The sequence below is a fragment of the Motacilla alba genome, chromosome 4 (assembly GCF_015832195.1).
Source record: "Motacilla alba alba isolate MOTALB_02 chromosome 4, Motacilla_alba_V1.0_pri, whole genome shotgun sequence".
Taxonomy (NCBI): domain Eukaryota; kingdom Metazoa; phylum Chordata; class Aves; order Passeriformes; family Motacillidae; genus Motacilla; species Motacilla alba.
The window spans coordinates 48,242,052-48,500,483 of record NC_052019.1 but is presented as its reverse complement, the minus strand read 5'-3'; the positions used below and the strand labels follow the sequence as shown (position 1 = coordinate 48,500,483).

Below are 258,432 nucleotides of genomic sequence, written 5' to 3'. Positions count from 1 at the left end.
AAGATTATTGAGTGAAAGTAAATAAAATTTAACTTTTGCTTTTTGTTGAAACATTTTTATATTAAGTCTGTATAAAAATTCCTAGGAATAATGGTATTTCATTATCAGTTTAAATAATTGTACTCACATTAAAGCTAATTTCTTAAGCCAAACTATGTAAACCAGTACTAATTATCTACTAATGCATTAAAGTGATTCCAAGAATTTGGTTTACGAGGAAATTGTGTTTTGTTTAGTAAGTTGACTAAGGTAAATTATATCCAGAACAAAACCAAATTACTTTCTACTGCATTAAGACAGCAACAGTAAAGGAATAAATATGGTTAATGGGTATAATGGTCTGCCTTCCCATAGTATTATTCTACAAAATTTATGTGAGCATGTGATGAGACAAGAGTATGCAAGATGACCTGCCCTATTTCATGCACAAAAACAAGGAAAAAAAATCTCCTTATTATAAATATGTTTTCCTCCTGAAATACAGGTTAAAGTGACACCCAAATTTGGAAGAGGGGAGTGGATTTGAAGTTCAGGCCCTCAAGGCTCCTATTATTTTTCCAATCCCAATAAATTATTGTGCCAAGTGAACTATTAGGAATAAAAATAAGCCAAAAAGCCAATGTTCAAATTTTAAAATGATGACAGGATCTTGAAAACATATAGATTTAGCATAATTAAAAATCTATTTTCTATTTTAAATGGTTTGATTAAACATTTTCAGTAAATTATTAGTTCTCTGGGGAAAACCTGCATTTCTGTTAGAAACACTCCCAAAAAATACTGCAGATGTATTTCTATGAAGTCGTGAATATTCAGTGACTGCTGTATTACACTGGCAACGTAGCTTTGTGTACCATACACAAAAAAAGCCCTGAAATGTGCAAATGTGCAGTGTATTCCAGAGCTGGAAATACAGTCAGTGTCTGTGAACTGAGGGCCATGAGGCTGTCAGGCTTTATAGGGGAGAAGCTGGGATGTTTTAAGACTTACCTGGCTCCATGGAAATGGGAGTGGGGAGAATTATTTGGAAATCTAAATTAATATAGGCTGTCATTTCCCCCTTAAGAGGGCCTTCTTTCTCCCCTCAATATTTTTATATATATATATATATATATATATATATATATATATATATATATATATATATATATATATAAAATATATAATATTTATATTCTTACAAACATAGCTAGTCAGTGTATCCCCTGGCAAGCATTCCTGAGTTGACAACATATAGATGGAGATGTAAATACAAAAAATGAAAAGGTTCTTCTCGTTGGTACCTGCTGTCTTTTCTGCCATTTGTTGCTTGTTTCTGTAGCAGGGGAGATGAAGGGACCTTTCCTGGGAGGGGGTCAGTCCTCCCAAAACTCCAGGCAGGATCTGGATGGTCTCTGTGCTGCCAAGGAAGAGGCTGTGGCCCAGTGGCTCCTGTCCTCCAGTGAGAGGGCACATGGGCAATGCAGAGAGTTGTGCTCAATGGTAACAAACTACAAAACTGGAAATTTGCAAAAGTAAAGCACAGACAGTTACATCAAGGAAACAGTATGGTTTTTCCTGGGGAAAAATAGAGTGTAACAACACAGCAACACTGCCAACCACACAAAGCAGAAGCCTGAGAGTAGCTCCCCTCAGGAAATAGAAGTTCACTCTGTGTGCATGCATGTATTTGCATCTCTAATGTGACGCTCCACAGTTTCCAGCCCAGGAGAATTTAGGATTACCCATAACAAAGCAACTCCAGTTCTCTGCTTCTGCTGCTTCATCCAAGCCCTGCTCTGGGCATCCCAAGTAGAGCAGCACCAGCGTTAGTGCTTTGGGCAGCCCTGTTTTACAAAAAGCAAGAGTAATTTCAGCTCTACTACAGAGTGCAGTGCAGTCTCAAAAGGATGCAAGACAGCAGTAAGAGAGACATGCAGTTGTCACTTTAATGAAGAACTACTTCTGCTACACCACAGATTTGCTTGGTTCATCCCTCTGGTCTCCTCTGACTCTTGATATTATAATGTGGAACATCAAAAACCCAAACCAAACAAAATACACCCCACCAAAACCCAGATCAGTTCTTGCCTGTCTGCAAAATCTTCCTGAAAAACTGTGTGTCATCCATAAAAATGCGATTTCTATGGTATTAAATTCCACAATGGCTAAGCAACAAGTTGAAAACAGGGCTTTTGTTCATTTGGGTTTTGTTTATACACACAGAATTCCCACCCACCCATACTTTGAGGCAGCCAGCCAAGACCCAGAGGAGAAATGAAGGGATGGATGCCTTTTTTTTTTCCTTCCCAAAGGGAATTTCTTCATCTCAGCATAGTTAATTATGTTCAAGCTACAAGTAAAATCATTATACTTCTGCAAAAAAAAATAGCATCTGTTCCCCACCCCTCTCGTGTTCAGTATTCACAGTCTGTTTGCTGCTGCAGGATTTCCATACCTTTCCTCAAGGTGTGCCACTGAACTTCAGACTCGTTTCTAAACAGACATTCCAACACAAAGGAAGTCCTGAAGTTTTGCTAACCAATGTGCTTCACTAACAGGGAACATCAGCAAGTGCCTGGTAGGCAGTGCCTGAACAATCAAGTAAATCACAGGAGCCTGAGAGCCTAACTGAGGCATGATCCCTGTTGTAGGTGCTCTAAAATATTAGTTTCATTTATAAAATATTAGTTTCATTTCATTAGTAAGATAGGGGATTCAGTAGCCAGCCCATCAGCAATAACGCCACTCCACACTTCCAGCTGGCAGCGTGTATGCCATTAAACTTGAACCAATAACTCATTGAAAAATAAATACTTTTAACACGGTGACATCCAAGAGAAAGTAAAACAATGCAGAGAGATCTGCAGCGACTGCAGTTATCAGCAAGTTTGATCTGCCAGGGGCCCGTTACAGAAGAGGTTTCAGTGAGTCAGCAGTGCTCAAAGATTGCCCACTTTTGCTGGGATAACTCACCATGTGGATGTAGCCTGTCATCCATGAAGGGGTGCCATGGCCTTGCTGGATGTTCAGCCTATTAAAAAATACTCATAGCATTTCAACACCTGTGTAACACGCAGCAGACTGAGAATAAATATCAAGTCCTACCTTCATTTTACTAAGGAAGCTACAGTCCGTGCAGGAATGTAAATGGTGCTGAAGATGGATTTCAGTCTTCACAGGAAAGATCTACTGTGAGAAGAGCAGGAGCAAAATGACAGGAGTTGTCCTGACAGTGCTCGAGGGGGTGTGAATAACAAAGGGGAGGCAGAGCCATGCAGACTGACTGCTCATCCCCTTCATTTGCTGTAACCAGCTTTCTCCCTGACAAACTTCGGAGTCATAACTCAGTAATGCTGGAGTGAGTCATTCCAGAAATAGGCCCCAAGACAAGCCATTGACAAGCAAGGTGGAGGGACGTACTCAGCTGCTCTAGACGCACTGGGACGCGGTAGCTGAAATTAAGAACTGCATCAAGAGAGCAGGGAAGAGTTTAATGGAGGCAGAAAGCGGTCCCAGGGAAGCAGCAGTCAGTTTATGCCAGACTCCTAGTACAAGAAATCAGAAGACCTATACCAGCAGCACTGTCAATTCTCAACAGTAATTTCAAAGGCTTGGATCAGCCTCTTTTTACAGAAAAAAAACCAAAACAAAAACAAACCAGGAATAAAGCACTCAGGTCTCAGCTCACTTCTGCAAGGACCTTCCATACGCACAGACAGCAGGGTCCCACAGAGGTGAAGAATTCATTGAGACTGCCCAACACTGTAAAAATACACAAGTTGCGATTGTTTGCAGATGCAAGTGACATACAATACTAAAACGTTCACCAGAAAAAGCTTACTGTTACCATCTATACAGAGAATGTTCCTAGTCTGGTTTAAAACAAAAATACAAAAAGCAGCATGTTTAATCAGTCAGCATTAAAGTTCATGAATTGTAATGCTAAAATACCTCATTATGAATCAGTGTTTTCAGTCCTGGCAGAAGACAGGCCAAAAGATTTCACCCCAGGGCACTAACCTGTGAGGCTTGGTTGGGTTACAGCAACTCTTCAGAAAGTAACTCTGGATCCAGTGTGCTTCAAGGCAAGACACACAATTGTCTGTCTGACAATTATCTGAAGGACTTTTACCTAAGGTGGATTTGGGGAATTCAGTCACCTTCTCTGGTGCTTGCAATACCTTCCTTTGCTAGATTAAGTGCTGTTATCAGAAGTCTTTTCATACAAAGATATTTATAAATAAAGAAAAAAGCCCCAAACTTAAATGGAGCTCACAAAGCAGACTTGGTAAACTTTGCTGTAGCTTTTGAGGTTATCATAAGCAGTTCTACCTGCAGGGCATGGGCTGGCACAGGCCATTGCTGTTTATTACACCACAGGAGCACCCACACGGCCTCGGGCTGGAGATGACGGTCCCACAGACATAATATAAATTATATACAGCTTAGGTTTCAGTCACACTCAGAAAATGAGAGTCAGGCACCACAAGGCAGCAGTAAGTAACTGAACATACAGCTTACGGCAGGTGACCTCATCCCTCTCATTTTTCCATGTCACTAGGTTTAGCTGTCCCTTTCCTACTCAAATCTGATATGTGACTAGGCATCAAAATCTAGACAAAAACCTAGACAAAAACCTAGACATCAAATCCTAGACAAGCAAATGCCAGCAGCTGCCAGCCACTGAACAGAGCCTGCATCAGCTGCCATTCTCCCAAGTCAATAGTTCTGGCTCACAGCACACAAGGAGGTATGGAGAGGCACAAAGGAGATGGAGAGTGGGAAAGAATTAGGCAAGGGGTAAATTGCACCATTACCACAAGAGGGAAGCCTTCATTTAAGTTAAAAACTCCATCACAGACAATACAGTCAAGAACTTACATTAGTTTTCTATTTTAGGGTGGATTCCATTAATCTATAATCACAGGAAGCAACAAATAAACTCCCTGATGCCGTCTCTAGTGATCAATTACCTTTGGAGCCAAAGAACTTTCCTAACTTAAAAAAATAAATAAATAAAGAGAGAAAAAATTCTCAAAAATTAACTTTTTCCAGCCCTAACACACTAAAAACTTTGGGATTGATATTACTACACAATTGCACATAGGTACCACAAACTGCAGTGCATATTTTATCTTGTACAATTTCCACTGCCTTCCTGTTCACGAGTTTCAATCTCACTTAATGGATCAGGCCCAACAGTGATACAGTGACTCTCTGGTAAGGAAGAGTGATGGAAAAGTGATGAGACCAAAACAAACGAGAAAATTCTACTCAGCTCTACAGAGGATTCTTCTCTCCTTAAGCCATTGAATGAGTTTTAAGTTGCCTTTATGCCATACCTGACCTGCCTCAGTTTATTGAGAAGAGGCTAAAATCACCCTGAGTCCTGGGGGGAAAAGACTGAAGTATTTTTATCTCTCATTATCAGACACCTGTGGTCATTTCAGAAACAAGGGAAAGAAAGAAGTGGCGGCATTCCTCTCTGATAATTCATTGCCTTTTGAGCATTGTCACATCATTTCTTATTTTCTCCTGCCCACCTAAACAGAGCTTTACAAGATGTGAGCACCCTGTAAAGGAATTCTCAGTAAAAGACACATTAAAACACTTCTCAGGCAGTATAATTTACTTTCTGGATACTTTTTGTTAATATTTCCTGCTACATGAGCTTGAGCACTGAACTCAATTGCCGTCATACAGTTATGTGTTTCCTCAATTTTTATGGGTCTGTTTGTTTGTTTGTTTTGCTCAAGTGTCATTAACCAGATCTTGCATTCTATTTCTGACTGGTGATCTGAACACAGTCCTCATTTATTTTTCCAGCTTTACATATTACATGTCAGATTTGTGCCTAATTGTGTGCCTTGCAAGATAAACAGAATTGCACACTGGAGGCATTTCAGAGTAAAAACACTAACTGCTTGCAAAATTAAGCTGAGATCAGGATACTAACAAAATCAGCTCCCCAGAGCATGGGTCAGCTTCCCAAAAGAGTCTTTGAGAAAGCTACACTTCTGCTGGTGCTTGAAACAGAATTACTTCCTACAGTCCAGTGCTGTAAAACACAATTTTGCCTTGTAAAACTCATAATTTAGATTTTTTTAAATGATGCTGCTGAAGGAAAGCAGAAATTTAACCTGCACAGCTTCTCTGATCACTGTCCAACTGAAGTCAAAGCAAAGTTCCAACAAATTCTGCATGATTACAGCAAGCTCCACTTCTCCAAGTTAATTTAAACAGCCCCTTTATGTTTCAGCAAAATACTGGAAAAATAGTATTGGAGTTCCTGAGGAAGTACATGACTTGAATTGCATGTGTAAGAATGAGGCATATTCTGGGACACCAACAACAGGGTGAAAAAAAACTATTTTGCCTCGGGGAGGAGACTGGTTTAGTTCACTTACAAGGTTATTAACTCTAAGGTTGAATGAATGAAGAGCTCAAGACACCTGTATTAACAGGCAGCTGACAGAAGGCACTTGAGATATCTCTCCATTTTCCACAGAATACCAAATTAGCATAAACCAAAATCAAAGTGAAGGAGATAAGATAGAGCTGGAACAAGTTATGCACTACAGGAAGGCATCTAAGTCCCCTAATTCAAAGGAAGTCACACCACACAACAATAACGTTTGTTTCTCTCCTGCTCAACCTCACCTGAGCACTCACTGCATCTGCAGGAACAGCCGAGCCTTGCACGCCCTCCTCCCTCCGTTCCCCCCATCTCAGCTTGCTATATGCCTTGAGGCAGAAAAGCTGAGATATCCACCCACACACTTCTTATGTCTCCCTTCTGCTTGGTTGCCTTCCCAGAAGGCCAAAAAGGACACGCTTCTTCCCCATGGCATGTCAGCCAACCCTTCTGCAGCCACACAGAAATTTCCTTTTTTTATTCTTCCTCAAACTTCTGCAAGCCAGCTCCAGCCAAACCACAACATAGCCCAGAGAGAAACCAGCTCAATGGTGGGAAACACACTTTTTTTTTCCTCCCCATGAATAAGTCACAGATAGCATCAGACTAAACAGACTAATGAAACATCCGCATGTCTGTTTTGCTTCACTGACCTCATCTATTTGCTAAACACTTTGGGGTTTAGGATATCAGAAAATCCCATGGTCAGTTGCTTGCTCAGTCTCACACAGCCAAGCTCTCCTTATCTAGCAGCTTTCCATGGAGCATTAAGTTAAGCAAGACTCCCTGCACTCACCACAGAAGCTGCAGTTTATTTATTCAGGAAATTTAAGTGTGTTTTTAAGAACACTGGCAACCAGGGCATTTTTCCCATTCCTAAAGGGAGAATAGAAGCAAAAATACGTCCAAGACAAAACCACATTGTATTCCAATAGCTGGGGGAGTAAAGACCCCTCCATTCTCTTCTTGCTTGTGTACCTCATTGTAAAGAACACATTAAAGTGGTGGGTGAGCTGATTCCAAGCCTTCTCTTTCCACCCACAGCTTTTATTGCGTTTGCCTCTGTTCAATCATTCATTCATGCTCCCTCAGCCACTCGCCCACATCTACTCCTTGCTGACAGCCCAGCTGCACACACGCATTCCCAATTACAGGAATGGCTTCTGTGTTCCAGTGCTGACAGAAGAAGAGAAGCAGTGGGGAGAGAAGGCTCTGAAAGGCCTCAGGATGGACCATCCCAGGGCTGCAGCACACACACAAGTAATGTGCCAGTGCTCAAACTCACTCTTGTAAAGCCACTGGAGCAGCCCCCAGGGGACTATCTGCAACATCAAATTGTTGCTGATTTTAGATGCAGAGGCAGCACTGTTAACCATCAATCATGGAAAGGGGTGTTTTTAAAGGAACTGAAGGCAGGTGAAATTGAAGAGCTTGAACTTGAAGAGCTCAGCCTTAATAGCCATAGAAAAGGCAGAACATCTCTCTGTTACAGTCCCTCAGTTGCAGGTAACCCTGCCCAACTTACCACCGGACACAACTTGAAAACATTCTTTCCCCACCCTCTTGACACCCACCCTTGAGATATTTGTATGCATTGATAAGATCCCCTTGGTCTTCTCTTCTCCAGGCTGAACAAGCCCAGCTCCCTCAGCCTTTCCTCATAAGAGATGCTTCAGTCGTGTGATGCTTCAAATTTCAATCAGTCGTGTGATGCCTCACCTCCTAACAGAGTCATTACTGAAGAAATTCAATACAACAAAAATTTAGGGGAGAAATCGTTCATCTTCTACAGACACCATTAGAACTGTGACACCCTGGCACATCAGGCCCACTCTTTGCTGTCTCATGGTTTTTTAGCAGCCTTTTTCCCCTTTTCCCTCAGGGTTCAAGGCAAGCCTCAAGACAGTAGAGTTGTGCCTCACACAGCAAAGAATCCAGCCCGCCCAGCAGTGAGCCACAGAAACAGTCCTGCAAGGAGTATTTCGAGTTCTCAGAGACCCTCCTGACGAACCTCAGCATTACCAGCACAACGTGATGTATGCAATAGCAAAGGAAAGTCATGATGGGGCACAGACAAGGAGCATGATAGCAGGAATGGCATCATTCCCATACTTCATCTTCATTATTTGACAGTTCACAATCTCTTCAGGATGAAACCCACAATCTTATCAGCTGATGTGCTCAGCTGATTGCAGTGACACACACTACATTAAATTCTCCAGCAACCAGAGTGTAATAGCCCTCATTGCTGCAACAGATTGAAAGTGCCATTTTAAATCTATTTGATTTTCCCAGTAGATATGGGTTTCTGATGAATCATTATGTCTCAGCGTAGCAGAGGGGATGTGTTCCAGCCCAGCTAGATAACCAGCAGCGAAAACAAAAGATTGTATAGCAACATGATATGCAAAGCACGGAAGAATAATGATCAAATGAAGGCTTTCAACCCTGAATGAATGAAAGAAACCAAGTTCCTATATTATACGGAGCATTAAATAAGTATGCCAATTTCAAATGTGGTGACTACCTGCTAGGACTGTATCCCAACACTTACTTTCACTTTTAAAGAAATGAGGAGGGAGGTGAAGGATGATGCTGTAGCTGTTCAAGCCCCAGTTGAGATCTGGGCAGCAAGGTGTGTTGTCTGAGCACAGCAGCTACTGCCTGTAGCTTAAATCTATTCTGGGATTGCAAGATGCCACCTGGATTTTTTTCAGGGGGCTGTCACCACACTGCCACAGGTGCTTTGTCCCTGGGAGTAGCACTCTCACAAGGACTGAGAATGCTAGGCTCAGAGACTCACCCCAAATCCAAGCACTGCACATAAAGACACCTCTGCCCTCTAACTTGAGTGCTTCGGCATCACAGCAGCAATTCCAGCCCTCTGAGGCACTGAACTCCAGCTGTACTGCAGGAAGGAAGGACTAAACACCCACTTGTATGGAATTAGGGATGCAACACCCACAAGCTCAGATCTCAGAAGCTGACCATCATCAGGCCTACGGTCATTTGGAAATTCAGCCCTCTCAGGTCTGTTCAGTAAGCCGCTGTTTTAGACTTCTAAAAAGCATAAAGCTGCTCAAATAGAGAGCCTGTATCTGCAAGGTTACAGCATATGCCAGATGTCTTGCCAAGGACAGAAAGCTTGAACCAAAAGTTAAAAGCTTCATTTTATGATTATTCTACCTTTAATTGTTTACTGGTTGCTGAAATGTGTGGCACCTTTTCAGCTCAACAGCTGGCTGTGTTGCAAGGATCACAGAATAAGCTGAGTTGGAAGGGACCCACAAGGATCAAGTCCAGCTCCTGACCGTGCACAGCACCATCCCCAAGAATCACACCATGTTCCTGAGAGCATTGTCCAAACACTTATTGAACTCTGTCATTTTGGTGCTGTGACCACTTCCCTGGGGAGCCCAGTGCCCAAACACCATCTGGGTGAAGAACCTTTTCCTGATATCCAACCTAAACCTCCCCTGACACAACTCTCATGTGTCATGTCACTGAGGACCACAGAGAACAAATCAGTATATGCCTCTCCATTTCCCCTCACAAGGATGTTGAAAACCACAAGGAAGTCTCCCCTCAGTCTTCCCCAGGCTGAGGAGACCAAGTGACTGCAGCCACTCCTCATATGGCTTCCTCTCCAGAAGCTTCACCATGCTCATGGCCCTTCTTTAGACGCTCTCTAATAGTTTAATATCTTTTTTATATTGTGACACCCAAAACTGCAGACAATATTTGAGCTGAGGCTGCTCCAGTGCAGAGCAGAGTGGGACAATCCCATCTCTCACCCAGCTGGTGATGCTGTGCCTGATCCCACCCAGGACAAGGGTGGCTCTCCTGGCTGGATGGCTGAATGAATTCATATTACCCACATCCACTGCAAGCCTCCTGGAGTTTAATTTTTCACTCTGAAAGGCATCTAGCAAATATAAGGTATTTCTGAGAAGCAGCAGGGGAAGTACTAATGGGGAGAGCACTCTTCAGATGGTTTAAGATATTTAAATAAATGAGCCTTAAAAGCCATTCATTTTGAAACTACCCTTGCCAGTGATTAACATGTTGTAACAACTCAGCCTGGTGTTAATCTCTATGGGCAGACAAAAAAACATTAGCCTAGACTGTTTGTTCATAATTTTTAAACTGAAATTTCATAAGATACTTTGGGATGCAGTTACCTCTAGAGGACCCCTGTAAATTAATTTTTTTCCAAATATCCACAACCTAAGGAGAGAAGGCTTTAAATTAGTATCTCACATTAGAGGAAAGAGCTTCTCATTGTGTTCACTGCAAAATGTGAATTAACGGAGGAACATCAGCAGCTGTGCTAGCAAATCATTTTATAAAAAATCATTTTGTTAAAGGCACCCTTTGCTTTCTCTCTCCTACATTGACACAACTGCATTTTAGTAAAACCAGCAGAGCCTTGCCTCATCTGAGGAGCCTGTGCTTTTGAAGGCCATGCTGTATCAGGATAATTCAGACATATGCAAGCTTCAGGCAGGAGCTTGGGAGGAAAGGAGGGAGGAGAGAGTTTGAAAGTTTGGGGGTTTTAAAACCAACATATGAGGAAGTAGAGTACTTCAGCAGTGGGAGCAAACAATGGATGACACAAGTAGTTGTCCCTGTCTTAAGGGAAGTAAACTAAAGCCCTAAAAATACTTAAATTATAAAGAAATGGAGAAGGCTTAACTCAGCAGATATAACTGCACTTGTCAGATCCAACACTAGATGTTAAAGCATAATTTATGATTAACATTTCAGCTGATACATTCTTTGTTAGTCTCAGTATTCATCCAGATAATATATCTGCTCAACATTCTTTCGTAATTTTGGCAAATTGGTTTTGATCAATGGCATTCTTGCTGACAGCCCACTTCTTAATTGGCATTGCAGTGTAGCTTCAGCTTCCTGTCAGGCTTGGGATGGAGAGCCCCTTCAGTTACAGCTCTTGTGCAAAGTGCTCACAAAGCCTGCCTCGAATGCTAATTAAAGAGTCGCCTGCTTGTCCAGGTCCCACCTGCAGAGAGTGTGGCTAACACACATTTAACTCATCACCCTGTAAACACGGGCAGAGCTGTCTAGGCTGTGTGGGGCAGCTTAGGAGTGCTGATTCCAGAGACCCAACAAGCTCATCTAACTTCTGACCAGCACTGGGCTGTGATGTGTTGATAAACCAAGTCACGCAGTAAGCCTGGAAGAAAGATCCTGACAAGCTCCAGGGCTGAAGTGGCAAGGCAACAAAATGCCAGGCTGACTTCATATTCTGAAATCAGGTGCATTTTTGTTTCCACTATGAGTGAACCATACATTCTCCAGGAGCCTGGATGAGTAACTTGGAAGAAATACTTTGCAATCACTTTAAGTAGATCAATTCAGAGAGGGTCTGCTGAATCTGCAATTCTTGCTAAAACATCAACAAAAAACCTTACACTGAAGTAAGAAAATGATGGAGGATAAGGCTAAAAGCACATTGTTATTTATAGGGAAAAAAATGTTGTTTCTTCTTTGAACAACATGGTTGAAACCACCTCCACATACAAAATGTGTCGTTCTTTTCCATGTCTTTCATGTGACTTCCATGATGGGCAGGTGAAAGACTGGGAAGGGTTTGCTACTCTTGAAATCAGAAAGTCAAGAAAGAATAACACCAGAATAAATCTAAAGCTACAGAAAGTATTAACTTGACATGCCTATCACCTATAACTTCAAAATACAGAAGAGTGAACCCAAAAGGCAAGCTTGATGGAAAGCAAATACGTATAAATTAGTCACTGCAAGTGTTGCTAAAAATACAGCTGATTCCAGGAATTCATCAATTGGAAAGCATATTTGCCATGCATACATAGTAGGAATTACACATTCATAAACATACCTTAGGACATGCCTCAGCCACTGGACTTGGGGAAAAAGGAACTCATCTCTATGAATTTTTATAGCCATCTGCATCACAGTTCTTATGTTCCTGTCTGTTCTTTGGGGTGAGCATGGGATCAGCCTATGGTTATTCACCCCACCTCACAGAATGCTAATCCCCAGCTATCAGAAGGAAAAAGCCACTTATCTCAGTGACAGGGGCTGCTCTACTCTGCTCTCATTTTAGTCTGGAACCAGATGTACACAAGAAAACAACTATAAGGAAGGAATTCCAAATCTTGTTGAAGTTCAACCACAGGATTATTTATGATGTACATGATGTTTCAGCCTGATTTCCCGGTGATAGGGGAAACAGCATTTGTAGACCAAAGTAAATTTAAAAGAAAGGAAAAAAAGAATGAAAGAAGAAAGGAACAAATGAATACTAGAAGCCCTGGCACCAAATGCAAGCATTCAGATGCTGTTTTGAAACCCACTGGAAGGTCAGGAGTAGCAAGTGGCTTTGTTACCAGGTATCAGTGCTGGGTGAGGCATCTCGAAAACAGCAGGAGCTTAAGCTCTCCTCCTGCCCCTGCTGAATCAGCAAAAGGAAACCAGCTCCAGGATGCCCTGCTCCACCCTTTGGAAAGAATGGATCAGCTGCTCATGTTTCAACAACAATCAAAGCAACTTCAGGGAAGCCAAAGAAAAAGCTTAGCAGAACAGCACCAGCAGTTCCCATTGAAAATAAGTGCCAATTTGCAAGGCTACCTGCCCATTACACTGTGTGCTTTATTGGTCAAAATATGCCTGCACTGGAATTTCTTTGCCATTTATGTTATGGGTCATGCCCCAGAAGAAAATAGAATCAGAAAATTATTGCAGTGAAGTAAATTAATTAAAAGTAACAAGGAGTACCAGTTAAGCATTAAGGCTTTTGTTTCTTCTGACTTCATGCATTTGTTGAGCAATGCACTCACACTCAGCCCTTCCTACCTGTTCCTCAGCATTATAAGACCTCGTGAGGTTGTACTCATGCCACCTCTCCCTTACAGCTACACAAGCTTGGAAAAGGAATATTTACTGTAGGGTAAAAAAACCCCTTAGCTGTGGTTGACAGATGTTCTTTTTGTTTTGACGTACTTCATCTGGATCCCTCTTTCTCCACTAAAACAAAATGAAACATTGTATTGTTTTCACCTCAAGAATAAAAGACATCTCTAAATATTTGTCCTTTATGAAAAAAACTCTGTCATTTTCCTCCCTTTCAACTGCTATTAGAGCTTTACTATTATTTGGGGTATTTAATGATCATGCTTAAAGATACATACACAAGAAGTTGACTCACCTTCTAAATAATCCATTATGCATTTGGTTTATGTAATTTGTTGCAATGGGGAGGCATTGAAGAAATTCACTGTTTTACTCTACATCTCCAAATCCTGCCTGCTTTGCCAAGAGGCCAACAAAATCTCCAATGGGAAGTTGGAGAGATTAGTAAAACTTACCCTCTTTATAATAGAGAATCTGGGTACTTGTGCACAAAAATATTACACTGCTTGTGTAAAAGTGCTTTCAGTAAGAGTTGATGTGATTCATACCCATATTAGCACCCTTTGAGAAGAGGGTTTTTTTTTAATTATGCAGTATGTATTTGCACAAAAGAACAGATCTGCTCATACCATTTTCTTTCATATACAAATATTTAACTATCTCATCCCCAGACTCTTATTTTTTTGGTTTTTTTTTATTAAGCTTTTCCAACTAGATTAGTCTTGAAATGCCTGCAAGCCCTGCTTTTTCATTTCAAATCTGATGTTACATTTGTTATTCCTGTGTTACTTACAGCAATGGAGTATTGCAAACATGCTTTTCTTTTGAAAGAGTCTGCCAAGCACCAGCCAGTGCACACACGGAAGTGTTTACCTGGAGCCTTAATACCAATTGTCCCCATCTTACACTTGGACTATTCATTTGTAGTTGTGCAGACTGGCATAAAAACGTGGCTGTTTAATTTTACTGCTGTATATGAACAGGAAGGTATTGCTCTCTTTTATTTTTTTAAATGGAGATGACAAGTTAGAAGCATCTGCCTAATTACACTGGCAATTATCCATTTCAGCAGAGGGACAAGCTCGTAAGGGCATGGTCCTACCTGATTTTATCTGGTTTAGAGGTTGCTTTTTCACCTAAGCAAGTGACAAAAGTCTCAGCGTCATCCTGCAAGTGACGTAAGTGCTTGATAAAAACCAGTCATTTATACCATGCAAGGGTTACTGCTGGGATCAGACACCACTAAACAGAGCTGTACTTCCAGATGGTGGCTGCCAGTGCCTAAAGCAGTTTGCAAGGGAGAAGAGAAGTGTTATCTCTGTATTCACACAGCTGCCTTCAGGAAAAGGTAACATGAGAACACTGCATTTATTTACATTAACCAGAACACAGACTATGTCTGCAAATGTAGGTGCAAACTCTCACAATATATTACAAGTTTCATTAGTTAGAGGCTTAAGTCCATTTTTAATATGTAATTAGTTTTGCTACTAGTTGTCTTATTTTCTTTCAGCTCACAGTAAGAAGTAAGATCACAGCAAGTTTAAAATGAAGCACACCTTATGTCCCATTAGGAGCGATGTCAAACGCTCCCATGTTGGAAGAATAGCAAACAGATATTCAATAGATATTCAATGGATAGCAAGTTATATTCAATATAAAAATCCCTGTCTGGAAAACAGAAAACTGCCTGTATTGTATGAATATGTTTGAGATTACAGCCTGCAGACCAGAGTGCAAACTATCTCTCTTTTAGATTCACAGCCCCTCAGCCAAAGCCATGGCGCTTGATCTGTGCCAGCTCTTACCCAGCAGCAGCTGAGGAACAAGTGATCTTTCATTTGCCAAGCAGTAAAACCCACACAGAATAATTACTGAGCAACAGCCAACATGCTGTAAATCAAAAGTTGTTGCGGAGCCACCCTCTCAGAGGCAGGAAATTTTCTGGTTGTGTTTCAGAGGTCTAGACTAGTCTGAATTTGGAGGAGACCATGTGATGGTAAAGCACAGATCTCAAAGAATGTGTCTTCTCCCTGCTTGCTAGGCACATTGGATTGAATGGTCTTAAATCATATTAAATCCCACTGCTCTTAGTAGTTCCCAGGCATTTAAGAGCAATGTTGAGTTCTTGTGCAAATAAATTTTCCCTTCTCCCCTTATGGTTTTCAAAGCCTGTGCTGGTGACAACAGAAGCTACTGGAAAAGAGCAGGAAACAGCTGGGAGAAATAATAGTAGGCACAGTGGGAAGGGGACGCCACAGGACAAGGCAGTTCCCAGGCAAGTCCTCTTTTCCAGGATCTGCACTTCCATGTGAGCTTATTGCACTAAAAGCCACTGAAAACAGAAGCATCCCACTAGACTGCAGACTAGGATCCTGCTATCTACACAGCCCTGCAGCAAGATTGTCACGGAATAAGCCTTATTCCATAATCTACTCCAAGCAACATGAGCCACAGCATCTAGTATCCTTTCAAAAAGTATGACCATCCAGTAGAAGACAGTGCTTTGAAGCAGTGACTAAACTCACACAGATGGCCCCAGGACTGTGAGAACACAGCCAATTCAATTCCCCAGTGGCATGTCACTTGGGATAGGTTCAGCAGGTTTGCTCACTGCTGTCCACATCCATCCCAGGGAAGAGCATGGGCCTGTCTGGGTGACACTCCTCCCCAGCCCTCCCCAGACAGCCAAGTACAAGTCATGGGATTCCTTAAGTTATATCTGGCGTTTAACAAGGACTTGTTAAGGCTGAGTCCCCACGCCAAACTTTCTTATCAAGAAAGATGCTCTACTTGATAAATTATTGTATTCAGACCACTTAGAAACTGGAGAGGTGGATTGAGGGGTACTTCACAGTTACAGTTTAAAGAGATCTATCACCACAGGGTGTAAGTCATGCCAGGCAAGCATAGCAAGGTGGCCACTGAATCCACTCCTGTGGTGGTCAAAAGGTCTAAACATCTCAGATATGAACCACAGAGAGACCACTGCTGCCATAAAAATCCATATTAGTTTGTTCAACAGCCTTCATGTAAAGCTTCCATAAAAGATGGAAGACAATTGCCTGCCACAAGTTGTCCATCACCTCTTCACTCTGATCTGTACAACAGAACTTCTCCATCTAATAGCTGTAAAGGAAATAAATGCATAACTAAAACTAAAGTCTTTCAACAACTCAAAATATTTTTCCAAGGAATGGCTTCACTTTGGTGTTTAAAAACTCCTGTGACTGAAAATGCCACTGTTTCCAGATAAACCAGTATAACTTTTCAGAGATGAATTTAACTTCAGTCTAATAATGAAACTGAATTCATTGACACAGCTCTTCAGTGAGCCAAATTATTCCAAAAATTCATGTCTGTAACAAGCACTGACTAACGCCCTCTCAGTGCAAAACACAAGCTAACTTGCAACAGATGTTACTTTAAAATCTCCTCTAGTTGTGGCCAGCTCAAGAATATTGAGATCAATGCAAAGCGTGTGCAGGCTCAGAGTGCTGATATGCTCAGCCCTTTCTACAGTTCCATCTTGGTACCGTGCACACACGTGGCACACATTCACCCTGGAGTTTTTATCCACTAAAATCATAAAGAGCATTCTTCCTTGCACTTAATATTTAATTGGCCAAATTTTTGCAAGCGTATGAAAAAAGTTTATAGACCACACCAGATTTAAATACAATTAATTCAGATGGTTTGGGGGCACTTAATCAGGACATGCAACTATTTGCACAGGTAGCATTGCTTTTAAGGGCAATTGTTCTATATTTCTCTTAAGAGTAATAAATTACACAGTTCTTTCCTTGCCTTTGTAATCCAATTTCTTATTTTATCTCTTGACTTTTATTCTCTCTCCCACATGTTCCTCCCCTAATTACAACTTCAAACATTAGAGAAAAAAACTGTCACAATGAATCAGATGGTTAGTCCATGAGGTGTGATATTCTATTTAATACTGATGTCAGACTGGCAGATCCCTTGGAAACAACACCGCACTGCAAGTCAGCTGAAGAGAAATTTTCATAAGCTTTTTCAATAGTCAGTTCCTTTGGTTGATTCCATGGTGGATTTAACCAATGCAAACCACAGGAAAGCCAAAGAGACAGCCTGCAGCAGTTGCAACACTTGAGTTTAAAATAGGTGTCATTTCCTATGGAAAATGCACAGCAACTGGGTCTGCAGAACATGTTTATACACAAAATTCAGCTTTCTACCAAGGCAAGGTACTTCCCCTATAGCATACTATTCTCTTTGCTCAGGAAGACACTAGAAATACAATTAAATTTATGCATCTGTCCTACCAAAAAGTGTTAATCCCTTGAGAATCACATTTACACTATCTTTTCAGCTATCTGCTTTTCAAGCAACAATGTCTCCTGACATTGCTGGGGTGTGAGAAGCTAAGCAACAGAGCTAAGGTAACCTAAAGGTCAGCAAATTCTGCCTGAAGCCGCCAGTAGAGCCAGGTTTTATTTACTCTTAGGCTGAAAATCTTCCCAATTCCAAGTTTGCAAGCTTTGAGTTAGAGTAACTCTGGCCAGAAATTTCAGTTTAAATCTATTTCAGTGTTATCCAGCTTCAATAGCTTCCCCAAAAGATTCCCAGAGCTAGAGTTTTCAGATTGGCCCCTGGTGTGTTCCGTGGAGGAATAAGGATAACGGCAGTGTAGAACTACAGCCTGTATAATTGGTTCTGCAGTAACTCTCCCTTCAGTTTCTGATTTCATGCAAACTGGGTATTCCATGCAGTTTTTTGAAAGGTAAATGCACACGTGAGAAACCCGAAATGAACAAGAGAACAAAAACAGAGTTAAGAACTCCCATGGAGATGCAGTTAAGACAAATATGGGGTCTCACAGTTCATAATTTGGCAGCCTCTTCTCAATATCCTGTTGGGTATTCAGTGTGATCTCTCGAGAAGGTTTTAGATAAATTAGGCCTTAGTGCAGCATCAGGGAAAGCACCTGCAATCAGCAAGGTGTCTCCACTCACCTCCATGAGTGCAAAATGAATTTTGGATAAGCCTTCCTGTTTATCATACAGATAACAGGCTGTTTACTTATTTAAAAGACTGTTCTCTCCTTCCTGCCTCGGTAGGTACTCAGCAATTGCTGCCCTCCTTTAATACAGTTGGAATATTTGAAGCATGAATCAGAAGGTAATACTGCATATAGTGTTTTGTTAGGTATTTTATGATAGATTACACTCATTAAACCTGTGATTACTGTTTGTATTTATTGTGTTCTGAGGAAGGATTACAAAACCAGTCCTACAGACCTGCTAGAAGGCTTAATTGCACATTTGCTGTATTTGCACCAGAAATTAAAAAGCAGAAAGTTATGTTCTTTAGGCAAAATTAAAGTTTGCCCACACAGACATAATTTCTTTTTTCTAGTTGCTGGATTTCCCCATACTTTATTGTAGAATCCTGACATATAAAAGGCTCTATTTCTATACTCTACATGATGCTTCAGGGATTAGAAAAGGAGAAATAAATGCAGTTGCACAAAAACTTAAAATTATTCACAGCAGTAATAGTCACTGGTAGTGAAAACTTATTTGAGCTGTCTTTTTTCATTTCTTGATAGAATTAAGCTCAAAGTCCAATTGGGTATTTCTCCTCAATTTTCAAAGTGTTGCATGGAATTATTTGGCTCCAATTAAACAAAAAAAAATTAAACTGCTTGTTATCATATGTGTCTTTTACACGTCAGTAAGATTCAGGCATTGTCAGATTTCATCCTTTGGTGCTGTTTATTCATCCCTTCAAAGGGATTAGACTTTGTTTCAGCCTCCAACTGTGACCTTTCATATAACTGGAAGAAAACCACTTCAGATTTGCAACAGATTTTAAGCTTTTCTCCCTAGCACAGATCTTTCTATGTCATATGACAAGCATGGAATTGATCAATACAAGATAGGTAGGGACCCATAAGACTCCACTGAAGGGAGCTCTTTAGCAGAAACCCTTGTAACACCATCATTTTTCCCTCATCAACTAATAGAGCCCTAAAGCCATGCTCCAAGGAAATGACACAGAGATGTTTCCAGGGAACATACATGAGCAACACTAAACTCAAGTTTTCATTTCAAACTGTGCAGTATGCATGCACTAAACTTCTGCAGTCTACCAAATACAAAAGTATTTTGCATAAAACATTTCTAGCCCTTGTTTGAATTGCTGGCAAATTCCCTGTCAAAACACAGTAAGGGGGTGCAAATTTTAAAAACTAATCCATTATTAGTTATTTCCAAAGGGTATTTTTCAAGAAGGTATTAACAGGAACTCATCACACGTGTGAAGATAATGAATGTCTTTTTCTGTTTGTGACTTCACCAAGAATTGGGGTGATGCAATTGAGAGTGTTACTCTTCTCCAACACAGGCAGTATTTTTGGGAGGGATCCTGCACAAAACCTCAGAGCTGCTTTGAGCTCAAGGTGGATTTAAGCCAGGCGAGGAGCTCTCTCTCCCCTCAGCCCATATTATGCAGTTTCATAATCAATGTTACTTTCCTGTAAGAAAAGCCACCTCATATAGAATCCAAAATGCACAAACATTACAGATGTGAACCAGATATTTCAGTGGCAACTCTCCCACAGAATCATTAACTGAGTTGCCAGCAGCACTAAAAGCAATAAAAACACTACATCTATTACAAAAGCAGCAACTGATCTGTAACACAGACAAGCATTATTCTTTGTTCTCAACAAAGATGAGAAAATTGCAAAGAAAATGGAATTTGAGGCTAGGAAACAAGTTTCTCCAGCTGCTCTCTCAGTCACCAAGATCAGAAAGGCTTCACTCACAGTTGATAATAGCTCTTTTCCTCTTGACATTCCATGGAAACTACAACTAAATGGCCAACTGTGGGAGGAAAAATTAATTCCCTATATTGTTCATTATTTCCTATATTACTGAGCTGAAGGATATCTCACAAGCAAGGAATTTTTACCTTTATAGAATCCATCCAAGTTTTTCAAAACCATACTGAAAGTCCTATTTCTGAGTTTGCCATCATAAACAAAATTTACATTTCCTTTCTTTCCTTCTTATTACTAGGTCAAAGGGAACACTAAGTCAGGACTTGTCTTCAAAAACACCCCTGATTTTTGTGAAGAATGTGTGTGTGATCCTGTCCAGCTGCAGCTTTAGGAAAGACACCTCGAGTAGAAGAAATCCTCAAGATGCTCCAGTAGTTTCTCTTCCCATACTACAAACAAGAACATTGAGAGCTGCAGATGGCACAAAGAACTCACAGCACTTGCAGTACTATTTCCTGGCACAAATGTTCCCATGGTGGATGAAGTTTTTTAATCTTAATTTCAGGCAAAAAGTATGTCATTCAATTTTAAGAGTAAACAGGCTTTTTACCTATAACAGTAAGAATAGCACTGGTGATTTAACCAAAACTTTTTGCACCAACACTGAGATCAAACAGTTCCCCCAAAGGGAGGGGACTAATAAATAGTCAAAATCCCCAATTTGTTTTACCAAAGGGGCAAGTGACATCAGACACTCAAGGATATCTGAATGTAAAGTTACAGTACATATATCTTCAACAAGATACTTGCCATTCCAATTTTCTTTGTTCCTATTTATTTTGCAAATGTTCAGTACAGCTCTGGAAGATTATTTTTAATATGAAAAAGAAAGGGAGGTTGCAGTATTTCTTTTTTCAGGCTCAAGTGCAACATTTATGTAATAGCATTGAGCTTGAACATATCCTCAGCCCCTTCCATAGGAAAGCCCAGTTGCACCCTGTTGCTAAAGCAGGACAGAGGAGTTGTTATTTCTTACCCAGAAAACAGCCTAAGCAAGCATCAGCAAACTGGCAATCAAATCTAGCTCTGCTTTAAGCTTCCAGACTCCAAACTCTTTCTCCAGCTTGCTGTCTCCAAAATCACCTGGTGTAAGCCTTAAACAGCTCTGAGCTCTCAGCTGGGAGCAGTATGGTGTAATGTCATCTGCTTTATTTCAGTCCAGGCTCCCTGTTCAGGTCCTTCATCACTAATATCCCAGTGCACACATCTTTGCTGGGATCTGAGCTTTCTGGTTTATTCCATAGCTCAACCATTCCTGCCTGTCCACTGCTGTGTGACTCAGCACTCATTTCCCCACACCTGCAATCCCTCTCTAGCCCTTAGTACCTTGGCTCAGGACTTGGAAACTGCTCTGACCCGCAGCCCACACAGGCTTCTTGTGCTGCCAAGGGCCTGGCTAGGCTCGTTATCCCAGTCTGCAGGCACCAAGAGCCACTCTTGGAGTGGTTTCCAACTTTCTTTAACTAGAAAGGGCATGACCAAGGTCTCATCTACTCAATGAAAAGGAAGTGTTCAAGGAAGCAAAGTGCCATAAAGGATATACTCTATACTCTATATACTCTACTCTTAGCAGTCTTACAGGAATTATATTGATCCCAGCCTTCAAGTTAAGTCTGTGTATTTCAGCCTTCAAGTTAAGTCTGTGTATTTTTGATGACAGGAGATTTTTACTTGGCTGGATTCAACTGTGAAATATATGGTCTTGCTAAAAAGGAACATTAGCTCATTTACCTTGACCATGATATGAACCAAATCATCAATCTGGACTTGGATCTAGATAGACAGGACATCCTTCAAGTTTTGCAAAGACAGTTAGGACTCCTGCATTTGCCTATCCAGGTTAAGAGAGGTTGTGTGTTCTTTATCTCTTCTTTGAAAGAATAAAAAGAGTTTAAAAATTCAGCCTATGTCAAGCAGTTTACTTTCGTGACTAGACAGATGCCACCTTGTCATCTTGGTTCTCAGTGTCTGGAACAGAGAAGACCCTTCCATTAGTTCGCCAGACAAACAAATGTTAATAGCAGGAGTCAGCCATGCTAAATCCTACTCCTGGGGGAAAGACCCAGGATCTGGCTGCACCTACTCACCAAAGTAACAAACATGGAGTTCTGGCTTTCAGAACTGTGCTGTATCTGTGGGGTTGATTTCCTGCCTGAGGGACAGCCATAAGAAGTCAGGTTTAAGACAGGGTTTTGATACCAACTAGTAGAAACACAGAAGGGCAGATCTATGAGAGTACTCAGTATCCTTTGTAGTACCTCTTCTTCCTGTTGGCTTCCAGCACAACACACATTGTTTTGCCATTCTCAAGTCTGTACACAGAGGGCTAAAAATCTTGTCTCTTTTTTAATAACCTGAGAAGCTTCCCTGAAACTTGCCTGCTGAGGACACAGAAGCAAAGCAGTGGTTTGCCTCCAAGGTTTGAAGCGCTTTGGCTTGATTTGTGTGTTTTTTGAAGAGCAGATAGCAAGTAGGTCTCCTGCCACTTTTATGACTGTCAAATTGCCACCCCAGGAACCGGCCACAGCATTGTCAGGCCTAGGGTCAAAAGCAGATCTGAGGCAAGTTGACACTGACATGCTTTTATTTCTGTGGCAATAGCAGAGTGGCAGCTTGATCCCACCCAAGATAACTACCCATTTTCTAAGTGTTTTATAAACATTAACAGTTTGCAATGCTCTAAACTGATACACAGGATGGACCATTATTCCATCATTGCCATTTAAGGGAGGCAGAGAAAATTAAGTCAGACTTAAGTGTTCTATACAAAACCACAGCAGTGCCTGAACTCAGACCCAACTTGTAAACCTTTGTCTGAAAGTCAGGAGATGGGATCTTTGTCTGAAATGTGCAGGTGGGATCATATGCCAAGGACTCACCAGTGTGAGGTGGGGACTATTGTAGCAAAGTTTTATTGACTTATACCCCATTAAACCAGATACTGGTTGCATTACCATATGAATACAGTCAGCCTTGTTATAGGCACATGCTGCTGCAGACCCAGGAAACTTCAGCACCTCTGTACTATGTTCCCCAGGCTTTCCCTAAAGAATTACTAAAAACCAAGCTGAATGCTTGGTCCACAGTGTCATCCACAGTGTCAGCAAGTCACAGGGTCTTACTCCTCTTTGATGTCTTATTTTCCAGAGGTGAAAACAGAAAACATTTGAAATCACTAAATTTAAACATTACATGTGATTTTCTGCATTACAGCCACTATAACATACCTATTTAGGAATTTTCCTCACACCATTCCTGAAGTGGCAGGAGATTTCCAGCTAACAGACCAAAAACACAAGTAGAGAGCTATCAAGACTCCTTGCTTCTCCCATCTTAAATACAGTATCTTCCTTACTATTCCTTCTTTTTGTTAATTAGTTTTCAGTGATTTGCTGCTCCCCCGCCCCCAGCCAACAGCAAACAGAGAGGAAGTGATAGAAGTTTTTTCCTAAACCTCTCTCCAGGAAATTACATTCATATCCATTAAAGCTAAGCAAATACACTAGCATTTAAAAGGGTTTCAACTGTTTAAGCTAGCAGGCACCCTTGAATGTCCCTAGACTCCAGTGGTTTCATTCCCCATAGCAAACACTTAGCAACTCAAAGATTATCACCCTCATGACAGAATCACAGAAACATCCAGGTGGAAAAGATCTCCAAGACCAAGTCCAACTCTTGACCAATCGCCACCATGTCAACTAGACCATAGCAGTAAGTGCCACATCCAGTGATTTCGTCAGCATCTCCAGGGATGGTTACTCCACCATCTTCCTGAGCAGTCCATTCCAATGTTTAACAACACTTTCTGTGAAGGAATTCCTTCTGATGTCCAGCCTGAGCTTCCTCTAGCATAGCTTGAGACTATGTCCTTTCATCCTGTCACTGGCAGCTGATCAATCCAGCCTGTCTAGATCCTTCTGCAGCATTGGAGAAAAAAAAAAAAACCAAAACCAAAAAAACACACACACACACACAAAACTCCCACCAAGCCACATAAAACAAAAACAATGACAGCTTCATAAAACTTTGTTATGCTCAAAATAAAGCAACCAAAAACTCATTAATCATTCTCAGAAATCATAGTTCACGCACTCTTAAAAATAACAAGCCCCAAAAAAGAACAAAGATAGAAAATTACAAGCTATAAACACATTGCTTTTAATTAGCCCAGACAGAGGAGCATAGCAACCCCATTATTTCACTTACCTCACTCCTGATGCAGCTCCAGTGGCAGGCATGCTGTGTTACACCCTGCCTACCCTGCTGAGCAACTCTCTGGCATCAGCACAGCCGTGGCAAGCAGGACAACACACTTGGATTCAGGTACTCAGCCTCATCTTGGGCTCAGCTGTCTCATACACAGCTGAGCATGTGGATGTGGAGAAATACACGTGACCTGCAGCTACTTCCCCTGTCATAATTTTTATGGTGTTCACAAATTATACCCCACAGCAATCATGTAACTTCCAGCTCTTTGTGCAACAACTCAGAGCAATGTTGTATAAAGGCTTTGTTTAGGATTCCCTTGGAAGCACTACACGCAGCAGTTACTACTCTAATATACTTGCTCCTGGAGAAACTTGCCACTAGTCCCTTTGCCTTGTGCTTCCCTTGGGTTTTCCACATGCTGGGCTGGAGCACAGCTCTCCAGCCAGCATCCTCAGCATTTCAGAAAAGCAGCAGCACACAGTGCAGGTTCAAAAAGGCAAACAGGAACAACACAGCTCCACACCAACCACAGTGGCAGAGGCCACTCCAGGTTCCCTACCTAATGATTTCCAGCAACTCTACCTTCATACCTCCTCCTCAGATCAAATCTATACAGAAGTCCAAAGCAGTTCAACCTCCTCTCCAAGGTCTTCTATTGTGATGCAGATTCCAGTCACTTTTTTTTCAAAGCCAGGTGTTCTGCTTTCTCAAAAGCCTTCAGGTAGCAAAGTCTCTCTTTGGCTCACCTTTAATTCTAACAGAAGAATGAGCAGCAGTAAGATGCCAGTAAAACCCAGGAGGAACCATCTGTTATATTTTAAATATCTTTAAGAGTCCTTCTTTAATCCATTTGTGGTGCATCTTCATTAATTTTTTTTTTAAGTTTTACAGCAGGTTGTTTCCTGGCCCTGCAAAAAGCCTCACTCAACCCTGCTAGAGAAGTTGTGAAGTCAATTACCACAGCTAATGGCTTCATGCACCACCTGGGCTGGGGCATGGCCTGGCATGTGCTGCCTTCCACAGCACTGGGAGCCTCTTCTGTCAGGGTGCTGGTCCCATCTGCAGCCCACACTACAGCACAGATGCAGGGACTTACCTCCCCTTGCTGATATATCCCACATGGTAAATCTTTCATGGGCCAAATCCAAGTCTTTCCCTCACAATAGGAAACAGCATCTTTTATGCTACTGTCTTTCAATTCTTCATAGCATGTGCTTCAAATCCATGTGGGGCTACCGGAATTCAGAGGGTAGGCATGACAAGCTGTAGTCACCCACCTATTTCTACATGCCCTTTTCCAGTCTCTATAAAGCATCAGCAGTTTTCCCATTTTTCTTTTCCCATATTACCAAGCCCTGCCTTCTCAGCATTCCTGCCCCCAAATCCTCCAGCTGATTCTTCTTAAGGAGTACTTCCCTCCTCTCAGAAGCACACTGCCAGGCCCAAGCTTTTCCTCCTCTTCGTTATTTACTTTCTCAAGAGCTGGCAGCCTTGTTTTCAGCCATAGGATCCTTTAGGATGGAAAATACCTCTAAGGTTGTCAAGTCCAACCATTCACCTCACACTGCCAGGTTCACCACTAAACCATGTCCCCAAGTACCTTCTCCTCAATTCCCCTCACAGCAGCAGCAGCAGCAGCAGGTGCTGTGTCCTTGCCTTCCCATATTGACACTTCATCTTCTTCCCATCCTTGTACCCAGTGCTGGGGACTTCACCTTTCAGACTCTGGCTTGAGCCAGGAGCCACATTATGACTCCTGTTTATACAGGGATTCTCAGATGATCAGCTGAACAGACTTCTCCCTCCTTTGCCCTCAGTGAAGACTGAACAGTGTCCAGAGGGGCTAGTGCCTTCCATATGTTCCCATCCAACAGAGTTTCTTAAAAAACGAATTATTCTTGCTGAAAGTATTAAACTACAACATTTTGTAACTTTAAATAGGAAGTCACTGTTCACCACACAAGGGGAAAGCTCTCTTTGAACCATCTTTCACTTCACAAGCTAGAAATCACAGTGTCCATGACACTAATTGCAGCATTAAGTGTAGAATTCAATTAATGTAAATAAAAGTAATTACAATAATTATTGCTACTGTGGTGCAATTATATTACTAATTGTGCCCTCTCAAATTATGATCACCCTGACTTGCATTTCTGGTATCAGCTATGTCTTTATATACTCCCTGTGTCCCTTCCCCTTCAAAGGAAGAAAGACCAAGAAATTTCCTTCCTCACACACAGCATTCCATCACCCACCAGCAATCTAACCAAGCTCTCCTGTTCTGACCTGCTAGTACAGATATACTAATCTTAGTTAGGTTTAGTTGTTCAGGAGACAAACAGAGTAGATGCAGCTGGGGACAAAGCAGAAATTGTGGCTCACAGAGGGCCTTCTACCATGTATTTATGGATCAATTTTTTCTACCAATACCAGTATTTTCAAGTTTCTTGTAAACCACAAACTGGGATGCAGTTTCACTTTGAAAATACAGAAGAATAATGTTTCCTGAGCCCTCTAGGCTGGAACTCTGCAGGTATTTCACACCCACATAGCACAAGTAATTACCAGTCAAATGTGGTTACAGCTCCAATTATTGCTCTATAACTATGTTTGTACTTATGTTTGTGTCTAAATCACAAGGCAAATATGCTCTGGAGAGGAAATCACATTCCCTGGTACACCAGTTGCCTGAAGCAAACATCTACCCTTGCTAGGAAGCCACTTTCTTCACAGAGGAAATAAGAGTGGACACAGAAGATGAGAGGGTGGAGAAAGGATGTTACTTACGTGGGTGACATCTCAACACAGCATCATGACGTATCTGGACACCCACTGAGTTGACAGCTAAGAAGTACTCTGAAGGTGCACTGCTGAGATCTGCCTCATAAATAGACTGAAACCTCTCTGTTGTGTTCTACTCTATGAGCTTTCTCCCCAGCATGGCTAAGTAGACAAGAAAACAGGATGTTAGTCAAGAAGTGAGGCTGCACCCAGCAGCAAAAATCTTCAAGAACTGATGACATATAAAGTGTTGTAGAGAGCACATGGAAGCAGTATAACATCGTGGTGCTCTAAGTGCCAATGATGCCACACTGAACCAGTATAACATTATGGTGCTCTAAGTGCCAATGATGCCTAGAGAGGCTGCCTGGAACCAGGCTAGACAGAGTGAAAGGAATAAAGTAGGTATTTATTAAAAGGCCTCCGAAGGATACACCTTGGGCAGTACAAGAGCCCAGCCATGGCTCTTCCCAAGATGGGCACAAGATGGATGACCAGTCAGGAGTTTTCACACTTTTATAAGTTTTGGTCCATTTACATGTTGGGGTTCATAGTCCAATTACAGCTTCAGGTTATGAAGTAACATCCTTCCAGATTGCTCTCTTTAATTCTCCCTTGTTTACACTTTTGGGCCCAAAGCTGCAACACCGTCCTTGGTTCTTAGGCTGGAAAATGATTGTTTTATCTAACTAAACTGTGAAAAGAACTCGCTAGCCCTTTATATAAAAGTTCAGAGTTACACACTAAGGCAGAATCTGAAAAATATGAAAGATAAAACTTAAGGCATCACCAAGGGCTATCATTTTTCAGATGAAATGAAAAAATGCAGGTTCTGCTTGCTGTGACCACTGTTAGCTTTTCAAAAGTCAGAAGCTTTCCTTTCAGTGCAGCAAAAGAGAGCAAAAGATCCTTATATCATCCTTTTTTACAGTTTTGTGGAATTGTTTCATGCTACATTGTAGCTGCATTCTATGATTAAAAAAATAAAATTTAATTTAATAAAAAGATGAACATGCAAAACTGAAGAGTGAGGATGTTGGTCTATGGCAGCTTTTATCCCAAAGGTGTTAGGATACAGTCATGATAGGACAAGTTTATAGTTGTAAATATACATTCAAGACAGAAAGTTCTGTGCCTGGAATTCACCATGCAAATATATACTTTTATCACTTTATGGAAGTACACCATCACTGTGTCACGAACAGCTACTGCAATTTCATGACAGAGTAGAGCTTTCTTATTGGGACTGACTGCCTCATCAGCTTGGCTGTCCTTCTTTCTGCACCCACTATGAAAATGAGCACACACTGCTGGGTTTATCCAAGCTTGTACAGATCTCTCCCAACACAGCCCTTCACGGTGCGGCATGGACAACCCATTCCACCCCTCAAGGAAGAAGTCACACACACTGTAAGCACAACTGTGCCATGTAGGTTCCTAAGTTCACAAAACAATCTCGGCAGAAGGCAGTTCAAATACAAAATATTGTGTGTATGATCATATAGAGAAATCACTCTATGCTGCCTCCCTACCCAAAGATCTCCCTGAAGTATTGAAGAAATCTTTTACAAATACTTCAGTGAACAAGGCCCTTTGTTGTTATCACAGGAAGTCATTCATTTAAGCTGCTATGTGATTTTTCTCTATGGAAAGACAAGCAATCATAGGATTTGCTATGACTGGAAGAGCAATAAAGATAATAATTAGAAAAGGAGTAAATTTTATGGATTTATTTTTTAGAAAAATAAGAAAGGGTCAGGAAACCCTGTCTAATTCCTTGCCAATTCATAAAAGCTGTGTCTTTGATGTCTCTAATATACCCATGAAATTAAAAGTTAATAAAACTACTGAAAGACGACAATTCCTCTGCTGCCACAGAGAAATATGTTCTTTAATACATCACCATTCATCATGACTGAAAAGTTTTTTTGCACTTGGGTCTGCTGTTTGTAAAAGGAGTTTTAAAATCACATCATAACTTACTTCTAATGAGCACGTACCTATTTGAAATCACTAGTAAGATTTTCTCAAGCAAAAGGGCATCTGCATTATTTTACTAATAGCTTATTAAAATGTTCAAGACTTTCCTGTAGAACAGAAGTTATTAAAAATAAGTGAGGTAAAGAGACACTGTGATAAACCTTACCAGAACTAACTCATTTCAGTATATGAAAACCCGAGAAATAATTTCAAATTCTTCTTAACATTACACACAAATAGGATTCACTCAAAGAAAAATGTTCTCAAGTAAGTTTTCATTTGCAAGTCATTGCAAGAACCAAAAAAAAAAAAAAAATTACAAATCAGTGACATAGCAATATTTTTGTCTTACAGAAACAACTTGGAAATTATTTACCTTTCTCCAGTCAGTTTTTTATTGTTGCATTTACAAGCACTTTATTAGCTTTTACCCATGAACTGGAAAAATACATTTTAGTGCAGTTTATATATCCTTTAGGCCAATGCCATCAAAGCCATTTTGTATTCTCTAGCTAACTAAATCTGCTTGACTCATATAATCTTGTTTCATGTTTCTTCTAATTAGATTGGGTTTTTTCACTCTTCAGCACTAGAGGAATGCCTGCTGCACATCATCTTCCCAAGAACCACCCCAGCCAGAGACAACTGCTGCTGTTTCTCCAGCTGACTAAGGCCAGCTGGATATAAATACATTTTCTTCTTGTCTTTGATTGTCTATACCACTACTGTTCTACATAAGAAAATATCTGGTATAATAGCTAAATGGTTTTATTGAACAGGATTACAAGTTATTATTTTTTTTCATTTCAATAACTCAGGCATTGCTAAGAAAAACTCCAGAAAACACCATGAGGCTAATTTTGGCAACTTCATGGGTCAGATTATGATTTAAAGGACCAAAGAAAGCCAGAAAGCAGTAGAAATTAACAACTATCCATGGAGGTGGTCAAGGGAGAAGGTTTACAGTTTTTGTCCTCAGACTCAGGAACTATTATTTCTCTAAAGGAAATCAAATTTAAATCCTATGAATCCTTTACAGTGCTTTCACCCAGAGCAGCAGTTAATAGCTGTATTATGGAGAATTACATTACTGCATAAATTCAAGCTACAACTTCCTTGCAGTTCACTTCCTGTGACATTCAGTATCTCCTACCTCAATCCTTACTGTAGAACTTAGCTTTTAAATGGAAGAAGATGCAGTAACTGTGGAGGGTATTTATATTAGAACAAAGCATTATGACCATAATATCAACCCCAACACATGTAATTACATTATCTTCTTCAAAAACACTGTAATTAAAAAAAAAAAAAAAAGGAGACCATATATTGGGTACAAAACAAGTGTAGTACAGATTAAACCCCCAAAATAGAATGCAACCTTGTCTTTAACAGGTACATTACATCTACTGCCAGTAGATTTATGGCTTTCTCTCTAGTCTTCATTCCAGCAACCTTTGTCAGCTTGACACACCTGTACATTTTGAGCTGAACTGCAGATAAGGAGATGAGTTTCTCCTGAGATTGTAGAGAGATAACTTGTGCATCAAGTGTAAGAGCTGTTAAGGCACCTACAGCATTCCTGGAAAGGATGGGGTAATATAGTAAAATAAAAGTGAAGAACTGCAATAGGCATTTGGTGTGTATGCATATATGAAATTATTTGCTAGCACCTACCAATCCACAGAGTAACAGCCTGCAGAAGGAAATCCAAGCCAGTGCCCTGCTGTGCAAATCCTGGAAATCACTGGGAGTCCTAGAATTGGAATAGATGTATTTTATATGTACTGGATGAGGATCATAGCAAAGACGTACAGACAAACAGACTCATACAGAAATCAAAAAGCTTTTATGTGCTGAATATCCCACTTGCAGAAAAGGCAATTTGGTTTGTGACCAAAGCATTACGCTCAAAATCAGACTTTGCTCCATCTCTAGTCTGCTCTGTGATCTAAAAGTAGGTTATTCCAATGATTTGCTAGTCTCAGTTTTTCCTCCTTAGGGAATTAACAAAAATCAAGTCTCCTTTGCAAATATTTGGATTTAAAGGTGAAAAGTATGATTCGGGCATATTATTAAAATAATCTGATAAACCATGAATGGTCACATTATTTTAGGAAGTCTATGAACATTCATAGTTACTATAGCACATTATTGTCATACACAAGAGCAACATTTACAAACAGCTTATATCCAAGAAATCAACAAAGAAAGAATTAAAGGAAAGAGACAGTGGACTCTTCTTCACAGAAACCTACAGGGCGCACAATGACTAATGAATGTTTTTTCCATAGCAAGTATCATTGGTTACTACATTTACATTTTAACACAACATATTTTAAAGTATTAATTACAACTCCTGTGCAGTTTGCCTTAAAGCTTTTATTAAACAGACACTTAGAGAAGTTATTTTTTCCTGAGGTAATTACAGATGAGATTCAAATAAAGTATTAAAGTAAATACTTTGCCTGGTAGAAAAAAAAAATTAATAAAGAATTAAAAATAAAATAGTTGTACCTTCCTACAGCAATGAAATAAATAAAAAACAGTATCTCCTTTGAAGCTGTAAAACTTGCTTAAAAATCAATGAAAAAAGTAACTTCCTGGAGAATAACAACAATTCCTTCAAAGCAAAGCGGTGATTGAAATGGAATGTATTTTTTTATGAATTCCCTTTTGCTCATCTTACAACAGATTAGTAATGAGGAGATGAATTCTTTATTTCAGAAGAACTCATATATATATATATATAAAAGCATGATTTTAGAAAGTTCACACACAACAGATTGTGGTAAGAATTTGTATATTTTATTATAATTTCATTCCACCCAACTGCACACAAAGAAATCATCCAAATTATGAAGAAAACATACTAGGAATGTTGATTTTAGCAGGTTTTTTTTCCCTAAATTCTCCTTTGTAAGACTAAAGAACTGATTTTTAAAGGGGTTATATGGGAAACTTAAGTATAAAACTTTATTATTTTCATAGAATACACAATACTTGAACATTTTTAAAGTACTCAATGTTTCTACAATATTATGGAGTTGATAAACAGTCATAAATTTAACACAGGTTCCCTCTAATTAAAAAAAGTGGTTCTCAAAATAAATCAACAATTCCCTAGTGCACTTATAAAGAGAAAAGATCAAAAGCAGGAACTGGTATCTTTCCTTCCAGTGTTAATTAGTAATTAAAAATCTTAGTTTCATTAGTACCTACTCCGAAATGGTTTGATTTTTTTTTTTTTTTTGGTGGGGAATGAAGATGTTACACAGACAAATTCTGCAACAAAAGTCATAAAAATTAACCAGATTTGAAACTGCTTGCCTTCATCACAGTTAAAAAACTACATGAAGCTGTATTATTTTCTTTTAAATATACATCTTCCTTGTAGATCTCAGCTTTCAGTTGGTCTGGAGCTGCATGTAGCTGCATGTATTGCATAATTCTACTGGCCAAGTAACACCCTTCCTCTATGACACTTCAGATATGTCTGATAATTTTAAGTAGAAATAAAAATATTAGCATAATTTTTTGGCATCATACAGAAGCTGACAGCTCCTACTATTTGGTTCAACTGCAAGTCATAAAGAATCTCCTGTATTTGGGGCAAGAGGGACAGGACGTTCAAAACTGAGTAGATTAAATGAACTTGCCACCGTTTCAAAACTGAGTAGATTAAATGAATGTCCCTGTATGGATTTCAAGTGTCTTCCATTTGCAATTTGCTTGATGTCTCCAGTCCTGATTCTGTTCTCACAGCTCAATGTTTCCTGCATACAAGGTAATCAGCAGGATAGCAGTAAACCCCGTTAGCAAACCAGCATTCTGAATAAGGAAGAACGTCAGATCCGTCTTTCTCCCCGTCACTTTCTCCCGCAGCATATCATTCATCTCTGGGAACTGAAAAAAGGGATATTTTTAGGTAAGTATTGCCATCTCGTGGTAGCATGCTTAATTTAAGGCATTAAGAACTGAACCATATTGCTACTTTGGACTGAATATTAGAACTAACAGGGAATGAAGGCAGTCACAGGGAAATATTGCTCTAATTACCCTGAAAAACCACTCCACCAAGGATGGTAAGATGAAATGGTGTTTTGCTTCTCTCTACCGTAGCTTCATCTGGCTGTGTCTCATGCAAATTTTCCCTTTTTGATTCTAGCAGCCTCCTAGTTTCCAATTGTTGGTCCATGTGTTGCTAGGAGCAGCTGCCCTTGTATTGCTAAATGTTTTGTTTCTTCCTTCACAGCTATAAAGAGAAATCCTTGTTTGGGAAACAGAAGATTAGGATTCTTCTGCTTTATCCAAAGAAAAATGAAGATGAAAACATGGGCAACCCTTCAGAAATCAGAAACCTTTGACATGTGGAAGGTCTGGTGGGCTCACCAGGTCAAGCAAGGAAGAAGAGGAAGACTACTGGTGTGAAACTGGTGGTAACAGATGCAATATGACATTACAGTGCCCTGAAGGAATTCTTCATTCCATAATATACATCTTAATGGTTAAAACAAGAGCAAAGGGTGACTGATCTGCTGCTAACTGCAGAAACAAAGATACTGCTTCTGCAGCCAGCGGAGGAGATGGCAGAAGAGCACAAGCATGAAGTTCCTTGTGTGGAACGATTCAGGGTATGTGCTTGCTGCAGGTAAAGTCAGCCAGAGTGGCTTTTGAGAAATAAGCCTTAAAGTATTCTCCTGTCCTGCTGATAACAGTATTACCAGAATACAATGAAGACAGTTTATTTCAGCCCTGGTTAGGGAGCCTTCAGGCTGGGTAACTCCAAAACTATATTTTTCTTTGATCTCACAATACAAAAACGGCTACTGAAGGTAATGCAATTCTTGAAGAACAGGCTAAGGTTAGCAGGAAGAGCCCAAAGCTTCCCAGAAATGGTTCCAGAGCTCTGTCACACTCTTGCACAACAGGGCAAAACCAGATTTACTTCATGCCATACAGCAAGGCTCATTTGTGCACACACTTCAGCATACATTCCCACCTGCCCACAGCCTCCCCACTCAGTGATCCTATTGGCAGAGGTTGGACTACACCAATACTGGCAGGAAAAAGGAACAGCAAAAAGAAAAGGAGGAAGGCATGACATTCCAGTTAATCCTACCTGCTTCTGGACAAGCAAACCAGAAGTGTGTGAAAATCGTAAGAAAGTAGAAAGCCAGATCTCTGTACAGAGCACTTCAATACCCTATTTCAGACTTTTCAGGGGGAAGAAAAATTCAGATAGGTAACTGATACAATCCAAAAACCTATAAAAAGAAAGAGAGGAGGGTACAGGGAGAGAGACAGATAGACAGGGACAGAGAGAAGAGAACAACAGATACAAAGAAAAGAATATTACCTACTTTGATGGATTTAATAACAAACTTGAGTCGCTCTAAATTTATGCCATGAATTTTACACATCAGAGTTCAGCGCATTACTATTCATTATATGAGTAGAGCTAAACAAAAAGCATTAGCAATAAAGGTACTGCAAGCTTATAAAATAAACTATTTATATTGTTTATAACTCTAACAACATATTAAATCCTATACTATTACCTAAACTATAACAGTATTTAATGAAATAGTCACTTTAAATATATGACAGTTCCTAAATGCACATGGACCAAACTGGGGTCTCAAATCTTTTGAGATTTGGGCCTCACTCTTCCAGTTCTGCACTCAAATGGATTCTCATGTGGCAGATGTAAACACCTTTGCACCTGTTGCATCTGTTTTTACAACACTGACTTAAACATAATAAAACTTAAAACTCTTGAAAGATCTCTCTCATTTTGAGACAAAACATCATTGTAAGAGGAAATTATGGAATATTGCTAAGTGCCTGTGAATCCAATGTCTAAATACGATCTGGATTTTAGCACAATTTCTTTTCCTTATATCCTCTAGCACACTTTGAAAAATAAATGGTAGACAGACTATTTGAATAGAACTCAGCAAAATTTTTTGTCTGAGCCACAAAAATGAGGCTGGCACTCTTTGATTTAAGTCAGGACAGAATTTAAATCAAGTTTTTCATTATCACTGTGGTTACACAACACCTTTCATTGAACTCAAAACTTAGTATTTAATTCTGTTTACTTTTCTTGCTTTTCCTTCACAACATGGTTTAAATAGACTAACAAACCTTTTAAAATAATAAGGTGAAATAATGTGACACTTTAAAATGCTGAAACAAAGTGTTTATACACTTCTTACTCTTTGATTAAACCAGGCCAAATTTATGAAAGGCTTGTCTCTGTCTAAAACCCATTTTCAATAATCATATGGTGAAGTGAAAGGCTTTAGTGTTTCATGAATAAACATAACTTGTTATGGAGTGGTGAGGCTTTATGAAGCCTTACCTATCGGTAACAATAACTATCTGTGCACCTCTATTAAGGGCTTACGTGATTATATTCTATTATTATTATTATTATTATTATTATTGGTCACTGGCATGAGAAATACTAAATTTTACTGGAGAGACTTAGTGGAGTATTTGGGTTTTTTTGCAGAGAAATAAATAACTGAAAATGAAATTATATCTCACCATATCTGCCAGAGAGATGTACAGGAACATTCCACCGGCTATAGCAAAGATGATGTTAGGAGCAAAGTTGTTGCCTACTAATATTCCAAAGGCCAACCCAACGTAACAAGAACACGCAGATAGGAAATTGAAAAACAGAGCCTGCCGAGTACTCATTCCTGCATTAAGCAAGATGACAAAATCCCCTAAAAGAATAAAAAAAGAGAAAACCATACTTAGAAAATGATACTGTGATTATTTTCTGATTTCAAAGGAAGTCTGAAGACATTATTTGTATACACATTATAACCCTGTGTTGTTTTTCTTTGTTCAAATAGATGACAATACTAAGGAAACTGAAATATTCTAAACAAATAGTGATGCAAGATTGAGCTAAGAGCACAGTAACACACAACTACCTGTGATGATTTTTGGGTTTAAAATTAATTAATACAACACTGTATGCACCATATATAAACAGGATAATTAGTACCTGTCCAATATATGCTCCCAGCTTCCGCCCACCTGCACTTGGGAACTTCCTGTGCCAGATGTGTGTTTTGGTGCTTGGTAACTTTTTGATGAATATTTTTTCTGTTAATTTGTCTAAACTTCCTTTCAACCTCTGCCAACTTAATGCCAACACAACCACCTACAACAGAGATTTCCACAGCAAACAACATGTGCAATGAAGTTCCTTACCCAGTTCATGAGGAAACTCTTCACACAAGATGGCTATGGAGGTACTGAGCCCTTGAAGCAGAGACAAAGTGAAAGAAGCCCCAATAGCCAAGCCATCTATGAAATTATGTACAGCATCACTCAGTGTCACCATCCAGGCAATGGTCCCAATCTTTGACAGTGGACGCCCCTTAAGGCACTTGCATAAGCTGCTTTGGGTGGCTCCTTCCTGAAAAAAACAAAACAACATAAAACAGCACTGAATAAAGAAGTCAATGAATCATGCTTCTGTCTTTAAATGAATTCCAAGTATAAACTCAAGCACTGCTGCATATAGAGACCAAATTTCTTCATCCAAGAAGCAAATGGCACAGCAGAAGCACCAAATGTTTTCTGTTTCAACAAGGTGATGTGCACGACCCAATTGCCCTTCTGACTGCAAAGCGTCACCTTGATGCCCTTCAGCTGCGATAGGAAGCAATTCAAGTCCCAGTGGTCTGAATGTCTCTCTGGAGTCTGTCAGATAAAGATGGTCCAAGCCTCCTCTGCCACCTCTACATAAGCATGTACAGTCAGAAGGATCTGATCTCAGTGACTGGTACCATCTGTATTTAAAACAACTGGCACCACATCATGGTCTCAGAGACATACTCAGCTACCACAGCAACAGAATTCTATCTATATGATATATATGATGTGTCTATACTGTAGAATCTGTCTACAGTATAGACATATTCCATAAAGTTTATTTCTAATTTTGGGCAATGATAGTCAAGTCCAGCTATTCAAATTAGTTTCTACAAAGTGAATGTTTAATAAAAACAGTGGTGGCTAATTTTGACTGCACAATTAAAGGCTCAGAGAATGAAATCAACAGGCTAATATAAAACTGCAGTGCACATACCCTCCAGAGATCTCACTAATTCTCCCCAGAAGTGGAAGTAATTTATACATATGGTGCCATGAAATAATGAAAAACCTGAATACACATAGAAGGAACTGCCATTTTAACTGTGAGCACAAACTAAGCTCCCCTAAAAGTTCTTGATGACCCATTTGATGAATTTCTATACATACATACTGTGTTTATAGAATATTTGCAAGCATGATATTATTTCCCTCATTAGAAAAATTGCTTATATAGCATTAACTAGTGCTTACTTACTGGAATATATAAGCAGTGATATATACGTATGTGTGCCTACAGACACACACAGCACAGAATCACAGATTAGTTAAGGTTGCAAGAGACCACAGTGGCTCATCTGGTCCAACATCCCTCCTCAAGAACACAGCACAGGACTGCATCCAGGCAGTTCTTGGATGTCTCTAATGAGAAAGACTCCCCAACCTCTCTGGGCAATCTGTTCCCGTGCTCAGTCACCTGCACAGTAAAGAAGTTCTTCCACATGCTCAGGTGGAACTTTCTGTGCATCAGTTTCTGCCTGTTGCCTCTTATCCCATTGCCGGGCACCACTGAGCAGAGCCTGGCTCCATCCCCTTCACACCCTCCCTTCAGATGCTTAGAAACACTGAGGTCCCCTCTCTGTTGTCTCTTCTCGAGGCTGAACAGACCCAGCTCCCTCAGCCTTTCCTCATAAGAGATGCTCCAGTTCCCTCATTGCCCTTGTGGCCTCTGCTGGACCCACTCCAGGAGCTCCATGTCCCTCTTGTGCTGAGGAGCCCAGAACTGGACACAGCACTCCAGATGTGCCTCACCAGGGCTGAGCGGAGGGGCAGGATCACATCCCTCAACCAGCTGGCAGTGCTCTTCCCAAAGCACCCCAGGATGCCATTGGCCTTCTTGGCCACAAGGACACTGCAGGCTCATAGACAGTTCGTTCTCCAGCAGGATGCTCAGGTCTTTCTCTGCAGAGCTGCTTCCCAGCAGATCAACCCCCAGCCTGTGCTGGTGCCTGGGGTTATTCCTTCCCAAGTGCAGGACCCTGCATTTGCCTTTGCTGGATTTCAGGAGGTTCTGCTCTGCCCATCTCTCCAACAGGTTGAGGCCCTTCTGAAGGGCTGCACGGCACTGCGGGGTATTGGCCAGTCCTCACACATTTGTGTCATCAGTGAACTGCTCAGGAGGCAAGTCTACCAAGTCCTTGATGGATAGGTTAAACAATAAAGGGCCCAGTACTGAACCCTGGGGGACACCACTAGTGACAGGCCTCCAATTACACCCTGACCCACTGAGATCTGCCATTCAGCCAGTTCTCAATAAATCTCACTGTCCACTCATCCATTCCACACTTCCTGAGTTTGCCTGTGAGGATGTTGTGAGAGATTGTCTAAAGCATTGTTTAAGTTATGGCAGGCAATATCCACTGCTCTCCCCTGAGACACACACATCTCCACTTGAAGTAGAAGGATATACAGGAACATCTCCTTCTCCTTAGGAGAAGGCCAAAGAGTATTCCAATAAATTTTCTTTAGTTATTAAAAACAACATTGCAAATTGGTTTCGTTATGCCATATGCGAATGCTACCAGGCAAACTGAATTTTTAACTTCAAAGAAATAAAATGATCAATAAGTCCTTGCAAATTCTTTAAGGACAGAGCTATAAGGTCTGCCGCATGATTTGTTCACAGGACTCTTATCTCACTACATTCTTGTATTTAGGAGCTGCCCTGGGACAGGACAAAAGTTCAGGTCAGGAATTTCTGAGTCAGGTGCCTATTGCACTGCCTGGAACTCATAGATAATAAAGCCTTGGTTGAGTAGTGCCAAAACCACCACAAAGCAGCCCCTATTCAGTCTACAGGAAGTTCTGAAATTACACTTTCATGATGCAAAAATGAGCAATGGCTTCAAAAAGTCAGGAGTTTCCCTGCTGATTCAAACACATAGGTTTTATATTTGTACTACACACTTACCTTTAGTTTTTGAAGGCTTTCTTTCAACATTTCCTCTAACACAAGCAGTGCAAATCATTTTTTTGAGATTATTAATTTGTACCTGCACTATTCCTGTTTGAGATAGGATCACTTACAAGCAATAGATCTCTCTCTTAATTCATGAAGACAAGCTGAAGGTCACTTGAAGAAAGAAGTATTACAAAGCAAGCCACCCAAAATACATGAGTATAAGAAAACCCAAATACAATTAGCAAAGCTCTTCCACCAATTCATCCAGCTTCCTGAGGTAAAGATCTGTTCTCTGTTTTTTTCTGTTCCCTGGTGACCATCCTTCAAGTAGACTACAAACTGGAGGAAGCATTGTTTTGTAGATCATCCTGATTTCTGCCTAAAGCACATCATCTTTCTTGCACATGTTTCCAGCTTCACTGAACAAAGAGAGTTTGACCTAATGCACAAATTTTCTTTTTAAATTATTCACCCATTTTTTCCACCAAAAAGAAAATTTAAAGTAATTGCAATTAATTTAGGGTACCGGTATTGATTTACTTCTAAAAATTACTTTATTGATCCAAACTTCCAAAATGCAGAAACAATTGTAGTTTATAAACTAGGAATCAGTTTCTGAGGCACCTTTGTTTTATATCTATACCTATATCTACAGATATATGGCTATTCACCATTTATACTTACTGTGTTGCTCTGAAGTATCATAATTCTTACATGCAATCAATTTTAAATAATGTCTTGACAACTTCTCTAAATTATATAAAGTACAGTGAAATTGCCTTTCTGGATTTACATTCTGAAGTTTGCTAGATCATGTATCCAGTTAAGTTATGGCAGGCAATACCCACTGCTCTCCCCTGAACCACACACATCTCCGCTTGAAGTAGAAGGATATACAGGAACATCTCCTTCTCCTTAGGAGAAGGTCAAAGAGTATTCCAATAAATTTTCTTTAGTTATTAAAAACAACATTGTAAATTGGTTTAGTTTTGCCACATGCAAATGCTACTAGGCAAACTTAGGTGAACGAGTAATATATATTCTTCATGTTTAAGATAAAGCAGACTACTGACAAAATACCCTACAAACACATAAGATTCCAAAGCAAAAAATTAGCAATGTCTGTCTCCTCTGGACTATTTCCATTTTGTCACAGTAGTTTAGCATATATCAAAAGAGATGCCAGCTAAGGAGCTCTGTAATACCCAGCTGGACTATCAGGTTTAATTTTTATTAATTATTAGTGCAGTTTTACATCATTCATATCTCCACAGTTTATGGTAAATCAAAGACATCCTTGGTATTTATGCTTTTCTAAACACAGGGGGCTTTTTAAAAAGTAATGGCCTCTCCTCCATTCCCAAACTTAAGAAATTATACAGAGACACTCTTATTTTATCCTACAGTATCTCAGATTACCATGGCTATTTCCAATGCATGCCTGAGTCCCTCAGACATGAACCAGACACGTCCTCTGGAAGAGCCCACAGGACCAAGAAGGAATCCTGACACTGCCACCAGGCAATAAATAAAGGCAAAGTTTTGTTATACAACTCTAACAATGCGCACTCAAGAACACAGATGTTTCGGCAATTCGTCTCTGAAATAACTTTCCTTCAAAGTTTCTGTTGTCAAGCCATATTTCAATGCATAGTAGATACAAACTTTGAGTAGAGCACAAAGGTTTCCAAGGTTGCACTTACTGCTGCAAGTGAGAACAGAAAGTAGGTGACTAATTAAACATTTACTGTGACAGTCAATTTCTTCTGGCATTAAAGGAGAGAATACAGCTGGATCCCCATGGCTGAAAACAGTTACCACACCTTAGCACAATCAAGCTCCAAATTTTCTCTTTAAAGCCTTCATTTTGATTTCATTTATGACTACTCTGTATTTGCCCTCTTTAACAAGCTGTTGATTATGAAGCCACATAAAAACTCTCTTGGGTACACATTAGCTTATGCCAAATGGTTTTGCCTTCAACAGTACATTCTTGTAAAGTTGAATGCATCCCTACCCTCCTGTCATTACCCTAACTGCCCCAAAACACCTTGGCCACGTTGGCCCTCCCCTGACCCAGCCCTTTGAACCTCACTGGAGGAGGACAAGAGCAATGATGGCTTTTTTGTTGCTACACAATATCATAGAACCATTAGGTAGGACCTCTAAGGTCATTAACCTAATTAACCAAGTCCACCACTAATCAATATCCCTAAGCAACATCTCTGTGCACCTTTCAAACACCTCCACAGATGGTGATTCCACCACTTCACTGGGCAATCTGTTCCAGGGCTTGACAACCCTTTCCATGAAGAACCTAATATCCAATCTAAACCTCCCCTGGCACAACTTGAGGCTGGGTCCTCTTGTCCTGTCACTTAATATTGGAAAGAAGACACCAACCCCCAAGTGGTACAACCTCCTTTCAGACAGTTGTAGAGAGTGAGAAGGTCCCCCATAAGCCTCTTTACTCCAGGCTAAACAATCACAGCTCCCTCAGCTGCTCCTCATAGGGCTCACGCTCCAACTCTTTCACCAGCTTTGTTGCTCTACTTCGGACATGCTCCAGCACCTCTTGTAGTGAGGGACCCAAAACTGAACACAGGATTCAAGGTGCAGTCTCTGCAGTGCCACAGGGGAATGATCACTTCCCCAGTCCTGCTGGCTGCGCTGTTTCTGTCTCTGCTGAGAGCGGAGGCTTCTTTTACTTGTTTTATAAATCTACAAAATAAAACTTACGGACACTCATAATACTAATTCCCTCCTTGCATGTAATTTTAATAATTAAGTATGTTTCTTCTAGTTTTTAAGACGTTCAGTATCCACCATACTTCACAACATTTCTAGGGTAAGGACAAGTACAATTTTGGTGTTTCAAACTGTGTGCATTAAATGCCCTGTGAGCCTGCAGCATCAATGCAGAATTCCCAGATTTTCTCCTAGCTGTTAGAGACTGCATCTGGCTTGCTCTCCTGCTTGCTCCTCTCTGCTCCCCACAACTTACTTAACTGGCTAATAAAAATGGATGGCAAACCAAAAATCTCTTCCATGGAAAAAGTCTGCCTTAAGACATCTAAATTTTTTTACTATGTGTTTTTAATTTTTTTTTTAATAAGGCACAGTACTGGTCCCTCCAGAATACGGCTCCTCTCTACACATGGAAAAAGACTAGAGAAGCACAGATCTTTCTCTTCCTACTTCCATTTTCTTCTCAGACAGAAGGAAGTTGTATTTGCATTATGAAAACAAACACAAAGAAACACAGAGAACAAATCTGAAAGATAGTAATACTTAAACCAGGAGGAGGGGCTTCTGTGTCAAGATATCACCTCTGTGATTCCCACAATATCCAAATACACTGTGTTATCACAAGCAGTGCTCACAATACACAGCCTGAAAGTTACTGTACTAGTTTTTCTCTTTAGTCATTGATAGAGCCAGGCTCTCACACTTAACAGCTTTATGTATTCAGGAACAAAATACAGATCATTTTGTATGATCAACATTATCACAACAGTAAAACACACTATTGCTCTTTAAGCAAAACAGTAACAACAAAACCAAAATTAGCCAAATTAAATACAAATTCAAATCTGATTAGATCCATCTCTGTCCAGCCCATTCCAGCACTGATATAACATAGCCCTTTCTGTTGGCTACAAATTGAGTGCGTCATTCAGCTTTTTCAAGCTTGCCCCAAAGCTTGCCCTTGTATTTTATTTCATAGGGTTCAACCAAATTATAAGCCGTAAGTCTAAAAAAACTTGACAAAAGTAATAAAAATTCATATTAACTCTCCTCTCAGATATGCTTATATAATTGACAGGGAAAAAAAAAATAAACAGACACAATTTTCATACCTGTGCTGAGATCACACTGATGCTGTCAAAACCAAGATTTCCATTGCTCTCTATGACAGCTGAATTTGCATAACATGCACCCCCATTGCTGGATGATGGTGGTTTGGGTGAGTTAGTCTTATCCTGAGAATGATTCTCTTCTCCATTTTCAAAGTAGTTGTGGCCAGTCTAGGTGACAAATAAACAAGTAGGTAGCTAATTAAAACAAAAGCAAAATAACAATGTAAGAAAATAAAGACAAAAAGGAAAAGGTGGGTGGGAGATCATATTCATGCTGCCTTGCTTCCCACACCAAGTGATGGCTGAAATGAGCAGCAGTGAAAATTTAATTTTTTAATTAACTCCAAACATATCTAAGTTACTAGCTTATCTCTTACTTTTAGCTAATCAGAAAACATGGGAGACCTTTTATTTCTATACCTTTATACCTTGGTAGAACCTCCCAAGCTAACCTGACCAAACGTGATCAGCATTTGCTGGTTATTCATGGTTGCTTGTCAAATAGAGCTCATTAGCCTTTTTCTGTTTACATAATTAAAGAAAAACAAATTCATTTTTCTATTTTTAGCTATTGCAAATGAGGGACAGTTGATCATCATAACTTTCAGTATCAGAAACACCTTTTAGTATCAGCAACACCCAAGTGAGCACACAGAAGACAAGTACTCTGACACAGGGGTAGAAAGCAGAGCCCTGGGCAAGAGCAGACAACTGCACTGTTTACTGAGCAGGTCTGTGCACCAGAGCTTGGGGAAACAGAGAGCTGAAATTACTGAACACCAGAGTCAGGCCCTATCAGCCCAGCTGCACTTTGCAGATGACCAAGAAGGTGTATTTGTCACACTGATTTCTCCTGCCCAAGGAGGAGTTCCACGGGCAGATTTCATTCTCTCCACCTCTTATATATTTTCATGTTTTTCTGATGCATTCAGCTACCACAGCAACAACATGGCTGTGGAGAGCAACTGGAGTATATACCAAAGAGAGCAGACCACACTCACATCTGAATTCCATTCCCAGAGCTGTTTGTAACTCCCTCAAAAAAGTGAGATTTCTTGCCCTATTCATTTGGGTTTTAAACAGATATATCAGAATACACAGTAAGGCTGAATTCCTCACATAAAATAGAAAAAAACCCTCATTTTATCCATCTAGCAAGTATCTCACAAAATATGACAGTACTTTAAGGCAAGGCTCATTCAGTTAGTAATAGGTTTCATTACCTTGTTATAGAGCTTTAGTATCACTTTAAGAATCCTTTCCACAAAGAAGAGAATATAGAATCCACCAAACACAGCAACAGCTTTTTCAACATAGTTATCTACTTTTGGGTCAAACCCAAATGCCTAGTAGTGAAGAAAAAGCAATGCAAATTAGTCTGTAATCTTAGCACATTTCCAGAAAAACAAACAAGTGCCACTCTACACAGATACCTCTCTATTACAAAAACTGTCTCTATACCAAATATGGCTTTCCATGAGCAGAAATTATAAGGATTCTGATATCATTACATTTTTCAAACTTGGACAAAATGTTAACAGTGTAGCCTATTAAAGTTCACTACAATTTTATCCAGTGTATTTCTCTTTTTGTTTAGAGGCACAATAGCCTTTGCTCCTTCCCAGTGAACAACAAGACATAGACCTTTAGAAACTAGTATGCAAACCTGTAATGATTTGTATCATTATATTATCAAATAATATAATGATATATAATAATGAAATATATCATTATTATTATTATTATCAAGTAATGATTCCCCTTGCTTACCTCTGGAATGAGCTGGAAAATTGCATTAGAAAAGAGAGTACCAATGGCCAAGCCCACAAAGTAAGTTAAAACCTTGGGGAAATATGACTTCTTTAAGAGAGGAGTTAAAATCAGTCCCAGAAGTGATGCCAAGTTAATGATAGACACAGCCAGGAACCCAAATCCCCAAACTGTGGATAAAAAAAGAGAAATACAAAATATTTTAGTATAACACCCACTTCAGTCTGCTTGAGATTTCTCTAATTGCTAAATTGTCATGTAACTGGTAAAAGAGTAATTCCTTGGTTGAAATTAAAAATCACAAATATAAAATTATTAAAATGCATAGGCAGTTTAGATGCATACCTGCAGAAAGAAAATATCTGAAAACACTTTCTGGGACAACCATATTAAAAATGGAAAACATGCTAGTAGCATATATGGGCTGGCCTATCTGCTGACTTATACATGAGGTCTCTCTACAGTCAATGAAGAGTAAAAATTAAGGCTTAGGCCAATAGCTGAAGCAGCTATAGCACAGAGAAAAGACAAAACTTCTTACTAGTCCCAGAGTCAGATCCAGCCAACATTTACTTCTGAGAAACTCCATGACAAAAAGACTGTTGTCTTGTCTTGTTGTCTGATAAAAAAAAAACCTTCCTGATAAAGGACAACTCCTTGAAATCACTCTGAGGTGATATCTCAGTTTCTAACCCTCCTCCCTCCTCCTGTCATTCAAAGAAATTCTGCTGGCTGAAAATGCTGCCCATCACTGTTTTTCAACAGGTGAGGTGACAGATATCTGATAGTTGAGATAATAGAGAAATGAAAGTGCAATGAAAAAGAGGTTCTAGGTTTAAAAACAAGGATATGTGATCAGGTATGCAATGGCAAAAACCTTTCCTAAGAATCAGTAAATGCAGCAGGGTTCAGCATAATTTTGTTCCCCTCACCATAAGCATAATCTCACATATTTAGTGTTCAGGCACCAGGACTTGCATAAATCCGAACCATAATTATTCTGGAGCCTGAATTACAGGTTGGAGAGGCGTGGTGTGGTTGTTGCTGCTCGTAGCCATTCACAAAGTTGTGCCTCTATGGAGAACTTTTTTTTCCCTAGTGACATCTCAAATCCCTATGAGTACAGAGAAAAACTTTACAAGTTGTGCTAAAGAGGGATACAAGGGTGGCCCAAGTAATGCCACAGAACTACAAAGTAATCCAAACAGACAAGGAGTTTGTCTTAAAAAATTAACCACAAAAAATAATCAATGCCAACACAATATTGCCTAGATCAGAGAATGGTTTCATATAATCCAGAAAGTTGCATCATTATAAACTTGTATGTATGAAGGGAAGTCACCACAAATTCCTCTCTGCATAGCAGAAACTAACAGATCAGATTATGGTCTGATATTATTTCCTGGAACACAACTGGCAAACACACTAAGCTAAATTCTTCACCTGCAGCTGGGATGGCTCTACTCTGTACAGTGTCACAATGCTTTTACAAAATGAATTTCATATTATGTCAAGAACAGAAGGCATTAGAAACATTCAAAGCATTTGCAAATGTATCAATGCCAATTACAACATTCATTTGCCAATTTTGAAAGAACTACACAGCGAGAGGGAAAAATACACAACTAGATATGGGTAGATTCGCTAAGCTACATAGATTAATTTTTATTAAACTAAATGACAATTAGGATTGCAACTATATTTTTGAAATCAAATTTATAAAAAATGGGTTTCCAGTGTTATCATGAGTCAGAAAACACTGTCTAAGTTTGGGATTACTACAGATGTACAAGAGTATTTTAGTTTAGTGCATGGACATCTACCCATATTCTGTGCCAAAATGTACATTTTAAACTGAGCTGAAAAAATTCCAAGACAACCAGTGTTGCCAAGTTCCTCCATTAAGGACTGTATTTCACAATACTATGTGCCTTAAAATGGTTTTATTCATTAGGACTCCATCCACTCTAGTCTTTTCCTGAGTCCACACATCTCAGAAAGCTGGGTAGCCTGACTTTCTGTACCAGAGCAGGGCACTCAGATGCAGTGCTAATTCTTCCTCTGGGACTGATGGCTCAGTCAGTTTTTGCTAACTACTATTATTCTTTCTGTCTCTAAACTGTAGCCCCAATAAAGAGACAGTCAAGATACCCAAAGGCACAAGAAATCCAAAAAATAAAACTGCAGGAGTGCAAGTAAGATGCCCTCCTCAGAACACTGCTGCCCAGCAGTGTTTCTTGTAAGAACAGGCAGGCTCAGGCTCTTCCTTAACCTCGTCCTAGGATGAAGAGGAAGTAAGTGCATGAATACCTTTCTGAAGAAGTCAAGCAGAGAACACAGGAAGTGTTTGTCTTGGACATGAGGAATGCCACTGGGCAGTTTCAGCTTTTTGATGCATCTCTATAGACCTCCTATTATCTTTCAGAGAAGCAAGCAAGGGTAGGAGCTGAAGGTGCCCAAAGATCAGATAGTTTTACAAAGCCCAAGACCTAAAACATTAACATCTGTTGCCTTCCAACTTCTACTCTGCTTTGGCATCACTTATTTTTTATTCTGAGTAGCTGCTCCCAAAGATCATTGGACTTGTGTCGTCTGCATGTCTTGTCCATTAGTATTTTGGAATACAGTTTATTATTAAGAGAGTGGGGGTCCCTGGGGAGAAAATTCACATAGGCACAGCTGGAAACAGGCATGGAGGATTTTGCCCCATGGGCAGTAATTGAAATCATCTGGGCTCAATGCTGCTGACAGATTCACTTTGTGATGGGGTGGGAGTGCATATATCAACAGTTTCATTGGGCACTGGCCCTTTCTAGGAATCTCTGTTCAAACAGGTACCACTGTGTGTGGCAGTGGTTTAAAATGCCCTAATCATGGGCCTTGCAGATTTCTTGTGCTGCAGCCAAGAGAGGGGCAGGGAGAAGGCTGCCTTGCTTATCTGGCTATTGGACATTGCCTCTGAGCTGGACATTGCTTCTGAGCTGGCTAGATAAAAGAACAGCAAGAAGGATGGTCTAAGTAGTTTAGGAGGTTAACTGTAGGTCAAGGATTCCATGTTCAACCTACTAAACCAGCATCACCCCCCCCCCCAAAAAAAAAAAAAAAAAACAAAGATAACAACAGATCCTACTCTCCAATGCAGATCTTATGGTCTTCTTGATAATATGTCTCCATATGATACAAGCAATCTAGGGCAGTCATGGTAAATTGGTGCCATGCTTTCAGTGATTACTCAATTAGAATTCTAATCTTGCATTGACACAACAAAACACAGCTATGTTTTATTAAAGATGATCACCTATATTAATCAGAATGTTATTAATATTAGTATTTCAAAAGTTACAAAAAGCACTTCTGTATCTCTTCTTATGAATACTGATGTTAGGCAGTATTAACTATTGCCAACACCTTACATTTTAACATTAATTCAGCTTTTTCCCCTGGAACAGCAAGTTCATTTGGAATAAAGACTCAAATGAATTACATTTGATCCTCTTTAGTACAACAAGTGATTTCTTTAATCAGATAAATATTCCCTGTCCAATGCTTTTTGCTGCACTGTATAGTTATGTGCACAATAAACATAGAAACGAGAGTGAGAAAAAGAGGAAGAAAGAAGATTAAGGGTATTTAACCATCTTCCTCCTGGAGGGGTCATCACAGAAGATAACATGAAAGCAGGAGTCAGAATTTGGAAAGAATATGTGTATTTTTCCTCAGTAAACCAGTCACTGGCTTACCTGACAGTCCCCTGCAAATAACTCCACTCAAATGTAGCCCAAGTAATTCTAACTCTACCTGCCTCCATATTAAGATTCCACCAAATCTCATTTGCTACTGCAAATCACCTGCACAAACTTCCCTTCTGTACACTCATCTTTTCTTGTATTAACCAGCTATAAATATGAGTTTCAAGGCACAAACCATTATCCAAAAAAAACAAGTCAGAAATGCTCTTCCTTAAGTGTCCAAAATATTCCATAACTTTCCAGTCAGTTCTTTCACCTTTCTTACAGTATTTTAAATACATCACTTTCAAGAGATATCAGTTTTGTTTGGATAGTCTGCTGACCTAAAACAGCAGTTTATGTTCCTGCTTTGGAACAATATCTTCCCAAACAAGACACTCCTGTTATTTATAGATAAATGCTTACTGTTCCTCTAAGGAAACCCCAATCCAGTCACAGTATTAATGCAAGTAATAGTAACCAACCTTGCAAAGAATGTGGCTTAGATGTGTCCACAAAGCTTTCCTGATGATCACATGGGTGAAAAATTAGCTGTTGCAAAACTGCAGGACATATTGTAGAGAAGCTGGAATTTGATATGTAACTGTTGTTCGGTATCCCATGCAAAGAAAAGATTTCTTCACTAGTCAAGCACTGAAATCAAAAGGGATTTTGACAACTTAACACATTAATACAAACCAAAAGACAAGACATACAGTGAAAAATCCAAGAATTACAACATGAAAGTACTGTAATGCATTTTCAGGGAAGTCTGCACAATGTAAATTGTGCATGAAAATACTGTGATTGCTTGATGTTAAGCAGAAATTATTCAAAGTACTTAAAGTTATATAAATCACAAATCAACAAACAACTTTTTTAAGAGACATTTGGAGATCTTTTGCCCTGAGAACTCAGACATTTAAACCTCACAATATACTTGTAAAAAGAGCTTCAAAGTACTTAAAACCTCATGTAATTACAAAATAATTAAATTTAAGAGCAGACTAGATACAGTTAAAATCTCAGTAACAGAGTATGCCAGAAAAGAACTGGCAATTCAGTGACAGCTTATTCATGTAAGTGACCACTTGCACTTTACAACACCACTTCTTATTTATCTCCCCAAAATAACTCCTTAAAAATGGTCTAAAGCCAAACATTTTTCATTCTTCTTAAAGCAGTAACTCTTAAGGGCAAACATTGTCTTGTAAAACCTTGAGATAAACTCCTGCTTGGGATCTTCACTTTGCTTTAGCGCAGGACATAACAATGTCTGATGGCTCAACAATAAATGTACCTGGCAGTGCTAAACCAGGCCAGGGGCAAGCCAAGGCTGGTTCCTCTGTTTGTCATTTTCAACCAAAAAGATAAAATACAAACAACAAAGAATCACAAAAGATACATCTATGGAAAAAAAATTTGAGTGTTTTTATATCAAATGTTCCAAACTGCTGAAATCTTTCATCTAACACTTTCTGTTCATTTACATTCCTTATTTCCTACAATGATAAGGGAAAGCATTCTTTTTCTGGGTGCACACAATAGTTTTGTGCAGTTATTGCTGCACAACACATAGCAGGGCTGAGTCTCAAGACCAAAGAAATCAAATATTTTCTTCTATTTGAGACATCAATTCCAGCATAACTCTCCCTGTAGCAAATCTCAGTATGATTGCAACAGAGAACACTGGAAGCCTTAGCAAAATAAACATAAATGGTCACTCCCTGCTCTTCTCAGTTTTGCCAGCCTTCAGATTACACAGCACGTCTCCAATAATTCAGCATTATTATTTATAAGGCAATTAACTCCTAGAGACAAGCCAGAGCGATTGCAAGTCATTTATTTCATCAGAGCTGCTTCCGCTCCTGTTAATAAATATTTTTGTTACTGTCCAAAAGGTGAAAGACATGCACTCATCACCAAAATGTGACTCTCTTTGATTTGCTTGGAGGAAGAGAATATACGGGCCAATTCAAATGACTTTAGCTAGATTGCATCCAGGATGTTTCTGTCCTTCCTCTTTAACTCTGCCAGTCTGGCAGAGTACTCAGGCACATGCTTGAACTTAAACCTAAGAGCAAATTTTTTTAAGGCCATGAGACCCTAAAGACTCAAATATACAGAAGCAAAGTGCATATAATTTCATCTTTCAATGTCAATGTTTTCAATGCTAATGTCAAAGAAGTATCAGACATAAAACAAACAGAACTTATAACAAAAGGTGTTGTTTTTTTTTCTTTAGAACATGTTGCTCAATTTAACCCACGTGAAAGTAGTGAATAAAGAAATCATCACTGAAGATACAGTCTTTAACAGGCCAACACACAAACCATTGGAGCTTTCTAAACTGGCTATGTGTCTGATCATTTCACTGTTAACTCTGCATTTTGGAATAATACAAAATACATGGCTAAGATGCCCACAGCAAAACAAAGGGAGGATAGTTGTGGTCTGCAGGAGTAGTTCCTGTATTGTGCTTATTACCAGCTCATGGAGCCATTTCTGGACATCTGTGGTTAGAAAAATGAGCCACCAAGAGCTGAGAATTTACACCATAACTATCTCTGAAAGAAATTTTCTTTAACTATTTCATTCCTAAAATACAGAATAGAGTATTAGTATTTTAAAATACCAATGCATTAGTATTAACATTCATTCACAAAAATCCAAACGATGTTGTAGGTAGGAAAACAGATAATGGAGAGAAACTAAATGAGACACAGCATAAATTAATACACCTGACAATGGTAACCTTGCCTACACACAAACATGGAGGTGAGAAATACCATCATAGAAGAGCTCTTCCATGTGAAATTGAGAAATAGCATTGTATTTAATTACTATTATTATTTTGATCAGGGACAAACCCAGAGGATAATGATTCTTATAAATGACTCATTGTTACAAGTCACCTCATACTCTCAGTAAACTCCTACATACAACCAAGAGCTAAAAAGCAAGCTTGCATGAGTTCACCAGCACAATTAAAGGATTAATTAAAAGACTGAATCTTTTGGGATCCTTGGACTGGAGCAAGGCATGTTTTGCACACTGCAAAACTCTGCATTTATCTTTTTGGGATAAATAAATACATTAACACAGCCACACTGCTGTAAAAACATAAGATACTTACTTTGTAAGACCGAGGGACCATCTCATCAGAGAAAATTTAGCCTCATGGAACAGGGGACTGACAATGAAGCCCTGACTCACCAAACCTGCTGTCGTGTCTGTCCCCTGCTGTTCCACAAGATCTTATCAAAGTGATAAGGTGAGAGGATTTCCTGTAATGTGTCTGTCACCGAGTGTTTAGTAAAAAATTGCAAAAAATATATAGCAAAACTGATCATCCCTGAACTGTTAAAAAGTAACTTTAAAAATGCTTTCATCAAAACTGGGGAGGAGCCTAATCATAGATTTTACACAGTTACAGAATACTGAGACTTAGAAAAAATTAAACTATCAACTTGTTTTTTCAAACAGATGCTTACTTTTACCCTGATAAGCCTCTCCCAAAAATGATCAAACAATATTCCTCTAACTGGAGAAATTAACAAAAAATGCTACAGTAATAACCACCTTTTAAAGGCATCAGTCTCTTCTGTGATCTTCTGCTGTGTACTTATCATTGCTTTACCTGTTTTATCTGTAGCATTCCACATGTGGAGCACTGAAATACTGAACAGCATCCTGCACCACAATTTCTAGATGTTGCCAGATTAAGTACCAGCCCAGCCCACCCCAGGGCTGAGCAGTGGGTCCCACAGTAGCAACAGCTAACAATAAATGCTGTGTATGCCTATTTGACAGGCTTTTTTTTTTTCCTTGCCTATCTTTTTTTACTTAGTCTGAGCATGCATAAGACAAAATATGCATTTTGTCATAGAGACATACAGCTCTGCCTTCCTCAACTTACTTGCAAGACATGAAAGCACCTAAAGCTGATGTGGTAACACCTTTGTGTCACTTAGGACAGGTAACAACCGGATGATGCAGATGATCATTCTTTCAAGAAGCAGCACTCCATGAGAAAGAGTCAGATGGAGCTGCTCAAATGCACTTATATGCTTTAGAGATTTCACACACCCCAGGACATGTGCAAGGCAGCTGTCCATGCTGGGAGCTGAGAACTGTCCACAAATACTGAAATTTACTGAAAATACTGTAGAAACAAGACACTTAGAGGGTACAACAACTAAGCCTATTTAGCATCTCACTGGCCGGGCAAAATTAGGTCATGGTGTTGGATCAAGACCCTAACTCTGCCACTCTTGTCTCCATTCTTTCAAAAAGACAAGTTGTAACTAGTGAAAAACTACCCAAAAAATCCTCAAATCACAGAATATACTAGCCTGGTTCTAGTCTAGCTGCTAAAGTTACTAGATTTTGACTCATCCTGAGATAAAAAGTAATTATATCTGATTACAAATATTAATAAAAATTAATTTGATTTTCTCAAAATGTTTTGTTTAAAAAACAAAATGCATTACATTAAAACACAGTATTCAGGTATACCATCTAGACTGGCATAAATTCAGATTTAGGAAAGCTAAAGAAGGAAATAGGAGCATGATTTTAGCACCTACCAATTACATCAAAGCATATTAAAAAAAGGTGACATTAACAAGCCTTCTTTCCAATGCCCATTTACCTTCCAGGCATTTTTTGACCAAAAATTTTGAGCCTGTAATTCAGTCCTTTGGCACACGTGTATGGCTGCCATACTACAATGAATTCAGTGATAGAAGATCAAGTATTGTTTCATGGTTTTTATATCTTGCTAATAATGTAAAACACAGAGCAAGTAACAAGCCATCATCTCTATCAGACTGCAATTGCTAATTTGACCCCTATTAGTATGACTAAAATATGTGGCAATTCCACAATAAAATGTGAAAAAACAGCGTTGCTCAGTATTTGTGCTTGCTCAATTAGCACTTATTTCTCTGACAAGGAGTCTTAGGTTACAAATTAAGAAAAGGTGATAACAGAAAAATTGAAGAGCAAAGAAAATATAAACACAAAACAAAAATAATTATAAAAGTGCAGGATGAAAACAAAAAGAGACCAAAAGCAGAAGAAATTGGTGACAGTTACATCCAAAATTCAAAAAGGGTACTCAAAAAATTCAGGCTTTTTTCTTCTACATTAAAAAATTAGCATCTTTACAGACATCATGGGACACAAGTTACCACAAATGCCTACACAAGTATACACACAAACACTATCACCAACAAATTAAATAAGTTTTTACTCTCCCTTTTCTTTTCAAGTCAACTTGGTATCAAAGGAAAACAGAAATCAATCAATCTTCTTTTGGCTTACACACCCAGACTTTTAATCTTTAAGAAAAAGGATGAGCTTCTTTATGGATCTTTTCATAAGATTAATAGGCTCACCAAAATAGTTGTGAATGAGACATTAAAATGAAACACTAATACTGGGATAAAATTACAGAGACTGTTCCTTCCTGCTGGGTGCAGTATCACCTGTCCCTTACAGACCAGCTCTCCACCAAAAAATTCCTTCAGGCTTGAGATGAGGGACTCTCTGAAGAGCAGGGGTATGTTATCTTGATTCAAAGAAAAGCCTGGGAGTCATCCCACTAGGTCTGGCCACAGAAGTTAAGAACTGAAAGTCTAAGATAAACCTTCTGCCCTCCTACAGTCAGGCACTTATGCAGCCTGAATTCAGATGCCTTGAGGAAGACCTGGATCACTCTCCAAAGGTATTCACTTTCCCCTGTTGAGAATGAGTAGAGCTTCGGCCTCTGATGCCTTCCAACACCCAGACTTGTATTAGGCCACTTCATGTCTTCTGTCATAACCAGCAGATGCTGAATTATCAACTTGAAAGCACAAAGACTCACAGTGTTTAAAAACAGTCACACAGGATTTAAGTGGTGTGAGTATGCATTTGCATGTGCCCCCTGCCCAAAGTCATGGACATACCTGACATCCCTGAGAGATCAATATGTACTTACTTTAATGGTTCAAGCTGATGGAGCAGCCATAAGGCCAATTTTAAGAAAGAATAAGAGTAACTCAGAAAAAAAGTAGTTTTCATTTCAAAAAAATCATTTCACTATGATACCCTAGATATAATTCAACCTGAACATAATTAGAACACACCTGTAAAAAAAAAAAAAATCAGTTAAACTTCAAGTTACTTATGAGGAACATGCATTCATAGTAATAAGAAAGAGCATTACTTTTTTTTCCCTTCTGTAGCCTGTGTACGAGAGCTACGTGCTTATGCAGACGGAAAACCTGAAGGACCAAAGAATCTACTCATTTGAAAGCCCTTTTAAAGAAAGCTGCTTTTCATAGCCATACTCAACACTGCAAACTTGTAGTTAGCATGTGTGGCTGAGAATGTTTATGTTTGTAACACGCTGAGTTGGAACAGTGACCAGTTTGTGAGATTTGAAAGCTGCGACTCCTGCAAACATTGCTATGCTTATAGATAATACTACATTGATTTCAGGGCAATTAAATCCCAATTAAACCTTTGTAAAACAAAGAGAGCTTATTCAAAATTTGTCTCCTTCACAGAAAAAGCAGAAGATCTTTTAACTCCATGTTAAAAAACAATTCTCAAGGTCCCTAAAGCCATCCCTCTTCTGTTTCTTACAGAGTGGAATCAAACCAGAGTAAACAGTCATTCAGCTTTCCTTGCATTTTTGTGGCTAACTTTGTGCCTCTGATTTCTGAGCACATGGAAATCACCACCAATCTCAAAATTTCCCTTCAAGGAAATAAATTCAGTCCAGGATAGTCCAGGTAAGTGAAATGACACGGATTTTAAAAGTAGCAGAGAGTTCTGAGTTTCTTATGGTGACATTAAACAGAGTACAAATGTTTTAAAGAGAAGTAATATACCAGTGATATCCAGTCAGTAAATTAAACATCTGTTTAAAAAGCTTTTGGTAGATTAATCGATGGGTATACACTTTGCACTCAACCTAAATAAAAGACGTTAAAATTTCCGGAAAAGTTTCTTTACACAAGCAGACCTGTTTGTATAATCGAGTTTTTGCTGTCTCACGACAACTGTATTTCAACAGTTCCTGAAGATTTGCTTATTCAGCTCTCGGAGGCAAACACTATCTGGTTCTCATACACTCCGTGCTGTTGCACAGATGCTATTTAACCGGGAAAAGAGACAATTTAGGAGCCGAGCAACGAGGACGGAGAGCCAATCCCGGGGCAGCCCGCGCCGCAGCAGCTCCCTGAGGCACGGCAGCTTCTCCCGCGCCGCAAGCGGCTCTCACCGGCGCGCCGGTACCTCTGCCCGCAGCCCGAGCCCAGAGCGCCAGCAGACATTTGCTCCCTCCCTCCTTCCCTCCCTCCTTCCCGGCTTCACCGTGAGGAAACACGAGGGCGGCGAGACCTAAGACGCTACGGAGCTGCCCAGCCGGCCCGGCCGCGGCTGTGGTGGCGGTGCCGGTACCTGGTTGTGGTGCAGGTGGGCGAGCGGCAGCGCCGAGCCCAGGGCGGGCGCGGCGCCCAGGCGCTGCAGCAGCGCGGAGAGCTGCCCCGCCGACAGGCTGTGGTTGGCCCCGAAGACGCGCAGCACATCGTCGGCGAAGCTCGTCGAGTCGGCCGGCCCCGGGGGCTGCCTCTCCATCCCGGCGGGACGCGGCGAGTGTGGCGGATGGCGCAGCCCAGCCGCGCCGCCCTCGCCCCTGCCCACGGGCTCCGCGGGGCGGGAGCGGGGCCCGCCCGCTCGGCCCCTCCCCGGGGGGCGTACTGGGGCCGCGGGGCGGGCGGCGGCGCCGCTCGGCCCCCGCCTTGCCGTGGGGCCGGGCCGCTGACCGAGCGCCCGCTGAGCCCCGCCGTCCGAGGGCCGAGGGCAGCCGCGGGCTCCCCGCCACCCTGTGTCACCACAGAAGGTGGCGCGGGGCTGTCCGCGACCGCCCCACGCGCGGGCAGCTGGGGAGGATGCGAAACTCCCGGTTGCCACCAGCCCCGGCCCAGCGGCCCGGAGTCACACAACCATCAGGGTCATTACCCCCGCTGCCGTTCCCAGACGTAGCCCCAGGTTGCCCGTCTGCCCCACACCCAGCCGCCCTGACCCTCCGGATGGCAGAAGGGATAACGCAGGCCAAGGTCCAGGCCCAGGCAGGCACACAGGTACGGCCCCGCCGTACACACCTCACCAACACTATCTCCTGAGCCGAGGCTCCTGGACCTTGGAATGAGTCCTTCGGTTGGCAGCCAGTTAGGAAACCTGCTTCTCTCAGGCCCCCACCCTCCCACAGGCTGAGGCATAGATTTGTGCCTAGTCTACCTTTTTAGGCGGGATTAATGCACAAAAAAGCATGTGATTTCATGCACGCTTTTTAACAAACAGAGAAAATTGTGACTGGTCACAGGTGTATTCCTGGGAGCTGTTGCTCAAGTGGCTTAGATAAAAATGCTCATGCTGAGCCCCAGCTCAGCAAAGATCTGTGCTGTTAAGTTATCCTGTAACTGCCTTTTACAAAATTTCTTACATATCCATGTACTGGACAGAGACAGCAGGTTTTTGAAGAGTTCGGGATTTTTTTTTTTTTAAGATTCTCATTTAAATCATTGTAGAACTACACTGAATTACGTGAGCTGAGGCACAGTTCCAGATTCCAAATTTTCTGAAACCAGAATTTTGTACTGTCTGCGCCAAGTAGTCCAGGTAACAGCACTATATGGTTAAAAAAGATACTTCATGAGCAGCAGAACTGACTTAGATAAATCCTTCATAAAAAACTTCCGAAGAAAATCTAAAGAGCTACAATAATACTAATTCTAATCCTGAAAAACCTGTCACTGTTTCTGAATTAAAGCCTGAATCATTGATATACTTTCAAACTTCCATCTTACTTGGTTGGTGGCAGCTAAAACAGCCTGGGCACAACTCAGCTACGTGTTGTTCCAAATGTCCCTATCTGTACTGGTTCTACCACCAGCTGAGGCTGATGATGCTCCACCCTACCCACTTCTCTATTTGTATGTGCATTTTGGCTTTCTTCCAGAGAACTCAACACAACATTCTCTTGCTGCTAAGGGAAGTGCAACATTCATTGGGCAGCTGCTATGTTATTAGCAAAACTGGCACCTCCTATAGTTTCTTCTTCAGTGTCTCTCTAAACGGCTGGTACAGATCTAGTAACAGTTGATTATTGCATTCATTCTGAAATTTTAAAATTCTAGATTTCAAAAGTGCCTTATGACCAGCAGATCAATTGAAAGTAACTGAAACCTGGCTATAAGAGGTAAATCAAAACAGGTTGCATCAAGATTTGTCAGTGCACTGTTGTGCGAAGCCAAAGAGTTTATCTCAAAATTGATTATTTTAAGACTTTTTAAGCAGAAATATAAAAGATCATTTAAATTAGTATAATTAAACTCATAGTTGTATTCATTCTTAGGGTTCTACTGGCATAATGCTGAAAAGTTCAAGCAATTCCTGGATAATTCCATTAAGATTTATTCTCTGTTGGCAATCCTTGGCAGAATGAAAATTCTGCTTTATTTCTGAGACATGGCCAAATTTTTTCCTCGAGGAGTGATGCATTCATACAGCTCTAGTTTAAAAGAAATACGAAGTTTCTAAACTGTCTGTCTGAGAAAGCCTGCAAGAACTAGAAGGGCACACTAACTGTAAGACAAGAGGTCATGTACCTTTCAAACTGTATGCACAGCACTTAAAGAATAACTCCAGCTTTTGTGTACATTTTTGTGATGTACAGACCTAATCAGAAAGACAGATCTTTGTTATGTCAAGTCTGATAAATCTTAGGCAAACACTAACAGAGCCAAATTCTCCTTCTAAAATTGAAAGAACAATGTGTTTGTACAATTGCAGGCCAGGTATGGCCCAGCAGTACTTCACGGTCCTGATTCACTATTGTTTCATTCCTGCTTTTCTTACACCTGTGGGATCTTGCTGTTACATTTAAACTACCACAAAGTGCCAGAGCAACAGATGGTGACTGGCAGTGGGCAAGATGACAAATTAATCAGCTTCCCCAAACTTATACAGGGGCAAAACTTCTCTGAGGTGGGTTTCTTGTAAGAAATTCACTGAAGCTGTAGCTAATCACATGAAAGCTAGCATGATTTGTAATCATAATTGTCATTTACTTACCACAAAGTCAGAAAAACCCTGTTTATTGTCATTCAAAATACTGAAAAAATCTATTTGAAAATAGAAATCATATTATTTACCTGCTGTCAGTTGGCAGGTAACATAGACACACCCATCCTTTGTACTAACATTTTCACCTTTTTTCATTCAACTCTTATATGAATTAAATATTTAAATAGAATTAAATACTTACGTCCTGTAACTAAACACCCTTGAATGAAATGGCATATAGCAATGGATATTTTGGGAGAAGTACCCAGGTAGATATTTTTGACATATTTTCTCAAAATAATTCTTGTCACTGGGGTGAGTGAATTCCCAGCAGTTCCATTTGTTCATTTTTAACTTGACCAGAGAGACTCAAAGACTCTCACAGCCACTATACTTTAACTTTCAAAGACTCCCAGTCATGAATTAGAGATGAACAGTATGCTAAGATAGATATTCCAATATTGCCAGCTCAGGAATCTTGCAGTTCTCCTCAGTTATATGCTCTTCTAAATACCAAAAGGAAATTCTGAGATCAGAGCTCTAGAAACACAAGTGTACAGTCAATACTCAAAACCACCAAAGCCAAACAAAAACCACTATTTGGCTTAAAATTCTTAACATATAAAAGCCTGAATCTCATTGGTCTCCAGATATTGACTTGTTTTTGAAAGCTTGGGTACATGAACTGGCACTAGAAAGGCATTCTTATAGATCATAGTAGAAAAGTTTTTGAAGCTAGAGAATTAGAAGGGATCTTTACTTTGAGGCACAAAATACTTAGTACTGTACCACTTTCAAAGGAAAACTGGGATCTCAACTTTCACAAAATAGTTTGACTCTGTAATTCCAATCATTAATTAGTGAATTACAAGTGCCTGGGGCACAATATGGACCTCAAGGTATGAAAGGTATAATGGCATTGCTTTGGTAAATCAATCATAACCTGCTTCTTTCCTTAGGCTGCACTATGGGTATCATTTTTGTGCTGTTCACTGCCATGAATCTTGGCTCCCACAAGAGGTTAACATTATGCAAGATTTCAACTAGCAAGAGGTACTACTTGTTCTACAACCTACACAAACTAGCCAGTTAATTAGCTCTCTCTGTGAAACTGTAAAATACACTGTTTCTGATAAGAAATGTGATACATTTGCTCCTCAGAACTAATTATTGTTTTTAAAAAACTCTGTAAAAACAAAACCTCTGTAATAAAATAACTATCTTAAATTCTTCACTGTTTACACTTTCACTTATAAGAGATATTTAAGGATCATCAACCACAAGGATAAGAATTGTCTTTAATAGAGATATGCAAATGAAATTATCTTCAGTTCATAGCTGCTCATTAGAAAATGAAGCTTGTAAAATTCCGCTGACACTTTAGAAATATTATCTGTACTCATCTTGTTAGCGTAGGGTCAAGATTATTTAGACCCTATTGCTAATAATTGCAAGATTATTTAGACCCAAGCCTTAAACATGTTTGGAGTGTGAATTTTTAGCCTAGGGCCATCACTAATTTTCAGCTGGTAAACAGACATCTCACTCCCAAAGCCAGAAGCTGTTGAGCTGCAGCTTTGGATGGTATGAAGTGAGACAGTGCCTGGAGAGCTGAGCTAGCCTATAGCAGCTGTGGGCCATGACTCAAAACCCCCTAGACAGGCATGCAGAGAGCTGGAAAGTAATAAACTGTCTTAAAAATATGGCAGTATTCACCATGAAGATGAACACTGCTCATTTTGCCTCACATTGCTTAAATAATGTTTTCCAAAGAGTCATCTTCTGGAAGAAAATACAGGTCTACTGCAATTTTTGGGGGAAAAAAAAGAAAAAAGACACTATACATTTTTATCAGTTAAACTTCATCTTGTTAGAAAAGGGAAGTTCAACAGTTTGTAGTTCATTTTCAAACCTTATTTTAAACCATACGATTATAGAAAAGAATTTTTACATTTACAAATTCAAAGTGAAACCTTTTAGCCTAGTGTCCCCAAGTCTTGCAAACACACTTTTAAATTTAAATTTTATATTGTTCTAAAATTAGCTTTAGCAACTTGAAAGCCTCGAAACCGCTGATGAAACAATGCATGTTTTGTAGGAACATGCCTAGCAGTGACCTCTTACCTGCTGATGACCTTTAAATCCACCAGAGGACCCCAGGGGATGGTCGGTACATGACTGAAAGTTACAAGCTCAGGTTCTATTGACATATCTGCACTGAATTGCATGTATCTGAAGAACAAGGGTTGCCCCAGAATAAAGGAGAAGCAGCCATTTGTCAATATTAGTTGGATGAGATAAGCGCAGCGGTGGCAGCAGGACGCCGGAGACACAACGCGCTGGCGTTGTCTTTCACAGGTTGCACTCCGCAGGGATCAAGACAACCCCTGTGAGACAGCAAACCAGCTGCAGGACTCCTCTAGGCTTTTCCCTCACAATCCAGTAGGATGAAAGAGTAATTTGAATTTCTGGGGAGAGGCCAGAGCAGCCTTTCCAGCTCCCATCACAGGATCCAGGAAGAAAACAATTGTTCGGGACACTTTTCTAGATAAGTGCCCTTCAATTCATTAGTTCCTCCCTTTGTTTCTTGGAAATACAGCTGCTAAACATGCTTGGAATAGCAAATTCTTACGGAAAACATAAAGTTCTGAGTTCTGAGTTCATGTCAGTATGCTTACAAATAGGTGCTATACCACTCCCTGGGATTGGCAACTGTGCATTGAACCCAACTTAAGCTTTCAATAAACACTAAAATTTTAGAGGGCAGAAAAGGGGCTACAAGGTACAAGATATTTTACTTCAGAGGAAAACCACAATTGCAGATCAAACCTTCCTATTTGGGGATACAGTGGTTAGCAGAGAGCATCAGGCCCTTCAATCACTTCTCTTCTACACAATTAACACTGACATTTTAAAAGCTGTAATTAGCAGATATTACTCCAAGCCTGCATGAGTTCACCATGCCAACTTTCAATTCGGGATATACCTAAACTGTGGTGCTTTAACCGATACAAATAATAGCCCACAAATGACAAAGTACCTACATTTGAGACAGGGCTTTTAATCAAGTATTAGTTCAGTCATTTTGGAGCTATTATTTGAACATAGGAAACATCTCAGTTTTAACTCCATCCTAAGTTTTACTTTTTTATCTAACTGCAGGTATCTGTAAATAATCAAAGTTAACTTGACTTCAAAGATATTTAGTATCATTCTGCTCCAAGACCAGCAACATCATCACAGTGGAGGACCATTTCAAAAAACATGTCTGTGCATAAATAAACACAACTAAGAGAGGTGTTTAGCATATTCTACCACTAAGCAATTTATAGGAAATTCTTTAACATATGCAGACAGAGGTATAAGGACACCTGTAGGCCACACTCAACACTTGAATCCTAGGTTCTGAAGGGTCTAGTAAAGAAAGAAGAAAAGAAGATTATATTCAGTGTTATAATTGGAATCTGCAAATTTTCCAGAAGTTATCTTAGGAATATGAAAGCTATTAATAACTTATGTATGTCAAGGATTTTCAGAATGCTTGTCCCTTAAAATAAACTATACACAGTTCAGTAAAACAGAAAGCTATTACGGTTTTGATGTTCTCTACACTTTCACAAAGGTCATGGACACATCCAACTTCAGAGATTGAATTGAAACAATGTTTATGTGCTAAAAATCATGGAGGGAAACAAGCCCTACCAGAAGGGGAATCCTGACACTTGGTCTTCCTTCAGCAACTAGAGCTGAAGCACCAGACAAATACTTATTTTGGTTACATGTGTAAATCAATAAATAAATTCAACTTAACGTAACAGCATGTTCTACAGCTCAGTAGAATTTATGGGGACAAGAGCCCCTCTGTGAGGGTTCCTCAGCTGCAGAAGAAGCAATACTTCTAGCAAGCAGCTGTTCATCAATGTTCATTCTCTGGTTTTTCTTTTCTGTCCCAAACAAATTCGCTAGCAAGTAGAATATTTCAGCCATTTCATCTACCCACAGTGCCCTGTTTTCCAAAATATGCCACACTGTTGAGCAAAGTATGAGAGCACATACAAAATTCATATATTCCCTTGGCATTCTCACTTAGCAGCAAAGTTGTGTATATGCAACAGTGGCATTTCAGCATTATTCAACTGATTTGTCTGCAACAGCAAGAGTAAAATGAAGTACAAAAGTCTGAACATTCTCTCACTGGTACACAAAGTTACAACATGTGAATGGAATAGTTATTCCTGACAAGCAGGTGTTTAATGTCTATCTAGCTAGACAATTTTCAGATTTGAGCACTTATTGTTTATGTAAGAATTTCTAATGCCATTTGCAATTGGCACAGCACTCACATTTAAAGAGTTTTATTTAGTGATGGAGTTGTATTTTACACTGTGAGTGTGTGTGTTTGGGCTTTCAGGTATTTTTGGGAATGGGATTTGGCTTTAAAACCTTGCACTGTCTTTTAGGCCTAACATGATTAAAGCCTGCTGAGGCAGGAGTACAGCCAGCTCTGCTGAGTAGTCTTTATACACAATGTGTACAGAAGGCCAAGGTTGGAGTCATGAATGTGGCAGAGCACTGATATTAGAGGATTTGTGAGTTTACAGAAACAAAAAGGTTCTATGACTAAAAAGATATGCTAAAAAAATGTTTTGGAAGAGGTTTGTTAACATGTCATCAGGTCAGAGTACTAAAAAATACCTCTAAAGAAACACCACCTTTGTTTACCACAACTCAGACATGGAAGTGTGTGACTGAAACCTCAAAAAGTAATTTAAAATGTGAGGAAGAAACTCCAAATAAACAAAAAACCACCCCAACCTTCCAACGTATATTTACTACCAGTTGTGGAAAGCTGTGGAAAGTGTTAAATTGCCTGAAGGATAACACAGTACAAACATTTGACAAAGAATACCTCCTGAATAAGTTACACATTTAAAAAGTTACAGATTCACAAATGCAGGTCCCATGAAAAAGATCACAAAAAAAAAAAATCAGAGTACTAGTTCAATACCATTAAATAAGGAACCTGCTTGTAGAAATGTTCAATTACTTTACAGCTCAATTCTCACACTGGATTTAAACATCCTAACCTTTTAATGCTGTAGAGGATTTACACAATTAACACTTTGAAAGGTCTTTCAAGAGTAAATACACTACAATTAAGTCATTTGTGTCCATTTGTGCTCTTAGAGTATAAATCAGAGCAGAATCTCTCTGGCAAAGGACAACAGAGGATGAAGTAGAATCACAATTTATGTCAAAAATTAAGTCTCAGTTTCTATTTGCTTGGCCAACAAAAGGAGTTCCCTCAAGCAAGCCTAAAAAGGAGAAAAGAAACATAAAAGAGTTCAGGTCAGCTCTTTCCTTTTTTTGTGAGCTTTGAAGCTAGTCTGTGGACACTATTTTCTAAGCTGTAGGCTGTAGAAACAGACAATATAAAATAATTTAAATAATTATAAAATATTAAAATAATATTAAATAATTGCTACAGATAAAGAAGTGACTTGTCTATATCCATTTGTATAGCTGTCAAAGTATACCAACATGAACAGATTATAAACTTATTCAAAAGTAATTCTTATTTTTAGCAGAACTGAAAAGCTTTTGAGCAAATGCATATAATTGAAAGAGAACCAATTGAAAAAATGGCCTTAAGCTACTGCCCTAGAAATGGTTCATTTTGGGGGTGAGGGCAGACCACCACAGGACAGAAGAGCACACCACAACCAGGGAGAACGCTTCATAAGTAAGCAATTATCAGTCTAGTGCTCAACACCACGAGTTGTTGAGATTCCTAGCATAGCTGCTGGTGGTTAATTATGATCCCTTAGGAAAGAAAGATTCACCATCTAATCCCTGTAAATAGTCACAGTTCAGTTCTCACTAAAGAGCATGAAAGCAATAGTTTATTAGCACTAAGCACCTCAAGTGTAACATCCATCTGAGAATCTCAAGAACATTGAATTTGACGAGCTCATCTTCCCAAAACCTGTGAGTGAAGGAAACTCTGCATCAGTTTGTCCTGACTGGCAAACTTACAAATAGTGTAGTTCAGTGACGTAAATGCAAACAAGTGCATGGAATCCACTTTTTTAACTCTTAATGCACATCACCCCCTGATGTTATACAGAGCAGTTCTTCTGCAAACACTTCAACAAGAGCAAGGCTATATATAGGATTAAATGCCTAAACAGGAGAAGCAGAAGATGTAAGCTCCAAATTTGAGAGGCATGTTCAGCATTTTACCAACATTTTTTGATTTTTTTTTAAGTAAATACACCTCAGGACACAGAAAAAAAACAGTATTTAAGGAAATGTTGTAATTGTACTGTTTGGGAGTGAAGAAGCAAAGTTAAACATTGGTCCAAAATAACCAATGTTTACAACACGGGAGAAACACTTCTATTTCCAGCAACACATTACTGAACTGTGGAAAGAGATGAGCCTCCCTAAAGGATCCAAACTCTTAGCTGATCTTTAGTAAGAAAAGCATTAATCACTAACACCTGTGAGATAAAGGATAGGCAAATGATTTTATGTGTGGCAAAGATGTCACTAAAATATCTGTCATCAGTGAAATATCTGTCATTAGGTCAAGTGGCAACTGCCAGGAGGTCAGACAAGTTTTCTCCCAAGACCAGCTGAGGCAGAGCATTTAAACATGATCTTTTTTTGTACAGTCCAGAAGGAACAGGAAGGGGAGTATTTGGAAAGCATCAAGTAACTATTGGGGGAGGGAGGAGCCAGGCAGAGAGTGCTGCAATCTGTAACTATACAGGCAGAAGAATCCAACATTAAATAAAGGATAGCAAATGCACTCCTGCACTTTAATCTTTTCATGCTTTTGACATTGCCAACATACATATGACAGGAAGAAACATAATGATCCCAAGTCCTGGCTTAACCACCTACACAGTGTTTGAGAGATCTGAAGCCATCTCACACAGACTGATAACATCAGAAGCTGTCAGAAACTGAAGTGTTTAAGACAGAAGAACCAGCCAAATTATTCCTGCAGTGCCCAGTGCAGGTGATTACAGCTCAGGCCTAGTAAGCTCAGCAGCAGGTACTACCTTGCTCTGCTCCGATGTCTAGAGAACATTATTATGAACAAATTCATTTCTGTGTATTGATCTTCCAGCACTTTGAACAGTATTGCTAGAGTATCCCATACTACAGCACTCAAGACCCAGCAACAAACACAGCAACACTTTAGGAAATGTGACATTTTAGGAATGTCTAAGACCTACACCTTTAAAGTGCCATGCAATATCACACATGCTGCATCTTGTGAGTATTTTATGGCATACTAGGGGTTGTTTTTACAGAAATGTTTAAAATTTTTGTTGTGATGAATAATAATGCTTGCTTTATCTTTTAGTTATTAAACATACAGCATAAATTCAAAATGGATTTTCCTATAGCCATTTGGTGGACTGAAAATAACACCAGTAAAATAAGTAATTCAGTGATGAGTATACATACCTTTATTTATGGAGAAGAGGTTCTGTCACAGTGTCAGCCAATACATATTGTGACTATGTACTCAAACATTTCTCACTGCTTCCATCTTCTCAGACATGCTATTTTCTTACTGTTTATAAAGCAAACCTCTCCCCTCTGTGTCCTTCACTTGACTTGGTAATATGAGAGTGTTTGAAATTTGAACAAAACCTCCTTGTCTTGGGAGTACAAGGGGCGGAGGAAGATGCAGTTGGAGCAATAGGTGGTTCTTAGAGCCTTACACCACCCCCTTTGATAAAAGCCAAAGGACAGAACACTAAAGAGGCCATTCCAGGGCATCTGTTCCTGAGTCACTTGTCTTCAGCTCCTTCTCCATACTTTATTATGGAGTTTTCTGGCAAGTGGACTCTAAACTGAAAGTTACTTCACTGTGTTTATTTTTTCAAAATAATGGAAAAATGTGATGACTTACACCTGCCCTAACATTACCCACATTAAATGGTGACTTAATGTTGCCAGACAAAAGCTGTACACATACAAAAGTTCCCTTTTGTTTTTTTTATTGAAGTAATAGGATTTGATTTATGAAATACCTGGCAAGGATAAGGTTCTATTACAACAACTGGAAGCAGCTACAGGATAATCATAATGCCATACTGAAAGAGAAATACCTTCATATCCTGCTGCAAGATTCAAGGAATAAATAACTTAATGTTTCCTGTGAAGTCATTCTCATACTCCAGTACGTGAAAACAACTGTCAACACTCAAGAAAGATTGTGTTAAACAGCTGAAACACTCTCAAATGATTTTTCCAAAATAAATTGCCATCAGAAAGCTACCACAAATACTTAATTCATCTTAACTCTTAAAAATGAACAATTGCTCTGGTTTTAAAGCCATTTCACATTCTTGAATTGAAACTTCAGAATTCACATTATTTTAATTTAATATGACTAACTACTACTATGTTTAACACTGAACAGAACTAAGGGTTTGCATTACTAAAACAAAAACAAAAAAAAAGAAAAACCCTCTTCCTATCTTATGAGGAGCCAGGATTTTGTAGCTTATCTCACAGGGGAAGGACTGGACAAGGATAGGGTACTCTCTCTCTCCTCTGAAGTTTATAAGGAGAAATAAAATTGTTTAGATAACAAAGCAACAGAGCTGCTGTGCAAGGCCTAAATCAGTTCCCTTATTTCTCACAGATGCAGAGACACAGAAAACAGGCATTGATCTGGAGAGCAGAGCAGTCACAGAGAGCTGTTAGAAGACAAAAGGATGGAGAGGAACCTCAGAGACAAATCTTAACAGGAGATGGGATAATCAAGTGTGCTGCTGAACAGGGAATTGAAGTTATCTTGAGAAAGTCAGTGTGGTGTTACCTTAAAAAAATACTTGCTTCCTATAAAGTTGTACAAAATCAAATTCATTTCATGCAGTAAAAGCTAAATATTACACTGCATTTCTATTTTCATCTATATGATTAAAGCACTGACTTGCTTCTTTAGGGCTTTTACCTTTTAGTCCTGTTACAGCAAAACCAGAGTATCAGAGAATGCATGGTTCAGCTCCTGCCAGGAGGAGGAGATTCACAGCTGTCCTCTTGGCCCGCCCCCACCCCTGAATCCCAACACCCTGTGGATCAACAGCGGGGGTCGTGTCCCTGCAGTGTCCCTGCAGTGTCTCCTGCTCTGACAGGTGCTGGCATTTGGCAGCATTCCCAGCAAGCAGGCAGTTACCGGACAAGAAGACTTGGCTGCAAGTCAGAAAGCCAAGCTTATGGAAAGCTGGAAAGATACAGAGGATACAAAGGTGTTAAATCCCTTCTGTCCTTGAACAGCCAAAGACTGCTCCAAACTATGCTGAATGCCAGCAGTTGCAGGCAATTTTTCAGAAACTAGAACACCAACAAGAAAAAATATTAGACAAATATTTACCAGAAAATTTAGAGGATGTCCCTTAGCTCTTCATCATCTTCCGGCTCATGACACACTAAATTATTCCAGGTGCTCAAATCATGCTGTCTGGTTTAGTTGCAGCTTCAGATCTGGCTTGAAGCAGTATACCTACTGTTTTTCATCCAAATGAAGCCTAGCCTCTCCATTCTCCAACATCAGATACCATCCCCTCCACTTTCTTCTGGAATTGCAAGGGCTGTTCTGCTTTCACTGTTCAATAACTGTGACCCCAGAGCTTTAGTGCTGTACCAACAGGTAGGACTCCCTTTAATCTGCTAAAGACATTCTACTTGCACATAGCTTGTTTTCAGTTCATTGTGTTTAAATGCCAAGAATTCCTCTGCAAGCAGCACACAGAGCAGAAGGGCAAGTTATTTTCCCTTTTCCCTCCCTCTCCCTGATCACATATTTCCAAAACATCAGCACAAGAGCAGTCTTCAATTAGTAAGTCTCAGCTAAACTTTAGAAAGAAAGGATTGTTGTCAATTAAAATTGCTTTGTACCTCAGCTTACTAAACTTATGTTCTTAATTACACATTAGCAGCGATGCTCAAAGCATGGTTACCATAATCAAGGAAAGAGGTAATGAGAAATTACTTCATGTCTTCTCAGCCAGCTTCATCTGCTTTCAGCACACCACCTTCCCCTGGAATGATGCTATTCCTGCTTATTTACCTTACACTAAACAGTTACATTGCCAGGAGACCTATGCATGTAACCTACCAAACCAGAGATTGATAATCCATAGAAGTCTATTAAAAAATCTGCTTTAAAAATATCATGATGCTGTCAGCCCACCTCAAGGTGCAGTTTTGTCTTTTTGGGTGGGTTTTATCATAGAAAATGGGCATTGTAATGACATGGCACTCTGCTGTCAGGAAAAGCGTTTTATACTTCTTAGGTTGGAACCACTCTAGATTATTTGCACCTACTTGAAAATTCTAAGGTTTATCAAAGCAGAACAATTTTGTCCTTCTAATTCATACAGATCAACATGGATACTTTTCTTCCGAAACCGTACGTGTACTTTGCACAAATGTTAAAACTACATGAGGTTTAGAACAGTATGAACATGGGACTTCTTGACTTGTACAACCTGAGTATGCCACTCTTCAGTTACCTCAAAGGCACAGAACTGCATACAGGACAGAACTGTGAAAGAAATCAGGGTAGACACAGACAATTTGGTAGGATTTGAAATATTTGTCCTTAGCTATGCAAATTAAAGTCACAACTTATAACAATCACCGAGGCCTTTTACCAATGTATATTTGTTGTATTTTCAAGACAGAGTTTGTCAAACACTGATGGCTCATTCATAAAACTTAAAATTTATTATGGAAGTTAATGAAGTCTATCCTCACAATGAAAAGATGAAGTACATTCTGGCAAAGTTCTTTTTTTATAGTATAGATACCAAATACATATAGATAGGAGGGGTTTTTTTTTAATACATTAAAAACTGTAGCTCAACACTTGCTGGGCAAAGAGCTAATACATATCATTTAGATATAGCACACTTTCTAACCCACAGAAGCTATCCTTAATTAGAGTGTAACCATACTACAAAGTTACATTAGAATCCAGGATCTGAAAGCCTTCAAATGTGAGTGGAACATTAGTTTATTTTTAGTGGAGTCTACAGGACTCATTTTAAGAAATTCATCCCAGCCCAGACTCTAAAAGCATATGGACACCATGAAGAGAATTACTCATGCCAATGTGTTAGTGAAAAAATATATACTTCTAAAATCCCTTGGGAAGGACTGGCAGGGTAGACAAGGCCTTTGCATTGCCATTTTATCCCATAGCAGACACAGTTAAGAAGGCACATGAGTGCTAGCATTAAAGTGGAGGCAAAAAGGCAACCGTATTTGCTAAGTAACCAAGGACCTAATGAAAGAATTCAGCTACAAACCCAGATCTGAGTTTCTGCCACACCAACAATGTGTCTTTCAGTCACTTACAGGGAACACCCAGTACATCAGCCTTTCACCAAGTACTTATTAAGGAGCCATTAATTACCATGTCTCCAAGTGCTAGAGTATTTTGGTTCTTTCTGCTCCGAAACAAGAACTGTTGTTCTTGATAAACCAGACTGTAACTGATCCTCTGGCTTTATGCCTGACTGTATATTTGTTTTAGTGATATAATCTGACTCTGCTGGATGTTTTATAAGAAACATGCTGTTAAAAGGACAATTTGAAACTTTTTTATTTATTTGCACAACTGAAAACAGGCCTTGTCCCTGTTGTGGCCTTCTCTGAACAAACAGCAACTCTGGGGAAGAAGAAAATTATTTCCACATTATAAATCAGGCTTTTCAGTTTTGTTGTGAGGATTTACTTGAGAAATTAGACAGTGTGATGTGGTTCCTTGAGTCTAGTTCCCAGCACTCTTTTTTTTCAGCCCGTCTCCTTCTCCTGGCACCTCTTCTGCATCCTTTTCCAACTTAAACAGGGTTTCTAATTCATACCCTCATCAGCTCCTCTCTTCTGCTGCTGTTTCAGTCCTCCAGCTCCTGCTGAGGGCCAAACTGACAACCCAAGCTGACTCAGTCTACAATTTCTCAGGTGTCCTTAAGCTATGCTCCTCATTCCAGAAGCCAGTAAAGATATGCCAGGACATGTGCATGTGGGCTCCAAGTCACAACTGCCTTCACCTATGACACAATTATGTCTCAATCACTCAGAGATACTTCAAAGATTGCGTAAATATAAAAACTTTCAGACACATTTTACGAATGCCTAAGTTTAGAAATCATTCCTTCTAGGTTAAAGTAACTGGACCTGAGATTTGGCTTCTGGATGTTCAAGTAGAGATACCTACTGTAGTAGGTATAAGCATTGCAGGCTTACACAGGAATTTAGCAGTTCATTCTTATGCTGTCATCAGCCATCCTGTCACTGCAAAACTGCACTCAAATTAAACCGTGGCGGAAATTTAGCTACAGAGCAGTACCATTTGGGGGAGGATAGGGTGTGTGTTTTCAGGCTTTTTGTAAGTGACTATGATAATTAGAACGATATATTATGTAGACATATAGAACAGTACTTTTCTGTATGTCATACTGTTGAAAAGTAGGCAACGTACTTCAAAACACGTAGGAAAGTAGGCAGCAGGGGCCAAATCACCAAGTTGGGTTTCAGATCTTTCTTCTCTATATTTACAACAAGAGAAAGAAATCCATATACTTCATACCTCAGCACTGTCTTCCTACCCTGAAGGGTCAGGCTGTGCTCCTGAGTTTATATCACAGGGTCACAATGGACTTGTCTGCAAACACAATAAAACTTTATTTTTTTCCCTCTTCCCAATATCTAGATATTGCAAGCAATATTGCCCTTAACTACAGAATGGCTACTTAAAAGTAAATATTATCAGATCAACTGCTAAGTACCAGTAAAGACTCAAGAGGACAGACAGAACGAACCAGTTCTTTTGTGCAGTCAACAAAACAGCTGCAATTACTGGTAAGAGGTTTTCCAAACAATTTCACTGCTTCATTACAGAGGGTCACCATTACCAGACAGTTTAGAGGCCTGGCTTCTTCATTACCAATCTCTCCCAGTTCAAGGACTGATCCTTAAATCATCCTGCTAAAGCCATTGCCCTAGATTCAGAATACTGGATCCCAATGTCTGATTTTCTTCTAGTCCTGCTACAAAGGACCAGAAAGTTTTCCAGTCTTTAAACCGGGGAAGGAAAGAGATGCATGTTCTTAAACCTAGAAAGCAGTGTCAGTGAAGTAGCAGCAGAAGTAAGAGAGGTCTTGACCTGTATCTCTATTTTTCTGTTACCACCAATACTCTCCCTCAAACCTTTTACTTCTTCAAGTTTCAGATGCTTTTAAGCTGACCTAGTTTTGAAAATGAACAGGAAATTCAGTAACAAAGCCACCTAATGTGCTGTGAGGCACACAGCTGGCTCCTTTAACAGCTGAAACAGTAAACAGCAAAGTTTTTTTCTCAAATAACTGGACTATTTTGTTGTGTCTTCCCAGCTGGGAAATGCAATCAAATAGCTATAAGATAGTTCAAAAGTTGAGACTGAGAATCCACTAAGTATTTAGAGTTTGTTGATTGACATGCAAACATAAAGAACGTTTTTAGTACAAGACCCTCAAGAAAAGTGAACCCACACAATCCAATAAATTAGCAGAGATAAGAATACAAAAGGTCATGGGGAAAGATTTTGTGCTACTATATTATATAATTTTTACCTGGGCATGTATTTGAATGGCCAGTGTCTCTTCATTACCATTTTCTCTCTGAATGCTCTGAAAGGTACAAGCAGCACTAATTTATGCCTACTTGTGAAACTAATGTTTTGACTAGGAAGATGTCAGAAAAACAGCTTCCTCCACTAGAACTCTTTGACGTGTTCAAATGTGAGTCTGTTCAATGACTGAAGTAGTTGTCTTGTCCAACAGTGGTCTTCAACAGAAGGTTTTCTGAAATGTGGACTGGGAAGACACTTCTTGGCAAGCAGGGGTCTCTTTTGTTCACCTTGAACTTCAAAGAAAGACTGTAAGTGAATGCACAACATAAGTAATTAAAAAATGCAATAAATTAATTTATAAGATTATTTTGATGTGCTTGTAGTAGAAGCATAACAAAACAGGCAATTTTTAAGAGCTATTGAAAACTGGACTATCAGACCTTTGTGCTTAATAACAAACTCACTGTTACACATACACCTGTACTTATCAACTTCAGAAGTTTCACTGATATTTACAAACATAATTGGGAGCAAATCCAAGTCTATACAATATACTCTGAAAATATCTCCGCTATGAGCAATACTATTTCTGTTATTGTTTATTCACATCACATCTTTTCCACCCCTCTGGGAATTTCTGCATTTCTTTATATACCAGCAGTATTACTTTCTGCTTCCTACAAAGCACAGTACAATTGAATCATATCAGCCATAGGTATGTAATTTCTTCTTCTTTCTGTAAGTGAAATAGTTTGGTTCCTGTTCACAAGGCAGTTTTCAAGAAACTGCTTAATCTGAAAACATGGAAGATCTTCACTTCAGCTAAGCCAGTCTCTATGTTAGCAAATTTTAAAATTTTTTCAAACTTCCTACTTTATTAACCAGTTAAGCAAAGACATCTGCAGAACATATGCTCCATCTAGATAGACTAGATTTTAAAATTCAGTCAACACCAAAAAAACCCCCACCTTTGATGGTCATCACTGTGGTTCAGAGTTTATTGCTTGGGATTCTTGAATAGATATTCAATAGATATTGCAGAGAAACTATTATTCAAGTAACTAACTTACACTGAGAATTCAGTATCAAACATCTTGATTGTCCCTAAAGTTAGATGTAATGCTTTAAAAACAAGGTTGAAGTTTAAAGTTTTAATTGTGGTAATGCCATGTGTTCCAAGATGTGTTAGGTATTACAGAAACCACTCAAAACCACGTTTACCACTCTCTTACAGTAACCCTAGCAATATCCTCAAGGGCTTTTACTACACTGGGGATTTTAGCAAACTTGAGGTGAAAGACACTTCTTTATACTTGCTGGAAATAACAAAAATACTTTGGAAATACTTTGGATAGTTATCGTTTTTGCTGAGTGTGTTCTTAGGCTATTTTTGTTTTACTATTGTTTTACTGACTAAAAGTGCTTTACCTTCTACATCTCATGGCAGCATGCCCACGTTTTTTTCTTTTTACCAAGTATAAGAAATTCATCATAGAAACATGGAATGGTTTGGGTTGGGAGGGTCCTTAAAGCTTATCTTGCTCCAACCCCTCTGCCATGGGTGGGGACACCTTCAACTAGACCAGGTTGCTCAAAGCTGTCCTCTGATAGCAAAATGTAAACCCCAGACTATAACCCCACTGTGCTAAAAGCTGGACAGAGCAAGGCCAGCCCCTACCCCAAAAATCACATTTGAGTCACAGCTGCACTTGCAATGTAAAAATACCCCCTAACATCAGCACACTCTCGCCTGAGTCATCCCACACAGACTCCAGATTCTGGTCTCAGTGTTTAGAGCCACTGACAGCAATCGTGAGCAGGCACAGAGGGCGCTGGCTGATAAGGAGGCACGATGAGATAACAGCAGCAGTCCCCCGGCCCAGCTCTTTATCTTGCCCCCAAACACCCTCTCCTTATGCAGAGTGCTGAGCTGCTCACAAGACAGCAATGTGAGCTACTGCAGTTTACACACAGCCTGTGGAAATAAATCAGCACCACTTTTGGTTTACTTTATTTGTGTCCAGCTCTAACTTCCAACAGGATATATCAAGTTATATCAACAGGTTATATCAAGTGATATCACTGTATCACTCCACAATACCAGAGGAACACTTACAATGTCTTTTTTATCCATTAGACATACAATCCTAAGAAATATGATCACTTGCAGCCATTCAGTTAGGAGACATTCAGATGACTGCAGTTCAGAGAGGACCCCTGTGTCCAAGCACTGTGCTAACATTCCTTTGTAAAGAGAGGAACTAACAGCTTAGTACCACTACTTGCTCACTTCCCAGTATTCACTTGGAACTGGGACATTACTGAAGTGTTTGCAGGTTATACCTACTACTGTGAAAGCCTGCAGAGGGTGAGTGGATGCCTCAAGAGTTTGGCTTTCACCCACCCAGGAAATAAAATAAATGAGATATGAGCTTCAGTCCTGCTGTGAATTTCTACTTTTGTCATGTTTGACCTCTTTTTTTTTTTTTTTTTCAAATCACCCTCCTGAGATGGAAAGATTTGGTTTATGTGTCATATGTTTTCCGAACATACAAGAAAACTTCTCAGAAAGGAAAGCCTGTGGACTACCATGAGTCTCCTAAATGAATGCAAAGTCCCTTCTGGAAGATTCCCATTTATAATAAAATTTAGACCAACATTTCTGAAGTTTCTTAAAAAAGTACAAAGTTCCTGTTGTATCAAATGTATAGTAATTATATTCTGTTATTTATCTCCTAAAAATGAACATGAAGAAAATTCAGGAAGCCCTCAATGTAAGTCCACAATTCTGCTCTGGTTTAAGTGCTCTAGCCAATTGGTGTATGAAATAATCATCAAGGATCTGACATTAACCCAGTTGTCTGCATAAAACTTTGCCACTGAGAGAAGACTCTTTATGACTTCTAGTCATAAAGTAGTTGATCTAAGTCAATGTCACTAATCATGGTGAAGCTACAACAGTTGCACTGGTTTACAGCAAATTCAGGTTTTGAAGCACACTGAAAGAGGGGAAATACCTCAAACTTTCTTTCCTAAGCAACTCATCTGGGCTGAAGGAGTAAAATTCCTTTTTTAGTAGAATCCTCTTTATGATGTAGATCTGGGAATGGCATTAATGCATACTCCTCTGTTAAAGGTTGCTAGCCTGTAACCTATTATCACAGAATCACAGAATCATTAAGGTTGGGAAAAACCCTCACAATCATGGACTCCAGCCTTTGACCAATCACTACCCTGTCAACCAGACCACAGCACGAAGTGCCATGTCCAGTAACTTCTAGCACACCTCCAGGGACCGTGATTCCACCACCTCTCCGGGCAGTCTGCTCCAATGCCTGACCACCCTTTCAGGGGAAACATTTCTTCCTGATGTCCAACCTGAACCTCCTCTGGCACAGTGTGAGGCCACTTCCTCTCATCCTGTCACTGATTGCCTGGGAGAAGAGGCTGATGCCCACCTGGCTACAACCTCCTTTCAGGAAGTTGTAGAGAGTGATAAGATCTCTCCTTTTCTTCATTAAGATTATAATACATTAAAATTAAGGACAATGGAGTCTGAGTGTGAAATATTTGCTGTATCAGTAACAGGGAAGGTGTGGCAGGTGCCATTTCCAGGTGTCTAACAATTCTATCTGAAACGTCTAATGCAGGATATAAAATGCAGTGGTATTAGAAGTCTGATTCTATTTGATTCTTCTCAAATGTCAAAATATGAAGTCATTAAATTACACTATACTTGTCAATTTTTGGCAGGAACTACTGCCACTCAAAGGACACAGTGATGATCTACAGAGGAAAGGGCACAATGTGGCATTGCCATGTGCAGGTCTCAGTGATGCAGGGTCTGAGAGAGAGCTACAGGAACAAGTCACACTCTGCCTTGCCACCAATCACAGAAGCTTTCTAGCACTGAAGACAGCATGAAAAATAAGCAGGGCTTTAATGGATGTTTTAAAAAAAAACAACTTAACTGAGATTTAAGCTTTCTGTAAGAGCTATTTGACTTTTCACTCAGCAGAGAAAACAAAGTGATATGGCAAAGGCAAGACTTTTTATTAGATACAACTGGTGCAATAAAATGCCCTCACTGACTTACGCACAGTATGAAACATCAAAATCTAGCCTCCTGAAATTATTTTTCATTCATTTGGCATCATAAGGATTCAAAAAGCATTCCTGGCTTCATTGTCTTCTAGAAATCATTTGTCAATTGATAGAAACACAAGAGATCTTAAACACTTAAGACACCATCAAAAACTGTAACAGGTTATTAACAGTAATGCCTTCCTTTCCAAGAAAAGCATGTCAGTCTCGTCCCCCCTTCCCTCCTTGTCAGTGAAATAAACATGTTTCAAGCAGAGAACAGAAAGCTCTTAACTCTCTACAGTGTCTGGGTGTGGTTACTATCACTACTCCTACAGATTGTTCAGCATTATCTTACTGTCCATTCAGATGGGGCTACTACTGGTCTCTTCTCATATTAGTGAAAAACAGTCCTAAATGAAAAGCTCACACAATTACAAAAGGCAATTCTGCAGCATGGGAGAGAAATACCAACTTTATCTCAGATTATATAATTGGACACAGATTAAAGACCAAATCTGCAATGAAATTCAAGTGTCTCATACTCATTAAACTCTAACAGGAGCTGCGTCTAAGCCCTTTTTTGGCCTTGAGCTGCACACTCCAGGTCACACAGACTGTCCCAGAGTAAGGAGCTGAACTATCCAAATCCTTCTATAGCACATTAGCCTCACAGAATCATCCTTGTGTTTCTCTATACAACCACAACTACTATTTCATTGCCATAAAAGGAGGACAGAGACATGGGTTGGAACCATTCCTGCAGCACCCCAAAACTAATACAACATTTTCTAAATTTCTGACCTCCTAACATCCAGAGCCACAAGACATTCAGCCTCACCTGTTGCTACCAATATTGCTCATGGCTTTAATTTCTTCCATCCACAAACCTGCAGTCACAAACCTGCAGCATGTGTTTCTACATGATGGCCACAGCAGCCAACATTGTCCTGTTGACTTACTTTTGATTTCCAAATTGTACGCTCGGATTATGTGTAAGGCTGTCTTCATTTTGCAAAGAATATATATATATACACAAGTAACCATTGTCCACACCCAGTGACAAATTCAAACCTAAAAGACCAGTTAGGCCCATGTGAGTTGGATTCGAGTGATTACTGTGTTTAAGACACAGAAATGAAAGCTATAGGGTGACAATAAACTTTTAAAAAGGGTGAAGCTGGAGCTCCTACAATTAATAGAAAACTAGCCTGTACTATTTATATGTTGCTATTAAATGGAATTAAGCATCCTACTACTGTAGCCTAAATGTAGCCCAAAGCCTGAAAAAAACCTCTCAGACTGTTAAATGCATGTTTAATTACAAAGTTTTGCAAGTTACATTTGTATCAGATTACCAATGAAACGTATTTCCAAGAGCATGTGTTATTTGCAGTACAGGGTGATGCAAACACCTGAACACATCTGCACCACGATGGCTGCTTAAAGATAAGTGTGAGGGGGAAAATAGAAAATGCAGCTGGTCTGAGTGGTTTTCAGTATCTTCTTCTCCCTAAAGTTGAGTGAGTTTCCCAAAAGATATGCTATTTTCTGCCCTTTTTTTACAGTAAGTCCTTCAAAATCTAGCTGTCATCCTCTGGAAGATAATGGAGCAAGGGGAGAAGAAAAAACCCTGTCTTTTACTGACAGTAACAGGGCACTTGAACAAAGAGCACAGCTTTAAAATCCCACTCTTAGCAAGTTTTTTTTTTCATTATCTATTAGGAGTACTTCTGGTTCATGTCTTGTTTCAACCTTTTGCCCCCCCTCCCCCCCTCCCAGAGTCAGGAAGATCAGGGACAACTACTGCAGAGCTGATCATGATCCCTTTCCGAGTTTTTTGGAACCCTCATGCGATTTCTCCCGAAGCCATTTTTCAGAAAGACTGCAGGTGGCAGTAGCTATACAGTTATTTATTTTCCTGGTTCCCTCTTGCAAACACTTCTGGCTGCTAAAAAAAACCTTTCTTCCTTTTTTGTGAAACAGGTCGTGGGAGGACAGTCAGAATCAAGACCGAAAAAAAAAAAAGTTCCCCCTCTGGTTGTAAAAGTTCTAGGATGCAAAATGTACTCATTTCCAAAAATTCCTCTTTCCCCTCCCAAATTAAATCAGGTTTCTTGTCTAAGAGGCCATGTTGGAGGGAAGCAAGGGAGATGTGTTAAAATCTTTTCAGGACATGCCTTATGGTCGGATTTTTGATAGTTATACAAAAGTATAGTTATTTTGACGTCTAAAAGCAATACTGTATAGTTTTCCTTTAAATCATCTGACTTTGTATTTTTTTTTTTTTTAATATTTGGCAAGTAGCAAGGGCTAAAATAGGCATTTTTTTACCAAAAAAAAACCCACTTCAAACCTTTGAAGTCACTTTTATGGATTGTGATTCCACATTCAGGATAAAAACAGTGAGAAGCCCAGATTAGTGGTGAGGACACTAGAAACAGGAGGTTAATTCTCTGCTGAGTTACCCAGGTTCACACTGGTTGCCACAAGGTTGGAGCTAGTAAGACACAATTAAACTTATTTAATTTAGTTTAATACAGGTAAGGTCCACTTTTTTTACATGTAGTTCTATAAAGAACATTATGGTTGTGGTATCAGGGACAGCCACAAGGATGTCAGCATTTGGGTAGTCTGCATATCCTTATTTTATGTACCAACACTTGTACTTCATACAAATACACTGTAACTACCTTTATCTATATGATACCATCGTTTTTATTGCTCCCACTCCAAGCCACTGTTCACTGAATGAGCAGTCATACATTGTTCTGTTTTCCTTGCTCTACCTCTACATATTCCCATGCCTTTTTCAGTGAAATCTATTAGAATTTGGGCTGGAGGAAGTATTGATTGTCCATAGCTCTCCTCTCTCTCTCTCTATCCCTCTTTTTTTTTTTCCTGATTTATGTTCCTCAACTCTACAATAAATAAAAAACCCCAAATACTAACATTATTAGATATAACCTCGCAATCACCTTTTGAGTTGGTTCTCCCCTGCCAAACAGAGTTTGAGGTCAAGGCACAGAAAAGTTGAAAGCTGCAGCCCAGCTACATGAACCTCTAATCCTACACCAGTGAACTGCTTCCCTTTCTCCCACACATACACACCATGCTCTTGTCTAAATATTTGAAGATGCTTTTTAAGTGTTAGTTAGGCTTGGTATTAGTGTCTGTTATGAAGATACCATTGATTTATTAAGAATTAATAAATTGATTTATTAAGAATTGGAACTAATCCTGAGGGCAGTGTTTTGGGGACCATTTTGCTGTTAAAACTAGTTTCATATTAAAGCACAAGAAAAAGAAATGCAGTAAATAAAAATAACCTGCCCTTGCCATAAATAAAACAACAATGGTATATCCATACTGGCAGAAATTATATGGTTTGCATCAAATTGTAATGAACCCTGTAGAAACTATACAAAAAATTACACACAAGTCAAATCAGTGAATTGCAGCTCTCATAAGCCTATGGAATTTCATGTTCTGTAAAAAGTAACTAAAGTTTTGGAGTAATTTTAGTCTCCTAACAATATTATGTCCATTTGAAAAGAATACACAGATTTTTTACAAATCAGTGAAAAGAGGTGAATTTAGTTGTAAGAGTTTTAAAGGAATAACTCTGTTGCCTTCATCTTCTTAAAATAAGGCTTTAGGAGCATAAGCTTCATAAAAAAACACAGTGGTACAACTGTGATTCACAGCCCAATTTGTGGGCTGACCCCACACCAACCGAAGGATCAAAATCTGTCAGCTTCTGTTTCTGTGGGAAGGAAGAGTTTGGGCAGGTCCTCTATTGAAGCAACTGAAGGACAAGGATCTTTATGCATTGTAGGGCATGCACTTGCTATAACACTACATTTTCACATGACCACTTCCCAAAGCCTTTCAAACTTTCCTTCTGACGTCGTTTTCTCAGCTGGCTATGGAAGCTAGCTCTGCAAATCTGATTAGCACTACATATAGTACCAGGCACATTTCAGAAAATCCCATATGGAAGTTCTGCTTTCTGGTTTTCTACATCAGAGTCTAAATTTGATGCCCTGTGTCACTGTGACCCATTTTACCACAAGAATCAGTTCCTCTCTAGAATTTTTCAAAAGCCTGTCCATATAGCTGGAAACAAGATCCCTGCCTTTGATCCTACAAACAACTCATAACACAGTCGTTTCCAGACTCTCAGAGTCTGTCTGCCCTGACAAGCAGACTATCACCTCAGTCTGCCTCACATTGCTCCTGCTATCACTAAATATCCTTCAGGCTCACTCAGTTCAACCGCTCTGCTCATTTTCTGTGCAGAAGATTTCCTTTTCCAGACACAAGCTGGCGATGCTTGTCATCCATTCTTCTGGTGAATCCTGTTGAGACACAACCTAAAACCCCTCACAGGGCACAGATGTTGTTTTCTAGGTGTCAGGCTCACAATTTAGTGTTCTCTCCATAGCACATAGCCCTAAATCCCTCAGGAGCTTAAACACATTCCTTCCCACAGAATCACAAAGTACACGAGTTCTTCAGAATCAGAATGGCTCTGAAAAAGATTTCTCAACACTGAAAAGAAAAAGGCATTTATAGCTATCCAGGAAAAAAAGACAGGAAGGAAAAAAAAAAAAAAGGTGCACAGCCCATAAACCAAAGAACCTTTATCCAGACTCACCCTGTTGTTAATCTTGTTAGACATTCCACATATAATGAAGAAAAAAACCCCAGATATTTTCTGTTATTACTGTCCTCCTGATACACCACACAGTGTAACTGCTAGAGAACACAAATTTTCGAGTCCTGTTACAGCTCTTCAGGCTTTCTGTCATATGACTGAAGTAGCCTCCTGTCAGGTGATGAGATAGATCTTCACTAGGTGATTTGAGTGCCAGTATGCCTTTACTGATATCTCCAGCCTGCTTATTGCTAATCTACTCAATGTTTATAAAGGTATTATTTTAATAGTAATTTCCTTAACTTGATGACCTTCTGCTGGTTCTAGGATTCTTTGACATCTTGTTCTTCCATGGAAAACCTTCATGCAGTGACAGGCACAGTACTGTACCCAGGTGTCTGCTTAACGCCATGGATTAGGTGGAAATCCACTGGGGATTTTTTTTATTTGTTCTGTGTCAAGTTTGTCTCCTTTCTTGTGTGGCCAAGACAGACACTGATGAATACTGACTCCACTTACTCAGAATTTCCCTCTCTATTTTTTCCCTCTGGTCTCTGTTAAACAAGTTTAGATGTAGGAAGTCCGACATGCTGCCTAGGTTTTTTCAGATCTACTTCAGCAAGTCTGGAGATTCCAGAGCTGCTGTTCACAGCTCAGAAATACTTACTTAACAAATTCATGTCTGATGTGACTATTACCAAATTTGGAAATTTTGGAGATTGTTCAAATTGCTGAATGGCTTTTAAGGTTGATCTTAAAAGCATAGTATGTCTATTTCTTCTACAGATTTCAGGGCAGGACTACGTTTTGGGTGGTCTCTGCTAATGAGATGTTACTTTTATATATGTGCCACTCATTTTATTTCCATTGCGTCGGTTCTCTGATGCATCTTTCAAGCATTTCCATACAAATCAAATTAAAAAAGATTAAAACTCAAAATCAATGTGGGCTTTCCTTTCTAGAAATGGCCAGTGATAATCTGGCAAAGTATTCTGGGGATGACACACTTTCTGCAGAGAGTCTAGTTCAAGCCATTATAGCAGTCCTGGCACAGAAGCACATGCAGGAGTTAAAAGGAGTCAGAACAGATTTTTTAATGTTTTTTTCATGTTGATATGGCTTTGATATACACATGGAAAAAGAGGCACTTTGCATAGCTATTAGAAGAACTCAACAACAAGCCTAATAAAATGCAATAGCTGTTTTTTTCTGTTAAGGGGTCAGGTGACGAAACAGAAACACTTGTGGTTGGTTTTGGCCCCTGGTTAAAGAACTGTAACAGGTTTGGGCATGCACTGCATGGCTTCTCTACTGGAATCTCTGACCTGTTCAGTTAAAGACATGAATCACAGTCTGAGAAATACAGCAGGAATCCTCAGAAAACCAGGAAGCTCCCGAGAGTTTGAGATGACAGCGTCCTCGTTTGCAGTGCTGCTTGACTATTTCGTGATTTTACAGTACTTTATGACAAGTAAGGAAACGTGTGTATACCTCATATTGTGGGGAGAGATCATCAATGACTTCAGAAATATTTCTGTTCTAAAAGGGGTGAGGAGGAGGAGAATTCTTCAATTTCAGTAACATCAAAGACCTAATAAATGCCAGAGATGCAACAGTGCCTGACAGTTTCAGGTCATATTGGAGTCAAGTTAGTGGGGGTAGACATTTTATACAGTTTCTTGTGATAAAAGGCGTCAAGAGTTTATAGCTTGGTAGTCCAGTTTTCAGATTTACCTTCCTGCTCAACAGTTCTGCTTCAACTTGTTCTGTTCTTAAGCAGAGCATGTTCTAGAAAGAAAAACAGTAGTTCAATTTTCAGGGAGACTATTTTTTTTTTTCAGCTAGAGATGCTGCTTATGTGACTTTGTCACAGAAAACATCAATAAAGTTTGAAAGATGAGTCATACATACTTTGATTAAAACTGGCCCTGTCTCTTCCACTTTCAAGTTTAGGTAAGACTTGTTTCAAGGTTTTAAAGCTGCTCTTCTTAAAGGCACAGCTTAGTGAAACTATTGGCAGATCAGGAGACTGACCTGTGGCAGCTACTCAGTATGGGTGTTTCATGCAACCAGAAAAATCACTCTACTGCATGCCAGTGGAAAATCAAAATAAGCCTCTGCTATCCAAGTGAGCAAAATCAGGATTTGTTTGCAAAATGGAAATAACTTAAAGGTTGCATGCAGTACTACATAGGAATTGGTCACTGGCTATTACCTTTATTTTAGCTCTTCCCTTTTCCTCCAGCCTTTAACATAAGTGGTCACATTGCTCTCCCCTGAAGTTACACTTGAAGATAACAAGGAGAGCCCTGTTCTGAGGCTTTCGCTCTAACCACAAGTTTGTCTTCATATTATGAATGGGGATGATTATTCTTCTAGCACCAGTAAACTATCAATGGGAACTTCTTATTAAGAGGAGATTATTTTCCCTTTATAATTTTAGAAAAGCTTTTTTCCTCTGTGTGAAAGTTGCTATTCCAGGGCACCTGTATCAAGCTGAATTGTTAGGATAGGGCTGCTCTAGAGAAGAACTGCACATTATAAAGACTGCTTTCTACAGGGCCTTCATTACTTTCCTGGCAAAAGCTGGGAGGATTGTAACAAGCAGGTAACTGCAGGAAGAGACAGCGTCAGATCCTTAGTTCTGACCAAGGGAGCTGCAAGGTCTCCTCTTCCCTGCTAGAGTTCCTTGTCACACCACATAATCTAAACTATTTACAGGTAGTCAGTGTTCCTCATTTTCTAGGCGCTTAAGACACTGAAGTCTTAACACAGAAGTACTAAAATCACTCGCATCTGCAAATGAAATCAAAGGGGGGTAATTGTTTTGAAAACAGCAAGTACTTTACTAGTGTGTCCAACCTCTCTAGTCAGGCAGGTCCTGTAGTATCATGCAATGACCAATTACTTTCTTCTAATGGCACAACCACCTCCTCCAAGTATTCTCATGGGATGGGACAGGACACAGTGAGCCTCATAGCCAAGTGAACTGTCTGAGCGTGGCACACAGAAATCAAGATTAAGGTGGACATATTAATCTCTGTAGTGATAAAACCTGCGAAGAAAATGAGTCTCTGTGTTTCAAATTCATCCTACCATTCATCTTTTCAATCTTCACTTCTTTGGGCTTTTGTTTCCTATCCTTAGAGCAAGAACAGCATTTTTGTCACAAGAACATCATTCTAACCTGTCTAGAGCACTGTCAGAATTCCAGCAGACCCGCTGGACCTATCCAGAAGTGCTCATAAAGTCACCATGACACACACCTTACTTTCTTGCAGAGCAACACACAACTTGCAAAGCTAAATGCTCCTTCAAGAAAATACTACAGTTTTGCAGATGCCTTACTACTTGCAGCCAGGTGAGCCCACTGTCAGAACGCTTTCCAAGTCTCCAGAGCAGGCAGGGATCCTCCCTCAGCCGCCAGCCCTACACCCAGGTAGGTCAACAAGAGTTTGCTGTTGATCTGAACACAAGCAGCACAGTTCTCACTATGCTATCAAAGGGAGTGTCTTGGGTGCAACCAATTGTTGGCAGCACAGTGCTTAAAGCTGGGAAGAGCTGTTGTAAATACACCCAAGGGCTTAAACCGTAGTCTCATATTCTTATTTGGACGTCTAGGTAAACAGCAACATTTGAAGACTTTGCAATTCCATTTCCCTGCCCTCAGGTGAGAAAAGTCACATGCACTTTCAGGTCAGGTCTCAGCAGGGCAGAGACCCTGAGCCCACAAGTTCACGTGCTGAATGTTTGAAGCATTGTGTGGGGTTCCTTAGCTTTGAAAGCAAGGCAGGCCATGGAAGCGTGACAACATCCGAGACAATGGGCTTGGGAACAACAGCAGAATCACATGGTCATACCACTCCTAGCTTTGGTGCCCGGATCTTTATCTATAGCTTAAAAGTTTCTGTACTGTGCTCTTTCACCAGGGAAAGAATCAAAGACTGTCCCGCTATCAGCCAGGCTTCCGCTTCCAAACAGTAAATCACAAAGGGAACTGAGAAAGAAACCAGAATAAGGAGAACACCCTGCTTCCTCCACCTACTTCTTGTGTAGAGTAAAAAACAGACTGAGGTCCCTCTCCACTCCTGACACCCTGCTCTATCCGGAGTTCTCTCTGTCATTACACTGCATACTGTCTTGCTTTTCATCAGCCTCTTGCATTATATCACAACCTTAGGTAGTGCCTGTATTGCTTCTGGTGTTGCAGCTTTAAGTCTAAAACAGTTCGCTAAAAAAAAAAATTCAAACTCTCATAGTTTTGGAACAAAGGTTAAAAAACATGAACTTTTGAGAAATCAAATCTATTTGACAGAGATTGTCTAGGAGACAATATTTTTTTAGTGCCCTCCAAATAATCCTTTTATAATCTTGTATTTTTTGGAAGGCTTGATCCATTACACTAGTGATTTGTCTCAGTTCACCACTCACTGCAGTTAATCCCCCATTGTTACAAAATTATAAAGTCCTCTAAGCCCACAGGATTTGCCTAAAGAGAATCACATCAGTTTAAAAAATACCTTTTAAACATTGACACTTCTGGATTTTTAAACATTAAGTTTTCATTGAAACCTGAGAAAAAAAAACAACAAACTAGCCATATCAAGATATTCCAGGACTGGACTTTCAAGAAGAATATCATCAGGAAAAGCTTAAAACTTGAAACAGAAACAGCTTGGGAAATCAGAACTTAGTTCTACCCACAATTGAGTAGAAAACTTAAATTAAATCACTTCATGAGTTCAAACAGTAGTGAATGTCACTTTCAGTTTTCATAATCTGTTTTCCATTATATATTTAGATGTTGAAATTTCTGTGGCAGAAGAAATCCCTTCCCTATATATTTGTACAGTGTTTAGCTATCTGGAACTTTCCTTGAGCTGCAGCAATAAAACAGCAGCAATATAAATCAAGTTAGCTAAATTCCACTTTCTATACTGTGTTAACATTGGTCCTACTCAGTACACCGGACCCAAAATGACCTCATAAATTGAACTGAGCATGTATTTAATGAAAGTGACAAAAGAAAGTGACAAAGACAACAAACAGCTGCTTTTGTTTCCATTAGCTAACTGGGTGAAACATTGGTGAGGATCTAAAGCCACAGTTGTGTAATGGGAAGAACATATGTCCCTTGGGAAAACAGGCCCCTGAACTGGGTTGTGATGGATGTAATCAGATAGAAGTTAAAAGTTCTTATCATGCAAATATGCAAAATACTATGAAGATAATCCAATCATCTCATATATTAAATACTGACTAGAGCACAGGATATTAATCATAACACGGGGAGGTGGGAAGAGAAGGGAGTGCACGCAGTGGACTGGTAAGAACCTGCTGCCACTGAACTCAAATGGCAAAAACCCACCCCTCTAGCTTCAGTGGCTGGCCAAGGTGTTATACAGCCGAGTGGCAGATGAGTGAATCACTCACAACCTGAATTAGGCCCAGATTCTGGAGAACTGACTGGCAGTTCATTAGATTTATTACCACACAGCACAGCTCCTGGCCATAACAGCACTTGCTGGAGCAGTTTGCTTTGGGCTCTAAGCTGCATGAACTCCACATTGCTACAGTGCTACACAATGGTTCTCTGAATGGTTTCTACAAACACAACCATTTCTCTTCTGTCAGTACATGCCCTTACTGTTGTACAGTGTTACACTGTTCAGCCACTAAACCTGGGCTGCTGAGTAGGACCAGCCTAGGCAACACTTTGGAACAGAATGTGTGTTCTGGGTGAAGCAGCTTCAAGGCTCACGACTTCTCACAGTGGTCTGGGTAGCTCAGTTACCTTGCAGCAAGTTCACAGAGAATCTATAAACTACCATTTTTGGTGTAATTAAGAGGTTTGGGGTGGAACTCTCCTTACTATCCGCCAGTGTAAAAGAAAAGGAAGAAGACCTAGCATTACACAGACAAACTGCGGGAAGGCTAGGCTAACCATTCCAAAAATTATGTACATCAAATTGCCTTCTCTGCTTGGTTCTTTCAATGTCTTTTAGGAGGCGATACCCTATACTGTATGACAGCTATAAGTAAATGTTGAGCAGTGTTCCCTTTCTTGTTTACTTTTAGCTCTCTCCAAAGGTTCCCTTTTCTCTGTTAATTATACCCATCAGCCATGTCTACAGCTTTGTGGTTCTCTTACTTAAGTCTACTAAATTAACTCCCCTGCACCTGCCCCCCCAATTGTTATTTGCTACTGAAAACCCCTGCTTCAGCTCTGGCAGTCTTACCCAAAACCCCAGAAATTTAGTCTTTCAGCAAAGTTACACACCTGAACCACAGTGAGGTGGTTCAGGTGTGTAATATGAGATCCCGTGTCTGATTTGTGGCTCTGGAGGAAGCAAGCAAGAGGTGCATTTGGGATGTGTCCTGTGTAATTAGAGAAGACACCACACTGTTCAAAGCCTTGCAGGGTGCTGCTGTGTCCATCTAAATCGGACGAAATATGTGATTAATTGAGGCCAGTTCATCCACCAAAAAATAACATGGATGATAGCAAGTACTTCTCATGAATGCTGCAAACTGGGGATTCAGCAGTGTCATTGAACTCTACGCCCTGCTAGCGGCAATTCAAATGGTTTGCTTTGCACATTTGGCTATTTAAAATGTTTTTAAAAATATAGTTTCTATTGTCAACTTCATTAGGCCTTCATATATATTCTCAGAATGATGACACCATCTGAAAAATACAACTTTTTTTTTTTTTCAACATTTTGTCTTCCTGTGATAGCAGCGGATTCAAGCTATAGGAGACAATGGCAATGCCAACAGCAAATATTGGCTAAACACTGACAGTCTCTATGAGACTGGAGTGTGTTAAGATGATGACTGGGTACTACACAAGGCAAATTAGTTTTTAAGTTAGAACTTCTGGATTATCTGGATGAGAAAGAAATAATGGATTGACCAGAAATAGATTTGGATAGTATGGCATAGTAGTTCAATGAAGATGGGCAGTTGAAAGGTTTAAAAGGAAGTGTCTCTCAGTAGCTATTTTAGACTTTCCCTTATCTTTTCCTGCTTTAGCCTCAAACCTACTACGTCAAACGGAATGAAAAGAGCCTAACCTGATTCCAACACATACGTCAGAAACAGATGACAAATAATGTAAGAAACTTTCATGAATTTTTCCAATCCAGGCATATCAATTAAAGATTGATTATTTTAAAAATCTCTACTTGTCACGTCGATGCTTATCTATCATTAGTTACAGGATTAAAAAATACTGAGGCCGAAGATTTCTGACCCTTGAAAGGGATCTGTATACCCAGAGCAAACCTAGCAGAGAAGGGACTCAGCTTCTAAATTGCATCTGCATATCAGGAAACTTAAATGCACCCCACCTGACTGAGGGGAAGCAGCCTGGTTAAGTGTACAGCTAGAAAGCCTTTCCCTCAGTGCACCTGCCCAGCTACCACTTCACAAAGCTCGCCTCAGCTCAACAGCAGGCATTTGCTCCTTTGGGTTCAGCTCTGATCACCTGCTCTTCATCTCTGGGCTGACATTGTCCAGGTACTGAAAACAGTGTTATTCAGGAAATAGGCAGCACTTTGTCACTGCAAACCACTGAGCCTGTATTATCTGCCTGATTTCCTCAGTGGTTGGAACGGGATTTTGTAGCTCTTCAAGTGGGAATCCTGTGCTACAAAGCAGTACATTTATCTAGAGTGTCCTGTGAAGATAATTTTACCAAAGTGTGGGCTTACAGCCTGGCACTACTGTGGGTGTCAGTAGAAGTGACATTTCAGTTACAGTATTAAGCTCTAAAAAGGGCAAATTTGTGCTTTAAACATAATTGAGAAGAGGATTTTATTGTAAAACCTAGATCTTTGTGGAAGGTGCTTAAGATTTCACAGGGAAAGCTGAGCCTGAGTACCTGAATACATGTCCTTTTAAAATAAATCCATCAGGTAAGTCTCCTTAAGTTTTGGAAGCTGTCCACCTCATCTGATTTCCTGGTACTTGTTCATACAGGTTTTGCCCTGTGAGCACACCTTTGATTAGCTATGACATGGCACCTTTTCTTCAAATGAATGTTATTTTGAAACTTCTTTGTGTTTAAAATCCATCTAGACTTCCTCCTTCAAGGGCTTTGGGACACAATTCTTTCCTCACTTGTCCTATTAATTCAGTGTATTTTCTTCCATTAAAACATTTAATATTGGGTCTTGAATGTCCGGGAATATCCCCATATAATAAGGAAAACATGTTTTACTTGGAAATGCTGAGTCATTCTCAACTCCCGGTTTGTACTGGGAAGAGAACAGGGGAGTGCATTTTTAGAATTGCATCACAGAGCATGAATGGCAATCCAAAAAAAAAGGAAATTACTCTCTCTTCATACATATTTATGTGTAACATGTAGGAAATGTCATTTCTCAAGAAAGTAGAAAAAAATCCTTCACACTTCTGAGCCCTTTTTGCACCCATTTTAAATAGTCTGTCTCTGCTCCAACCCAGAGATGTGGCACAAAATGTAACATCTGAACCTACCTCCTTTATGGTAAAAGGGAGAAGGTTCATTTCATTTTGTTCAAGAGGTGGCTTGTGATTTTACTCTATTCCTTTTGAGCATATTTATGCTGTAGGTTACAATTCCTTGCTTCAACACGAAAGAAAAAGCAACAGTCATATTCCTTGGTTCCTTTATATGTTTGGGGGGTTTTAAATCCTTCTTTTAAATAATGATTTTTCTCTTTCTCATTCATGAAGCCCCCTGTCATGTGGCCTTAGTATAACAAAACTCCCCAGAGGTGTGCTGCTGAGTTTCTGTGCACACACACATTCGGCGAGCTATGCTGGATGCTTATTCGAGGCACCCTTAGCAAACCAGGCGTTTAAGATTCAGCATTAAGATATTTGAATTTGTTTTACATAGCATTTGTGCCAATTAAACGTGGCACCAGCTGACTTGCTTCAGCCTTGGTTAAATGGGTCTGGGAGACTTGATTACTACCCTTCAAACCTGGATTCTGGTATTAAAATAAATAAATATCAAACCTGGTATTAAAAAGCGTATTATTGATGGTTAGCACTGTTCAACAGAAGTTACCTGGGAGCCTGCTCTGTCAGAAACTGTGTAAATCTACACAAAACTGGTGCTGTGCATCCTGTACTCCCTGCACGGTGATGTTGTCGGGCGGTAAGAATTGGTAAATTTCCTTTAATTTAGTGCCAGCGAAAGCCAGCCAGCAGCCAGGCACTGCGTATGGCGGGTTAAATTCACTCTATGCAGAGTCTCTCTCTCCCCTTCCAAACTTTATATTTAGAGGTCAAAAAAACTTTGGCAGCCACCGGGTCGGGCCCGTCTCCACAGAGGTGTCGCGAATGCCGCCGTGGGCCAAGGAACGTGGGCGAGGACGGCATTATTCTTGGCGGCGGCGGTGACTGCCCTGCGATGGAAGGGCCCGCGTGTTTACGCGGCTTCCCCCGGGCGGGAGGGCCCGTCCCCGGCTCAGGGATTCCGTGGCCAGCGGGTGGCTCAGTGGCCGGCGCTCCCCGGCTCCTTCTCGGCCGCGCCTCCTCCTGCCCCGCCGGCCGCCGCTCCCGCCCCGCCCCGCGCGGCCCTCCGCGCTGCCGGAGCGTCAGCGGGAATTTCCAGCCAGGAAGTGCGGCGGGCCGGAGGCAGGGGCGGAGGCTGCGCAGGCCGGTGCCGGGCGGGTGCCCTCGCCGGTGGGGCGGGCGGGAAGGAGGGGGAAAGTCCGCGCGGAGCCGGGAGGCGGCACGCCGCGTTACATGGCGCGGCGCTGAGGGACCGCCGGCGGCACAGCACGACGAGGAGGAGGCGCCGCCAGCTCTGCCCCGGTGAGCCCCAGGCGGCCCCTGGCCCGCCGCTCGCTGCCTTCTCTCTCCCCTGTCTCCCCGTCCTCACCGCCTGGCTGCGCTCCCTCTGTCCCGCAGCAGCGGGAGCAGGGCGGGAGCTGGCATTTCGCTGGGCTGGAATGGGCTGGGCTGGGTCAGCGCGGCAGCTCCCGGAGCTCCGCCGCTCCCGGTCCGGTTTGCCGCGGGAAGCTGTGCCCGCTCCAGCCCTGCGCCTGTGACCTCGGCGCCGGGAGGGATTGCCGCGGCTTTCGCCTGCAGCCATTCCGGGGAGCGGGCGGGATGCCGGCTTTGCTGCTGCTGTGTCACCGGGGTCCTCCTGGCCAGGGAAGGGGTGTCCCTGACAGCAAAGTGAACAAAATTTGCGAGCCCGGCTTCTGCCGCTCGCATTGCGGGTGCTCGTAGGCAAAGGAGGTGCCGCTTTTGTCGCTTTTGGTTTCGAAGGTGACACGCGTACGTGCCGAACCTGAGGGGCGGCCGGGGCACAGTCGCCGGCCGGGCTCGGCAGTGCAGGTGGTCAGCACGAAAACGGGGGGTGGTACTGGCAGCTCTGGGTGACCTCGCCCTGGGTGCTGCCCCAGAGTGCCGCAGAGTGTATTAAAAGGTACGGAACAGTGAGGTTTTTAAAGGCAATTTAGTTGCAAGTGGTGAAACCGATAAGTTCTCGTCGCGACGGGGAGTATTACTGCACTGATTGCTCGGTTACATTTGACCTTGAAACCCAAGAATATCGAACTTCTCATCATCACAGTTATTTTTTTCCATCTGTTGGTGTTTTCTGCTTTGATGGTAACTTTGGTGAAGGAGCGCTAGTGACTTACTTCACGTGAATGTGAATCGAAGTATTGTTTCTGTGACATGAGGTATGTGCTCTTGGGCCACTACCATCATGGGTACAGCTGCGTATTTTCAAAATAAGTAAGTCTCAGTGCCTGTGAGCATTTGGGGAATAACACTTTGGAGGCAAGGGATTATCTGCTGCATTTCAACTTCCTGTCTTAAAATGCTCAAAATCTTTGCTTAAGAATAATGTTTTAAAGGAAATACAGATTATTGTTACCATGATTTTTTTAAAAGGGTTTTAAAGTGCTGGTTATGTTTGGCATGTTTTGTGCTTCAGAAGTTCTCTTTTGGCTTACTCTGTTCACAAAGTGGATGAGTTCTTTGCTATCGCCTTGTGCCTTACATGCTGCAGGGTGCTACCACCAGCCTTGTCAAGCTCACAGAACAGGGTTGAAAATAGAGCACTTCGATTTTATTGACATCTGGAGTCTCTCTGCTATGTTCTGTGTAGTATCAACTTTTGAAATAGTATTTCAGTCAAAGCATTTGTGTTCTTTCATGAAAGAAAGTAGCTGCCCGTTCTAGGAAAGCGTTAACCAAGACGTCATTCTAAGACAGCATCCTGTCTGCAATGTTTTGTAATCTACAGAAATGACTACAGTTTATGAGAAAATGAAAGAGAAAAAAGTAGCCTGCAACCATCCAGAAACAGATGCTCTGTTCTGTAATTTTCCCTGTCCGAGAATTTAACTAACAGTTACGCTAAAATACTATTGTCAGGATGTGCCACCGTGTGTGGAGATTTCAGGGAATCTCAGTGCTGAAATCTGTGCAAGATATGTCGAAGAACTTATTTTGAAATATGAAGCAGAAGGGGAAAAGCTTTTTTTCTTTCCACCCTTTGTCCCCTTTATAAAGAAAGAAATGTCAGTCAGCGGTAGTCATCAAAAAATGCTGTTATTTTCTCATGCAAGAAATTAACACATTTTGAGTAAAGATTATAAAACAGAACATCTTTATATCACTTTGCATTGCGTTGTGTGTTTTTAAAAACCAGTGTTTTAACAGATAAAGTTCCTATCTGTGTTCACATTGTTCCGGCGACACGTTGGTAATGTTTTTGTAGTATTTATTTTGAAATCAGAAAAGTTTGCTGGATAAAAGTGCTGGGACAGAGAAAAGGAGTAAGAGGGAGAGAGGGTGGAAAGCAGACACTGGTGTTTCATTTATGTGAACATTTGAAGATTTCCTGATTCATTTGTTGAAAAATAGCAGTTCTGGTTTTTTTCTCTATTACTATGTACTTTACTTTTGAAAATTAATTTTAATAATAAATAAAAATTTATTTTAAAATTTTACTTCCAAAAATTCAATAATAAATTTAATTTACTTTTTTCCTTGAGGTGGCGTTACGTGATTTCAGTAATAGATAGCTACAAATAAATATTATTGACACAAATTTGCTAATTAATGGATTTTTGAGTTTCCTTTTCATTGCTGCCTTTTCCAAAACCTTCCCATGCCACTTTCTCATGAATACATGCAAACTCCAGAAATATGTTCAGTTAGGAATTCATATTATTGTGCATATTGCTGACTCTGGAAGGACAGGAACTAAGCTTGAAGGCCTGGGAGTCTTTACTATCAAAAGTGCTTGTAATGCAAAGTAGATGTTAATTTTTGAAGTTGCAAAGATACAGTGAAAGAAAATGTATCTTTTACTAACTTGCAGTTGGCTTTTTGATATAGGCTTTTTGATGGCTTTTCTCTCTATTGTTGAGAAAATTCACCTGTGGTCTTCAGAGATGCTGAAGGTTAATTCTCCTGTGTTTTCACAGATTGCTTCAAACTGTGCTTGCTAAAATACTTTCACCTTTCAGTGCTGTGTGTGTTTGCCAACTCTAAGTTCAAAAGTATCAGTCATAAAGAAAATTGTTACTTGTTTATGTAAGCGACTAATGAAACCTCTACAGTTAGTTAAAAATCCTTTCTTTCAACATACTGATAGCTTTCTTTTGGTTCTCTGACAAAATAACACAGCTATTATAAAACAAAGACGAGAAGATAATGAATGTTTCAGGCATGTAATGAAAAAAGCAATTCCTGGTTTTGGTCACTTTTAGCTCTGACAGAGGTATTGTAGAAGTGGAAGTTGTAATTTGATGTCCTTTAAATAAGCTGTGAACCTTTTATGAAGTTCTGTGTTGATAAGATCGTAATTATGGTTGTCATTAACTGTGCCCTTAGGTCAGTCAGGCTCTAAGTTTGCATCTAACTTTGAGCATTGAAATAATTTGGTGAATCGTCTTCAGTGCTTTCATTTAAATATGTATTTTGATGAAGCACTGTTGACAGTTTCAAAAGTAAGGCCTTAAAAGATGTTTCAAGTTATTATGGTCTCAAGGTAATATCCTTTGTTTAGCATTTAGGTGGAGCTGACAGATCATGTGCGGGGAGGAAGCTTCTACTGCTACTCCAAGCATTATTTCCCCCTTTCAACTTCTGTGTTCTTTTGAAAAGCAGTGGCAGATAGATACACCTTTTTTTTCCCCCTTCATTTAAAATACTAAACTGAAATGCCCCCATGTTTCATTGTGTCCTCCAAGCAAACTGTCAACAGGTCAAGAGCAAAGTAGGTCTGAGTTGTGTGGTTTGGGTTTGTTTAGGGGTTTTTTGCTTGGGTTTGGCTTTATTTTTTTGTTTCTTCTAGAGGTCATGTTTCCATCCACCTAAACACGGACAGATTTTAGCACACAAATAAAGTATAAACAAAGGAAGCAGGTGGGTTTTTGGTCTTATTAGTTTAATCCAAGTGAGTTTTGTTGTGTCATAAGTTACATAATGTACAACATTGAGACTGCAGGAGTTTTGCAATTTCTTTGGAAAAAGCAAAAAATTAAATCTTAGTTAGCCACTTCACTTCTGTAGATTTCAAAACTGGGTATGACTGTGATGGCGCTGGACTCAGCTGTACCTGTTTGGTTCCTTACTGGTGCTATTTAAGCGACTGATCCTGTCGCATTACGATTGCAGTGGCTGTTCAGAACCGAAAGGACTCTGAGAATCCCTTAGTTCACCTTGGTGATTGCAGAGGTAACAGCCCTGGCTATTTTCTGTTCATGAAGCGCCTGTGGGACTGTGTCTTCAGTAGGAGCCCAGAGCCTGTGTGACTGTACCTGGTGATACAGCAAACCTTGTGTGAGCTCAACTTCTGCAGCTGGGGCTTACATGTTGCTTGGCTTCTCAGAAACACTGTTCTTCCCATGCCCCCTCTACCCCTGCCAAAAGAAAAAAAAAAGGGAAAGGTTTGAGGTTTGCAGCCTAATATTAATGATTCATTACACTTCTGGCTTATGAAATGGGTGTGTGTGGCTTCTTAAGTTAAAATTTGACTTTGATGAACAGCTTTTATAGGATCTAGAGCTGTTGGCAAAGAACATTCAGTGATTGATCTTAATCTGGAGGAAAAAGTAACAGCATTTTAACATCATATTCAGGGGTTCAAGTAAAATTAGCGCCCCACATGGCTAAAATACAATGTAGTTACTACAGCTGTTTTTCTTTGTTGAACCTCAGTGTTTTTACATCTACTTAGCATTATATGTGTACCAGAATATGTTTGCCATATATTTGAATACTGTTTATTCCTTTGGTTTAAGTTGCTTTGAATGTGTTTTAACAAAAACATTCTAACTTTATTCCAACAATATGATGGAAAAACAGTTTGTATGTTTATGGCATTTTAGTATTTCCTCTTTTCATATTAGTTCACTACTTTGATACTTGGGAAAGGAATAAAACAACAATTCTGTTTGCAAACATAGCTAATAGAACATCTTTTAGGTAGTCCAGTTACTCTTTGACAAGGAAATTTTCTTATGCTATGATTTTTTTTCCTTCAGATTTTGTTGTTACATGCTGTAATAAATTTGGTTCTAGATTTCATAAAATAATTATGCACCCAACAATTCTGATTTAGAGCACCACACTTGTGAAATCTCAAGTACTTGTGATTGATTTAATTTCCAAAATATTCTGTACTTTTTATACTGTTGTCAAGTAATGCATCTGCTCATGACTGAAAATACTCAAAAATTATAACTTCAGCAATTTAAAAATTTTAAAAATACATAAACACAACTGCCAGGTCCCACCCAACAGGAAATAATAAGCAGGCTTAATTAGTCACAAGAGGAGGCAATTTGGGTTGTTATATTAGAAAAACAAACAGTGTCATTTAGGGTTATGTAGTATTATTGCAGCTGCAAGAGTGTGTGGATGACAAAAACTCTGCGGAGGAAATTGGAATCTTCGATCAAAATGTCTCTCTGTACAAACTTTTTTGCACTTGTATATGAGAAATTGCGCTCAGATCTTTATTGAGAGATTACACATCTTTGAAGTACCAGAAGGAATGTGAAAAATACAACTTCCTTATGCTGCTTTTGTGAAAATTGAGTGTTGTTTCCTTAAAACAGCTCCCTACACCCCCAGGTATTGAAGTCATAGCTGGGAGAAGAAATAGTAGTAAACATTTTGACATTTAAAGGCAAATTTCAAATCTATTTCATTACTGACTTAAAATCCCTTCATAATAACATAATAGATGTGGCTTTGTGTCAACATGAGCGAGTTAACAATCGCTTCTTGTGTTTTTGAACATATTTTTCTTTACTATTTGATTTACTATTTTACATGAAGACATCTATGCCAGTATTGTGGGTGAAAGCATGCATGATGTTCCCTTAATATTAGAGTTCTGTTTACTTTGTATATTACAGAATATGTTAGCTGTTTATTGTCTCTTTGATTTAAAAGTGTTGTGCTCTGGAGCTGTACTTCTGGAACTCTGGGCAGAATAACTGGGTTCCAAGGGAAATGAAGTGCTGGGGGTAAGTGGGGAGGTGGCCAGAAGCAAGGTGAAAAAGCTGTGCACTGAAAAGAGTGGGCAGCATCCTGACTTGGAAGGGACTGCCGTGGTGAAAGGTTGAAACTGAACAGCTTGGATCGTATCTCTGCTTTGTCAGAGCAGATCCTGCTCTGGCCTCCAGCCAAAATCATCTCAGCAGCTCATGTCCTGCTGCCAGCCCTGACCCAGCAACCCAAAGAGTCTATTGCACAATACCTTTTCCCAGCATCTCTGTTTGGGGAATGCAAATCTCTGAAACAATTGTCCCCATACAGCTACAGATTATGTTTTGGAAAGGGTAGAAGACTGAGGCTCAAGGACGGATAGTTGCCACCTAAAGTTAAAGAAGCAGCAGCAGGTAAAACATGTTGTCCTGTCTGCACGATACAGCAGTTACTGTTTCTACCTCAGTACTTCATAGTTGCTACAGGAATTCTGAAAATTTGGTGCTGTTCCTAAAAATATAGTTCTCTGTAATGAGATCATCCTCCACACTTCATAGCCCTGATGTAGTAAAAATATACTTACAATATATGAAAGAGACACATCTTTGCTTCATTTTCATCCTTATTCCTCTCTATTTTTAGTAAGCAAAATAAACAGGCTAAGAGCATAACCACACTGAATTTAATTAACTTCATTCAGTGTCCTGTTTAAGAAGTTTATTTTTAACAGGTAAATTCCAATGAAAGCCAAGCTAAAGAGAAAAAGCACTCTGCTAGAAAACTTTTAGGAAGAATTGTTCTTTTAGTTTAACAAGTCAGTTGAGTTTCCCATTGTGAGGCTTGCTTTCTGAATCCCAGCCTCGAAAGGTGAGAACAGGGTGATGTAAAACATGTCATGAACTAAGAGATGGTTTAAATAAATTTCCTGGTGGAAGAACATCCATCACACTAATTTCAGTTCTCAAGTGCAATGAACTGGGTGATAAAGATCATGTTTGTCTGTAGAAAGGTAGTAGGGAGAAGTCCCATTCCAAGTTTTTAGGGATTGGATTGGATTGGATACTGGTGTCAAAGAGAATAAGGGTTCACCTCATGCTTAAAGTTCAGGCTGGAAAGTTGAAGAGAAGTAAAGGGAAGGATCTGTACCCTTGAAAAAATCAGGGGGGGCTGAAAACAGTTGAGTAGGGAAATTTATCTTGCTTTTTAAAAGGTAAACAGACACAGTGAATGTGGGAGAATAACAGGGAAGAGCTCTGAAATCAAATGATTGAGATAAGAGAAATGAGAATTCTTGTTCGTGGATTACAGCATTCCTACATTAATTATGTTGTTTTCATTTTAAATGGCTGCTCCTTTTGAAGCTTTAGAACAAATACTCAGAGTACAATAAATCATGTTCTTCCAGCTGTGCCACTTGAACCTTGTATCATCTGGTTGTTGAGGAGGAGCAGTGGTGCAGAGTACCTGCCATTAGGTTTGCTTGGTTGTGTGGTGCAACAGAATCATCTCTTATGTGTGTATACATGGCTTCCTAGGTGTTTTTTCTCTTTTTCTCTCTATTTAAACCTTTTTCACAATGGCAATTGACCTGCTGCGAAGAGAGAGGAATATGTATGCACATGCACACACATCCCACACTTACTTTCAGAAGGTACAATTGTGTGGGTTTCGGCAAGTTTAGCTGGGTTTTATGTTTTCCTGTTGCACTAGGAGCTAAATGAAATTTCTTCACTGACCTTTGAATTTTCTCACTTATAAATACTGTGAATTGAAATGTCTAGCTTCCTGTGCCCCATTATCTGAAAAACTTCAGACGATCTCCAGGGTGGAGACTGCTGTGGTTAACTGTGGTCTGCAGGTGTTGGGGTATTTTTTTATTGTAGATTCTAGTTTGCAGTACAATTTGTGGGAATTGGAGGAATATGCAGGAAGCACGCATCTATAATAACATGAACTTCCACAAAGCAATTTTAACCCAGTCATCTTCAAATGAGAGAGGTGGCAATCTCTGAGCCATAATACAGCTCGCGTAATGAGAGAATGAACAAAGCTACTTGAGGTAGATGCTAATCTTACCACCTGATGCAAATGGGAAAGGTGCTTAGAAACTGGAGCAGTAAGGGAAGAGGCCAATTAGAGGTCACACAGGTAGTGCTAGGGTCTATTTTTCTGTGTCTTTTTGGGGTTTTGATCACATTACCGACTCTGTGGATTTGCATCAATTTTCATGTAAGAGGAAGTGTACGGATTTGTAAACTTAACAAATCCTAAGGAAACAAGCGGTTATTTGAAGGTAGGGCTCCCAGAACACTTTTGTTATCTCTTTCGCTTTGCAGAGGACAAAACATAGTGAAACTGAGTGTTTTCAGTCATGTAAACGGGTTATTTTAAACAGCTGGGTTAATCTTTGTCTAGGCCCCAATAAGGCAATTAAGTGTGAGTTTACATATTACAAAGGTGTATGTTTGCACGTCTAAATTATAATCTGTTCATAATAAACTGGCTTAATGTTCAGGCCAGAGAGAATGTCTGTAACCCCCTCCCTCAAGCAGTGCAGCTGATCTGAACATGGAAGATGTCAAATAAGAGGCATCTGCACTTAGGATGTGAGAAGAGGTTGTGTTTAGTGCCTGGTTAGGCATTCATTAGTACCTACCTACAGCTCACTGGGTGCTATGTCTGTAGTTACCTTGCTGCTTCCAAGTGTCATGTTCACAGAATAATGGAGTAGTTTGGGTTGGAAGGGATCTCAAAGATCATCTAGTCCCAACCCCCCCAGATTCCCTGGGTGGAGACACCTTCTGCTACCATAAGTTTTCCAGATTGCTCCAAGCCCCATCCAACCTGACACTTCCAGGCACAGGGCAGCCACAGCTTCTCTGGGCAGCCCATTCCGGTGCCTTGCCACCCTCACAGTGAAGGATTTCTTCCTTATATCCGATCTAATCCCACCCTCTGTCAGTTTAAAGTCATCCCCCCTCATCCTGTTCCTTCACATCCTGGTGAAAAGTCCCTCTCCAGCTTTCCTGGAGGTCCTCTTCAGGTATGGAAGGTGCTTTAAGGTTTCGCTGAAGCCTTTTCTTCTCCAGGCTGAACAGCCCCAGCTCTCCCAGCCTGTGTGCAGAGAAGTGCTCCAGCAGTCTGAGCATCTTCATGATGTCCTCCGGACTTACTCCAGCAGGTCCATGTGTTCCTGGTGCTGAAGAGCCCAGAGCTGAACACAGCACTGCAGGGAGAACGTCTTTAAAGGCTGCTGTTTTCATGTCATGATGTTGTTCACTGCATCAGCCAAAAAGCCAGAAATTACTGTTTTCAAAAGGTGAAACTGAAGGACTGATTCAGATGGACATAGTTTTTGTTGTTTGTTTTTTTTTTTTTCCTAAATGTGTTCTAAGTTTTACATCAAAATACTTGAAATGAAGTGTTTTCAGAAGTAATGCCTCTGCACTATTTTTCCACTTTGTTGGAAAGTCATGTATTGCAGAGGTGTAGATGTGACCAGAAGTGTGGCAGGTGTGAGGACACTGCCCCCAGAGTTCTGCTGGAGGGAGGGGGGTGCAGCCTGAGGAGCTGGAATAGGGCAAAGAAAATAGAACCTACTGTTACATTTATTCTGTGACTTACAGAAGAAGCTGTGAGATGCTTTGTTTGAAAGTTGGGCAAAGTAAACATTGAGCAAACAGGCAAGTGGGCAGATGCCATTCACGTTAGCTCCTCAGAATATTTTATTTTTATGAACAAGCATGTTTACCATGTCATCTGGAAACTTCAGGATTTTGGAACACAGTTTTGCATATGTGACTGAAATGTGAATGAAATCTTAAGTGTTTAAATATGAGACATCACAAAACAAGATTTTTAGGACTAGTTTTTTATTCTATTTCTGCAGAAGAAACCTGGCATTTGCACTCACACTTACCTAATCAGGGTGTAACAAGAGGGTGGGTATTTTCTGACACCGTGTAAAAAAAAGCTGGCTGTTGAGGTCTTCAGATTGCTTTCTGTAATATCTACACCTTTTAGTAAGAAGTGTTTGACAAAAAATGTTACAAGTTATTTCAGTGATTTAAATAACTTGTCAGTTGGTGATGTTATTTATATTTTTTCTACAGAGCAGAAGTCAAATAAAAACATCTTAGTAAATTTCGTTGTATCCTGAAGGTTTTAACATGCCTTGTATGTTGACTTTTTCCATAAAAATGAATAATAACCATGGCAAATGGTTGATGAAAATAATGCTTTGCAGAATGTGCCTATGAGCTAATGGGATTGGTGTTTTTTTGTCTCGCTGAAATCCCGTTGTATTAGGTGATGAAGTACAGCATTGGTGACATTGTCTCCTTGTTATATATGTTACTAATTTTTGGCTGGAATCTTATTACCAGTTATTTGATATTTGCACAAATAAATAATTGCCCTGTAAATATTTTGAAAATTGATTTATAGTCAGGTGGGTACTTTTATTTTCTAGGTTAAAAAGCAGTTGTACCCGCATAAATGTCTTTTTCATTGAAGTCATCTGTGTATTAAGTGTCTCCTATTTCTCCATTTTATTTTTATTTACATTTTCTACTTTGTGGGGAATGGGTGAATGTTGTCTTTGGAGATTGTTAGCAAGGAGACTTACACCTCCATCAAGGTGAAGTACCCAAGTATTCCAATTTTCCTTTTGATAACTGCCTTTCTAGTTCTTGTAGGAGGTACATGGTGACTCAGTTTTTCTTTGACTTACTGATCTCTTGCACCCCTCTTTGATAGTGCAGTAGGTTTTCACAGTTCTCTTTGCTGGAAATCATGGCTCGTGTTCACTGTGGTGGAATATGAGGGCTAGTGACCTGTTTCTGTCTTCTGTTAGTTATTAACCTTGTTTAGTGTCTGTTGAATGCAGACATGAGTCTCTTGAAATAGTCCTACTGTTCTTTTCAGATGCGCCCTGGGAGAGCTTTATTTAGTGAGCTCAGCATAGGTGAAATTGTACTTCTTTTAGCAACATGTACATGAAAGGAAGTAACACTATACTAATATCTTCTAATAGACCTAATAAATTCCTTGGAAAATTCACAGGTTCTGCTACTGTCCCAGTAAAACTAACCACGCTAAACTTTTCCAGTGTCCAGAATTCCCACGTAGACCTGTGAGAAAGAGTTGTGATGGATGCTGTGCATCCATAGTTGTCATTGTCAGCACAGAGTTGTTATGTGTGCTAAGCACTTTTGGACCCCTGGAAATAAAGGTGTCCAAAATTAGTCAAGAATAGATTCCTGGTTTTTTTTAATTTTTTTTTAATACTGTCTGTTCTTTCTGGGGTGTCTTTATTTGCATTTAGTAATACTTCATAAGAAAACTGTTAGGGTTCATTCACGAATGCTCATGATGTTGTTTTTATTGTATAAAAATGAAGAGTTCTGCCATTTCTATGGTAATGATGTTGCCTAAAGCCTAATGGCAGAATAGTCAGAGCAAAGACAGAAACAGTTCCTGATTTTAAGAAATTTTGATTTCTGGACTTTGTAATTTTTTATTTCTTGGCAATAGGCAATGGAAAATCCTAGCTGTAGTCTATCTTGTCCTTACATTGCCCCTTCCAATTAACGAGGAATTTTAGAAGTGTTTTAGAAATCATTAATGTTTTGAGTAAAATAAAAAGTGTCAGAGATTTGGCTTTTAACTCTAAATGCTTTCCAGGCTTCTCTATTGCTCTACATTGGGAAAAAAATGGGAATTCTAATCAAGTTTTTGTGTTTCAGGACTTAAAATGGCAGCAGAAGATTCCTATATTATGGGAGTATCTGATCCCCAAGTAAGTGAATTTCTGTGTTTTCAGTATCCCTGTATCCTCTCCTAGCTGTCTGTTTAGGCCTTCTCTTGTATTGTCTTGTCATTTCCCAGACTTAATATGGACATAGAAAATCATTCTGCTTTGGCAGAAATCAGGGCTTTTTTCCCTAAGCTGGTTTTTGTGTGACCTGTAAAGTGCCTTTACTGGTTAAATGGCTGAAATGAGAAGGAAAGCTAATCCTGCTGAATTAAGCAGTTGAAAAAACCCTTATTTTTATGCCCTGCATGCCTGTGACACTTGCTCTGGAATTTCTTCCATGGTAGACATTGGAGTATTTCTGAAAATAAAACCCCTTATGTCCTAAAAGGCCCTTTTGTGTAAATTTTTGTGATATTGGCATTGACAGTGGTGACTAAAATGTTCCTTCACTCACACATATCCATAGGCCTAGCTCTTCAGGAGCTCTTCCTGATCTTCTTAGATCATTCCATAAATTACTTGAACTGTGAGAATGGTGCATGAGTGAAAAGTGTAAGTGAAGAACAGGTCATTTCTACTGACCTTAATTTTCAAAAAGCAATTATTTTCTCCTTTATGCTTGCTCCACTTTGGAAAAAAGATAGATTTATACCTGACAACACTTACAGTAAGTTAAGACATATCAGTGTTTAAAAAAAAACAAACCACAACCACACAACTTTAACCTGGCTGTACTGTTTTCTTGCATTAGAGCTTGTAAATATATTTACATAAGGAATGTAGTCTGGTGGGGTTTAATCAGAGAAGTGGAAATGAAAACTCACAGGTTCTTAGCAAGGCCTTGGGCAAGACATCTAGGGTTCGATTTTCAGAATTTACTGTATAAGCTCTTTAGGATCTATAGTTTTAGTGCAGGTAAGCAAAGTGGGTGTTTAGAAACTGCTGAGGGTGGTGTGGCCTCATGATTCTGGTGAAGCTTGGGTCGTTGCTGTCAGCTCTGCTTGCAGTGCTGTTGCCAGCAAAAATAAAATAGCTATAAAATGTTTATGTAATTCAACGAGGTGTTTGCAGTCTCAATATTTGCAGAGCACTTTAAAGTGCTTTGCTGATAGATGTTTTATGCAACTGTGTATATATGTAATAATGAAGAGTATTTTCTTTCAATATAGATGTTTGCAGTGGATCAGTTCATGGGAATGAATGCTTTATTTAACAGCACAAATTACATCACTGCAGACTTACCACTACGAACAGGTAGGAGCCCTTACTATTTGATGGTGCCATTGTCCTGCTGATTCTTCCTGTTTGTTTTCTTTGGAGGAGTTCTTTTCAGAGCCTTTTTTGTTTACCAACTTGTGTGTCATAATAATAGATCGCAAGTTGTCAACTAGTTTTTTTATTACATCTTCTTGCATCTTTCTTCCCCTCATGAAATTTCAGCAGTGAGAAAAATCAGATTTTCTTGTGGCTTGTACAGAAATCGAAAGTTTCAGCAGTTTCCCAGGTGAAACCAGGACAGTGACCAAAGAGCTTTGAGTGACCCAATTTTATAAATTACTTTGTTGAGGCTTTTTTCTGAATTTGAACCTTCAGCGAGTTACATGTTGCTATTGCCAGTTTGCTGACTGCAACCTGTGCTTCTTTTCCTTTTGAATGCTGTTGTATTTTTTGTAGTAGTTCTTAAGGTGCTTGTTTTTCAGTAATAAAATGCAGAGAATATTAACTTCCTGTACCATTCAAATGTATTTTTCCTTCTCAGTGACTTTTCTGTTTCCTGTGAAGTGGCAGTGTGGTATTAGAAGCACCTGACAATTTCCTGAACAATAACACTAGTTTGAAAGCTCAGACAAATTTTGCAACAAACCACTGAAAATAAGCAAAGTCTGATAAGCAGTTCTTACAGTATGCTTCCAGAACAGTAAGAACAATTACAAGTCTTTTATAGCTCAGTCAGTATCAGCTGCTTGATCAACCTCGGTCTGGTTTTGCTTATTTAAGTTCTTTATAAATATTACTTCTTGCATGAATTTGGAAAACTCTTTTCTCCTGCTTAGTCTATTGGAACAACCGATACAAAAGAAAGAAGGAAATTAATTTTAATTTAAACTTTGGAATTTTTTCTCAAAATATAGCTCAAATATAGCTGTTCAAGTCTTTTCCCATGACAGCTTTCTCTTGTTATCTGTTTGACTCTGTTGTATTAGGATGTAGCTGGTGTCTTATGTATTGCAAATTGCTTTCTTTGGTTGAAAGTGCAAACCGCTTCTGATTGCAGTGTTTGATACACTTCACAGCAGTGAAGGTGTTAAGGGTAAAATGAATTAAGCATTTAACATTTTCCTTCACTGGTAAAATTCCATCCTAAAGTAACAATAAATGCTGCTCATAGAATAAAAATTAAAGCAGGCTTACTGTTTTAGTGTTTCCTTGTTTTCTTAAAAGAGTAGTAGCAAGAAAGGATCAAGAAACACATGGTACAGATAATTTTGTTTCAAGATAAAATGTTCTCATGAGCAAAGCTCTTGACAAATATGGAAAAACATCCAGCAAATGAATGTTGCAATCATTTGTTTACAGTGTATTTTTATTAAGGCAGATAAAATTATTCAGTAAGATTCATCTATGTACTATTAAAGGGCTTGTGCATTATAGACCAAGGGATTTTTTCTCCCAGCTTCCGTTGAACAAATAAACAAATTTCCCTGTAATGAGCTCTTTTACATGTGCCTTTTGAGCTTACTCTGTATTCTTCATGGCAGACTCATTCCATACAAATTATTCAGATATATAAAACTAATTTTCAGATAACTGTGTCTCATCTAAAGTAGAAAACAGCTGTTTCCAAAAAACATGTCAGGGAGTCAAGGATTCACTGAGTTCTGCAGCTGCAGAAAACTCTTACTGGGCTAAGTCTGGCTCTGTCCTTAATTTGAAAAATTGCTTCAAAAAAGGCCTTTTTTTTTAAGTGCCACTGGTCTTGTCTACTGCTGCAGTATAGGTGGCAAGTTCCTTGTGCACAAGATGGGATTCAATAAAGGATCATGGATTTCAGGTTATCACAAACAAAAAGTTAATGAAAAAATTTCCAAAGAAGTTGATCATTTCAGCTGCATCTGATGATGCCACAGTTGGTTTGTTTTGTGAACAGTATCCCAATAATGCTTATTTCTTCCCCTTTTTGAAAATATGCTGCATTGTTACTATGGACTAGCTCTTCAGTTAAAATAATTTTTATATTCTACTTTAGTGGTTTTCAAGCAGGGACTAATGATTTCTTTCTACTGAGCAAAGTCAGTTAAGAAAGTCCTGTGGGGTTTTCCAGAAGTACTTCCAGCTGAGATATGGAGAGAGTGAAATAAAAGGATTTTTCTCAAGGACAGATGGATGATTAAGGCAGAAAGAACCAAAGACACGAATTGTTCCTCATGATCTGGCTGTGGTGCCTATATCTTTCAGTCTGTGCATCCATAAAGGCACAATGTCAGCCCTATTACATTGGAGACAAGTTTAATGTATAACCGTGGATTGCCGCGCCGTGCCAGCGGGGCTGAATCAACAAGTAGCTGGGGAATTTGGGGACTTTCTGGTGATAGATGTTCTGCTGCTACGTTAACATTTACAGTAATAGTAGAAAGCCTTTGAGATGGTGGGGCACTGATTTTCTCAACATCATGGTCAGTGCTCAAGTGTCTTTGCTTCTTTTTCTCTCATATGTCTGTTTTAAATAAAAATTAGGCTTTTTTTTTTACTTTGGCTCTAAAGATGTAGTAGTTATGTGGTTCAAGTTTTACCAGCAGAAAAGGCAGTACCTCATGAAGTCAGCCTCTTCTTTGGCTTGCTGGGAAGTATCCTGCCTTTGATTAGGTAGGTTAGGTACTGATCCTTAGTGATGTTGGGGATGTAGGGAGCATTAACCCACAGCATGTATTTCAGTAGAGTAGAAGTGAGTGCACGTCAGTGAGACGTCCACTGAAGAAACAAAGTGATGCCTTACATTGGAGAGGAAATGGGCAGAGCTCTGAGCTAAGGGGTTTGTAATTTTGGATGTTCTGTACTCCCTCATGATGACCCAAAGCCATTTACAGCCATGTAACGTGCCCCAGTTAGAGGTGGGTTTGGGAACTGTGTAGTTGTTCTGGCTTCAAGAGGCTCTGGTCTAAGTAGCTCTTGGCATTAAGGTGGTGTGTTTTTAAAACTTTGAAGTTGAAGCAGAGCCATCAGGAGCTGAACAGTATTGCCTGGAGGCTGCTAAAATTAATTTTCTGCTGTTTCTTTCACCTCCTCTGTCCAACCCTCTGTGAGACTTGCTGTGAAAAAAATGAGAAGGTTATAGAGGGAAAAAGAAGGCACTTACTTTTTTTTTTTCATATTTTTTTAAAGAGAGAGAATGTTAGAGGTTCAAGGAGACCAGACCACCACCAAAAATGAGATGAATGTTCATTTTCCCTTTTCCATAGTAGTGGCCATAATCCTAAGGAGCTTGGGCAGACTTCCATACGTTTTCTGGTGTTCTTTCTAGATCTTCTGTGCTCGTGTTTGGAAGAGCGAACCAAGGGAAGAAGTTAAAGTCTCGTGTGCCATTTGCTTTAAACATCATGCTTTGAACACTGAAGAGCTGGGATTCAAGAGTATTTCTGTGCAGGGGAATCCCTGAGGGGTAGGACATGCAAATGCTACAAAAGGCCTTCAGGAAGGATAAGGCACTATGTCTCCAATCGGAGCTTTTAGCAGCAAGGTACCACTGCCAGGATGGACTCAAGAGAGTTGATGTGGGATTTAATCAGAACCTACAGGCTACAAGCATTTCTATTCATATCCACAGAGAAAAACAGCAATTACAAGGGTGAGATGCCTGTTCTGGAGGCCCACCAACAGAAAGGATGTGAGGGAGGATGCTTGTTCACAGGTTGTTGCAGATTAAATTGAATCATTTTTGGTAGTCAGAAAACTGTTAGATACAGGACCCCACTAGTCCAGCAGAGTTGCCAGGCTTGCAGGGATATCCCACCAACCTCAGAGACTTCTTTTTCCTTGACTTTGCTATGGTGGGAAGAAGGAATCAAGGGGGAGCCCAGGATGGGTGCTCCTTTGGAAGTGAGTGTGTGTAGGGTGAGGCCTGTCAAGAGGAAGAAAGAATGCAAGTGGTGGGAGTGTCAAGGGGCAGGAGGGCCTCTGACTCAGGCAGGAAGGAAAATGAAGAAACTTGGCAGTTGAAGAAGACGTGGGGAAGTGGGACTGTGACTCAGAGTGGAGTGGGATGCGAGTCGGTCTGTGGCAACCGAGGCGAGAAGACGGAAAAAGGAGCCCTGAAGCATGGCCAGGATGTGGCAAAGCCCCTCCAGGCTGGAGGACTGCATGTTGCAGCTGCAGTTCTTGGCATCCCAGCTGCGGCAGTGCCAGGCAAAGCACCAGGAGCACTCCTGTCAAAACCTGGCTCTTGGCAACCGTGAGAGCCCTGCCTGTGTAGGGGCAGCTCCATGACTGTGTCCTTCAGCCTCTCTGTAGGGCAAAAGTAGAACATAAGCTATGCATTAAGTAGTGTTCCTTCTTGTGGCTGTTTAGCATTTAAAAAGTGGTTGCTCCCTGAACAAGAACTTAAAGCAAGCACCTTCCAGGCTGGAACAAATGATCATCACAAATCTCGCCATTTTTAGTTCCTCTTACAAGGTGTTCATCTTCAGGTTCCTGCTCTTTGTCTGCTGAGACAAAGACACACCTAGTGATAGAAATAAAGTATTTGAAACTGTCGTCTGCAAAACACTAAATGTGTTTTCTTTTCCCAATGGGAAAGGATGAGTGAAAGAAGGAATTACACATAGCCCATGTTAGGCTGTGTAATGTGCCTCTGGGAAGTATGCAGAGTTCAGTGAAAGCAGCTATATGAGACCTTTCACTAAGTAAAATCCTTTTTATAATCAAAACAATATGCCATTTATGCCTGGATGTTTTCTTGAACATTGCTGTTTTGTTTTGAAGTAGCATTTCAGATATTATTAAATGCTTTGCATTAGAATGCCTTGTGTCTGGTTCAGGTGCTATACCAAAGAATTATTTGTTTGGTCACTGTTAAAAAAAAAAAAAAAAGGAAAATCTTTAGTCATGGAACCCAAAGGCTAAAATAAGACCTCAAAAAACTGTTTTAAGTACATTGCTATGTTATTTGTATAATGTGGCTTAATGATAACAGACATCTAATTTGCCTTTGTACATTTACTCTGCATAAGTTTTGCACTTTTCTAGTGCTGGCATATAAAACATTATGATTTTCATCAGCATATTTGTATGCCTTTTATAACCTTTTTTTCCAAGAGGTCAGTCCTAAGTTTTCCTGAATTTTCACAAGGAAAACTATTTCAGTGGTATGAAGCTTTTTCTTTAGTTTTCCAATGTGCCAAGATAATAGTGCATATGCCTTACTTAGGAGTTTGAAATTCCTGATGCTGGGGAAAAGCTGTAACTTGAGTGTGATGTGTCCTGGGGGACTTCTTTAGCCATTTAGCCATTGGATAAGGACACTTCTTTTCTGGCTAATGTTTGAGAGAAAGCAATGGTATTTTTTGGTAACCCAACATGTATGTCTTGAAAATGAATTCCTAAGAGGAGAAGAGCCAAAGAACAATTACTTGGCAGATCATGCCCTGGAGGCTTGGTTGAAGGTTGAACTACACTGTTGTATTTTAGGTGCATTATTTCTGCCAATGCCCAGGAAGTACATAGCTTCTGGATTGTTAAAATATAACTTTTCAGGTGCCTAAAGCATGAGGAGGGTTAGAGGTCTGTAAAAAGAGGTCTTAAATTTAAGTGCTGATGCATTGCTTAAACCTAACTCAGCTCATCTTGACTCTGTCTGTTACAGAATAAAAATTGAAACACAAGGCCACAGCTAAATATTACTCTGCCTCTTTTAAAGTTCTGGGAGTCCTAACTGTTTTTCCTGCTTAGTAATGCAGGATTATGTCTTGAGGCAATTGTTTTTCATGACTTCAGGAAGCACTGTTTACTTTTTCAAAGAAAAGTACCATTGATGGACTTGGGAAATAATTTATCTTTAAATGTGAAGTTGTTGTGACTGATAATATTTGCTATATAACTTCAACATGAAGTTAGTTCAGTTGCTGAGTCAGCTAACTGCAGTAGCAGAATACTAATTTTATCTATTGTGTATTTATTCAAACTTCCGTGTTGGGAGAAGTTTGTTCAGTAAAGATCTGTGCTTAATTCCTTAGCATTAATACCTTTAACAGAGTAGAACTGATAATACAGAATTCCAACAGGAATATGGCTGGAAGAATATTATGTAAGTATTCCCAGTGAAGCTGTCGTTTGGCGTCTACTTTGAAAACAACAGATCTTTTAGCATTGAAATACAAATCATCTTGACTGCTTAGCAAGAGAGAGGGAACTAATCATAGCTCTTGGAACTGTTGTTTTGAGACTCATCAGTGGCTTGCATTTTAAGAGGTATTTCACAGCCATCCACCCTGAGAACTTTCCTTCTTGATGTAAATAATCTAAATGATCAGAGTTGGAGCTAAGCTTTGATCAGGTGATGAATGCTTAACTCCGGTGGCACTGAATTCTCACTGGATTTAGGGCCTACTCAAAAGCTGTATAAACTGGTGAATTTTGCATGAGGTTTATAGTATGAAGTTAGTCACTGTATGAGACTGAAAGTTGTTTAATGAAGCCTTCTTTAAAAGACACAAATAGAACATAATCCTATGTATTGGCACCATGCCCAAGATGGATCTCAATATCGAGTTTGTATTAGTAGTCAAATTGAGTGTATTCAGCGTTTTTAGAGGCACAGCAGAACACTACATTTAAAAGTGTGTCTGAAATTATTAAAAGAATGTAAATTGTTTAGTCTTCTCAATTCCAGAATTTTTTTAAAAGCAGTTCTGACTGTTTGGGGCATGTTGAGACAGCTTGAATTCCTCCTGTATTCCCATGCCTCAGAGCTTCCCATTGGCTGTCTCTTGACTTTCAAAAGCACCTATTCTGTAGGAAGCCCTAGGGCCAAAAGCTGGCGAGCACAGTCTCTAGAGCCCAAGGGGTTTAAATACAGAAGTTAACCTTAGCTCAAGAAGCCAGGCTGCTGTCAGTGGCAAGGGGAGGATCCTGTTCTTATTCACCATTGCAAGTTTTAACTGAGTGATCTTTTGTCCATTTAGGCTCTCTGAGTAAAATTAACCTTTTTGACTTAATCTTCCTCTTCTTATTCCACTGATCTTTAGTTGGGAGTGATGGACTGCCATGTGATTAAATGATTTATTGAAATTTAAGTTCTGAAGAGACTTAGATGCTTTCAAAAAATTTATCTCAAGTCATTCAAGGACAGAATTTACCCCTACAACCTATATATTCATTATAGCAATGGAAATATAATTTCTATTAATACTTTTCTTTCTTTTATGTTAGCAGATGGACCATATCTTCAAATCATAGAACAGCCAAAACAGGTAAGAACAAGACTACATTTTGAAATTGTCTAAGGTAGCTATATTACTACATTCAGCTTTGAATAAACTTATGACTAAAATAAAAAAGAGCACAGAAAAGCCTGAGCTCTCAGAGCAAATGTGGCACTTGAACATGAGGAGTTTTAACTCTTACTTTTGTAGTTAAAGCATTTCCTGTTTTGTTCTGTTTTCTTTATATCTCTCTGGAAGTGTTATAATACAAAAAAACCAACCCTAAGGGTTTTAAAAATATGCCTTGCTAAGTATAGACTCTTCATCTTAGAAGTTACAGTACCCCAGTATTTGGAAACACAAACTAGTAGGTCAAACACAGAAGATTTTTAGGATCTGTTTCATAGTTTTTGAAACACAAGAGGTTAAAAATAAAAACACTTAATTCCCAAGTTACAGGAACTTCTGACTTGTGTTTTGTTGTTGTAAAGAAATGCAGTTGTCCTTTGAGATTAATTTTGTTATGGTTGTCTGTTTTGAATAATCCAAGAAAAATGAAGATAAGTACTCAAATGAAACTTTTTTCTGTTAGGTAGCAAACACTGACCTATGCTCCTCTGACAGCAGAAAAATCATTTCAGTGCACTGGTTAGTTTTCATGCAACTGATATACGAATAGTTGCTGAGTAAAGACTGCCCTGAAGTGTGCCTGGGTATTGCTCCCCTTTGGCTGGTGGCACCAGCAATTACAAGGATTCCTCCTGAAGCTGTTACAGGAGATGCCTTTCCTGTCTGTCCCAGTGAATTGCATAAAATCCTACCTTATAGAGCTCTTCAGTAAACAGGGGAAGACAGTGGCTAAAAGCTGTCCCATCTTCCTTTTGGTCTTCTGCAGAAGCATACTGCAATCCAGTCTTCCTGGCAGGAGGCAGTGGAGAACATTGATTTCAATCACACACCAAAGATATTTTTGTGCTGGACCATCCCTCCAGGAATAGGGCTCTGCATCACTGTGAACTCTTGGAAGAATATGCTGCATCTTCCTCATTGTTTTAAGTTCATCCCGAATCAGGCCATGCCTTTGCATGGTGGGGCCTGCAGTGCACAGTCTATAAGGAGGAGCCACTGTTTCCATGTGTGACTTTCTCAGCAAGTGGCTCCTCTTGTGGGGTACCTATGTGGCAAGCTGGGCAGGGGCTTATAGCAGGGTGATGAGGGTGATCCATCAGCAGAGTGATGTGTCCTGACTGCAGAGGGTTTATTTGCCTTTCACAGAGGTTGCTTTGCCTTTTGATCAATGCACAGAACTCTGGCTTACTCAGTTCACCTTAGGAAGACAATTGGTTGGGTCTGAATAAAAGTCATAAAAATTTACATTTGCTTGGTAAACAAGTTCTTAGCCTGAAAAGGCTTTAGTGAGATAGGTACTGAAGCTTCTGCTTATGGAGTAATTTTAAGGCATGTTGTTCACTTTCAGCTAATACAGTTTTCAAATTCAGAGTGGTCTACTACTAGAAAGAAGCTGAATGGTTATTGGAAAAGGCTACATTAACTAGTGCTATTTGGACACTGGGAGCCCTATATAAGATGGGGATTTTGCCAGAAATTGCAGGACTGGAGAGTAGATCTGAAAGCAAAATTGAGGACCACGTGAAATATATTGTTAAATAGAGTTACCAGGCACCTTTGCTTAAGAGTTGCATCTTTGGTGCTTTATCAATTGCCATGTAAAACAAAGGGAGTGTTCATCAATGGAGTTGATGGAGAGCTGTGTTCTGGACTGGTCTTCAATATCCTGCAGTTCTCTAAAGTATATTCAGATGTCTATTTATGTAGCTGAGATGAAAACCAGCCAGAGTCCCCTGAAGCTTTCATGCTGTTTCTGGATTTCACTCAGAGATACAGCTTTCATACGTTTTTCCCAGAACGAGGAAGTGTTTCTGTTTCATCCCTGTACTTTCCTTTATGGTACTTTAGACTTCCTTATTATTTGTTTCAATTTTGTCTACTTAGCAGCAATCTTGGGAGAGAGTATCTGCTCTTGCATTCTCTACAAGTGAATTTTTATCCTATTGTAAGAGTATAAATAGTTCTCTGTTTCAAAATATCTTCACTTAAAGAAAAACATGAGGTTGCTGTTGTGTGTTAACGTGAGAATAGAACAGGTTCTCTAGCAGTTCAGTGATGCTTTGTTACCCAGCACTCAGCATTTCATGAATGAACAATTGTAACTTTTCCATTTGGGCGAGCCTTGTTTGTGGGCATGTGTTCATCTTTGTGTGTGCTATTTCTCTTTTGGCTCTGTTTCTGTACAGCTTTCAAGTTTCTTTTCCTTCATTCCACAGAGGGGATTTCGTTTCCGATACGTGTGTGAAGGGCCTTCGCACGGTGGACTTCCTGGTGCTTCTAGTGAAAAGAACAAAAAATCATACCCTCAGGTCAAAGTAAGGACGTAAAGCATTAATTCTGTGAAGTCAATGCCAGTGTCATCGTATGTGTGTGTATAGGGCCTTATTGCAAAGCAACATAAATTTGTATGAAGTTGCTCAAGACAGACTACATTTCCATCCCAACGTTCAAATTTGATTGTGAAAATAAAGTTGTCCTAAGATGCATGGGTTTGTTTTGGCACTGTTTTTATCTGCCAGCAGTTGAGCAGTAACTTATCTGCAGCTAGTACCTCACTACCATTGTGCAGACTAATGGATCCCTTCCTTACGGTGCAGTTTGAGCGAGGCTTGGGCTGCTCAGTTGCTCCATTTCCTTTGCAAAGCATGAGTCTGCTTAGTTATTCCACTTAATTATTCCACTGCTATTTACCAAGTTTTCCCTTTTTTTCTGTTCATGTTACTCCTTATTCAATATCTCGAGGATACTCCATTCTTAGGAACTGCATTCCTTTAAAGTCAATGTAGAGCTGCTCATTTGAATAGGAACAGTGTTATGTTCAGGTGTTCACTGAACTTTTTTTGTAGGTTTTTCCCCCCCCCCGGAAAAAAAAAATTCAAATATGTTAATCAAAGAAATGTTCTATGGAGGCACAGTATGAATATTAGAAAAGTGATTAATCATTCTGGGACTGGAGAATTGTCTTTGCCTATGTTTCTTGCAGCAATTTTTTTTTTCTGTGGAAGTGTGGAAAAGCTACACTGTGTCTTTTCAGTATTCTTTTTAAGTTAAATGCAAGCCTTGGTCTTCTTATTGCATTACATCTTTAAACTGGTGCACTGCAAATTCTCATGAGGAGCAGGGTTATATTCTAACTCTGGTGTTATTTCTTAATGTATTCTAATTCTGGTGCTCTCTTACTCCTTTATGGGGAAAGAAGGGGAGGAAAGAGTGGCAAGCAATAAACCTCTGCCTTGGTGTGTGCCACTCCTGGTTGTTCTCCTCAGTGTGTGTGTGTAATTCATCTGCAGTTCTTGGGAAAGGCTGGAGTTTGGAACAGTTGCATCTCCTAATGAACCAGTATAAGCATAACATAATGGAAAATAATCAGCTCTGGCTCAGGTAGCCTAGGCTCATAATCTTGTGAATTGAGAAGAAGCTGGGAAAGCTGATTTCATATAGCCTTGCAAAACTCTTAGGAAAAATTACTAGCCCAGGCAAATGATCTACTTGCTTTTCTCTTTCCAATTTTGACAGTAATGATGAACCGATGAATGAAATTTCACTGGAATGTTCAGATATAAAATCATTCACTTCAGCTGAGCCAGATCTTTGGATTGTGATCCAATCTGTAATGATATTAATACAAGTGATACTTTATAAAGGTGTGGTAGGTCACACAATAGCATGACAAGGAGTTCTACGGGAAATGGAATTTCTCCTTGAGCAAACTAGAAAGCAGAGTGTTCTTTGGCTTTCTATCAAACCTTCTAATTTCATTGATTAGCACTTTTTAATTTCATCTAGAGTTTACACACACACAGACACATCCCTTCCCTTCCCTCCCATCCTACTGTGTGCATCTGGGTTTTTTCCCTAGTACAAATCCCCACATGGCAACACCTGCTGGGAGAGGCTGGCAAAGGAACACAAGTAAATTCCTCAAGGCCATTGCTTGTTAGTGCCTGTTCTTGATTCAAGTGGTGCCAGGAAAGACAGAAGTGTTTCACACCTTTTCCTGTAAGTCTTTTCTGTGTTTTGTCAGAATGTGCTCACTTTGTTGTAACTGAGCGGAGCACAATTGAAAATCGCAATTTTTTGTTGTGTTGGGGTTTTTTGTTTTGGTTTGGTTTTTTAAATTTTATTTTTTGTTTTTTGGTGGTGGTTTTTTTTTCACTCTTGTGCCAGTGTTTTCACTATAAAACCTACATTATTTGATCACAGTGCAGTGAAAGGACAGTAGCATGAGCTTTGGCTATACTGTAAAAAAAGGAGGTTTTGTGACAGATCTTTAAACCCTTGGCCATGGCATGGTCAGTGCAGCTCACTGCTTTGGGAGAGTTTGGCCAATTCTCTCCAAATTTACTAGTAGCTACCATGGGATGTCCTGAAATCACATCCTCAGTGCACAAAAAACCATTGCAGTCTCCCTGTTCTGTTTTCTCAGGATGATGGATTGGAGGCCAAAACAAAAACACATTTATGGGGTGTGACCTCTTGCATAATGTGAACTGTTCAGTTTCACCCTTTGTTTTTTTTTTTCCTCCCTGCACTGTCACTAACTTGTAACTAAGCTGGAACACATCAATACAAATCTCTCACATAAAGGCTGGAGTTTTGAAGACTTTGCTATGTCTCTAAGCAAGGTGTTTTGGTATTTAATGACGTGTTTAACCTCTCCCTATATAGTATATTAGTAGGTGGTGTAGGTCAGGAGTTAATGTGGCAGTTCTGTAATGCCAGTCTTTACACTTGAAACAAATCTGCACTGGCCAGCAAGGTGGAATTGGAGTAAAACCTCTTGTTTTATGGAACAGTCCTGACTAATGGAGTCTAGATAACAGTGTATGTTGTTCTATAATATCAAAAATGGGATTAATTTATCGTAGTGATTTGTGGAATTATGTTCCTTTGCTTAGCCCTGTCTTTGCTAAGAGTAATCTTAATATGTGGAAAACATCTTGCATATTCAGAGGATTCTATATAACTTTGCATGTCATTATGGAGAGCTGAGAAGTTGTAGATAATAAATATGTTACAATGAAGTTATGTTTTATGATTTCAACCTAAAATTTTCCATTTAAATTTCATTTTCATCCACTTAGTGTAAGTAACACAGTGCTGGAAAACTTTACTGTCTAGAACAGTTGAAATAAAAGCTGCTGAACTGCTTATTCATCATTACTTTTTTGTCCAGGGGAGAAAGCAATCAGTTGTATAAAAAGAAAGGATAAACCAGCAAAGTCTGATGTTATCACCAGCATACTTAACTATCTAATTTTTTTTTATTTATAATTTGCTTGGGTTTTATATATTTGAAAAAATGTGTGAAAACTCGAGCAGAAAATTTCCACTGGCCTTACACGTTTATCATGTGTGTCCTGATCTTGCATGCTGCTGTTAGTGTGGGCAGATCCATGTTTTACACTGGGGCACTTGATCCAGTTTTAGGTGTGACAAGAACTTGCTGAAAACAGCAGAGTGAAGGAAATGTCCTGAATTTTCATCTCCTCGGGGGCAAATCTACGTGGGTGGCTGCAGTCTTTAGTTCAGTGTTCTTTGTGAGCTAGATGTAAATGAGCTCCAGCCCCGAGTTGAGAGGTGTGCCTGAGCTAAAGAGCACCATCTCTCTGCACAAGAGTTTGGGAACAGAGCACTTTGGCTTGTGAACTGAGCTGCACACCAGTTAGGCAGCTCTGAACCCAGGCACACCAACAGAGCTGCCCAGCCAGTCGGTCCTGGGGTTATCCCAAGTTATACCTCAGTTTGGAGATAAGAGTTCCAGAAATCAGGGATTTTAGCACATTTACTTTGAGTTCAGGAGGAGAATTTATGGGAAATTACTTTGCTGATGAGCCTTGGTGACAAAAGGAGCATATTTATTTGCTTTTCCCCTGCCCCCAATAGGAATTAAATGTAAAGTGATATAGATTGCTGATTACAAGTCAAAAAAATCACCTAACAGCTGAATGAAGGAATAAACATGGGACAAGAATGGGCAGACTCTTTGGTATAAATCTTTACCTCTCTTAAAAATCTACTGAACCAAATTCAGTGAGATTTGAGCTTTTTACTGGTAAGGCTGATTTAGCTGAATAAGAGGCACAGAATCTCTTTAGAAGCTCCGTATTTTTTGCCACTAGAGTGACCTCACAGTCAGAGGATCAGATCTTCAGCTCCCATTGGTTTAAATTACTTTACATGGCTTTTTCTCAAGTCTATAAGCAAGTACTCAGTTGCCTACAAGTACTCAGTTGCCTACACGATTGGTACCACATCTGAATATTTTGTCTTTAATTAGCAACTGAAAAAGAGAGAGATACTGCTGTGTAAAAACAGGCTGTTTATAAAGAGTGAGTGAGGCCTCATCATTGGAACACTTCTTGTACATGCCTGGGACAGCAGTAGTGACACTCTGAAGGACAGGCAGGGCTGGGGCTGCAGTTGTTTTAACAAAGGGATTGGAAGGAGAAATAGGTGTTTTTGTAATGCTGGTGTTATAGCTTTAACATGGTCTTTTTCATCATTTGCTCCTGTTGTTGACCAATTGGTTCCTTTTCTTGCTTGTAAGAGTAACTGGGAAAAACACTTTGAAGTATGAAAATGTTCTTGTAAAGTTTTGGAACCTATAAAAATTGGCTGGGATCTGGATTGCAGGAGGACATGAAATAACTGAAAAAACTTTCTACTCTTGTTTTGAAATTGACTTAATTTCGAGTTCACAGGGTCCTTTTAATCTTTCAGGCAAATCTCTCAAACAGAAAGAGCAGATAAATGTAAGCCTGCAGCCTTTTAACTTTATCAGATCAATTGAGTGCTGCTGCAGGTACAGGATGTAATCAAGTATTACAGCTATACTCTGCCCAGGAACTTCTTCTTTTCTTTTTTCCGCTCACCTTTAATTTGAAGTTCAGTAGCTGTTTTTTGGATCACAGCTCTGATTTTGAGCCTTACAACATCCACACGCTATCTCCCCTTCATGATGAGTTCGGTTTTGTGTCAAAACCATAATCCCTGTTCAGCATTGTAACATACCTTCTACCTTTTCAGGCCTTTGACTGTGTTTCTTAAGTTCCTGTGCAAAAGCTGGTAGTTCCTGGTATACCTTAGTGCCAGAATCAATTTAAAATTATTCTGAAATTGTGGTGTGATTCCAGGACATTGAAAAGCTATTTCAGACTTAATTTATGGTACTTAAGGATATTTAACCACTCAGACTATTTTCCTGGGCACCAAGTTACCCCAAATGACTCAAAGTCAAGTAGGAAAGTCTGTCTATAAGAAATAAAGGTAGAAGATGTTCAGAGACATTCTGTCCCCTTTGCAGCATAGGACATGAGACTGGATGGCAAAAATAGTTCTTTCTTGCCTTATGACCTATATATAAGGTATTACGTTTTAGGAACCCTTTTGTTTTTCCCCGAGAGGGAGAGACTGCAAAGATCATGGTGAGCTGAGTAACAGGGCAGATTGCAATCTGGTTACCACTGCAGTTCTGGGCTGTGCTTGCAGGAGCTGGAAAGTCCTTGTCGTGCAGCAGTCCTGCCTCCAGTTTCACTGTGGTTTCTACAGCTGATGGAGGATTGTCTTGAACTTTTCTGATGTGACACCAGAACATCGATGCTATTCATAGTGAATATAGCACTGCAGATGTGCTGGGAGCTTTGTAGTAGGGAAAGGCTTATTGAGTGAGGGGTAAAAGGAAAATAATTTTTTTAAAGCTACCTTTTTGAAAAGTTAATTGTAGCAGTAGTGGTGTCATACTGTAGCACCAAACGCAGTCGTTTTTATTTTCAGATGACTTTGTGAAAGGTACAAAAGAATTTTCTCCCTGCTGGTAAATGGCAGAAATAGTCCAGTAGTGATGAACCTGCATCTCTGTACTGTTTCAGTCCAGATTTCCATGTGGAAACAGGAGGGAAGCATCAGCCCTCTGTCTTGTATTTTAGAAACTGCCACTTGTAAAATGCACATTACTGCTGTATTATACAGTTAACTAGCAGGAGTGGGTAATGGGAGGGCTTTTGCACACCTGCTCCTCCTGGAACAACTTTTTCGTGGTTGGGATTTTTTTTGCTTTCAGCAGTGAATAGGAAGGCAGGGAGGGCACGCATTGTACATATGCAAAGTGTTTCAGCTGTGATGGAATGGGTTCAAGAGAGGGGTTAACTGGAGAGAAGGAAGCTAGCAGGACTCAGTAATGTGGTGAAATCGAGGCAATCCCTCGCTATCAGCATTTTATCAACAATATAACCTTAAATATTCAGTTCATCACTGATTCATCACTTTAATGTTTATCGTGATCCTTTAATACCTTGGTTGATTAGATCTATATGCTGCTGTAATACAAAGAACTTGGCCCAAGGCAAATTAGAAGAAAAATTAGAGGAGGAGGGGGAAAAGCCCAACATTGATAAAAGGGTTAATTAAATGAATTGGAAGGTAAGGTAATGTTTGCTTTTTAAAATGTGGGGTAATTTTATGTTCAGCATAATTTGAAAGTGGTGCATAACCCATAACAGCCGTGGAGTATTACTGCCTTGGAGTGAGGAAAGAAAATAAAGAATATGTAAAGCAAATAACTTACCAGTATGGTATGTTATTAGTAATTTTAGATGTGTTTTTGAGGCATTGTTTTTTATTAAAAGCTGTTTAAAATGTATGGTGATTAGAAACTGTGGCAAGGGGAAAAAAAAGGCTTTGTAGGCTTTCAGAGTTGGGTATATGAAAGAAAGCACACAGTTTATCATAGTTCTAGTCCAGCAAAATCCTAGGTGTACACTTAAGGGAGATATTTACTGGACTGAGTAATATGTGTTGATGAAGTACATTGAGCTAACAAAATGCCTATTAAAATAGAATTTATTCGCTGTAAAATCTCTACCTGAAGAATCATTGTAAAGCAGCCAAAATGTTTTAAAATAATCATAATGTTTAAAAGTAATTTTTAAAGTATTTCTGAATTGGACAAAACAATGCAGGGTTTTTAGTATAATTTTCTGTATGCTTCTGAATGGGTAACAATGTTTATTGTGAATTCAATGTACTGATTGAAACTTAAGGACAGCCATGTGGACTAAATGGCCAGAGTGTAAAAGTGAGATTCATGTTTTAAGAAACAGATGAGGCTTTCCTTTAGCTTTTTTGGTCAGTACTTCTGCCATTTGCATATCAAGTTTAATTGCAAAATAAAGTAATGATCTGGTACGGTTAGTTTGCCAGTTGTATTTCATGAAGAAATGCATACACATTTCTCCTATATAAACTCGATTGTACTTAACTGACAGAAAATATTTACCTGGAATCATTACTTGTTCCACTGTTAAAAAACAGTAAGCATACCATCCCACTTTCTTTATATTAATTTACAGATCTGCAATTATGTTGGACCTGCAAAAGTAATTGTCCAGTTAGTAACTAATGGGAAATACGTCCACTTACACGCTCACAGCTTGGTGGGTAAATTCTGCGAAGACGGAGTGTGCACGGTTCTGGCAGGACCCAAGGACATGGTTGTAGGGTAAGTCTGGGAGCTCCTCTGGAAACCTGAACTGTGGGGGAAGCATCAAGACTCTAAAAAGCAATACAGAAATACTCCTGAGAGGCAGCTCTGGGGAGCAGTTGTTTCCACGCTCTGATCTCTGTTTTTTTTGTATCATAAATGGAAAATTTAATGGGGTTTTTGTTCACCTTTGTAGAATTTTCCCTAAGCAGGCTAAATAAATTTAAGTAACTAATTTTTTACTTAGAATTTGTACAGTTTTAATCTCTTGGTGTGCAGTCTAAATTTGTGTTGTAAGTCCATTCTTTAAAAGGAGTTTTCATCAGCGAAGGGACTAAAATCAGTGTTAGCATTTTGTTACCTCTTTGATCAATATTTTACTTCTATTGAAACCTGTCAGTAGAAATGTAATGGAAAGCATTAAGAAAATAGGATTAGTAAATTTGAAATTAATGCAGGACGGGTATAAACATGAAAATACTGCATAAGTCCAACTTGTAAAGTTTAAAGCAGAAAGATTGTAGTGAAATTGTAGTTGGCCTGTTCTTGTTTAATTTGAAAGAATAATTGTTTATATCGGTAAATGGAGCTGAAGCTCCCAACCGTGTTTTGAGGCTTAGATCAGGTTTCATGCTGGCTGTGAGTTTTAGTTCTGTGATCTCAAGAATGTCTTTGTTGGTGAAGATGATGAAGTTAAAAAAGCTGAGAAGGTTGGGAGAGAGAGATTCTTTTAAACTGTAACTTTTGATGTCCAAGCCCAGTGCACTGACTTTACCGCGCACAACAATTTAAATAGCTTCATTTCAAATGCTCCTTTTCATCTTGAAAAGTTTGGCTCATTTTCTAACCTGTCTTGTTTTTCATCAGATGTTTAGAACTAGCTTTCCTGTCCTCACTTGACCCACATGAAAATTGAGTTATTGTCTTGTTTTCATACTTCCAAATCTAATTGATTTTTCAATATGCCAGCAGATTTTTACAGAAGCACACCTTGTATTGTGGAAATTTTCATTCAAATAGATACCCAAAGTGTCTTGCAGAATGACCAGATCCTTCCTTAAAATATTTTAATTGTAAAATACTGCACTGTTTTCAGCTTCTTAGCTTGCTCTCCAAACCATTTTCAACAGATGGAGCATACTCTGAGCAGTTGCTCTGCTTAACAGACACACAGAATGACATATTAATGTCAATGCTAAGACACAGGAAATAAAGTGTGACTACCAGATTTTCCAACATTTTTTAGTTGCTTTCCCAGTGGAAGTCTGAAACCTGACAGATTACTACTTATACCATAGGAAAGTGCACCCATATGATCGCTGTCATATAATGGTGCACATTTTACTTGTTTTGTGATCTTGACTGAATATTTCGTGATGGAAAATTCTCCCTCAAACACTAACAGGGCCTAAATAAGCCTGTAGAGTCCTTCTGTAGACTTGGGTTGTGTAGCTGCCTCTGGTAAGAGAAAGGCTGCCTACAAGTCTGGCCTAAAGCATTCCCCAAATCAAAATTTGACAGGTTTGCAAATCTTGGAATACTTCATGTCACGAAGAAGAAAGTGTTTGAGACTCTGGAAACACGCATGATAGATGCTTGCAAGAAGGGATATAACCCAGGACTCCTGGTGCATCCAGAACTCAGCTATCTGCAGGCAGAAGGATGCGAAGACAGACAGCTGACTGGTATGTGAAAATGATGGCCTGGTTTTAATTGGACTTTTATTAAAAACAGGCTGAGCTTCTGAAAACATAGATTCCTAGCTGGAAAAAGACCTTGTGTAGGACAACAGCCAATGTGCTTTTAAGAGGTGGTGCATTGTTGCCCTGTTTTAGGGAATCTGAAAGCAGTCTGCTCTCAATGCATATGTGAGAATGGAGAGACTTCCTTCCACAACTGCCTGTACCAACCTCTGCACTTGTATTCCATTGCTCTTATGCTGTTGAATAAGCTCTTAAATAGAGTAATTGTGCATTAAATTATTGCAGCAAGACATGATATCCTTAATTAACTTAGGGACCTCCTTTTGAGAGCACTGTTTCATTCAGCTGTGTTTCACCCATATTGCTGTAACACCTGTGGGCTGCGTTGCTTTCAGGTACTGTATAGAGGGGCCAGCTGTCTTTTCATCACTCGTAACACCAGGAATTCAGGTGTCCTCAGGAGTGGCCTCCATCCTTTTTGCAACTTTTGTAAATTGAGAACAGAAAGTAGTAATTTTGTAATTTTGTCTTTTAATTGTGTAACTTGAATAAGATCTGATGCAGATCTTATTCTGTCAGATGAACGCAGTATAATTTGAATAACTTCCAATGGATGCTAAATGCAAGAGAAGACATTTCCTCCTTATCCATGCCTTTGGATATTTGTTTGTTCTCTCAGTTTTGTTAAGGATGCCCTACCCTTTGCTTTAATTCCTCTGTCTGTCGATTCCAGAACGGGAAAGAGAAATCATCCGCCAGGCAGCCATACAGCAGACCAAGGAGATGGATCTCAGCGTGGTGCGCCTCATGTTCACAGCCTTCCTTCCCGACAGCAACGGCAGCTTCACACGCAAACTTGATCCCGTTATATCAGATGCAATATATGACAGCAGTAAGTATATTTGGTTGTAATCAGTTTTTAAATTAGGAGCAGGCTTTTGTTCACACAGAAATGACAGGTAGATATCGCTGTACATAGACTCATCTAGCCCTCCCTGCCTGGTATTTGATGAAAAACAAGGATCCCGTGGATAATGAGCCCCATGTCTGTCCATGGACATACAATATCATTCTGGTTTTAACAGATAGTGATGTAAGCCATAGAGGGAGATTTTATTTTGCTGTTAGCATGTTTAATCCTGCTGCTTTTATTATGAAGATTTTGTAAGTTCTCTCTATATCCATAAGAAGGGCTTGAATTTTGAAAGGTTTTCAGTTGCTTTCTGTGACAAAGCATTATTACACGAGATGTGAGGAAAAAAATTATTTTGCTTCTATCTTTGTTGAGAATTTGACACCTTTCAGTTTTGCAGACCATCTGCTTGTCCATATTTTAAAAGATAATGCAACCATTTCCTTTAGACCTGTCAGTATTTTTAGAGCATTCCTCTATTTGTCTTTTTTCTAAGAGAATTTTTTCACTTCATGTTTTCCCCTATGCTGTTAAATTATAGTGACTCATCTTACTTGAACTCTTTCTGCTGCCTGAATTTTCCTTCCTGAGTCTGTGGGATCCCATGTTCTTGATAGTCATTCTGTAATGACTCAGGAAAAGTACCTTTTTTTTCCTTTGTGCATCAGTCATGTCTATATTATTGCTTTTTAAGGGCAAAGTCTAGATCAAAAGGTACTAAATGCAACTGTTCTGCTATAGTCTGTGCCTTGCTGTTAACTGGGCAATGTAGGTCAAAAATTTTGTCCTAAACTAAGGAGACAAACAAAGGTCACATTTTGGATGCATGTTTCTGCTATTGTAAGTTGCCACACAGATGTCAGTTACTAGTTTCTGATCTCCCAAGGTGAATTGTTGAATTGTTGATTGCTAATTTCAGAAGATCTTTCTTGGGTTTTGTTTGGGTTTTTTTTTTTTTTTTTGGATACTTCATTGGCACCATTCAAGCCTTTGCAGAACAGACATAACTTGTGTTAGCATAACTTGCCTGTCACAGCCGCTCTCACTTATCAGATGATAGTTCTGTCTTGAGGACCAATAGTTGTCTGTAGATGCCTCTACTAGGATCTGTGGAGCTGGGCTTTTTTATCACTGCCCAGTACACTGGCCAAAAACTGGCATGCTTTCAAGTAAGCCACAGTGTAAAGCAAAGCACTGTAGATAGCAAGAAACAGGAAACAGCTCTCAAGAGTGTCACTCTGTCAGAAAGCAGGGAGGAAAAAGTTAGATTCTCTTGTACAGCCCTGTTGTCAGAAAATGAGTGCTAGTGCAGGGTGCTGGATGCAGTTCAGTGCTGGGTTACCTTGCTAGTGCAGTAATTGTGCTGCAGTGGCTGGGACCTTGTTTTGTAGTTCACCATTCAGTCAAAGCTTAGAAGAGATGAGATTGTCTTTCATATGAAAACCCCTTGATTTATTCATGTTTGAAAAAACACAGACAAATTCAGGTAGGTTGTATTGGAAGCTTGTCTTTCTATTGCATTTCTGTGTGTTGTGCTTGGTTGTTGTTTTTTGAAGTCTAAATTTGTTACAAAAGTAAGCAGGTTTTTTTTTTTTTCATCTTCCCTTTCAATAGAAGCTCCCAATGCCTCCAACCTAAAAATTGTAAGAATGGACAGAACAGCAGGGTGTGTGACAGGAGGGGAAGAGATTTACCTGCTCTGTGACAAGGTTCAGAAAGGTAAGAGTCATGAGTACTGTGAAGCACACCAGGATGTTCATCTGGAGTACACATAAAGCCTCCTGTGCTCTCTTTAGTGTTCCACTCTGATAGGCTGAGTGCTTACAAATCCTGGTGCACTTTCTGGAAGTCAAGGCAGCAGTCCAGAGATTTAATAAATCACAATAGTCTATTGCAAAGCAAATTCAGCTTCTCTTACCTCCACAGAGACCATGTGATCATCTTTGTTCTTCTCAAGTTTCTGCCCTTGCATGTGTTCTGGAATTTTGGGGGGTGGTGGGTGCTGGGTAATGTTTGACTCCATTAACTAACATCTGCTCCGGATTATTCTAAAATTTCTGATTTATTATTAAGTTCCTCATTGTGAAGAGTAAGTATGAGTATTCTCTGTTAACCATGGATGGGAGCTGAATGTGTTCAGCACTGCTGCTGCTAACTTCACTTTTATGTATATGCTTCTGGTAGAGGTTACCCAGTGTAAACAGGTACTTCAGACAGGTTCATTTTCAGTCTCTTCTTGTGGCTTTGAATGTGAGAGCATTTGGCAGTGTGGATTAGGGTACTTTGATTTTTTTATTGGAAGATAATGGTTAAATGTGGTTTGGTATATTTGGGCTAAGTGAAAAAGAAAAAAGATGGGAGTGAGGGAGATCCTTTGTATTTTTTAGCTACAGGGAGTATTTGGGATGCCCTAGTGTAGATTACGTGGTAGAGTGGAGTGAGTGCCCTGTTCTCATCTATTTGGAAACAGTCCTTGCTCATGTTGTCAAAACCACTGTGACATTTTCTGTTGGTGCAGGCTGTCCTTTTCCATCTCTCTTTCTTCTAAATGCCCTTCTACCACTTAGGGAAGAGAGAAAGCTTTGGGGGCTTTTAGGGACTTTGAAAGAGCTATTTTCCTTTAATAGTGCATCTACCCTCTGCTATCAGGAGGACTGAGATAAAACATAACTGTTACGCACAAAATAAATAAATAAATGTCTGACTCAGTGGAAGCCCTGAGGTGGGGTTTCCCCTCAGCCAGACTGGGGTTTCCCCTGACCTCACTGCCTTCAGAAACCTCCTGCCTGAAGGAACTTGAGCATGCAGGACAGCAGGGCTGGAAGTGGTGGTTCACAGTCTTGAGAATAGCAGGTGGGGCACCAGGGGAAGCAGTCTGTCTGCTACAGAAGCCTGTGCTGCATCAGTTGCCCTAAAAGACAATAGGCTTTTTCTTAGCTTTTTCTCACAGGAGTGCTGTGGAAGGAATTTACTAGTGAGATGCTTTTCCTAAAAATATAAATAAATAAATGGAAAGAGAATAAAGAAAATTTGTTCAGAGGAGCAGAAGCCAAATGCCACGTTTCTAACCTGTGCCTTTTGGGGGTGAAGGATCCCTGCTGCCACACTGCTGGCTCACACCCCCCCAGTCTCTGAGCTGCAGCTCCACCGTGGCACTCTGCCAGCAGCAAGCGGAACTTGAACTGTGGCACTTCAGGTTTTGCTGCAGTTTTTTGAACTGAAACTGTTGGAGGAGAGAGGGTGGTTTCTACATTTCACGCTTCAAGTTCTCCCCTCCTTACATGTTTGTTCCAAATAAGGCTCCTCTGGAATGTTTTATAACCCTAAAATAGGAAGATGATGTGAACCTAGTTCTCTTTTTACAGCTCAGTAAATAGCAACTTCAGTGAAGTCATTAGGATTAGGCCGATGTAAATTTGATGTTGGAAATGGGTTATTTCTGCTGTTTTCATAAAACAGATAAAGATAATTGATGTATTGTGTAGTATTTTCATCCAGCCAAAAAGTAACCATGTTGATACTTATCTGAAATAACCATAGCCAAAGGTTAAGCAAATGCACAAACATCGCAGAGTGTTACTTTCATTCTTTGCAGATGATATTCAAATACGTTTCTATGAAGAGGATGAGAATGGTGGTATGTGGGAAGGCTTTGGAGATTTTTCTCCTACGGATGTACATAGACAGGTAAGCAACAGAGCATTTGTCCTTTGTTAATGATTCTCCCATCTCTGTAAGCTAGGATTATATTCTAGTTTGTAAACTATGTAAAAGCATCTGTATCTCATAGTGACCTCCTCTTTGAGTCATTGCTTCCTAACAAAAAATTGAACAGTTCTTTAAAGACATCTGGAAGGTGACTAGGAATACAGTGCAAGGATATTAGGAGAAAGCCCCATTGCTTTAACATGCACCCCCTGTAAAATGGGATGGGACATACAAACAGCTCTGAGAGCTCCTGTGAACACACTGAGAAAGCCACAGAAGACATGCTAAAGGATGAGGGGACAAACATGTGCAGTACTGACATATGGGATGTGGTGGCACTTAGCATGGCAGTTCTGTCTTTCCCAAAAGGCTCTAGGAGTCAACTTCAGAAGTGAAACTGAAAGCTAAAATGGAAGTTTATTGTTGTAACAGCCCTTTGCTCTGAACTTTTGCCTCCCGAGCCCTAAACTAACATCTTCAAAATAGTGCAAATGTAAAAGCCAAGTTGTCAAAAGCCATGCTCTGTGACAGATATGCTTGTCTTTGTTTCCTTCACAGTTTGCTATTGTGTTCAAAACACCCAAATACCGAGATGTCAATATCACAAAGCCAGCATCTGTATTTGTACAACTGCGTAGGAAATCTGATCTAGAAACAAGTGAACCAAAGCCTTTTCTCTACTATCCAGAAATCAAAGGTAACTCATTAAACCTGTTCTACAGATGGGGCATGGAAACTGAAGGGTCCCTAGGAATGGTTTTCATAAGATAGAACTGGTTGGGTGAGGAATTTTTTTGTTTTAGCTGTTATTTTTAGAAAATATATTTGCCTCCTTGTTTTGGACAGAGTCAATATGGAGTGTGGTAGGTTTATAATGGGTTTTGTAGGTGATGTTGTAGGACTGGTAGGCAGTAAATCCATGTGTATTTTCTGAGGCTGGTTCCTTGCAGATTCCCTCCAGGCACACATGCCTGTTCATACAGTAGATGGCACTCTTCCTCTGAGTTTCTGCCAAATAATACCTGAAGAGATTTTGCTGTCAGTACTCTCAGATGAAACCCTAAACCACAACCTCTTTGGTGCCTGGTGGAAAAGGCACAAATTTTGCAGTTCTCACCTTTTACCATCATGCCAATGTCACTGATGTTTCTGTATTTTCCAACTGCCTGTAGTAGTTAAGTAAGCCCAAGACATATCTTGTGCCAGCAGGGAAAATGCTGTTTCAATCTCTTGTTTAAAATTTTAGTTGCTTAGAAGAAGTAGAAGAATAGTCAGTATTGGATCTGCTTCCTAAATTATTGGTGAAAAGAAGTTTAATCAGCAGATCTGTGCCCTTTGAAGTCTGCATTTGAAATGTTTGACAGGAATGACGTTGGCAGTCATGGTTTTAAATGCCAATAATGTTGATGATATGGAAATGCCTTGAGGCCCAAGTCATAATTGGTGTTTCATTGTATTAAAATTATCTTTCTGCTTAGGAGTTTACCTGCCTGCAGGTTACACTCCTGAATTCTAACCTTGAATGTTTTCTGTGCCGAAGGTAGAGCCGTGTTGAAATCAATTCCCTGTCAAAGTCTCTAAAATAAATGTGCAATAGTGGTGAGAGATTCAGGACAGCTGAGGAGGGAGTGGTGGTGGTCCAAGTGAGTCTACTTCACAACTCTTAGAATAAAATAGCATAAAGCATGAATTCACAAAAGCTTCCAGAGCTGCCAGAGGATTTCTTCTTGGTAATGATTTCAGGAACCTCTTGCACAAGTGTTAAGGGAAGTGTTCAGCTGCAGAGCAAAGTTGCCAGATTTGAAGCAAACCTTTTTTATGTGCCTCTTAATTGAGTAAAATTAATTCAACATTTTCAGGTCCCCTATACAACCTCATCATGAAATTACCATTTAGGAACTATATTTTTCCCTTGTTGCAAATGTTCCCACAAACTTAGACCCATGTATGTGGATTTTTTGTGTTTCTCTGACTAGACTACTCTCTAGGGTTTTCTCTCCTCGTCAGTGTGAGTATGCCTGATGTGTGCATGCATACATACTTACACATCATGTTTACCTGGAAACAATGCACGTGGCTATGTCAGTATACTGTCTCATGTATTCAGCTGTCTCATCGGAATCTGACTGTGCCTGTGCATGAAATTTCTTTTTGTCATATGCCTGTTGAAAACTACTAAATGGTTTAATAAGCGAATGATATTTTTTTCTTTTCTCAATAGCTTTACTGGATTTTAACCCATGTAATGTTTGTATCCCTATTTTTATGGCTCTTGTCATGGCATTTTCACTTTCCCCAGTCATTGGGATAGTCCTTTTAAATCTTTGTGTTTTGTTTTCCAGGGCTACTAAGTCTTACTTTGTACTTACACTATAAAATAAATTTAGGCTTTTTTTTTTTCTCCTGCTACTCAGCATGGTTTGACAGTAATATATCCCTGCCTGAAAATAAGTTGTCTTTGTTATAGCTGCTGCTACGGTATTTGAAGTAAATCATTTCAAGCAAGCACGGTTTTCACCATTTCTTGCCGTCCCTTAAACAAAAGTTGAAAAGGCACTGCAGGTACTCTGCACTGTTGAAGCTCAAAAGTGCCTTGTGATTCTCAGATAAAGTTCCATTTCTGAAGCAGATTTGCTTGGAAGAAGAGCATGTGCTTATATTCCCCAAAGGCAAATTTTCTTCAACAAATTTGGGGTTTGGAGCACTTGGGCTGATTCATGACTTGGCTTAGACACTGAAGAATTTCAGGGCCACTGATCTCCAGGGCTCTCAGTACACGAGACACTTTTGAAGGAAGCTCTGAGCCCCCCAGGACATCTCCATATGTGTCCCCTGAGTCTGAGCACAAGGCAGGGACGTGGCTGAAGAGACCAAGCAGGACCAAGCGATGCTGCTGGCCTGACTGGGGACTTGGCACTGGCTTGTTCTCAGAGGAGTTCTCTCTGCTCCAGTATGTCCAAAGATTTTCTGCTATTTGGAGCTTGAGGAAAGTTGACTCTTCTACCACACTCTGCATTTTCCTTTATAGACTAGTAACTGTAGTGAAGCTTTCTGTATGCACACCCTGTGTGTGCTGTGCCTGCCACCAGCAGGACTGACTCCCTATTCTTTCTGTTCCTTCTATCCCAGATAAAGAAGAAGTGCAAAGGAAACGACAGAAGCTCATGCCGAACTTCTCCGATGGCTATGGTGGAGGCAGTGGCACTGGAGGTGGTGGCATGTATGGAGGGGCAGGTGGTGGTGCTGGCTCTGGTAAGGCAGCAGTTTTGGGCAAAGAGGGGAAAGAGGATTCTACTTTGAGAGCAGGACAGATGTTTATGCTGATTTTTTAAAATGTAAAGAGGATTTTGTCTCCTAGGCATGTACGACCTGACTCCGTTGCCTTTATTCTACTGTTACTCAATTCAGTCAAGCATCTCCTTATCCTAAACACTTCATCCCATTTGCCTTCCCACTTTGGAAGCTTTTTTGCATCCTAGGGCTTGGAGGTGCTGAAATTCATGAGACAGCTCAGTTAACTATCATTTTGGGTGTCTAAAAATAAACAGGTTCTGAACTGTTTCTTGGACCACAGTTGGAATTTGGCAAATTAACTCTGTTAGTGCAAAGAGCTGTTAAAAAATTGGAGATACTCTTTAGTAAATTTTCTACTGTGCTGTATCTGTGAAAGTCAGAGTACATCTGATATGCAGGATCATGAGAGCATTGCTTTGGTTCTTGCAGCTGAGCATTAAAAACCTATAGGTCAGCAAATGTCACCTGAACCACAGCCCTTTTTTTAGAGCAGGGAATAGAGCAGCAGTTTTCAAATTGCTACATGTGTTGCTGGCAGCACACCTATAGCATAACACCAGAATACAAATGTGTTGTTATCACAAAGATTCAAAAGCACAGAGGCAGCTTGTGATGTCTCAGTTGAGTTTTAGAGGAAAGACATAGCGATGCTACATTTGTGTGGTGTTATGGATGTTGGGATAGAGAGTGTCACTAGCCAGCCACCTAGAATTTCTTTGGATTTTTGTATGAGTAAGAATGGGGAGAGCTCACCTTTAGCCTGGAAAATTAATTGGATGGAATAAAGCTGAAGGTATGCAGAAAACAAAATCTCAGTTCTTTAGGTTCAGTGTTGTTCTTGATGGTGTTCTCATTGTTGTTAGGATGTAATTCTATTGATTCTTAATCTTTCTCCTTTCTTTAGGGTTCAGTTTTCCTTCATATGGATACTCTGCTTTTGGAGGGATGCATTTCCCTGGCACAACCAAGTCCAATGCTGGCATGAAACATGGTAATAGCAGCATAAATGTTTGGGTTTTTTTCCAACAGCTGAATTGAGTTTGACCTGTATTTTTTTCTACAGTATGAGCCAAAGTGTCAGGCAGGTCTAGCTGAGTGTGCTGGACAGGGCCTCTTCTCAAACCTCTGGCAGCAGAGGGGTTTGTGTAGCCTATACTGCCCTGCTTCTCTTTTTTCCTCTCAAAGTGTAGTTTCTTTTTACTGTGCAGTCCTGAGCAGCAGTGACCAAAACCCCTCCACATGCTTCTGTATTCAGTATATTGTTTCAAGCAACAGCCTTCTTGCTTGCTTGAATGTGCTGATTACAGATGACCCAAGGACTAGACCACAGAAAATGTATCTTCCTTTTTTGCCACAGTCTGGTACTACCCTGTAGCCCCAGAGAAATCAATGGAAAAGATTAAGTTAATAGTAAGGACACTCTTGGCTTCCTAAAATAGGCAGCTAATTTCAGATGTACATGTTGATCACTCCGTAGATACTTCCAGAGTCTCAGGGATGAATTCGCTGGTAGGAAAAAACATATTTCTGAGTAATTCTGGTAGATTTTGTGTGAGTACTTCAGACTTACATTCTTGTACCATGAAAAGAGAGGTAAATCTATTGTAGTGTATAAAAGTTTCTTTCTAAAGTAGAGGCTGTCAAAAGACTTATCATCACTTTACAGCAAGTCACATCACTGTGTCTGTCCATGTGTGTTGGCATCTGGAATATCATGATTCATTAATTTAGTGATAAGTTTTACACTGAAGTGAATTTTTTTATTAATTTATCAGGGTTTGGTTTTGTCTAGTTGAGTTTTATCATTTGTATTAAAAAAAGAAATAGTACTGGACATTAATTATTCTACTTTTTATTAGAAGGTCTATCAAAGTGCACAGCTGAACAAGACAGAAAGAGCTGTGATAAACAAAATGACCAACAGGACATGAAATGTGATGTGAAGATGGAAGCCATGGAGAGGACTGAGTGCAGAACATCTGCTGTTCCTGAGAAAAAGGAGGATTCTGGTTTTTCCTGTAAGACTGAAGTAAGGGAAGCAGATTGCAGGTGGCAGGGTAAGTGACAAATAAATGCATTTAGGGTAAATCAAACTGCAAAGCAAGCATTAAAGGTTTGGAAACTCCAAAAATATATGTTTGCTGTTTTCAGAACATGAAAATTCCCCAAGCTCTAAGGTCCATCCCCATACCTAGTAGTGTAGCTTTTACCTTCCTACTTTTACCTTCCTACTGCCACTGGACACTTGAGCTTCTGCTGGTCATGCAAGGAGATGAGACATCTTTGCCTGCTGGGCATGTTTAACACTGCCTTTGAATACACTTGTGTGAGGAAGGAAGCTGCAAGCAGTGAAGGCACAGGGAATACAACTCGGCAGCTGACTTGCCTTTTGATATCTGAGAGACTTTAGTGGATGAGTTAATGGATGTTAGTGACTTGCAGTAGGTCTTCCCTGCAACACTGCTGAACTGCTGCAAAGTACCATTATTGGTTTGAATTTAAAATGTAAAGGTACCTGTTTCCATTTGGCAAGTACACAGTAAAATAACTGCAGTAGCAAAGTGTTACACATCAAACTAATGCCTAAAAATTTTTGCTTTTTATGTATTTTTCATATATTTGTAGCTTTGTAGACCATTAATATGTGGTTATACAGTTCCTGGTATTTTTCCTACCCTTTCTCTTAGATTTTAGAGTAATAAGCTAACCTTCTAACACACTCCTGAAATACTGTTTAGTCTTATTTTCAAGTAGAGGGCCTACTGAAAGAACATTTTGTTTTCCAATCAGAATCTTGAAAGACATAACAAGAGGTTGGGCAAAGAAGCCCTGGACCAACTCCAGTGGGGCAGTACCTGGGGGAAAAATTACCTAACCAGCTGCTCTCCTAATTGGACAATGTTTGTTAGATAGGATAATTTGTTAAACTTACAAAAACTGTAGAAATCTGTTCCTGGGTGTGCCCATAGCCCATAACTATGGGCACATCTGGAAGCTTCTAATAAAGAACTTGTTTTTCATTTTACCATTTTAATACTGTTGTAAGGGGTTTTGTCTTTTTATTTCAGGCAACAAAACGAAAGGAGGAGGAAGGCAAGGGTAGTAATCAGAACTGGTTTAGCAGCAGAGTTCTAAAATATATGAAAACTACAAATCATCCTTTCCCAGACAGCAAGATGTGCATTTCCTGGATTGTTTTTTTTAAGTAGTTGATGGAGACTTTATAAAAGGATTTGAGTAATCATGCTAAGCATAAAATAAAAAAAACCCAGCAGTTGGACTAGAGAGACATGGTATTGGTAGGAATTGAGCACCAAGGAATTTCTGGGTTCTGGTTTTTACCAAGTGCAACATGATCTAGACAACTTTTGTTATTCCCTGGATCAGGGAGAGAACACATCACCTTGTGTGTGTCAGCCCTGTCTGACACTTGCTATTAACAGCACTAGAAACTTGTGGCTTGAGAAACCAAAGTGGCACAGAGATGGGCTGTAGTTGTAAACACCTCCAAGGTGTAGCTTCTTGTGGTCTGAGAACAGATAGTGCTGATGCAACCTGCTGTTTGTTGTTTTGGTTGTGATAAATCCTGTGACTGGTTCAGAGAACAAAATCTTGTGCTGATATGAAGAAATAACAATGTCCATTTAGCTGTCATGAAGGAGGGGTCTGTATTGTTTACCTGTTTTCCAAGCAATTAATATTGTAGGCAGGAAGCTGACCTTTTTTTTTTATTTTAATCTATTGTAATGGCATGAAAGGAGGCAATTTCTAGCTCCAGATTATACAAAGAATTGGTGCAGAACAGGCTTCATAAAATAGCTACTGCAGGCTAGATCATTTGCTTATTAGATTAAAAGTTACATATAATATTTTGAAGGTTATCTTTCCTGTGTGTTTGATTTGGAAAAACAGAGAATTTCAACATCCAGTTCTTTTTTATCTTTGGAAATGTGTATAATGAGAAAAGACTGAACTGCTTAACACCCTTTAACCTGAATACGTATCCTGAATGTAACACATTTAGTGTTAAGAGGTGAATGGCAAATATAAATCCATCAGCCTAGGCATACAGTACAGCAGCCACAGGGAGGCACTGGCCAGAACAATAAGCTTCATGGATAGGTGAGTAAGTCTTTGCCCTAGAGCAGCGATGTGTTCGATGTGTTCGTGTTCATCAGGGACACGCTTCTGACCCAGTCTAAATGCCTGGTTTTGTGTAGCTGGAAATCCTGGCTATTGTTTCCCCATGTGTGCTTTAAATGACACAGTCGGTTGTACTTGTTTGCACTTTGTAATTCCCAGCCTTACAAGATTTTATAGAAACATGAAACTGTTTAAAATACAGGCTGGTTTCAGATGATACTGCTTCACAGAATGACGCTGTAGTTTCAGAGCTCATCTGTTTCATTTTCACTAGTTTCTTGCTGATACAGAACCACAGAAGTATTGACAGAGCAGCTGGAGTTACTTTTTTCTGCAAATGAGTTTCTTTTCTCCCATTTCTCCTTTTTGTCAACCCACCATGACAGCTTCTGCTTTTGGAAATCTCAGTGGCTTTATAATTCTAAAATCAGGAAACAAATACTAAGCATTGCAAAAAGTGAAATGTTTTAAACAGAAGATCTCTGTGCTGCTGCTGTGCAGGCCAGACTGCATGATTTGGGTTGGAGGAGGAGTGCAAAGCCCTGCATTTATTCCATAGCTTTTCTCTGAGCCTCTCTGCATTATCTGATGGGTCACTTAGGCTTCCCGTGCCTCAGCTTCCTCAAGGCAAAACTACTTGGACCTGCAAGTTCCAGATCCAATTTCTGCTCCTTTTGTCTCATTTCACACAACTGCACATCAGTGCTGTTAATTCAGTGCCAGTCAAACCAGAGGGAGCTTCCAGATTTGACTGTTCTCAGGGTTCCTGGTGCCTGAGTGCTCAGCATGCACCTAGTTTTCCTTCCCAGGCCTTTGTCTCCTCTGTCCTTACCTCTGAGAAGTGATTAGCGACCATCTCAGTGAAGCAGTGAATAATGCTTGGTGGTCTGCACTTTGCATTTCTGTGGCAGCACAAGTGCCTGTCAAAAGTAGGTGGTGTTCCAAGGAAAACCGAGCTGATGAAGAGGAAACTTTGTGTTGCAGATGCTCTGTTCTTGGAGAAGGCCATGCAGCTTGCCAGGCGCCACTGCAATGCTCTCTTCGATTATGCAGTAACTGGAGATGTGAAGGCACTGCTGGCGGCTCAGCGCCATCTCACCGCTGTCCAGGATGATAACGGGGACAAGTGAGTTGACCACACTGCACTTGCTGGGTTGAAACTGATGAGTTTGGGGGCAGAATGGTGTAGTCAATTTGTTCTGTCCCTCATGGGTGCCAATCACTTCTCTTTTCTGCTGTTTGGGAGAGGTACAGCTGTAATTTAGACACTTTTGTTTCATTTGCAAAGAAGTCATGTACACCATAAACTTCATTGATTCCGTACCTGTCAGAAAATAATCTGGTCATTGAGGATGTGTTGAGCATGCTGTGAGTTTGAGTTTCTTTGCCCTTTTTTACTTAAAATCTTGACTGAGCATGAATTGCTGTGCTTGCATCATGATACATGGTGGGTGTATGGGGATCCTCAGCTTGATGCTGAAGGAGAGGACCCTGCTTTTTATTCCATGCAAGTCCTTAAGTCTTCATAGGATGCTTCAAGTAAGAGATGCACCAGGAGATGTAGAAACAATAGCTGGAGGGTCCATACTGCATTTCTCCCACTGACATCAAGTTCTTTCCAGAGGACGTTGTTTTGCTCTTGCTTATGTCTATAGTGTACTGTTGTCTTCCAAGGGATTGCACAGATGCTTGTGGCAGACTTGGCTGCTAATATTTGCATATCAATCTTTTAATAATGTGAGCTGGAGTAGAAATCCACTTTATTACTTTACAGCCATGCAGGTTCTGTGGAACTCTGTAGAGTGAAGTACTGTCTGGAAGTAATGATCAGTTATTTAAATTCAGCAGAAGGGCTCTTAACAAATGCAAAGATAATCTCTTGCATGAGCAAGTGACACTATCACATCCTCACTTTTTAGATGGCAGGCCCTGTGCGATCACCTGCATTTCCTTAAATTGTAGTGTTTTGAACAGTAGAAGCCAGCTGAGCCTCAAGGTGTCTAGCTAGAAGGAAAATTTGAAGTGACTGAGACCTGTATCCCACTGTTCAATTACTCTGAGAAAGGTTACCACTTTCACTCAATTTTCAGTGAAAATTGGCTTCAGATTACAGAGAGAGGACTGCACAATCAGAGCGAGATACTTTACAACTCTGCTTTCCAACTGGAAATCTAATGTCAGCTTTGAGATAAGCAGGAATATGAAGGAGGTGGGAGCTAGCAACAAAATCTGCAAGTGCTATGGACAGTACAGCTTCTGTGTTTAGAAAAAGAAAGGGGGGGACTTAGAGGAGTATTGAGCAAGTAGGCCCTGCATTTAAATACCAAAAAGGCGCTGCTCAGATTTGGACTTGCAGGGCATTTTAACTAAGATAAATACTTTTTAGAGTGATAATAAATAGTTGTTTTCTTGCTGGATCAAGAAGTACCTGCAATTATGTGAGGCTCGAGTTTACGTTGCCTTTCTCCTGAGATGGATTTATTCTGTGAGCATAATACACATCTGTATTACTTCACAACTTTTTAACAAAGCAAAGCTTTGGTGATTGTCTTCCAGCTCTCTTGGGGGAGAAGAAAAAGGTCAAAATTACTTAATAAATCGCCTTGGTTTTCACTTTAATCAAAAAAATTATATGGCAACTAGAAAGTTTTTGCTTAAGCCTTTCAAAAAACTTTGCTGTCAACAATTTATGGCTTTGAGACAGAACCCAGAAACCTGTGATTAGTGTATATTTACAGTGGACACTCAGTTACACTGGCTGTGACTGTATTTATACCAGTACCACTGCTCTGTAGATATCTGATGGCTCTACAGTGGTGCTCAAATGCATTTTTTCATGTAGGAATGTTTAAGAAATTGAACTGATCTTTCATGGTCTAGTCAGCAGCATCACATATAATGGTAGGGTAAAATTAAAATACTTGCTGCTGAAATGAGAAGAAAAAGCAGTAGACAAACAAATGCGCTTCTAGTGCTCTTACTGTGTAGTGAGATTTGGAAATAAAATGTCAGCATGATACAGAGCATAATGAAAAGCATCTATCAGAGCAGGAGAACAGCACTTTTCCAGTAATGGTGGAACTGTTCGTACAGCACAGGGGAGTTGAAGGAGGGAAGATGCCATGACTTCCACTAGCAGTGTATAGAATCAATAAAAAATGCCCTTTAAGGATGAGTTTGGTTTGTAAATTTTTTTCCTGTTTTTTAAAATATCTTCTGGTTTTGACTGCTTTCTGTCTCAATTTCTAGATGACTCCTTGCCCTGAATGGCATGGAACTTCCTTTTTATTTTTCTGACAAAAGTGTAAATCTGAGACTGTTCAGGTGTTTCTTGAGTGGCACAACAGACACACCATATGTCCTGTGCTGATATTTTGTGTCAGCAGCAACTTGCTCAAAGATGAGTCTAGAAGGTGGTCAGCATGTGCCAATGAAGGGTTTGGCAGGGTATGTTTGAAAACAAAGGGCATGACTTTCAAATGAAGTCCTAAGGCAGCAAGGCAAATGGAGCTCTGTGGGACAGGGGTGATGGATTCACAACCTGCTTTTTCCTGGTGCCATGTTGCACGTCCAGGGACCTGCCTTTGGAGAAGAACACAGGAAGGACCATTGCATTAACACAGTAGAAGTGACTTGCTATGCAGTCACTCATGTCTCAAACCAGGTGCTTGTTTGGCACGATGCCTCTGGCCACTGTTGCAAATCCTGTGGTTGTTAGTCACTGGGCCTGAGTCCTTAGTCATTTTTCTGTTTGAAAACGAAATGAAGAAAAACCCACAGATCTGGGGAAACCCGTAAGGGAAAGTCTGCTTTGGTAGCAGAGAGGCTTGTGGAAATTCTGCAGGAAGGTTGTCACAGTAAGAAGTGTTTATCTGCTGCATAATTCAAAATATGAAAAACCAGCAGAGAATCTGAGGATTTCTGAAATAATTGTTTTGTGCCACACATTTTTTATATTAGCCTAGTTGCAAAGTAATGCTGAGGGCCAGCAAAAGTCATCCCGAGTTTGCTTTTGTGATTGAAGGGTTAAACAGTTACCTTTTCACCTGGTTTCTTTCAGTGTTGGGATTCATTTTAGGTCTTGATACTTAGTGTTGGAATCATTATCTCTAATAGTCAAGTGTTAATATCAGAATGCAGTCAAATCTACAGCAAAGTCTTGAAACTTTTGCAGTGAGTTTGAAAACTGTCTGAATTTGTTAATCTGTTATTTGTTTGTTTCAGTGTCCTTCATTTAGCAATTATCCACCTTCATACTGAGCTGGTGAAAAACCTCTTGGAAGTGATGCCCCGTTTAAATTACAATGACATCATTAACATGAGAAATGACCTCTATCAGGTGAGCAGTTGTGGGGGTTGCTGATTGTTTAGCCAGTAAAAAAGAAATTGCACAAATTGTTGTCTGTGAGAAGAGACCAGACTGATGCAAACAAGTTTAAAAACAAGGATATATTGGAAGGTCGTGGAGGAAAGAGAGCATGTTTTCACTGTTTTAGTCCATAATTCTCTTGATGGTAACAGAGGTGTCCCCATGGGCTAACTGTGGAACAGTCCAAAAAGAGTAAATTCTTCAGTTCATGGCTTCAGTATTTGACTTCTCTGTCACTAAACCAGAGGTATGGATTACAGCTCTGGGCTCCTCTGACCTTTCTGACACTGCTTAACTTGGGATCATGAGTCAGTTCCTGCATCATCAGTTATCTATAGGCACTATCTGTAGGCACATGTGGAAGCCATAATAACCTCTGGTGTTCCTACAGCCCAAATTGTATTTGTGCCCATCACGTGAGCACCAAGATTTCCCTTTCATTTCTGCAGTAACTGAGAGAAGCCCATCCCCTTGTCTTTAACCTAGGAGGAAAACAACTGGCAGGCACAGTTCTGTCTTCTCAACTATAGTCTGGCCTGTTTGTATTGCAATTCAAGTTCTGAAAAGAGCTGTGGGAACTTGCCTGGAAAATAATCTCTTATAAATATAAGAGATTGAGAAATTAAGCAGCACTCTGACAGTACAGGTAGTCCCAGAAGGTTTATTTTGACTTGTTTGTTTTCCTTCACATTTTTATGTTCTTATAAAGCAAGTTTGAAATGTGGAGGCTGCTGAAAGTAAGCAGAAGATTCTGAATTGAATTCTACACCCTGTGTTTAACAGAAACAGGAAGTAAAGCTGGGCTCTGCACAGGAAATAAATCCCTGACTACAGAACTCTACAGCTCTCCCTACCTTCAACTTAAACCTTAAGCCATTAACAGAAGAGAATGTAGGCTTGGGCTAGATTTTTCCTTCTCTACAGATATTCTGAAAGCTGACATATCTATTGACAAACACAGCTTATTGTGCAGAGCTGGAATTAATCTTTATTTTTAAAGTCCTCTGTCAATGTAATCTAGATATGGAATCTTACTCAATTTTTAAATTATTTTAGTATTGGAAATACCATTTCTCAGACCTCACTAGAATGCTTACTGTTTAAATACATGCATGTGTATGTTCAGTGTGATGCTGCTCAGAACTGACAAGAATGCAGAATGCAACCAACCTCAGGAAGGTCCAAAACCTCTCAGCCTGAGCATTGCTCAGTGCTGCAGGTGCACAGAAATGGGGAATGTGCAAATGGGATCAGCTAGTTCAGCACACATGGCATAAATGCACAATTGTTCTGCAGTTTGACAAGTGCACAGAACCTGCAGGATTTTCTTCTTTTCTGTGCAGCCATAAGGAACTCCTATCCCCATGGCTGTAAATCTCTGATTCAGGAGCAAAATGAAAGGATGGTTCATTGCTAAAGGATCTGAATAGGGCCTGGAAAGCCCTACTCAGGGAGTAGGGAGCACGTGTGCTCCCACTGTGGCATGAACTTGGCAGCAGTGGAAGCATGCTTGCAGTGTGTGTGGGACACAGGGATGATCTCATTTCCCGAGTCCCTTGCACTGCAATGCTCAAATAGCTAGGTCAGTGCCCTGGTTTATAGAATAGGCAGCATCTTTGTTCCTCCCAAAGTCCAACTGCTGACATTGGCAAGGCAGCTTTTATTTCCAGTATGTAGAAACCCTATTTGTAGTGTTCAGTAGAAAAGAAGCTACATCACTCCAAAGCCAACCCAAATCTTGCATATGTGTACAATCTTCTCACGCTAGAAGCTTTTATGGGTTTCAGAGATTTCTGTGCAAGTGATGTAGCTTTGGTTATCTTCTCATGGCTTGCTTCGGTCACTTGCAGACCCCCCTGCACCTGGCAGTAATCACAAAGCAGGCAAAGGTGGTGGAAGACTTGCTGAAGGCTGAAGCAGATGTCAGCCTTCTGGATCGCCACGGCAATTCTGTCTTACATTTAGCTGCTACTGAAGGAGATGACAAGATTTTGAGTCTACTCCTCAGGCATGAGAAGGTATCTCCCATGGTCAACCTCCCCAATGCTGAAGGTATGGAAAGATAATGGCTGTATTTTACACTTGCCTACTAGACAAACCCACCACAATTCCTGCCAACTCTGTGTTGCTACACAGGTAGATACAGACCCTGAAAATAACATCTTTCCCCATTTTGCATATGCCATCCTTGGTTTTTATATGCCTGCAGGCACAGATGAGAGAGCACAGGCGTGTCAGTTTTCAGGTTATACAGAACAGGAAGATTGGTAATGGTCACATGACACAGAATGGATTTGAATTTTTGTCCCTGTACATTCTCGTCCATCTCACAGAACCTCAAACACTTGTGTTCATCTTGTTCTTATTGCATCCTCGTTTTGTTTTAAAAATCCCCACGGAAGAAAATGTTTCCTCCTGCCTAGTGAATGAAATCCCCTTAGAAATAGTTTCTGGACTAGCATTGAGTTTCACATCTGGCACTTTGTGACCATACAGAATTAAGGCCTGTAAAATAACCACAAAGAGACAGTTCTCCCATTTTTCAGTGCGTTGGGGACTTCAATTTAGTGCTCCTGCTCTAGTAGATTGTAAAATATCTGACCTAAAATTGTTGTCAGGGATTCAAAAAACTGTGTTCAGTTCTTCAGAAAGAGAGGATTTTTTTGGTTGGGTGTTGGTTGGGTTTTTTAAAAAAGGCTTTATTATTATCTTTCTGGTGCAGGTTTCTTGGGTGTCAGGTTACTGTGACCTTACAGGAGGATGATACTAAAATATACCAGTTACTCTCCAAACCATTTTCTAGAGGAGATGTTCAGTGGCAGATGGGGCCAGTGTGGGGTACCTACTTGTTTAGTACCAAGATGCAGATTTTCTGTTTAAGTCTATTCTCTTGAGGCAAAAAGATGCTCTAGGTGAGCTCTGTAGTTCCTGCCTTCTGTTCCACCTCGTAATCTGATTTTTTTCTCCTTGCATGGTTTTGACTCTCCAAGTTCCAATTTATGCACAAAGAACATATTTATTAAAACCATTCACTTCATCCTCAGCCTCCACCTGGAGTACTCCCTTAGGGTCTGGGGCCCCCAGCATAAATAAGAAGGACATGGGCTGGTTGGAGCAGGGACAGAGGAGGGCATGAAGATGCTCACAGGTCTGTAACACCTCTCCTCTGCAGACAGGCTGGGAGAGCTGGGACTGTTCAGCCTGGAGAAGAAAAGGCTCCAAGAAAATCTTACAGCACCTTCCAGTACCAAAGGGGGCCTACAGGAAAGCTGGAGAGAGGTGTTTTATGAGGACGTATAGGGACAGGACAAGGGAGAGTGGCTTTAAGCTGACAGAGGGTGAGTTTAGATTAGATCTAAGACAGAAATGTCTCACTGTGAGGATGATGAGACACTAGAACAGGTTGCTCAGAGAAGTTGTGGAAGCCTCATTCCTGGAAGTAGGTTCAAGGTCAGGTTGGATGGGTCTTAGAGCAACTTGGTCTGGTGGAAGGTGTCCCTGCCCACAGCAAGGACTGGGGTGGAACTAGATGATCTTTGAAGTCCTTTCCAATCCAAACAATTCTATGATTCTGTCATCTTTTAGTGTATAAGCAGGCAAAATTTGTTACTTCTGCTGAGGTAACTACAGTAACTCATTTTACAATTTTCTCACTTTGAAACTCATTACTCTGACATTTCTGAATTTTACAATATTAATGCAGATGATGGATGGGTTTTGTTTTGTGTAGGTCTCAGTGCAATTCACATGGTGGTGATGGCAAATAGCATGTCCTGCCTCAAACAGCTGATTGCTGCTGGAGTTAACGTCAATGCTCAGGAACAAAAATCTGGACGAACTGCATTGCACTTGGCTGTTGAACAAGAGAACATCCCCTTGGCAGGCTGCCTTTTGCTTGAGGTAAAGGCAGAATTTCTTTCTTCCAGATCTTTTCAATTACATATTTAAAAGCTGCTGACAATCCTTGAGTGCTTCAGAATGACAGAAGTGAGAGGGGAGGTTACTGTTTATTGACTTCATTACTTGAACTGGTATAGTGGCAAAGTTACTGGTACTGTTATGTTGTTCAGCACTGCTGGTGAAGCTTTTGCCCAAGTTGAGGAATTTAGAGTTTGTGACCCTAACCTGACTGCATATGTTATGCATAATTTACACTGAGTAATGTTGGCAGGCACTGAAGTTACCATGAACAAGTTCATCCCTTCATCTGTGTGAAGTAGAACATGTATAGAGTTGTGTAGAGAGATGTAGTTGTGCAATCTGTAAATATTTGTTTCATCATAACACCTTGACCCTGGTATCCTTAATTCTACATACCCCAGCTGGCTGTGTAGCTTTCCTCTGTGTTCATGCATGGATGTGCTACCACACTGGCTGTTCTGATGAGCAGCAGGAGGGCAGGATTCTGTGCACACCACTCCCACTCCAAAGGCCACGGGCAGTCAGGTGGCAGAACTTTTACAGGGGATGCAAAGTGGCTTTTATCCACATGACCTGTTTGGAGAAACACCCTGTGCCTCCTGCTCTAACAGTGGAGCACACTACCACTCTATACATGCAGACAGACAGCTGTAGTTACTTTCTAACTTCTCCTTTTCAGGCAACAGTTTTTATGCAGCTAAGCATGGAATGGTGCTTACTTGCACAGTAGCAGTGTTTATGCTGACATGAGCCTCTGCAGCTGCATTGTACAGATTTCTTTTCTTTTTTGCCATTCAACAAAAACTTAGGGTGATGCAGATGTGGACAGCACTACATATGATGGGACAACTCCACTTCACATAGCAGCTGGAAGGGGCTCAACAAAATTGGCAGCAGTTCTCAAAGCAGCAGGTATGGAAATCTTTGCTGGAGACTTCTCTTTCACAGTGACAATTCAAATTAGAAGGCTGCAAAGTAGAAAAGAATGTGCCAGTGAACTTGTTTAAATGGGTGGAGGAAGTAAGATGTTAAAAGCAAGAAGGTCTGAATTTCCTCAGAAAGTCCTGCTCTGAGGTGCTATACTCATCACTCTTCAGCACCATCTAATGTCTGGAAAGGCAAATTATGTTGGTCAAAAAAATCTCGAGAGGACTTTGGGAAGTTTCTTGAGTATCTTTTGTAGCTTTTATAGCTGAAGAAGTGGAGAAGAGATCTTTTTATGTATGTGGGATAAGTGTTGGACTGCTTTAGAAAGAAAAAGCCAAAAAAAAAAAATACCATCGCTGAAGCATGAGCTTGTTAGTGTCTCCTGTTGCTGTCACTTTGGAAGAATTAGGTTGGATTATTTATTGGAACATTTTGTCAATTGTACTTAAACCTAATTTTTCTCCTTTGAAACAGAAACCCAAGCCTCCCATTGCTGAGGCTGCCTGCTTGGACTTTTAAAAACACCCCCACTTTCTCTGACACTCTAAACAGCAGCACCACACCATCCCTTCATCACACGCATGCTGTACTGTGTGATGTGAACATGGGACTGGGAGTCAGTTGATAAAACCAGAGCTCTTTCTCTGGGCCCTAAGGCTCAGCTTGTCGTTTTTTTCTCCTCTTTATAATGGAGAGTAGCATTGTACAGAGATGTGACAGCATTTAAATGTAACTGATAAAAAGAGCTACTTGCTAGCTTAATATAAAATATAGTTTATATTGATATAAAATATCATTTACCTGGAGTAGCTAAATTAGCTGATTTGCCATTCAGTAGGTAGAACACACATTTTAAATATTAATGAGAAGCAACTTGAAGCCCCTTTCTCCCCCTCCCCTTGTTTTTCAGGTGCAAATCCTCACATTGAGAACTTTGAGCCATTGTTTGATCTAGATTATGTGAAAGACGATGAAGATGATGATGAAGGGATTGTGCCTGGAACAACACCACTGGATATGGCAGCCAACTCTGAGGTATGTAGTCTGTTTTCTCTTTTAGTTTTTTTTGGTTTTTTCCTAATTATAAAGGATAGTTCAGCTCTCTCAGCCAGCTCCTTTCATTGCATCCAAAATTATTGCAATTAATTTGATGAATTTGCCATCAAAAATTAAGCTAATTCAGCCATAAAAGTCCCCTGATGAAACAGCACTGGAAGAAAGCTCCACTGAACTAAGGCTGCTGAACAGAAATGACCAGGCAGTTCTTGAAGAAGTTGCACTACAGTCTTCAGTGTGGGAAAGTATTTACCTGGGTGGGCAGCTTGTGTTTGAAGGCCCATTCTCCAATGGGTTTCTTTGCTGAGTGTTCTTCAGAATTGCAGCCTGTGTGTGGTGGGAAAATGCACTCCTGTGTTCTACCCAAACAGTGATTGAGCTGATTATTGAGCCTGTGGCTTGGTGTGAATGTGAAGGATAAGCAGTCAGCATCTGTAATCATCCGGAGCTGGGGAGTGGTACCAAGCTTAGGTGAAAATCTAACCCAGGCTTTGTTTTATATTACTAGTTGCAGACAGGCAGCAGCTCCTTGCTTAGTCTCTGCTACTGCCATTTATTTACTGCCAAGACTTCCTCTGTGTCTTGAAAATAGCTGCCAGATGACACAGCTTAAAATAAAGGAAGATTTAACTTCTCAAGATTTCTCCCTAAAGTTTAGCACAGGTTTTGTACAGTGTCCTTAGTCATACTGAGCCTAGGAGTGAAAAAAATGCTGATTTACAGACAGAATTTTATAAAACACTGCTGAGACTTAATGGAAACTAACCAGATTTCTGCTAAATACTGACTTTAATGTATTCTCTTAGGTGTATGACATATTAAATGGCAAACCCTACGAGTCAGCAGAGGTTTTGGAGGACTTACTCACACAAGGTAACACCTATAAAGACTGGACAGTATCCCTCTAGTAATTAAGAACTGAAAGCATAGTGGCAGAAGACATTGCCCTGCTTGTAACTGAGCTGGTGAGAGAGAAGAGGTGCCCTCCCACCCCCTCACTCATAGAATGAGCATGATTCCCTTAAGATATCTCAAGGACAAGGAGTACATTTGCAGTATTTCAGCAACACATTTGTAAATGCTGGGATTGAACTGTCAAATAGTCTTCAGTTTGGCTTTGTTTCTTCTTAAAAATGAACTGGTGCATTTTTTGTATAAATAATCAACTAACATATTTCTCTGTTCCCCAGGACATTTGAGAGAGCTGAATGAGAATTCCAAGATGCAGCTTTACAAACTATTGGAATTGCCCGATCCAACCAAAAACTGGTCCACCCTAGCACAAAAACTGGGTCTTGGCATACTTAATAATGCCTTCAGGTTGAGCCCTTCCCCATCGAAGACTCTGCTGGATAACTATGAGGTAATGTGCTGTAACAGGTTATAAAGAACATTGATAGACGTAGAGAACCTTGTTCTGCACAGTGAGACAGTGCAGCCCTGCAGTTTTAGCCAGCCTGGATCATGCTGAGTATCTGATGTCTGCTCTTTCAGGTGTCTGGTGGTACAGTTCAAGAGCTGATCACTGCTTTGAGACAGATGGATCACACAGAAGCCATAGAAATAATTCAGGAAGCGCTGTCCATCTCACGCAGACCGTCTCCCCTGGAGGACAGCACAGCAAAAGCTCTTCCATTGTCATCACCACTCACCTTTGCAAATGGAGAGACAGGTAAAACTGACAGCAAAATATGAAGAGCTTAATTTAAGACCTTTTTTCAGTTTTCCTTCCCCACTCTATCTAGAACTGTTAGGATTGCACACCTTCTTGCACACACTGCTTCACCTGCTTACTGGTTTCAGAAATATTTTACTACAGTGTGACCCCTCTCATCAGAGGTATCTGCTAGGCATAGGAGAGAGAGGAAAAATTAACCACTTGAATCAGTATGCCTACATCACAGTATTCATTGTACTGCTGACCCTTCCTAAAACCAGACACCTACCATTTGCTGCTAATGGTAATGCCTTGGAGGTACTGGGAAAATAGGCAATTATCTCCCAGGTGTGTACAAGTGTCATTAGCTTTTGACTTTTTTTTTCCCCCCCTCATATCTGGATAAACAAAAACGTTTTGGGTTCCTAAACTTCTCAGCAAGACTTCAGTATTAAATTCCTCCTTCCAGAATGTGTAGCACTCCAAAATGGCCCAGTGTTCTGTAGGCAAAGAAACTGGGGATGCCTTAGGTTACACAGGTCCTCGAGCAGCCCTGCTGGCCAACTATGTGCTCAGAGCAGGGCCAGTGGAACGTGACATGAGGTTGCCCATGTTATGTCCAGTTCTGAACACCTTCTGAGTTCTGAACACCTTCAATGATAGAGGTCCTACAGTAATTTTGGACAGGGAACTCAAGAGAGACTGAAAAGTTTGTCATCAGGGCAGTTCAGTCCATGCTTGGCCAGGTTTAGTAACAAGAATGTTTGTTTCTTCCTGTTCAAACACTGGTAGTGCTGCCTGTAGCCAAATGTGGAAACTTTACACCCTGTGTGAAAACACTGTATGTATTTCTGGTAAGAAAAAAGAAACACCACAGTCACTCCATTCCAGTCTAACATTGCCAGTTTATTCTCTACTATTTGGTCAGTCATGGAATAAACCTTCACACCCACCCAAAAATGTGCTTGTTACATATCACATATTGCCCCTTTAGATTCGTCTTGAAGGGTAAGAGGGGTTCTGCTCCCTCTGCAACATGGAGGGTATCATCATTTATTTTAAGATGTTTGTTTAGAAAAACAAGACTAAACTCCTAAGGTACCACCAGTGTTTTAGTCACACCGATCCCACATCCTACCTTCAGTTTCAGCTCTTGCAGTCAGGCACTCCTGTAGATCCTGCACAGGTGATAGATGCTATTGACTTGTTCCTATTTCAGGGTCACTCACTAGATGAAAGCTCTTCATGTGTTTGTTTCAAAAAGAAATCTGTAAGTTGAAATAACATGAATTAGAAGTTTTAGGAGCATCATCCTGGAATTGTACACTTGCACAGTGTGCGACTCTGAGAACCAGAGAACCTTTTGCTCTGTGATCAGTACAGCTGGGCAGAGTCCTGACCCAAGTGCAGTGACAGCATTAGTGTCAGTAGAGGACCAGGCTTCTCATCCCATCCAAGCTCCCAACTGCAAGCTGATCTCTGCCAGCAGTACATCAGATCACATGCTTTGGTGGCCTGGAAACATTCAGTGCAGCTCTTCCTATTACAATACCTCATGCTAGACTTACTTTCCTATTGAAGAGCTTAACCCTGTTGGTTTGTATTCCTTAGGCTTTTCTTAAAGCAACCTTGCTCAAGCCACACAAATGATGATGTTTCCCTTTTCTCTGTCCCTCAGGTGAGCTCTATAATAGCAGATTCCAAGATGCCGAAAGTACGTGTGACAGTGGCGTGGAGACCTCCTTCCGCAAGCTGAGCTTCACTTACTCAGACTCTCTGACCAGCAAGTCCTCACTAACGCTGGGCAAAATGGCCCTGGGCTATGGACATGAAAGCTCAGGGCAAAGCAATTACATAGCTGACTAGTGATCTTCAGTTGGCAATATGCAGTTACAGGAACAAATGGGACATTTCAAATTACATCAGTGTCATCCTGGCCAGAGGGAAGGGAACTCACAACCAAAAGTGCACTGGAAGAATCCCACCTGAACCTGAACAAATGGCAACTGCAGCCTGTGACTCCTAGCCACTGCTTCCTTCCTCAAGTACATTTAATTGTGTTCATTTACAAGCCTTTTACAACAACCAGCGCTCGACTGCTGCATTAATACACAGGTCTGGATGCTGTGAAAGACTGACTGAGCTTCCCTGGTCTGTGAGGATTTTCTTTTACAGATGAAAAAGAAGTTGTTAATACATATTACAAACCTACTAAAGAGGTTGAGCACATGAGCAATTAGAGGATACACTTTCTAGCTGCTCTCTTCATATTTTTTGCAGCACAGTTGCATGCAAACAGCTTATAAAATAGCTGGCAAAGAAAAATCATTACTTTAATCACAACAGTGACAACTTGCCAAAAAAAGAGAATCCTAAAATAATCTTGTATATTTCAAATAATGTATTTAAACTTAACTTTGGTGCCTCTTATTCAAAAATTTTTTCAAGTTTGGCATTTTCCTACTTGTAAATAGTTTTTTTTATATCTGTTCCTTTTTGAAAAAGCGTGCTTTTTAAATGCTTATTTTTATTTTACTTTTATAATAAAACCCCAAAATTAATGCTCCTGTCTGTGCCTGCCGTGATTTTGACATTACTTTTCAAGTTGAGGTATTGAAGATTTAGCATCTCCATTTTAGGCATTGACACAAGATCATGCTGATTTCCAAGCACTAAAATAAAAGGCTGCAAGCCACCTGGCTTAAAGCTAAAGTATCTTTTATGGAGGGAGAGCAGGACCATCAGCTACTGCTGAGCAGCTGTGCTTTGAGATTAAGGCCTCTTCCTTGTTTTAGTTCTCATCATTATGGCAGCAGAGAATCATTTGCACTGAAACCAATTATTTAGTGTCTCAGCAAATTTCTGATAAGACAGCTCTTCTCTGGGCTATCTAGAATCTCCTGTAGTAACTGTGCTCATGAACAGTGTTTCTCCTTGTCTGACATCAATTCTGAGATGTTGAGTGTCCTGTTATTGATGTTGGCCCAGCTAAACAGAACAGGTATCAGAGTTCATGATGAAAAGCCAAGAGGGACATTGTACCACTGTCACTTACTTTAGCCAATTTCTGTAGCACAAAGATGGAGTGTTGACAAGGTGGTTCTTGGCTCAGCTCAGTCTTCAGTAACCTGGGTGTCACCCCTGAGAAAATGAATCAAACCTTGAAAATGGTTATGTTTGGAGTGGTAGCTGCTGCAATGAATTAAACGATGACTAATGAAAAAAACTTGTGAATTAATTTTATAATCCAGCTGAATTACTGAGAATGTTAATTACTTCCAGAGAAGATGAGTAAAAGTACCATTCTATCTTTCAGTTCTTGTATGTATAACCCTCATCTAGGCAGTGTCTAAGGCATATAAATTTTTGTTCCATTAATGTACTTCTCCAGTGTTCTCTTTGTATACCAGCTCTAATAGAAACAGGCAAACTCATATTCCAGGAGTGGAGGGGCTTTTTAAGCCCCAGGAGAGCTGCTGTTCAAGTAAAACACACCTTCCGCTTCCAAAAATTTCCAGCAGCACAGCTCAGGGGGCTGGTAGAGATTTTTACTGATGTTTCTACAATCCTGCAGGTCACCAGGGCACCCCGGCTGTTATGCACACCTTTTAGCTTTAGTTCGGACCAGCTCTGCTTTTAAACCACCAGAAGATACCTGGATCTGTATTTTCTTAAGGTGTTATTGCATAATAGTTGTTTATCAGGTTAGTGATCATGCACAGCAGCTCCCCTAGGTCCTCTGTATGGAAGTGCTTTAAATGGCAGTTTCTCAGTTTCAGTGTATTTAACAAAAAAAGGCTTTAATATTTTTTTGGGTTTTCCCCTTTGTTTAGAGATAGAAAAATACTAATGAGCATGTCTGTTTACACCTGGCTTATAGAGAGAAACCTCCAAACTTAATCTGTATGTGCAGTGGAATAGAGCTCGCTCTGTTATTCTGCTACTCTGCTGCAGTAATAAACATCAGAAACTTGTGGAAAGCAGCAGAAGTTGTGACAACAGATCTCTTCAGATGTTCTCTACATTTGATATTAAATTAATAATTCAGAAAGTTAAACTACCCTTGATTTTAGATTGGCTGCTATAGCTGTTCATTTCCTGTCATCATCTTAGCATGTATGTACAAACGTGGAAATCACTGGTAGCTCTAGGCAGCATTCTGAGATTCTGTGGACTGCAGGAAGGATAAGAATCTTATCTACATGTAGTGGTATGTGAACTGTCTTTTCTCCCTTGCCTGGAAAGTAAAATGCTTCTTTCATGCATTTAAGAAAAAAGAGCCACTCTCCTTGCTTCCCCCGAGTAAAGGGACAGGAATGGTGGTGCCCGTTTGCTAGCTCATGGTGCAGTGGTCAATACTCACCCACCATCCACAGCTTCTGGAGTTTCTGGATGATCATGCCTTGAAATAAAGCAGTTCTACAGTAATGGCCAATGGTGCAGTCCAAACTTTTGCTGGCTTCAAAAGATTCCTACAGCAAAAAACAACACAATTACCGAGGAGTTCATTTCTTCCTTTCAGCATTATGAAGCAGCCTGATGTCCTACTCAGAGCCAAGCTGGAGTATGTTTTTCCAAAGCTGCAGAGGTTTCCCATGGCCTCATTTAAACTGAACTACTATATAATTTTTTAGCCATCCAGTCACCCTTGCCCTATGCACAATGCAGAAGAGCACTAGCTCAGATATTATAGGTCTCTACTGACTGACTATGTCTCACAGAGATGGCCTTTTTTCATTTAAGTTTTGGTTTTCCACACTAGTTGAATGAATTTGGGGCTTTTGTTCTGCTACCTTGTAACATCTGACTGGAAAGCAAGTTTATGAAAACACAACTCTTGGATTGAAACCTGTCCTAAGAATTTCAAACCATGAATTCCTGGTACCCTAAGGGGTAAGAAAGAAAACAGTGATTCTGACAATAACAAGGCTGGTTTATAAGCTTCAAACCCAAGCTCTCCTCTACTGAAAATAAGAAACTCATTGGCCCATTTCTCTGCTCCTGACACTGGTTCAAGTTAATGAAATGGTCTCTGCTACACATCTCCAAAACCAAAAGGGAACTAACAGAAGTAAAAGTACTGAAGAAAGATGTGCTTCTAAGGCAGAAAATTTGTCCCAACCACAAAGAACGCAAACAGCAGGTAACAAGAAAGACTAACAGAGAACTATGAACACTTACTTAGAGAGTAATTTTTAGATATATTTGCATGCTTCTTTCCTGGAGAAAATGCAGAACTTGAAAAAGCTTCCAAGGACATGCTCCAGTAAACTGGAGCAAAATAAGTCTTCCTTGTGAGGCAGGAAGTAGAAACAGGTGCCCTCCAAAGCACAAAATGGCCTCTGCAAGCCCAGAATGTGTTCACAGCTAAATCCCACACAGAGAATGGTTTTAGGACAACAGATTAGGCAACACCACACAGTGTTCTTCCCAAACCTGCTCTCAAGTTCTGTTCTAGAAGGGCATTTGTCATGGCTGTGGGGCACTCTGGCTGCTGCTTTTGCCATCAGTGGAGAACAGCCCAGAGGGGCCCAGAAGCAAACACAAGCCATGAGCACAAGAGAATTCACTGGTCCTTAACAAGACACTGCAAGGAAGCACCCTGAAAGAACACTGACAGGACCAGTCCCCTCTACTGCCATCAATCATGTAATGACACTGAGGACAAGCACCACACCTACCAAATGCTCCTCCTAAGGCTCCTGCTGCCAAACCCCCATCAGACAGACCTGCCAATACAGTTCACAGCTGCTGCAGCTGTAACAACACTCAGCTGGCAAGATGGATGTGTGGACAGGAGTGTTCCCATCTCTGCAAAAAGACAAAAGCAGAACAATGTAACCAATACAGCACAGGACGCCACTGCGAAAATACCAATGGTTAACCAAAGCACACCTTACAGCCACTGCTGCATGGTGAGAGAACACCTTCCACAAATATACACCTACTACAACACCAGGAAACCAAAAGAACATACTAAGGATATTAAAACAATAATGGAAGTCAACCTTCCCCTTCAAATTCTGTTTTGAGTTCAAGCATTTGGCTTAAGCAATTATTAATCTTTCATAATGGCACCCTAGTGCTGAATTAAAGATTTTCATTGAGAAAGAATGAACCTACTCCTTAGGGAGCTCCTGACCTTCAAAAACAGCAATAATTTTAAAATTGCCCAAACCTTGCTATGTCAATCTGGTAATTGCAGAAAGCAACAGGGAAAAAAATAATAGAACACTGTTATGTGTAACTGTGCTGGCAGACTTTATTTGCATAGCCACTTCATCACTTATTAATCATGTACCACATCATTTCTTTCAAGATTTTGCCTAAAAATTGTATGAGGCTAGACGAGGTCACAGTTATCCAAATTAATGAATGGGTTTTGCTTCTAGCAGTCCAAAAATTTTTCTACATATCTCAAACTTCACTCATATGCTGAGATGAACAAATATCACTGACCTCCAGATAGGTCTCTTGATTGTCTCTAAACAAGTGATTCCTCCAAAGCTGTATTTATTTAACACTATTAAATGCCATTTTGAAATTCTATCTAGATGTTGCTGGAAGAGACATTTCTCCATCAATGTAAAAGAAAGACATCAACAGACTTGCCCTCTTCCTAATACACTATAGCAGTACATATTAATCATATTTTCTCCACATTTTTTCTTTCTTACCATATTTTTTCTTTCTTACCTTGACTTTACTGCTGCTTTGATTCCACCTTGATTCCAGGACGCCAAAAAAAAAGGAAGGATTTTTCTGGTATTGTTGGCCCATGATGCCTCCCAGAATAACTATTTAATTTCCTTTGTCAATGCCTGCATTTGTCAAGTTTTACTCATGACTGTCATTTTCCCTGTCTATTTTACAGAATCTATTAACATTGGCACATACGCATCCATATTTTGATTATTTTCATGTCTTCTTTTAACTAGGACTTGTTTTGAACCAGATGCAACTGCAGTTAGTTGTTTTGGTGACCCAATAAAGCATTTGAAAGAAACTCTCATTAATCATTTCCCTTTCATCTCTAAGTTCTTCCTCTCACTCAGGAGTATGTCAGTTTTGGTTAACACTCAAGTATCAACATGCTCATTAAAACTGTGATCACAACTCAAACTGAGTCCGAGTTCTGCAATGGAACATACAGCTGTGCCCCCCACACGTGCTCCAGACCCCCCACACCACCAGTGAGTAATGCCCACCTGCTGCTTTTAGGACAGCAATGGACATCAGTGGCAGAGCTCCTTCAAACTCCATCTATTGTGATGCCGATTCTGCTTTGCAATAAAATTAATATTTGCTTGGGTGAACAGAGGATCCTTCTGGAACCCCAGCAAGATCCCAGCTGCATTTCAAACCACAGCTGACTGACAAGTGAATGTTTAGCAACCTGCCCAGGAGTGGCTCAGTGGCCTACTGGAGGCAGTCCCAGCTTCACTCCCTGTCCTTCTCCCTTGCCCCCAGCATACCTTGCTGTTATCCTAAACTGAATTTGCACTTGCAGCATAGTGAAACAAACAAAGAAAATGGATGTGTTTTCATGGTTTTCATGACACCACATATATTATATGTAAGCTTTGCTGTTGGTATCTTTACAATGAACCAGCAGTTAAAATTCACAAGACAGGAAGAGACAGTATGTTCTTCAGCCAGCTCAAAGTGCATGCCACTTCAGCTTCCATCAAATTCTTCTAATTTTTTTTTTCTCCTCCTGTTTCACTCTTTATCTGGAAGGAAATGAAGTATTCTCAGACAACGTCCAGTAGAGAGGTCAAGATTAGTGAACTTTCTAGTTCTTCAACACTGGTAGGTTCCCAAGGATAAAACACAACCATTTTCTTCTTTTCAGTCATGAGGAAACCATTATCACTAAATCTGCCTTTTATACTCCCTACATCCAAAGTAACAAAGGGAGCAATTGCAGTGGTCTGAAGAGCAAACACATAAATGTCATCTTGTTGGGACACAGAGGCCTGAAAGAGAAATAAAAAATATGCATTATTTAAAAAATACATGTTAAAGAAGACCCCAGTTACACCCATATTGGGAAAGACCTGCATATCAGTAAAACAACCACATTTGATCAAAAGTAGTATTCTTCATATCTAAGAATCATGTAAAAACTATAAATGTTACTAGAGCCTTCCTACAGAATACTACAGACTGTGGAAAAATGCCAAGAAGTATTATCACTTTGCCATCTTCTTATGGGAATAACTGAATAAATGGTAATCTGAGTTCTACATAGTACTGCTATCCCATACTTACTGCATTGAAAGAGATTTGTCTTTTCACCAACACTTCACTCAACTTATCAGTTCACATCTACTAGAAGAGCTTGCCTTTTTCAATTATATACATAATAGAAATACACAGAAACAAAAGATGGTAAAAATCCCAGAAGGACAGAAAGACATCTCATCTTAATGCATCATGGCAGTGAAGCCCTTATCCTTAATTTAGTTATATATTAAAAAAATAATTGTGAAATATAAGGTCAAGGTATAATGTTTTGTATTAGGCTCTATCAGTACTTAAATCTCAGAGAGACTTTAAATCCAAGCCAGGATGCATTTTCATGCAGCACTCCCCATTCACCACAATGAACGATTATGCTAGATAACTTTCAAATATCAGTTAACCATCTACAAAAAGAGGACAAATTACAGTCAGTGCAGGCATCATGTTCTGGTTACAAGAAAAGCAATGCTATTCATTTTTGAGAAAAAGCACACATCCTCTACACATTCTGTTTCCTGAAGAGAGACTAATGCTTTTGATGCTTTTTAAAAGGAATGCTAGGAACTGTAGCTCTTGGACAAGCAATGTATTTGAAAGCCCAGTTAGTTTATTAGTAACTAAGTATAGATGTACCAGCCTCTCCCAACTCGGTCATTTTTTTAATCACAGCTGCATTTCCTAAAATGACCACTTTGCATTTATCCTTGCTAGTTATCCTTATTAGTTAGTATTGCAAAGACAACACTGTTACAAGATAAAGGAATTAAATTTTCCAAAAATGCTCCAGTTGCAGAGCTTTTCTTATTGACAATACTATTCATAAACCAAAAAACCAAACAAAAACAAACAAAAAACCTCCCCACAGCATGACTCAGACTGCAGATTGTACCACCAGATGAAAAAAAAAAAATTAAACCAGGCTGATTTCTTTTCTTTGTATACTCAGGAGGCAGGCTGTGCTGTCGTGAAAGAGATAAGAAGAGAAAATCTGGCCCATTTTCTTTTTGTAAAGCAATTATGCTGGTCCAGATTCAAAGAGATTAGACCTCTATTCCCCTCTTGTTCAGTTTAGCACTAAAGAGCAAAGCTGTAGTTTGAAAGCCAAATGTGAGAACACAAAGGTCCCCATCCTGCCCATCAGATGATGAGGAATTTTTCAATAAGCTGTACATGCTAAGAAGTGAGGTTTAATAAAAACATGTGTGCACACACAGGGCATGCAAGCTCTCTATATATACAGCAAGCTTCCTAGGAGCAGAAGAAATCTAGGAAAAAGTAGCAAATTGACTAAATGACAATGTTATACAACACTAATGGGTTTTTTGCCTGTTTAGGAGACTGACACACTTGCTAACTATTAAGAATAATCACTATTATGCAAATCAGAACCCTTACTGGAGGGCAGGGATTTGAAGGAGGAGGAAAGGAGCATGCATTACTGCGTGTTAGTAATGTTACACTGATCTGAGAGCGTGAGCACTTGTAGAGGAAATGCTGCTGACAGTAATGCACTCCACACTCAACTGAAGTAGGATCACCTCATCCTGACATACAGTGCTGTCTGCAAGCCAGAACACTTGTCATGATGCTATTTGCTGTCTAGGGACAAAAAGAAAGAAAGGAGCAATGCTGCAAGGTGGAAAACAATCTAAACAAATAAAAGGGAGATTTCATTCTTTAAAACAGAACAAAGCCCAGACAAAAAACACAAACAAACAAACCCCAGCAGTCTTATCTGGATACACATATAGTGACACCAGAAAAAAATCTGATTTTGAGCTCAACCTGGAAGCCAGAAGAGCAACAACTAAGGAGAAAGAACATTCAGTGGAATCAGACACTGCATAGCCAGCAAACAACCCAAAGCTGTAGGACAAGCAAAAACAAATACAATAATTTAGCATGATTGATGCTTACACTAAGCTGGGTCTTCTCTAATCCCACGGCATCCTTGAATGATGAAAGGAAGTAATGGTTCACAGGACTCTGGAGCCCATCTTCTCCCACGAGACAGAAAGTAATAACACAGCTTCTCCTGGTACAATTTCTGCATCTTTCCAGAAGGTCACTGATGGACTCGTTGTAGATGGGGACAGCACTCTGTGCTTTAACAGTCACACCTTCTTTGGCAAGGGTGCATACGGGCTCCAAAGAGCTCCAGGCGTGCACTACGACCTATCAAGCACATTGAGAGAGCACAAAGCTTAGAAAAAGGCTACATCTGTGAAAACAATGCAGCATCCTAGATTTCAGATTGCTCATTACAACAGACATTTTTCTGACAGCACCAGCTGACTTCCACCTACCAAGAAACTACACAATAGATATAGCATAAAAATTAGATCATTGTAAAATTCTAACAAGAGGTCCATTTCAAACACTCTGGAGCTGCTCTTGATCTGCAAAGACTTTTTTGTTTTCTCCAGGCTCCTTGAGAAGAAGAGATTGCCAATTCCTGCCAAGTGATTGTTGGGAAATGGAATTATTGAGTGACTAATTTGTTGACTCTTTTTCCTCCCTTCCTGGATTTAAAAAAAACTCAAACAGAGGATTTTCTTGAGATTGCTCAGCGTTATCTGATGTAACCCAACTGGGTATGCTAGAGTTCCTGCATAATAACCATTAAACAGAAGAAAACTCCATCATCTTAAAATGGATTATGAAAGTTATATTAATACAGCAAAATACATTCCCAGACATCTTCCATTCATTATGAATTTACCCTTTTTAAAAGGGCATAATTTGGAAATTGAGCACTTAATAAGAATTAAAACATTTGGTTTCATAAATTTTCAGTTATTTTTTGCCTTAACAGGAGTGTGGAGTCAGGAATAGATCTTAACTCCTTTCAAGAGTTAAGTACCAAATCTTCTTGAAGTGCAATATACAGTATTCATCAGAACTATTCTACTGCCAACACTTCTCTGATGCTATCAGAAAATCTGAATTTATGTCTGTTAGAATAACTCAGACTGGAAACGAACAATTTCATTAAGTGCAGTCCTACTCCAAGAACTACCGATCCAGAAATTGCAACCATTTTCTGTAGCATATATTACTCCATATAAGCAACCTTATAAATCTGAAAATTCATGGAAGCCCACCAGACAGAGCAATGATCTAGGAGCTGACATACTTATACTACTAGTGAGTCATTCCAGGTCTTGAGGTCTGTTTTCCTATCCTTCATACTGTTTTCACATGGGACACACTTTATGTCAGGAGCTATTGCTCATAGTGGAAAATGGTCCCTAAATTCATCTGGGGTCTGGCTGCCATATGATTAACAGCAACAAAATGTAACAAGCTGAAAAGGAAGACTGTTGTCTACAAGAAAACACAGCAGTCCAAATACTGACTTAAAAATCCTATCAGTTTCTACAGCATTATCAGAAAACAGTTAAGGCATCAATTGCAAAGTGGTGACATGCATAGGTGACCATCCAATTGAAGATGTGCTGTTCATATTTCAGAAGATAATCCCATCCTTTTTCCCAAAACTGTATTGTTTGAGTACTGGTAAGCAATAGTACAATTCCTTTTTTCCCCTCTACTTAATCAGGTTATCTAGTTCTAACACCCAGGGAAGAGTTTTGTTAAGTATTGAGGTACCATTTTTCACACTTTGTTCTATTTAACCATCAATCCCTTTAAGATTTCAACAGAATAATTCATTTCAGCCTTATACCTACAGGCTATAAACAAAGTAATTCCTTCTTCTGTGAAGGACTACACACTACTTAAATAAAGGATAGTGTTGCCCCTAAGATTAAACACTAGAGTTGCATCTCATGATGTTTGAGCATGGCCTTACTGAAGCTTGTCATGCTCACTTGACAGGCTCCTTTCAGCTTCTCCCAGTTTTGTAGGAGGCACACAAGAATGGTGAGGTAAGTGTCACTTACCCTCAAAGTCAGCTTGTGGTCCTCATGAAGATCTGAGACACCATAAATGTGCAACATCCCTTTGTCTTCATAGGCCACAGGCAGCAGTGGTGCAAAGAAGTTCTGGGCAAAATAATGGAGCAGTTTCCACTTACCACCATACTCTAAAAATGGTTAAAAAGAAGAAAGACTGAAACTGAATCCAAGATTGCCTTGTCACACATTCCGTGTATGTGCTTTCCGGTCCTGCTATTGGCAATCCAACATCCCCTTCCACCTTTTTTCATCTCTATCAAGTGCAAAGAATGACTGAAGGTACTCTTGCTTCTTTCCAGGCAAGGCTCTGCCCTGGAAAAGATCTGATGCTCCTTCAAGCTTTGAGCTTTTCCAAAAGTTTACATTTTTCTCTGTCTCTGTCCTATCACTGCTACACTGTCATTCAGTTAAAGGAAGCCTTGAGCACAAGTGACAAGGCTGACACAACACACCACACATAAACCAAGCAGCTGGAACATCTGTGCTGTTGAGAATCCAGACAAACACACTGGCATTGCCACAGACTATCACTACTATAAAAAGAGACGAGATACTTACACTAAGTGCTCTCTTCCCCTTTTTCAGTCCTCCTTTCAGTTCTTCCTTAGAGGACGTCAGTAACAATAAAGACAAAAACAAGTTCCCAAACCAAAGACAACTGTGGCAAAACAAATTTGCCAAGATCTAGAGACAACACCTCCTCCATGGGAGTTAGTATTCATGACAGACACGTGACAAACAGTTCACACCGCTTCTTTAATGGAAAGCTGTACCTCATTACTTTCAATACTTTGAAAGCCTGCCATTAAATTGGAAAAGCCATCAAACTCTGCCTCCTCTCCAAAAAAAGCACTTTTGCTTTCCTGCTTTGCAACAGTGCCACATAAATATTTTGAAAGAGAAACTGTATCCATTTCTTCCTCTATTAACATTCCATCTAGCACCCACTATCTGCATTTTAAGTTTGTCCTTGCTCAACTATTATCCAGTCACTGAAATGGCACTAAAAAAAAGTAGCAAGTCAGCTGCACCATCTCACAAGGAAAGAAAAGTTAGATACTGGTTTCATTCTTGTTTCTGGCTCTTTACTTTATACAACAAGTTTAAAGCTGATGTATGCTTTATGACATATGAAGAATATTTTCAGTGAGATGTTTTTGTTGTACCTCTCAGTAATTACTCTCTTAAGTTTTGGTTCTTGTACAAAGCTCTTAGCACTTTCAAACATCTCATAATTAAAGACTTATCCAAAGTCATCTTTAAAGGGCTGTTGTGGAACTTGAACATGCTTTGTCTGCACTCCACATAGACATGAATGAGCTTTGCGAAGAATAAGTGCATTAGCTCCAGTTTAGCACCTTAACACATCACCTCGTTCTCAGCAAGTTCACAACCAGCTAGCTTGGAGAACAAGAAAAGCTCTTATCTGCCTGGAAAACCCACACAAGATTGAAGTGTGCTATGAGATCAGTCTGCTGCCAGCAAAAACACCACTGGCATTCAAGTTAATTGCACTGAAGCAAACTGAAGAGATAAGGCTGGAGGAAAACTTCAGGAGAAGCTGCTGCATTTATTCAAAACAGACAGTCAATAAACTCATGAACATACTCAGTATATTGGTGCTTCTCAGTATAAAACTGTAGAACCATTTATGATGGAAATGATCTCTAGGATCAAATTCAGCCTGTTCACCTGCCAAGTGCACCATTAAACCATGTCCCTAAGTTCCCATGCCATGCCTGTACATCTTGTAAATACCTCTAGGGATGGTGGTTCTACCACTTCCCCGAGCAGTTTGCTCCAACGTTTGAGAACACCTTCAGTGAAGAATTTTTTCCTAAGATCCAATTTAAACCTGCACTGGCACAACTTGATGCCATTTCCTCTTATCCTGTCACTTGTTAAGGGAGAAAAGGAGCCGACCCCCACCTTGCTATGACTCCCATTAAGGTAGTTGAAGAGACTGATAAGGGGGGTGTGTGTGGGGGTGTGTGTGTTTGTGTGTCCCAGCCTCCTTTCCTCCAGGGTAAACACCCCCAGCTTCCTCAGCTGATTTCTACAAGCCTTATGCTCCAGCAGACCCTTCCCCTGCTCGACTGCCCTTCTCTGGACATGCTCCAGCACCTCAATGCCATTCTTGTAGTGAGGGGCTCAGAACTGAACACAGCATTTGAGGTGCAGCCTCAGCAGTGCCAAGTACAGGGGGACAAATCCCTTCTCTACTCTTTCTGGCCAGAGACACAAGCCAGGATACCCTTGGCCTTCCTGGCCACCTGGGCACACACCAGCTCATGTTCAGCCGCTGCTGACCAGCACCCCCAGGTCCTTTTCCACTGGGCAGCTTCCCAGCCACTGCCCCCAGCCTGTGGCACTGCCTGGGGTTGCTGTGACCCAAGGGCAGGACTCAGCACTAGGCTTGTTGACCCTCACAAAACTGGCCTCAGCCCATTGATCCAGTCTGTCCAGATCTTTCTGCAGAGCCTTACTGCCACTCCCACCCAGCTAGGTGTTGATTGCAAATTGGCTGAGGGTGCACTCGAACCCCCAGTTCAGATCCTTAATAAAGATATTAAGCAGAGCTGGCCCCAGTACTGAGCCCTGGGAAATCCCAGCAGCGACCTGCAGTCAGCTGGATGTGAATCCATTCACCACCACACCTGGCCTGGCCCTCCAGCCAGTTTGTTTTCATGGTGAACAGTGCACCCATCCATACCATAAACAGCCAGTTTCTCCAGGAGAATGTTGTGGGAAATGGCATTAAGGCTTTGCTAAAGTCTAGGCAGACAACACCACAGCCTTTCCTCATCCACCAACTGCATCAGCTTGCCATAGAAGGAGATCAGGTTGGTCAAGCAGGACCTGCCTTTCAAAAACCTGTGCTGGCTGGGACTGATCCCCTGGTGATATGAACAAAGGCATGTTCTGGCATTCCAAGGACACTTCCTGACAGAAAACACTGGTGGTTTAAAGAACAAATGTACCAAAAATAGGGGGTGCTAACAAATTACTCTTCAGTTATTAAACTTGAGAAGATGGGAGATTCAGACTGGAGATGGATTATCTGAAACAGAGTGAACAGGAGGGCAGTATCTGATCCAACAAACAAAAGCTATGGGCCTTGTATGAGAAATGGGCAGGGAGGGTCTGGGAGGGGTTGAAATCTCTAAAGCCCTCAGGACTGCTACAGGACTTCCCGGAATTTCAACAGTCAATTAATTAAATTGCCAATGCAATAGATGTTGCTAACTGCAGAATCCAGGCAAAGCCCACCACAAGCACAGACAAGTTACCCAGCATGGTCTGAGGTTTCAGTGCCTGTTGACTTGAATTTTTTCCTGAGCTAAATTCACATAATGAAAATCTAGGCTTCAGCTGTCTTATATATGGAAATTAATGTAGAGCAGTTTCTGCTACTTAGTGCAATATAAAATCCTGCTTCTTTTTGAATGGGTCCTTCTCTCAACCTCTGCTGTGCCTTGCTTTCCAACTGGATTACACAGCCACACTGCAGAGGGAAAGAGAGGAAGTTTCTACCAAGGCAGCAGAGATCCTCAAAAAACCTTTACAGTGAGGATGACACACTCAGGGTGAACATGGCATCAAACTTCCACAGGAAAACCCAAGCAAACAAAAACCCCAGCCAACAAACAAAATCAAACAAACCATACACTTAAAAGTTTGCACATTTTCAAAACCCACTGTACTACTTCAACACCCATTGTTTTGGAATGTTTGAAACATCATTCGTCTGCTTAACTCAAATCAGCTTTTAATATTGGTATTTCCCTTCCCAAAAAAACTAGAGCCATTTTAAAGAACCTAAACTCAACTGCTGTAGCAGTTTCACACACACACAGGAAGTGTTTTCCAATGACAACTTTTCCAGCAACAGGATCTTAATAATACATTTGTCAAAGTAACTTCAGACAGCAAGGAAAACTGAAGCTAAGTAAAAAGCCCGTATTTTTCAGTTCTTCTGTTGTCTTGATTTCCACAGGACCAGAACTACATTCCTTTCTTTAAAAACAGGCAACTTGCATATCTAATACCCCACGAACACACACCCAAAAATGGATATAAAAAATCTGGAGGTCAGGAAGTTATCATGAGAAACCTCTAGGTTTAAACTTTCTTGTTACAGACATGCATGCCCAAAGGCAACAGTCAAAAGTTATTTAAAATAGCCCTGGGGTGGTTTTCTCCTCCTCCCACATTTAGAGAAATTCTTACAGAAATCCAAGTTCCTCAATTTTTCTTGACAATAACACGGGATTTGCACTCACTGTGGTACTAAACTTCCAAACAGGAAATTAGGTTTGTAATGAGACCCAATACCCTTTTTTCTGACTCTTCCCTGAAGCCTTCTACACTGATGGCAGGAGTGCAAATAAACAGATCTCCCTGAAATGATTTCAAATTAATCACTTCACACCATTAAATGCAACCTGAGAAACATGCTGCTAGTTCATTCCTCACCTCAGCCTCATGAATTCAGATCAATTATTCTCCCTAACAGCCTGTACCGGGGCTCACCAGGGGCTCTAAATATTGAACCTGCAATAAAAGCCAGTTATCTGCTCAAGGCAATCTCAAGACTACTGAGTTGGGTACCTCAAGGTGACACTTGTCTGGGAGTGTCACAGCACTCCACCAAAACATACTGCAGAGATGCTAAAGCATCCAACATGGCACAGCCAGCTTCACAGCTAGGTGCTAACAGTAAGAACCCAGTTGTGATAAAAGCTGTTTACTTCTGAGCTGCAGAAGTACCAAGATACAAGTGCTGTGCTGTGTTTTCATTCAACCCAAGCAAACATCCTAAAGGTAAAAGTTAAAAGGAGAAAGATTTGCTACCTTCTTCCTTCCCCACCATGTGCAAACATTTCTGCTTTGTACCGGAAATTATGTAAACCCCTCCATGACTTCCTGCAAAGCAACAGATTTAAATAAAAGCACTCATTGGTGATACTACTGTGCCACCTAACAAGATGCAGAAACGTGTTTTTGAAGTGCAAATAAAACTAATTTCTCCCAAGTCTTGCATAATTTCAGCCATTAGCATTTCAAAATCCCTCTACCACACTGCCTAATTAAATGAATATTAAACCTTTCCTCATCTCACTGAGGGAATACAACAAAACAAAGGGACAGCTGTATCTCTGCTGAGCTTCTTTCTTCTAAACTCCAACAACATATGAATAATTCAAGTATTTGATAAATACATTGATGTCATCTCTGTACTCAAAAAGACATTTATGGTCTCCACGACCATTACATCTATCAATACACCTGTCTTTACAAAGGGAGACTTTTCCAAGCATCTTTTTCTCTTGAGGCACTTAAAACCTACAAGCATCACTCATTGCTACAATCATAAAAGTGAACATTGTGATATTCCATTTCCTAATACAAGCCTAGAAAGTCCAGAAAGATAAGCATCATAGCTGGACCACTGCCTTATCATTTAAATAAATTAGCCTCTTTCTTCTACTGGTTTTTGCTTTGTCATTGCAGTTATTTTGTTTGGATTAATCAAAGGAAAAAAAAAAGAACAGAAAGGGAGAGGGACAAACATCTCCCAGAAAAAGAGGGGGAGGATGGTGTGGGCTAATTTTTTCCCAAAACCAGGCCAAATGGCATTTTATTCCAAGGGCACATCAAGACTGTCCATAGACAGTCTTACTTTTTGTCTCAGCTTTTTCTAGTTTGTGAAATGCTTAAAGATTTTCAAAACCAAAGTATGTGAGAAATAACTAAAATTGAAAGAGAATCTACCCAAGTCCTATACAGCTGCCATAGGACAGCTTCTCAATTTCAAAATGACTCCTAGACAAAATGTTTGGAACATGAAACACAGCCACTTCCCTCATGCCACATATTCCTCATTCCACCCCTACTTCTTACTGTCTGAGTGACTTATCTCTTTATATGTCTGATTAGTTTTGTGTTCTAAGAGGGAAAAAGAATATGCGTAAATAGCATATTAGCAGAATAATTTAGTCATGAGGAGTGATTTACCTCATTTGACACCAAGTCAGACATCAAATCTCAGCCAGTCATCTCCTATAAAAAGCTCCTCAGAAGACACACTAGGTGAAAGATATCTTATTAAGTTCTATGAAAATCAAATTCATCATGGAGAAGGTAATTCACCCCAGTTCTGAGACAGCTAAGGACACAATGAATCACATTTGGAGATAATCATCTCTTCCCCCAACTGACTAGAGAAGAAATCTAGATGTTCAATTTTTACATCATAAATCCCATCCTGTAATGCATTTCTAAAGGACAGACAGAAATACGTTCAAAGTTTGTAAAGGTGCCCAAGAGACAGCGCAGAGCTGTATTTCTTATTCTGATACTTCCAGATGAGGAAAACACAACTGGTAGCTGGTGCTTTTTACCAGACTGTCACAAAACTTACCCAAGGAAGCCCATGAGGGTGCCTGCCAAATGTCATTGAGTTGCCAGTACAGAGCTCCCATGGTGTGTCCTTCTCCATTGATTATTTCACTTTGACTAAAACGATAGAATTCGGTTTCTGTCTTTATACACTGAGCCTGCATCACCTTTGTCAACAAAGAGATAAAAATTATTTTTGGCATATCGGATTTTACTTTTTTTTTTCAAAACGTGTGAATATATTGATACACAACACAGACTTCACAGCAGCAGCACACAACTTTAAACTTGAGCCCCGAGGACTATCCACCTGTAGTGCAGTGGAACTCTGCTGAAAGGAGATCTATTCCTAGCAGCTCCCAACAGCTTTGCAAGCAGTACCCTTCAAGAATCTCATATGGGGCTACTTCCATACAGTGAGGATGGTCTTTGAAAGGCAAATCAAAGACAAGGAAAATAAAATGAAATTTAAAATAAGTATTTTTTTACATTAATTTAAGTAACCCCCTCCAGAGTTGCAAACTTATGTTGAGCTGCTTTGCCTTCAGTATACATTACCTTAGTGTCTAAACCCCTACACTCTGAACTTACATTCTCACTACAGTTAAAACTGTGCATCAGAAAAGCAACCTTTTTTCAGATGCACTCCCACTCCTTTTCTCCTTCTCCATGACATCTAAAAACCACTTTTCAGAATTTTCATTGGCCAAGTTCTCAATGGGTGCTAAACAGACTGATATGTTCTTCACACAGTTTATTATTAGGCTGGGGAAATATAAAGAAATTCTTAAAATAAAGTTAAAAGCCTTTAGGACAGCCCAAAAGGTAAAGATATTACTTCTAGTTAACCATTAAAGCAAGTGTGCTTTCTTTATCCTTTTTGCTATCATTATTTTGGTATTAAATTGTTTAACCTGTTAATAAGGCCTTGACAGACTTAGCCTTACAGAAACTCTCACAGCTTTTTTGAGTCAGGACCTCATGGTGAAAGCTTTACCCCTGATTTCAATTTCACAGCATCATCTATCCTTGTTCTCTTGTCAAGAGTGCCAAAAATTCTCAAGAAATTTTGCTTTTATATAAAACTTGCTGACAGCAGCTCTCAAACATTAGAAACTCAGTGAGTGTGCAGTTATTTCCATCAAGAGTGTTTCTGAAATTCTTGAAACACACCAAAAATTAACAGCACTTTCAATTTCCATAATAGCATTAGAAAGTTACTTAGCATCTTTTAAAATTTGCACAGAAATTGCAAATAAAGAAGCAAGCATGATGTAGAACTACTATGAATCAAAAGCAAAATACATGCTTCTGATCTGAAAAAAACCCCAAAATGTATTCTCTAAAATATCAATATTTGAGTCCATAACAAAACAAAATTCTCTAATTAACAGAGAACTACATTCTTTGGAAAAAATATTGCTTCCAAAACTTGTGTTTTCCATGTGGCAAGAATCAAAGCAGTGAGCCTACAGGGGCCACATGAAGAGCAAAACATTCCCACCCTGGAACAGGGAGCAACACGCCGCACTGGGAATAATCTTGTACCATGGAAGCCCAGCACATCCCTGCATCCTCCCCCAGCTACATGAGCCCAGCTGGGGAGAAGGACCAAGGCAGCACATACTGACATACTTTCTCTCAGTTGAGACAGTTTCTGGGTAATTCCCTGATTATTCCAGAAAATTTGAGTCTCTCTACAATTAAGGAGAGACAAGCTAGCTCCAAATTAAACTGGACTCTCCAGTTCTTCAGAATGGAAACTTTCTGTATGATGGAACACTCCCTAAGGGACCAGGTCCAGCTCTAACAGCTGACAGAATTTAATAGAACAAGCATTGAGAGTGACTTCTATGGAAGAATCACTGTTACCTGAGTGAGGAAGATCATATCCTTGAACTGTTTTACAGGATCTGGGCTCTGCGGAAGCTTGAAATGACGCCCAACCTCTTGAAGCATCTGAATATTGCCACCTTCATGGTGCTGCCGATGGAGAGAAAAATTGCTTGTGTAGGACCAGTCCTCAGGGGAGGAAACCTTTTAAAAACCACAAAAATAAGGTATCTGAATGAAAAGGTAGAAGGTACAATGACAACCAGGATATTGAGGAAAGGATATCCACTGCAGCCTACTGATACAATGCAAAATATTAAAACTGGTAGTATATTTCTAAAGTGCCTCATGCAGTTGCAAAGATTTTTAATCACTAACACTCTTTGCTTACACTCCTTGTACAAATGAATGAAAACACACATTGCATTGAACCCAGAAGAGCAACTTTTGCCTCAGTGGCATTTAACTTAATTGTCCTAAGGTTTGGGCTGGCCAAGGGACCTCAGAGTTTTGCTTGCATTCACAGCAAATCAGAAACACCATAGATTAATATGGAAGAATGTAATCTAGTCAAACACATTGAGGTATAAAAGTTATATAAATCAGTAGGGGTATAAATTCTAGTAATATGTATATATATTTTCAAAACCTGCCTCTGATAACAAATGATCATAAACCAGCTTTTTTCAACTAAAGACAATGACACAGTATAATTCATTAAGCCATTATTGCCAAGTTTTCATTGTAATTACTCTCTCTAAACAATCTTATTTAAATTTGTTTCTTTTTAGGCTGGATTGAATAATTTTTATTATTAATAATATAGATGAATGTTCTGATTATGCTTCAGATAATAGGCTTTACCCAGCAAACTGAAAAAAACATTCTGAACTCCTTTTGGTTGCATGCATGAATATCAACATCTCTCCCTGGACATACAGCATGGTATGTCTCTGCTCCACTTTGGTAAATAAGACAGAACATATAATATCTAAATTTAATGCAGACAAAACCAAATCCTCTTTCAGGCAATACATTAAGAAACAGATTATTTAAATGAAAGAAATTGGTAAATACATAAAAATCAAAACATTTTAAAACCCAGCACAATTCAGCTTTTGTCTTATTTCTCCTCTTTCTCAAATACCTATCCCTAGACACCACAAAAGCAAACAGATGTTAGTCAATCATTACTGAGCTATACATTAAATAGAATTACTACCAGAAATAACAGTTTCATATTAGTCTCTCATCCAAACCAAGTCCCTCTTGCAACATCAAGGTAAGTATATTGAACACCAAGGAGGGAAACAGAATGGTTCCATTCTCTCTCTCCCCACCAGCACACACCTCTAACCCACTTATGCCATATCATGCCTAACAACACATTACTACAGTTTGGATGCAGAAGTTTTTTGGGAAGAGACTCATTGCCCTCACTAAATGAAAGCAAAGGGGACAGCAAGGTTTGGAAGCCCAGCCTTACCTTTTCAATTGTACTGAAGGAAGGCCAGGACTGAAATCCATACTCTGAAGCAAAACGAGTTTTAGGATACACTGTCCAGTTCCAGCAGTCACTGCTGTAGTCATAAAAGTGTGTGTCACCATAGTGCGTGTCATAAGGATTCCGGGAGAGCCAGCCTTCTTTAACTGACTCCAAGCCATTGGTGGGACTGGATGCCACAAAAGGACGACTCTTATCTTCCTGGGATTTAAAACAAAACAAAACAAAAATACAACTCCCTTACAAAGTGATTGGCTTTTACCATCTGAATACACAGACCATTTTTTGAAAAGAGGGGCTTGGGAGCAGGGAGACCATATTTTTTCCAAATTTCTGAGTCACCACCTAGGAAACATTCCCTTTTTTATGTCCTACTATTCATCATCTTTACTTACTTAATTAGGTTCTTACTTATGTTCTTGGAGGACAGCTGGGCACGATTCTGCTTGCTCTGCTCTTCTGAGGGATTCTCTCCTCACATCAAGAGATTTTCTATCTTTATATGCCTCTAAATTCTTAATGAAGGCTATTTAAAGTGTGCCTTGTGAAATATATACTCAAGGAACATTAATATTTGAGTACTGTGACTTCTTTATGGAAAATTATTACTTTTGCAGTGTTTTTACAGGAACAAGGCCATGATTTTCTCCTTTCTTATTAAATAGTCACCTAAATTTAGTCCTAACAAATCCAAGGTGTTCTGCTTTTAATGCTTGCATGGTATCATTACAGGTTATTGTCATTTTAGCTGGCTCTGCATGCTAAGATGGATGAGACTACAAGAAGGGTTACATTTCAAATTGTTCAGAGCTGCCTTTATTTATAGTCTCAGTAGACTTAGAATACTAAATCTTTTAACAATAGTCTACAAAGTACTGAAGGAATCCTTTTTCAGGTGTAATTCATTCAACACCCGACTTCTAGTAAGACAGAGGCCCAAGTTACCAGTAGCAAGTTACTGCAATTGTTACGAGCAATTGGCTCGAACACAGCAATGCACTCAAGACATTTGCCCCATTTTAAGAAACAATCCTGTTTTTCCCACATCATCTTTCTTTCTTTGTTGCTGGGTGTGAGTAATTAATAATTAACTGAAACAATTTACTACAGGAAATCCTGGATTCCCTGAAGTCTTTAGCTCAAAGGTAGAAGTCTTTTCAAGTTACCAAGTCCAGCACTACTAGTAGTTACAAGTTTCCTCAGCTGGCTTTTATTACACAGGACCTGAACTTATCTCCCTCTGTGGTTCCTTTTTGCACTCAAAATAGCTATTCTATGGATTTAAAATAAAAATGGGTCCGTCTTGGATGGCAATGCCGTACAAGTACCAAGCCAGAACACCTCACTTTGTTGCACACACACTGGCCACCCAACTCATGTAGCTAATCACCAAAACACCACAGCACACCTTTACACACAGCTCAGTACAGGAAGCTAGAATCTCCTCTTCTAAGAGGATAAATAAACCTAAAAAACCTGTGCAAAATCACACTAGACTTCATCAAGGATTCCAGATGTTTGTGGACTGCATACTGACAGTTTAAATTTTATATCAAAATATTTTACTTTGCCTTCATATACTGTAGAATACCAATATTTTGTTTACAAAATCAATACAATGACTACACAGCATGAGTTCAATATCTACTATCACTTTTGCTTTACCTGCTTAGAACAAAAAATATTCAGTCACATACTGAAGAAATAACATCTTTATAGATTTCTTCAACTGCTATTAAAAGATCTGAGGGCTGCTGAATGCTTCAACAAAATTGGATGAAGAAAACCTGATCACCAAAATTAATTAATTAATGGGCAAGCTGATTTTTGTCCACTAGAAGTGAAGGCACTCGTGGACATACTAAAAGCAGGAAGGAAAAAAGCAGCAAGATCTACTACACTTTCAGGTCTTACTTTACACATCATTAAATGTTCAAGACAAGTAATTTTTTTTTTTTTTTTTTTGAGAATAACTCTTGAGTTTAGAGAGTTGTTTAGAAGAGCTTGGAAAGAGCAATTGCTCAAAATGCTCTTCCTCATGTCTTAAAAGAATTAAAAGAAAAAAAAGGAAATCCCAGCTTGCTCAAACATTAAAACCTTTTGCCAAGCCATATCCTCCTAGAGTTTCTTGAGATTACTTACTCTGAGGACTATTTCACGGATGTTCTCCACATAAAGGGTCACGTAGTCTTTGATATAGACTCCTACATCAGAATAAGGTATGGAGAACCAGTTGCTTGCAATTGCTGCTTCATTTTCATTGTTACCACTCCACAGAATAACTGATGGATGAGATTTTAAACGTCGCACCTGAAATACAACTTACAGTTTCAGAAGTCAAGCAAAATTACTTCTCCTAACAAGGAATTTTAAAAAAAATAATCACTTTATTACTAGTTGAATTACAAGTCCATATGTATCTTACATATGCTAAGCCTACAATTCCCTTTTTTTGCCACATGGTTCACTACTCCCTTTGCCTGCTACCAGCCTCAAAGTTTCATAATACAGACCTTCAGAAGGGGAAACTTCCAATATGCTGGCATACATACATGCACGTATGTACCACCTTATGCACGTATGTACCACCCACCTCTACTCAGCCATGTGTGAAAGATAAATTCTGTGCAGTCTGCTTGACTGCTCCTGCAAGCAGTCAGAGGAGTTCAATAAGATTTAGCAAGGTTACATTTTGTGTCTGCTACATAAAGGTACACTAACAAAAACTTCAAAACAACCATTTTTGGAAAGCTAACTTACACAGTCAGTCAATGAAAAACAGATAATGTGAAACAGAGCTTTGACACATGGATAAAATACCTGATGAGAAACTTCTGCTCTTACTGATTCCAAATAATTCTGGTCAGTTGGATATAGCGCACATGCAAACATGAAATCCTGCCAAATCTACAAGGGAAAGGAAAGATTTAAAAAACTGTCAGCAAGTTACATACTTGAAAAATATACGGCTACTGGGATGCACAGTTCTTTGTTCAGACAGAAAACAAATCACATTCACCATGGGGCTCAAGTATGTGCATACTCTACTGTGGTTATCCTCAATATCAAGGTTACAAAATATTTACCCTTAGGAATCAGCTCCTGACAGCCTACATTGAGGAGCAGAATACGGCTCAGTAGATGAAGTTCTGTGAGTTTCAACAGAATAATCAGAAACATGAACATGTAGCAATCTGCAGCTGAACAGAACAATTTCATAATTATTTACTATTTTGCAGGTGTAACGCCAAATCGCCATTACTTAATGAGAAGAGACAATAATTCTTCTGATGCGTTACTGAGCACAGTAACAGACCTTAATGTGTACTTGTTAAGAAAACACCTCCATACAAAATTATCTAAAAACCAGCAAATCTTACCCAGTAAGAGGGACAGAAACAAACTAGATGCTCTAAAAACAGTGATCTTTCTCTTTAAAGAAAGATCAAGCAGATACTACTAGAGAACAGCAAGCTTTTCAATTCAAGAACAATAAACTCCATCTGTACCTTGCAGCAGAATTACAAAAATGGGAACAGAATCCCAATGAGATGGATAAGATTTCTTGTTTACCTGTTTTGTTTTTTAAATTGCTGTAACCTTGAGGCTCCTTCTAGTCTGTCTCAAATATTAATGAAAAGACCTCTAGAAGGAGCACCCTAACCCAAAGGGGTCTGTAGGAGACTCCACTTTTCTGAACACCATGCAACATAGAGAGACAGAGACCAGCTCCTCACAGAATTGCATTTTCATTGCAGTGAGAATATGCTTTTCCATGGCTCTTTTTAGCACACATTCCCTAAGGAAACTGAAGATAAAGAATAGGACAGTGGGGGATAATGGAACCATTAATAATTATTACAATCCTAACACTGTACAGAAAAAGCAAAGCTATTGCTGCAGAATTACTTATAATCCTTTAGTGACTGTTGGTGTCAAAACCCTCTATTGAAAGAAACTTTTTCTCACTATTTCCCTCAGTGAGCTATCACTGGTTTTCCTTAAGCACAGTTTGACTCCAATGCACTTTTAAGTCCTTGCAAGACCATCAGAAGAAACAAAACCAAAAGCCTTCCCCACTGCCCCTCCAGAAAAAGAGTCTGATTTTCTGCATTTACTTGCTATTTTGGCTGTTAAATAGGATCTAAATCTTGCACTTAGCACTGTACAGACACAGATCTATGTGGCCTACTTAAGGTGCCTAGTGTCAAAAATTAAAGAACTGTAAGTGCTCAGAAGCCTTGAAAATCAGGACACTCATTCAGATCACCAAAATAGATGTAACTTTTTTTGCAAGCACACACACCTGAAAGCAGCAAGGTACGAATTTTGTTTCCCTGCTTCTTATGGTGTAGACTAAGACCAAACACACTTTGTAGACTAAGACCAAACACACTTGTCAGGATTTTTAATACCAGATGAAACTTGGCCTTCATTCTAGTCACTACTTCAGCAAAACTTATTAATACGTGCCTCCAAGCTTATATAATCAAAGGTACTCATCTAGGATTAGTGACTGCAGCAGGTGTCCACCTTACAGCTACATTTATATTCAATTATAGCTTGTTCAAAATGATCCCTTGAAAAATGCCTTCCATATTTGTCTTTGGGCCAAATGAGGACTTTGAACTAAAAACACCCAAACCTTTTCAGCTAGTGCTAAAAACAAGAAAACACTTTTAAAAGAAATAAAATCCATTTCCACAACTGAGAAGAGCATAACTACCTTCTACCTAATGGTGACCTTCTACTATAAAGTCTCCAAAATATCACTTCCAGATTCAGACAGCCTCTGTAATCAGAAACCATTCAAATTACAAAGAAATTAAAGAACCCCAACCAGTCAACCAAAAAATCAGGTTAATCTGACCTCTTGTGTTGATACTCTATAATGTCCTTTGGAAAGATGGTTAGAACTTATGTATGAATCCTCTTTTTTTTTTAAATTTGAAGTGGATTTTCATCTACAAGTTCTTGTCAGTTTTTAAATAAATATTCTGTTTTTATTGTTTTTACCATTATTCCTATTTCATCACAAATATCGTAAAATTCATCTTGTTCATATATTCCTCCTCCCCAAACCCGAAGGGCATTCATGTTAGCATCTGCTGCAGACTTCAAGAGTAGCCTTAGTCTGTCAAATACAAAAAGGAGATATGCAAGTTTTGTGAAGTTGTATTAGTTAAGAATTTCTAAGGTTACACAAAAAACAAAGAAACTAATGTCCCTACCACAAAAAACACCCAAATCTAAATCATTAGTAGGCAATCTATGACTTATAACTCTAACAGAAAGTATCAAAATACTCTGGTTTCTAAACCTGCATGTCTGGACAGTGCTCTCAAAAAGCAATTTTTTTGTGCAGAAAAAGCTGCTTGATCCTGTTAACAAAAAACAGATTGAGTGACACATGTGTAAGTGCTTTTACAGAAGTATTGGCAGGACCAAATTTAGAAATACTATGTTTTATTAATCATGTTGGTCTAATATTACTTGCTTTGTATGTAAATTACTTGAATTCAAATTCTCTTTAAACACAATCAGGAATGTATATCCCTCCTCCTGAGTTCTATAATGTAGAGTGAGAATAGGGGAGCAAGAGGGTGAGGAAAAATACTGAGACTGGGAATCTCATTTTAAGGGTTTTAGGCTTCCTTTTTCCTTAAATCATACTGGTAGCCTCTAAATTGCATGTGGATGCACACTGCAGCATGCCTTGTAGTCCTGTAGTTCCCCAATACCCCAGGGCAAAGCTTAGTCCAAGTGCAGCACAGCCCCCATCCAACCTGAATCTCTGGGGTGCTGTGCACTGAAATCCAAGTAGCCTAGATGAGATCAGGAGAAGGGGAGAGGCTGCCATGCACCCACATAACCCTGCACGATATGGGTTAGGAAGTGCACACCCTCTGACTACCAATGGATGTGTCCAGACAAGGTCAAACAGTCTGAGGATCATCCCTAAAAATACTCAAAAGGCCAGTAACTATGAACTGCAAGCAATCACCTTCCCACCAGCAATGGCACCTACATGCCTTGAACATCACTCAAATCTGTTCAGTTAATTAAGCCCTAATTCTGAAGCCTCCCCCTCCCACCCGCAACAATTAGTGTTCTACCTTGAAAGGTTTACCCACTAAAGCCAGCCTTTGATAGAGGGTGTAGAGAGAATCAGGAGGAGGAAAACATCATCCTTTATCCTTAGAGAACATCAAATGTGGCTTACGTGTCATAGGTCACTCTGTCCTGGAAAGAATCTGCTGGAATCCAGTTTGAGCCCTTAATAAAAATGGGTCGGCCATTGATTCTGAAGTAGAAACTCAGACCTGGTGAGCCAGGAATAGGCTCCTGAACAAGTTCTACTGTCCGAAAATAAACCTGTGAAGACATGAAACTTAGATTTAAAGCTGACAAAAAAGGAATTAAAAGGAATTAAAATAAATGAAGAAAACCATTACAAAAGGGATGCACAACCGAATAATAACAGCTCAGAATTGGTCAAGGGGTCAAAAGACATGTACTCATCTCTAAATTCCTGCTTGCTGAAAACACTCTGTAACAGTACTAGAAAGAATTCTTTCAATAAACCTGTTCACTTTTTAAAGTTTCTATCATATTAAGAGAGAGCAAGAGAAAGCATGAGGAAAAACTGTACATGTGCACACAGGAATGTAAGGAGAGACAGATGAAGTTTGGTTTTTGCAGAACTTAGTAAAAAGGCCAGAAATAGGAATACAGGGGTTCCACCAGATCAAAAACACCATCTAATCTGGAATTTTCTCTACCAGGAGACTGCAGCAGCTCAGTTTTAAGTCTTGTCCCTGAACGGATGCCATGAGATTCACACGGTACAAGCAAGATCTTCTCCTTTTACTGCTCTGAAATTATACTTTTTTAATAGATGTAACACTTACAGAGAAAAAAACACCCATGCAAACACAAACGGCAGTTTGCAAGTGAAGGGCCCTCTGGCCATCACAGCTGTGTTGGAACAGCATGATCAGCAATAATGACTCAGAGTGACCAGTTCGGCTAAATAAACACTTACTATGAGTAAAGTATTAAAGATAAAGCACATCTCAAGCGGAAGCAGAAGCCAAACTTTTACAGCTGCTCTTTTAGCCTAATATATGGCATTGTGATGCTGAAACAAGAAAAACTTCCTTTCTCCTGTTGCAGGTGGAATTAAAGCTCCCAGGAAATTGTTCCAGACGTTTTCTAGGACTTCACTACAAGTAAGAATGCTGCTCTGAGGGGTATCCTGACTGCACTGACACAGCCACGAGGGAGCAGTTAATGCACTGCAACAGCACTGACCCCTTATTTGTACAGGTGCCTTCCCCACTTGCCACATCAGCTCCTGCAGACCTTCAAACTCTTCCAGAAAACACCTCTTTCAGGGACACTTTAAACAAATTCTCCTGCATACTTGTTCCAGTTCAACTTCCTTAGGTCAGGAAGAAAACACATTTTCTTTCTTGCACCTGTTGTTCATTATCATAGGGAGAAAACTGGAAAATTAAATAAAGGGAAGGAAAGCTCACAGCAAATTTTAGCCAAAACAGGTTTGGATCAGAAGGGTAGGAACCAAATTTTTTTCTAAACTACTCCTAAGATAGCAACCACTCCTCTCTCAGATGACTATTTGCTTTACCTTTTCAAAAGGTCAGCTTGTAGAGTACAGCCTGTTCTCCCTCTGCCACAAGCTTCAGCTGAGGCAAGTATCTGTCACTAAACGAGGCTAAAATTAACCTAGTTAAGTACAAATGATACACCTGTCTTTAAGACAAAATGCAATTCTTTATTTCACACACCAGACATGGCTGTAATTCAAAAGGGAAATGATTAATCCCACTATGGGACTGCCTTTTCTGAACGTTCAGCTTATCAAAAATCACACATCTAGACAGAAAACTATTTCTAGCAGTAGGGAGGAAAAAAAAATCACCACTTTTTGCTTCCTCTTTGGTGCTTCTAAGTTAACGGGACAATACAGAGACAATGCATGTGACAAACCAGATGCATTAGCAGAGGTCGCAGATCACTGAGCTCAACCTAAACAGCTCTGCATCACAGGAGCAACCATTCCTATAATTTTGTAGACTTAGTTTAACAGGAGAAGTTGAATTTAAATAATAACCAAAGTTTCATGCAACTTTCGCAGTTACTCTAACTCCTGAAGGCTACAAAAGAGAAGCTACAGTATGAGTACTGCACTAGTGAAAACGTTCTGACCTTCCTACCTTGAATTCAATTCCTTGGAGAAAAACTCCTCAGTCTCCATTGTGGCTCTGTTTTTATGGCACAAAGTGGAATGGGACTCGCAGTTGGAGCTGCCAAAGTATTTGAGATGTCATCTTAATGGATGTCATCAGGCAGGTTGGGACTGTCTGAGAGTGCATTTGTAATGGATTATTTATATTACTAACAGAAGCAATGAGATATTGCTTTATTCCTGCTCAAGTGGAACTCCTGCAACTGGCCAAAACCAAGGCAATCTGAGAGGCTGAAACATTCAGCCAGGACCACCCAGACAGCAGGAGCAAGAGAAAAAGCTCCTTAGCCTCAGCTCACATTCCCAAGCCTTCAAGATTCAGCACAACTCTATTGTTTCTCCGGGGCGAGCTGGTAACAGCACATCTTCCTGTTCCTAATACAGCTTCCTTCTGCCTTGGAGGGTAAAAGAAGGGCAATGGGAGACAACCAGCATCTGGCATGCTTGGCTACGTGCCCTTCTGGCTACCAAGACCATGGCCACCTTGAAATCCGCCTGATAGAGCTTGCTGCCTGAGGGCTGAGCATTTCTCTCAGTCTCGGGGCACGCACAAGAGGCTCTCTAGCCACCACAGACCAATCAGCTGATTCTGGGCACAATCATGAAACAGATACCTGTCTTTTTAAAGCACATACAAAGGCTTTGTACACAGTTAAGTGACCTGTGGATCACATTTGGCATTCCCATATTTAGCAGTAGGAAAAGAAGTAAGGATGAAGATGCCTAGAGCTGAACTAAGATCACAGAACAACCCAGCGACCTAACAAATTAGCACACAGCATGAAAGTGGTGTGAAAACTACAAAGCCAGAAAGAAAGACTTCTGGAAGTCATGCTAAAATGCCTGGGGGGAAAAGAGTGTGTAAAGGGATGGAAGGAAAGACTGCTGGAGGCCAAAATTTTGAAAGTACAAAAATAGCCTTAAAAAACCAAAAACTCTGAGTACAATGCTGGAGAAATGAGCACACAGAAAGATGGAGAAATAGAACTGAAAAGCAAACAAATGCTTCATGGGGCAATGAAAGAGGTAATAAATGTGGGGATAGCAAGAAATAAGCAACTTATCAATAGCAAACAGGACTCTCCATCAAGAAAACCAATGTCACTGTGAGAAAACCAATGTCACTTTGTTTCATATTATCCTGAGAAACAAACTCTAGAACAAAATATTCAAATGGAAAACCAAACCAAAACCAAACCACATCCCATCCTGGATGTTGGCTTTTATTCTGCTTTGGTTTTCTGCTACTCTGAACAGGAATGAATAACTACTGCTCTGAGCCAAAGAGATTCCCAGCACTGCTGGCTAGAGCTCTATAGAGCTCCTGCAAGTACACACTGGAAGGCCACCCAGAAATATTCCCAAAGGATTAGCTAAAGTTTTGAAGACTACTCTAGCATGTCAGAATCCAGGAAGTAGTTTAAGTTAGGAGTATCCAAATCTGACACAAGATCAAGCTGTGCTTTCTCACACGTACAGTTCTCATGCTTTGGTTTTCTCCTGTCCGAAGTTAAGTAGATACTCATATGGACACAAACCACTTATGAAATGCCTCACCTCTATTTTTTTCTGAGGGCAAAAAAAAAAAAATCATGGAAGTAGGAAATTTATTCTTCCTGAATACAGTCAGTACAACATGGACAACAGAACTGACAACAAAACAACTTTCAGGAACATTAATCCCTGATTGTATCTCCTGAACTACTCAAAGTTCTTATTAAGCTATATGAATGTTGCTGTTCAGTCCTGCTGACATGAGAGAAAATTATGCTACAACATGAAAAAACTGCATACAGAGCCTTTCTCCACTCATACAGCTCTGACTGGGGGGTGATGGTGTGTGCGTGCATGTATGTTTGTCAGAATCCAAGACAGAGATTCACAAAACATGGGAAGGATGACCAGACTTCACACCCTAAGCTGTAAAGGCTTCATATGCTGGTTAATTCACAATGCCCACTATGTGGTGCATTTGCTTTTTTTTTCCCCTCTTTCCCCTTAAGGAGAAAAAAATAGGAGGCTTCTGTTGTAGACTGTGAATTTCTGTTGTAGACTGTGAAGTCCCCATGATCATATGCCACAGAGCTCATTGAAATATTCTGACACAAGCACCCAAATGGAAATTATTAGCTTTCCTATCATTGTGCAGTTTTCACACAGTAATAACAGAATTTTCCCTTTTAGACGCTTTACAGTTATATTTCCAGCAAGCAGTTTCTCCACACAACACATGCTGTGTTTACTTGGTGTGGGTTTTTTAATTGTTTCAAAATTAGAACACTAATCATAGCAAATAATAATAATTATTATGACTTCATAATCAAACTAGGGGCTAGTCCTATAAGGATACAACACCAGAAGCTACTAGTTTTCCTAAGTTTTTTTCACACTAACAAATGTTACAGCAAATAGCAGTTTAGATGCCTGGTGACCAGATTAGTTTTTAGTAAAGCAGTACACAACAGAAACATCTAATAAATGCATACATTTATGTGGTTGTTTCCACATGTTCATGACATAAGGAGGCCAGTCTCATCTCTAAGATTTTTGTTTCTAATGGACAATTGGAAATTACCTCCTCTAGGCTCCTTAGTAAAACCAAACAGATAATTAAACAGCCAGTGTGTTAGGTGAACCCTTAAAAACTCCAAAATACTACTTTTATGGTCGTATTTAAGACCTTACCTTTTCTTAAGCCGGAAGCACATCTACCACATTCTAATAAATAAATGTATGTTAGGTTTTTAGGAATGTGTCTATCCCATAAATTTTTACAAACTGAATTAGCAAAAAAAAAAAAAAATCTCAGTAATAAACCTTTGCATAATCTTACAGAAATCTAAAAGGGTTTTTCAGTGCATGATACAAAACCATGAGCACTGTATATGAAATTTAGAAGTGCTGTTTTCATAAGCTAGAAAACTTAAGAAGTAAAAAGTCTTTTCTCTTCTGAGGTTTCTGGTTAACTGTAAACCATCCTGCAGCCACAATATAAGTAAGGGCATCCATACAGGGTAAGACTACCAGAAAAGAGGTAGCCACACATTGTGACATTAAAAAACCTCATTTCTCATTAGCATTTTCACATGCATATTACAACTGAGCAAAATATTTAAGAGCTCTAGACACCCTGCTATGCAGAGCAGATGTCCTAACACTAACAGTGCAATGCCAGATGTAATTAAACTTTAGGGCTCACCTTTGAAAACTTCTCAATCTGGCATCCTGCCTCCATCATGAAAGTTGTTGTCATGTTGTATCCAGTTTGCTTTCCATGTCCATTTGGCCACCAAGCCTCCACTGCAGCACTCTGGAACATACAAGGGAGAAAGCCTGAGCAACATGTATAACAAGAGGTCTCAAATGCACCTGGGCTCAGGTATCTTTGAGTGAATTACCACAAGCCTAAGGAGGTTTTGTGCTTCAGCTGAGATATACTAACGTTCTCTCCAGCTGCAGCTCTGAGGTGAAAATCATTTAAAGAGAGAAGTGTGATTTCTTCTGCTCAAGTCCAGACTATTACTTCATTTTGTGTCCACAACAGGCCATGAGCACGCCTAGACATGCATGCACACATCTAGCTGCCACTCTTCAGCTGAGGTACACTGACACACTATTCCTCCAAACCCCAAATATCTGTGTCAGGAGCAACCATTGTTCACTGAGCTCTGTATCATACACCTCCTCTCATTGATCCTTTTACCTATCCCATGCAATATTCAATATACAGCAGTAACACTTTTCAACTGTGATTCTGGTAATATGTGACCATAATGACTGCTTCACTTGTGTAAAGCTTTTAAGTCAAATTCTTTCATTTGTTCAGTGGTTTTTTGCTTTGTCTCTCTATGTTTCCTAATGACATCATTAGTACTCTATGATTTTTACAAACATGAAATACAATCTCCAAGATGACAGAATATTTATCTTCACTCTAGCAGCCTACTTCTGCCGCTCATTCCTGTTGCCAGCATTTGCCAGTTGAGTGCAAAACACAAAAATTGTGGAAAGAAAGCAATAATGAATGCAACGAAACAATGGAGGGATCAGCACTGAATTTAGTTTTGCAAGGAGTCCCTCAATCTTTTCAAACAAATTGAGGCCAGAAAGCAGCCCAGCAATATATTTTGCTGTAGGTATACTTGGGCACAACTATGAATATACCATGAATGTATCTTTCAGCTTCTCCAATACAGAATTCTCACAACTGCTGGTGAGGAAACACTGATCTCTGTGCTGCATGGATACAAACAGAAGCACAGACTCAGCGAGTGCCTCGACAACAAGGGAGTGTTCGCAGCTGCCTGGAACGACTGGATGTCTCATTGGTCACTAATGATGTCACCCCTCAGCTCAGCACTAGCTGATAAGCAAAATCCTGTCACGTTGGCAGCACAGCACTTTGCATGGCAACCGCAGGAAGGCTGATACACATCTCAGCGATACGCACCACTCGAACACCTACTGACTCCACAACATCATCTGCAATAAGCTGTTAACTAAAAATACATTTCTGGTGAGGTCTCAGTATCTAACATGCACCACACAAGTCTGTGTACAGAGTAAGGGCTGTGTTAGCCTCATCAATACATGAGAACACATTTCGGGGCTTCTTATAAAATCAGCTGATGTGAATTCATGCAGCAAAGCCTTTTGTGCACAAAGAATAATGAAACACGGCTGCCTCTGCTCTGAAGGAAGTGCTTCCTTTCAGACTTGCAGTTGCACTATACTAACAGATCTCTTCTGAGGCTGGGACAACTAAATAAGCAAAAATAATTTTTGAAGTTTCACTTTGCAGTGCCTGTTTAATGTAATCCATTAAAAGGCTAAGCAGAGGCTCATGGTTGCTTTAAATGAAACTGGGTATTGGTAATTGCTCATGTAACTTGCATGTCAGATGACAACAGCAACAAAAACTGTATGTTTCTATGCTTCTATGTCAAAATAAAACAAAGCACATAAGCACACAAGTCACAGAGTGTGCACACTGGAACATAAATACCCTGCTTGCTTTCTCTCCACACAACAACTGACAAGTGAACTCAAGAACACACACGGTCAAACTGGCAAAACAGATGCAGCGTTACACAGCAGTGCAGAAAAACAGCAGTGCCAGTAAAATACAGAAGAGCTTGAAGGCAGACCCTCTAGTGCTATTAACTGCCAGTATTGTCAGAAGCCCCAAATTCCTGCTCACAGCACATTATCCACCCATAAATGTGTGTCCTGCAGCAGTGAAGCTACTGTGGAGAACTCCATCAGGTGTGGCTCCTGCTGCACCTGCCAGGGCTCCCACTGCCCACTGGCTGGAACCTGATTTTTTAATTGAGTTTGCTCCTCATTAGAGCACCTTCTACCAGTCAAAATTCCTCCTGAGATTTGCCTACCCAAAGGACTGCAAGCGAATCTAAGGAGTATTACTCCACAAAATTTTCTTTTGCTTTTCTTTACCTGAAAGTAAATAAATATCTACTGAGGAGCTTGAGGAATGTTTCCTCTCTCTCCTGGGAGAATCCCATGTATTGTAGTATATTCTGGTCCCAATCAGTCCAGTAAACAGTAGCATGTGAGATACCTGCTGCCAGTGAAGTGAAGTGACACAGGGTATCCAAAGGTTATTTACCTAAATAACTCAAAAAAGGTCATTTAGCAGTGGCCAGTGATTACGTGACCTTTTTCTAAGGTTTCATCATCTTTTAGCAGTGAGCTACATACCTTCACAGACATCAGATTTTAGAAAGGAAAAGAACTGTGTTCTCCTACCCTGTAAGGGATACAGAACTGTTGTTAAAAGTCAGGAACACAGTAAGGAATGGGAAGGAAGCCTAAAACTGGCATGGAGGCAGAAAGTCACACTGGAAACCAGGGGAAACATTATGTAGCTGAACTAGCTCTCCACACACACCACTTTACCTTGTTGATGTTTACAAGCAGCACAATGGTGCCTTCTCCAGGTTGAAGTTTCACACTGAACGTTTGCTGTGTTTGTAACTTGGGAATGTTCACAGTCACAAGACCTGCAATTGGCTTGGAGCTGACTACATCAAAAATAGACTCGACTTCAAGATACCACAGATGAGTACTCTTTTCTAAGTGAAGAGAGAGAAAAAAATGGGAATTTAAGAATTATGTTTATATACCTATTTGTTAACATGATCTTTCATTAAAGAAAAAATTCAGAAACATAAGATTAAATTTAACAATTTTTATGCTGTGTCTGAACCAGCCTACATGGTCAATCTGCTTATTTAGTGTGTTTGACATCTGAGTCCAATGGAAGAGAACAATGCAATATGATTTCTGTTTTTTAACTCTTTTTTAATTCAAAATCCATCCGGGCTTTTTTTTTTTTTTTTTTTTTTTTTTTTCCAGAGCTCTGAACAAAAGTCAGAGACCTTGACACCAGTCACTGCATTAGGAAGGAATTTTTTCCCACCAACTCCCATAGACATTGTATTTGCTTTTAGTCAGCACTCATATGAACATGGTACTCTTTGGGAAAGATTGTAATCACAAGCCAGTACAATCACTTTTGTCAATGAAACAAAAACAGTATTAACAGAAAACGAGCTGAATTCATCCCAGACTCACTGGACAAAATGAATGGTGCTACACTGGGGATGAATTGGGCCCACTGTGTCTAGACTTGACAGGCTATATCTTTATGTCCCTTCTCCCACCCATGTGTCATGAAAGAAACAAGTTAATGACTTCCCTGAGATCTCTCGGAAGTTACCACAGAGCATCCTCTCTTTTACAGAACTTACTGAATAAGGATAGCCAGGGTCAAGGGCACTCAAGACCTATGTGTAAATTTCCCACTAACTTCAGCAGTTGAATTGCCTAGCTACTAACACAGCCTGGCTAATCCTATACTTCAAATATTGCAGATTAACGTATAAGTAAAAGCAAACAAAACAGAAAACAAGGAGAACTAGAACTAAGACACATTTTGTATACCCAAACTACTAATAATTTGCTTTCTCTTTTCATTTATATAGTCTAGCTCTCCTTCCTCCACAAGAGAAAGAGAGCTCACTCCAAAAAAAACCAAAGAATTGCATTCAGCCTTGGTGTGATTTTCACTGTTTTTCATAGAATGAACAGCAATGACTGAGTTCCCAAGTTTGTATTACACCCAGTATTACCCAGTGAAGACCAATTCTCTGAAATGTGGAAAAGGTTAAAAAGCACCCACCCTACAAAGGTCAGACATTACAGTGTATTCTTCCTCCCTTACAAAAGCATATAGAAATTCCAACCCATTCCTAACTGCCTGAACTGTGGGGTCTAGGCTGAGAAACCAAGAACAATGAATCTTTTACGGACTCAGTGGTCAAAAGGCTGTGACACTAAATCTGATGAACAATAGAAGTACACGCAGCTTAAATTCAGGTTGTTCATTAACTCTTTTTTTTTCAAACGTTATTATGTCTGAATACTAATAAGCTCTTGCTCTGGTTCCAAGCCACTCTCTGCTGAAGGAAAGAGGTTTGCTCTCTCCACTTACCCAGAGAGCAAGACTTTACCTACCAGAAGGTGGAGTTGTTGGAATGTGGGAGGGACCAGAAAAGATTTGTACTGTAACTAAATTTCAGAAAGCACACAGTCTGTGCTGGGGCTTTCCATGGAAATTCCAGTCACATCAATTCTATTCAAGACCTGCAGCTATTTCAGGACACTTTAAAAGCAGCCATGGAGTGATGTCTTCCTCTTTTATTCCTACACAACAAATCTATTCCCAAGGGCCAAAATTCACCCCAGTGCAGAGGACCCACGTGCTAGCCTGTATTCCACTGGGTTCAACAGGCTGTGAAAAAAAGCACGTGGGTGGTCTACAACTGGGCATATCACCATTTGCAGAAAGTTTCAAGGGAAAATTAACTACTTTTGCACAGCTGCAACAATCTTCAGGACAAAGGAAAGGAAAATCAGAGACCACTGCAAGAGAGGAAACTGGTTTGGTAAGTTAGGTACAAGAATGCAGGAGGTTATCCTCTCCAATTGCAGCTTTAACAATTATCCTTGCATAGCACAACTGCTTTTCTCTCTCAGACTTCATGTTGCATCCTGAAAACTCAGCACTCTGAACTCTGCTCACTGTGCATTTGTCCTTCCAACACAAAACTGAATTTCCATAGCAGCTTTGCCTTTGTTTGAAATGAAAGTGAGACGAAAGTGAGACATATTTACAGGGAGTCTTGGTGAAAATGCATGCCAATAGAAAGGAAATTTTTCAAAACCAAAGAACAGGTGCTAATCTCAATTATGCTACATTTATTTCTGCAGTTTTTCAGGGATTTTAAGAAAAAAAAAAGATTCTGAATTCTAACACTTTTAACAGTTATTGTTTGTATTGAAGTACTGTTTCAATACCTAATAAAGGTGTGTTCTGGAAAGAACTACACACAAAGTCATAAAAAACCTGTAGAACACTTCCTACGTGACAATTAATTTGGCTTACCGATAAAATGGTTTGTATTCTAAAGGTGAAACCAATAACAAGAAGAAATAAGAGACTTACCAAAGAAAGGAGTTACAGAAAAGTAAATCAGGTGATAATGGTTATAGGCCTCAATCCTAACATCTTTCCAGATTCCTTGAGTGGGAAAAGAAGGGCCCCAATCCCAACTAAATGAACATTGCTCCTGGAAAACAGAATGATTATGTTACAAATGCCTGTTTTTCACATAGACATTGATGCCATGGCAGAAATAAAAGACATTTGCTACCTGGGAATAAAATATTGACATGCATTGAAAAAATTTTTCCAGTTTCCATAAATCCAGAAGACCCTACAGTATTTTTTTCTTACTTCACAACCAGAACTTTGCTGCTACTACCTGTATTATACAAAAAAATTAAATTTTGTATTAAATGTCCAGGTAGAGAGAAATTTTGTATTACCAAAAGAGCAAAACAACACTTAGCATACCACTAAAAAAACACCAACAAAACTCCAAACAGTAAAGATCAAAAAAACAATCCAGGAGATTACTCTCAATTCAGCTGTGAATTATCTTAGTTTGTAATGTCAGTATTTAATTGTATACCTAAAAGACGAACTAAGCAGAAAACTGACAGTTAGAAATGTTATAGTATTCTAGAAGAAAAGTATCAAATTAAAAACCATATATGAAATAGTTTATCTCCTATTTTTAGTTTTAACACCACAGAGTAATACAAGGAAAGAAATGGATATGTCTGGAGTATTTACGTAGTTCAGTCATGTTCACCGTTTCTCCCCTTTTTATGGTTCTCTTATACAAAAACAAAGGGAACAAAAACATGGGAGAAGTAGCTTAGTTCTGGTACTAACATCAGAATAACTGTCAGAATTATAAAATGCTGGTCAGGCAGAGAAGTACGTACACTAATTTCCATTTAGCTGTTTTCAAACCTGGTCAGACCTCTACTTAACAAATCCCTTGACAACATCTATTCAGCTGCCCTCCAAGTTTCACACAGCCCCAGCCCCCAAAGCAAATACAATAGATCTCCTAAAGTCTTGTACAGTGACACACAGTTCTAAATTTAGAGACTAATAACTTACAGCCAAGGCATACTAATTTGGGCAAACCACATTGCACAAGCCTGGCCTATCCTTGCATTGCCAGTCAGCCTCCCTGTCTATCAAACTGCAAAAGAGCCTTCCAGGAAGAAAGCACTGCACCTATTTCAAGCAGAAAACCAGGGATAACATATTCTTAGAAAACATGTCCAATTGGAAATAATTTTCCCTTTATAAAAAATAAATAAATGAATCACTGACAGATTGGCAGGTTTCCCTAAAAATACTGCAGAGACTGCTATCAGAAAGAGTATGTCACAAGAACAATACATCTGTATCACTGGAGTACATTAGCAGTGACAGGTTTGTGTTCTGCCACAAACTCCTAATCAGATTTAGGTAAGTTTACTGCACTTAATACTGCACCTGAAATGTGTAAATAGCTCTCCATTGCTTTCAGATAGGAAACAACCAGCTTATAGCAATGTCCTAGTATGTTTGTTTAGTTTTAGATGTGACATACCTGCTGTTGTTGCCAATACCTGGAATTCAAAATGTTTCTGGAAATTTCTGAACCAGTTTCCAAGTACACTCAAAAAATTCATTTGAGGAAAAAGCACTAGGGTACTTTCTAACAAATTTAAAGGTATAGTTCAGTGAAGCATAAAATCATTCCAGGTCTCTTTTGCTCTATAAATAAGACTACACCTGAGTAAGTGCTCTATTCCTTCCAAGCCTCTCCTTGCACTGATTTCTGAGAAACACAGTGGACTCAGAAGAACTAATAAACTTTCTAAAATGTAGAGAAAATAAAGGTAGCAGCAAGCAGAAATAAAGACAGCATCTTAATCCTAAAGGATCTTTCCAGGACAACACAGAGTCCATGTTAACATTATTAAATTTTAAAGGAAATTATATCCAGGCTTAAATACCAGATTTACAGAATCCTAGTCATTTTTTGAGGAGACTCTAGAAGGATTTCATTAGAAAGTTTGAAAATAATTATCAAGAAAGGCATTCAAGAGGAGACAAATATGCAAAAATTCCCAGAAAGAGAAATTAGAAAATAAGATCATCTAGACATTGCCTCTATCTGCTGCAAAGCTATCAGAAATACATGAGATGCTACTCAAATGATAGTTTGCCTTGAGTCAAGTTTTAACAGCAAAAAAGCCATATCTTAAATCAAAGTTTCTGAGTTTCATTAATTTATATTACACTGTTGTTTTCATTGAATATGCACATAGAAGTCACACTTCACACACCAATAAGATGAGAACAGGTCCCCAGTTAGATAACACTTCTTGGGACATGCCAGAGCTGCCCAGTATAAATAGCACAGCACATGAGCAACAGCAAACACTCACAAAGCTGCTTGGATGAGATTTTTACAGCCTTGGCTATAACACACTGCTATTTGAAACAGTGAACTCCATTGTCAGCATACACTGCTAAACCCACCCAGTGGATCAGAATGGAATGATTGCACATTTCCCAGTGCTACCTTGCCCTCTTAGCAGCAAGTCTCCTTGCTGACTCTTTGATGAAAACAGCCTTTTAACCATTCTTATCACTTAGATATGAAGCCTGGCCTTCTCATGCCTCCTGTATTGTCAACATACAAGACTACAGGTTTCTGGGGGGGATGGGAGAAGGAAGCTGCAATGAAAAATATGCCCTACTTATAAAACAACATTGCAGGTTTCAGAATACAACTGTAAGGACAGCTTGTGGTGCATTCCTCTTTCCCAGCCTGAAGCCAGAGACAGACAATTCTGCCCCTACCTTTCTGATGAAATTAACGTGGCACTCTCCTTTCTGCACAGGTGGAGGGCACGCCGGGGGGATGCTGTGTGCTTTGTGACATCTGCTCTGCTCCGCTGCGTATGAAATGGCTGACAAGAACCGGACTTCAACGAAATTGACCTCCTGGATCACACTGGTAATATCAAAGCTCTAGGACAAAAGACAGAACAAAACCATTACAGTGCTGACATTTATCTATGAGATTTATAATCACTATTACACGGGGATTTTAATACCATACATATATTATTCAAAAGCTTTTGAAATACAGTCTCAGCATGCTCTGGTTTTGAAGGAAAAGAAAAGCTACTTTGTAAACTGAAAAAAAGAAAATACACAGGAGTGTTCTAGAAAGAACATCTTTGTTTCTGGGCAAACCACTTTGCTCACACCAAGCTCTCATTGCAGGCTGCAGCACTTTGCTTGCATGGAGAAGTACTTGAAGGACAAGAACAGCAAGAGAATTTTTACCCTCATTCCTCATCCAAAACCCATCTGCATCTTTGGGAAGACACCTTATTCCAACTCAGAGAGCTACTCCATCCAGGAGTGCTCCCAGCTCATCTACCACAAGGCACTGAGCTGCCTTGTCCATGAATGCTGCAAAGCTGTAGTTCATTCCCCAAAATGAAATGAATTGCATTCTAATCCCCCAAATGTTGCACACACATTCTATACCAGCACCAAATGAAGCATTTGGGGGCTTCCTCACCAGGTCACAAAATCCCCTTCAGTGTGGCTGGAGAACAGGAGAAATGTTCCATTTCAGAATTATCCTGTGCTATCCAGACAATATGGTTCCAATGGCTAATATCCATTTATTCCTCAGAGTGCACATTTGTGAAAAGCCAAGTCTTGGCCATTTTTCTTTAATTTGGGAGCAGCCCAGCTAGAATCACTTATTTCTGTAGCATACAGCAGGATATTAGAAAGCAAATAGTATTCCCCAATCCAGAGCCTTCAGAGAGTCCTTCCTGCAGATGTTGTTGCCATGTGGAACAGGTGAACAAGGCACCAGCCTGGGTCACAGTAACCCCAGTCTCAATTTAATGCAGTACATGCTGGTTTTACAGTGAAGGCCATTTCATGAATTGTTACAATCTTATAAAAAATGAAGTTGCAGAAATATGGACAAAATAATACCACTTCCTAACTTTCAGAGCCTGCTACTGACAAGGCTTTAGATACTCTCCAAACTAAGTAATTACAATTTCATAAAAACTCTATGAAATTTTTGATTTCACTGATGGTAAAAGTAAGTCAAAGAGAAACTAAGTGGCTTGTCCTAGGTCACACAGACCCAGGTGGCATAATGTCTTATGTCTCAGTCCAGTGCTTCTGCAATAAAACCTGCCAGAACGGTAAATGCTGAGATATGGAGACACCAGATTTCATTTGTAATTCAGTTATTCCACCATCAATCTTCCTTTAACTCCTCAGATTTTTTGATTCTTTTAAGATAAAAGCAAGAATTGTTCCTTATGTTAATACCAGAATAATTTTGTATTTTAAAGCAAAAAAATTAGTTGGAATGTTTTTGCCACTCTCAAGATCATTCCATAATGAATACTCTCATGCTGACATAAGCGAAGCTCAAAAATGCAAGACAGTGTTATCCAAAGTACCATATTAAAAATAAACCACCCTCTCTAAAAACCAAAAGCATGAAAACACACACAGGCTTTACAGCACATGCATTTTCATTGCAGTATGGACATGTAAACCATTCTAATACCAATTAGTAAGCAGATTTACAGCTAATAAAACAGAATTAAGCTTACGTTTTCTTGGAGCTGGGACAGATCCCAAGAAGAAAGACATATTATTAGCTGAACTGATCCTCTTGCATTGGTCCTCTCATTTAGGACAAGGCACATTCACCTCTAGATATGACCCTGTTGCTAGTGAAAAGGTAAGTACACCTCCCTTCCTAACATTTATCTGATTATACATGCAGTCCTCAAGTCAACACTTTCTGCATCCAAGCACCTACTTTTAAGGGTACTTGAATGCACTGGAAGTGCTCAGAACAAAAGGGCTTTGAAGAAAGCACAGAAGCACCTTCAGAAACAAACACATTACTTACATATCTATTGAACATGTTGTCCGTTCTCCCGAGAGTGACATTGTTGAGCAGGATCTGTGCTACTGTATCTACTCCCTCAAAAACCAAATTCACCTTCTGCCACTTTCTACAAAAGAAAACATACACGTGAAAAACTGTCAGAATACCTAGAGTCAAAAACACACAGGACACAGACAATGTAAAAATGTGCATCACTATTATACCAGCTGTTGCTTCAGCTACTTTTGACTCAGTGTAGCTACACTCTAACTTTAAATAGTCAAATTAAAATAACAGCAGAAGTAGCTCAAGTCAGCATGTTCAAGAACACATCAGGTTCCCACCAAATATTAGATGGGATAGCTTTCAATTAGCCTAAGTACTGTCTTTTTTCAGCTGACAATTCATAAGTAATTTTTAACAATCAATTTAAAAAAAAGAAAAAAGCAACAATTGAAGTGTTCTGCAGCAACAGCTTTGCAGCTGCACATGATTGCATAGTTTATTTTATCAGATACAAAAGTATTAAGCAGATTTTGAGTGGATGGATTAACTTGCAATTCTGCATGAAAGATGGCCCAGAACTATTTTAGACATATCTTTACTGCATACCTGAAGTCAAAAGGAGTTTTGAATGTCCTGCTGTAAGTCCAGTTATCTAGCGAGATCCATCTGTACATCACATCATTAAATCTGTAGTATGGATCCTAGTAACAGACCAACAAAAAGAAAATTACATTATTTATTTAGTTAAAGTGTTACTACATTAAAAACATCACAATATCCATTAGCTGAACTTGTTATTTCAGTCAGTCTGCAAATGCAAAATCCACCTTAGTTAGTTCTGATACTCCTTTTCACCCTTAAACTTTTAAGTGAAAGCAAAGCTTTAGTAATATTTGACTTTATTTATATAGCTCAAAACCCTGTCCGCTATAATCACTCAAACTAGAAGCAGTAGGATTTGTTTTTACAGAAGAAATTACTGGTCTGGAAATTAACCAATAAATCCAGAGAGCTTGTGACCTAATGAGAGGAACAGAAACATGATCACCCTCATAATTATGGAGAAAGTAAGACTAATAGGATTTTAAGAGGCAGAGAAACAGCATTTTAGGCCTCTAGGGACAGCAGTGAACAAATCTCTAGTTTAAAGTTATCGCAAATAATCCAGTTGTTCCTTGTCAGCTAGACTTGCTGTGGTAAGGATAAATTAAATTGCTGTATGTGGAGGGATGGAGAAAGAGAAGAAAGAGAAGCAACACCATTCTGGTTTTGGTAAAAAACTAAATTACTACTTTTAAGAATAGTATTGCATTTACACCAAATGTGTCCTGTTCCCTTTAACCACACTACCTAGCAAGAACAGAAAGTAGTTGGTCTAAGCTACGTGCTCAGCCTTTCTGGCTTCATGCTGTATTTATTACCTTACAGTGGGTCACCATGTCCCTCACCCAGCTTAAAGGACCGGACACCCCAGGGCCTCACACCTCACATAAAGGCAGCAGAAAGGCCCCATCACATGTCAGAGAGCAGACAGCCAGTGTCCCATCCCATGTCAGAGAGCAGACAGGCAGTGTCCATGCCGTGTCAGAGATCAGACAGGCAGTGTCCCATCCCGTGTCAGAGAGCAGACAGGCAGTGTCCCATCCCGTGTCAGAGAGCAGACAAGGCAGTGTCCCATCCCGTGTCAGAGAGCAGACAGGCAGTGTCCCATCCCGTGTCAGAGTGGCAGTACCCGGGTCCCAGCCTGACAGCCCAGTTGCAGCCCCTGCAGCAGCTGCAGGGCTGAGCTGCTGCCCCAAACAAAGGCCAATCTCTTCCAGCCTCCATGACTCAACCCGGCCCAGAGAGAGGGGAGCTGCGTTCGGGTTTGCTTTGACAGGAGTGTTCTAACAGTACCAACTTAACTACCCACCCTGAATATCCTCAGTCACTCTGAAGAAAATCTGCCCAGCTTTTTTCTTCTTTCCTACTTGCTGGAACTTTTCTCCCCATTTCAGGCGTCAGTATGCATAGTTACATTTGGAATTTGAAGTCTTCTGAAAAAAAGGGTCTTATACCTCATATTTGTTTTATAACTAACAGGGTCAGGCTCCGTAATAAACACATAAATCTATTTACACAGCAGAACTAAATCATAACATCTAAGTGACTCTCCTCAGCAGCACAGACCCTTCAGGAGTCCTACAGCAGTACAAACATTATTCCCTGGGCTCATACAGAGGGAAAGGTGTCACCCTGCTTCTACATGCTATGCTCTATCAAATTTCTTACTACAAGGGAAGAGTCAGAAATGAAAAGCCTTGTCCCTGAGTAAAACTGTGACTTCTGTATTGATAATACAGTGCATTCTCTAAAAGTTAAGTCATCATGAGCTTACAGGACTACCACTGAATTTTAATACATTCATTCCATTACTTTTGGTGAATATATCTCAGACTTTTATTGAGATGGAAAAGTTAAAGCAAATAAATGCATACTAATATGCAAAATTTAGGCTCATAAAAGAAAATTCACTGAGATCATTGTACTGAGATAATGAGAGGCAAGCATAGAATGTCAGAGACCATGAAACCCCACAATATGCACGTTTTTTAACAACAGTCTTGCTTTAACACTATATACCATCTTATATATATTTACATATGCATACATATTCGTATTTAACATTACATACTATTTTATTTCACATTATGCTTTGAAAAATGTGCATGTTAAATTTCAGTCTTTGCCACTTGTATGTGTGAAATATTTAACAAGAGGTGTGAGAGGAAAGTTCCAAATGCAGTACAGCAGACTGTAAAGCCATTTGGTTAATGGTCAAACAATCAACATCAGTGTCTCAGCAAAGATGCACAAAAGAAACCTGCACCATTTCTCCCACAAAAGCACAGATAGCAAGATGTTAATGAACAAGGTCCTGACTTCTGCAAAACACAAAACTGGTTGTCTAGCAGCAGAAACGCAGGAATATTTTATCAGAGGCAGAAATCATTGCCAAATGGGCTCTTACAGGAGCTTACAAAGTGACACGTTTAAATCTCAGAATACATTGAAGATCCTTTTTCCTGAAAGAGCTTTCTTCTTTACTAGTCTAAAGCCTTCAAACTTCAAGAAATGCACTGACTGCTAAAATAGATGTCATAGAAAGTGCAAATTAGCCCTTCTGACTCACAGGCATCCACCCTTTTAGATGGAAAGCTCACAGTTCCGTGTACCTTCATGTAAAACTTAACAGTTTACTGATACGATTGCTACCTAACCAGTAAGACAGCTCATACATCACATAAAAGCTGTTAAATGCTAATAGCTGGCCGGCCATTTTAACCATGAGAAATGTTGAGTGTTGTAAAATCAGGGGTGGCAATTTTCAAGCAATGCTTTTAAGACAATTCTCAAGGTTTAGGAGAAACGCATGATCACAACAAAGTCCTCTAAGAAAGCAGAATTACTTTGCCAATACACTTGTGAAGTTATTGACTTTTCCATTATTAAATACAACTGTTCTGAGTGCTGGAAGATGTAACCACGTAAGTCAAATTGTTTGGATTTCTCTGAAACATAATTTCATCCCACGTTAAATCATTTCACATCAAAATGAAAGGCTTAGTTCAGAAAAGTGCATTAAAAAAAAAAAAAGGACAAATTTAAACCACTTAAAGGCACAGGGAGAAATTGAAAGATGGTAGGAAATAGGCTGCACATCTATTAAATACATTTCACATTCAATAGCTCAACGACTCAGTGTGTTCCTGGAAGCAATTCATAGAGGGGTGGAGTCAACTATAGCTATTTTTAGATCCCACCAACCATAACAGCCTAGCATTTTCCTGCTCCCTGCAATTTGGGGGAAAAATCTGAAGTATTCAAGCTGCCTGCCTGTTTGTTCCCTGCTCTCAGGCTCAACGCTGTAAGCAAGCAGCAAATCACCTCCTAAGAGGAGGTTAAAAGCCCTGCTACAGATCATCAAAAGGAAGCAATTTCCAGGTCGGCTAACAGGACATCAGCAGGACTTCAAAAGCACTGGCAGCACGACAATGAAGGACCTGCCAGCGCCCAGATGGAAGCTTCTCCTTGCAATTTTAAGGGGATATTGAAAAGCCACGGTGAGATAAGCTAAGAGCTTCTCCTGTTAAGCAGGAAATGGATGAGATAGGAACACACGAGAAGGGAGGCTCCAAGCCCAAGTGAGCGAGCGACCCTAACCCTAACCCTAACCCTAACCCTGGCCCAATAAAAAGGACACCTTTTGGTCACCCAGGATCCAGGAGTTCCGAGGGGCACGGCACAAACACCTGAATGACACCAGACAGAGTCAGCTGTACCCAGGTGGAAGATCTGCATGAAATAAAATGAAATCAAGAAAGAGAACAAAAAGCAGATTCCTTTGCCTTACCCTGCTTTTGTTATGGTCTAATCTGAAGTCACCTTACATGCTCTTCTCTCATAAGTTAACTCTGATGGTGTAACAGATCACCAGAATAAAATCTGCAAATGATGCTTCATGATTTACAGTTTAAAGATTCCGCCCTGGGCAACTTCAGATGAAAGCTAAGTAGTTAATACATACTTATCTATACCCATGTGCTCCTTGACATCACAAGTGACAGCAGACAGGACATTTATATAATTTTCACAGCTTGAATTCAGGCTGAACTAACAGCAGAGATGAATGGATCATATACATCCTCGAGCGTGAGTTTTGGAAGTTCCTCCTAAAGTAACTAAATTTCAGTAGCTGCTCTCAGAAAGCAGTAAACTGAATGTCACTGTCAATGCTCAGGATGTGTCACAGCAGAATACTAAGCCAAATATGACTAAAAGTTAACATACTAATACCCACTGCTTAATACTACTTGAATACTTGGATGTATTTAACAGACCACTATAAATCTTACCTCTTTTAACATCACAAGCTTTTGAAAGAAAAAATAGAGTGTCCATTAATATTTATGCTAAGTTTTACTAAGGGTTTTGAATGTTTGCACATGTGTTCTCATAGTTCAGCAGAGCACCTGTATTTCAGTGGAAAATAATATAATAATCAACTATTCCAAGAATGAATGCCACACAACCTGAACAGAACCATAGGATACCAAATGGAATTATTACCTGGCTTGCTCCAAAAAAATCTAAGTTGTGAGGAAGTGTCAGAAAACAAACAACAGCATATTTTATACAAATGGAGAACAAGCTGCAGAAAACCAAACCACTTTCCAGAAATGCAGAGCTATCACAAATCAGTACAAACTTCTCTCTCTCCTAATACATTTTGATATCCAAGTACGACCAAGAGCACTGTTAGCTTCTCTGCCAAGTGCACGCCCTTGTCTAACAGGCCAGAACATGCTGTGTTACCCAGCCCCTATATCAGCATCACACTTGCAGACCTCTCATAATCCTCCACATAAGTCTAAGTGACAACTAATAAGACAAAACAGCCTTATGTGTAAATGCAAATGGCTGTCATATGAGAGAATCCAGCTACAACAGCCATATTTCTCAGAACTGGAAATTTACAGGAGTCACCTGCCAGCAAGAAATGGCATCATGCAGAACCTGGATAGAATGTGGTAGAGGATGCCTATTTCCAGCACACAGACTTAATAAGCAAGTTGGGTACATATGGCGTACCAGAACAGTGCCTGAAAGAAAATACTACGCTGACAGTGGTCAAAACCAAAACTTTCAGTCAAAATAGTTTCGGCAAGTCTTTTTCCAGTGCTGTAGGGTTAGTAAAAGATTCACTGGAAGTTTGTAAAATGTCTGTATTCAAAGCAAAGCTTTGCTCTACCTTTATGCAAGTGACTATTACCCTTCTCTATGTGCATTTCTCATGGTTTTTTTTTTAATTTTACATGTAAATAGTAGTAAGAGCTATAGTGTCTTAATGAAATGCTATTAAAACAATCAAGCCAAACACATACTCTGATGCAATCTCCTGGCCCTAGAGCTTTTATCATAGTTAATCCAGCATTTGAACTACATTGATTGAATGTGAAAGAAAATAATACTTTGGTAGGAAACTCAAGAGTCTTCCCCAGGAGCATTTTTTGAGACACATCCATTTGGTGCATTCAAAAAGACATGTTCCTCCAATGTATATTTTATGAGCCAGAATAAAGATATCTCTAGAACAAATGCTAAGAGGATCCAGAGAGATGAGTAATGAACCCTCAGCATCAGAGAGATGTTTTTTCAATTCAAGTGTATGGCTTGCACAGCAGATTAAAGTAAGGCTAAAGACACGCAATCAGCTAGAGCATCCCTGTGCAAAAACAGTTTGTGTGTCGACCTAAATTTGAAATGAACCACACAATGATAAAGAAATTGCTTGCAGCCTAGTCTTGCAATCTAAGCCATGTTCTGAAGGCTTAATATTCATCAGCTTGCCCCTGCTGCCCTTCTTCCCCTTGTTGCAAGATGCCCACTAAGCTACATTGCTGGAATAGGCCCTTCCAAATTCTGCTTTAAATTTCTGTTCCGGGTGCTAACCCATTGAAAATCTCATGGATACAAAAGCAAAGGATGCAGTGAGATTTGCCACTTGCAAATCACACAGAAAAACAGCATGTAGATTTCACCAGGTTGCAGAACATAGGGGTCCTGCTACCCAGAATGATTTTGTTCCCACTAGCTTTGTTCTCCTATTTCCTGGTACAGCTTTCAGATCAATCTCCACTTTCGATTACAAGCTGGGTTACTGATCTAGTGACATCTTCTGTAAGACGAACAAAGATCCTGTATTCCATTGCAAAGACCAAAAGGAGCAAATTAAAAAAATACCTAAGACCAAAACTTGAATTTAGGCGTCTATAATAAATCTCCTATTTCTATACTTGACACAACACCAAAAAGGGCTGATTTCCAGAGATAATGAACTCTGAAAAAGTGGAGCAAACAGTGCTCTATGCCTCTACAATTAGGGCAGTGTGCATGCTTTTGTTTGAATAGGAATACAGGAACATGATGTTAGGCAGCTGCACTTGAAAACCTTTGGTCACATTCACCGCAGTGAAGAAACCTCAGGACAAACAGCTGAGCCTCCCTCTGGAGCACAAAGCCTCACACTGCAATAACGAATGATGTCACTGACTCCCTCCAAGAGTCAAACAACCCAGGCTTGCTGCTTTGCAGAATGCAAAGCATTTAACACCACCTGCAACAGATTTCAAATCTGCTAAGGTTGCTCTGCTGTTTTGGTATGGTCTGCATCCTATCTTTTGAACAAAAATGCAATTTTAAAACAATTTAGTTATCCTGGTGCAAATTTTGTGTGAATGCTTCTTTCTGTAAACCGAGCTTTGCTAAACTGAGTAAGAATGTGTTTATGCTGACTTGAGTTACCTGTACACACCTATACATAGAAACAGGTACCTCATTCTGAGCTCTGGTCTAGCCAGACACCAGCTGAGTCCAGTCCAGAGATCAAGCAACCACACTAGTGTACGATTTTGGTTAACTCAGCACTCGAACAGCAACATCACCAACTTGGCAACAGCTTCCAGTCCACCAGCTGTACTAGCACGTGTTTGGAGCAAGCTCTTACTTGCATTCAAGTAAACATGTTCTAACTGACCACAACCAAACATCATCGATTTAATTAGCCCAAGCACCCACTGCTACCCAGCTGGCTGACTAAGCTCTCTTGCCTCTGTGCAGGCTTGGGATTCTGCCCAAGCACATGAGAGTTCATGATCCTCATTTCCAAATATACTGCTAAATTACAAGTCAGTTTGCAGCAATGCATTTAAATTAGCAATCACATCTTCTCACTTCGTAAGTGTACTTAGTGCGAGTAGTTAAATGTGAGTCTTCCATTACATCACTGTCTTGTGTGCCTGAGTCAGTGCATTGGTCACAGTTTCTCTTGATGGTTATTCACACTTCTTGCAGCAACGCCTCCCAGCACAACCAAACATCCCAGATGTTCAGTTCACCTCGTGCACTTTTGCATCAGAGAAACTAGCACAGTTCCCTTCACCGATTCTCCACGTAAAGTCTCCCTGCCCCCTGCACATTTGACAACTACAGAAGAGCCCTTCTGAAACCTTAATTCTCAATGTACAAGATGTCACATAACTTAGCACACAGATGTTAAAACAACAGATTATCATAGCTCTGCCCATCCCTTCATAGCACAGTTCTTTTTCTAATGTTCATGATCTGTATCTGGCAGTGACACTCCTTGGAATCTATTATTAGTGCTGGGATTCCCAACCTGTGCCAACACAGAAAATGCTAAAATTATCCTGCCCAAATGGTATCACTTTCTCCTTTTACTTCTCTAACTTTAATCAGAGTATAATACGCTGAAGGATAAAACCCAATAAATAAAAAATACACAATGCATACATCCAGAATGTGTTTTTTAAATAAATGATGCACAAGAACTGCACCATTAGGCCCACAATGAAGGACGGGTAATATGATATACTCACACTATACAACAGTATATTTTCCAGCACAGAAGTGTATTTATCACCTTTATAGATGACTTTGTTAACTTCACTGTTTTATATCTTTGTTCCAGGTACACATTTCATTTTCCTTGTTTCCTTTGAAAAAGGCGTCTTATTTAAACAATGGTCCAGTTAGTGCCACGTTTCTTGTCAGGTCTGAGTCACAGGCACCTTATGCTAGTATCAGATTACTTTTCTACCCATATGCAACTGCAGTTTTGAAAATTTTTCCAAGAAAGTGGTTGCTGTGTTTCTATAAACTTAAACATCTAATAGAGACAAGTGTAAACAGAAGCATAAAAGCGTCTTCAAAGTGTTAAGACAGCAGTCAGTCCTTTAAATTTCACTTCTTCTGTTTCAGACTATACTTTCCTTATGCAGAATGGGTATATATTGACCTCCACCATTCTGACAGTCCCTGCAAGCTTTAAAAGAGCTTTTTAATGGTCTGAAGTCTCTAGATTTATTACATCAACGAGCCAGATTTTAAGAGTGTGGGTTTAACTTTCCATTCTTCTGAGGAACCACTATAGGTACGCATGACTTATACGCTGTGAGGGTATTGCAGGTATCTGGTGTCAGCACCTTGGCTGCGTGTCAAAACCACAATCGCACATACTGCAAAGCTTCCATTTGTATCCTCGGCCTTATGTGGGTCTGAGGACACTGCAGCCACCAAACGAAGCCCGGCCGCTGCCCCGGCGATGCCAACCAAGCCTGCAGCGGCCGGGCAGCTGCCGGGACGGGGCTGTGTTTTGGAGGGCTGCGTTCTCCCCTCCGGGCTGCCCACGGCGGGAAGGGCTGCTCCAGGGCCCGGCTCTCGGCGTACCGTACCTGGATGAGGCCCTGGCAGAGCAGCGCGGTGTGAACGCAGCCCGGCACCTCCGCTCGGAGCGACACCGAGCCGTTCCCGCTGCGGAGCCGCCAGCTCCCCCGCAGGCTGCGCACCTCCGGGCCGCCCGCGGCCACCGCCAGCGGCACCAGCAGCATCGGCAGCAGCGCGGCGGGACCCATGACGACAGGCGCCGAGAGCAGCGAGCTGGGGCGGGGCTTCCAAGGAAGGAAAGGAGGGAAGCGGAGGGAGGAGGCCGGCGCTGCTGAGGGCGGCGCAGCGCGGCTGCGCGCGGGGCCTGCGGCGGCCGGGGCTGAGCGCGGCCGCGGAAGGCCGGGGACAACGGCCGGGCCGCGCTCCGCCCCGGCTGCAGCGGCTCCGAGCGCACAGCCCTGGCCCGGGAGGGTTGGCTTTCTTTTTTCATCCAAGAGGCACGGTGGAACGGTGATAAGAGGAGCTCTAATACGGTTACGAATCTTTCAGATGCAGCAAATGCGCTCGGAGCTCTAGAAAACGGCAGGGAGGCGGGAAGGGATGAGAAAGAGCTGCGACAACACCGCAGTGGGTTCTCTCAGTACTGGCTCCCTCGAGTCGTGAGGCTTTTATATGGCCTCAGACTTCCACATCCTTTTTTTCCATAAAAATACAGAGGCATATAAAACTGTAACAAACGTCATGGACATCTCAAAGTACTGTGGTTTCCTCATAAAGCAGGGCTGTGTATTTTGTGTATAAAAATACAGTCAATTCCTCTGCAAAAGGACAGAAGCATCAGCTCCTAAGAAAGAACATACAAGAAGTATGTTTTTCAGATCACACTGTAGCTTTCCAGTGTGCCCTCGCTAGGTTAAGTCCCGTCATTCACAGCCCAAAAGCAGGAATTAAAGCAACAAGTTTTTAAATAGCTCCATGGAAGGCCTTAGCTACTCTCCAGGTGTAACACCCATGATACTTCATGCTCTGTTCCCACTGCACCAGGGGATGCAGGGGCTTCTAGCTCACCTCCATGAACTGGGAATGTTTCACACCAGGTCCCCCAGACTGACAAGAACAGGAACACCAGAGTTTTGTTTTAGCTCCTGGCTTTCATACACCTATTTCAGCATACTGTAGGAATCCTCCCTAAAATTTGTCTTTAAAGCATGACTGAACATGGTCAACATGCCTATATATTTTTGATGCAAATCTTTTCGAGCTGACAACCCTTTGTTTCAATGCAATATAAAAATGTCAGTCCTTCCATTCACCTTCAATAAAAAGTACACAATCCAGCCACAGGTAATTTTTTTCACCTGTGAAAGCACAAGGGGGGGGTGCAGTTCTGAGAAATACTGACTCAAAAAGAAAAACAGTAGCTGATCCTTTTTTCTCTTAAAAAATTTCTGCCACCAGCTTCAAAAAGGGATCGCTGGGACCCATACTTTTGAGCAGCAGAAGGCCACGCAGAAACTTAGCTGTTAGAACAGTTACCGTGTGTGTAATTTTAAGACAGAGTAAGCCACATTCAATATACTAACTGAAATGCTGGTCCTATTTCAGTTCAACTCCCAGCTGTCTTTTAGTGAGATTGCCACAAAAGACTATCATCCTAGATTGAGTTACCCCAACTGGCTTTGCATGGTGTAGAATTCAGTAAAAATTAGCATCTTCTCACCTTTAAGAGTCCAGACTAAAAAATAATTATACATTAATAGTATGAAGCCTTACTCTGTTTCTGTCCTCATCTGTCAATGAATAATGTTTTCAGGGCAATCAAACATTTCAGTGTTCTTTCCTGAAATTCACTGATACAACACTGAAACCATTTAAACCTTATAGTGCTGCTTGAGAGATCTTACGGGATATTATTTCTCAAGAAGCAGATTTACAGCTGTCAAAAAATAAACTGCCTTTTTTTTTTAAGTAAATCTTTTCCAGCAAGTCACATGATAGGTTCCCAGTAAGAAGGAAACTGCATTTCAAGATGTTTACTGTACTTCCGTGCTTTGCCTTTTATTCTTTCTGCTTAAGACTGACTGGAGCAACACACACACACAACAAAAAACCTCAACCTAAAAACAATGCTGTAATTAAGTATTCTGAGAACATGCTGTTTCCTTGTTCAAGGTTTATAATTAAGTTAAATCATGTCTCGTTTTCATGTCCCAGTTTTAGGTGTATTTTTTTGTTTGTTTGAGAGTATTTTTAAACAAATTACATTTTTGCTGTTTCAAGATATGAATTTTAAAGGCTGTGTTTTAATATTTTTAAATTTTAAAACACAAAACAAGATAAACCAAGTACTTTCTTTTACTGTGTACTATATTAACCCTCTTTCTGAAATACCACAAATTTCTTATTTTACGATACTGCAAGCAGATATTCTTTATCAACTAAGACAAAAAACTGAAGGCAAAACTATGCCTTTAGCTCTATTAGAATAAATTCAGAGCAGTTCCACTGTAGCTGCCCAAATTCTGCCATGCTAATCCAGTAGTCCTTTGTTTCCAAATGCTATGCAATCTCTATTATTACAACGGGCTGCTGCTATTTTCTCTTTCAAATTCGTGTTCAATGAGCTCATGTAAAGGTTTTAAACAAAAAGGTTCTCACAGATTTGGATGCAGTACTTCAAGATATTACTGCCCCCACCTGTCCACCCTGTACCATTCTTCTGGTGAAGGTAAACACCTCTGAAGCCAAACAGGACTTGCGCCCACAGCAGTCCGTATCAGGGCATGCTCTCTCTTTTGTTAACTGTGTGCTGCTGCAGATACCACCACCACAGACCATTTGTCAAAGATACAAAGAACTAAAGGATCATTGGCCTTAGGGAACTTTCTACAGATGCAGCAATATCACTGTATACATGTTGTATGAGTGTAAATACCTTCAGGCAGCACAGAATATCCATAAGAAAGCCCCACAGTTCCTCAACATTAACACCAGACCTCTGTTTTCTGACTACATCTGCAGAACAGAACTACTATGCAGAACAGTTACCCTCTGCGCTGGAGTAAAGACAATATGATGCACGGAGCTCTCCAGCTATGGATTTCTAAAGGACATTATTCTGTACTTATCTTGAACTCCATCCAAAAGGATGTTAAAAATAAAATGAGGAAATAAATTAAGATTGCTTCTAGATGAGGATACTATTAATACATCACTAGAAGAGAATGTTGTAGTAAGTTATCATGAGCAAAATACAAAGTGACAATCTAAATGGTAGGCCTGGAGTTTCTTTCATAATTATGGCAAAGTCTGTAGGCCACTGCAAGGGGATTTCCTCAGCAAACAAAATTACCAACACTAACAATCACGAGTAATTAAAAATAAGTATGTAGAAGGGAAGCTACTGCTCCAGGCAAACGCTGTAATGGAAGGGGAAAAGCAAAAAAATATGTAATAATAACTTTAAAATTTCAGAAGCAGAAAGACAGGTGATGCTTTCAGTATAACCTTCAACTTCATCAGGCATGCTGGGGCAAAAGCCTGTATTTGTATCTCTAGATAACATCTTGCTTTGAGATGCACTTAAACCAAAGATTTAGGTGTCACGTCACCACCTTCCATAGAACAGGCACAAAAAAGCCAAAGGATCTTCAAAGCCAGCATGGCCAGATTTCTAAAGTCATGTTATTTAAAAGGTGGAATTTCCACAGCTTTTATTCTCTTCATTTAATAAACAATTTTGAATCAATCCTAATCTATTTATAAAATTATGTAACACTGATCATTGCCATTTACCCTTTGTTTCATAAGCAGTAAAATCAGTGCCTTGTACAGTGCTGTCCAAGCTCCCCTTCAATTCTCATTAAAACTTACTTAAAACATACAGATTCAGGCACTTGGAGAAAATAAGTGGCACAAATGCAGACATTATGAAACAGGTTGCTTAGCCTTTCTTAGAGGCTTAAAACTAGACAGTCATCTGTGACCACGGTACAATGTACAACTTGTCCCTGAATGCCTAAAACGAAATCCCACCACATGTGGCGATCTGTAGGTAGCAAACTTTCCACCATGATGGAAGTTTGAGAGGCTTCACTGAGCCCGTGTGCATGGCACTTTACCAGCTGAGAGCAGGACATACCAGATAGATCACACTACATATGAAGCGCACATCCAGCCTACTGTTTTAATTAATGTTTTCTGTTCAGTTATTAAGAGAATGTCAACAAAGGTTTGTAGCTGATAAATTGGATGAGTAAATGTAAATGGATTTGGAGTTGCTGAAACAGCTGGGAGCTTAATTTCTTTTTCTAACTTAAGTGACTCCAAACACACCACTGGGGCAGGTCAGGACCTCTGTTTCTCAAACCTTCAGTGTGGCTAATGCGCCTGGCTTCAGCCCTAGGACAAATTCTGTCCCTTTATTTCTATCAAAATGACTCTAATGCAAGCACCAGAGAATATTCAAAAAAACTTTCCTGAAGACTGTGGGTACTCAAGAGACACTTTTTTTTTCCCTTCTTGAAAGATTAATGATTATTTCATCACCTGTAAGAATTTCCAGAATTCTTAATCAACAAAGTTCTCACTGAATCAACTCAAGCCCCACTTAGACAACAGCATAAGCCAACAGCATGGCTACACAGGCAAAAATATCCACTTGTCTGAATTATTCCAGTGAAAATCCCTTGTAGGTAACAGAGCTTCATCCTCGTGCAGTCCAGGAAGCTACATGCCCTATCACTTGCTGCACTGGTACAAATGTCTCAGGAGTAACATTTACAGAAACTGACTCTTGCACATTCATGAAACAGGCCTGCTTTAATATGGCCTCTTTTTTCTTTTTTTTTTTTTTCCGAATGACTTCATACATAAACAGCACTAAAAATACTACTTTATATATACACCCATCTGTTAAAAAAAGGCATTATGTGCTTGATTCTCATGGCAACAAAAAGCAAAAGACTACTGCAGTATACAAAGAGTACTGGAAGGATCAGAGAATATCTCAAATTGGAAAGGACTCATAAGGATCATCAAAAGTCCAACTCCCTTCTCCTTGGAGGACTGAATAAAACTAAACCATATGACTAAGAGTAACATCTACATGTTTTTGAACTCTGGCAGGCTTGGTGCTGTGACCATTTCCCAGGGGAGCCTGTTCCAGTGACCAACCACTCTCTCAGTAAAGAATCTTTCCCTAATGTCCAACCTGAAGTTCCCTGACACACCTTCATTCCATTTCCTTGTGTCCTCTCACACTGTCTGACTAGATCTCTTGTTTTGGTACTAGTCTGAATTTCAACATTCTGATATTTGCACTGGAAGAAGGGAAGGCAGGCAGTAGTTTTATGGCTAGAAACATTAAAAAAGAGCCTTAGGGGTGTGAAAAGAATCTTGTCTCTTCAGCTAAGTCCTTGGTGAGAGAAGGACCCCTTCAAGGAGTGGCCATGCTAAAATACTACTCACACACATTTTGTTTACAGCAAAATTCTCAGCCCAGTGGATCCAAATAATCTGGTGCTTCAATTAGTCCCTATGCCTTTGATTGCTGCTACAAAGGTCACTGTTCCATGGAAGAACTCTTCTCACCACGAGGACTATAGATAAGCACAAAGGCAATAACAGCCCATAGAGAGGTTCTAAAAACCACAAGAGATCACTCTCTGGAATCAATCTCCTCCCAGATTGTTTCAGCAAGAGCAAAGATCTTCAGCTAGTCTGAACTAGTATAGATCTAATGAAAGGACAAAAGATGCAATATAACTTCAATTAAACCTTGTATTAAACACTCGGCATACATTTGGATGTCAACAGAGCATTTCACAGAAGTGCCACAATATTCTGAAGGTATTTCAAGTTTTAATTAGTGCATTGAAGAGTGAACAGCCACCTAAGCTTTTGGCACTTTTTACATATTAGCAAAATAAACAACATTCAGCAAACAATCATTTCCAAAGGTATGGCTTTCTGAGGAAAAAGTTTCTTCATCACAGGAAGCTATCCTGACTCCAGAATGTTATTCAGCACTTAACAGGTTCAAGATGCAAAATTATCTTGAGTACTTATTTGTCAATAAAGGTTCTACTATGTTGATTATCTCAGCATATTTTCAGTACGTGTATCAACAGTGGTCATATTGAGAAATAGAGTTTTAAAGGTCTGGAAATGCCCTGAGGAATTTCAATCACACCAAAAAGATACTTAAAACTATTTTTAAAATATATTTTAGGAAATTCAGTCTAATGAAGTACTTCAATATGCCTAGCAAGTTGACAAGTAAAAATTTTTCCACAATAATCCCTTTGGAGTCCTCCATGGTCAGACACATGAAGATTTACTTGGAGGACAGAAGGGTACAGCTAAGCTTCTCCTGCCACCTCCTACTCTCACAGTTAGCAGTGCACTGCTTAATGCTGACATAAGAAAGTTACTCATTGTTTAGTGAACATCTTGGTGGGAGATTGAACTTGGAGGTTTTTCAAGACCTCTTTTGTTGTGTTCTCTCATTGCCAAGCATGCTGATCCACTGTTTATCCTTCCAGCTTCCCGGCAATGACCCATAATCTTGTAACCACCAACTATTACTGCTACTTCCGCCTAGCAGAACTCCGAGAACAGCTTATCAGTTTGCTGCAGCTGGCTCAGAAAGTACAGCTGGCTGCCCTCTCCTCTGTCCACACCCTAAATTATTCATGATGTATGTGTCAGCATATGCTTCATGGGAACTTCTTTTTAAAACCTCACTGAGGCTTACAACATTGAGCTTTCACCCTTCACTCTGTATATCTGCACTCTAGACTCCTAATCTTAATACATACATGACCTTTGTTTTACCCGTATTCACGTAACTTAAAAACCTAAGGAAGTTTCTTAGTCTAGGAGGGCTGATTGGTCAACTATAACCTATTTCTGGATCTGGTCTCCTGCTCTGGGAACCAGAGATGTAGCTTCAGTTGAACAGCAAAGGGCAACTTCTCACCTTCCTTTCTTTCTCCCCTCTCAAACCTCATAAAGCACAGCATAATGCATGTTTAAGATATTAAGATGCCATGCCAGTCACGTTGAACAAAAAAAGGGGAAAGAAAAAGGCTGTTTCAAGTTAAATTTTGCATCCAAAAATTTTAAGGTAACTGCTCAATGCTTCTTCACAAACCTGTCTTTTCACGTTTCCACTCTGAAAATTTGGAGTGTTTTTGTACATCAGTCTTACCAGTATTGAAAAGAATATTATGTGCAAAAATGTGATTCAGGGTTACCTGCATTTTTTTTCAAAGCTTTTCTTATATCATTTATAGTTAAGCTAAAAAGAATGCTTTTTTACTTCTTTCTCAGTTTATAAAAAAATAGTTAAGGATATGAAAATTCACATCCTTTGCACCAAATGGTAATTCTGAGTGTGAAGTGCAGCACACACAAAGTAGGAGAGGACAAAAAGAGCTAAGTTAAGTAGCAACCATCTACCTACCTCCTCTCTAGTTCAATTGCTTGTGATTGTGGGATGATACCTTAAAGTGCTGCTTTCAGTGAATTTTGAACGGATTCTCAGGAAACATAAATCAAGCTGTAAACAAGAACTTAAGAGATATCTTTATGAAATACAACTCAAACTGTAAAAACAGAACAGTTAGTACAACCAAGCAATAAAACCAGGGGATCACAATTCATTTACACAAGAAAGTTCTACTTCTTAATGCTGGTTAGACTCATCACCTGCACTTGTGCTCTGGCAGCTTGTTACTGAGCTTAGACCAGGCAGACGTGATTGAGAGGTGCAGTACTTTAACTCTTCACAGACACAGAGACTGAACACCACCGGTCCCAAATACTAAACTGAATTCTTCAGCCAGCACTAATCCATTCTAGAAAAATATCACTGCCATGTTCCACTAAGTTTGTTACCTGAGAACTCCTACAGTCACTAACAGTGATCCTGTCCTCAATGTTATTCTGAGTAGACACACAAAATCTAGAACCTTATGAAGAGATCTGGACCTCTTACTCCAACAAAAGCATTCCAAACCTTTCAATATGAAAAATTAAAAAATGGTTACATTGAATAGATCCTTCAATTACTGAGGTATCTGTGAAATAATTTTCAGCATTCAATGTAAGAGCAGGATTAACACTATGGCAAGTAATCTGCAAAGCCTGTTTTAGCAAGAGTATCCTTCCCCAAAGAATTAGCAGCTTCACACTGAACAGTGATCTTTGCCAGAGCTATGACAGATCTTCACTATTTACCTTCATAAGTTTACCAGGAAGGATTATAGACTCACATTAAGTTCTCTATGTAAGGTTGTAAATTGCAGTTCCTCCTTTAGTTCTCAAGAGGATTAGAGCTGCACATTTAGTAGAAAGTTCTGTTCTAGAACATTCTCTAGAAAACTCCAATAACCCCACAAAACAAAACCAAAACAAATTGAACCACCCCACCCCCCCCCCCCCCCCGCCATGACTCATGACTGAACAGTTTCATTTTTGACTTGCATCAAAGACTCTAAGATAAGAAGTGCTGAGGCTTACCTAGCCAGAGGGGAAAAAAACAAAACAGGCTTGACTTACAAACAAGCACAGCATCTCTTCTCCTCAGCACACATGAAACTACCACACTCAGTGTCTACAAATGCTTTCTAAGAGAACATCACCTCTTAGGCAGCTCTTCAAAACACAGGTAACAATTTTTGCATTCCCTCTAATGAAACAGGAGATCACATCTGAGACTAAACTTGAGTCAGAATTCCCATCCCTGATAAAACTAAAGGCATTTTGAAATTCTGTCTCCACAACCCTGGTCTGCCAAAGGAGCTGGAGCAAAGCCAGCTGCCCAGCTCTACAGCTAGCATTCCTCCCATGAGGATAACCTTGTATCACCATCTTCTAAGCAACTGTTCTTACTTTGCAGGCTAAGTCTGTGACGGGACAATGCACAGATAATATGAAGATTATTGAAGTAGGCAAAAGACAGAATTACATTATCTGCCAAACCTAGGACTCCCAGCTACTCAGAGCTTGAGTATTTCTGCTTGAAGTTCCTGAAGGGGAACCAATCTCAGCAGAAGCCATTTAAAGAGAGGAGCCTACTCTTCCAGAGCACCGGAGCAACCCCAGAAATCAAAGATCAGTATTAAAAGCTGTTGAAAACCAATATATTCTGTTCAACTGTGTGTCCTGATAAGCTTTGTCCCATCATGAAGTAAAATCCTTCACTATTCAAAGAAGATACTGAAGTCTCACCACTACTTCTAATGGATAGGCAAAAATACCCCAAACAAACAAAAGCTATACTGGGCAAACAATGATGTTTACCAGAGAAATTTTCAAGTATTACTTTACACAGAGCTGTCCTGTCAAACTCACTGTTTCACTTCTGGCACCTATCACTGTGAAGATTATGCCTGCCACCTTGTCTAACCTACCCAAGGCACACAGATGCTTTAGAAATAGTTACAGCCCTTGCTCCTGCTGATCTGGAAGCTACTGAACTCTTCCCCCACATGTCAACTGGTTGACATTAAACCAACCACTGCAGTACAGGAAAAAGACACTGACAACTTTGAACTATCCCTGCAGAAGACTGAGTGCTAAATGCACTGCAGACCAAAGTTACTACAGAATTTACTGCTGCATTAACCAAGAATGCAGTCAGTTTACAGGCATCAGCTAAACCATCACAAATATCAATTTAGGAACTGTTCTTCACTAAACACACCTGCAAGAGCTTTTCTGTCTGCACTCTGATCTGGTTTTCCAGTTAAAGGTTATTCTGAATTGCTATTCTCTGTCAGACTAAGATGGACACTTAAAATTATAATTTATCAACGATCATATTCCAGATTATTTTGAAACCAGCTACTTTTATACTAGAATGTATGAATTGACAGCAGCCCATTTTCACTTCACAGTAATACAGGCAGCTTTTACCTCTACCTTCTGTACCTCCCCGTGACATCATGTATTTATGCAATTTTTTCCCTGTGTTCCCATGCTTTCTCTGCATTAGTCCTGCACTGTTGCCAAAACACAAGCCCCTCAGCCTTGTAAGTGAAGTATTTTAGTCACAATTCAATCTGCCTTTTAAAATACGCAATTGCCTATCATGATCTGTATCCAACTGTTCTTCAATTTATACTTGCTTTATATTTATATTCCAGGTGCTGGGGAAAAATACCATCCATTCAATGACACCAAGAACCAAAGACCAGAAAGCAGATAAATCCAATCAGTACCTTTTTTTTCACATTTGAAGGAATTGTTCTAGTAAAATAACCTTCATACCTTAAGATCCTTTATTGATCATGCATTAGCTCATTCCATTCTTTTAGTACGAATTTGTTTAATTGAACTAAAGAGGGTTTTGTCTTGGTCTCATTTTCATGTATGAAACCACAAACAAATCAGGGAAAAACAACTACCATAATGCTTTTTTGGACAGCTATAAACACAGCAAGAAATCTTCAGCTGAATTCCAACTATGCTCTGTTTTACTAGGGATATGCAGAATATCCCTGAAGACTTCTGAATCATCAGCCACATTTGATAGACCCAAGGTATCTGCTTCAGATGATAATGCCTGTTAAAACATCATTTTTTTAAAGCAATTAAGAGTTTGAAATAAAATTACTAGAGAGAAAAATTGAAAGGGGGGGACAGCAAAAAATAATACAATAAAGTTATTTAGAAAATTTCTGGCTGTATTTAAACCCTATTATCTGCTGATTACTGTGAACTTCTGCATCAAGAACTATCTAATCTAACAGGACCAGTACTGTACATCTGCATATCCATCTACTAACTGGTTGTCTTTTAATCATTTGCCAGACTTTAGTTCCATGCCTCCACAGCAACCAAAGCTTGTTGCTGTGGTCTGCTTAAAGCCAGGTTTTCCAGAAAAAGTTAGCATCTGTTATCTTCATATAAAACTATGGCACAGTGCAACTGAGAAGAATGTTTTTACTCAAGCATGCAAAAATGTGTGTATATTCATTTTGTAACAAATACAGATCCTGTGTGCATCAGAAGACAGAAAAACCAGAAAAATCCCTAGCCAATGCTACAGATCAAGTTTTTCCTGCATCCTGAAAATACTTTTTTTTGCTTAAAACCACTCAAGGTTTTTCCAAGTGAAACTTAAACTGATTGCAATCGTGTTGTTAAATTCAAACCCCAATTAAACACAGCAAACAATCTTTGAAAAATTCTTGCAGAAAGAACACTGTAGTTTCTTTCCCTGTTATATGTCTTGGCTTGACATTTTGTTCTCTATACTCGCTCTCAAATAAAAATCTTTGAAATACAGATAGATTTTGTTTAATCCAAATTTTCTGGCATGAAGCTGACCCCAGTGAAGCTATTACAGTATTTATCTTGACAAAAAAATATTTTACCACAACAGAACAGGAAAACTCGCATTTCCAAACCCTTCACTTCTTACATTAGGTTCAAATGGAAAATTTTCCACCCTCCCTATGTTTCAAAGGAACAAAGATCCACTACGTAGTTTTTAGACTACCGGTGGTTTTGGTAGGTACTCACTGAGGTAATCACCAATTAAGCTTTTTTTTTTTTTTGGTAAGTCCTGGAATTCTTCTCCACCATGTCTGTATTAGCTCCTGTCTACCAGCTCCTTCCCTTGCCCCCCCTGCTTGAAGAGGAAGTCCAAATGTAACTTTTGTACAAGCCTGCACCAGACAGAACTGAGTCTGCTTCAAGGACAAAATACCTCCCATTTCCCACTTTGGACCTCTAGAGTGCTTCTAGAACTTCTACAATCCATCCTCATTCTTTCATCAAAGTATACACCTGCTAATTACTAAAAATTACCTTGGGAACATGACAGAGGCAAAAAAGAAACAGGTACTGGTCCAAACAAGACTCCCATCTTCCATGTAATATTTTACTATTTTCTTCTTCCCTGGCCCTTCATTATGCACACCTCCTTGCGTTCTCTAACACCCGCTGCCTTACACCTCACAAAACATCTTCCCAGTTGATCGTGTAAGTGATTTCAGTGGCTGTGACTCCCAGGCAAAGTAATAAGCATCAAATTAACACAAGTATAAAAAACAATTGAGACCAGCACATTTTTAAGCTTAAAAATATAAACTTTTACCTCAGTTGTGATGCTACTGGCAGCTGTATTCCAATTTTCCAGCAAAACGGTGTAAGCTGGTTAGCAAAGCAGAAATGAACTGCAACTTCACCAACAGATTTCAGAAAGCAGTCATTCAAGCTGAAGCATGTACAGCTAAAGAGAGCCCAGGTTTCTAAATTCCAAGCCAACTGAACTTGAACATTTCAAGTCCACTATCATAGTTTAGAACCAGAACAAACCATGTCCAAACTACATGTTCAAATTTTTATAAAAATTAAGGTTTAACATTTATTTTACATCTAGCTTTCCACATCCATGTGGGGACAAGGAATCAGAATGTACATAACTATAAGCAGTGCAAAAGTGGTGCCAGTGAGAAGTCACAGATGCACAATAAAGTGATAGTACAAGACTAGAGAAAATGAAGCTATGGATGTTAAGAATGGAGACCAAAAAGATTAAACAAGGAAAAATATGAAGGAAGAAGGGAGGAGAGAGTCAGATGTTTAATAATGCCCTTGTTGCTGAAAGATAAACTAATGGCACAAGACAATGCTTCTTGTAGAACAAAAATCCAATAGCAATGAGTCTTTATTCACGTTTAGTCACCTGACATGAAGAAAGTGTCTGTTGCATTAAAATAGTCATCAATGTAAATGGCAGCATGGCTGAACAAGTCCTTTTCAATGGTAACGAACATCCCACATAGTAAAGTCACTTCAACACAGCCTCATGACAATTCCCACATCAAAACAGTACTTTATTTTATAATTTTTTTGCCTCATCATTACCCCCACATTAAGATCTCTCAGTTGTCAAGTGTACAAGGTGAAGAAAAAGGTTCTCAGTCAGCAAACACGGGTGCATCAGGAAGTATCTCCACAATACACCGCTTCAGATCTGCTGGGTCCCAAGTCCATCCTTGAACGCTGGGCTCCCAGCACCAAGTGCAGCCCCCTACTATGGCTACACGACTATGTTAGCTTATTAATTCTGCATCCACCAGGCCGAGCAATGTGCCAACCTGCAACAGACTGAGCATTAGAACTGAAAATGGCAGAAGAGTCACTCTATTGAACTTTACATCATTATTTGATGTTAAACAACGAGGCAAATGCCAACAGTATATACAAAAACCAGCTTTGCTTTTACAAAAGATTTTGTTTCCCATATTGATTAATCCAGGCAGCTAACTCATTGGTTTATGCAACTTTATTGAAGAAAATAAATCAATTACTAGTAGAGCTATTAGTTGATCACTCATCCATTGACAACTTGCATCATTTATTCAGTGCTATATTAAACAGTGTTTTGGAAGACAGATTAACTAATAGCTCCAAGCCTCCTAACAAAATTTAAATGAATTACAAAAATGTTCTTAAACCCTATTCTGGAATACAAGGGATGTTTGACTTCCAATTTCCATTCTCTGTAAAACAAGAACTGGTCATTCCTTTATTGACATGCATAAGATACATCACATTTTCTGTTCTGCTGATGCTATAGATTCAGTACCAATTCTCCAGACACATCAGTTATGAGCAAAAGTATATAATAAAACCTCAGTTCTCTAACACTGGAAGGTTTGGAACAAGATGGATGTTGCTACAGCAATATTACTTCTTTGATGGGAGAAAACTGAACATCCATCTCCCCTCCCCCCTTCAGGTGGTATCTTCAGTATCTGTTAGAGCAGTGAGGAATGTTTGTTTTTATCTCATAACCAAGTTAGAATGAAGACATTGGCCACATAATACACATGCTCCATTAAAAAAAATTCTGAATCTTGGGCAATTGTTCTTGTGTAACTACTTTACAGATTCTAAAAGCAGTTATTGTCCAAAGCTGGAAGAACTAAAGTCTTCTCAGATGAGCATGTGCATGAATGGAAGGAGGTAAACAAAAAAATAAAAAAGATGAGGTCTGATAGGGGAGCAGCCGGATAAGAAAATCAAAAAAGGAACAGTAATTTAAAGTTTATTCCAGCTATAATGCAGGTTATTCTGACTTTAAGGTAGCATCACATGGCATACTTCTGAGTCCATTCCCGAGATATTCTGTTGTACCTGCAAACAAAACCAGGAACTTAATTAACATCAGCATGAAAATGACAATTTCCTACACAGTTTATGACTAAATATGATTTTATTCCCATCTCTCTATTCTCTTTACACTGTTGAGAAGTCTCTTTCTGTACCAAGACATACTTGAACTCAAAAAATGGAACAATTCCTTCCCTATACCAATTAGGATAGACATTCTCTAGTTTTTAGGAAAAGCCTTTAAGTCAAGACAAGCAAATCTGCTACAAGTCCGTTATGAAAAAAATTACTGAAAGAGAAGAAACACCGAGTTTCTGGGATGGAATAAACAAGGCGAGTATTTAATTTGAATATTGTTCTTAGGTTAAGATTACAGTATATATCCCATGCCATAAATAACGAGTATTTGGTTAATAATGTCACTGGATATAAAATGTCAAATTTCCAATTTTAAAGAAAAACAACACTAAGCATTTAATTGCACTGAATATTCTTTTCACGCAAATATACTGATCAAAATTTTAAGACTATTTAAAGTACACTACCTCCACAGGAACTGAGCTGACAATTAGTTAACACTTAACTCCATGCTTGTCAGTAAGAAGTTAATACTTAACTATACAAGCAGAATATCATTCCCATACATTTCCAAGTTTATATATGGAAGACAGACACTGCTGATTAAAGATAATTGAAATCTGGATTGTCTGAATTCACTCATGTCTATATATGAGGTCTCACTACAGGGCGTCACTTGAACCAAATTCTGACAAAATATGGGTAAAATACTTACCAGAACAAATTGACAACATGGCTCAGAACTCAGTAATTACTCCATACTAACTTTTTTTTTTTTGACCATGCAAGAGTAGTATCTGTGAGAAATAGTGACTAGCCAATACATTACACACTAACCACAGATCAAGCTGTTAAAATTTCCACGTTCAGTAACTGGTGCATCCATTATCTGTTAGTTAATCCAGTGCCTTAGAGCATGCAGCACTCAAGTGCTGACAGATTTCCATTTTGTTAAATGCACCATAATTTGCAAATATTCTTACCCTACAGCATAGCGTATTTCTCTGTCCACTCTCTTGCTAACCTATTGTACCTAATTGGACAAATATATTTAGCATTAATATATACAAAACTCCCAAAATCTCCTTAATATAATTCTATCTGTGCAAAATGTTAAAGGAAAGGATACCTAAGGAAAATAAAGTTGTTGCAACACAGATGGGGAAAAAATTCTGCTGCCCATTTTCAATGGAAGAACCAAAATTTAAGGCCAAGCTGCTGCCAAATGAAGGCATCAAAACAACAAAAACCTGTTCAAAAAGCATTATTAAGATCTAACTAGATTTATGCATGGTAAGAAATAAAAAAAGCTATATATATATATGTATATATATACACATACACACTGTAAAATACTTCCATGCATGTGAGAAAAGATAAGTCTCTTTCACCCATAAACTTCAAAGATGCCAAGCTCCTTTGTTTTAAAATTATGCACTACTCACTTCTTTGACACACAAGTTTTCTCCATCTCAGATCTTCACAAAAGGCTCACTGAACACAACTGCTGTCTGACAATGAACTCTTACAGTCTGTTAAAATACCAGTCTCGCACCATTCTCTACTTACTTGTCTCTGTCTGTTTTATAGATACGTGCAATCTCTGGCACTAGTGGGTCATCTGGATTTGGATCACATAACAGTGAACAAATGGATAAGAGAACTGTAAAAAAAAAAGCAATCTCAATAGTGAAAGAGGAACAGCAATCTCAGAAACAATGGTGCACAGATCTTTACATAAGCACAATGTCGTCACAGGACAGAATCTAGAAAGTATTTTCCCGATAAACAGCCAATATAAATTCAAAGCTCAATCTTAAGTAAAAAGCCCAGACTAACTTAAAGGTTTGTAAGAACTATTTGCTTCCTATTTCCCAATACTTACAGCTGTCAGTACATACACGAGAACAGCACTGTTGTCCCCTGCACTATGATGTAACATAGCAGCCAACACAAAAGCACATTATGTACTCTGATGAACAGCATATCCATTTGGTTCTTATCACTAGAAGTAGAAAATCCTCAAATTTAAGATTTTAGTTTTTACATCAGACTGAATTCTTTATTTGTTGTACATAAGGCAAGAATATTCGGGTCTGGACTGATAAAACTACACAAATGTAAAAATCTCAGTGACACTGTTGTGGGCAACTAGGAGGACTTAATCTTTTACACTCACAGGAGCTTTAGGAGAAAATGTGAAGTTTTAAAATGTAGGGAATCCACATTCAAATAAACTGACTGTTTGGACAGACAGGAAGTACAAATTCTATAGACAAAAGGGCATTTTGAGGGATCTTTTGAAGCCACAGTGACCAGTGGCTTTGAGGCAAAACAATTAGATCATCATGAAAATATTTGAGAATTATCTGTTATTTACTGTAGTAAAATGAGCAAAGCCACAAATCTTCTCTTGCAACACAACATCAATTTATCATGAAATAGGATCAGTAAACTTAGTGCATTAAGTAATGCAATGCAATGCCAGTGCACCGTGGTAGAAAGCTGTATGTATCAATAACAGATTTATTCATCTACCACAGATATGCTAATAGAACTATGCATGTAACTCTAGACAGGATGAAAAAATTATGCAAATTTCAGTATTAAAAACTGACTTGAAGTTAATCTTTCATTTAATATGCATGTGTGTCTACATGGGCAGCTCCAAACAAGCAGTTTCTTAGCCTGAGCTTGAACACCCCAACACAGGCCTAATTCAATCCAAATACCAGCAAATTGCTCTGGGCCCAAGCCGGTAAACTCTGCTAGGAATACTGAAGCAAGTAAATGGCCAGACAAGGCCTTAAACAGCCAGATATGAGGAAGTGTTAGGAAAAAAAAAAATCCATTAAAAATGCAGTATCATCAAACTGGCAAAACAGAGGCTTGAATGAGGAAGGTAAGTTAAGGGAAAATCAAAGAGATAGGTAAGAACTTAACACAATCAAAGCTAAAAGCACAGTATTCAGCACAAGATGGAAAAATTTCTCCTTCACAAAAGTTACCTTTAGAAATAGTTAAAGCAGGAGACCACTGTGATCTTAGAATATCAAGACAAATGCTGCCATTACTGTTAATATTTGGATGATAGATTCTTGTTGTAAATGCAACCTGCAATAAAAAACAAAGAAACCAAGAGTGCGTTTGGGTCTATGACAATAACTGCACCCGTTTTGCTCAGTCAAGCTATCAGTCAATTCCATTTACTCTAAAAGAAAAGGATTAAGCAGTTAAACTGCATCACATTCAGGGAAATGCATCCCAGCCACAAGCTCCGAGTCTCCCACTACCAGGCATTATTTCCAATAGAGAGAGGGCAAGTATGAGTGTTTTAATCTCAGCTGCATTTGATGAAGACACACAACAGCAGTGCCTAAACCACAGTAACACTGCTGTCACAGAGCTAAGGCACTCCCAACACTGCAGGGCTTCCAAGGGTACGCCTTCCTATTGACTGAAAATTAGAAGATGAAGCTAGTGGCTGATAAAGCTACCAAAAAAGAACATATTTTGCAATTACTGCCAAACTCTTAACAAATAACCTCTTCACTTGATTTTAGGCACTCAGCAAGTAAATCCCTACCCACAGTGTCACATTCCTACAGACCAATCCAAACAGCTACACAAATACTTGACAGTCCCCTTGGCAAGAATTCTATTGTAGCTACGCAAAGCTAACAAAGTTTTCCTATCAATTCAGAAAACCAGAAATGAACCCAAATATTTTAAGACATTTGGAATTCACACACATGGATTTGCTCATAAAGAATATGCTAACACACCCAATTCCTGTGGTAGTCAGAATGAGATCCACACATCTAATAGATGGTAGGAATGCCTGAAAAGAAGTGAGAATTGACAATACCACAATACAGAGGCTGGCAATTTCTGTCCTGTACTCAGTTCCTTAAAAAGCACTAATTTCACAAATGACATGGCAATACTTACCTTAGGTGGTTTGAATGGGTAGTCTGTGGGAAAGTGAATTGTCAAGAAGAATACACCACCCTGATATGGACTGTCGTTCTGTCAAAGCAAACAAATAATTGTCCTATTACCATCTTTAGGACTAAATATCACTGAAGATCTTGTTTTTAAAAAATGGAGAGGAAATTTGTTTAAACCAAAATGTTTAACCCACCAATGCAAGTGAGACAAAATTCAATTCTTACTTCCTAAGCTAAGTAGTACAGAACATATACATGTCATGTTCCATGTGAACCTCTCCAAGCTAATGCATCATAAAACTCAGCAGCTCTGACAATCCACTCAGGACTACAGGGCAGAAGCATTCAAATGCTTCAAAAATAGCTCCAAGAAGTAATGTTAACAGAGTGGGGAACCCATCAGATTCGAAAACCTCCAGTTCTGTGTTTGGAGCTTATTTGTAGTGACCACCCAAGTTCAGAGTACCTGTGGACTCCCATTCTCTCCTAAATTCTGTCCTTAGCTTCAGCCCTGCAGAAAACCTGTGAGTACACAGCTACATCCCTGTTCCTTGGGAAAAAACCCAAAAAGACCCCAACAAAAAAATCTCACCCATCCTACCAGCACAACCAAACAGACAAAAGAATAATCATAATTCAAGTGAAATTTTCCTCATTAGAAATTCACTGTAATCTACTATGAGAGAGTATTTCACATTTCCCTGCTCCAAGGAAAGAATTACTGGGGTAATTCATTCAGGTGTCAACTATAAGCAGTAAAGCAACATGTGGAAGTAAAAAAAGATGATAGTAAGAAAAAGAAAAAACTGGAGTGACTGAATAGGGATTGTATAAGTTAGTAGTTTCAAGAAGAAAGAAGCAAAAGGTTTTTAACTCAAAATTACAACTAAATTTCTGAAATAGAGCTAACCATTTCATTGTTTAACCTGATGAATACTTTGCTGGTAATTCTGGGCTCAGGGCTAAGGAAACTGAATTTGAGGCATACACCGTACACTTCTGCATAAATAGAATTCTCATCTTAATTGCAAAAATATTTCACCAATGTAAAGAAATAATACATAGTTATTTATAAAACATATATATAAACATATATAAATATATATAAATAAATATATAAACACATATATAAACATATATATAAATAAATATATAAACATATATAAAACTATGTATTATTACTTAAATACCAGAGAATGAAAATCTGCACCACAAGACAGGGAACTCAAATCCTCAACATGTAGATTATAGCCTACCCTGTCTCTGATGATATCTAGTGATCAATACATAACCTCTTGTATTTGGTCAACAGATACTATATGAGGCCTTAAGGAGCCAAAAAATACCAACCCTTTCACTGGACATATTCTGGGGATACATTTTATCAATTACAGAAACTCCTCTTTAAAACATGTTAAACCAAAGCACACTCACACACCTATCCTATCAGTAGGAAAATCACAATATCCTAGTGCAGAGGTGAAAACCAGATGAGTGGTTCTACAACCTGTGTCTGTTATTAAAGGCAGAATCACAGCAGCACTAGAACTACTAACACCACACTGAGACACTTCTGTCAGGACACTGCCCAATCTGGAAACACGAATGCAGACCTTCTGACACCACGAAAACCACATGGGGAAAAAAGGAGCTGTACATTATTAAACCACAAGGGAAAACTAAAAATAATAATCTCAATTTAAATTCAACCAGTGCTTAATACCTTGTGACCATGCAGACACCAGCCACACAGAATCATCATATTCAGTGTAGTGCACAACACTCCTCGCCATTTAAGTATGAATATAGCTATTGAACAATTCTATCTTTTTGAGGTACCTAGTTCCAATCAATGATGAGCAGGTACTTTGGGATTAAGAGAAATGTTTCAGTCCAGTGAACCTCTAATAGCCACCTCCTAATGACACACTTATAGCTATATATAAAGCCAGGGTAATTCAGCATCACTGATATTTAATGCCTACTTTAGCCTCACCAAAGGCTTGTCTTCACAAGTTACAAGGCTTTGTCTTTTAAATACAGGTAACCAGAAAACTCCAGATGTGAACTGCTTCCAGGTTGTTTTCAACAAAAGCAAACATTTGACTTCCTTGATGAGGAAAAAGTCCCATTCAGGTTTCAGATGCTTACTGGACATTCAACACTGACTTTTTTCCTCCAATCAGAACTCAAAACCTCACATTTCAATGATTATTCCCTCTTATATTCTTTCAAATATTCAAGATCTCAGCATTACACCACACCAAATATGGATTCCCTCCTAAGATCCACACAAAAACATCCCAACTAATTCCTGACAGCAGAACCAGATCCTAGTACAAAGTTCATGCTAGATTAAAACTTCAGAAAAAGTTAAATGCAAAAAAAAATTTCTAGATATTTAGTAATAATACCTAGCATTGCTCTAGAGATTATTTCAGCTGAAATACACGTCGTAAAAACACTGCAACAACAAAATAATTGGTGGGTTCTTTCCCCTCCCTGATTTTCCTTTACTGTAATGAAGACCTCTAGAACTTAAGTTGGATAAGAGGAGCTAACAAAAGTAAATCAAAAACCCCAGAGTTTTCTCCTCAGTAGGAACTACTCATTCAATATTACATCACAAGAATCAGAATACTTACAGGTCCCATAATTGTGGCTTGCCAATGAAACACTACAAAAGAAAAACTCCGCATTATTATCTAGGCATGATATGCTTTGAGTCAGCAGAACAAAACATAAAACTTAAAAGTCACTTACTGTCATCTCCAACGGGACCTGCTGAACACTGTGCTGGAGGATCACGGGCTAAGTCACTAAGTTCCTTTAAGAAAACAAAAACAAACAAAAATAATTTCACTTCATGTCTAGCAAACCCTTTTCCATACACAAAAACAGAAGAATGTGCAAGTATAAAAAATATTTATAACAGACAAAGGAGCACCAAAACCACCTATGACTACAATGACTATGCCTTTCCAAATACATGTATGTCACTACTGTGAAAACACTCCTGCTGAAGGAAGAAGCAGAACACAAAGCCTTAAGCTGGCAAAGTGTAATCACTTTTTGATTGAGATTTACAAGGACTCAAGTCTAGAGAAGCCTGAAGTGGAAGTAGAGAAACATGTTGATGAGTCTTCATGAAACAGGAAGCACTCTGTATGTAACATCTGACGTTAGAACTAAGAACAGCAAGAAAAAGCCCCACAGAAACTTGGTTTCACTTTACCCACTACCTGCATTAGGGATGTACTTTGCAAAGATCAAAACAGACAGGAAAATTCAAGAGGCTCTAATCAGGCAAAATATCTGTATTTTTATTTTAAACTTTAGATTTAAGACAATTATGCCTTTAAAATTAAAAATTACTGAACTGCAGAAACAGTTCTCTCCCACTACTACTACAGAGGAATGGAAACAGACATTTCAGATGGAGGATTCCTTGTGCTGTAACAATATTGCTGAGGAAACAAAGAAGCTCTCCGTTAAATTGTTTAATGCATTTGTTTGGACAGTGTCTTAAAATTAAATTTACACTTTCAGTTAGAACATGTAACAACCACCTTCTTTATCCTCTGCTTTCCCTTGACTCTAAAAAGGGCTTCAAGAGCTTCTGTAGATGTATCTGCACTTGTCAACGTATCTAGAAGTCTTGATAAAAGGCAAAATATTCAGCCCCTCTTTCATACATTAACAGTTTCACACAAGCTGGTTTTTTTCCTTGGAAGTCTATACAAGCCATTCAACCAAGAAATCTGTCAGACATTTAAGAAAGCCAGGCATACCTATTATGCTGGAAACATACGCATATTTGGACCAGACAGCTAACTCTTGCCTGGAAAGATCCTAATGGACATCCTTTAAGTTTCACAAATTCTGCACTCCATAAAAATTTACTAAGTATAAGCCAACACAAAATGAGGACAAAAAACCCCAACTTATGTTTCTTGTAACATAGAACACCTTGTTCTTTGGTAAGATGATAGCTCCTGGAAACACAGAAAGAGTAAAACCACTTCAACATGTGCAAGTCCATACATTAAAAAAACCCCCAGTCACAACGAACCAACCAAACATCCCCCACCAAACAACAAAATCACATCGCCCAAAGCCCACAACAATCCCCTTCCCTCCACACACCAAGAAAATTTAGTTCCAGGTTTCCCCTCCCAACACGTGTTATTCTGATGAATTTCCCAGTTAATAATATTTCCATTTTGCACTGGCATCACACTGTTTTACAAAATGAAACCATATCAGTTTTGATAAGCAATGGCACAATGAAGTTAATAATAGTACAGCTCACTTCACTGCTGCTGTTTGTAGAAGTGTGGGAAACAGCTCTTTCCAGATCATCACGGTACATGCATTTAGAATGCATTTTGCTACACTCTCCAAATATTACAGGGGGCCTGATGACAGACTTCTTTCTGCCACTTAATATCACTTCTTAGGTCTATATGTTGTTCTTTATCCTCCAGAAAAATCTGCTAACTTAGATTTATGTTATCCATGTAAAGGCAAATAATAAATGTAGAAGAAGCTTCTGATAAACAGGGTTTTATTTTTTAATTTTCAGGGCATTTTTTTTCTGTTAACAAAACTTGCTGTATTTGTTAAATCAGGCTTATTTCTCATCAGAATGTATTTTCCAGTTCTAAGAATGATCAATCATTTCCAAAATCTGAGAGGAAAAAAGATATCATGTCCTTTGAAGTAAGCTGTAGCAACAGAATAAGCAGAAAGACACAAATGTTATTATTTTAATGCAGTTGTAGAGTTATTACTGGATTTAAAAGTAGAAGTACATTTAGATCCTCGAGGCTTTTTTAAAACTCTCACAGGGACTAAGAACTATGAAGACGCTTCATGCCATTTATGAAAATTATAAAATTAAGTAGCATGAAGACAAGGATGAGAAAAGATTAGCATAAAGTGGACTGTCAGAGATATGTGCATTAGACTAGAGAGTTCTTCAAAAGGTACAACTATCTTCAGAGAAACAAGAATTCAGTACTCAAGATAAAAACAGGTACTTTACCACAGCAGGAAAATTAGTAATTCAACATCAATAATTCAACCAGAAAAAGTTATTGCAGATGTAAGACACAAATTAAATTTAGTAAGTTCCAGTGATACATTTGTGCAAAAACCCTATGGTAATACTAAAAAAAAAAAAAAATTAAAAGCTGAAACAAATGAGTTTCAATATTCCAGGCTCCAATAATTTCAAAATTTATGTCTATACTCCTTTTAACTACATGAACTGCTCAAGATAACAAGGTAGCAGTGACCTTCATTAACAAAAGGACTTAAGTTTTGTCTGGTCTAAAACACCTCAGTAAAAAAACCCACCCTAATTGTGCTAATCAAATCAGTTCAATATAGAGATAATTCTGGGGAAAAATGATATACCAGTTGGCATTTCACCCACAGAGCAAGTAATTCACCCACTAAATTTGGGGGAAAAAAGCTGAGGTGGCACACACTCTTGTATTTGCTTCTCTGGGGTACTATGGTCAAAGAAGTCTGTAGTAAAGCTTTTTGCTTCAGCAGAGTGCGAAGGGCTGTGGAAGAACTCGGGCAAACATGAAGCAAAGCTTGGTTCACACTAACACCAGATCTACTTTATCTCTCTGTTGAGTGACACTTCACATCTACATAAAAAGGGGAGGCTTTTTACAACAAGGGAGTGGAAAGTTCTTAGTAACTTTAAAAAGCACCTCCTTCTGAAAGCTCCAACTCTACTGAACACAACAGGCAAACTGGAATAACTGGAAACCAAACAAGCAGAGGCACGTGGGCTGTGAGATCTGGAGTACACTGAAGTGTTGAAGCGTTTTGTTCAAGGAAAGGAAGGGGCTTTTTTTTTAAAAAAAGCTTCCCACTCAGCAATATAAATACAAACCTACTTTCTTTCTCAGCTTAGCAATCAAGAGTAACAATTCTATGACAAATAAATATTGAATCTAATATTTTTACATATAAGAGCTTTCTGCTTCTCCTTTCTACCATACCTACTTCCCCAACTTTACTTCCTTTTGTTAACATGGCTTCAGTAGTGCTTTCCCTTTCTCAAGAGGTATTAAGCTACATCCCAAATTTTCTTTAAAATCCTCAAAATAGAACCCACATTTTCCTGGAATCGGTTGTTACAGTTTTTCACTTTAGAGGTGGCTTTAAAGAAAAACCAATCCAAAACTCCAAAGCAGCAAATGGGAAAGACTACATAGAAACAATAACCCAAATTTGGTGAGGAGTGTCACGCCATGCACCTATCGGAAAGGATTAGTCTTGAATTACAACCGTGACCAGCAGTCTCTGTCACTGCCAGAGGTTTCCGGTGCAGCTCCAGCATGTCACTGCTTCTGTGTCCCAGTTTCCAAATATAAAGTGTGATAGTTCCTACCTCTCCACAAGGATCATTAGTCACTCAGCATTTTACAGACTAGAACACTGTTAAATGAGTAAGCACCAATGCTACTGTTAGAGGACAACAGCAATGTAACACAGACAAGGAGCAATACGTGTACAATTCTGCAACAGTTTTGGAAAACAGGGATCAATAGAAATAAAACAGCAGTACCCATCACTGCAACAGACAGATCTGCTCTAACATAAATTCAGCAGGTTGTTCTCTGCCAGTTTCACATTAGGTTGCTAGCAAGAATCAGTTTCATTGGTGAAACAGCCCCATTTTTTATCTCTTCCATTCTCTTTCACTTACATTTATCAGAAAGCTAACAAAAAAACACAAACCAGTATTTTCAAGAAAAAAATGCTTATAAAAAAGCTAACTAACCTGCTTATTTTGCAGAAATATAATCACAACTAACATAGAAAATATGGCTTAAGCTTCAAGTGAGGATTCAGAACTCTGACATGGGAGAGCGAATGCAGGACTATGATCCTATAATAAAACCAGAAGTATCTTTCTTTTCTTGACAGAAAAGCTGCTAAAAAAATCCCTCAAACAACTCCCCTCTACCAGCTATTTAAAAGATTACAGAAGCCATTTAAAGAATTAAGAAACTTTAAAGACAGACAAAGGGTATCTCAACCAAATATGCATGAACAAGAAAACGGAAGTTTTCAGGTCCCAGAAAATTCTGTAAGAGATGATAGCCTGGAGCCTACCAAGCTGCCTTCTTGCAAGGTACCAAATAATGCAGCATCTGCACCAGTTTCTTCCCATTTGTCAGATTCCATACTCCCTGTGGCACCACTACATTTTTTTTAGTTAAAGCTGGAAATAGCCAGGCCTTCCTTTTAATGATAGTAACAGCTGACTTAAACACAGTGACAGAAGATCACGCCAACCAGAATGACTGAAGATTGTCCTCCATAGGCCTTAATTCACAGTTACACTTAATATTGGTTCACAACACAGGTATTTGTTAAAATCACACATTGCAGCTTCCTGGTTTGTACTCAAGAAAGCATAGGAGTTAATTTAGAGGGGTTTGCCTTAAATTTCCAGAAAATAACTTGGAGGACGTGAAAGGTGATACGCAGTTATATCAGAAGTTAAGAAAAAATAAATCAACAAACCACAACACAAAAACCCCAAACAACAACGCACGATGGGCACACACGCACAAAAAACCCCACCCCCCAACCCAAAGAAACCAAATCCAACCAAAAAAGGACAAAGAGAAAAACGAACACTTTGGCCAATCAAAAACTCAACATTCATTAACTTGACTGCTTGTCTAATGATGTGTCAAACAGGATATTTCAAACTCCAGGCAGCCAAAAATTCATCACTCACTAGTCTTACTCATTAGCTCACAGCTGAAAACAGCTTTAAAAAAGAAGGAAGGATTGGAAGCAGCTATAAAGGGAGGGGAAGAGCATTTAAGCCTGTTTGAAGATTAGGAAGTGTCAAGCAGCAAAGAACTACTGCTTCATCGCACACACCTGCATTTGAAACATTCGTTTCAGCATGGAAATTAATTACACCTGGAAGTAGAAAATAACAGTTTTTAAGGATACTGAATGTGGATTTTCTAAGCTGAGTAAGAAAGGAATGGCATAACAGACATCACAAAACAAACGTAACCAGCAGAAAATTATCTGTTTCAAACAAGCTGGCCTTTTGGAGAAAAATAAATAGATAAAAGCAATGTGCAATGGCAGCACAAGATACAGAAAGACATAGGTTCCTCTTGATTAAAAAAGGACAGAGAAAACACATGAAAAGCAGTCAGAAAAAACAGCAAGGACAATGAGCACAGAAACATTTTTAAGAAACCCAAAACCCAACTAGCAATGTAATAGCTGTAATTCTCCCTATTTTGGTTATTCTGCTTCTATTTTTCATGGTTGTCCCTTCAGTCCTTAGTACTGGATTTTTCAGCCTACATCTCACATATTGTTTGTACAGTGTCTAGCAGTAATACCCTCGTGATATAAGAAAAGACAAACATTGAAATATTCATGTTTTAAGCCTCACACTCAAGGAAGGAAATGCCAGACTGCTGTGCCACTGTAATTAAATCACTTGGCGTACTTGGACTGTGATATAAACTACTCAGATGACTACCTACTATCTCTTCAAAGAACCTACCTTCCAGTACACAAGCCCTTTGTGAATGAGAGTATTGTCTACAGGTGTTCTCATCTGTTCTGGAATCTGGAAGGTGTACAATGCAGGTAATGGTTTTTGGGAAATTTCAGAGTTACTGCAACTAAAATGGCTCTCTATTTATTCCAATGTTTTGCAGAGTAGTTGGACAGATGCAAATAGAAAAGAAATGCAGTTACAGACTTTGCTGTCCTGGTCACTCCCTCAAGGCTTTCAGAACAAACTTTAAAAAAAGGTGGCAACTACACACCTGTAGCTGTGCCTTGAACCCAAAAGTACAGTTTGTTTCCCCTAAAGTAACCAAAACCACAGAAGCTGTCTTACTCAAGATGAAGAAAATCTGATTGCTTAACACACAAATTCTGAGGTATTATAACAATTACCATACCCTGAAAACAGCAAAGCTTATTAAAACACTCCTGTGCTCAGTCAAAAATGAGGACTGTACCTATTGCCTAAAGTACACTGAAGGAGCAAGTGTGAAGTGAAGCACTGATTAACTATTGAGTGATTCAGTGACAGCTGGGTATTTTAATTCTGCCATTTCCAAGCTTTTGAATATCAGACACTGAAACTTAGCATGGCTTTTCCCTTCAGAGTTAGTTTTATTCCTGCAAGAACCACAGTAATCTTTGGCTCTGTAACCCAGGACTACAATGCAGCCCTCAAAGAAGAGGGTAACAGGTATAAACAAAGGCCACACAAGAAACACCAAGATGCACCTTGCTAAATGAAACAGAATGACTGGGAAACGAAGGGACAGGTGAAACTCAGTACAGACAAATGTGAACTGATGCAGGTGGAAAGAAGTTTATACTCAAAGTAAGGCACTCTGTCCTGATGGCTACCTCTCAGAAATGTGATTTGGGCATTGTGCTAGACATATTCACACCAATGCTGGCTTAATATTCCTTAGATGCTGGAGTTTGGCAGCATTATGCAAGAGCCATCCAACATGCTGCCTTGTTGAGGGCACAGGAACTTAGAGCAGCATTTGACACATAACCAGCAGCGGCATCTGTACACTCTGTGCTCCATGTGACAGAAGGGTCCCAGAGTTTGCCAGAACTACACAAACAACAACTTTGGAGACCGGCAGTGTGCAGGACAAGTTTTTGTAGAAATGACAAGTGGCCTCACAGGGCACAACATCAGTGAGTCTGTACTTTCTGAAAAGCTACAACAATTATCGATGTTCTAAAAAAAATGAGGACGGTATAACAGTTATCAAATTAGTATTCTAACAAGTAATACCATGTCTGTAATCAGCATGGTGAATTCACCGTTTAGTGGTAGCTTGATATATTATTCTGAAATTTATTAATTAACCTAGCAAACTCTGAAAATCAGCTCTCCTTTTAAAAAACTGTTTTGACTTTCACCAATCCATATTTTGTATGAATAGCAAGATACATGTGAAAGTTATTACAATATACCATCGGGGTGTAGTCTGTGGACACAACTATGTGGGGTTGACTATACTGCCTTAGCTTCTCTGTACAATTACCTTATCATATATCATATTATGCTATTTCTGAAACCACCCTTCACAATCATTCTAAGGGCCTGTCTAGAGGATCAGGTACAGTTACACACAAAATCAACTCACATCAAGACTAAACCAACCACTACCAAAACAAAACACAAAACTATCTGGAGTACAACTCTCTTACAGTTGAGTTCCACCTCAGCTACCTGGAGAATAGTAATGTACAGAAGGATCTTAAAAAATAAATGAGGGAAGTTTTTTAAAAAAATAAGCTTTAGAGCATCTCTATGAGCAGACTGCATCCTGAAGTACAGGAATAGAAGGGGGTCTTGCTCATGTGGCAAACTAATTCAGGAGAGCCTCCTATATTATTCAAGGCAAGAAAAATTAAAACTAAGGCTAAAAGGAAAAGAACTTTGCATTTATCTGATTTAAGAGATTTTCTGGCATTACTACTCAAATAGGCCAACAAAGGTTGAGAAGTACTGCCTTTGAGCAGTGCACTTATTTATATTTATTAGACACTTAGAAGAGCTCACAGAGGTGATGAACACCTGGCCAACCTAACTCCAGGTTACAGAGAAAGCTCACTATAAAGTTAACTGAACATTTAATACAATCTTCTTGCCTTCCCCACCTGAAAGACCTAAAACACTTCAGCATCTGCACTCAGTTCAGCTGGCAGCTCTGGTGTCCAGATGCCTGTGGAAAGGTTTAAATGTTGGTCACCTTTATCTACTGGGCTGCAACATTTGCAAAGCAGTCCACAATCCTCTCATCTTGCTTTCTTAAGACCATAATAAAAACCTATCACAATTACAGTGGAAAAAAACTGCAGGAGATCTTGAAGATATCTAGTGTATCACACGTCTCAAAGGGATGATGTTCAGAACAAAGGCTTCCTTTACACAAAAAATTTAATACTGAAGTTTACTGTTGGTAAAAATCCCCCCTATCTATTTAGCTTTCAGTCCTGAATCCTGCAATGCTCTATCTTCCAGTATTAAACCTTGTCTACACCCCAGTGTTTTACTAAGAGTTGCTAAAGGCATAAACACCAATTTAAACTTGTGAATGTAATTTTAACTTTTTTTTTTGCAAAGCTTCCCCAACACAACTACCAAATTTAATCTGAGCCCTATAGAAGACCAGTGAAGACAAACTGGTTTCATTGGTTTTTTTTAATCTCCTGCATTTTTCATTTAGAGTTTAAGATATTAAATTTGTATTCCAAAGTTTACAGAACTTTGTCAAGCATGTGCAACTCTACACAATTTAAGACTTTAAGACCAACTTGGCAAAAAGCAGGTAGTGCATTTAAAAATGCACTACTGACTGCAGTTATATATATACACTTATTCACAGCGCTGCCTTCAGAATTTTTTTCTGCATATTCTACTGTCAGGTTACTACATCAAATCAATCACAGGAAAGACTGCTTGTAATTCAGCCCTTCCAATATAAGCTATAGCATCTTAGCCTAAAACCATAAACAGAACTCAGCTCATTCTGAGAGATCAGACCTAAGGCTGAAGTGCAGACCATAAGTTCCCATCTGCCAGCTGTGATGCACACAGCAGGGACCTACACAAGAGCACAGGGCAGACACGTAAAGTGGCAAAACTTCCATATTTGCAACAGAAAGACTTATCCAGGATGGTGTATCAATGCCCTAATCCGAATGACACAAAAGATCAACCCTTTCCCACTCCACCTTACCAGATGTTACTTGACATCTCAGAGAAGGTTAAGAACCTCCATCCTCTCTCTTTGTCCAACAGTTCAACCCAATGGATGCAGAGAACACATCCACGGGTAGGGAGGGCATAACACCAGGCTGGAACTGGGCTCCACAAGGAATAGAGAGATGCCTTGGGCAAGAGGCAGTTCACTGCTCAGTACCCAACAGCTGCTGCTTACAGCTGTTTCCATCCTTCTCCACTCCCTTACCCATTATTTGTGAGCTCAGAGAAAAGCCTCAGAACTGATTACAGACTGGGCAGGAAGTCAAAGGGAGCTCATTCTGTAGAGTTCCACATCAGGCCTTCTGTAGAAGAAACCTACACTAGGAATAACAGCAAAAGCACACTTATTTTCAAAACTAGATCTCTAAAAGCTGGAATGATCATAAAGATCATAAGAGCTGGCCACCCTTTTTACTCTGTATACATTATCCCACCTAAATCCTTGATATACTGGAGGATTCTTTTTAAAGTATGCAAGAAGAACCCATCTAATGGAATATTGATCTCTGAAGTTCTGTAAATCACTTAAGTGAGATAACAATCCCCATTCTCTTCCCACTCCAATGCACACATTTAAAGTTCTATGCTGACTGGGAACTTGTTTCACAAGCACTGTGTTCAATTAACAAGACAAAACTTTAAGTTATCACAGTCCAAACTTTCTAGCTAAGGAAGCATCGGTTTTCCTCTGTCATAAAAAATGACCAGTTCTTAAAACACATCCAACACTTTATTAATAAATGCTGGCCTTCAATACAGAGTACCAACCTACCCAACTAAGAAACATTATTTCCATTTTAATGGTATTAATTTCATAGTAGAACTGTCACTTCTTTTTGGATAAGCTAAATCTTAAACAGAATTTAAGTGATGACAGCTTTCATCTAATGCTAAATATTTTATTCTGACTTTAAAAAAACCTTTATGTTCTTCAATACTAGGGCCTCCCAAACTCCATTACTGCAGTATCATGATTTAAAAACCAACCACTGCCTTCTGGCTCAATGTGACCTTCTTACAACTGAGTGGGATAGTTGCACTGAATTACCCACTCAAGGCAGGGCATAGTCTAGCCCTGGATATTCACAATAGTTAAGTGAAATTACAGTAAAAAAGGTAATTCAATACATAGAGAGAGCATTTACAAAGGTTTAAAGCATTTCAACTAAGCTTACATCAACTGAATTTCATTAGCTAGCTAATCTTAACTTTCTGAGCCCCTAAAGACACAAATCCAGACTTCTTTCTACACATTCATTCAAAGCATGAGATCAGTCACGTAACTTCAACTTTTGAGAAAGCTCAGTAAACAAAATCCAAGACTGCCTGCAAAAGTGTTGTGGGCTTCATCCAGAGAAGAAAACTTAATTCCAACCAGTTTTATTATAGATTGTTTTTTAAAATTCAAACCAAGTTCAAAAGAAAGAAGTAGCAGTTTAAAAATAAAGTAATAAGCAGGCTTTCCAACTCTGACTTTGGTTAAAGTAATGCAGCTTTCCATGCAGTCCTCACTGATGCACATTACACCTCATCTATGAAAAATGCTGTATTTCCAGGGTTAGCAGCATTTTTTACTATGAGCATCTGGAGAAGGGGGGTTAAAGTTGCAATTAATTATACATCTAGGAACAGTGCTGGAGGCTATAGCCTGGGGAAAATAGTTAATTCAGTCTCCACTCCACCAGTGTCAATGGAAGCCTTCTATCTGTACTTAAATAGCAATAAATGGTTTTGCCACCTTCAGCCTTTAGCTTCCAGGATGCCAACTCCACTTAAGATTTTCTAATAAATTATTCCAATATAATGATGCTGGCTTGTGCTATGCTTAATCAAATGGCCATAAAACACAGCAGGCACCAGCTTTCTTAAGGATTAACAGACGAGACATTTCATGCATACATCTCCTGTATTAATTCTATTTTTAGCCTATCAAGATCACTTAGGCCACTTACATTACCTCTCTTTAAGGGATGCGTACAGCAGTGATAAAATGGATGTGCAGCAATGATGAAACATTTCCAAGTTTTCCAAATTTTATGCATTCCTGATTCCCTACTCCTGCATAAATGCTTCCCTGCTACTGGATCATCATCATTTGAAGCGGAAGCTCCAGCATGCTGCAGCAATTACAGGATGTGTTTTTAGCAGGCACCATTGACACTTCAGACCAAGACAATGTGCCACAGCATGCACCAAGCATTTAGATACATGCTCATAAATCAGAGGAAGAGGGGTAAAAAGGGAAAAAATTTCATCCTCAGGAAAAAAACCACTCAATTTTATAGGAAAAGAACTTGCTTGTAATCATAAAACAACTGCAAAGCAAGCCGGATCAAGGACAGAGTTTTGCCAAATGAACACAAGCTGCCCCCAGAGCAGATGGCACTGATGCCACGACAAACTCCAGCATAACAATAATCTTTCTGGGATTGGCTGTGTACCTGACAACTACTTCAGTTTGGGGAGTGCTTTATACAGAGTGTTCCAGAAGCAGACAACCCAACACATAAATACACATTCACTTTCATTTTCAAATCAGAAGTAGAATTTGCCAGTTATGTCTTAAGAGTGATTGCATTCTGAATGGGTAACAGACTTCAAATTAAAGATACACACACACTAACAGAGTCTCAAAGTCTCAATAGTTTACTCAATAGAATTAAGAATGTTATTTTGCTTGATACATCAAGTCCACAAAGAGGGACTCAACCAAACAGACTCAAAATATCTTCACTGGTACATTCAGGATGTCATCTACTGCAGGAGACAATGAATTCTAGTCCTCACGAGTAATAACACAAACTAAACCAGCTATGGTGATTACAATGTTCTGAGGTCCTGGTTTCTCTTTAGCCTGTTCTCATCTACTGCCAAAGACATACTACAAGGAAGCAGAGAGTTCCAAGGTCTGATCTGTGATCTTACAATTGGAAGACATGGAATCCCAGCTTATCAGTGACAATGCCGTTCTCTCTGGGCTTTACTGGTTGACAGGATTAAAATTACAGTCACAACCATTCTGTTACAGAACTGGCCCTGCTGCTTTTTTATGTCACCATCAGCCCCTGTAAACATTTGTACTGAAAACCAGTAAATAAATCAATGTGCAAAGAATGGTTTCAATTCAAAAATAAAGTTGACCTTCCAGGCTTGCAAATACAAAAATCACAACCAGAAACTCCATTAGAATTTTGAAGTGTGTCTTGTAGTGTGGTGTGATTAAACTGATAAAAAAAAACCAAACACACACACAAAAAAAGGCAAAAATAAAAAACCCTAACTCAACGATCTTCCCAATCCTGAACTCTTACAAGAGTAAAGGAAGAACCTTCCTACTACACAGTGCAATAGAGCATAAGGACCAGTACATGACAAGACTGTACACAACAGGCCAAGACGCTGAAGTCAGAGATGACTTGCTGGTTCAAGAGTCACGCTGAATCGCTTCCAGGTTCTGACCACCAGATTACTACATAAGTGGGGGTTTGTCTTGGTTCACATTTGACAATAAATTCTTACCTGCAGCGCCTGAACGTGTTTCATAAGCATGAGCTGATGACAAAGCATACCAGGGAGTATCCTAGCTGTGTTTCAACTCAAGTGATATCATCCACTAATACAGGGAACAAGTTTTGATGGGAGATTCAAAAGGAATTGTTTTGAAATTCTTGCCAGAGCACAGCCATAATTCAAAGACAATCCCTTCAGCTAGCTACCCAGAATGGATTTAAAATTTTCAAGGATAACAGTACTATCCATTCACTAAAAACATTATAAAAACGCTTTTTTTGTCTAAAATATGACCACAGGCATTAGGTGAAATTAAAGCGAGACTAACAGGCGGCATAAAGTTTACACACTGTCTACAAAAGGTGTTTTGTGGACTGAAATTCAACGATTTCAGGACACACTGACGTTCTGCCATCTTGGCAGGCTATGAGATGACCAAGAAACTCCTCTGAGCTCTTGAAACACGTAAATGCTCCACGTAGCTCGCGTAAGAAGGAGCACAGACCAACAGCGACTTCCCGGTTACGCCGCTGCGCTCCACATCGCGTTTTGCCATTACATCCCAGCAATTCTCAAACCTGCCGAGAAAACCTAAGCCTGCTTAGGGGCAACTTCACGCCAGGAGCCTTCTCACCCTTGGAGCGGTTTTATAAAAAACAACCACCGCCACAAAAAAAAAAAAAAAAAAACAAAAAACAAAAACGGAATAAAAGAAGAAAAAAGAAAAATTAAAAAAAAAAAAAAAGAAAGAAAACCAAAAGAAAACCAAGGCAACAAACTTTCATCACCTCGGCATTTTTTCCGAGTTAGCCGCCGCGAAGTTGCTCCACCCGGCTCCGATTGTGCAACGGGGGGGAGGCGGCGGCGCGCAGCGCGCTCCCGCCGGGCGCGGGGGGAAGCTATTCCCGGACGGTCGATGGACTCCCGGGTGTCCGGAGGGCCCCGGGGCGGCGGAGAGGAGCGACTGCGGGGCGAGGGCAGCGCCGCGGTGGCTGCTCCGTGCGTCCGCGCCGCGTTATTGCGGAACGCGAGGGATCCCGGAAAGCGCCCGGGCCAGGCGGACCCGCCGCCATCTTACAATGCGGGAGAGAAGTTGCACAGCCGAGGGGAGAACCCGGCCGAGGGGCTCAGCTGCTGCCCCGGGCAGCTCCTCCATCGCGCCGAAGCCCCTCGCACACACCGGCCGGCACCATCAGGGCCGCCTTCGGCGGAAGGGCAGCGGCAACGACCCCGGGCTGCGCTGACATCCGAGCGGCCCCGGGAGCTGCCTCTCTCCGAATCCCCGGCCCCCGCCCTCAGGAAGGGGCCGGGGCCGAGCTCAGGCCCGGAGAGAGCGGCCTCGCAGCCCCAGCCGGGCCGCTGCCCCGCCGGAAGGAGCCGCCGCTCCCCCCCCGCCCGTCTCCTCCAGGGGCGAGGGGGGGAGGAAGGCGATGGGGGAAGGGGAAGAAAAAACACCAAAAATATAACAATAAAAAGAAGGGCGAAGCGGTGAAGGGGGAGGGGGGGACGGCGGAGGAGGAGGAGCCGCGGTGCTCACTCACCTTGTTGATGCGTTTCAGCGCCATTGTGTGTGTGCGAGTGCCGGGCCCGTCTACGCGCCGCGGTGACTCCGCGCTCCGCTCAGGGGGCCGGGAGGGAGGAGGAGGAGAAGGAGGAGGAGGAGGAGGAGAACGGGGAGGAAGGCGGAGAGGGGGGAGGGGGCAGCTGCTCTTCTCCTTCCTCCGGAAACAGCCGGGGGGGCGCCCGACCGGCCGGCCGCCCGAAGTCCTGCCTGCCTGCGGGCAGCGGGGCCGTGAGGCTGCCGGGGGAGCGCTCCGCCCGCCGCCGCCCGTCACGGCCGGGAGAGGGTGCGAAGTGCCGGGAGAGCCGAGAGGCGTCGCCCGCTCAGGGAAGAGCGAGAGAGGAAGGGCGAGAGAGCCCCGCGCTGCCGCCGCTGGCCAGGCCCGGACGCCGCGGGAGGGAGGGAGGCGGGGCCGGGCCCGGCACGCCGCCGCCAACGGCTCCGGGGGCGGGGCTGGGGGCGGGGCCAAGGGCGAACGGGCGGGGCAGGGGAAGGAAGGTTCTGGGGCTGGCCGCGGGCGCCGCCGGCTCGGGACCGCTGTGCGGCTCTTCCTGCCCGCGGCTGCTGGGGGTCGCGGCGGCTCCGGAGCTCGGCGCTCCCCGGGGCTCGGCGGCGGGCGCGCACCGCTGACGGCGGGTCCCGCCCCGCCCGCCTCCCCGCGAAATGGCGGCAGCGGCCGGATCTAGGCCCGCTCGCTGACGCGGCGGCGCGGTGTTCCTCCGCGCGTCAGCTGTCTGTCAGCGCCGCGGAGGGGTCACCGCCAGCCCCGCGCCCGAGGGCATGGAGCGGGGCTCGGCCGGCCCGGCGCCTGGGGAGAAGCCGCGCTCCTGCGGGCATGGCTCTCCCGGGAGAGCCTGGACACGGAGCAAGGCGGGAGCCCCAGAGCGATGGGGTTTGCAGCGTTCGCCTTGGTGCGAATGACGAAGCTAAAGCGCTGCTCTTGCCCAGGAAGAGCGCGGGCCTGGTCTGAGGGTAGCGGGCCTGGGCCCTTCCTTTTCGTTGCTTGTCGGCACACACGGGGATACCAAACCAAGTGTCTCAGTATAGGGGAAAAAACATCTCCAAAGGGAAGATACGGTGACGTGGACTGTCAGGACAAGGGCCAGATGCATCAAAGGGAGTCATATAATCATCAAAATAGGAAGTGGCCTTTAAAATCATAAACTCCAACTATCATGGGGCATTGCCCCTAAACCGTATCACCCACTGCCAGTTATAGACACCTCTTAAGCATCTCCAGGAATGGTGGCTCTACCACCTTCCTGGGCAACCTATTCCAATGCTTGACCACCTAAACATTGAAAAAAATTATCTAATTTGAAACTACCCTGTCTCACCTTAATGCAATTTTGTCTAGTCCCCTCACAGCAGGGAGTCTAGAAGAGACTGACCCCCCCCACCTCAGGACAACCTTTTAGGTAGTTCTAGAGCATGAGGAATAATTATTTTATTTACAGTGATACCATCTATGGCATTTCCAGCTCCTTGTTGGGTTTTTATTTTGTGCAGCATGGGCCAACAGATCACTCTCAGCCACGTGTTTTTTTTCTCACAGTAATAAATTGTGCAGGTTTATACATAGTTCTCTACAAGGGGAAGGACTCCTCCATTTCTGTGAACAAGAAGAGAAAGATTGCCTGACTGCCCTTCTGCTGTAATGATGGGATGTGTTAGAGTGACAAACATGGCATTTGCTGTCCAGGGGGGATGTCCACATAACTGCCCTGCACTCAGTTTGTGTTTGTTATAGTGCGTAGTGTTAGTTGTCTTGCTGTCTAGGATACTAATTATTATTGGTCTGCAGAAGGCAGAATATTCAGAAAAGCTTACTGTGTAACAACACTTTCAGTATGAAGCTTGACAATAGGCAGCAGCGAATTAGGAGAGCAGTGGGGTTTTTTTATTACTTTTAAAAATAGCATGATAGTAGGACTGCCATAGTTTTTTAACACTGATATTTACAAGTGAAAGAGTAAACAGTGCATTGTACTTGTAAAGTCCAGTTATCTTGCTATGATCTCTTAAACCAATCCTAGCAACTTCCCTATGTAGTCTTCATTTTGTGCTTATTCTTTTAATTGTACTGAACAGCATGTTCAGGAAGTGTAATTACAAACTATTAGATTTTCATTCTTATCATCTTGGTCAAGAATATTGCTGAAGAACACCTTGCTGTTCCAGCTTTGGATTATGGATGCTATTAAACTGCTCCAAATCACCAGCGTGTCTATCTTTGTACCACAGACATGATCCTCTGCCTTGTAAATTGCTCACAAACTTTCTGAGCTTCATTATGGTTTGTCATCTCAGGAGATTTAGATACTTGGCAGTATTCCAGTTCTACATTTTGTAATTATTATTTGAGATTAATGACCTCTAATGACTTTATATTAACATTTTTGATCAGACTTGTGATTCACTTTTTTTGTATAATGAAAGAAATTAAGAACAGCACAAACATACTGTTGACAGTGTGTAATTTCCCCTGCTAATTTAAGACAACTGGAATTGTTAATCTGGTAAATCAAGTTTTGTTACATATTAAATTCTATATGTCTGTTAGCATTTGACCCCAAAGAGAATTTAAAATTTATTGGATAGCTCTTGTTTATAGCCATAGCTCAGAAACAGATTTGCAAATTTTAGTTTAGTATACTTGTTTAGCCAAACACTTCATTGCACTTGCTGGTCATTTTTAAAAAAACAAATCTGCCCATTTAAATACTGACCTTTGAGAAAAATAATAAAAAAATATGGCTTGTGTAGGAATGAAAAAACAAGACACACAGTCACAGTTCTGTGACCAGTTCTGCAAGTCATAGCACACAGTTCTGCTTGGAGAACATTATACTTTCCACTCTCACCTCCTTTTCCTCAAATTGTGACATAAAAATCATATATTTTCTCCTCAGTATTTGGAAATAAATAAAACCAAATAAGTTTTTTTTTTTTACTTCACTAGGAATATTTGAGCAAGCAAGGCCTCAAAACCTGAATATGTTGATGTGCCCATGCAGAGTTTTTCAGCTTTACCACACACAGCATGTATATTCTTTTGCATAGATTCCTCATAGGGTAATATAAAATGCAGGAGGTGCAGATGATGGTTACTGAATGAGGGTGTTGCAACTTATTGTGGAACTATTTGTGTTTGCTTCATTTTAATTTGATTTTTGAAGCTAATCCTCAGAAGTGGCTGTGAGAGGTATTACCATGTCTAATCCTCCACAGTAGTGGAGTCGGGTTAGACTTTTAGAGGTTTATTATGCAAAATAGCTCAGTAGATGTGGCCTGGTAATAAACAGTTTGCACAAAAATACCAAGAGCAAACCAACTCTCTTGAACCCTCTCTTTAAATTTTGTTTTTTCAAGTATGGTGTTCCAGAGCCCTGTGTGGCCAAGTGATAAACAGCTTCCAAAGGCTGGATTCACCAGTCCATTTCAGCTGCTTCCTGATGGTCCAATAGAGGATTGGATGGTCCAGCCATGAGTGGAGGTTGCCTTGTTTGGCTGTTACAGCACTGCCCCTCGGGGACTGAAGGGAAAAGCAGCCCCGCCTTTTAGTTTAAAGGTTAACATAGGTTACTTGGACATGAGTGCTGGTTTTTCACTTCTGCTTGCCCGAGACCAGCCAGTTTTATATTTGGAGCATGCTATTCTACCTGCCTTCCAAACAGGTGGAGCAACCAAGCATCCTGGACACCAAGCAGCATTCCATACAGGATGCTTCATATATCTGAGAGGAAAGGGGGAAACAAGATGCAAATGTTTTCCAAAAATATTTTCCATTTTAGGAGAGAAAAAAAATTACTTCAACAAAAGCAAGATATCCATCTAATCCATCCAATAGATTACTATTAGTTCCTGTTTGGAACATTTCAGCTCATGCTGCTGGAAAAGACAGCACTGAGATGAACAACAACAACAACAGCTTCTCCCTGTTTGCATGTATTACCAGGCCTCAATTTTCTCTTCAGCATCCTGTCCAACTTGTTTTTCCTTTAATTACTGTAAATCAAGCTTGCAGCCAAATCCTTCTTTAATCTGAGCAAAACTCACCTTATTGAGGACCCTTTTGATTCAGTGGATACCACAAAGAATAAGATCACAGGAAAAGGTGATAAAATAAGATTGTTCCATTGGCTTTTTTTTTTTCTTAACAGAACAACAACAAAAAAAAAAGGGTGAATTTGCCAAGCACCATTAAAAGACAGTGGAAAAAACAGGTTTGGGGATGCCATTGGGTTCCACTTGATCTGTTTCAAATTCCAAAGTCAGCAGGCCTTTCTGTGTAGCTGAGGGCTTCTCCCCTTCAATGAGGATGACTAGGTCACAGTTGTCAGCACATTCTTCGTTCCCTGGCTGTTGCATCTGTGACCATTATGTCTCCTTCCGTTAGGAAGAAGGGGTAGGCAACCTCCTTTCACATCTGGAGTGAAGCCCAAGGTCAGTGTGTTAGGCAGCAGTTAAGTTTTTAAGAAATACCAGATAAAAGGTAACTTTCTTGATATTCCAACTTGGCCAATTCTTCATCTCCCGTTGTTTCTTCAACAGCTTCCCTGACATTTTCACTGAAACAATTCCCAAGCTAATCCACATTTCCTTTGAATTAGAAGTGCTTTTCGTCTCACTTCTCGGTCATGGAGCAAAATGCTGAGTCCCTACATCAATCCATTTTAAGTTGTTGCAGCTTTGTATACAGAGTTGGAAAGCCTAGAGTTTAAGTCTGCGTACGACTCCCATTGAAAACCTGGAGTGCTTTGTTGAATAATGATATGCTAAGTTTTCATGGTTTGCACAGTCATGTGGGATTCACAAGAGCACAGAACACTTCAGTAACTTACACCAAGATAAATAGACTGAAATGCCCTACCTTCTGGTCTTCAGGATTTTGTATAGCACTTCATTGTTTGGCACTTTGTTATCTTCATGGCGACAACATCATTTTCTTTCAGTTAAAGATTTTTCTTTCTCTTTCTTCTCTTGAAATCCTTCCAGAAAATAAGAGCTATTTTACAAGAATAAACGTATGACAACATAAAATTCTTTATGCTTTTTTTCACAGACCTAAGCAAGAGAATCTCTAAAAATCACTACAGGTTATTTATTAGTATGCATACAGAGGATCTCTCTCTTTTTTTTTTTTTTTTGCCCAGCAAAACTACCATTTGATCTAGATGAAAAATATATCCCTGTCAAGTCACCAGCAGCTTTTTTCAACAAGAATGTTCATTTTCTGTGCTGATTCAGCTCTATGGATATTGAAGCATGAAAGTCAGATGAGCATGTGCGTGGTGTAATTATGATGCCAAATCTGAAAACTGAATTTTTTTGTTGTCGTGCATTTACTAACTACCTCTGTTTCCTTCTTTTGTATGAATTCTTTACATGCCTGAATAAACATAGATAATATGGCAAAATAGGAGAGGTGTGAAGGGCTAAGCAATTATCCACTGTTGCTAAAATAAGGTAACACAGGCTGAATTCAGCAGGCAAAACCCCTCTCTGGAGCAACTCAGGAATTTTATCAATTTCAGAAGGCCAGGGTACATCAGTTGGAGACCTTGTCAAAAAGCTATTTAATGGTGACCTACTTTACCCTATCCCTTTGGAGATGGTTGCTTTTCCTTGTTATACCTGTTTTTTGTCCCCTCAGGCTGCCTTCAGACTGTAAGCTAAGTCTGTCGGGGTTACACTGTTACTGAAAATGACCAAGCTCTTAACAGCAGTTTTCAGCACTAGGTAATTTGACCTATTGTGTTTACTAAAGGAGACATCAAAGGATTCTCTGGAGTGCTTTCAAGATATGTCTATTTTTATTACTTTGATGTAATTGATTACTAGCCAGATTTGGACCATCCTAATTCGGTTGCCACTCTGGTGCTTGTTCCAGGATGCAAATGTACTAAGCAAACCACAACCTTTGAGGAGTGTTTTGGTTTAAGAAAGTATTTGAGCAGTGTACTTTATAGGCTTTAAAAGTTGCTAGTTCAGATAAAATGTTAGTGCTTAAAGGTAATTACTCAAACAGGCCAGTTGAGGTGTTTCACAGGCTCCCTGGTCTGGGCACGGCTGTTCAGGAGTCAGAGCAGGCTGTGCTGATCGAAGTGCAGGCTTCCATTCACCTGCCCAGCCACATGCAAAGTACAATTTTCACTGACTAGAGGTACAGGGAATGAGTTAGCCTGAGCTGATCAGGACACTGATGGTGTACTTCATACACTGAAGTAGAAACCACCTTTTTTCTCAGTAGGTTTCCCTGCAGAAATCAGCCAATGTTTCCAGAAGACCTGGGCCAGAGACCCTTGCTGAACTAGAAGCCCTAGTACCATTGATGTCATAAATGGCCTGCAGCAAACTACTTCTCCTGGCCATGCCTCCTTCTTCTGGGGGAGTCCTACTAGTGAATTGTTCACATATTTGTAGCTAAATAAACACTACACTTCAGCAGAGGCAGCAGGTTGACTTTCTGTCACTCTTCATTTAGAGGGATTTTTCCTTGAACATTCTTTCTCTCTCTTTTTTTCCCCCTATTGTGTTTTATACAGAAAAATGGTATGTTTCTCTGGGGAAATTATTAGTGTCTTGTAGAGTGCTGTGTTTTAATTGTTTGATGGTGTATTGACTTAATTTAATGATTTAAGAAAATAAGAAACTCCACAGAAATACTTTAGGTTTTTTGTTTGGTTGGTTTGTCTTTGAACTGTCAGGAGTATATGCTGTTTATTTAGACAAAGGATTTAACTAGCCAATTATCATTGGAATGAAGAATCATTTTACTTGCTTTCTGTCTTTTTGAGCAATCTCACCTTTAAAGATTTGCCTGCTCTTTTCTTTGCTATGTTCCAGTTAACCACAAGGTATCCAAGAGCTTACTTAGACCTCAAATACCCAGGTAATTACAGCCAAATATATCTCTTAGAAAGATGGCATACTATTCTTGTTTGATGTCCTATTGTAATTTGGCAAATATTGTTGATGACTCTAAGTCACCAATACTGAAATTAGCCAGTTAACTCATCATTACGGTTAGAAGGATGGACCAGGGCAGTATTTCTGGGGAGGTGGGTTGTGACAGACATGGTAGTAATGAAATATGGCCAGGTGTTGGCAAGTTGCTGAAAATTTTGCAAATCGTAAAGCAAAGGCAACCTGACTTCTGTACTCCTGCTGACTTTTATTCTTCAAGGTCAAGCATGCTTTTCAGTTTTTCAAGAAATACTGCATGGATTTGTCACTTTTCCAAGCAATAAGTGTGAATCTGTTTTTATAAAGACAATAAGGACTGCAAATGTTTTGGTTTGTTTTGCTTTCGAAAATGGAATATCATCTTGTAAAAAATTACCCCCTGGAAAATACTCACTTAAGGAGTTGGTAGTGGAATCCAAGACACTAATTTTCTCAGTCATAGCAATTTAAATTCAAAATAACAGCAAAAAAGATAATTTCCTTCCTGACTACTTGGTGGCTTATCTGAAATGATTTTATGATCTCCATTTAGCTCCCATATAAGAAAAGCACTGCTGCAATAGAAATGGAGGACTCGGGTACTTGGCGACTAAATGATACCCTTACCCATTCATCATTCAGGATATTTGACAGTATCAAATCGTGATGGACAGGCAATTTGAGGGACTGTGTGCATCAGTGGTTTCTACTATGCTTGTTTCCTGAATAATCAAAACATTTCTGTCCCTGAAACTGTCAAAGTAACTCACACAAAAGTAAAAGAAAACCTAAACAAAAATAGTTTAATTTCTCTTCAGAAAGCAGCTTAAAACATTTGCAAGTGTTTTTATAAATTAAGTATAGACACTATCACAACATTAGCTTTCAATAAAAGCCTTTCTGTTCTAATAAAAAGGGGCACCAGGATCTTTTCCTAGTTTCCAAAAGCACTCTCCTAGCATGTTGTTCAACATGAATGCCTCTCAATTATCATGTACCTTTCACAGCCATTAGGATTACATTTCCTTTAATGTAAGTTGTGTAAATTTGGGAGTGATATGTTTATATCCTACATTTTGTGTTAGTTACCTTTTTCCCCTTTGAATCAGCAGAGAAAGCATCTTATTAAAACATATTTACAGACCTTACAGTTCTGTGCACTGGGCTGGAGTACAGAATTTATATAAATTTCTGGCAATATCTTTAAAAGTAAATGAAGTAACTTAAAGATCTAGGGAATAGCCAACTATGCAGATCTAGAAGTGCACTGTGCTATAACTGAATTATGGTCCAGAGGATGGGGAATGTCTGGAAAAAAATAATAAAAAAGAAAAAGCACGAGTCAGATAGACATAAGTGAGCTTATTTACTAGCTGTAAAACTATTCCATGCCATTGCCTTGGAATCAAGATAGCCACTGTTTTCTGGCTTTCCTCTCCATCTGTTGGACATGCACTTGTCTATACTAAAGAGGCATGTGAGATGACAGAGAATGAGTATGGGTCACTATCAGTGCCAGACCTGGCTAACCTTGAAAAGGGGAGCCAGGCTCAGAAATCTCCTCAGTGCTGCACAGCTGTCTGAGAAGGGATGACAAACTGCCCTTTCCCTGCAGTGTCACTGGGTATTGTGACACAGCTAGAACTCAAGAGCAGAGTGCAGTCCTACAGCAGAGTTCATCTACTCTGTCCTCAGCAGGGAAGCTGGTAGTCTTTCTGTGCTATAATTAGCCAGTGCCAAAAAATGCACAGTGTCACAGGAATTAGTCTTGTGGCGTTCTCACCTTTGCCTTCCAAAATGAAGGAAACATCTTTCAGTGAGAGCTCTTATGCCAAGGGAGTAAAGTACTAAGGAAAAAAAATATCCTCAGATATCTGGTCAAGAATAGACAGTCTTCACTCATCAATGCAGTTTAAAAAGGAAAGGTGAGTGGTCTGCTGCTGAGAATATACTGACATATATACATACAGCTTCTTGTCCCCAGAATTCCCATCATGAGCACAGCTTGTAATGTTTTGATAGTGGTTTTACTTCACATCTGTTCATTTAACAGTGTGTTCTTCCCAGATTATGTCAGCTTTGTCCTCTGTAGGTCCTTTAGTGAAGGGGAGGATGTATCTGTTTTCCATCACTGCAGCTTCCTCCCAGGGGACAATCAGGGATTTTGCAGTCTGGTTTATTGCAACAAACCAGGCAGAACTTGCTACAAATCAATAAAATGTCTGGTCTCTTATGAACATACTAGTGAATCCTAAAGATACTTGTTCTGATTTGAGTAAAACTTGTGAAATAGCAGCTCCTTGGAAGCCAACGAAGTTCCAAATCTATGCAAGTCTGTATGTGACCAGCAATCAGATCATTCTGGATCCTCACGAGCAGTACATACTGGATCAGCTACCTAGTGCAGATGGAAAAACTGGGTGATTTGTGTAATGGGTCCAAATTTAAAACTCATTGCAATATTAAATTTACTGTGTACTTTCTTGTGCATTGTTAGTGTTACTTGACTGATGTTTTTTGCAACAGTTTCATGTCATTCAACTTGTTGCTTTCTGTGCTTTAAATAAATGCAAATTCAACTTAGGGTAACGGAGTGGATATTCATAGTTTCATCTTGTGCTATTTCTGCAGCTGTTAGAGTAGCTGTAGAAACCACTACCAGTGATAACCACTTCATAAAAATACAGCACCAGCTTGGAAAAACCCCCATACAATGTAAGTAGAAAGTAACTGAACTTTGGCTGGGGATATCTGGGAAGTTAGCCCTAAATACACTTTTTTTTTTTTTTTTTTTCTTGAGCTGGGGATTTATTCAACTTTGTTTTATACCCAGCTCATGGGTAACATTTCCCACTCCCCAGGAGTAGCAATCAGAGAAAGGAATTAAAGTGTTAAACTCATGGCTGAGAGATCAAAGCATGGCATTTTTCTCAAATAAATAAAAATAGTGTCTACTGTTCTGTTCTCTCATGTACAAAGTTGCCATGTTGGAACCTGATGCAATTCCTAGAAATCTTGCAATTTTTCTTTACATGCTTGTTTTCATTCTCTTCAAAATTAATTCCCTACAATCTCCAACAATAAGTGCCATTCTAAGCTGCAGGGATTTTTAAAATTCAACAATAATACACGCTGTTAGTGGGACACTGCAGTTACTTAGGCAATTATGATAGCACCTCCTTTCAAAACATAATGGTTACATTGTAAAATTCTTGGACATTAGATTGATTAGAAAGTAATGCCATGCTCATTTAGTAGTAATTTTATACCATGAACATTATGGTATCACATGATTAGCCCACTGATTTTGTTATAAATGTGATTTGTTTCCTAAACTTATTTTTCTCTCAAATACTTTGCCCACCATGGACAGGTAGCTATTTTCAATAAACACCAGCAGAAACCACTTAAGGTGCCAGGTCTCAGAGTCAAGTGAAAACACAACACTCTCAGCTTTCTTCTCTGGGCAACTAAACCTTTGGATGTAAAAATATGAAATAAAAACCTAACCTGTGTGCAGTGCAATTGCAACTTGCTTACAATGTTATTATGCATAAAATACAGGAAAGTAACTGTATCTTCATGGTCTTATATCCAATTTTAAGCTAGTCTGCTTAGTTTTTGAGATTCAGTTATTTAATAGTTGGATGTTGACAGTGCTGCATAACTAGCTGATGGAGATTTTGCACTCAGTGAATCACAGTTCCTACAGCTCTTTTGGGGTGTAATGATTTTGCTTGCTTTTGGGGAAGTGGAAGAGAGAGATCTTTGCATACAGCAGGAACAGCAGCTAATCACACCCCATTGTGAAATGTTTTAAATACAAAGGGACAGATCTAGCTTCCTCCTAGACAGGAGACTTGTGTTTGCTGATCACAAGAGCCAGCCCTTTTAGCTGGCAGTAGTACTTTAGCCTGCTGCAGACATTATTCCAGGTGGTCGGTTTGGAAAATGGCAATACCAATTCCAAGAAAATGGCTGAAACAACACCAGACATCCTCTTGATAGAAAAGCTCATTACCATGAAAGAGTACTGAGCAAATTACTGTGCTACTTAGGCTTGTTTTACTGATGTAAGAACTGTGTGTCTGCTGCCTCAGAACCTTTTATCTTTTATCCTTACTGTTGTGTACTAGGTAAAATAAAATAAATAGATGTCATTTATAAATATGTCATTTATAAATGTTCTTCTCCTTTGCAAATCTCACATGTTCTAGACAGACCAGTAAATATTATCTCATTTTACAGCTGAATTAAGGGCAGAGGGAAACAGAGCAATTTTCAAAGGGTAACACAAGGAGGAACACAAACAGATTCTTTTAATCTATCCTCAGTCTGTTGGACCAGGACCAACCAGCTTGTGGATGCTGAAGGCAGCTCTTATTTCTGCTGTGAGCAGGATCAGTGCAGCTATGTTGTAGTGATAAGAACAAATTCTGCCAAACATCATCTGCACCACAAACTTTTCTACCATTCTTATTGAAGCACGGGCTGGTTCTCATTTGGGCACTGCTTGGGGAATTCCATGTCAAAGACCTGAGCTAGCCCTCTGGATGGAGATCTCTTCATGTGGGCTCCTTGCTCCATTTTATCTGTAATGTTCTTGCTAGATGAAAAATCCCAGTGATAGAGGATACCTAGTGCTGAAAGCAATATTCATCTTCCCACACAGGTGACCTAGGTTCTGTTCAAGTGTCTGTGTTTGAGCTTTTTGTGCTGCTCTTTTATTACAGCAACTTCTACATATCTTCCCAATACCAGAGTTTCAGTGGCCAAATTTAGCATGAAACACACAAGCAGAGGCAATCTCTACTTTTTAACAGCTCACAGACTGAAACTAAATATACAAGAACGAAGTGTTGCATGTTACTCTCCCCATGAAAAAGTGCGAAAATTTTCCAGATAGCAAACAATATTGATATTTGAGTTGAAAAATACGTTGATAAAATCCTGAAGTAGCAATCTGCCTCTGGAATAAGAATGTCCACATAGGGTGTTAAACATGTGTAACAGAGGGAAGATGTCACACCTACCTGCTAAACCTCCTGATGTTGACTAAGTTCTGAACCAATAATGTTGTCTCTAAAGATGGATTACTGTGTAAAACCCTGTTCTTTCCTACAGGACTGAGCAAGCCTGAAGCTTACATTTCCCACCTTACAGCAAACGGGAAGTTTGCAGCCAAACTGCAGGGTGAACATGCATCTCCTGTGCTCTGGTTCAAACTGGGCTTCTAAAGACCACTTTTCACTTCTGCTTTGGTTAAGGATCTCATTCAGGTTTCATTTTCTTTATAGTTTTGCCATAATCTGTGACTTTCAGACTTTGATAAACCAAACCCATCCGTGACTCATGTCAGCTGATCCCTACATAACAGGAGGGACACAGGGAGAGCAATTCCTCTCTGCAACGTGTGCAGATGGACTTGCAGCGTGCTGACTGCAGCACTGATCAAAGGCAGCACAGCAGGGCTCAGAAGCTTCCTCACAATGTCAGCTGTGCTCCCAGCATCCAGAGAAGGCTGGAAGAGCAGAAGAATCTGGGGAGGAGGAGGGTAGGACAGAGGTTCTAAATCTCAGCGTGAAGTTGCTTGATTTAGGGCTGGAGTATTTACCTTATGTGTTCTTCCCTCAGAAAATCTCACAAAGGAGGTCACATCATGACATCTGATGTATAATTTTTACAGGAATAACCAAGTGTTTCACTCTTTCATTATCTTGTCTAATAGCTGGCATCTGCCTAGACAAGGAGGAATCATCTTAGGACATCAGACGCAGTCATTACATGAATAAATTTAGGTGAGGTGGGGAACTTAGATACTCTGAGATCACAGGAATATTCCCACTAGCTAAAGATGATGATTCATCAGGAAATGTTAATGTAGGGCCACAGATAGAAAAGTAATAGGCCAGAGGCACAAATAAATTGGATTTATCCTAAACCTAGCTTCCAGTATTTTCCAGCAGGAGAAGTACACAGCTGATTTGGGTAGATATGGTGGGATTTCAGTATGCTGAGGGAGAGAGAGAGAACTGTGCTTCAGTCAGGATCATGTTAGGAAGGAGATAGGTCTTGCAGGATTGTGCAGCTTTCCTACTCATGCTCTGTGCTACATGCTACTAGCACTTGATAGATTCACTTAAGATAGGTAAAGCACCTTGAACCAAATGGTGTTGTCATGACCAAGGGATTAACATTAGAGTCTCCAGGTGTGGATGGATTGTCTAAACTGACCCAAACAAAATGCTTCTCACTTTTTCATCTGCCTATACACGGAGGATTGTCTATGCCAAAAAATGTCCAGTCTCCTAGACATAAAAATAAAAATAAAGTGAAGACAAACAAACAAACATAGTGATAGGTCTTATTCTGTGCAAATTATTGCCAAACACGAGGTGGATGGGCCTCTCCCTGTAACTTTAAACCTCTCAGCACTCACGTTATCCTGCCTCCTTCACATGAAAAAAAACTTTCAATCTTCTTACTTCAATATTTATAAGACCATCAACATGGAATACAACTTGAACGCAGCAGGGTGATGACAGGTAATTACATAAAACCTGTAAAGCATAAGCCACATATTACTAAATATAGTCCCTCATGTTCCCAGCTGTCCCCTTCCCTTCCCTTCCCTTCCCTTCCCTTCCCTTCCCTTCCCTTCCCTTCCCTTCCCTTCCCTTCCCTTCCCTTCCCTTCCCTTCCCTTCCCCGCCCGCGCGCCCCCTGGCGGCCGGGAGCGCTCCCGACCCCTCGCGCCGGCGGCAGCGCCCCCTAGCGGCGCCGGCGGGGGAGCGCGGCCCGGGCGGCGCGCGGGGGTCACGGGCCCGGCCGGGCGGGCGCGTGCGCGGCCCCGCCCCGCGGCGCGTGCGCGGCGGGCGCATCGCGGGTCGGCGCGCGGGGGCACGGCGGGAGCGGCCGGCAATGGTGCTGGAGACTCTGGCCCGCATCGTCAAGGTCCAGCTGCCCGCGTACCTCAAGCGCCTGCCGCTGCCCGAGAGCGTCGGCGGCTTCATCCGCCTCACAGGTAGGCGGGGGGAGCGGGACCCCCTTCCCGCCGCGGCGGCGCCGTCGGTCCTGCCTGGGATCCGGCTCTCGCCCCTCGCCCCGGGCATCGCTCGCTGTCTGCCGGCCGCGTCACAGCACGGGGAACCCCAAACCTTGAGCGGTCGCAGCAGGAGATGACCCCACAGGAGGTGTAGGGGCCGTGTGGGGCAGGGGAGCTGTCAGGATGAAGTGCAGGGACAGAGTAAAAAACGTTCGCCTCTGAAATTCCTCTGGGAATCGACTCCGGTGGGCCAGAGGCCGTGCGCCGGATGGATTGGGATTTAGCCGCAGGCCTAAAGCACGGCCTCTTCGTCTGCCTCACAGGTCAAAGACAGCATCTGAACCGAGTTAAACCAAAAAAATCTCTTTCTGGGAACCTGCCACATACATATAGCTAGGATAGTTTTTTAATTTAGTGATTTTGGTCAGTATTTTCTGCGTGAGGGAGTAGAAACACCCGCTCATTGATCGTAGCCCTGTGGCAGAGTGAACAAGAACGAGAAGTGAGCAGCGGCGGCTTCTGCGGGCGCTCGGTGCTCTGCACGCCGAGGCTCTGGGAGCCCAGGCTCGGCCGTGGTGACACCGGCGCGCCCTCAGGCAGGGTCAAGTGACAGGATTAGTTCGGTGACAAGAAGGAAGGAACGCTCTTCACAGAAAGTAGAAGTAGGAAAAGTTATCAAAGTGCAGAATCAGCCTTATATCTTGCAGCACTAACACCACGACTGTAATAGTGTTGGAAAATTGTTAAATTTAGAGCAGGCACGGTTTACTTAAAGCCGGCTTTGAGCACTTCTTTTTATCCAGCATGTTCATGCTGCTTGTGAACTGCAAGTCTCATTATCTTCCTCAGAAACAAGCAAATCTCTTTTAAATTAACTGTTCTTCTTCCACAAGTACTCTCTCATGTGAAAAAGCTGTTCATTATATTTACCAAATAGAGAAATTGAGCTGCTAAAAAGTTGGGAGGTAGGAGAGGATAAAACAAACTACAGAGCCATGCAACTTTTCCTGTTTCTAGTATTTGGCAGTTTATTAATGAAGCCAGTTGCCATTGTAACCACAACTTGACTTAAAATTTGTCAAGCTTAGTAATATTTTAGTATCTTACTGCTTCACTTGTCTAACCGTGTCTTTTTGTGACAGGTTTTTACTTGTGCAGTCTTCTGTACTCATAATGCATAGTAGTAATATGATTTATTCTGAAAACCTCTGGAAGGTTTGGTATGTTCACCAAAATCAGGGCTTTGGGTTTTTACCTGGTGTGATCAGTGTGGGAGAACTGTTTTGTTGTCACATTGTTTACCCTGTTGACTTCAAGGTACATCCTTGAATTTGGAGAGAGGACAAGAAGCAAATAACTGATGTCTTAAATGTAGACCAAACATGTGAAATGTCAGTGCCAAAAATACTAAACAAAAGTAAAAGAAGGAGCTGAGTCAGAAACTGCTTTTGAGAGCTGGTTGGTAGGATTTAAAGCGTACCTGAAAAATGCACTGCCTCTAGTTCTTAGTGATTTTTTGGATGGACTCTAAAAATGGGAGACAAAGGTATATTTAAAGATACATATAGAGAGAACTTTTTTACATTTTCAAATTTTTTTCAATAGTGAGCTAGACTAGGATCTGCCACCATGCTTACACATCTCCTTCCCAGGGTGAATATGAATGAAAATGGAGGGAAAAAAGCAAAACTGTACAGGTGCTTTACATTATGACATAGGGTAAATGCAACACAGTGAGACTTTTGAGAAGGATATTGAAGGACACTGCATCCTAGGCACCTACATTAAAAACTATCATCTCTTAGGGCATAAAGGTTATTGAAAGTCATTGAAACGTCATTGCTCGGTGAAGAGTTGTGTGCTTACTTGCACCCAGAGCTGCTGTCAGTCTTAAGTTTCATTTGAGAAAATGATTGCTTGAGCAAGTGCTGCCTCTTCTGTGTTGTTGTGGTCTTTGTCCTGTCCTAAAGCCTCTAAGAGCAGGGCATTCCCAGTCCTGGGGTTATTTTGCAGTGAATTATCATTAGGAAAGACTATTAGACAATAGAGAAAATCAGTGTGACCTTTTGTGTTTGCTACTATTACAGATTACGAAGTAAATTCTTTGGTAAATGGCATAGTTTGCTCCTTTTTGGAAAGTGAGAAGTAACATTGGTGTAAAAACATTTAAAGTGCATTAACATTTGCCCTTTGGTGACATCTGTTGAACTTAATCGGGGACCAGCACTATGAAACACTGGGCAACATAGACCTTGTTTGGAAATGCAGGCCAGAATCCAGATTTGGAACTGTGCAGTCTTTTAACTCTTTTATTGCTTCTAAACTCTCATTAGGTTGTAGGCAGATGCAATTTCAGTTCCTGTAGTGCATCAGTTGTAGAAACAACAGAACAAAAGTATATAGAGCATTTTGGTTTTTTGTAGGATGTTGTATAGTGTGCTGGTTAGAGATCTGGATATCTGTTATCTGGTGTGACCTTAGAAAAGCAGAATGAAGAACTGCTAACATCCAGTGCATACCTCCTGAAGGTAAAAGCAGTGAGGGAGGAAGGAAAGAATGTTTGACCTTGGGTTTGAAAGTGGATATCTAAATTATCACGCTGTGCTGCTCAGAAGCCTCTTCCAGTGTCTTGTCATTGCTTCTTTAGTCTTCTCAAGTTCAGGGAAGTGAACAGTGTTGTCTCATGCCACCATTGCTTTTTGCCCTGGATGGTGTCATTAAAATAGACCTCAAAATAGCAAACAACCAAAACCAGGATAGATCTGCTTGTTAGTTCTGAAGAGAATGTAAGCAAGTACTTCAAATTTCCATGAAGAATGTCATCAATTTAGAGACTATACAAGCACAGTTCCAGTGTTCCTTTTGACTGGTAGCTAATATTTGTTAAAATTTTGATTTGCAGATGAGCTGTTACTGTAAGAAGCTGCTTTTGAGTCTGCATAGGGTTATTTCCACAAAAAGTAGCTGAAACATGAGTCAAAGGTACCAAAGGAGTAGTTGATGGAAGACAAGCAGGGAATACCTGCTTTGATTTTCCTCTCAGTGGCTGGTCTGTACCTTTGTTCACAGTGTATGTGTTTCTTTTGGTTTTGGATGTGTTACTGTTGGACTAAAAATTAAGACCACCTCTCCTTGAAAATATCCATTGCCTCAGCTTCTTGGAATTCTCTGGTTTCTGATATTTTCCAGGACTTATCTTTGGGATTAGTCTCTATCTAACACAAGTCTGAAGACTGACCTGTTCCATACACTACTCTTCATTTCTGTCTCCAAAATCTGCCTCTCCCCATGCAGCAGAACCGATAAAGAATCTCCAGAATCAGTGTAATGGCTGAATTCTGAGTTGTCAGCTGTGAAAATAAAGTCTTGTGAATTGCCCTACATCTGCTTCAGAAAGGTATGCATGGCTTCAAAACCAGAGCAGTCTGCGCTTGGAGGAAGGCATCATTGCTTTAGTGTGGATGAAGGGTTTTTCCCATCCCTGCTCACCCAGACAGTGTCTTGTATCTCATGCCTTTGAACATGATCACATTGATTTTTCAGTTTAAACACAGGAGCTTCAGGCAGTCTTTTGTCAGTAACAAGCCAGTTTATGATTACTGTACACATGAATGTGACTGGGGGCTTTCCAGAGACTCCCAGCTTAGAAGTAAGCACAGAATTTACTGGCTAGTGAGGACAAAACTATTTATCAGCAGTTATCTTGGTACAAATATTAAATAATAACCATCCTAAATAACAGCCTTGTACATGCTATTCATGTTTATTTCTAATTTCCTTTCTCAGAGGTTACAGCTGTCACATTCCTTTTTCACTTGTATGAACCCAGCTGGCTGTGAGCCATTCAGAGACATGACCACAGTTCTGATTTGGATGCAGAGTGAGACACGTCCTTTTTTGTGTTTCAATCTTAGCCCACTTTTATACACCACACACTTGACAGATGCCCTGGTTCTGGTGTGCCTCTTGGAATGTCTGTTCTGTCTTGGAGTTCAGAGGAATAGCTTTGTAGAGATCCACATTTCTGCCAATAGTCAGGTTAAATATAAAGTTGGGAATTTTTCTTCAGTGACCAAATATTTTTCCTCTCTTTTGAAATACATTCCAAGTCAGTCCTTCAGGTAAGGTCAGAAAGTATATTTGGATTCCTGGTGGAATTGATGGAGTGTTCTGGAAAAGTAATGATAGAAAAGGCAAACAGGCATTGCTGTCCAGGAACTCAGGATTCTGTGTAGCTGAAAAGATTTAAGTATCTCAGTGTTAATTATTATTTAGGGCTTGCAGCTCGTTGGAGGAACTAAGGAAGGAGCGCCAGAGGTTGATGTATTGCAGTGAGTCTTAGTGAATGTGGTGGATTGTGATTTATAGGGACTGCTGCAGGTGCAGTTGGGGAATGACTGCTGAGACTTCTTGCAGTGCCTTCAGCATTTATGCAGCTGTGATGCATTTCCAGATAAATGCACTGAATGTGGCTGTCAAGTCACAGGCAACAAAGAACAAAATATTAATCCCACAAATTATTTTCATTACGTGGTCTGGTTCCAGAAAATTCAAATCCTTAAGAAAAATCCATTGGACTCTAACTGGAGAAGTATTAGCATAAACATGTGTTTTACTAGTACAAATAAAATCAAGCTATATAAATAATGTATTTTTTCAGGGCTACAACCCACCTGGCAGACTTAGCCTGCTCTGTTGTATTTTCTTTCTTGTACATCTTAATTTCAAAAAACAATCTGTAGAACAAAATCTTGCTATATTCTGATAGTAAATAATTTAGAAGTTGATTAATGTCTTGTCTTAAAAAGTGCTTGTGCAGCTATTTGTGCTCCAGCTTGTTATACTTTTTTCTTTCTCTTCTGAAATATTTTTAAACTCCCTTCTGTATGAGTGTTTAGATTTAATTATTCTCCAGAAATTTAGAAAAATGCTTTCAACCTTTAGTTCACCATGGTGTTTAAATTGCTCTGGAGTATTGTCACAGCATGTTTTGCTGGAAAAGTAGATCCACCTTATATATATAAATGCCTATTATTGATGCATTTCTTAAAAAGTCCAGTAAGTCTTTTCTTACCAGTATGCCTAAAAGATTTGTAATGATGTAGCAGGGCAGCCAGATCTGCAGTGGATACTTTTATTTTTTACCTGTACTTGAAAGAAGTTCCTTACCTTGGTAAAAAGCAATTTTCTGTGACTTGGCCTCTCGATCTTAGGTGTCTTTCTTTCTCTGTGTTGTAGAGACTGGTTGCAGATCCCTGAGCAACCACAGGCCTGAAAAATAAAACCAAAGAGATTGGTGAAGGTTTTGCCAGTGCCTTAGGGTTGCCCATTTCAGTAAATCTCCTGTATGTTTTATATTCTTCCATTGAATCATCTTCTAGAGTGATAGAATTCAATTTCATCAATTAATTTCAATTCATTAAATTCTAGGAGTCAGATTTTTACTTTGGCTGGAGTAAATCCTAGGACTTAATCTATGTCTTCTTTTTTTTCCTTGAGACTCACCAATGGAATCTTGTTTGCTCTGAGGGCCCTGCTGACTGAGCAGCCCCGTTTCATACCCTCAGCCTGAGCCATGTGAAAGTAGCTGATGCTGCACCATCCTGGAGTGGTGCCAAAAGCCAGCCTAAATCCCACCTTATCTCTAGTTTCAGAATGGCTGCGGTTGCTGCCTTTCCTGGGCGTGCTGGCCTTGCTCGGTTACCTTGCTGTTCGTCCCTTCCTCCCCAAGAAGAAACAGCAGAAGGATAGCTTGATTAACCTCAAGATCCAGAAGGAAAATCCCAAAGTAGTGAATGAGATCAACATTGAAGATCTGTGCCTCACTAAAGCTTACTGCAGGTGTTGGCGTTCAAAGACGGTAAGACATTTTGCTGCTGTAGGATTAGAGACTGAAACTTGCATATTTTTAGCAGTGTTTTGGTGGTGGATTGCTCTGTGTTGAGCTGTTGCCTTTGTCTGGAATTGGAACGTGCTCCTGAACTTTGCAGAATGGCACAAACCTGTCTACATGAAGAAAGCAACTGTAGAAACTTGAAAGAAACACATTAGGGTTTTTCTAGAAATGTTTAGAGAGTGGTAACAGGTGAGTAAGAATAAAACCAAGCAAACCTGTTTTACTATTTGGAAATATATTGCAACTAATTAAGAGATAACTACTCTTATTTTGCAAAAAACAATGCTTGAAAGGTGTTCATATTAGAATTAAAATAAGGCTGGGCCTGTGTTGGTGGTTCCTATCTGGTCCAGAGCAGTGAGATGACTGGCTGGGATATTCCATATCCCCCAGATCAACTAGATGTAAATTAGTGTATTTTGTCTTGCCTCTGTTTTCATTTCCTGATTCACTTTTGAATGTCCTGACCACACACTGGTTTTGTTTTCCCTGGACCAAATGCTTTCCTTTTTTAATAAAAACAAATAAAGTCTGCCCTGAACTGAGGCAGCTTAACTCAGCTATTCTCACTTTGGACTAATCACTTCAGCTAACTATTTCAGCTTCTCTTAAAAAAGTACTTTCTGGTTGCAAATGACTAAATCTATTAAGAGCACTCTTAATAGTTGCACAGTAAATCCAGTTGCAGCTGTGATGGCTGTTTTGTTTGCTGTTCTTTCACGGAAAAGGCTTTGTCCCTGACTTTGTCTCTAAGAACAGCTATTTTAGGATCTCACAAACTTAGTTACCCATTAACTGTGTTTGTTGTCCTTAGTATCCTGTGTGTGATAGGAGACAGGGAGTTTGACGTTGAACCAGGACATCACAGGAGGAACTAGCAACATTATCAGAGCAGTCAGGGCGTAGGAAGAAATACAGAAATCACCATGCAACTGCTGTACAGAGTTATGCTAATTCCTTGTGGTTTTTTTTTTTTTTTTCAGTTCCCTGTCTGTGATGGCTCCCACAACAAGCACAATGAGTTAACGGGAGATAATGTAGGTCCACTAATACTCAAGAAGAAAGAAGTATAGCAGATGTTTAATCTAGGTCTTGACTGATAAAAAGTATTTTATACTGTTGTAGTTGCAAGGGACGGCGTTTTGTTATGTGATTGGTATGATTTAGTTTCATGATTGCTGTAGATTTCTTTTTGGAATAAACTACATTTAGACAGTGATGAATTTGTCACTGCTTTGGTACCTTATTCTGAGAAGAATTTTGCCTGCTTTGTAAAACTGTAAAGTACCTATTTCTGTAAATAAGTCGTTTATTTCAATAATAAATTGACTTTCTACAACTAAGCCTTTTTTGTATGAACATACAATTATAAAACTGTCACTATTTCAAGTGCACTTTTCTGTTGAGTTTGTTCTGCTGAGAAATCATGTTTTACTTAGCTTTTCAGAAACAAATTTAAGTGTACCTTAATGGGGGAGAAAAAGATGCCTACTTTCTCCTTTGTGAATGTATCTTCAGGCAGCAGATCAGTGTTAAGTCATGCAAGCTGAAGGTCTGGCCTGCGTGGTGCCTAAGTGGGCAGTTTGTTGGTCTTGCACAAAGCAGCCCAGCTCAGACAAACCCTACAGTTTCACACAGCATCCCAGGTGGAGTGCTGGCAGTTCAAGGCCATATATAAACCAAACTGTTGAGCAGTTTACCCACCACCTTTATCCCTGTATTTTGGGCCCTGTGTTGATGGTAAGGAAACACAAATTTGCCTCCTGCAAGTTCTCTTGCACTACAGTCACTACTTTTTGCAATAGGAATTTTCAAGGAATTAATGGGTTAAGAGACAGAAGTGAGGATGCAGAGCTGAGCTGTTCTCTTGGCTTGTTACCCATTCAGAATTATTATTTAGGCAAGTCAGAACATTGCTGTGCTGAGGCTTAAGTTCACATGCAGATAATTACTACTTACCTAACTGCTAGATTTCTAATTAATTATTCTAAAGTGCTTGATTCTCCCATGAAATAGTATATCTGTCAGTTAAAAAGTAAAAATGTGGTCCATGCTACAGTTTTAGACAATGGTACCATGACAGATCTCGCCCATTCCTTAACAGCATTTCATTTGACCCATTTTTAGGTGGGAAGTTCCAGAGCTGTTGCCAAAGCTGATCACCACAGTGCTGAAAGAGAGTCAGAAAGCTGTTTTCACACATAAGCACTCTTGCAGCAGCAGCAGCAGCAGAGTTAAGGTAGATCATTCCTCCTCCATTTGTGACAGTTGTAGTTGTAGTTCTAGGTTCCAAAACCTCTTGTCTTGCAGCAAAAGATGGCAGATCAGGATGTGACTGTGTGTTAAATGCCTGCTTTTACAAAGTGTGTAGCAGAACCATGGTATAATGTTTACTGTTTAAATACTTCATGGTGGTCTTACCTCAACAGCCAAGCAAACCATAAATGTATTAGGATATAAACATTTATAACAGAGAAAAATATATAAAGGTAAGTGTCTTACACTGTTTTCACTTACAGATGTATATAGAATACCAATCCCCAATTCTTGGGTTTGGTGAGGAAATTACTGTGAAATGTAGCCCTGTCTTTGACTCTTTTTTTTCCAGGGTTTAAAAACCACAGTTTATTGTAGCAGACTTATTAGACATAGGCCTGTATGTACTTCCAGCTTTTCTCAGGATACTTCTGTATTCAAACAGTTTGGTTCCCCTCTGAAATCACAACCAAACCTGTTAAATTAAGACAAACCTTGTTAAAGTGAGTAATAGAGCAACATGGTTTTGTTTCTCCCAAAAAAACTCCTTGAAGAGAAGAACAATGTAAGGTTTAACTTCTTCATTCCATCTTTAACACAGCTTAAGTAATTATTTTTTTCTCCCTACTTGCTCTTAGATGAGATAGTTTAATAGCCATCTACAAACACGGCTGTAGGATAAACAGGGACAATATTTTTGTTTGTGCTTGTATCTGTAAGGGCATGGAACGAATTTGTAGTGTTGCAAGAGTAAGTCACAGTTCTTTTGTAGAAAGGACATTTTAGTAACTTCCACAAGATAATATAATAAGAGTCACAAGCAAGATAAATCATAATTTCCTTGGATTTCAAAATCTGTCAAGGTAATACTGTCTCATGTCCACAGAACTTCCTATAGAAAATCTCAAAGAATTTACTAATTTGTTGTATCTAAAGTCTACAGAGATGATGAGATGATAGATAGCTAAAAACTGAAGTGCCTGTCCAGCTCTGTGTTGAACCAGCAACTGAGAAGTTGAACCAATTTTTTAATCTAATTGGGAAGCTCCATACACAGGAATAAGTTTGCCATAAATACTGAGGTCACAGGATCAGCTCTTCAGTCTTGATGGAAAATCTGGGGAAATTTAAATCAGCATTTTGTGACACATATTTACTCTACAAGAACAGCAATGTTTTCCTTTCTTTTCATAATTAATTTGAACATGGTTATAATAGAATACAAATAAACTTGTAAAACAGGTTTGGGGAAAGGTGTCTGACTTGGGGCAACTACTAGACAAAGTAAATGTAACTGAAGTGCAATTGAACAAAAATTTGACCTCTTGCACTCCTATTTAAAAAGCAAGATGCAGAAACTACCATCCATTTTGTGTCTGTATTACACCATGACTCTTTCACAGTTAATTTTAGACTTCAGTTTAAATTCCATAAAAAGCTCAGTTCGGCTGAAAAAGAGAGGTAAGCAGTGATTATAATCACATCATCATCATCACATCCCCATGCCTGTTCAACTCTCTGCTTGCAGACAGACAATTTCTGTCTTTTCCCATATGCTGCCTGCTGTAACTGCTGGATGCTGGCTGCTGGGAACACTTTCTGCTGTCAGACCTTTCTGCTGCCGAGGTTCTTGTGAACCTTCTGGAACAGCACACTCAGACTTCCCCCACAGTATGCCTCTGATTATGTCTGCATGACAGCAGGACTCTGGTTATCAGTTACTGCAGTGTGCTCTTATTTTATTTCCTGCAAATAAGGGAATACCATGGCATAATGATTTAACTGCCTTGAATTTATGCCAATCAGTAACGATTTTCAAGGCATTTTGTTAAAAGGGAAGTGGTCTTTAATGTCGTGCTTCACCCATACTCTGATAAAAACTGAAATCAAATCTCTCAAAGTTAGTTGCTATTCAAAAGCAGCTGAAACTGTCATGATGCTTACTAAAAAAACCCAGTCTCTTTCTCTTCAGTTCTTAGTCCTGACCTATCATTTAATGAAAAGATGCAAGTGTTTTCTTTCTTTCTGGAAGATAAGGAGAGAGAACATTATAAAGTATTAAAGCTTTTAATTTTAGATCTGCAGGTCTCTGTAATAGCTCCAACCTGATACTTTTTGAAGATTTAATAAAAGCTGGGGGAAAGGGGTCTCATGAGAAATACCGACATAAAATGGCAGGGAAAGAAAAATCTATTCAATCTCACTCAGATTAACAAAAAAGATGACAAGATGAGTTTTCATTGGTATCGCTTATTCAGACACTCAGAATTGTGGAAGTGATCTAATGTATAACCAAGAGCACACTGAGGTTAAAGGAACAGGTAAATCCCATTTATGGCATGCTGTTTTGCTGGGGAGGAAGTATTAGAGGCTGTCACGAACAAGAGCTCTTCATCAGAGGTTTGCTTTCATAGTTAAGGTTGTGTCCAAATTTACAGGGCTG

At 39.9% G+C, this 258,432-nt stretch overlaps 5 protein-coding genes across 20 annotated transcripts; 2 read left to right on the top strand and 3 right to left on the bottom strand.

Moving 5' to 3' along the window:
- Positions 1-32,759: 32,759 nt before the first annotated feature.
- SLC39A8 (solute carrier family 39 member 8) lies at positions 32,760-56,499 on the bottom strand. Of its 2 annotated transcripts, none has more exons than XM_038136458.1 (8): positions 55,997-56,494; positions 49,027-49,195; positions 44,814-44,983; positions 44,267-44,389; positions 43,044-43,211; positions 36,336-36,543; positions 35,655-35,839; positions 32,760-33,005 (listed from the first exon to the last, which is right to left on the bottom strand). In XM_038136458.1, exons 1-8 carry the CDS (start codon positions 56,171-56,173, stop codon positions 32,859-32,861), a joined length of 1,347 nt encoding a protein of 448 aa, XP_037992386.1. In that variant the 5' UTR covers positions 56,174-56,494; the 3' UTR covers positions 32,760-32,858. The 2 variants fall into 2 exon arrangements, with proteins under 2 accessions (XP_037992386.1, XP_037992387.1); XM_038136459.1 differs by lacking the exon at positions 32,760-33,005 and adding an exon at positions 33,786-34,366 and having other exon boundaries at positions 55,997-56,499.
- A 33,842-nt stretch (positions 56,500-90,341) lies between these two features.
- NFKB1 (nuclear factor kappa B subunit 1) lies at positions 90,342-147,886 on the top strand. 4 transcript variants are annotated; one of them, XM_038136294.1, is made up of 24 exons: positions 90,342-90,864; positions 102,264-102,316; positions 103,444-103,528; positions 110,696-110,736; positions 113,034-113,132; positions 120,168-120,316; positions 121,820-121,983; positions 122,735-122,893; positions 124,529-124,633; positions 126,510-126,601; positions 127,181-127,319; positions 129,752-129,874; positions 130,821-130,907; positions 131,779-131,973; positions 135,044-135,185; positions 138,284-138,398; positions 140,279-140,480; positions 142,159-142,328; positions 143,159-143,261; positions 144,187-144,311; positions 145,139-145,205; positions 145,523-145,695; positions 145,827-146,004; positions 147,668-147,855. In XM_038136294.1, exons 2-24 carry the CDS (start codon positions 102,272-102,274, stop codon positions 147,853-147,855), a joined length of 2,946 nt encoding a protein of 981 aa, XP_037992222.1. In that variant the 5' UTR covers positions 90,342-90,864; positions 102,264-102,271. The 4 variants fall into 4 exon arrangements, with proteins under 4 accessions (XP_037992222.1, XP_037992221.1, XP_037992220.1 ...); XM_038136293.1 differs by having other exon boundaries at positions 131,776-131,973; XM_038136292.1 differs by having other exon boundaries at positions 90,734-90,864; positions 110,699-110,736; positions 131,776-131,973; positions 147,668-147,886.
- Positions 147,887-149,044: 1,158 nt separating this feature from the next.
- On the bottom strand, positions 149,045-207,700 carry MANBA (mannosidase beta). Of its 12 annotated transcripts, none has more exons than XM_038136301.1 (21): positions 207,028-207,186; positions 206,252-206,360; positions 193,802-193,893; positions 190,165-190,259; positions 189,574-189,679; positions 187,467-187,637; positions 184,695-184,818; positions 182,084-182,259; positions 179,367-179,477; positions 174,119-174,270; positions 172,912-173,029; positions 170,716-170,802; positions 170,038-170,205; positions 167,878-168,096; positions 166,431-166,595; positions 164,581-164,725; positions 158,142-158,284; positions 156,154-156,411; positions 152,686-153,968; positions 150,353-151,800; positions 149,045-149,130 (listed from the first exon to the last, which is right to left on the bottom strand). In XM_038136301.1, the coding sequence occupies exons 4-19, from the start codon at positions 190,230-190,232 to the stop codon at positions 153,744-153,746; spliced, it is 2,436 nt and encodes an 811-aa protein (XP_037992229.1). In that variant the 5' UTR covers positions 190,233-190,259; positions 193,802-193,893; positions 206,252-206,360; positions 207,028-207,186; the 3' UTR covers positions 149,045-149,130; positions 150,353-151,800; positions 152,686-153,743. The 12 variants fall into 12 exon arrangements, with proteins under 12 accessions (XP_037992229.1, XP_037992227.1, XP_037992223.1 ...); XM_038136299.1 differs by having other exon boundaries at positions 207,063-207,155; XM_038136295.1 differs by lacking the exons at positions 193,802-193,893; positions 206,252-206,360; positions 207,028-207,186 and adding exons at positions 198,852-199,127; positions 199,166-206,239 and having other exon boundaries at positions 150,353-150,461; positions 151,171-151,800.
- A 3,733-nt stretch (positions 207,701-211,433) lies between these two features.
- On the bottom strand, positions 211,434-234,492 carry UBE2D3 (ubiquitin conjugating enzyme E2 D3). The gene is made up of 7 exons (XM_038136308.1): positions 233,826-234,492; positions 219,711-219,774; positions 219,593-219,624; positions 216,949-217,026; positions 216,006-216,111; positions 214,567-214,660; positions 211,434-212,943 (listed from the first exon to the last, which is right to left on the bottom strand). Exons 1-7 carry the CDS (start codon positions 233,847-233,849, stop codon positions 212,898-212,900), a joined length of 444 nt encoding a protein of 147 aa, XP_037992236.1. The 5' UTR covers positions 233,850-234,492; the 3' UTR covers positions 211,434-212,897.
- A 13,156-nt stretch (positions 234,493-247,648) lies between these two features.
- On the top strand, positions 247,649-255,122 carry CISD2 (CDGSH iron sulfur domain 2). Its single transcript, XM_038135292.1, has 3 exons — positions 247,649-247,816; positions 253,486-253,697; positions 254,717-255,122. Exons 1-3 carry the CDS (start codon positions 247,714-247,716, stop codon positions 254,804-254,806), a joined length of 405 nt encoding a protein of 134 aa, XP_037991220.1. The 5' UTR covers positions 247,649-247,713; the 3' UTR covers positions 254,807-255,122.
- Positions 255,123-258,432: the final 3,310 nt, after the last annotated feature.

Bases quoted from the DNA above. Each gene is read 5' to 3' on its own strand.
- SLC39A8 (XM_038136458.1), bottom strand. From the start codon at position 56,173: ATGGAGAGGCAGCCCCCGGGGCCGGCCGACTCGACGAGCTTCGCCGAC. The intron at 44,390-44,813 runs GTAAGCAAGGGG...CTTCACTACTAG, and splicing joins TTTTCCAGCTCATTCCAGAG to GCATTTGGGTTTGACCCAAA. The intron at 33,006-35,654 runs GTGAGATATAAT...CCCTTTTTTCAG, and splicing joins ACATCTCTCTGGCAGATATG to TTCCCAGAGATGAATGATAT.
- NFKB1 (XM_038136293.1), top strand. From the start codon at position 102,272: ATGGCAGCAGAAGATTCCTATATTATGGGAGTATCTGATCCCCAA. The intron at 124,634-126,509 runs GTAAGAGTCATG...CATTCTTTGCAG, and splicing joins CTGTGACAAGGTTCAGAAAG to ATGATATTCAAATACGTTTC. The intron at 126,602-127,180 runs GTAAGCAACAGA...TTTCCTTCACAG, and splicing joins CTACGGATGTACATAGACAG to TTTGCTATTGTGTTCAAAAC.
- MANBA (XM_038136295.1), bottom strand. From the start codon at position 199,273: ATGAAAAAAGAAAGCCAACCCTCCCGGGCCAGGGCTGTGCGCTCGGAG. The intron at 190,260-198,851 runs GTACGGTACGCC...GTCTGTTACTAG, and splicing joins TCTGCCAGGGCCTCATCCAG to GATCCATACTACAGATTTAA. The intron at 184,819-187,466 runs GTAGGGGCAGAA...TCTGTTTTCCAG, and splicing joins ACGTTAATTTCATCAGAAAG to GAGCAATGTTCATTTAGTTG.
- UBE2D3 (XM_038136308.1), bottom strand. From the start codon at position 233,849: ATGGCGCTGAAACGCATCAACAAG. The intron at 219,625-219,710 runs GTAAGTGACTTT...TTTCTTTTGTAG, and splicing joins AGGTCCCGTTGGAGATGACA to TGTTTCATTGGCAAGCCACA. The intron at 216,112-216,948 runs GTAAGTATTGCC...TTTTTATTGCAG, and splicing joins ACCCATTCAAACCACCTAAG to GTTGCATTTACAACAAGAAT.
- CISD2 (XM_038135292.1), top strand. From the start codon at position 247,714: ATGGTGCTGGAGACTCTGGCCCGCATCGTCAAGGTCCAGCTGCCCGCG. The intron at 247,817-253,485 runs GTAGGCGGGGGG...CCTTATCTCTAG, and splicing joins CGGCTTCATCCGCCTCACAG to TTTCAGAATGGCTGCGGTTG. The intron at 253,698-254,716 runs GTAAGACATTTT...TTTTTTTTTCAG, and splicing joins GGTGTTGGCGTTCAAAGACG to TTCCCTGTCTGTGATGGCTC.